Source organism: Argiope bruennichi, chromosome 9 (assembly GCF_947563725.1).
Source record: "Argiope bruennichi chromosome 9, qqArgBrue1.1, whole genome shotgun sequence".
Taxonomy (NCBI): Eukaryota; Metazoa; Arthropoda; class Arachnida; order Araneae; family Araneidae; genus Argiope; species Argiope bruennichi.
The window spans coordinates 87,375,720-87,664,077 of NC_079159.1; the positions used below are offsets into that span (position 1 = coordinate 87,375,720).

At 29.9% G+C, this 288,358-nt stretch overlaps 2 protein-coding genes and 3 non-coding genes across 5 annotated transcripts in view; 1 reads left to right on the forward strand and 4 right to left on the reverse strand.

The window, feature by feature from the left end:
* Positions 1-18,333: 18,333 nt before the first annotated feature.
* Positions 18,334-218,587, reverse strand: LOC129984790 (uncharacterized). The gene is made up of 7 exons (XM_056094746.1): positions 218,274-218,587; positions 53,115-53,260; positions 45,116-45,324; positions 30,706-30,841; positions 27,677-27,810; positions 21,779-21,959; positions 18,334-19,108 (listed from the first exon to the last, which is right to left on the reverse strand). Exons 2-7 carry the CDS (start codon positions 53,191-53,193, stop codon positions 19,014-19,016), a joined length of 834 nt encoding a protein of 277 aa, XP_055950721.1. The 5' UTR covers positions 53,194-53,260; positions 218,274-218,587; the 3' UTR covers positions 18,334-19,013.
* Positions 218,588-258,912: 40,325 nt separating this feature from the next.
* On the reverse strand, positions 258,913-258,995 carry Trnal-cag (transfer RNA leucine (anticodon CAG)). Its single transcript has one exon. It is a non-coding gene; the product is annotated as a tRNA-Leu (tRNA).
* Positions 258,996-259,161: 166 nt separating this feature from the next.
* Positions 259,162-259,244, reverse strand: Trnal-cag (transfer RNA leucine (anticodon CAG)). The gene has a single exon. It is a non-coding gene; the product is annotated as a tRNA-Leu (tRNA).
* Positions 259,245-259,921: 677 nt separating this feature from the next.
* On the reverse strand, positions 259,922-260,004 carry Trnal-cag (transfer RNA leucine (anticodon CAG)). Its single transcript has one exon. It is a non-coding gene; the product is annotated as a tRNA-Leu (tRNA).
* Positions 260,005-286,916: 26,912 nt separating this feature from the next.
* The window catches only part of LOC129984610 (inactive selenide, water dikinase-like protein), a 3,472-nt gene continuing 2,030 nt past the window's right edge, over positions 286,917-288,358 (forward strand). The window contains exon 1 of the mRNA XM_056094536.1: positions 286,917-288,358. This exon is cut by the window's right edge and continues 2,030 nt beyond it. Coding sequence (XP_055950511.1) covers positions 287,316-288,296 — 981 coding nt within the window. The 5' untranslated portion in view covers positions 286,917-287,315 and the 3' untranslated portion in view covers positions 288,297-288,358.

Here is a 288,358-nt window from a genome sequence, read left to right on the forward strand (position 1 = left end):
TTAACAAAGTAAATTAATCTCCTTATCACATTAAATTAAATCCATTTTATTTTTAAGTTACTACAAAATTATATAACTTAAAACATATAAATAAAAAATAAAGATGGTAAATGAGAAAAAACAAAAACTTGTTATTTTAGAAGAGAAAGTCTGAAATAAAAATTGTGATTCTTAGCTTTTGCTTTGATGATTAAAAGCTAAACTTCTTAATTCTGATTTCTCGAAAGTTGATAAAGATAAATAACAAGATAAAAAAAAATTATTTTCTTATTTAACCCTTCATCTAACTTTTTTAATTAATCTAAAATTATATTGACTTTCATTTCTTGAATAAATCATGAAAAAATGCTTTCAAAACCGCATTTTGTTAAAAAAAAATGCTTTATGGCAATAAAATACTTTTTAGTAAATTTACCACAATGAACTTTAGATGAATTAAAAAATGGTGAACAGTGGTAATTATAGATTTAAATATCTTACTTTTCAAGCAGCAACTTCTAGTTCTACATCTCAACATAAAATTTAATATTCTCTATAGTATAAATAACTAAAAAAATATAAAAATATATGATCACAAAAATGAAACATAATAATTTTTTTTTAAACAGCACTGACCTGTATATGTGGTAAATTGACAAAATTATTATGTAATTGTGTTTATTATTAGCAATAGCAGACATTAGAGATTCCAAGTTTATTCTCATAAAAAAATTATGACTAAATTATTTATGTTGTTTAAAAACAAAATTCGAGATTGAAATTTTTGAGATTGAAATTGATTTCGTAAAGAAAATTCTGTTACCTTTTAAAATTCAATTAGATAAATTAATTATCAAGCATTGTGGTTTGAGATAAGGAACAGAAATACCATATGTTTTTTTTTCATTCATCGAAAATTAGGCAAGAGCATATATGAGTCTTCTTTTTAGAATTCATTGTTAGTATTATGGTGAATTGTAAGCTTATAAGTCAGTTAACAGCTAAGCTACACGAGCAATTGCTTTTGTATCATGGTCATGTTACTGGACTGCGAACCACAAGGTTCCAGGTTCTATCCTTACTCATAGCAATTCACCACATTGATGACCCGGACGTGATCCTTCAACCTTCGTACAGCTGTTGTGGCGCCATCTACCCACAGCAAAACAAAGCCGTCAGATGCACTTGACGCAGCAACAGCATCAGCAACCACTCACCCACACACGCTCGCCATAACGCTTGGTGCTACTCAAATGGATACAGGCCATTAGAATCAATAGCTAAATATATCACTACTCAACAGCCATATCGTTCGTCTCACTTCCGACTCACTGGAGGGAGAGTCTGTGGTGAAAGCTTATAAGCCAGTTAACAGCTACGCTACACGAGCAATTGCTTTTGTATCATGATCATGTCATTGGACTGCGAACCACAAGATCCCAGGTTCTATCCTCACTCATAACAAGTCACCACAATATATTACTATTTTAGACTAATAATGATAATTAGTACAACTACATAATATTATAAACATATGCCTATAAAACCCCATTATTAGGTCATAATTTATTAATATTTATATAATGTCCGAAATTTTTTATAAGAATAAGAAGAATTATTTTACTATGGTTATTTAAAAATCTATGAATTAAGTATTCCATAATCATTGCAAAGTTGAAATCATCTCTCTGCCAGAAAAAGAATATACATATAAAAAAAAGTATACACGGCCAAAAAATAATATTTGATAAGAAATATTCGTTTCCTATGAAATCATCTGAAACTTACCACCTAAAGACAGGTCAAAGAAATAAAAGCAGATATTTCTCCTTTTTCGGTAAGTAGATTTTATTCCTGAAAGCATCCGAGAAGGACGTAAGAGGAAATATTTTCCGAATGCATCGGATAGAAATGGAAACATAAAAGACAAGAATTGGATGTTTCTCCCGTTATACGGAAATGGCCATTAGCCGGAAGTTAAAACAATTGCCTACTATATTTTTTTCAAATCTTTTCGATAGCGTGTTCTTCGTTTCCTCTGAGCCTAATGGATACACACTCCAAGTGAAATGCAATGAAGATGAGTTGTTTTTTTTCTCAGCTTTGAAGAAAGATTAAACCATAGAAATGAAAACAATACACTATACAGGTTCCTATTTGTAATAATGTTAGCTTAAATGAGCATTAGATCGGAATGAAATTGCATTTTATTGCCACAGTCATTTTGTAAAGGTTTTCAGATATGTATCATGTATTGTAATAATCTGAAAAGAATTTTAACAGATCTTGAAATTATTTTGGGAAGTATGAATTGATAAAAATATAATCTATAGTTATATGCATTGTGTACAATTTATCATTGCTATATATATGAGTAAATTTTAAGCCAGCGTCCTGGCATAGTGGTAGCGCGTCTTCCCCGTAATCTGGGCGTCCTGGTTTCGAGTCCCGGTTTGGGCATGGTTGTTCTACCGTTGTTCTATCTGTGAGATGTGTGAATGTGCCCTCTTGTAAAAAGGGGTTGTGCAAGCGAACGAGTGATGTCGTACTCTTGGCCCTAGTTGGCGCTACTATAAAAACAAGAGACGCTCCCCCACCGGCTTAAATCCATGTCTTCGTAACAGCGGCCTTGTCCATGACAAGTGCCATAAGAAACAACAAGAACAATAATTTTTAAAAATCAATATATACGCAATAAATCGTAAAATATTCATATGCTACGATTTTTCATACATCAGGTTGGAATGTCCTTTCTTTCCTAAATATCGCTTTTACTTAGAGATAGAGAACAGAGTCGTTCTGAAAAAAATATGATGTAATCAAAATGTTCTATTTTTTAATAAAAAAAGGAATAGAATGGGAGAATCGAGATTGTATATCTGTTGCAGATTGCTTACAGATTGACAATTGATTTGCAAATCTACATTCCTCAAGCCAGCATCCTGGCATAGGGGTAGCGCGTCTTCCTGGGTTCGAGTCCCGGTTCGTGCATGGTTGTTCTTCATCTCTTCTATCTGTGAGATGTGTGAATGTGCCCTCCTGTAAAAAGGGGCTGTGCAAGTGAATGTGGTGCGTGAGTAGCTAAGTTGTACTCTTGGCCCTAGTTGGCGCTATTAAAACAAGAGACGCTCCCTTACCGGCTTAAATCGATGTCTTCGAAACAGCGGGCTTGTCCATGGCAAGTGCCATAAGAAACAACAACAACACAATCCTCAAACAAGATGTGTCGACTAGGCGAAAAATTCACCAATACAATGAATTCAAATTTTGTTATCTGTAATTTAAAAGATAGATTTTATTTCGATCACAAAGAAATCAACAATATCTACTTTTTATATAAAGGGAAAATATATCTTTACTTTCGTTCTAGTTCTCATAAGCCTAATAGAGTATTGCCACTCATAATGTGCACCGCAAATTGGAATGCTCCAGGGTAGTTGCCATCAAAATTCAATAGAAAATAAAGGATTGGACTCTACAGAAAATAAAGAATGTTTCTTTTTCTGCTCAGAACAAACGACGTTTAACGGAAAATCAAATTTCAAATCATGAAATTAAACAGTTCCTTCGATATTGTTGATCTCTTCAAAATACAAAACCAAAATTTCGCTTATTGGAATTAAAAAAACAGACAATTCTAAACAACAATTCAAATAGACAATTTCTAATATATATATAGATAGATAGATAGATAGATAGAGATATGTGTGTATGTATGTAATGATATTTTAATATCTAATTTAATCCTAATTAATTTCCTTAATTTTTGCCTAATTCGAGCCATCTCGGGGTCATTCTAAAGTGTTCTGTTGTTTCCTGATCCCATTCCACTGTTGAAGCTTTGTAAAAATGATGCGTCATCAGTTCCACGTGTTAAGTGAAAATGATCCCTTCGATGCCCTTATCCAAGGTCAGCACGAGTATTGAATTAACACGTGGCCGGAAATCCCATGTTATATAAGAATAGTGATCATTTGTTTCGTCCCTTCCTTACTTCTGCTTTTGTTCCGCACTGTTGTGGATATGTTCTGTCCGCGCCTGCTTGTAAATAAATTGCTTTCCCGGGATGGATTGAAATGAATTTAAAAATGTAAAATGTTTCATCTATGTCTTCGAGCCTGCATTCTGATTCAAACAAAAAAACAAAATAAGCTTCCATATATATATATATATATATGATCATAGACATTTACCGTCATTAACAAAGTTTCATTAAATAAGGTTGATAGGTATATGAAAACACTTTGGCTCCTGTGGCGGTTCATTGCAAACATTAAAAAAATTAACAATTTATATGCCTTCTAAAATATAAAGTGGAAATTAATATCTGCCTCCAATTATCTAAAAACCTCCAAAAATTATACAGGGTGTTCATTAATTATTATGGGGTTTCCGTACCTCATAACTTTCGAATAAAAAATATTACGCAAAAGTTCGTAAATTACAACTACTTTAATTGTACTTTACGAATACATAATTCTTTGAGTTGTACTTTACGAATACATAATTCTTTGAGTTGTAATTTACGAATACACAATTCTTTGAATTGTAATTTACGAATACATAATCGCCTTCAGCTGAATGCCTACAAAGTGTAAATTATGCAAGCTTTACACTTTAATATCATTAATAAAATTCTTTGAGTTCTAATTTACGAATACGTAATCGGTTTTTGCGTAATATTTTTTATTCGAAAGTTATGAGGTATGGAAACTCCGACAATAATTAATGAACACCCTGTACTTCTCAAAGGTCAATTGTTTAAGGTATCAATTAGAATATTAAATATAAATGCTCGGAGAAAATGATAAAGAAAATTTTTAAAATGTAAACGCTTGAGTCATCAACTGCTTCTTGACTTTTAAATATGTAACAATCTTACTCAACAGAAATTCTTATTTAAATATAAGCAGATTTCAAAATATTGAAATATATATCAGAATATATGATGCGTACTATCAACCCACGAACCAAAACAAATCATCCCTAGCAAGAAAAGAAATTGTTATTTATGAAAACTAATAAAATTAGCTGTCAAAAAACATCAGAAGTAGTTTATTGGCACGGGAATTTTTAAATTATCTGTCAGTTTTATGAAGTACCTGCTATGGCTCAAACTGACAGGTAAGCCACTTTCCCTTTAAAACCAAAAACCATTGAGGAATAAACACAAACTTTTGTTGGAAGAAATAAAAAGAGTTATTTTGTTTTACATGCTATAATATTAGACACGATTTTGTATTAAATTATTTTGTTTTATACATATATTTTAATGCGGCACTTCTGATACAAGTGTATATATTTAATATATAATTAATATTTATATTTATTAATTTTATATATTTAAGTAACTGGGTTTTTAAATTTTTTATGACTTTTATATGATCTTTATATGACTTTCAAAGTATAGATTGAAAGACCATCTATACAAATAAAATTAAATTTTAAAAAAATCAGCAAATTTTTTGTAAGATCCTAGCACTGAATTTCATTCATCTAGAACAATACTCACAGAGACAGACATAATTCAAAAATTCGTTTTGCGAATTTGAAGAAATCTGAAACGTAGGTGAAGATTTGTCAAAATCTCCAGTTTATTTTTTTTTTAATGATTGCAATACTTTCTTCTTGTATACTACATATATGAAAAAGTGATAAATGTCTATACTTATTTGTTTTCACAAGCAAATATATATATCATCTTTATTTATATATATTTATAATAAATCTTTTTAATGATATACCGTCTGCAGCCATAAAAGACAATTCTTCAACATCAAACCCATTGGTACTTCGATATAAATAATGTTAAATATATTTAAAAATTACGCCTCAACAAATCACCATCAGTTTTCCTCCTGTTAATAATTACTAAAATATATGAGTTAGAACAATTTATATAAATTTTCTTCCATTGCTGGAAAAAAAATTTTTATCTCATATGAAATTAGATTTTGATTTCATATATTTATTACTGTTTGCTTTGATCAATTGTTAAATAGATTTTAAAACAATATGCTTTTTTTCATTGTGTAATAATAATTTTTATTTAACGATTATGTTCATTGATGATTTATCAACAAATGTCGGTCAATAAATCCCGTTTTCATCAATTAAAATAATGTCGAATTTCGATGGGTCATATTTGAAACGAAGATTTTCTCCCTGGAGTCCTGCAGGCGCCTCGTAGTGTGCTCCAGTAGCCGGTGATGGGGTGATCCTGGGTGGAACAGGCGAAGCAAGTCTGGAGAGTATTCTCTTGGCAGGGTCACCCAAGGCGTGAAGTCCGTTCCATTTTGCTCAGCTAAGGTCTGCATCCATTCGAGGCTAATTCAGTCTTCCAAATTCGGTGCCCCAGGTCCTCGAACCGATGGGAGCTGCTCATTTCCCTTTGTCATGAAACCATCTCCATATTCGAAGATTGTGGAAGATTCCACCATCTCACCCTTGGCACTTTGGTAGAAGTCCTGATTGGTATCACAGTCTGGATATCTCTAGAAAACAGCAAACGGCTCTCTCTCTCGCGTTCTTTGAGTGGACACACCAAATCCCTCACCTTCCAACATGTTCGGAGGATCTTTGCTGAATGTCCTTGGTGCAAGGCAGATCAAGCCTTTTCCAATCATATTCTTAAATGTTTAAATTTTACTATTTTTGAGATTTTAAGGGATCCGCTTTTGTTTTTAGACTTTTTAGAAATCTTTGGCTTTATGGAGACAGTATATTGCAGCTGTACCATCTGGGAACAGAACTAACAACAACAACAATTTTTCTAAAATTCATGAGTCTAAAATCTTGAGTTCTAGCATTCATGATAAAAGCTAAATAAATAAATAGGAAATAGACTTAGTCTAAAGAAAAAATGTTAAAGAATACTGTAAAAAAAAGAATTGGGAAATAAATTTCTATAACAAAACTGTGTATTAGCAATCTACATTTCATTGAAAAGGTAGCGTCACAAAGGTTAATTAACAAGTGTAATTGGGAAGTAATACTGCAATGTGCACAGATAAACACTAAGCAAATTAGAAACAGTGTATCTTGTATAAGGGACTCAAAAGAGGGATAAAACTCTTTCCTGATTCTTTCAGTATTATTTTTTAACATTTGATAGCTTTAGTTGTTGCAAAAATGTGAAACCAAAATTTTTCTACAAGTGATTACTCTTTATCTGCATCAGTTATTGGGATGTAAATTGCTAATTTATACATTTCTTGGATCTTTAATTTATAACGGTTTAGAGTAAGACTGATATTAATAAACTTTCTCCTATGACCTCCAATTACCTGTCATAATTTTCATCATGGTGTAATTAATAATTAATTAGTGCAATGTAATAATTAATAACAATTTAGAGTAATTAGTTTAAGGGAATAATTAGAAACATCATGGGGTAATTAGTAAAAAGTTGGAGTAATTATTACTTTGAAGCAATTAGTAACATCATGGAGTAATTAGTAACAAATTAAGTAATCTACATTTTTCAAGCATGTTTAATAATACTTGTACGATAGGAAATGCTATTATAGGAAAGAGGTAACACCTCGTCCCACTAGTCATGATTATTTTATGTCAAATTATGAACCGTGATATTTAAGGAATCTAATTTATAATCTATATATATATTACATTTTTACGTATGAAAGCTAGTTATTAATAATAGTCTGATGTTTTTTTTATATCAGACATAGAAGAAACCTGATGTTGAAAAAGGAAAAAAATATGATGCTCAGAAAGGGATATAAAGATGATGATTTTTGTTCTTTTCAATTGGAAATAGATGTTATGGAGATGAGTAATTTGGAACCATGCATTTTGATTTTTTTTCATAAAATTTCTACAATATTTTGATTGATTATGTGGAAAGTGCCATTATGATTTCTCTTTATTCGTACATCTAAGAGACTGATGAAGTTACTTTACCACAGTCAACTGTATATGACAGGTTTGAAGAACACTAATTTGTGTAAATCAAATTGAGTTCTGGTTTGGTTTGGTTTAGTTATATTAACGTCCCGTTTGAAGCAACACTTGGTTTATTTTGGGACGGACCTCGTAATTTTGAACCTCGGTCAGATGACGAGGATGACACCTGAGCTGGCACCCCCTTCTCCACATCTGCGGGAGGACGTTTGGTCAGGACGGATTTAACGTGCAACAGACCTCCTTAGACGACGGTTCAGTGGAATCGGGACTCGAACCTGAAACTCTCCGGTTCCGAAACCCAAACCTTGCCAACAGGCCACCGCGGCCTATTGAGTTTTGGGGTTAAATGATAGCATACGATTTTCTAGAGTCACATGATTCTATCGCTGAAGTAGATTTTTTCAGCTACCGAAACTTAATTAATTAGGTGTTTGAAAATTCTATTGAAGGATGAGATCTGCTTTCTACTATTTAATTTTAAAAAATCTTTACTTATTTCGAAGTGTGAGGTGTGCTTTCTTTTCGTGCCTTCTAATATTCAAACATTCATGCTTTTAAAAAGATTCATTTTCTGACTTTTTTTGTAAAAATGGCAATAGGCTGATTGTAATTTACTCCAAACTAATGATATTGTCCCATCACGTCTAGTATCACCATTAAAATCTTTGTAAGATCTGTACTGTGCGTGCTGAGCTTGGCGACCATTTGGTGACTTGGCGACGAATTTGGCGAGTTTGGCGACTGAATGGATACTACTGGAATGTTCGATAACTTTCATGATCCATCCACTAAGACCCGAGATACAGCCAGGTACGCTCTGATTGGTCTGAATATTCTAGCCCCGCCTCCCGGAACTATAAAAGACGGGAACTCTGAAGCGACGAAGAAGTCGTGTATATCGTCAGAGGAAGTCGTGTCGTGTGTATCGGAAGAAGTCGTCGTGTGGATCGTCAGAAGACGTGAGTGAGAGGAGTCGGAGTCGCCGACAAATAAGAGATTTTGGAGGATTAGGCAGCAAGGAAGCTGCTGAACTAGCAATTAAATGCGCTGAGTTATTACGATTTACTGTGGCATTTGTTGTAGAAGAAAAATTTTGTAACAATATATTTATAAATGAATAGGATTTTCTTTGTGGGATATTTCATGAAATAGATTATATTTTTATTTAAAAAAAAGTTTTAATAAACCAATAATTTGGGGTAGGAACAGATAGGATAATAAATTTTGAGACAATAAATAATAGTTCCTCGTCTTTTCAATTTTTTTCTCTTCAGATCAGTCCGTCAATGTGACGAAAAGCCAAACGTGTTCCTAATTATTTCTTATGAAGTAAATGGAAGCATGCAAGAGTAATTATGAAAGTTTCTAATAACTGAAATGGGTTATTCAATAAATTAATTGGAAAAAAAAAGATAATTATTTAATGAGCCCTCCAAAACATAATTATAAAAGAACATAAATTATAAGTATGTACTTTCCATATCATGCGATTATTTTAAATAGAAGGAAATGAAAAAATCTGCAAAATTTGTTCTCAGTTACTCTAGCTGACTGTATGAAATATATTTTCTACAGCTACAAAAGTTCGGGATAGTCTGGTTGGTAGGACGTTGGATTCGCGTCCCTTTGGTTCCGAGTTCGAGCCTCGCCGGCCGAAGACTCCCCGTGTGTGTGGTGGCTAAGGCTAGTATAAATCTGTCGTGGTCACAAAATCCTCCATGTCAAGAGTAATACCATTGGGGGTACTGGATCAGGGGTGATCGTTCTCTGATTCAGGTCTAAATTACGATCTGTGGTTGAGTGAATGAAATGCTTGAATGACGTCCGCCCGTAAAAAGGGCTATGACGTGCGTGTAGCTATGTCATTCTCTTGGCCCTAGATGGCGCTACTGAAAAAGCAAGAGACGTACCCTTGGTTTAATTCGCAAAAGACTTCTTGAAGTTAGTGGGCTTGTTTAGGACAAGTGCCATTAGAAACAACAACTAAAGATACTGCAGTTTTCTCTGTCTGAAATAGATGAAACTTAATTAAATATGCTATGCCTTAAAATCTGCTTTTTTTGGAATTTCATATATTTAAAACAGCGAGAGTGTTTTTGCCAAACCTTTCACTTATATACTCTAATAAAGAAGTTATCCCAGAGCTTTCCTTGCATAGGATTGCTGTACAATGGTTACATAATATTAAATTGTAGTGTAAATTTACAATATTTATCGAATCTATTGTGTGATCCTTGACGACTTATTTGACGATTAATATCAGGAATGTGGTTAATAATATCCAAAAATCCAATTTGTTCTTTAGATACCCAACCCATTTTAACAAGATTTGATACAAAAAAGCATTTGTAGTCACAAAATCCCATACCAAATTTGATATATTTAAGTCATTGAATTTTTGAGCTGTCACATTTATGTACTTCTGAAAGTACAGGCCGAAAGGTGTTCAACCTTTTATTAGATTTGGCTTACATTCTGACAGCCGCCTGCACTATAGATGTTACAAATCTTATATATCAAGCTCTCTTCGTTTTGTAGCTATCGTGTTTACTAATATTCGAGCCGGCGTCCTGGCATAGGGGTAGCGCGTCTTTTCCGTGATCTGTGCATCCTGGGTTCGAGTCCCATTTTGGGAATGGTTGTTCTTCCGTTGTTCTATCTGTGAGATGTGTGAATGCGGCCTCCTGTAAAAAGGGGTTGAGCAAGCGAATGAGTGCTGCGTGAGTAAATAAGTCGTACTCTTGACCCTAGTTAGTGCTACTATAAAACAAAACAAGGGACGCTGCGCCACCGGCTTTAAATCGCTGTCTTCGTAACAGCGGGCTTGTCCATGGCAAGTGCTATAAGAAACAACGATTAATATTCGAACAGCTGGACTAACTTCCACTGCATAGATTTTTCTCAAAATTTGATAGAAAACTGCAATTTTGGTGTAAAAGCAATATACAAAATTCCAACCATCTAGCTCAAAGCGTTTTTGGGCTATCTTTGTCACAGACAGATATTTTCCTAAAATATGTTTTTCATACTCAGGGAAAATTAAAACGTGCTTATTCGTCAAAATTTCGAGTTAGAATTCTTTGACGATTATTACACTTTATTTATACTTCGAATATGAAAAAGTAATAAAAGAATAATGTGATAAATTTCCATTCAATGAAATAAATTTCATTTTTTTCTCATTGCAAAGAAAATCGCATTAAAAATATAGAAATATCATTTAACCGAAATAGCTAGTTCGTAGTTTTGAAAAATAAATTGTAAAGATATTAACTTCTTTTATTTTATTTTCATGTGGTTTTGTCCTTTCGCATATGAAAATAAAACATAATTCTAAAATGTTGTCTTTAGAATTAAAAGATGTTTTATTTCGAAAAAGAAATTGAGCAAATATAGTCGTCAACAAATACTATGTTTTAATGAAAAATTATTCCGAAGCATAAAATTAGAGATTTAAAACCTTTTTATTTTATTTTCTATTTAAAGAATAACCCATAAATTACTTCCTATTTTTCTAGAAGCAACGCCATTTTTTATCCCTATAATTATTCTTTCTCTTTCCGTTTCTATTCTCTTGCTGCCATAAATAATTCATGGGGAAATAAACGTGCAAATGTTTTCTAAAACAAACAAATTATAGCCCTAAATCAAACAATAGGAACACGGTGATGCACATTTTATCTTTATTTGGAAAGAAATATGGCAACAGGGGAAAGCTGTTTTTATATGATGATTTAAAGAAAGATATTATTTCTCTTATTGTATAAATAAATAAATGATCGCGCCATTATTATTCGATTTTATGAATTGTGTAAAAATTGAAAAGAGAAATTTTAGAGCTGTAAAAATATAATGTGTTTAAGAATTTTTTTTAATCTTATTGAAAGATGCATCGAATAAAAATTTTATATTTATTCTGTGTAATATCCTGAGATATGTTGTAGGAAGACAAGTTTTAAATCATTGATTTTTAAGGAATTGGAAAAATAATTATTAATATAATAATAATAGTTATTCACAAAGAGTTAAATAAACTTGTTGATAAAAATCTAGTATTTTATCCAAGATAAAACCTTGTGTATATTATCTTATATATTCATCTAACAAGTTTATTTGTTTCTCATTAGGCCTTTTTTTCTTTCATCTTGAATCTCCATCTAATAAGAAAATTTTTTCACTCACAAATTTATATGAAACGACGATATTTGATTTCTCTTCAAAGTAAGTATTTATCTTTTACTAAGCATTAAATATTTTATTCATTGAATTCAATATTTTCAATTGAATTCTTCAATTCTTAAAGTTTTTTTCATTATTTTCGAGTTGACGGATAATTTTAAAAATTCAAAAATGCTTTCAGGAAAAAAACCGAATTTACAATATTGTAGTGAAAGCTTATAAACTAGTTAACAGCTACGCTACACAGGCAGTTGCTTTTGTATTGTGGTCATGTTACTGGACTGCGAACCACAAGGTCCCAGGTTCTATCCTCGCACATACCAATCCGCTACAATATCTATCTATCGCTTTCTCTCTATATATGTGCTAATCTATCTATAACTATCAATCTCTATATGTGCTAATCTATCTATAGCTATCAATCTCCATAATTGCTAATCTATCTATAACTATTTATCTCTATCTATAACGCTAATGTTCGTGGCTCAAAAATCGCATTTAATACTTACTATCGAAGGAAATAGTCATATCTAAATAAATCTCAGACTTCTTTGTTGAACGATTTTACAGTTGCAATTGATTCAATGCTTTACTAACTAATGAACCTGTGAAACATTATTAGAAATGTTCTTGATAGGGCTTGCTTATCGTTGAAAACTCTATTTAGAGGAAAGAAGATAAATAGTTATAAAGAAATAAGGCTTCAAATGAAACATTTATTTAGCTGCCAAGACAGGCTAACTCTTTTGGATTAATCTTTGCTATTAACCATTAATTAGCATTATCTGCTATTAACCATTAACTAGCTTTTAACCATTGATGAATGAGTAATAACTTAGATATGGAAACTGATGACCATATCATTCAAAACTATTATCTCATATTTCTCTCTTTATTATCTTATTATCATAATTTTTTCTTTTTTATCTCAAATTATTTTTATTGCTTTTTTAATTGAATAGGAAGGAAATTTTATCCTTTTCATTCCTATTCGATTTTTTTTTTAATATTTTTAAATGTAATACACAATTTAAAACAATAATTTTAAAGGCCTTATAAAATTTAAACTCATCCATCACAACATTCATCCGCGTGCTTTTTTCAATGTTAAAATTAAAATTAAAATAGCTTTCTAAGGGCACGAATTCTGAAAAAGGATTTTCTTTACTACTTTTCTTTTGTAATATATACACTTTTCAATTTATGCCCACTTTAATCTGTAGCATATTGATTCAATTTAAAATCATGTTTTCCAATTGTATCAGAAGACAAGGTGAAATTTATAAAAATGCATTCCACATTAATCATTCCACAACCTGAAATGTCAATTCCAGCCAATTGGCGAACAATTTGGTAGCCAAAGGCAACTAATATTTTATATTATATTTGAAAGATAACATTTGCTCTACAAGAATGTTAATTCAATCATTTTAATTTCATTGATATTTTAGTATTTTCATATAACAAAAGAGAATTTCAAGAGGAGTAAACTAAGTATATTTGACACCATTTTCTGCTTGGATTTAATCAAGGCTTTAAGACAGCTGTAGTTATTTCTTTGTTAAAGAAAGAAAAGTTGCCTCAAAGTACTACCTGCCGTTGATTTTCTTGTTTCAAAAAAAATTATTATGAAGGTCCACAAAATACAACGATAGGAATTTTTTCTAAAGAAATTTTTAATTTGTTTGGTAAACTTAAATCTTCCAAATAATTTTCTTAAAAAAACTAGTAAATTATAAAAAATTCAGGAAATTATTCTAGTGTACATGCAATTTTTCTGTTATACGATTTTACTTACTCCTTCCTATATCCATGTTCTTCAGCAACTATTATGAAGAAGATATAAATTCAAAATATGCATATAACATGACCTACCAAGTTATCAGGAATAAAATTTTTGATAAGCGAGTGGGAAAAAAAACGATATATGAAACATGATTACAATCTCCTCTGATCAGAAGAGCTACATCCATGTCAAAATGATTTCAATACTTTGAATACATTATATATGTATGTATAATGTATTATTTCTTAACAGTACTGCTAGAAAAGCAGTGTTTAAATGAAGGATAAAAAATAGAATTCGATAAAGCTTAAAGCTGCTTTTCTCGTATGCACTAAATTATCACTTAATACATAGTCATCCAGTCAAAAAATGGTAATTTTGATTAAGAGAAGTCAATGTTATGATTCATCAAAATCTCCTGTTGAAACTTTTTAAAAAATTACAATGTTCTCTCTTTTTACATTGTGAATTGGGAAAAGTAAAAATAAAAGTAGAAGAAGTAAAAAATTTTGACCAAGAAGTAAAAAATTTAATCGGCTTTGAACTTAAATCTCCAAATGAATATCATTAAAAAAATATTTTTTTAATTGATTCTAGCCTACAATATCTAACGAGTTACGTAAAAGAACATGTGATATTCAATTAAATGAAAACCTCAACAAAATAAAGCAATGTCTTTTAACACTGACACTAATTCATTACGGCCAGAAATATTTCTAACTGAATGTTGATTGGTAAAAATATATATGAAATTCGTAATATGACATATATTTATTTGATTCTTGAACAAATTTCTATTTTATTTCGTAAAATAATATTCCATGCAATATTATTTAGTCGCTATATAATCAATCACTTCTGAAAAATGTAAAAGAAATAGGCACTTATTTCTTTTTAATTAAGTTAACTTTCTGATTTTCGAATTTCATCAAGATCGCAAAGATTATAGAATTATTTGGAGATTTTCAAATTATGTCCAGATGGTCAAGTTCCACTGGACATAAGATACCAAGATTCCCTGATGCACTCGGAGAATTTCAGATTACGCCAAAATTGGCAAGCTCTACTTTGCCTAAGATTTCAAGACCACCCAATTACATTGTTTAGAAGACGCTAAAATTTCGCCAAGGTGATTGCCGCTAATTTTTATTTTTTGGCCATTTATCGTGATGGCCATAAAAATATTTACTGTGAATAATTTGTAAAATAAATTATTATAAACAAAAAAAATCGTATTAATTAAAACTTAATTCTATAAAAAAGTAACATTATTTCTTAACTTGATTTCTGAAGCGAACATTACCAAGAAAATTTTACTCAAACTGTTCCTAACAGAATATCCAAAAATTTTCAGGGACTAATAAATCCCTTGATAAAGCAAAATACTTTGAATGACTTCAATACAAAAACACTTTGATTCAGTCATTAACGCAAGTTTACGGATATTTTAAATTGAAAATTGACTTTGAAAATAGATAAGTCTTAAATAATTTGTTTTATTTCGTAGCAAAATTTTAAAATGCATGTCTAATATTTGGCATTTTTGTAACATATTATTTCTAAAATATTATACTATAAAAAATGGATTAAAATAATTAGTAGAAATCGATTCTAAAGAGGAAAATTAATATAGATAGAAAATAGATGGAATGTAATGTAAATCTTACAATAAAACTTTAATAAGTAAACTTGTCTAGCTTTTAAAAAGGCATTTTAGCAACACAAACATTTTATCAATTTCAGAAAAGTTTTCCATTACTTATATTAGAATTTTTTATATTAAAATTCTTAATTATTTGAACTTTTACCATTATTTTTATTTTTAATAAGAAATTTTTTTTATGATCTTAGAATATTTTCTACTTCTCTTAATGATTACATAATGTTTGAATAAATATAACTATTTTTTTATCAAAACTTTCATCATTATTAATTTGTTTCTTTCTGTAAGACTAAGTATATATTCATAGTAATATAAGATGTCTCGAAATTATAAACTAGAGATTCAAACAGTATTTCTATAAATTAGAACATCAAAAGGCACGCATTAATTCTATGTTCACATAACTATATCCAAAGAGATACTTTCTTCTTTTCATATATAATTTAGCATATGCGAAAGGTGTTATGGATATTAAAATATACTTCTCAATCTTTTAAACTAAGGAATAGATATATCAAAGGTATTATAAAGAAACTAAAAAGTTTATTTTGAGTTGATACAGAATTAAAATCCTGTCATCTATAGATGAGAAATTATTTTTTATAATGTTGAAGTTTTTATTTTTGATTCTGAAATCCAATAAAATTTTAGAACTTCAAGCACATCAGATCAAAGACATAAAAGTTTCTTTTCCTTTATATGCGAATTATTTATAATGTATACGGTATCATAAGTTTTATCAAAACATAGAAAATTTCAAAGTGTATATATAGTCATATATAGAGATTAGATTTCAAATTATAAGAAAGAAATGTCGATTATCTTATATGAAGTACTCCTAATTTAAATGAAAGAATGTAAACAAATATTAATAAAATATCTTTGTTTATTTAAAAGTTTTGAATGCAGTTTTCGAGAAACAATTGTAGAAAGATCACAATTAAAAATCTCTTTAGAAATATAAGCATGCCATTCCTTTGTCATTTTAATTTTCCATTGAATATTAATTATTAGATAACACCATTGTTTGTTATGAAACAAACTCTGAATTGGAAATTTTGGATGAGATTAAAAATAAGTTATACTTAAACATACTGCATCAAGACACTTTTAATTTAATAAAGGAAATGAATGGTTAATTTTGAATTGTAATGATAAGATAAGAGTTTAGAAATTGAAATTACCCTAAAGATGATTTAATAGTAAATTAATCGTTACTAGTAATAAAGAATAGTTACCAGATTAGGCCCATTTATACCCTAGAGGTTGAAAATTTTCCTTTCAGTTCGTTTATTAAAAAAAGTTTAATTAATTTAATTAAATTTTATGGTTTTACTACAACAATTTGTGATAATTTTATCACACAAAATTCTGTGTCGTTTCAAAGTACCACAAAAGAAATATTTTCAATAATATTAATTTAACAATTGTGTAAATTATTCCTCATTTTTGAGAAATGTTTTTAAAAGTTTTTTTTCTGTGTCGCTGAAATTTAAATGTTTTTCACTGTTTCATCAAATATTTAATTGTGTAATTTTTTTTCATTGTTGAAAGCTAAGGAAGAAAAATTGTGTTTAATACTTATGTAGTTTACAAAGCAAATAAAAAATAAATTTGCAATACCGTGAAAAATTAGGGAAGAGATGAATTACACAGTTGCATTTTTAATAATTCTATGATATCATGGGTCTGGTCTACATCAGTAAAGTTCATCTACAGAATGAAATATGTGAGTCTGTTAAAACAATGTGGTTTTAATGTCTGAAAATTTGACAAAATATCGGGCATGAAAGTATGTCGCAGTTCCTAAAATTAACTATACTCAATTTTCGCAACAAAACAATTGGTTAACAAGCGTTACAAATTTTAAATATAAGTAGACATATCTAGGCTATCGTGACAACTTTCATGTCCATTTTACAATTTTTGATGGAAAACTTATTAAAGACTTATTAAATAAATGTCACATCCACTGTGGTAAAAAATATTTTTTTGGAAAAAAAACTTCTTTCTTTAAAGATTTATTTCTTTGTTCGTTTAGTTAGAATACTAACCATATGGTGTTTTATATTTTTTAAAAAAAAAGTAAAACTATATAAGAAATTCAATCGGGGAAAAAATTATAAAAAAAACTTAAGGCCTGATATTTTATTTCATTTGAAATTAGATAAAGAAACAGATTCATCAAAAAAACTTAATAGAGAAATTCTGCATTTTTAAAAACTTACACTTAATGATGTTTTTTTTAAATATAAAAATTAAAACTTCCAAATATGTATCGAAATTCTTTATTTTTTTAACACAAATAAAGTAATCCATTTGTTTATAATTCTTTTAAATAATTTTTATAGTCCACCAGTATAGAATTTAACTCGTTTTAGAATTATAATTTTAATAAGTCTTTAATAATTTTAAATCTTCTGTCTCAAGCAAAATCATTGAATTATTTTATTCTAATTATTTCATCAGTAGTTTTTAATAAGAATAATTCCTTTGCTAGAATAATTGAATTCCTGTTTTGATAAAACGAAATAAATGGACACATCTTGAATGTATAGTCATTGAAATCTTTATTTGATGATAAATTTGAAACATATATTATTTACATAACATATCCATAAAACTTGCAAAAATAATTTAATAACAAAACGAGAAGAATGAAATGATTAAGTTTGGATTTTAGTAAAATTTTGTTTCATATGGCATAACAGAACTCATTTTGAAACAAATGTATATTAATAGAACCTAAATTATACATATTTGAATATTTAATGAAAAAATAATTAAAGTACGTGCATTACATTTATTTTCACTTGAAAGAATATGCTTCTTAGTTCAATTTCATTGTACTTAATCTGTTCAAAAATTTAGACTTATGGGAGTATATTTAGGTTTTTTTACGCAATAAAATTATTCTTAGAGGGAAAAATATAATAAATATTCAGATTTGTTTTCTGAGGATACAAAATAAAATGCAAATACAATATTAATAAATTAAGATGATGCAATAAAAGAAAATCTTTTCGTTTTTATGATTAAAAAAAAGTTATGTTTGAAAAAGTTAAATACAGTTCAAGAGCTATCTTTCACTTCATTTTTGAATCGAAAAAGGATTCATTCTTGCTCACGTGATATGCGTCAAGAGCGTTGCGGAATTGATGTTGAAATCCACTTCACAGTTTGTATCTACCTTTCCAATATTACCTCACATTATACTTAACACAAAATAGTCTATTGAATAAATGTGTAAATCAGATGACATGCTTAATGACGTTTACCACGTGATCGTAATAGTATTAAATTAACTCCATTTCGGGAATTAATGTTATTGGTATTATGAAAATGTAAGGGAAACCGCATAATGCAAAATCACATCCTCATTTACAACTTCATACGCATAAATAATTTTCTTCTCAGCGTCGTATCTATGTACAAAATGTATTCAAACATGTCATGTTCATGTTATTTGAAGAGAGTCCGTCATCTTCCATTGAATGTGCACATTTTCGCATACTGAATTAAAACCGCAACTGTAATTATCCACAACAACCATTTCGAAGTAGAAATCTGAGATCCTGAAATAAAAAGCAAGTGCAGTTATAGAAATTAAAATGGTAAGTTAATTCTGCTAGTGGTTTTAAACATCATTTTAAGATACAAATATACACTTTTTTAACACTTTTCACAATATACTTTTCACTTAAATCTTAAAAAATAAGCAAATAAAGGTGCCTTTCTCCTACATCATTTAGCAAATGCAGAAAAATATCAAGACTTATTCTATAAAAATTTTAACACATTTACCGCGATATTAAAAATACGATTCATGGTATATATGTTTAATGTACAGAGTGAATCAATCATAAGTGCAAATCGATAATTTTTTTTCTTGTGATTCCTATCTGGATAAAATGTTTATAAATGATAGAGGTATAAAACCATTAAATAAAAATATGTAGATGGCGCTCTAAAATTTTAAAAAATGGATGAATGCAATACCAGCAAATTAAAATATTTTCATTAATATGTGTCATTGTAAATGCATGAGCTTATAATTTCAATGCCAAAAAAATTAAAAACAAATAAAAATTGCAAATGGACATATAAAAGAAAGCTGTGATTATTAAAAAAAACTGCATGAGAAAAAACTCACTAGTCAAATCTTTAAAACAACTTTGCTCTTTTTCTAATTTCTAATATTAGGGTAACTTATCTCAATATTAATTACTGAAACAAATTTACTTCTCCAGAAAACCCAACAAAAGTTTATAGTTGTTGGTACGCGTACAATAAATATCCAAGTTTGAATATGTTTTTGAAAATCATGTATGCATTTCTAAGTCAAAATTATAGAAAAAAAATACTGAAAGAGACTACGGGGTGGACAAGTGATTCCTTAATTTCAACCCCATTTCTTTGCATGAGTTATTTTTAAAAAAAATCCTAATAAGAATTTACTTTTAGCTACTTACTGCAAAAATTTCAAAAAAAAAAAAAAAATGGAGAGAGAATCCCCAAATTGCAAAATATTACGATAATCAAAGAAATAAATAATGTGTGCCTTATTTAATAGCAGAATATTTCATTACAGCGTAATTGTAACCGTCTTGGTTCATTCAATTAATACAAAAAATAATGCATGATATATTAGCAATTTTTAATGAAACGATAATTAATAATAATAATTAATTTTAATGAAATGAGGAGACATGATTATCCTGGAAGCTTAAATTTTTTCTGATGCGAATGAAAGACAAAAATTATTTAAAATGATTTCATCGCAATTATCATCAATTAAAAATTATTTACTATGAAGCATCTCAAAAATGAAGTAAATTATACATGTCCTCATTTATAAAAAAAGAAGAACGTAAAATTAATTCGGTTGCTGCTTTAATATTGCAAATATGATTACTTATTATAGATCAGTAATTGGTGACAAGAATGGGAAAAAGATTCAAATGCTTTATTATTCAGGAACCTACAGCATAATATTTTTAAACAAGAACCTTAGCATCAACAAGAATATCTATTCTTAGTATTGGAACTTCTTAAGGGTGTTCAGTTTCCTAGACTTGATATAGATCTGCTGTTCTTGCGAATGTGTAACAACAACACATCAACAAGAATTTGAAGAATTAATGTTGTATAATTCCCAATTCTTTTTTTTACATATTTTTAAAATGAAAAAGTTTGGCTTTAGTTTATTCTAAGATGAAAAGAAACAAATATGCATTTTTCTTCTTTCCGATTCCTTTTAGTGTGCATATATGTGCAAACAAATCACTCATTACAAAGTCCCCAAAAAATGAAAATTATTCGTATAGATTATTATTATTATTATTATTATTATTTGAGTTATTATCTCCTCCTACGCATAATAAAAAGACCAATGCTTAGCCAATTTCCTAATGGATTTAATCCAAATTGCATTTGTAAATTTAATGTAATTTATTTCTGATTTGTTTTTTTGCTAGTGTATTCATAGATTAGGTAGTAAACAATCAGTTTTTATTCCAAAAATAATTCCAAAAAAAAAGATTTTATTTCAAATCAAGGTGATTTATTAAAATTTCACCGTAAATTATTTTGTTGATTACAATATTTACTCTTTCAATATTTCATACTCATAAAAGGAGACATACTGATACTGTCTGCAATAACTACTGCAGGGCGGGTTAGCCTGGTTGGTAGAGCGATGGATTCGCGTTCCTTAGGATGCGAGTTCGAACCCCGCCGGTAGAGGATTCCCCGCGTGCTTGGTGGCTGACGCGCGTGTAAATCTGTCATGATCACAAAGTCCTCCATGTCGGGACTAATACCACTGGGGGTACTGTATCAGGGGTGATCGTTTTCTGATTCAGGTCTAAATTACGATCTGTGGATGAGTGAATGAAGTCCGCCTAGTAAAAAGGTTGTGACGTGTGTGTAGCTAAGTCGTTCTCTAGACCTTAGATGGCGCCACTATGGAAACAAGAGACGCTCTCCCACCGGCTTAAAATCGCTATCTTCGTAACAGCGGGCTTGACCATGGCAAGTGCCATAAGAAACAAGAATAATTACTGTTTTTTTCAGCGAAGAAATAACAGTTATATTAAAAACTGTTGTTCGTAGCACTCGTTTTTTTTTTTTCTTTTTTTGTTCCATATCAGAAGAAATTGCATATAACCTCAGAATTTTTCAGGAATTAAACAACAATGATGGTTGAACATGTTTGAAAACATTTAAGTCATGGTGCTGCTTACCTGTAGCTCGTATTTCTTTGACAGTCTCTGCATATATGTGCTGTATGGTCGCCACGCATTTCAGGGTCACTTTTCCGTTGTGCAGAACATCCGGTTTCAAGTGAAACCTCAGGGCCAGGCTTGAACTCTCTAGTTGATCTGGGTAGATAACTAGTTCCTGGTCTGACATTTCAGAATGAGCCTGAAGAATTAAGTACTTTTGTGAAATTGAAAAACTGGAAAACTTCATATTCTCGTAAAAAAAAAGCCGTGTTGTTCTTTACTGAAAACCCGTCCACTTTTGTATGAGAGTTGATGGCGCAAGAACTACACTTTTCAAAAATGTAAAATTAAATATAACTTTAAAAGTACAAAATATTTCATTAATAAAGATTTATTTATAGTTAAAACATTAAATACTCCTCGTGCACCACAGTATACAACACGAAGCTTACAGAAGTAAGTATAAAAACAATTAGACCTTTTACGAAACACCTTAACAAAAGTTAAAAGGCAATGAAAAACAAAACAAAAGAAATAGATAAAAGTAAACAAAAATAGAACACACACACACACATATATATATATATGTGTCTGTAAATTTGCCCTTATCATTAACTACTTTGCATAGTATTTTTTCTAAACTTTTGCATATATATATATATATATATATATATATATATATATGCAAAAGTTTAGAAAAAATACTATGCAAAGTAGTTAATGATGGGTGTAAATTTCTAGGCTATAGTATAAGAGTAAAATTATTTGTATTTACAAGCTTGAGCAAATTCTACAAAAGATAAGAAGGAGGGCTTTGTATTCACAAAAGTGACCAGAACAACTGGCCAATCCTTTGCTGAAATGCCAAGTTTTGTTAAAGAACGTTCCGGCAATCCTGCGCATACAGGCACCGAAAAATAATGTGTTCAACGTCTTGAGTTTCTCTTAAGGAACAGTCACTGGTCTGTCGACGAAACCTTTTTAAGTATTTAACGAAGTCCCCATGACCAGTAAAAAACTGAGTCACTTTAAAAGAGCAGAAGAAGAACGATTCTCGTACAAGCCTATATTTAATAGTCGGAAGGAACTTTTTTGTATGTCTAGTTTTCGATGAAAAACCGTACTCTTCCTCCCACTGGCCAAGGAGCTTCTGGTAAGTGAATCTTTTCCAATCTGATTTAGGAACTCCGACGTCAATATTAATTGGGAAATTAAGATCATTCTTTGCTAAAAATTCTTCTCTTTCATTTCCAAGGATCCCAAAATGTCCTCTTACATGAGTGAACAAAATTTCCACTCAATTGTCTTTAAGAGTCTGAAGAATTTCTAGGGTTTCCTCCCCAAGCCTTTCTCTACTGTTGATATCTTGAAGTTGAAAATAAAGAAGAAAGAGAATCAGAGCACTGTGGATTTAGGAATTCTGACGTCGATATTAATTGTGAAATTAAGAGCATTCTTTGCTAAAAAGTCTTCTCTTTCATTTCCAAGGATCTTACAATGTACTCTTACATGTGTGAACAAAATTTCCACTCAATTGTCTTTAAGAGTCTGAAGAATTTCTAGGGTTTCCACCTCAAGCCTTTCTCTACTGTTGATATCTTGAAGTTGAAAATAAAGAAGAAAGAGAATCAGAGCACTGTGGATTTAGGAATTCTGACGTCGATATTAATTGTGAAATTAAGAGCATTCTTTGCTAAAAAGTCTTCTCTTTCATTTCCAAGGATCTTACAATGTACTCTTACATGTGTGAACAAAATTTCCACTCAATTGTCTTTAAGAGTCTGAAGAATTTCTAGGGTTTCCACCTCAAGCCTTTCTCTACTGTTGATATCTTGAAGTTGAAAATAAAGAAGAAAGAGAATCAGAGCACTGTGGATTTAGGAATTCTGACGTCGATATTAATTGTGAAATTAAGAGCATTCTTTGCTAAAAAGTCTTCTCTTTCATTTCCAAGGATCTTACAATGTACTCTTACATGTGTGAACAAAATTTCCACTCAATTGTCTTTAAGAGTCTGAAGAATTTCTAGGGTTTCCTCCCCAAGCCTTTCTCTACTGTTGATATCTTGAAGTTGAAAATAAAGAAGAAAGAGAACCAGAGCACTGTGGATTTAGGAATTCTGACGTCGATATTAATTGTGAAATTAAGAGCATTCTTTGCTAAAAAGTCTTCTCTTTCATTTCCAAGGATCTTACAATGTACTCTTACATGTGTGAACAAAATTTCCACTCAATTGTCTTTAAGAGTCTGAAGAATTTCTAGGGTTTCCACCTCAAGCCTTTCTCTACTGTTGATATCTTGAAGTTGAAAATAAAGAAGAAAGAGAATCAGAGCACTGTGGATTTAGGAATTCTGACGTCGATATTAATTGTGAAATTAAGAGCATTCTTTGCTAAAAAGTCTTCTCTTTCATTTCCAAGGATCTTACAATGTACTCTTACATGTGTGAACAAAATTTCCACTCAATTGTCTTTAAGAGTCTGAAGAATTTCTAGGGTTTCCTCCCCAAGCCTTTCTCTACTGTTGATATCTTGAAGTTGAAAATAAAGAAGAAAGAGAATCAGAGCACTGTGGATTTAGGAATTCTGACGTCGATATTAATTGTGAAATTAAGAGCATTCTTTGCTAAAAAGTCTTCTCTTTCATTTCCAAGGATCTTACAATGTACTCTTACATGTGTGAACAAAATTTCCACTCAATTGTCTTTAAGAGTCTGAAGAATTTCTAGGGTTTCCACCTCAAGCCTTTCTCTACTGTTGATATCTTGAAGTTGAAAATAAAGAAGAAAGAGAATCAGAGCACTGTGGATTTAGGAATTCTGACGTCGATATTAATTGTGAAATTAAGAGCATTCTTTGCTAAAAAGTCTTCTCTTTCATTTCCAAGGATCTTACAATGTACTCTTACATGTGTGAACAAAATTTCCACTCAATTGTCTTTAAGAGTCTGAAGAATTTCTAGGGTTTCCTCCCCAAGCCTTTCTCTACTGTTGATATCTTGAAGTGAAAATAAAGAAGAAAGAGAATAAGAGTAGATTAAATATTTTGATGAAACCGTTTCCTTGAAACCATTTAACTGCGAGATTAATGCACAGCAATTCTACTTGGAAAACAGTGCATTTGTCTCGAATACGAAGCTGCTTTACTTACATTTCTTGGTCGTTCTCTTAGGCAACAAATTAATAAAGATTAAACAGCAAAAATAATTATCTGGAAACAAAATATTCAAAGAAAAAGGAAATATAAATAAAGTGATCGCAACTAAATTGAAATTTAACTTCTTTAAAACATCATATTTCATGATAACAAATTCTTAATAGAAAAAAATCAACAACTTGTTTGTAACAAAAATAAACAATGAAACCAAGTTAAATATATAAACTTTGAATTTTTCAAACATTTTTCTCTGCAAAGATCACTTACTGAATAACTTTTTTTCACACATCTTACCAGTTCTCTTCAAGCAGTTACACAGAGCAAATGGATACATTCACAAGTTCTGTTTTCTTTGACAGAACTCAAACACGAAACGAACGGTATGTGGTATTTGTATTCCTTGCCCTGACAAGAAAAGTGTTTACTTTCTACAGCTTAGGAATTGAAAAGAAAGATGTCTAAAATATTCATACGTCAGCCAGATATCACTGAGGCCATATCTTAGAAGTGCTCTGACGTCCAAAAAAAATGTAGAAAGGAACATGGGACGTGACAGCGAAAAGTGTATCTAAGTCCATAGTTGGGTCTGGTAGTCATTTTTTGTAAATAAATGGATGGAGAGTCTGGAGTAAGTAACGAACAGAAAGCTTTTCCGAATTTCCAGTGAAAGCAAATGGAAATAGAACATGTCAGACAGTGAGACAGAAAGAAGACGACTAAAGAATTTTAACGCCACCTAGATAAATAAGTTTCCATTTTTAGCTGACTGCAGGGAATGAAATAAACTTGTTAGAAGATAAATTTAGTTAAAGAAATAGTTGCATTATAGAAACTGTTCTACGATAGCAAATTCAATTATCGTAAAGTGTCACTTGTTGAAACAGAAAGAATAAGACCGTTGAATTATAGAAAATAAACCAATTTTCTTTGAAGATAAACTTAGTTTAAAAAAGATCAACTATATGATTCTTTGAAGAAAGTGGAATCACTCTTAAAGTTTATCTTGTTGGAATAATTATAAGAAAATCGTTTGATTACATGAAATCATTCATATTTATTATTAAAAATGAATGATTTTTAAAATTATGGAACTATAAAATTACTTTCTATACATTCCTTTAGGGTTATTTCAACTATTGATCGTATCGAAACTACTTTAATTTTTCTAAATTGGAATAATTACAAGAAAATCGTTTGATTATATGAAATCATCCATATTTATTATTAAAAATGAATGATTTTTAAAATTATGGAACAATAAAATTACTTTCTATACATTCCTTTAGGGTTATTTCAACTATTGCTCATATCAAAACTACTTTAATTTTTCTAAATTGTTTTAAAACTGTTACTTTCTTGATAACTTTTAACACAACTTAAATTAATTTAGCCTTTTCCTCTAAAAGTCATATAAAGATATTTTGAGGAATTTTATATATAAAAATAAAAAATCACATATACGTTTTTTTAATTAATTTAAATAAATAAGTAAATTTAAATTTATTTCTATATTTTTCTTCAGAAACAAATTATTCAAAATCAAGAATAATCCAAACTGCCGGAAGGCCCATGGATAAAATAACTGAATGACCATACCGCTTCTACAGCAATACTCGCGGGAACTGTATTTGAGTACCAGGGCCTATCACCGGCCACGGTATAATCCTTCCCTAAGGAAGCACGAAAATAAAGAATAAAGAAAGAATTGTTTTTTTTTAAGTAAGAGATCTGAGAACATTAGATAATTTTCATTTGAATAAAGGATAAAACTTTTATTTGGAAGCAATTTTCCGTTTTAATTATTTTCAAAAGGCTAAAATATAAAAAACATACCATAATCTAATTTACTTAAATTTAATATAATTTTTTTCTTAATTCTCTTTTGGAAAAAAAAATGTTATTTTGTAAGTATCAGTACAATATAAAAATAATCAAATTTTTCTTTTTTTTTTTTTATGCATGTTTTTTATATAATACTTTATAAGTCTGAGGATTTACAAGGAAAATATTACTGCAGGAAAGGGTAACTTTAGAAACTTTAAATAATGCTTTTGGACGATAAATTCCTATGCACGGATAAATAATAATAATATGATCTATTTTAATGCACATGCATATGTGTTGCACGTTTCGGGATGCAATGTGCACACAATATAATTATTAGGTTCATATAAAATGCAGTTCATATATAATTAGGTTATAAAAAAATTAGGTTCATATATAATTAGGTTCATTCAAAAAATAGAGGACACAGATAACGATGAATAGAATAATAAAAAGCTTTGTAGCAGTTGCATGACTCTTGTTTTTTCTGATTAGGCCATCCCTTATGTCATCCCATAGTGCATTGCCATTGTAATTAGAATGAGATGTGAGGCTGAACTGTGAAGCCGCGCGCGTGAATGTCTTGTCTTTGTGTTTGTGCTTGTTTAGTGTGTGAATGTGATTATTAAAAGAAATGCTCCTAAAAACATTTGTCCTGTTGCTTCCTGCATGGATCATAATAATCTACATACCACCACAGCTTCTAAAATAATACTAATTGCAAGTTTATCAAAATTTAAAATTGTTTTCCTTTGGAGGTTTTTAAGATTAAATTACGTATGTAAAAATTTAAGGAAGTTTTTATTAGCCATTAATCTTATTCAGTCAACTGGCTGCTAGTATTGCATAAAAAAACGTCAAAAATTAAATGAGAATTTGTCAAAAATTTATTATTACTATAACAATGAGCGAAAGGAAAAAGTAAGCATTATCTTACCAGCTGATCATTGATGTACCATTTGAGATCTGGAGCCGGTTTAGATTTCCCAGAAATACACCAGATTGACACATTGTCTCCTACTTCGTAATCAGACTTTTCTTCAGTGAGCTTTGGACCATCAGATGGTGGCACTGTCAATTCGTGAAAATGAGGAAAAATAAATAAAAATAATTCTACAAATTTTATAAAATAAGAAATTTATTCAATTAAAATCCTTTACATTACAATTAATTCTGATATTTTTTTTATCTCTGAATAGTTTTCATACATTCTAGATTCAAAGATAAGATAGATTTAGTGGCATATAGACAAATAATATTGTTTAATTGTGTTAATTTCGGAATTTATAACAAGGATGAAAATGAGTAATATAGAAAAGTACTGGTGAATTTTTTACTAAGCGAGCCACATAGCTGCGGTTGCTCAACTGACAGCAAACACAAATAGATCGATTAAAAAACACTATCTTCGATGCTGCCAAATAAATTAATACAAATTTTATTAATTAATTACAAAATAAAAGGATAATATTGACACTGCATCAAGTGTAACTGGTCAGGCCCTTTTACATTTCATTACGTTCACTTAGTTTTTAGACTATTTATAAACATAAAGTACGGCCATGGATACCGGACAGTCTTGAATCATATAATAAATACATAAATAAATAAAAATGTATAATTTTGAAAAAAATACTAAAATAAAAAATAACATGTCGGTAAATTAAAAATGTGTTGCATATGAAATCAAATCGATCAGTATATTAAAAGTGGAGGCTTATAACACGCACTACTTAGGGCCACAATATGCCTAAATTCACCACTGTCGAAAAATGTTGAAATGTGTTCATTATTAATAATTAAAGCACAGTATCATAATCCAATAAAGTATTAATCAGTAAATCAATAAATGAAGATACATTTGTAGATATTTTTTGACGACTAATGAATCAAATAAAACTTTATATAAAAGGATAGTAGAATTTACTAAGCTTAATTTTAGTAAAGTTATGATACGGCATTACAAAAACTTGTATATTGTTAAAAAAAATTCTTTGCTAGATTAGGATGTTAAAATATTATTAAGACCAGTCATTTCTGAATGAGGATCTACTCTAACAAAGAAAAGCAAAAAATGAGAATTTATATCATTTCTTAAAAAGATAATAACATAATAACAATAATAATAAACAGAAGAAATTCAGAAGTAGAAATTTTTTAGGCCTATAAACATTAAAAAAATATATTTAATTACATACAGAATGGGGAACTTAATGACACTTAGCTCTCATTCTGAACACATTTTTGAGAATAAAACAAAATATCATCTAGCATAAAAGAATAAATTTAAGGAAGATTTAGAACTGCTGAATAAAATTATTTCATTTTAAGTTTTCTTTTTTAAAAAAATACTAAGTATCTCTGTGGAAGTTTAATCTTATATTTTTAAGTTATGAATAAGAACAGAATTTCAGATATTTTTTCCTCTCTTTTCCAGCTCGAAATGTTTAAATATAACTTTTGAAAGAATCACAAAATTTACAATTCATGTCAGGAACATTCTAAATGAAGAATATTTTTTCCATCCTTTTTTTTTCTATGTTAGTATTCTTTTATCAAACATTCTTTTTTAAAAAAAAGAAAATTAAAATGCATTAATACAACTTCAAAATTTATTCTTAAATTTTAAAATAAAAAAAAATTTAAAAACTCTGTTTCTAGAAAAAAAGTTTTCCTTTGAGGATTTGTTTTTAAAAAAATCGTTTGACTTTAATTACCCATCCGATAAAAATTCCCATGCAGATTTTTCGCTGCTATTATTCAAAATGAGAAGTTTTTGATGAAAATAAAAAAAAGACAAATACTGCTTTAAAAAAACTGAAATTTATTTAAGGAATCGCTTTAAGCAAAACTTTTTTTTTTATCAAACTCCTTTCTTGGAAAATTATCCAATTTCTTTTGACTTTATAAGCAATCTGTGCTAGATATTAAAGCAAATTACATTTCAAATTTAAGTTCAGTTACATTTGCGTTGCCAAAAGAACAACACAGAATATCTCAAACGGATCTAGTTGATTCAAATCAAAGCTATATACTGAGATGTACAGTCTCATTTCTAAATTTTCATACCACGCTAATAAGACAAACTTTAATTCCATTAGTTTGATGGTGAATTTAATTTATATTTGAAATCTTCTTTGAAATCACATTTCAAAACCGTTATATACAAGTTTCCAAAATTATTATTCAATGTATAATATTCTTATATTCCTCAGCATTTACAGATTCTTTATACTCATAAAGTGAAAAATGTTTCAAGAATTATGTTTCTCCAAGTCCCAGTTTTCTAGAAAATGGCAATCCAAAAATTTTGATATCATATCCTATTATAAAGATACTTTTTAAAATATAGGTGAAAAATGTGTCTCGTATAAACCATAATGCTTCTAAAAGTACCTTTTTAACTTATTTTTTATCAAGGAAAAATGGTTAAACATAAACAGAGTCATATCTCGATATAGGATATTAAGTGGAATTGTATTCATTTTTGCCATAGACAGTAACACTCTGTTATTATGTATTGTGTCTATATAATCACATGACTGGAATCTATGCTCAAATTATCATATTATATGAAGCATTTCCAAGGTTTTATCACTTTACTTCTCTATTCGTTTTTCTTATTCTGCCATCGTCTTACCGTGACAACTAATTTCTGACAACTTCAGCCTATTTATCAATTTGTAGATAACACTATATATCTTTGAAAAAAACTTTACTATTAAGTTAACACATCATAACTTATAATTCCATAAGAAATGTACTTGTGCTTTAACCTCATGCCAGTTATTCATCTCCAAAAAATCTCCAAATCATGTTTATTGCAACAAGCAATTAATCACAAAAATTTCATGTTATTCTATTTACATTATACTTTTGCACGTGGCATGCAGTTAAGTCGAAATTCGTCAATGCCATACGATTAATACGCAGTTACTGGATAAAAAATGCAATGTTAATACATACCTACAACTTCTAGATGCCGCGTCGACTGCACACATCGGAAGTACGGCTTGTCTGTGGACACCTGGCATGTGTAGTTACCGAAGCTATCCATACTTAACTCCCGTAAGTACACTGTATTTTTATCGGATTTGGATATCTAAAAAGTCAAAGGAAAATTTAATGAAAATGGATTACTATAGTTTTTTCATTCCTGGATTTTATCTTGATTCTTTCAGCAACAATCGAGGATTCATAAAATCATACTGCTTTATATCAAAATTTTTGAACATTTTCTTACATTAATAATGATTAATGCATTGTAGGTAACCCTTATATCCCTTATATATAATGGTTTTTGGGTTATGTAGCCATGCTTTGTAATTAGAAACAAAACAAAAAAGCTACAAAATAAAGAAATAACAACAGTGAACCTTCAAAAATATTCTCTTTTTATTTTATTTTATTTATTTATTTTTCGAATGCTCAAGCTGGAAAAGATTTTCTGTAAAAAAAATCTAGAATATAAGATAACTCAGAATTCATAAAAATGCAATAGATAAAGAAGAATTTAATAATATTTATAATATATTTTAATATATACCCAGGAATTTTCTAATTTATGACATTCAACGTGGCATGATTTGTATATCATTAATTTTTTCCGTTCTTTTGCAATTTTATATTACCCTCGGGAATTTTCGAATATATATATATAAAAACTTGAATGTATATATATATAAGAACAAAACCAAAAAACTCTTACATCAATTGTTTAAAAAAAATTTTTCTGGGTTATTCAATCTTTTTTCTTGCTTTTTTTTCTAATGTTTTATCTGTGTTCTTATCTAATAAATATATTTTTATAATACTTCTTGTCTCAGACATGGTGTCCTAAAAACATTGTTTTAATTCTTATATATATATATTTTCTGTTTTGTAATTCTAATAAAGCAGTAAAAATTATTTTTTCAATCTATATAAAAAAGGTAAAAAATATTCTGAAAGTAAGTACAATAAATGTTGCAAGAAAAAAAATGCTAGAATTAAATTACTGCGGCAGATATTTTTCTTCGTAATTGTAAATTTATTCATTAAAACAAATATAAAAATTATGAAATTACAAGCATAAATTTAATTTTCCTTTATTCGGAATTTGTATGTTTTTTTAAAAAAAACTAAAACTAAAATATTCTGCTATACCACAAAAGAAAGCAGTAAAAGCAGAAAAATTCAGAATATTTCATTAAAATAAGAAAAGTAAAATAAATTACGGCTATACATTCTAATTATAAATACTTCGCCTTGCTGGAATGAATTTTTCTGTTTTTCTGTTGGTAGAGCTTATGGAATAATACATTCAGAAGAAAAATAGATTCAGATGGTATATTTCTTTTGTTTTGAATCCTTTGTAAATTAATATTCATTCATTCATTATTTTTATTTTCTTTAATTGTTTCAAAAATTAATTTGTTCTTAAATAATTACGAATTTACTTTTTTGCCAAACATACAGAATTTCGGGTCCATCTTTTTAAACATTTTATAAAGTATTGTTGTTCTTTAAATAAAAATCTTTTTTTCAGATATTTTATAAATACGGGTGTGATTAGAATGCTTCGAATACATTTATAGTATAATTTTTCTAACAATGAAGTCATTCTGAAAAAGAAATACCAAGTTTAATTTATCGGTATTCGAATAATAATAAGAATTTAAAAAAATTGCACAACAAATAAGCAAATAATATAGTCACAGTAAAAAAAAGCTTTAAGAATTTAAAAAATTTTTGTCACCTGCAATATTGTAATTAAAACCATTCAGTTAGTATGTAATGAGAAATTACTAAACTCAATAACATGATAACACAAGTAGCATGACACAGACGAAGCGTACACAAAAACAGTACAGTATCAAATAGTTAAACAGAAAACAGATCAGAGCAAAAGAACTAGAAAGCTCGATCTGCGATCAATACTTCAAAAAGAGAATCAACTAGATTGGCCTGATATATTATTAAATGCATTTAAAAAGTCTCCATTGCAAAATACTGAATTTTCGAGAAGGGTATCTTCCATCTTGGTTTCTAATAGAGATATTGCCATGGTTCTTGTATTTTCTAAAACTTTCATTTTTCTCTTCAAATCCAGGTGTCATTGACCGGACATTTAGCTTCCATTGAAAATTTCCGGAAGCTTCTGTGTTCTTACTGTGAAATTAACTATGCAGAAAAAAAGCACATTTAAATTTTTAATTTAATATTTACACCATACTCTTATTATTCGTGAATTTAGTTTTTGTCTAATTCTACTTTGCAAAGAAGAATAAATGCCTTCCAAAAATTTTATTTTAAAATTTAATAAGCACTCTTTGAATTGTATAAATATTTTATTAAAAATTCCAATTATAATTTTTATTGCTAATTCTTTTTGTCGCTTTATTTTATTTACAGTTTAAAAACATTATGTCTCTTTCTTCCTTAATTTCGATTAACTTCATTCTTTTTACTTTAAAATTTTGTAGAAAACTGCAACCCATTTGTTGTCAATTCTACGTTCAAAATAAAAACTGCAAAATATTTTTTTAAAAAATAATTTAGCTAATTAACAATTAAGTCAGGCTTATTTTGTATTTAAAATTCTTTATCTGAAACAAACCTCTTAATTTATAAATGTATTTAAGATTTAATCTCATAACAGACATGTAATTTAGAAAATATTATAATATTATTGGTAGTTAATTGAAATATTACAAAATATTGTCTTCCAGAAGTGAATTAATATCTCATTGGAATTTGTTTTCTTTTTGTTTTTGTTTCTTTTTTCGTCAATCTTACGCAGATTTTTATCATTCTTACACATTTTTTCCTAAAGAAGTTATTATATTAAATAAAAATCTAGGAAAAATATTTATAAATTGTGCTTTATATCTCGTCTCAAGTATTTCGAATTTATTCAAAAATTTAAATTGAATTCTATATCATGGAAAGAAATGTTTATGATGAAATTGCATCTCTCTTAATACAGTTTCTGCTAACAAAACATATATATTATAACTGCAGCGTAATTTTAAGAAGTGTTTGAACTTATTAAATATTAAGTGTCTTTAACAACATGTTTAAAACAAACAGACTAAATTTGATTGATTTAGGCTTAACACACTTGAACAATTAAAGAAACTTGTATCTATGCGATACTTGAATTCATGTTGATACTGAATGCATTCAGGTGGAAATGCATTCAGAATTCGAAATATAAGCTAAAATTAGGGACATAAAATAACCACAGAACAGAAAAATATTTTTCCTCTGAATGATTTTGAATAAAGTGTACAATTCTTATGAGCAGTTACTCGATTGCATGTATCAGGAAATTTTTAAACGCTAAGTAAGTTTTCAGTTCATCTTTGACTGTAGAAGTAGTTAAAATATTTCCTTCTATACCATTAGAAAATAAAGAAGAAGAAAATCAAAAATGAACAGAATAGGTTAGGAAAACAATCAATAAAAGAAGCTTAGCAAAAATAGTAACAGAATAGAGATAATATCAGAAAAAAATAGTCATCTTATGAACAAGAAAATAAGAAACAAAATAAAATTATTTTCTTTTAACCATAGCATTCATTTTACAAAAAATTATTTCCTCTATTTCTTTATTTTTTTTAATTTATAACAGAGACGTTTTCTAAGAGATTACAAAACATTTAATAATTTTTTATTGAACAAATCTATTATTAAATTAATTATTCACAAATCTAACAAAAAACATCGTTCAAAATACAATATTCATCCTATATGTAATAGTGATAATTATTTGAAATTTATTGGAACATCAATATTCTAAAATTCTTTTCAAATGCTATTCCAAATTTTATCAATTGCTACACATAATTTTTAAGAAAATGAAGGTTCTATTTCCTTTTAAGTGATATTTTTCTGAAAATTGAAATATTTTTAGAAATTAATAAAAGTGCTTGTTACGTTTCTTCAATTTCCTGCGAGAGTTTCATTTCGTTGTTTATGTAATCACTTACCATTTCATTCTATTGATATCAAAATTTTTGATAAAACTAATTAAAGAGAACATATAATTCTACGCGGTATATCATTTCTGATATTGCAGTATTTCGTTTCGAAAACAAAAACATTCTTTCAAAAGACTTCTCATTCTTGTTCTTAATTTAATTAGATGAATGCCTCCTAAAAAAAACCACTTCTATGAAACGTTTTCTACTGCGGAATTCGAATCTTTTCTGAAAGAATAATATAACAGGAAATAAAAAGAATAAATATTCTTTTCGTTTTCTCTTCGAAGGACATAATAGAAAATCGTTTGCTAATTTAATTTGACGAATGAAGTGCGAAAGAGAAATAAATGCTTTTAAGAATTCCCCAGCTGAGGAAGAAGCTTCGAGCGAAACATTAATTGAAGTTTGATATAAGAATTCCACTTGAAGCTATCCAGGGAACTGTGTCATAATTTTAAAAGCCTACAGGGAAAATGCTTTGAGGAAAAAATTCAGAATTCAATTTCCGTCTCTTTATTAAAATCTATTTGAGCGTCAGAAATTCTCTTAAGCATTTGAGTGATTTTATTTTCTACATGAATTTTAGATGCAATAGGATTGGTGTAAGGTTTTAAAAAGTATCGATAAGAATATAATCCGTAAATAAATTATAACAGCTTTCTTTTTTTTATCTGTTGTTTATTAAATTTTTATGTTCATCTCATCTAAAGTAAGAAATAAGTAATTAAATTACTGATACTTATTTGAACGGTATGTCAAATCCAAACTAAGCTAGACAATTGTTTTCAGCGAAAAATATGTATCGCTTAAATATTATAATCCGATTTTTGAGCAGGCTTTTATAATTATAACCAGAATTACAATAATAACGAGGTTTTAAAAATATTGCAGAAATATGAAAATCATTAATGTTTGTTTTTTCTAAAATATTTTTAATCAATGTATTGTGACTTTTAATCGTAATCTTTAAATTTAATTCATATTTATTAATACAAAATGAGGATTTTACAAATTTGTTTTCACTGTATGTATCTATATCGCTTATTTCTGTATTGCAATTTTTAATGATTTTATCTGGCTTTCTGTGTCTAATTAATGATGCATTAAAAATTAATCATTAAACTTTCCCACTCTGAATTTTTTTTAATTATATATAAAACAATATATGTTGAATTAAATCTTTCTAATGAATTTCAGTTAGTATTTTACATATTTTATAATACAAAATGAATATTGTGCAAATTTTTTCTATAGTATACAACTATATCGGATACTTTTGTATTGTATTTTATAATGATTTAATTTGGCTTTCTATGGCTAATAATGATATATTAAAAATTCATCATTAAACTTTCACATTCTGAAAATATGCTTTCATCAAAAGTTTAGATGTTCCATTAAATCTGTCTAATAAAATTCAGTAAGTATACATTTTTTTATAATAAGAAAGAAGACTTTTCCATTTCTTTTCCACAATTTGCAACTACATCGCCTACTTTGTATTGCATATTTTAAAGATTTATTCTAATTTTCTCTGTCTAATAATGAATGTATTGAAAATATACCATTAACATTTTACAGTCAAAAATGCTCTTTAATTAGATGTTTAGATAAGTTCTATTAAATCCTTCTAATGGAAACCGAGTAATATGGAACAAAGAGTGTTCAATTACTGAAAATTGATGCGATGATACGGAGTTTTAATTTGTATGATATACAATATATAAAAAATATATTTTGATAATCTCTTAAATTATAGAAGTTACTATTAATTTTTAAATTTCAGATTGATAAATGATGAAAACTGTACTTAGTGAAAGGGTGACATTTTATACTTAGCAATTTTGGAAGAGTATGAATTTTCTATTTAAAATATTTTGAATTTTGATATTGCCTTTCAAATACGTTTCCAGCTGAATTAATTGATATTTTTTTTGTTCAAAATCATATATTTTGTAATATAACATGAAATATTTCATCATATGTGTTCATTTACGTTTAACAACACGTTTCTAACAAAGAACATAATTCTGCAAAAATAGGCTTTTAAATAATGTTTGAATATAAACCTCTTAATACATAAAACGATGAAGGAGTTTTCTAATCATTGGTCCGGGATGATGAATGTTATTCCATGTGACAGAATGATAACTTCATAAAGAGTGTGCCAGACATAAAAACAAACATCTTATTATAATAAATGAACATGATAGGTCGTAGAATATATTAGAATTAGACGATAGCGATAATTTTTTAATTATCGCTATCGTCTTTCCTTTTCTTCATTTAGCAATATTTTATACAGGGCCATTTCCAGCTAGCGGTGATGCTTTCTTTTTTCAGTAGTTTTTTTTTTTTTTCGAAAATACCATTACATGACCTTCTACAAATTAATAACAAGTTTTTATAGAAATATGTCCAGTAATCTACTTTTTATGGGCATTTCAATTCGGAATTTTAATTGAAAAAACCTTGTACAGCGATTCCGTTATACACTGTCAATCAATGATGTAAAGAGCCTTCGATCTGGCGTGCTGGTATAGGGGTAGCGCGTCTTCCCCGTGATCTGGGCGTCTGGGGTTCGAGTCCCGGTTTGGGCATGGTTGGGCATAGAATGGGACAATCGAGATTGTATATCTTTCGCAGATTGCTTACAGATTGACAATTGATATGCAAATCTACATTCCTCAAGCCAGCATCCTGGCATAAGGGTAGCGCGTCTTCCTGGGTTCGAGTCCCTGTTCGTGCATGGTTGTTCTTCATCTCTTCTATCTGTGAGATGTGTGAATGTGCCCTCCTGTAAAAAGGGGCTGTGCAAGTGAATGTGGTGCGTGAGTAGCTAAGTTGTACTCTTGGCCCTAGATGGCGCTACTATAAAAACAAGAGACGCTCCCCAACAGTCTTAAGTCGCTGTCTTCGTAAAAGCGGGCTTGTCCATGACAAGTGCCATAAGAAGCAACAGCAGAGCTTTCAAATCTACAATATTCATTATAGGGACTACAGTTTTACCATTTAATCACTATTACACCCATTCATGGTAAGAAATTCCACCACATGATTCAATCTTTTAACAATAAAGAAATCATTACTCACTGAGATTTGAATCGATTCGTTTTTCTTTTTGAATGTGGAATTCGAAGTCTGCTAGAAAAGAAGTCTAGAATACTTTCTGACATTTAATGAACTTATAATTATTTGAAAAGGCTCTTTTTTCTCATTGATCACTTTAAGACCACCGCCACTTTAAAATTCGAAACAGTATAAGAAAAGACAACCACCTCTGGAATGGTTAAATGAAATACCAAACGTTTTATTTCAACTAGTATAATTATCACTGATGATATAATATACACATTTTTTGTATAGGACTCCACCCATAAAAGGTATTTTCGAACCAAATATTATAAAAATATTAAAAAAAGGAACGTCAAAGTCAGGAGGATCCTGCATTACATTATAAAAACTAAAAATACTCTTAAAAAATTCTCGAAGGTCAACAGAATAAAAAATAAATCAAAAACTCGGGGGAAAAAAGAGTTACCTAGCTTAAAAAAACGTTTCGAGCGTTTTCTGTTTTGATTAAATTGATGAAGACATATTTCTTATCTTTCCTTGCTCATAAATATATTTCACAACTTTTGAAGAGACAGTTTTCCTTCACACTTTAGACGAAACTTCACGGGTCGTCGAATTCCTCGGAATTTCTAACAAACTAAGATCGGCTTAGGTCGTCATGAAACAAGTTCGGCACAAAAAAAAATTAAAAGGAATGTATTAAATTATCTATGTGGGTGGAAATATTTCGGAAATTCTTATTTGAAGTTTGTTTTATGACCAAGAAACTTTTCTCGGAATAATATTTTATCTCTGGTTATTTGAAAGACCGTTCGTTTACTTCGCTCTGAAATTTGTTTTAGTTTCGCCATATTTCTGGAATTTCCAAAAATTCGTTAAGGATTTTTTTTCTTCTCTTTAATTTTGAAGCGTCTGAATATTCATCCTTCCCTTCTCCCCTCCCAGGCATGCCAAGATTGACTTCTAAGTTTTTAATTTATGATGCAGCGTCCTGTTTCCTTAAAAATTCGTTTCGCAGATTAGGAAAGTTTCATCTGGCTTAAATTATAAAAGTGATTAAAACTCGCCTTGGGGAGAAAAAAAAATAAATTGAAATGGAAAATGACTCAGAAATTTTGTTTGACACTTTTTAAAAGAAACTTTAACCAATTTTATTATAAGATTACACAAATAATTTAAATGCATATTTCTATATGCTTTTTCTATTTTTAATAACAAAAAAAGATAAATAAGAGAAAAAATTCTATCGATTAGGGTTCAAATCGCATAATTTAAATAAGTAAAAATTAACATTTATCGGTGTAAAAAATAATAGTGTCTTGAGTTTACTGTTAATAAAAAAAAAATGAATAATGAAATGACTGTCAATTTGTCACATATTTCAAAAGTGTTTTCTTGTATCTAAAAGCTATTCATTCTTATTTTTATATTTTTATATTTCCTCCATGTTCAGCTAATATGAAACAAGTCAACCATTAGGTTCCTTTACAGATAAAATTTCTGAATAGCACTGGTAGCAAAATAACATCAAACAAGAAAATAGCCATTTTATGCTAATTTGGGGGCACTGAACTCAAAAGTGATATTAAAATCAACTTTTGCATAAAAAATATGAAAGTGTTCGGTTATCTCCATTTCATTAAAATGCGAGTATATTTGAAAAATGAAGTAGGGAATATATAAATTGTATAATATGCCCATGTATTATAACACATAATATTATAACTTATGTATCTCACACACACAGACACACAGACACACACACACACACACACACACACACACACACACACACACATATATATATATATATATATATATATATATATATATATAATGCAACTTACAAATTAGAATAATTTGTGAAATGTGATATCTTTTATCGAAAAAGAAATACTTTAAAATGTATAGAATATATGTACATATATCCAAAAAACCCTCAGAACAAAATACATTTCTTGAATATCATTTAGACAGTGGCCAATTGAATTTTGACGAAGATCATTTTATCAGAGCATTGGAAAAATTGAGAAAAGATGCGAGGTTCAACCCAATTTTGGCAGATGATTGTTAGAAAATACCCAGTGTTAACTCAGAAATAATGCACCAGAGACAATCTAAACGACTTCGTAGAAGGATTTAAATAGGTGCATGCATTTATTAACAAACTGTTTCATGCTAAAAACATTGTTAGAAATACCTTTAAAACTGGAGAAAATTTTAGATGTTCATTGTTATACGGTATTCAGTCACTCTAAAAATTCACTTATAATAATTAAGTCAAATCTCTCTCTGTTTGTGTGAGCGTGTGTTTTTATTATTGCGTGTGTAATAATAGTAAAGTCGAATGTCTCACTCTGCGTGTGTGTATTTAGAGTGTGTGTGCGTGTGCGTGTGCGTTTAGTGTGTGTGTGCGTGTGCGTTTAGTGTGTGTTTAGTATTTAGTGATTAGTGTATGTGTGTATTTAGTATGTGTATATGAGCGTAATAATAATAAAATCGAATATCTGTCTCTCTCTCTATGTGTGTGTGTGTGTGTGCTTTAGAATTCTACAAGCCAGGCAGTCCGACCACCTAGAGTTACCAAACTTGGCACATTTATATATTTTGGAGGATGGCGGTGGTCTCCTAGATAGAATTTTTCAATTTTAATTCACCTTATTATTAGCATCCATTATTCCAAGCAAATCAACCAACCACTAAAGACGGCAATGTTGTAATAAAAAGTACTTAATTGTAAAAAAAAAATCATCAAAATTTCTTGCCTTGTATAATCAAATAAATCGATATCGAAACAATGATAAATAAATTTCAGCCTGTACATTCAAACAAATTCCTACGCTTTTATATTCGAACTTCTAGTCCTAAATTCCTGAAAAGCTATATTCTCGCAAAGCATAAAACGAGAGTGTTAAAACTGCAATATTGTTGTCACTTCTAAGCTACTTGCTTTAGCCAGAACAACATAAATTTGTTCCTTCAACTTGATTTATTCTTGTACTCTTAGATTGTCCAGAAATCTAGAAGAAATGGACAGATGGAACTGTCGATTAAGTCCAAAACCACGAAGACTTAGGAACTGATCGGAATAAATTCTTGCTTTTTTTTCTTCTTTTTTTTCCCAGGGTTACGATCTCTTTTAGTGACACCTAAGATATACTAAAACGAATTTTCGATGTGGAGATATCTTCTTCCAGAACCCCCTGACAAGTAACTCGCAAAGTTAGTTTGACAAGGATTTAGTCCAGGGAGAAATCGGAAGAAGAAAGTATTCCGTGATGGATTTTTTGGAGTGCCTGTCTTATTTCATTTCTTGTCTCTATGTTATCGTGCGATGGAAGCAATATAGCTTGAAAAATAGCAGATTTACTAAACTCATTTATGTAACTTGTTTTCCGAAGCCATAGCCTTCCTTACTTGCTTTAGCGTTCTTTATTAGAATGGTTTCAGAGATAAAAATATCAGAAATATATTGAATTGTTTATTGAATTATATTTTGTAATTTCCATTTTATTTGTAAATGAACTGCTTAAAGACTGTGATTTTCCCTCCTTATTTAGTCATTTTTTCTTCAAGTTATATCTATAATTTAAATTTGCTTTGATAATAAAAGGCGTCCCAAAATTAACGCAAGATTTGAATTTGCCACCATTCGTGCAGTAAAGTGGTGGCAACCCTATTAAGATAACTGCCTGGGTTGCCAAGTCAGTTTTTGACTAAAAATACAAAAATATTGATATTGTTTTCTTTGAAAGACGTTTACGTTTCAAAATCTGCGTTTGTTTTGTTTCTACGATTATTATATCAGAAGATATAGATGTTTCATTAAGTCAACATTAACGAAAACGAAACTGAAAGCAGTACGAAAAAAAAAAACGGACTCACTTTTTTGCGCTATAATACCATTAAGGTTCACTGACTAAAATTCACTAAAGGTTCTGTTGTGAAATGTGAATAAGTAAGGCGTGTTCAAAAGCGAGTGGATACTCACTTAATAGCTTTAAAAAAATCTATTAAATTTCTCAGGGGCAAAGGAAAGCTTACAGACAATGTCATAAATAAATTACAAAACTATTATGACATTGCAATAAGATCCAATGTTGATAATTTTTTGCAGTTGCAAAGTGCACCACTTGCTGCATTTGCTCATGTTTGTTCCAGTAATAAAAAACCAATGCATGGATAATGCCCAAAGGAAAAGGATACTTGGTGCAAATACCAATGTACAGAAGACAAAAAATATAAAGACTTGAGTATAGGACTCCCAAAAAATATTATGAATATTATTAAGCCTACTTATATTAAATTATGTGACGAAAATCTTCTGAAAAAAATGTCTTCATGTGGAAACCCAACATGCTAAGGAATGTTTGAACACTCTATTATGGACAATTATTCGCCAAAACACGTTTGTTGAGTTGAAAACTTTCGTTTAGGGGCTAATAAAGCTGTACTGCTATTCAATAATGTTTTTCTGACATAATAGAAATTTTTAATGAATTAAGTATTACTCCAGGTCATTACATGATAACACAATAAAGTGGTTTCAACAACGGGCAAATTGTTGCTGCAAAGAGACAGTCTTTGCCTGCTACAAAATTGTCCAGAAAAGTAAAACGGGCTATTAGAAAGAAAAAAATTAATAAAACAGAGAATAAGGAAGGCATTTGCTACAAAAGTGGAGAATATTAAGTGTTTAAGATTAAATATTATTTTAGATGTATAGTAATATAAGCTTTAAATGCATTTAAAAAAAAAATTTTTTGTCAAAATTTTACTACACAAAACAAAGTTTCACAAAAACGTACAGTTATGTTTTCTTGAAATTTTGTATATATATTATATTACCAGAATTATTATGAAAGCAATGAACTAAAGATTTAGGTCTAATGTTAACAGTTTTTGATTTTTAAAAGTTTATTACCAGCAATACCTATGATTTTTACAATATTTTTACCATAAAAATGCTCGAAGATCCATAACGTCTTTTCATTTGTCTATTTTTCTTAGTTTTTAGTTCATTGCCTTTATAAGTACAATAAATATGTTGTGTAGAAATATAATTTAAATTGGAGAATTTAAATTTAGTGTATAGTGTTTTGCGTTATGGCCTAATTTCATCAAACTTTACATAAATACCTCAATTTAATTCATTAAATTATTTTTAAATTTTTCTAATTAATGTTATTCATTATTTTGAGTTATAATCCTCAAGAAAATTTACTAAACTGATAATCGAAGATTTTTTTTTAAATGTGCCTCCGTACCCAGGCAGACACCTTAAAAAAATCATTTGGCAGCTGATAGTTTAGTGTTAGTAGAAATGAAGTGTTACACGATAGAACAACGTGTTTTCATTGTGGTGTAATATTTCAAAAATAATAAAAATTTTGCGCGCATAGTTCAAAAAGTTGTGAAGTGGCCCCCTAGGTCGTATGATTCAACATCATTTGATATCTTTTTATGGTGTTATTTGAACTCAAAATTCTATGCTAACGAGCACACAAGCAAGCGTGCATTGTGAAGGCGGAAATTCAACTCTGCATCAAAGAAATTGAGTCACATATATGCAAAATGATCATGAAAAAATTTCGACAAAATAATGAGTATGGCCATTTGCTCCATGTGTTCATTCCATACATAACCGTATCCTGTGTATTTTACGATTCAATAAAAATATAATAATTTAAAGGGAAAACATTGTGTTTCTTTATTAAATTCTAATCTTGCATTAACACATTGTTCTATAGTGTAACGCTCCATTTTTGCTAACCCTAAAGTATCAGTTGTCAAACGGGTTTTTTTTTAATAGGGCTACCAGCACATTACTGCACGAATAATTGCGAATTCAAATCTTTTCATTAACTAATTTCATTAACCTGAAAAAAAATTACGTTTGGGTGATTTCATCTGGCAAAGAGTAATAAAAAGTGAGTATGACGAATGCACTCGAGGAATTATTTGTAAAGCCTTGATCTTACAATCCTGCTCAATACGTTTCCTTTCCCTTTTATTTTTCCTTTTCTTCCCCATGTGTCACATTGATTTTTTCGAAGTTTATTGAAATTTGACTTATTTTCATTCACATTTTCTGTGTTATTTTTCGTATGTCTGATTCAATTTCAGGAACTATTTCCATTTGCGGTCCTAATTCTACTGATAATCGAAGTTTATAACATTGTTTAATAAAATATAAACATTATCTCCTGTATTTTCATCCCATTCTATTTTGATGAAATCAACACCCGTTAGCACATGCGCAATAGCATGAAAGGTTTCTCTGTAATTAATTTTATATTTATGATTAAGAGGCCAATAAAATTTTAAAAGTGTGAAACTCAGATAAAATTAAAATGAATACCATATCCAAAAATTCCTCCGTATTCGCTAAAAATCAAACTATATCATTAATGTTATTTATAGTCAAATTTATATTGAATATTTTTTTCTTTTTGATAACGGTGGATACTTTTCTGATTTTTATTTTTGCTTCCAGATTTTTTTTATCAAAAAAAAAATGTTTACTACATTTCGGCACTCTAACTAAGGCATGATTTTTTTAAAATTTATTTTATAAGAAATTACTTTAAGCTAAAAATAATTGGAATGAGAAGGATTTGTTAAAATTTTAATTTACTTAATTATTATTGACTTAAAATTAATTATTTTCATTTATTAATTTTTTATTTTAATATGTTATTAGTTATTATTTTATTTATTTTAAATATTTATAAATATTTTATTTAATTACTAATAACAGAAAAATGTGTTACCATTTTTATCAACCGCATTAATCTTATAGAAAAGTACAGAATTCATTCAGCATAACTTGCATTTAGTTTCTTCTGGAGCAATTTTTATAAACATCATTAATCTTATAAAAAGTTACAAAACTAATTCAAGATAACATACATTTAGTTTCCACTGGAGAAATTTTTATCAACATCATTAACCTTATTAAAAAGATATAAAATTCATTCAACATAACTAGCATTTAGTTCCATCTGGAGCAATTTTTATCAACCTGATTAATTTTATAAAAAGGCACACAACTCATTCAGCATAACTTGTATTTAGTTTCTTCTGGAGCAATTTTTATAAACATCATTAATCTTATAAAAAGTTACAAAACTCATTCAACATAACATACATTTAGTTTCCTCTGGAGTAATTTTTATCAACATCATTAACCTTATTAAAAAGATATAAAATTCATTCAACATAACTAGCATTTAGTTCCATCTGGAGCAATTTTTATCAACCTGATTAATTTTATAAAAAGGCACACAACTCATTCAGCATAACTTGTATTTAGTTTCATCAGCAGCACTTACATCAACATCTATTCCTATCTGTCGAAATGTCTTGAAAGGTGGGTCCGAAGCAGGAACGTATCTGAAGAACTCTCCCATATTCTTGTACCATTTGACGGAGTAGAGGGTTTCGTTGCCTAGTTCGTACTTGCATTTCAGCATCACGCTCTCACCAGCAACCACGGGGGTTGGGATGTGGAACATGTTGATTTTCAAGGGAGAGCAAATACCTGGAAAGAAAATGAAGTTTGAATCGTTAAAATAAATAAGAAAAATTCTCATTTCATAAATACAAGTAAATGGAAAATAAATTAATAAAAAAATAATAAATAAAAAAATAAATTAATAGAAAATAAATAAATAATTCTAATTTTTTTAGGATTCAATTAGCACCTGCTTGCCAGCGAAAAAAGAGAATCTCTACTAATAATAGAAATCAATATGTTTCTGTAGGCAGACCACTTGACTTGAAACCATTAAACTTGGTACATAAATACTTTGGAAGATGGAAATATGCCTCGGAATGCAATTTTTAGAAATTATTATTAGAATTATGATTAATTGAAAAATACGTTACAATTTGATGTTTTCGCCGATTAAGTTCAAAAATAACACAGTACAAAAGGTAGTCCTTGCATCTTTTAAAACTTAAAAATTCTCTGACCATCTTTTTTTTTGCCATGTAATTTTTTTCACTTTTAAATTAAGTCTTAAAAGTTTTTATGTTGCTGTTTCTTATTCCCCTTGGATTGAACAGCAATTCAAAGCAAGTCCAAGAGATCGAATCGCATGATAAGATTGTAAACTTCATCCCCCTCATTCACCAGCTGCCTCACAGAGGCGCCAATGCATTCAATGATATGAGGGGGGGGGAAGCGTCGGCCGAGAAGTGGCAAAGGTATACATCTTTTGGCCACTGATGAAGAAAAGACTTTTTATATGGCCAGACCTTAGAATAGATAAGAGCGTTTGGACTCCTTATCATTGGAGCACTCCTTGGACTGGTGCATGCCAGAGACAAGCCTGGACACCTACTGGCATACCAGTCATGCTCTGGAGGAATCCTCCATTTCGTTTTAGTTCTTAGTTTAAATCAGGTGTGGATCTCTGCAGTCTGCAATCTATAAGAGGGGGGATTGGGACTTGGGCTTTCTTCCTTGAGCAGAGCGTATGCACTTTCATTATCGTGGATGCCCACTTGAGAAGGGATCCACTGTATGCTCACTGAACAGGTCCTTGCAAATGTAGTTAATTTGGAAATAATGTTTTGGCCCAACTTGTCATGAATTTGTGGCCAGTCCTTTAAACATTGTATTGAGCTCCTGCTGTCTGTGAGGATCCAAATTTGGGAAAATCAGACTTCAAGACGAGGTCCAAAGCTTTGTTAATAGCAAGAAGTTCAAATAGAAAAACTGAGCTATGGTCTGGGTTTCTAAAACAATGCCTCTATTCCCCTCTGCTTGATTTTAAAAATATGTCACCTCCAGTCCTCCCAGACTCCATTTTGCTTCCATCAGTGTAAAATTTCAGGTCTTGATCGAGGATATCACTAATGACCTCGTGAGCCAGCTGGCGCAACAACTCTGAATGTTCGCTGTGTTTTGTAAGATTAATTCCAAAAAAGATTTTATTCTAGAACAAAATATTTCATCCCTTAATTGAAATTCAAAACTTTTTTTGTCGTTGTTAATAATATTTTATCCACGCATTCTTTTCCATTGTTGATGATCAATTTAGGAAGATCCGGGATACGTTATCAAGTTGAATGAATTTCAGTATAAAACTTTATTTTAATTAAAGTTCTGAAATTTAATATTATTCCCTAAATACCACACAAATACTGTACAATATTGTATGACATAGATCAATATTCGCAATATTGTATAACATAGAGGATAATTGATTGATTTCATATAATACAGCACAATATTGTACAACAGGTTGTGTTAACTGGTTCTATAACTAAGGTTTGACTTCAGAATCAAAAAAAGATGAAAATTATTTAAAGGGCATTTGTTTTTAAACAATTCTGTTCGATCCTGTGATGCGTTTGGAGGCATAAAGACAAAGATAGACTATTAGAGAAAAGCATAGAACAATGAACAGAACGTTGTAAGATTACTAAAATAACATAAATTATATTTCTACAAAAAATTGCAATTTAAAAAATACATTGCTGAAAAAAATAATTAACACTAAGTTACAGAATTATTCAAAAGAAATTTTCACAAACTTTTAATTTAAAGAAACGAAGACGAACGAATTTGTCACCAGAAAAGTCTAATACTGAAGCGAGTTTGATTATTTTTATTTCCGTGTGTTGTTTTTTCATTTGATAATTTGATTAAATACTTTTTCTCATTTCATGAACTTATTATAATATCAAATTTAATATTTTCTGAATGTTAGTTTCAAACATTTTTATGAAGAGTTTGAAGATTTAACCAACTATTTCTTGTCCAATTAAGAAACAGAAATAACAATAAATAAATTTATGTCTGTTCTTTTTTTTTTCTTTTGTTAAAATTTTGAATATTTTATAAGAAGCTGTATCCAAGTATTTAATTAAATTAATTAGCAATAAATTTCATTCTCCCATTTGAGTATTTTAAGATTATCATTGGAATTTTGACCATTTGATTTCACACTGTTTGTGCATTAAAGAAACTAAACTCACTTTAACATAAAAAGTGATCTATTGTGTTAATGCATTTCGAGGCTTTTCTATTATATTTTTGAAGATTTGATAACCAACTGTAATAGTTAATCAATAACTATAACATTAAATTTTATTATTTACGGGTTAATCACAAACATTTTACAATAAGGTGATAATATAAAATCACTTCCAGTGGTTCGTATTTATTTAAACTATAATAAAAAAATACAAAATTAGGGTTGCATAATAGCTTTTTTCCTTTATACAAAAATGAAGACTAGAATGAAAAGTCAAGATAACAGACTTGAAGTTTATTAAGTGCAGCATGTATTTTACTAAATCTTGACAATAAAAAGATATTTTTAATTTTTTTTCTCTAAATGATTCGTTTCTTACAATTGAATTCAATGAAATTCGATTGAATAAAAAAAAAATGATATTTGTTCTTCGTATATATTATTTATATATAGGAAGAAGATTTAGGATTATTTTGTTCATCAAATGCATAGCCACTTAATAATTTTCCTAATTTGTCTCTTCAAAATAGCTTTGATAATAGGGTGGTTATAATTAAAGTTCCACTTTGAAAGGTCCTAAAAGGGAAACTATGGACCAAATGTTATCAAAATTGGTAACAGTTTAAAGAAAACCATGGAAATTTTTTTCATCAAAAAAAAAAAAGTTCAAAAACTCACCAATAAGGAAGAAATGGCGTTGTATGCAATATCGTTAAGCAAAATAGGACATGAAGACATCGGTTTAAAATATGTTTAATCGTTAATGTGAAATGTGTTACAAAGCATGTTCAATGGGGCTTCCACCATTTTCTGAAAGCAAGATAAATCGCATACTGCATTCTCAACAGTAGCTCTTAGCATATCAGGGGGAATGTTACGCACATATCAGTGTATCGCGTCTTTCAGTTCCGCCGAATTGTTTAAATTATCACCATTAACATTGCATTTTGAGATATCACATATTGAACATGCTTTGTAACACGTTTCAGAAACGATTAAACATATTTTAAACCGATGCCTTCATGTCCTATTTTGCTTAACAATATTGCATACAGTGCCATTTCTCCCTGGTGGTGAGGCCGCGGTGGCCTGGTGGTAAGGTCTCGACTTGTGAGCCGTAGGGGTTCAGGTTCGAGACCCGATTCCACCGAAGAACCGTCGTGTAAGGGGGTCTGTTGCACGTTAAATCCGTCATGCCAAACATCCTTCCGCTGGTGTGGTGTGGAGAGGGAGGTGCCAGCTCAGGTGTCGTCCTCGTCATTTGACAGCGGTTCAAAATTACGAGGTCCGTCCCAAAATAGCCCTAGTGTTGCTTTACAACAGGACGTTAATATAACTAAACTAAACCCTGGTGGTGAGTTTTTGAACTTTTTTGCTAGAAAAGAAATTCCCATGTTCTCCTTTAAACTATTACCAAGTTTGATAACATTTGGTCCAGTAGTTTCTTTTTTATGACCACTTCAAAATGGAACTTCAATTATAACCACCATGTATAATCAAATGAAAGTTATCGAAATATTAAATTCAAACTAATGTTGTTAAAAGGTTACAATACTCATTAAACTTATTGTTATGGACAAAAGATGCCCTTCTCATCTTTATGACAAAAAGGATACATTTTTTAATTATTTCCTGTAAAACTTACTTCCATATAGATTTTAAAAACTATCGCCTTTTAATATTGATTACATGATGTACAGGCTCTAATACTGTTTACAATCTTTTATTATTTTTATTTTTTCACTCTATTTTTGTTGTAGTAAATAAGCATTTAATACATATCTATAAAAAATGAAAACAGAAAGCTAAAAAATAGCGTGTGTATTCATCTGTATAAAAAAAACACTTCCATTCAATCGATATTTTGCTTTTAAAAAATAACTAAAACAAGAAGATACCAATCTAATGCTCGGAACAAAAAAAAATCTTTCCGAACATCATAAAAAGCACATTAAAAATCTCATTTCATTATCTCTAATTATAATTTGGCGTGTAAAATGAAAGCTGGAACACAAAAATTGCTTTAAAGGCTTACACAATAGTCTTGAAAGAAAATATTTTTAAAAAAAGAAGATTAATTCACAATTATTTTTTATGCATTCTACTTCATATAATAAAACTAATATTAGCACAGACAATGCAATAAAAACAAAACAAAATATTTAAAAAGCACTCCAATGTTCGGAGATTAAAAGTTGTTTACTTTATTTTTAAACTTTCATAATTGACAATAATTGTTTTGCCAATATTTGAGCTTTAGGCAGCTAATAATTGAAACAGAAATAAAGTACTTAACAGAGTATCGAATTTCCTGATGCGAAAAACAAAAATATTTTAATGGACTACAGTATTATAAAATGTATTTTTAAGTTAATTAGTTGATCCGTCTTGTTTCTTTTTGTTTTAATAAATTTTTTAAATATAATGTTGCTAAAACTAATTTTGGAAAAATGTATAATCAGTCTGGAATAACATTTTGCTTAGTAATTAACTGTGTTGTTAAAATAAGATAAATGTTTTCAATAAGTTATTAACAGAAATAAATTAATTATGGCTGAATGAAATTTTTAAATGAATTGTAGATATTAAAATTTAAAGTAGTTAAGTTAATAAAGTATTTTAATTAAGTATTTTAGGTAGGAATGGATAAATAAATGCATCAACTAAATTAAAAGTTGCTTGATTTATTGGTTATTTAGATAAAGTGATTCAGTTTGGCGAAGTAAATCATTGTAAGCAACAATTGTTAAGTACAGGGTGTTTATAAAGTCCCGGACCCATTTTGATGTTTAATAACTCATAAAATAATAAAGATAGATTAAAATTAATAACATAAATGGTTAAATAGACTCAAAAAGTTTCTTAACCCTTGTCAATGAACTTCCACGTGTGCCCCCTTCGTCGCACGGAGAATATCAAGTCGATAGTCAATTTCACGCCAGGTAGCGACAAGCATGTCGGCATCCACAGAGATATTTGCGCACATTATGGCGATTAGCAATGCCAGAAACATGAAAGGATGCTTCATCGGAGAACATTATGCTCTTCAGAAAATCAGCAGCATCTTCTATCCTCCTTAGCATATCTGTTGCAAAGGCCATCCTCCTAGGCCTATCGTTCGGTTCCAAAACTTGAACAATTTGAACTTTGCATGCATGCAGTCTTAATTTTTTCTTAATAACCTTGTACACCATCGAAATTGGCATATCCAATTCTGTTGCCGCTGATTTCACAGATATTCTAGGATTGTGTAAAAATGTCTCTCTGACACGCTCAACATCAAAATCACTTGTGCAAGGACGTCTGAAACGTTTCTTATCTTCGATACTTCCAATTTCTAGAAAATTCTTTTTCCACCGCAAGATGCTGTTTTTGGATGGAGGATCTTTTTGGTAAATTCTTCTGAAATTTCTCTGTGCTTGCACTATCGATTTCAATTCTATGAACCACCATAAAATCTGTGTTTTCTCTTGTGGTGTACGCATTCCCCTTAATATCCGCTCGAATAAAACATCACATACAAAAGTACTACATAGAACAAACACATCAAAAGTAAACATAACATTGCAATAGTTGCCAAAAACAAAAGAGAGAAAAATGCAATTAATAAGCAGACAATATTTAGAAAAGTACAGATATTTAGACTGGAAAATGAAATTATCTGAAAATAACCACACGTGCAGACGATATTTACAAAAGTAAAAATATTCAAACCTGAAAAGGAAAATATATGAGTTATTCCATCAATAAATGCCATAAGTTTGTTTATATCTTTATTATTTTATGAGTTATTAAACATCAAAATGGGTCCGGGACTTTATAAACACCCTGTATTTTTATCCAAATCTCAATGAAAAGTAATGAGTTATTATACAGGAATATTGAGATATATTCAGCCTCTAGATTAAATATACAGCCTCTAGAGATATTTTTGGTGATAATGAGATGAAATCTGTTGAAGCATCAAAACTTTTTCTCCTAATTGCTATATCTTTTGAAAAGATACTTTTTTCATCTAACCAGTCAGCAAAGTCCCTGCAAGAGGTCTTTTTTACCCCCTTTTTTTGTGTGTAGAAATTTTAGGAATTTATAAAACTTTTACATCTGTTGCTTTCTATAATTCCACGTAGAAGCTAGAAGAAGATTGGAAAACAACAGAAGTCAATGAAACGATTTATCTTATTTTTTACAGGTGGGTTGGGGTCAGCCTGTGCCTGAGTTTACGACTTCGTAATTGCATGTCTATGACAGCATATGAACGTGAGAGGCAGAGATTCAGTAATCTTCTCACAAGTGTTCCTATTTTTAGACAAAGTCCCAAAGGGTGTGGGAGGACCTCGTAATTGATGAGTACAAGCTTCCGGCAGGATGGTTGGTCCTCACCACCCTTGTGGGTACACGAAAAGGTGAGGGTCTAGCTCCTCCCATCGGTACCGGGACATACTTCCTTAAACAAGGGTTGTACCGTGGGCGAAGAGAGCCATTAGGATTCAACCACAGTTACCGCCAGTGTTACCGTTGCTGCGGTGTGTGTGTGTGTGTGTGTGTGTGTGTGTGTGTGTGTGTGTGTGTGTGTGTGTGTGTGTGTGTGTGTGTGTGTGTGTGTGTGTGTGTGTGTGTGCGCGTCTGTTTTGTTGTTGTTGTTGTTGCTGTTTGTTTTTTATCAGAGACCTTTAAAATATTTTTTAAATATTTCATAAATATTGTTGTAACGCATACTCAAAATATTTTAAAATATACTAAAATTAGAGAAGTATTGTTTTAAATAAAATTGATATAAATGACTATGTTAACTTTTTTTTTTAATTTTAGGAAAATGTTTTTTTTTTTTTTTTTTTTTTTTTTTTTTTTTTTACATTGGATTGCTTTTCATGAAACATTTAAGGAACTTCGCCACTTTTTGTTTTTCAAAAAAAATATCTTCGGGTATTTTTCTTTCTTTTAACTACGTTTAGGATGCTTTTAAAGCCTAATAGTGAATTTAAGAAAACTTTTCAATGAAAATGGTGAAATGGAAATATAATATAAATAATAAAAGAAATTGAACAGTGCAATAATAACTTCCTAAGTTATTCTAGAAAAACATTGCAATTTCCTTGTAGTAATTTAATATCTAATTAAAATTTAAAATTCCTTTTTAGTGAGATCCTACAACCAAAGTAATAATTACATCCAATTTGGTACACTATAGAGAATTTTTTACGTTTCTGCCTCAACAATTCTCAATTCACAAAAAGAATTAGATCAAAAGACATTATTTTAAAAAGGAACAAACATATGAATAAACAAAATTATAAACATTTTATCGGAGTTCGTGATTTTCAACATTTTTTTTAAAACTTACTCAGTGCTGCCAGCGATGATATGAAAAGAAAAAATAAATTTTCGAAAGCTTGTGCTATTATCGATGGATCAGTAATCATTTCTCATGAAGATCCGGTTCCCATCAGTTCATCATGTAGCTGGTATTGTTTCAGATATTAGACTTTTCTGAAAAAAAATAAACAAGAGACACTTAATATTTTATAATCAAAAATTCTTAAGCAAAGGACTAAAAATGAGAAAAGGGAGACTCATTAAATAAACATTGGGAAATATATAAAAAAAAGGACTCACGTTAACTTACGTACATTCGTTTTTTTAATACTACGCTTTTGTTAACTATTTAGAGGTAAGATTTTCTTGTGTATAGCCGACCACCCTGCCACCGTTGAACGAAACAGTATCGACAAGATTTTTTCGTGGCTGACTGCTGTTGCTTAAAGGTAGGACTAACGTTAAAATGGTAAACGAGAAATGGGAAACCAAATGGAAATTTTCACATTTATTACGTTATAAAGAATTTCTCATTTACCATTTTAACGTGAAAAACGATGTCTAATTTTTTTTGGGAGGAGCCAGCTCTTTATCATTTATAATTTTTTTATATTATGCATTTTAATGATAAAATCAACAATTAGTTAAGTTTAATATATTCGTATATTAATATAGCAACTCATTGCACGATCCTAAAACATATTCATGTATATAATTCAGAATATTACCCATCGATATGTTGGCAAAACATATAGCCCATCTGTCATATGAATAAGTCCAATTAAAAAAATACCCCTTCATTTGTATAATGCTTGTAATTTCACGCAATTTCTAAAAAAAATGCTTAATATTAAATTATATTTTACTTTTCAGCTTTTAATTTATATATCACTTTTATAACTACAATGGACTCTTAAAATCAATTTTTACCTGCACGACTAGATGATTTCAATAGTATGAAATCAAAATTTAAATTAATTGATGAAATCTATTAACTTATAATAAAGGTAGGAAAATATGGAGAAATAATAGTGTTTATCAGATGGTTATTGAACTATATTTCGGGCAATTGCAAAACATTCATCTTCAGATTTTAAAGCAAATGCATTCATCCACCTTTTAAAGAACAATTTTATTAGCAGTTCTTATTTTTTCTATTCAATGGTAGTGACATAAAAAATGGAATTATATATTTTCCCACTCTTGTTTCGCTGGTGAATTGTCAACACATACTAAAAGATAAGCAAGCGCTTAGAGACATCGACATTACCACAAAAATATTAAAATATTGTAATGTCATTGAGAATACATAATATTTAAAACTTCAATATAAAATATATGATCATTCAAAGATACAAGGTATATATTGTTACGAATCTGTAAAGTTGCTTCCCAACACACTTAGCTCTATTGTAGAAAAGATAGTTTTATGGACAGCTCTGTTGGATGCTGATAGGATGCTGGATCAATGATCCCCAGGTTTAAAGACAAACTTAGCGACCATTTGGCAACTCGCAAAGAATTTGGTGATAAAATGAAATATTTTGAAAATTTTGCGATGGGCCCAATGAGAGGAGAATTATGTTTCATTCTTCGAAAATTTTCTGTCTGGCCGGTTGTTTGCTACCAATTATTACTTGTGGGCTGCTGTTTATTGCAAGTTCTGCTGTGTGTTGCTTATGTAAGTCTCGGCTGTGTATTCGTGTTAGTTGTTGTTTGTTACTTATGATACTTAGACAAACCCGCTGGCGAAGTCAATGATTTAAGCCAAGTTTGTGCAGTAGCTTCTGAGGGTAAAGGCCCCTGAGCACCTGAGGACAGAAGTGTGATTTCTAGCTTATATGAAGATGACACTCACACACTCGCTTGCACAACACCTTTTTACAGCACAACCCTTTCTTTCACACACCTCAAACCATGTTCCAATGACTTGTGGCCTTACAGACGAGGCACGCTTTCCCCGCTTGACCCTCTCTCTTGCGGTTTTCTGGAGTGCCGATGTCCGGTTGAACACGTCGGTTTACCAATGTTGGTAAACTGAACAAACCTCACAGCACCCCATAAAACCGCTAGAGAGGGTCAAGGGGTGAAAGCGTGACTCATCTGTAAGGCCATAGATCGTTAGAACAAGGCTTCACAGATAGAACAGAGGGTAAAAAACAACCATGCCCGAATCCGGGACGCCCAGATCTCAGGGGAAGACGCGCTACCCCTAGGCCAAGACGCCGCTCTTTGCGTTAGTAAACATCATTATTTGTTATTGATGTCTATTGATTGTGCCATCATACATCCAGAACCGCAATTCCGATTTTATCGGAAAAATTATCGTAGCAATATTATATGGGTACATAACCATTCACCGATTGTTTCCAATTTCAATTTCAAGACAACACAACAAATTTCAGAACCTTGTTTATTGTATACATGAGTTATCATCTTCAAATACACATAGATAGATTAATGAACAAACAAACAATAAATTTATGGATTTTGCTCAAAACTTAATAAAAATCTGCACCTTTATTTTTGAGCGCACATACTGAATTTCTCCCATTTGTTAGGTCCGAATTTGAAATATCTTCTTTTCAAACGAATCGACATAATGCTTAAACTTACTTTTTTAAATTTTGAAATATCAAAAATGGGGAAATTCATCAAAATCTCCATGTTGAATGTTTTTTCAAAACAACAATAGCTTCTTTTTTGCACTTGAGAAAGTAAACATAATACATCTTAACATTATGTTAAACATAATACATCTCCTTATTAATGTTATTCTAAGTTTGAATTTTAAATACATTTAGTTTAAAATATGAATATTTTTTGGCGTTTAACAAGAACACCATTTTTTATTATTCATGCGCCATTAAATTCTTTTCAATAGGTTTCTGGAAAAAAATTCACTTTCATGTCACATTTTTAAAAATCTCTTTCAAAATGACTCAAAATAAATATCTAAAAAATTTCTCCTTTAAATATAATCCAGAATCAACTGAAAAATAACCAAAATAAATAAATTTTCCTCTAAACTCAAGAGTTTCTAACAAAAAAGGAAAATATGAGTATATTTCTTAACCTAATATGTTTCAAAATATAAAAATACTGGGAATTTTTCCAAAACTTTTTGCTTACAACAAATATTATCTTTCCTTCAAATATGAAAGATGAAACTTCTTTCATAAAAATAAATAAATTTCATTTTAAATTACAACTAATAAATATATTAAGAAGTTTAAGTTATAAATATTTTGTTATTAATGAAATAAATTCAACATTCATCAAAGAATCCACTTACTACTTTTTATGATTAATTATTAATTACTAATTATTAATTTTTTACAAGTTAACAAATTAAAAAATTAAAGCTCAAAAAATATTAAAATAAAAATAGATTTGCTTATTTTCCATTTTTTAGAATAATGGATGTCTATTTGATTTCTGAATAAAAAATTATTAGAAGTTTATTTTAGTTTCCAGTTTATTTTCTGCATCGTTAACAAAAGTGTGTTGTAAATGACACCCATTACTTTTTATGCTTAACGTAAAAAATAAAATTCCTTTGAGAATATCATTTTTAAAGAATTTGGATGAAAGTGATGAATTCACATTTAGATTCACTAAAAAATATTTTTCTTAATATTTTATGAAAGATTAAAAAAAAAAGAAAAGCGTTTTTTTTTCTTTAAAACAAGTTATTTCTTTGCCGGTTAAGTACAGATTTGAATGAAGGATAAGAAACAAAATGGTTTTGATCTGTATTCTCTTCCCCCAATTTTTTTTCCTTTGACAAGCACTTTTATGGTTGACACCAAGACTCCAGAACTTCCTTAAGAAAAATCTCGATTCTGTATCTAGCTTTTATATATTTATTCATTTATTTATTTTGTATACGAAGAATGCAACGAAAAAGTATTTAAAAATGTCAAAATATTCAAACCCCAGGTTTTGGTGAAATTTCAACGTTTCAGATTCATCTGATTCAGCATTCAGAGGAATTCTGCCTGTCCGGCTGTATCAAATGGAAAGATCTAAATGGGTAAATTTTGGTACAAAGATGTGACATTTTGAGTGTGGATTTGTATTTGTATTTTGATGAGAAATCTACCGTCTGTAGATATGTATTTTTGTATTTAAATAAACATAATAACTCAAGAATTTAATGACTTACTGAAATGAAATTTGGTAAGTGATATTTTAACTACCATTGTAGTTTTATTTTCAATTTCAGTTTCAATCAGTCGAAGCATAAGGCGTCCAAAATACATGTTTGATTTTCTGGTGCTTACATATTAAAAGTACCCTAGCAATTAGGAGCCAAAAAAATTATCAAAAATCACATGTTAATGGGTATTTTCCTAACAATTGATCACCAATGGAATGTGCTTAATTAAACACAAGTATCGAGATTTTTTTTATTATAATGCTACATAGTACACAGATTTCATGTGTGGAACTACAAAAATAAAAATTTCAGCAGTTGTGGCTTTTTTAACCTGTCCAGGGTTCAATCTTTTATGCGTGGGTGTGGGAAATAACATCTTTATTCGAAAGCATGCAAGAAATTTATACCACTCCTGCTGATTTTGAATAGTCTTTCAAAATCAATCCAAACGCGGAAAAAAAGTATGATAAACCTCAAACTATCAAGAATTGCCCAAAAAAAAGTAAGAAATATGTATAAGAAAATCACAAACAATAAGTTTGCCTTTAGGTAGAATTTGATTATTATTTTTCTGATTTATTATATTGTTGTTCTTTCTTATGGCACTTGTCATATACAAGCCCGCTGCAAAGTCACCAATATTAATTCGAAAAAGCGTCTCTTGTTGCAGTAGCGCCGTCTATTGCCAAGAGTACGACTCAGCTACTCAACCGTAACAACCCTTTTAATGGGGCGGACTTCATTCATGCATTTCCTTCACTCATCCACAGATCGTAATTTGTACCTGAATCAGTGAACGAGCACCTCTGAACCAGTACCCCCTTTGGCATTTTCCCCCGGCAAGATAGATTTTGGGGGTACGATAGATTTATAAGCGCACCAGCCGCCAAATACACGGGGAGTCTTCGGCCGACGGGGTTCGAACTCACAACCCAAGGAATGCAAATTCTTGGGTTGCAATACCAACCAGGTTATTCCGGCCCCTCGTTGCGTTAAAATTGCCATATTCTACGGATGACAGAAACTGGGACGATATTTTTTCCGAAATTGTCTTCCAAAATTAAATCTTCTAACTTCATAAAAAATTATACGAGTTATTCACTTATATATGAATATCAAGAATATTTTATTCAATGCCTGGTAAAATTTAAAGCATTTTTTTTTTTTCATTCGGGGATCTAATAAACTGTTCTAATCCATCTATGAAAGTGTAGAATTCTAAACAATGTCCTTAAGAAATATCCACCGATTCTATTCCTAGTTCCCAAAACAAATCTTTAATTCAGAAAATATTTAAAGTTTTATCAAAATATGTAAATGAATGTATTTTGGATACAAAGGAAAAATCAGAATATGCGCACATTTTCTCGCCAAAATTAAATAAATAAAACACACAAATCTTTCGCATTAAACTACTAAAGAAATAATGTCGTCTGTAAAAGCCTCGTACTCAGTTATTACTTTTATATCTTCCGTAATTAAATCAAGAGAGTGCCGAAAATTCAGAACACAAGAAGAACAAAACTGGAAGCAAACGATATTTCTTCTAACTTCTCAACTCGCTTTCGAGTGATACTCGTCTGCTTGTAATGATGTTCTTTGCTGCATAACGATCTAAGAGCGAAGTTCGTCGATCCGTCTGTTCTTTTTTTTTTTAATTTTAGCTTAGGATGGCATCTCTTTTTTAGCTTTTAATGACGAGAGACAAGCTGAGGGTTACAATGGACAACTTAGGAACAGAAAAAGATATTTTGTATTCGTTTCCTGGAGTTTATCGTTAAGAGTAATGAGGAAAGTAAAGTTAAAATTATGCTTTGCGATCCCCGATTCAGACTCTTCCACGAAGTTTATTGTAATTATGGATGCTTGTTCTTAAAAATAAATTATGGAGTTTATCTTGTTAAGAGAGAGAGCGTTTTGTGCGTACATCATTAGGTTCTCTTTAGATTTGTTTCCTGCGTTGCGACGGAAATTTTATTTTGTATATGCCATTTTTGGCATTTTATTTCAAGTTACCGATCTTAAAAATGAGCATTTGAGCTCATATTTATGTGGGTAGTTATGTTTCCGGAATTAGTGACAAAAAACATCTCATTCTTTGCGAATTTTCTTGCATAATTGGAGAAAAAGAGATGGGCGATGTTAGTTAGGTTATTTATGTTGTCCAATTACGTTATAAATTATAATATTTCTGTATTGCGACAAAATGGTGTTTTAAAACAGTATCTTATGTCTGAAAGCAGTTAAAGAACATATGCTCAATATTTTAAAAAGTTAATAATTAAAATGTTTTTATGCAATATTCGTTTTTTTTTTTATGTATTTTTGTGTAAAAATATAGTTTTCCCTAAAATCGAAAATTTTGTATTCATTAATTAGACTTGAACTTTTAGATTTAGCATAAACATTTTTAGGTGAGCCTGAATCTGCACCTCAGAATTATTTTTTTATTTGAAATATATTTGATTAAGAAGTCAGGAAAATTAAATTTTTTTTTCTGTGACAGCTTCTATTAATGTTGTTACAAAATTTCCGGGGTTCGTTTGGATAGTGGGAGTTATATGGTGTGGAGAACACTCAATCAGCAGGCGACAGTAGAAAATGAAACAACGACGTTTATTTACACGAAGACACACAGGACAGCACAAAGACGACAACTATATACAGCACAGAAGACGATTATCTTCAGCCGAGACGTGCAGCATGCAATAGCATACACAGCAGCTCTACTCCGCTAGTCCCTGGAAGACGAGTTCTTCACCGTCGCTTCCGACTACTCTTCGACTCCACCGGTCCAAGGCTCAATTCACCGTCGGTTCACAACTACGATGACTCCACTGGTCCACGACCACTCTTCTCTGTCGCTTCCGACTACTCTGCCCCAGCAGCTGCGGCCGCTTCCTTTTATAGGTCTCAGGAGGCGGGGCTAGACGCCTCTCACCCAATCAGGAACGTTCGAGGCGTATATCCGTTCCTACTGGACGGATCGGGAAAATTCTCGATGTTTCGGGTATAATCTATTTTGGCACCAAAGTCGCCAAATGGTCGCCAAGCTCTGGAACCTCCTATGGAACTGACTATGTTGGGAAGCCGCCTCACAGATTCGTAACAATACTGAACAAAAGAGGATTTTTCAACAATCTTAAAATTCAAACTTCTATCTTTCTATGATAAGGAAGAGATGGTGTATAATTATTTTTATCATTTTAATAAATAATTAAAAATATTTTTAAACATATTAATTCAATATTTATTATTGCTATGATGTGGATAATGAAGCCAAGTTAGAAGTAAACATGTTTGAACAATCAAGTGCTAGCGATTAGAAGCTATAATTTCTTTTTTTCTGTCTTTCCCTTTATCCATACTTTTTGTTAAAAGAAGTAAAAAAGGGATCATTATTATTTTCAGGGAATTATTTCACATTGAATGATTTTTTACTTAATGACAACAAAAATTTTTTTGAATTCTATGAATAATTCAATTTATAGATAACAGCTGTTACAAAGTAAATCTATAAAATACAGTAAAGCAAATGTTAAATCCTTCTTCCTGAAAGATAGTTACTGAAAAAAAATATGAGATGTCCAAAAGCATTCACGAATAGATCCATAAGTAGTTTTATAAAAGTAGCGCAATAAAATTTTTTATAGATTTTACATTATTATTTTTTTAGTATTATTATAATTATTACAATTATTGTTATTTTATCAGTGATATTCATTTAATGTTTAGTTATTAAAAACAATAAAAGTTTTGATTAACTTAGTTGCTGTAAATATCTATAAAAAATACAGTAAATTATACAAACATGTTGCCAAGAACATGAAATTTCTTTTCTTATGCTTTACGTTTATATATCAAAGTAAGAAAGCATTATATCAGAATAAAATATAGCATTTAAAAGTGATTATATCTTAAACTGAATTTAAGAAATTCGAAAAAAAAATCAATTCTGAAAAATAAGCTTGAATATAGGATCATGTGGGTGAAAAACGAGATTTTGAATGTGAGTGAATCATAATATATATGCGGTTATTATAAAATATTTCAGAATGTTTTAAAACTTGTATGAAATATTTAAAAGTTAAATAATAATAAAATACCTTATTGTCATTTTTGTAATAAAATATTGAAAAAATGGCTACAGTTTATTTTTAATTGGTATAAATAATTCAGATATTTTTATACTTTCTTGCATACGATGTATAGAGGATATATTGTAATAATCAAAAAATTTAGACTCGAAATCTTAACAAATCTCCACTTTTTAGACCTCGCTGTTTGTCTATCTGTCTATGAACACCATAACTCAAAACCGCTTTGAGTTAGAAAGTTGAAATTTACTATATGAAGTTGCAATCAAATTTATACATTTAATTCAAAATTTGAACAAAACCCATTCACAGTAAGTCTGCCTGTCTAACTGTCCGAGTAAATGAACTCAACAAAAATACAAAACACATAGAGCTTCGTAGATAAAATTTGGTACTTAAGTTTAGCATTTAAAATATCGGTGCTAAACCTATAGAATTTTGAACAAAACTTGCAAAACGATTGACCATTTGAGTCTGTACTTTCTCATACTTGTAAGCGCAACGACTGAAATCAATGAAATTCAGTGTTTTATCTTATACTACATACTTAGTTTTGTGTTAAGTTTTGTTGTCAATCCATAGGCAAAAAAAGCATCAAAAATACATATTCTTGCAATAGATTCAGTAAATTGATAAATTTATGCCAAAGATTTATATTTCATAACTATCGTTCACCAAAACCATGTAAAGTATTTGCGGTCTTATCCACCAAGGTTCATGATTTTATGCGGAGAAAGGTGGATAAGCCATTTTATTGGTGGGTGTGGTGGATTGGAATGAACGCGGATAGAACCTGGGACCTTGTGGTTTGCAGCCCAGCAACATGACCACGGTACAAAAGCAATTGCCCGGGTAGGGTAGCTGTTAACTGGCTTATACGCTTGCACCACAATACGTTCACTTTCCTACTGATTGAAAACCACAGACTCTCCCTCCAGTGAGTCGGAGGCGAGACAAACGATATGGCTGTTGAGTGGTGATGTATTACCTGTTGATTCTAATGCCCCTGTACCCAGTTGAGTAGCGCCAAGTATTGTGGCGAGCATGTGTGGGTGAGTGGTTGCTAATGCTGTTGCTGCGTCAAGTGAGTCTGACGACTTTGGTTGCGGGCAGATGGCGCCACAACAGCTGTACAAAGGTTGACGGTTCATCGTCCGAGGTCACCAACGTAGCGGATTGGGATGTGCGAGGGTAGAACATGGAACCTTGTGGTTCGCAGCCCAGCAACATGACCACGATACAAAAGCAATTGCCCGGGTAGCGTAGCTGTTAACTGGCTTATAAGCTTTTACCACAAGGGTGTGCGGCAAAGTTTCGAGGAGATCACACCCGCTGGTTTAACATGAAATAATGATGTATTTTTATAATAAAAGACTAAACGTCTGCTTGGAAATCCATCTAAATGTGTGAAGAACAGCGGCAATAGAAAAAAAATGATATTTAGTGTGTGTGCTGCATATAACAGATCTTTCAAAATCATTTAAGAAAGCAAGAAACTAGCGACTGAATACCCACTTCAAATTAGGAAGTTACTGCTTAGAGACAAGATTCCACTGAATTTATCCAGTACTCAATAAGTCTCTCTATATCAAAGTACTTCACAAGATTGTGGTGTGAAAATTTGAAAGGGTGTGTCGGGGTAGGTGTCTGCTGAATAATATACTAAGCCACAATGTAAATAAAACGGTAAGCATAAAATTGTTTCTGACTTTTCTAGAATACAATAACATTACTATACACGATTCCGAAAAAATATTCTAGGAATAAATATTCAAATTCAAATGTTCCTTTTTAAATACTTTCAAAAATTATGAGATTTGTAGAATGTAATAACATTACTATATATACTTCCGAAAAAATATTCTAGGAATAAATGCTCAAATTCAAATGTTCCTTTTTGAATACTTTCAAAAATTATGAGATTTGTAGAATGTAATAACATTACTATATATACTTCCGAAAAAAATATTCTAGGAATAAATGCTCAAATTCAAATGTTCCTTTTTGAATACTTTCAAAAATTATGAGATTTGTAGAATGTAATAACATTACTATATATACTTCCGAAAAAATATTCTAGGAATAAATGCTCAAATTCAAATGTTCCTTTTTGAATACTTTCAAAAATTATGAGATTTGTAGAATGTAATAACATTACTATATATACTTCGGAAAAAATATTCTAGGAATAAATGCTCAAATTCAAATGTTCCTTTTTGAATACTTTCAAAAATTATGAGATTTGTAGAATGTAATAACATTACTATATATACTTCGGAAAAAATATTCTAGGAATAAATGCTCAAATTCAAATGTTCCTTTTTGAATACTTTCAAAAATTATGAGATTTGTAGAATGCAATAACATTACTATATATACTTCCGAAAAAATATTCTAGGAATAAATGCTCAAATTCAAATGTTCCTTTTTGAATACTTTCAAAAATTACGAGATTTGGCTCTAAATAAACCTTCCATAGCTTCAAAATAGGACTTTAGATTGAATCAAACCTGCAAAAAACAATTTTTCCAGAAAAGAACATAAAATAAATGCTGCAAAATTGTTTCAAGAAAATTTCAAGAATTTTACAAAATCATTCTTTGTTAAACGCGGGTTATAACTACACACATTCAAAATAAAAACACTCGAACGAAAATCAACTAACTAATGGATACCAATAAAATATCAATAAGAAAAAACAAATTCACGACTTCTGTCTGATTTACTAATAAAAATATAACAAAATAAAAGAATAAATATTTCGTTTCATTTAAATAATTTGCACTCTCTCTTGAGATTATACTGATTAATTCAACATATAAAACAATGTAAAAATTTCCTTTATATATATATATATATATATATATATATATATATATATATATATATATAACAGGTTTGAATATTTTATTATTATTAAAGTTTACTCAAATTTTAGTTTTATAATAATACGATGTAGTTTCTTGAAAATTAATTCCTAATACACAATGCTATATGTTCATATTTTCCTATGTTTTTTGAATTATTATATATTCACATTTGAACAAACATCAGCATTCTTTTATTAAGCAAGACGTAAAATTTTGAAATATGTTTCGACTTTTGTAGATTGCAGTCATATTACTAAGAATATTTCGTGAAGCATATTAAAGATAAATTCCTGGAAAGAATTTTTCAAATTTTAGAATAATTTTGTTTTAGGCGAAAAGTCATTTGTGTTGCTAGATATTTGCCTTGAATTTTTCAGAAATTCTTTTACAGACAAGAAATTCTCCTATAAAATAGATGTTATTCAAATTGCTAAAATATTTCTAAAAATATTGTAAATAAGAGATTCTAATCTCTTTTGACATTCTTAAAGTCCCTTAAATAAAATTAATTCAAAGTCTAGACTTATATAGGAATAAAAGGTAAACAGCTAAGAAATTGCTATTTTCTAAAAGCCTTAAAAAGGAATAAGAATTTAAAGAATAATATTTTATAGAATAAACATACAATAGTTTATTTAAGAAGAATTTATTTGTTTATAGTAGAAAATTCATTTTTATTAGTATGCACGAAAGGAAGATGTGCCTTTCTAAATTACTGACAGAGGTAAATAATTATACAGCAATAATAATCAAAAAGATTTTTACGATTCAATGTACAAGAACATGAAATGTACCAAACTATTCATTGAATTAAAAATGTAACCTAGATATTCGAGTAAGGTCTTAATCTATACTTATATAAAGCTCAATGTGTGTGTGTGTTGGTACTCTACAGGCCAGATCGTTCGGCCTACAGCTAACAAATTTGGAACATGCATACCTTGGAGATCGGGAATGTGCACCTGGGGCCCCTTTTTTGAATTTTGAATTAGAATTTTAATTATTAATTAAAAACTAACTTTCCCGTCAAAAAAATCTTTTCATTTTCCCACCGGCAAATGAGTAAGGCTTCAGTTTTTTCTCCCACGCTAACAAGGATAGGCTTAACATATTTTCGGCCGATTATTTCAAACGATTCTGTTTGTTTTCTTAGTGTTTGATGCATTTAAAATTAAACATTGTTAATGAATCGATCTTTCAGATTCATTTTGAAATACTTTTGAATTAAAATAAAACAGAATAAAAGAAATTAAAAATTTCTAATCTAGTAGCGTTACCCCAACTGGCGTAGAAAAATTCACGCATTAGCGTTACCGTAACTGGCGATGAAAATTCGCGCATGCCCATTGTGTTTCTGATTGTTGACAACTATTATCAACGGATGCGGACTTGATTTAAGTTATTTTTAGGTTAAATTATTTTTAGGTCAATTAAGAAAGATATTCTTTAGTGCCCATAAGGTTTAAAAAGCTCAGTGATTCTGTTTTCAGTAATCATATTATTAAAAAAAATGCTATGTTTCAGCAAAAAAATATTATTACATTAATTGCAGATTAATCATTTACACTTTAATTTAAAGCATAAATTCTACAGGAGCTAAGAGAAAATTAGAGAGATACGTATTACGCTATGGCTGAGGGCCTTTATAATATTATAAGTGAATTATATGTCTATCAAAGTTTAAAGTTTTAAAATATTTTAATGAAGAAGCCATTAAAGTAGGAATTACATAGAATATTTAATTATTAAAATTTTAACAAGCATTATGATTGGCGAACCGGCTGGTCGCCAAAGCGGCTAGTATTGTATAAAAAAAAAATTCCGCTGAACTCGAACGGGTTCGCTTGTAGTGGGTGCATGGTAACTCAGTCAGCAGACCTCAATAACAAATAATGACGTTTGTTTACACGGAGACACGACCTACAAAACACAGCCGAGGTGTACATAAGCAATACACAGTAGCTCATTTAGAATAAACAGCAGTTCACAAATAAAAATTGGTAGTAAAAAGGCACAACAGCCCACAAAGCTAGCATATATAACTCAGCAAAAAGAGGGAATCCACACAGCAATTAACTAAGGTCTCTCCAAACGTCTGCTGCCCCTCCCCCGTATCCACTCTTTAGCCGTATCCAATTGACAACTCACTACTGCACGACTGGCTACTCAACTCATGAACTCAATGCTGCTTCAATACTTGTCTCCAAGACTCGGCACATAGCTCAATTCTCAATCCACTAATCTCTTGATTTCCACTCAGCGTTTTCGCTTCGTTGGATTGATCCAACAAATTCGTCGTTGATTCAGTTCTAACTATACGATATACTTTGGTTTGGACAGCTGGCTTTATAGCTTCCGGGGCAGGGAATAGAAGGTTCTAGAAGTATCAAGCATAATTCGCCTCCTATTGTTCAGATCGCCAAAATTCCTCACGATTGTAGTATCATCCATTTTGTCGCCAATTAGCCTCAAAGTTTGTGACCAAGTCTGGGGACCATTGATCCGGCAGCCTGTCAGTATCCCACAGAGCGTTCCATAAAACTATCTTTAATATGATGGAACAAATTGTGATGGGAAATTACATTACAAATTCGTACCAATATACAATAGAGTGTATTTAAGATTTCTTGTTATGTCTTATACGAAATGCGCTATCAAAAATTCTTAAAAATCATCAAAAAGTTTGACTCAAGATTTTGATGAATCTTCGTAATTATAGATTTCTCCATAGTCCAGAAAAAAAAACATTTTTTAAATTATGTCTGTCATCCTGTTTAAATGATTACTTGAAAACACATAAAGTTGAATGTTTCATAGTCCAAAATTTTTTCGTGAGACATTGATATGTCCGTATGATTGTATGCGATTATATTTCGCGTTTGTTGGATGTGATTGATAAAATGTGATATGTGTTTCACACCAAACTTGTAGATCTGCATACCATTTTGGACAAAATCCTTTAATGAAAACTACGTCTGTTATATTAACTACAAGCAAATATAATTCCATTTTATTTGAAGAAATTTGGTATACGGATTTATCGCAAAGTTATAGAATCCTATCTAATTTTCGTTCGAATTTATAGAATAATAATTTCTATCGATTGTTCTTGGAGAATTTATTCCTGTTTTATTTCTTTAACAATTAATCTGGGAGCCAATCTTACAATTTAGCAGAATGTGAAAGTAAAACCATCTATAGATTGAATAGATTTTAAAAAAATTTTCCCATGGGTAGGAGAAATCTTACTTGAAGACTGTTCTCGGAGTAAAAGGTATAGGAAAAAATATGTTGATCTAATATCAATCAAGAAACACTAATTATAATCATCATTTTTTGCCGCTATTCCTCTTTTGTCCTTATTTACAAAGGACAATGGATAAAATTTGATAGGACACATATTTGTCCCTGCTTATGGGTGGTCATTGGTCTTGACTGAGTAGCTAATAGTCCTCCATGCAGACAGTGATTAGCCTTAAAGTACCTTAACATTTCCTATTATCTTATCTCAGGCTCAGCTACTAGAAAAATGATGATTCTAAAAATAATTATCAAATTATAATATATGTCTTCTAATCATTTAAAAACTATAAATTTAAAAAAATTTAATCAAAATACTTTTATTTTTTAAAGAACCATTGAACTATTACGATTTAAAGAATCATAGTATTACAACCATACACTTATTAGAAACATATACTATTACTTTTTAAAGAACCATAAAACAGAAATTTTATCTTTAAAGAATCATTAATATAATTTTTCCCTCTGAATTTATAAAACCCACTAAGCTAAACAAATAAAACACTAACATTCATAAAGAAAAATGAAATTTGTTTCAAATTTTAATTTAACAGATAGAAAGTAAAACTACACAATCTAAATAACATTGATAAAAACATTTAAGGTTAGATAAATTAATTAATAACAATTAATCGTAAAAAAGACTTTATTCAAATTGAAATATTTACTTCACTTATTTCAATTTTTCACACACTAAAATGTTTAACGTAATCACTTTTGAAATTAAGATAAATCGCTGAAGCTGAAAAACATTTTCCGCTAATATTTTTAGTTAGCAACTTTATTTCAATTATTTGGATAATATTTTAAATTCAAAGATATTTCAAATCTATGCTTACTTTTTAAGCATAGGATTAAAATCCTACCTGAGAAAAATGAAAAAAAAAAATTTATTTTGCGAAAATTAATTAAAATTTCTACGTATTCGCCAAAGAATTTTAAAAATGCCATTTCATCACATAAATCATATACATTTAGTTTTATATAGTTCTTTTGTGTCTTTAATTTATAGTATTTTTAAAGGATTAAATCACGATTTGAAATGAATTACATGATTGAAAATCGCAAGCAATAAATTATTAGAATGACATGCTTTAAAATTTTATTTTCAAAAGAACAAACACTGAACCAAATTATTTAAAATTGATTTCAATTGAATGCAGCTTTTCTCAGTGTGAATAATTTCTTCGAATAAGGATTAATTGGCATTTTATTTCTAAAACTCAAAAATTTCAATTAAAGATATTATTGAAATTTATATTAGTTAAAAATATTCCATTAATAATGATAATATTGGGTGCTTTTTTTTCTTTATCTCTATGAGCTATAAGCATAATTTTTAATTTAGTCTCAACAATGTACAACTCATGTTATATAAATCATTCTCATGTAAATTCTTCAGTTAAGACAAGAATTTTTTTCTCCTGTCTCATAAAAAAAAAAAAAAAAAAATTCTTTAAATGTTGTATTTGAATTGTGCCAAAATTTTTTTTCTAATGATAAAACATTACAATGATGATATAAAAATCTGAATAGATTTATTCAATTTTCTTTTTCATTTATTCTCTGAATCTCAGTTGTATATTGATTTAGAGCATTCTTCCTAAATTCAATATTTACGACCACCGTATTATTGATTAAATCGTTCATATGCTTTAAAAACATGAAATCAAAATTATTTTTGTATTAACTACAGTTGCAGTTTACAATCATTTTTTTTTCTATGTAGGAAATCTTTCTGAAGCTTAAAGCTTTCGAACCTAATTTTTTAAATTAATATCACTATATGCCAAAGCATGCCGTTTAGTTATAAATTCGGTAGTCTTCAAAACTAGGGCTTTTTTTCCAGGTTAAAATCACACTCATTAGAAATTTGTCTTCGATATGTTTTCCGCTTAAACAAGCTTTTTACAAAAGACTAGAACTTTTAATAGAACTAGATTATATAATAAGTGATTGATTTCAGAATTGAATATTTCCTATTTTTGCATCAGGTGTATAATTGCATGAACTGCAATGCAGTTCAGTTATATTAATGCCCCGTTTTAAAGCAACACTAGGGCTATTTTGGAACAGAATTCGTAATTGGAAACCGTGGTCAGATGATGAGGGCGACACTTGAGCTATCACCTCCTCTCCTAATTCTGCATTACACCAGTGAGAGGACACTTGGCTGACAGATTTAACATGCACCATAATCCTTACATGGCGATTTTTCTATAGAATTGGCATGAGGTGGCTGTAGTATAAGACAGACTATACATGTGGATTAAGAACATTGTACAGAGTATAATGGAAACTCTACTATAGATTAATACATATATATGTATAATATTCTTTAGTGTTAAATATGTTTCAAGCCCTAAGATTTATATTGTCTAAATTCTGTAATATTCTCAGATTTTCCATACTGTCATTTATCGTATTTAACTTGTATTTTATATTTTCTTCATACTGTTGCATGCTGTAATACCAGGCAGATTTTAAAGAATTTGCCATTTACATTTGATTTGCTTCGATTGTGCGGGCATTGGCATAATTGATTGCAAATAAACATAATTTTCGAAATAAGTTGTTAAGATTTCGTTATCATGGAGAACATGTATAATTTCACATTTTAATAACATGTATTAAAATTCTATTCTCATATATACATTATTTTCTATTCGAATATAAATATTCTATTCTATTCTGATATATAGATTCTTTTCTATTCGAATATAAATATTCTATTCTATTCTGATATATAGATTCTTTTCTATTCGAATATAAATATTCTATTCTATTCAAATATATAGATTCTATTCTATTCTAATATATACATTCCATACTATTCTAATATAAAAATTCTATTCTATTCTAATATATACATTCCATACTATTCTAATATAAAAATTCTATTCTATTCTAATATATATATTCCATACTATTCTAATATAAAAATTCTATTCTATTCTAATATATGCATTCCATACTATTCTAATATAAAAATTCTATTCTATTCTAATATATATATTCCATACTATTCTAATATAAAAATTCTATTCTATTCTAATATATACATTCCATACTATTCTAATATAAAAATTCTATTCTATTCTAATATATATATTCCATACTATTCTAATATAAAAATTCTATTCTATTCTAATATATATATTCCATACTATTCTAATATAAAAATTCTATTCTATTCTAATATATATATTCCATACTATTCTAATATAAAAATTCTATTCTATTCTAATATATATATTCCATACTATTCTAATATAAAAATTCTATTCTATTCTAATATATATATTCCATACTATTCTAATATAAAAATTCTATTCTATTCTAATATATATATTCCATACTATTCTAATATAAAAATTCTATTCTATTCTAATATATATATTCCATACTATTTTCATATCTACATTCTATTCTATTCTAATATATATATTCCATACTATTTTCATATCTACATTCTATTCTATTCTAATATAAATATTCTCTTCTCATATATAGATTCTATTCAATTCTAATATATATTCTATTCTATTCTCATATATACATTCTATTCTATTTTAATATAAATATTCTATTCCATTCTAATATAAATATTCTATTCTATTCTAATATACATATATTCTATTCTATTCTAATATATATATTATATGTATTCTATTATATTCTAATATATAATATTCTAAAATATATATTTTAATATTCCAAAACTCTATAACCATGTCACAAAATAATATACTCGGGTTTTAACATTTCTTTCCGTTATTTTATTTGTTCATTATAAAGAAAAAATACTTGGCTGATTTTCTGAAATAATATGAAATAAGGAAAAAAATTAAGGCACTCTCCAATGAAATTAAGCTTTCAATAATTAGTTTTTTATAACTAAAAACTTAATGTATGTGCTGTTTTCTGATAACAAAGAACTCTATCAAAGAACTCTGTTTAGCGCTGAAGAAGAAAAATTAGATGAGTATCAAAAACTTATTCCATTCGTTATACGAAGCATCTTTCTTTTTTTTTTTTTTTTTTTGCATAGTGCTATTAAAAAAAATAGATTTGGTATTTTTCATTATACGAAGCAATTAATAACGACAATAAAGTGACAAACAAATAGTACATGAAATTATTCATCAGTATTTATCAAAAGAAATACGTTTAGAAATAAGTTTTCTCTGACAAAAAAAAATCATATTCACATCTTTCATAAGAAATTTTCTTTTGTATTAGTTAATTGCTACACATTTTTAGAACATTTTCTGACACCTAGAATATAAAAAAGACTAGAAAAAAAGAGGAACTTGTGAATGCAATTATAAAAATGAAGACACAATATAGTAGAAGGGAAAAAACAATTTCTTCAAACCTTGAAGTTTTCTTCATTTATGTTGACTTTATTAAACTAGCCCTGGGGAAAAAGACAAAAACTTAGGAGAACTTTTTTTTTTCCTCTTGGAAAAAAAAAAGAAACTTTGAAGTATGACCAACTGCAAATGACGACGACAAGAAAAGTAGTTTGTAGTTGGAAGTTACATTGTTAATCAGAGAGACAAGAAAAACAAAGCGTAATTATAGTTAAAGTGCAGTTTAAGCCAACACAGAAGGCAGTTTTACACTCTTTTTTTTGTCACTTTATGCAACGTATTTTTAGTCTAAATCATGATATTCTTCTAAAACTAACATTAGGCTTAAAAACACTCAATAAGCCCTATTTTTACTATTATTGGAGCTTATTACGGCAGGATATTAAAATATTTTATAAGTGAGAAGTTCTTACAATTTCCATAAAAACATAACTCTTGTAAACGTTTCCATGATAAAACAATATAAACTACACAAGACTACAAATAATTGATTTTTACAACAGACATCTAATTACTTAGTTTTCTTTATCAAATAAATGTATTACCGCTTAATAATTTTTTTTAATTCTTTGCAAAATTTCTCTCTATTCCAGAGCATATATATGAAATTCGGTCTCATTCCATTGGTTAGGCTTAGCATAAATAATTACACAAAAATTTTTTAACCTTTCAGTATTTTTTATGTTTATGGTCCTTGCATTCTTAATTTCATAGCGACATCTAATGAGACCCCAGGAATTAATTTGAATTTGGAGAGGTAAATAAATTAAAATTGGCTTTCATAATCACTATATTATTACAAATATAATCAGGGGTGATACTCAACGTTATTGGGAATTCACCCCAAAATTACTGATCTTATTACCAATGAAATATACTTCGAATCAATTGAATTTTGTGTTTTTGTGCTAAACTTGCAAAATCTGTTTCATTGTTGCGTCTGTTATTAATTTACCTTTCCAAGGTCACTAATTTTGATCACTAAATAATTTTCTGTTTTATAATTCTACAAGGGTTTTTTTTCTCTTTCTTTTTCAAATGACCATATAGTAGCCTTAAATTTCGTTTTCAAGCCAAAAAAATGAAACATCTCAAAAGTTGAATTCCATAAAGAAAAGAGAGCTTTTACTAAAATATAATTGCTTCTATAAAACTAAGTGATTATTGAGATAAATTATACTGTGACTTAAATAAACAGAAAGATTTTTTTTTTTAAAATTTAATCCTAGAAAGTTGAATATCTAAAATATCGATTATCTCTCCGACTGTACCAGTACAAGTGATTTGGTTTGGTTATATTAACGTCCCGTTTGAAGCAACACTAGGGCTATTTTGGGATGGACCTCGTCATTTTGAACCACAATCAGATGACGAGGACGGCCCCTGAGTTGGCATCCCCCTCTCCACACCACACCAGCGGGAGAACGTTTGATCATGACGGATTTAAAGTGCAACATACCCCCCCTTACACGACGGTTCTTTGGTGGAATCGGGTGACGAACCTGAAACCCTCCGGTTCCGAAGCCGAGACCTTACCACCAGGCCACCACGGCCCACCAGTATAAGTTAACTCCATGATTACTGATAACACATCCAAGCATCTACAATATAGATTCTTATCATATTTTGAACCAAATGTGTCAAAGGGTTGGCTGTCTAAATATCGGAACTTCTCTCTCGAAATAACTCAAAAATACAAGGACTTAAGTAAATGCAATTTGATATATAATCTTAAGGCTATAAAGGTGTATCTCTGTCAAATTCTGGTATGAATCGAACAAAACAGGCTTATAAGAAACATATCTCATTTTTGTGCGCATGCGCATTAGCTACATACCAGATATTAATCGCCAATCAGATTTTGAAAAAATCGTATGATAGATCTAGCAAAAATAGAGTATTAATGCCAAAGATCTACAGGCGGTCGCGGTGGCCTGGTGGTGAGGTCTCGGCTTCAGAACCGGAGGGTTTCAGGTTCGAGACCCGATTCCACCGAAGAACCGTCGTGTAAGGGGGTCTGTTGCACGTTAAATCTGTCATGACCAAGCGTCCTCCCGCTGGTGTGGTGCGGTGTGGAGAGGGGGGTGCCAGCTCAGGTGTCGTCCTCGTCATCTGACCGTGGTTCAAAATGACGAGGTCCGTCCCAAAATAGCCCTAGTGTTGCTTCAAACGGGACGTTAATATAACTAAACTAAACCAAAGATCTACATTTCGTAACTATTCTTCACCAATACTGTGTAAGGCATTCGGCATCTTACCCATAAGTTCATAATTTTATGCAACACCTACACTAGAGAATACGAAAAAGTTATATACAGTTAGAAAAATTATAATATTTAAGCAATATTATATATTGGTTTTAAATTGAAATAAGCCGGCGTCCTGGCATAGGGGTAGCGCGTCTTCCCCGTGATCTGGGCATCCCGGGTTCGAGACCCGGTTTGGGCATGGTTGTTCTTCTGTTGTTCTATCTGTGAGATGTGTGAATGTGCCCTCCTGTAAAAAGGGGTTGTGCAAGCGAATGAGTGAGGCGTGAGTAGCAAAGTCGTACTCTTGGCCCTAGTTGGCGCTGCTATAAAAAATAAGAGACGTCCCCCTCAAGCTTAAATCGCTGTCTTCGTAACAGCGGGCTTGTCAGTGGCAAGTGCCATAAGAAAAAAAAAAAAACAAATTGAAATAAGAATACATATCATCCATACAAAGGAATAAACAAAAAATATTAAAAATTCTTGGGTAAATAAATACATGAGCGTAATTTCTCATGCATATAAAAGTAGAAAAAGCAACAACGTTATAACGATTTGAGACTTGAGCTCATTTTAATAATGTCTGGGCAATATTTCACAGCTCTGTTTAAGTAATATTATATCTGAATGAAATACACATAACCGGGTAGAAAAATGTTCGATATTCATACAAATTCTCGTAGAAGATATTTTTCAAAATAAAGTAATTTTCTAAAAATTCAAAATAATCCAGAAGCATCAGCATCAAGTTTATTATTAAGTGGATAAATCTTTTAAATTGAATGTTGTATACTGAATACGTGCATGTATGCATTTTCAGTTCTTTCTATGAGAAGTTAGTATAATTCTTAACATAAAAAGAATGTTTATCTTTTCATTTGAGTATTATATAGCATCCAATCTTATAGACGCAATGTTCGGTATTTCACCTTTATTTTGAATGAAAATTGTTTGAAGTTATCTTCTGAATGAGTATGTAAATAAAGTAGTTTCAAGTTATAAATTTAAATATTAAATAGTGTTATAAGTATCTTTACGTCAGTCTTCTTTCAGTTTAGTAGCTCTAAGAATGTTCTGCACAAAGCGTATTATACTCTATGAATACTAAGCTCGCCATATAATGCTTAGTAGATATTATATTTTTATATGAGTAGTAATCTATGCCTTTGGATTCTAGGTGCATTCAATTCATTATTAAATATTTATTCAAGTTTGTTCCGTTATTTATTATTTATCATAATTACTTTAACAAAAGTATTCTGTACTTAAGAGATATATTCATCATCTCTATATAATAGATTTTCGAGCAACGTTAAAAATAAGGCGCCATGGAATATAAGTACAATCCAGTATAAGCGAGCATTAACACATATTTGCAAGTTAAAAATTCTCTAAAATTAATGTATTAGACATTGAATATATGAGAACATATATTATGTTGCATAAACATAGCATCTTCCGAAAGAAAACATTTTGAATTAAGGCTCGTTAAAATGCTTTTAGCAAAACATTTAAGTGAATATTTTAATTGAGCCGTTTATTTTGAAAATGGGGCAAGTCCATTTTTTGTTATGGCGAGATATTTAAAGGTTTGCATTTCAATAAATAAAAAAAATATTGGTAAGTAATAATAGATATATTTTTTGTATTTTGTGGTACCAGATAATGAAGGTTTATAATCCAAAAGTGTTTACAGTGCTAACTAAAAAAATAAGAGTTCCATTATAACTAAATGAACTTGCCTCATTTTCAAAATTAAAGAATTATTACAATCATCATTTAATTGGGAAATAATATTTCAGTTGCATCAGCTTTTTTTTAAGAATAAAAACAAAATACTATTCAAATTTTTATAAATATTTATTCATTTGATAAAAAGGGAAACAAAACCAAGAATATTCTAGTAGAAAATATAACATAACAACAAGCAATTCAGTTTTATTACGAATTTTAATGAAATTATATATTTCAGTTTTTATACGTAGGTATAATCAATTTGAAGTTTATTCAAGATTTAACATTTTAAAAAAATCATGATGAATTCATGAATTATTTACCTCTCTCGTTGTGTTGACAAATCGATAATTTTAAATTGAGCATCTCGTTCTATCGAAGTTTTGTTGAACATTTTGTATTGTTGCGTTTCAATAAATTTAAAAATATTGGTAAGTATTAATTGATATATTTTTTGTATTTTGTGGAAGCAGATAATGTAAGTTTATAATCCAATAGTGTTTACAGTGCTGACTAAAAAAATAAGAGTTCCATTATAATTAAATTGACTTGCCTCACTTTCAAAATTTAATGAATTTAATTTTGAAATAATATTTCAGTTGCATCAGCCTTTTTTTAAGAATAAAAACAAAATACTGTTCTTTTTTTATAAATATTTATTCATTTGATAAAAAGGAAACAAAACCAAGAATATTCTAGGAGAAAATATAACATAACAACAAACAATTCAGTTTTATTAAGAATTTTAATGAAATTATATATTTCAGTTTATACGTAGGTATAATCAAGATTTAACATTTAAAAAAATTCATGATGAACGGTAGGTATATATGGTAATAATTCCATCATATCCTTGTATTTTTCAGATGTAATATATCTCCTTTTTTCTTTCTTACACAAAAGATATTTTTTTATTTCTGAAATTACTTGGAATTATTTACCTTCCTGGTTGTGTTGACAAATCGATAATTTTAAATTCAGCATCTCGTTCTATCGAAGTTTTATTGAACATTTTGTATGGTACATCCCTTGTAAATCTGATCCAGCATATAGTTTATCAATGCACGGTTTCTCAATAGGTATTTTTCTTGCTTTGTAAAACCGCTTTTTCCAGAGGTTGGGTTGAAAATAAATTTCCACGTTTCATTTCATGTACTAAAAATTTATTATGCTTTCGTCAATTTTGTCTTACTTTACAGTAATCCTGGGGAATATGCAAGGAACTGGTTTCTGTATTGAAAAGTTAATGGAGAGTTACACTCCAAAATCACGATCGTTCGGTAGAAATGAATGTCCTGACAATAAAAATTTCTGATCAATGATATTTATTTTGTTGTCACTGGACTGAATAATCGGTGGTGGAAGTAAACATTATCATGGACACACAAAATTAAGATATACTTTTTATTATTTATAAAATACTGAACAACCATCGATTTTGAATATCAAAAATAGATAAATATAAACACCCTAGATTTCAGACATGATGTCAAATGGCCACATTTGCTTCACCATAGAGAAACCGGAGCTAAATTTTGCTTTAATATATTCGGTCAAATATAATTTCAATCTAAAATGGACTTGCACCACTTTCAAAATAAACAGATTTTCAATACTGTTAAGAGCTAAAACTTCCATCTCCAAAATACTAGAATCTAAATATTTTTTTACTATAAATTTTTACTCATAAAAAGATTATAACAAGTTTTATCTATAACTGCCATTACCTCCATTTTTTTTCAAAAATGGACTTGCTCCACTTTCAAAATAATTGGCTCAGTTATCAAATTAAATTAGAGAACGGTTATAGTAATTCAGCGTAAGAGATAGTTAGAGTTAAATTATCATTTTTAATATAATACAGAAAATAAATAAGAGATTTTTGAAATGCCAAATATCAATATTTTTCCGATCAATATGTGGCAAAATAAACAATATACTACATTTCAAAAATAGGTAGAGGATATAGAAAGCATTAGATGAGAGATAAAAAAAAATAAGCCAACAGTTTCCAGTACAATAAAGCATTATTTGGTGACCATTTCTGCATAATGGTAACCTTTCATGGGTCATTTTTGTTTGTCATGAAGTTTTCGGATCATACACTTAATGTTAAAATAAACTTTCGAAATGAACACTCAAATTCTTCAGAGATGTAAAATTGGTCATCCATTCAACTTCAACGAAATCTATTCTTTTCTTTTCCTTGTTCTATTTTATCAAAAAAAAGAGAGAGAGAGAGAGGCAATGTAAAAAAAAAGTAATAACGCCAGAAATAAAACCAAAATGAGTCACCTTTTTCTCAATGTAAAACCAAAATGAACTTTGCCCTTTATAAGGATGGGAGATTCAAATGGCCATAATTGCTAAATTAACAGAATTTAAAATTAAGTTAAGTTAGCAAAATTTTGCTAAAAATTGCTGAAAAACGCAAATAAATAAGTTCCTTAATTGTATCAATTTTTGGGAAAGACTAATTATTTTGCTCATTTCACTACAACTGCTGATAAATCGATAGAAATAAAAATTTTCCAATTTAAAAATTAGATTGGAAAAAAAATTATTTCCGAAAAAAGCTAAAATAAGCAAACTAAAGTTGTATCTTTTTTTTCAATAAAAATTGATAATCATTGAATAAATCCTTTTTTTCCTTTGTGTAATTTAGAATCTTCATTTTTTTTTAATTTAGTTTTATTTTACAATTCACTACATCAGAAAAAAAAAGGAATTAAGGTCTTTGATAATTTTTTTTTTCTTTTAAAACTGAAAATCCTTGAGATTATACGGCTGCTTTTAATGACCGATTTTTTTCTGAAGGGGATAGATATTTCATTGCATACTAACAATTAAATTGCCATCAAATAATATTTTAATCGTAATTTTGCTGTGTATCGATTATGAAGAAGGGCTAAAGAAGTGTAATATATATTAGCAATTCAATAAACATGCAAATAGCAACTTAATTAATATAAAGAAATAAAGGTCAAGAGTTCTATGATTTAGATAATTTTTATTGATAAATTTCCTCCCGATTTTTCATTTCTTTTCTTCTTTTTTGAACTGTTCGTTTCCATTTGTATATTTATAACCAAGATTTTTTGTTTCCCAGCAAACAAATTTCTTTTCTCTACATCCTTTTCAATAGATTCACTTAAATTCAAATGATGATTGCTTTTCCACATCATTTAAATTTCAGAAGAATGCACTTTATTTAATCATTGCATTAAGGAATCTCCGTTGTTTTCCGCCAAAGGAAAACAATGAAAGGGTTAATTTATAGTGTGACTAAAAGGAAGACGAACTTAATTGTGGAACAATTAATTCCCTTTGAAAAACTTTAATTTTCTTAAGAAATCAAATAAAATCTGTATGTTGGATAGTAATAAAGCATTATTTCTTGTTTAAAGTTGCATACGGCTAAAACTAATGAACGGAATGGAATCATATTTCATATATAGACTGTAGAAGGCAGAAAAAATAAATTTTGATAAAGAAAAAGAAAAGAAAGAAGGGAATTGCTAATCTACTACACAAAGAGACAATTAACTCATTGGAAATGCAATCTCGATTCATAAAAAGTTTGACCAATGGTTTTCTTACTGCATGTAATTTTTGAACGTGCATTTTTACTTTGTCCCATACGAACTATAGAGGAAGTATTGCAATCAGTAGAAATATGTAATATTTTATCCTGCCGATTAAATCCTTCGAAAAGACTACTACTAGTTTTAATATCAACCCATGTTTATTGATTGGACTGTAGCTACTATGGTCGCCAATACAAATGCTAATTTCTAATAAAGGGGAGGAGGGGTGGAAAAAGATGGAAAATATATAAATGTATAAAAATACAGATTGTAACGAATTAAAATGGGAACAATTTTAATTAATTTCAAACATTTATTTATATCTTTTAAGAAAATATTATTACAAAATGGTAAAACGTATCCCTGACATGCCAATCTTGGCGACAAAAGGTGGCTACTTGGCAAGAAATTTGGCGACCTTTGCGATAAATTTGGTGACTTTGATGACAAAAGGAATCTTCTAGAAAAATCCATATGGTCTGAACATTGTATCAACCAAGACCAGTTTTTTCCTGAAGTTTGGAGAAAGTTCTGGAACTTTCCACAGATTACATCACTTCCTATCAGTGACATCACTTCCTGTAGAGACTATCAAAAAACAAGCACTCAAGATCGAATGGAGTGCAGTATTGGGCAGCAAGCAAGCTACAGAGCTAGTGATTGAATGTGTTGATTCGATTGATTGGCAATATTTCTTGTTGACTGATGCAAGTCTGTTGCTTTATGCTACTTTAGAGTTTTTCTGGTAGACTTCATTAAAATAAAGAGCTTTAATTTTGTAAGATCTTGCTTATTGGATTGCCTCTAAATACACCGACAAGGAAAATTTTGTAACAATATATACAACCTAAAATAGTGTTATGTATGTAAATTACATATTGTTATTATTTAAAATAATTTTATTGGTAGTAAATGTATCATAGTTTGTGAAGCACAATTCTGTATTTATCATTCGATGAGGTTTATCACCAAATGTATAGCGATCTTTCAAAATCTTTTTCCAAATGCATTGAAAATGTACATATAAATCTAGTATTTAATATTTTATTATCATGTGAGAACATGATGTTGTTTTGATTTGAGAAGAAACCGGTTCTTCTCAAACTTCGGTTCGGAATTCTTTTTTTGAAGTCTCAAAATGCACGGGCAGAAAAGTGGCGATTTTGAGGCATCTATTTTTCGCTTTTAAGTCTATTAGAAAATGATAAAAATGTTGTCATATTTGTTGACTTAACGCCAAAAAAAGCTACAACTTGGTACAAAAGTGCGACTATCCGCTATGTACCTGTTTCTCCTGTCTGGACAATAAAAGGCAGGGTCATAAGAAGTTATTGCCAGAAGTAGAAAGTTTTGATTTTTTTGGAGCTCGAACAATTTTGAGATAGAAAAAAAAAGAAAAAAAAAACTTTTTTTTTTAATATTGATGCATGTGTAATCTGATAGTGACGCCACTGTTTAAAACCATTTTAAACCTTAAATGTATATTGTTCCAATTGTCTACATCCAGTTTCATTTAATTTTTTTTCAAAAATCTAAATGTGTCCGTTTCTGAACACTCTTCGATAATTATAGACAATCAAACATGTGTGAAAAAAAAGTGAACATTACTTTTGCCATGTAAGTTATATGGTTTTTTTTACATTCGACTGTGGTGGGGGATCAAATTCAGTGTGTTACCTGAAGAGAAAGTTTCTATTGTCGAGTTCCCTGTAAAGGAGTGATCTATCTAGTTAAAAAATTACTTCTCATCTGTTGTCAGGTAAGCTATCAATGTTTGATGTTGTATTTAAAAAATAAATTAAATACAAGCTAGATATTTGGGAAATACTGCATGTTTCTGAAGTCTACATACAGCTTTTTTCAAAATAGATATACCATATTATTACCTGGATTTTGTATTTATTTATTTTTTTACATAACCTATGACTATTATCTATAATAAACGATTTTTTTTTATTCAAAACATATAATCATGCATTTAAGGGTTAAATTGTTTTTTCATGAAAAAGAAATTCTCGCCTCAAGAAAAAAATTTTAGAACTCGAAGGATTTTCAGGTCAAAAACCATCGTTTTTCAAATGTTGCTGATTAAAAAAAATAAGTCATGTGCGAACCTGATGTTTTTTTTTCTCGGATTGATACCACATGACTGTAAAAAAAAGTAATGTTCTCACACGATAACTTGAAATTTGCGATAACAGATTTCAAATTTTTGGATCTGTTTCGAGAATACGTGTTTAACATTTAATATTGGAAATATTTATAAATTCATAAAAGCATAAAAAATATGAAATATAATAATAGATAACATTCATTTGATATTTATTTTAATATTTGTGTCATTATTTCAGGATTCAAAATATCTTTATGTAAATTCCTAAAACGAAAAAAAATACTTAAAACAACATTAGGTGTTTTGATTCCTTAGATACAAATAAAAATACACATCTAAGTATACTGAAACATCCTAAGAATCTTGTTATAAATGATTTAAAAAAATAATGCCTGTCATTTACAAGAACATAAGAACAAGTACCTTTTTTTTACATCCCCCTTATATATTTCAGAAGAACCGAAACTTAATATTCTTCTTTCCATAACATCATTCCAAAGAGCCATCATCGTGTAAATACATAGCTCCAAGCTGTTCTTAAAGAATTAATATTTTTTTCCATCTTGCACCCCCCCCCCCGTCCATATCTCGTAACCTTCTCTTGTCCGTTGTAATTTTTAATATACGTCGCCCCTTTTATTCAATGAAATTTAATGGCCTTTTATCATAAAAAACGATGGTAGTTTCACAAGAGGAGCTTTTGCAAAATTAATTAGACATTGTAAAAAACTCGAGCGGGTCTTTTCTTCTCCTAAATCGCCTATTAACACGCACTTTAGCATGACTGCTGTGATTGAAATCACCTCTTAAAAGAAGGGGATGAAGGCACGAACAAGACCCCTACTCGTTAATTTTGCGTGGATTTGATCAGCATCAAAAAAAGAACTGTATAATCCTCATCTTTACCTTCGTGGTTGAATCTAAATTGTTCTGGAAATGTATTGATGGTTTAGTAAGGTCGAAGTAATTTATCATCATTAGGTGCATTTAATAAGATTGGCGATAATATTCAATTGATGATGAATTTTAGAAGATTTTTTGGGCTTATATTTATTATCTTTGATAATTTTAGTCGTAACAGTACTTCATGTTTTCATTGAAAACTATTGAGTGGTCAAAAAAATTTGCTTTAAATTTTCAAAAATGTTTAATTTCTCATTTTTTTTTCAGAACCAACTGAAATGGTCTTTCCAAAACTTTCTCGCATACTCTCTGATTAACGTGTTATGCCAAAGAACGCCATTGCCGTACGATAATTACGCAATAGTAACTTTTGGCGTGAATTTAGCATTTCTTTTTTACTGAATCATTTGTGTCATTCTTGGCGAATTATTTGGCGAATAATCCCTATCATGCGTTAATAACATCCAAAAATAGAATTCATGCTTTTATCAACCGACTGACACAAATTTTGACACAGAACTGCACTTATAATCACAAAATACTGTGGTGAAAGCTTATAAGCCGGTTAACAGCTACGCCACCCGAGCAATTGCTTTTCTATCGTGGTCATGTTACTGGGCTGCGAACCATAAGTTCTCAAGTTCTATACTCGCGCATACTAATTCGCCACATTGGTGACCTCGGACGATGAACCTTCATGCAGCTGTTGTGGCACCATCTACCCACAGCAAACCAAAGTCGTCAGATTCACTTGATGCAGCAATAGCATCAGCAACCCCTCACCCACATACGCTCGCTATAACGCTTGGCGTTACTCAAATGGGAACAGGCGCATTAGAATCAACAGCTAATACATCACCACTCAACAGCCATATCGTTCGTCTCACCTCCGACTCACTGGAGGGAGAGTCTGTGGGGAAAGCTTATAAGGCAGTTAACAGTTACGCTGCCCGAGCAATTGCTTTTGTATCGTGGTCATGTTACTGAGCTGCGAATCACAAGGTCCCAGGTTCTATCGTCACTCATTCCAATCCACCACAAAACCATACCAAATTCAATATATTGAAGTCATCGTGTTTTTGAATTATCACATTTGCATGTTTCTGAAAGTGCAAATTACTGATAAAGTACTGATAAAAGAAAGTGTAACAGCCAACCCTTGGTTGGATTTGGCTCAAAATTTGACAAGTGTCTACGCTATAGCTATTAAACTTTAGTATCGAATTTTATCTGTCTAGATTTCTTCTTTTTGTAATTATCATGTTAACTTATATTCAAACAGATGGACATCCTCAGAACAGATTTACTCAACATTTGATAGAAATCTGTCAATTTGGTGCAAAGACCGTATACCAAATTTCATCCATATAGCTTAAAGCGTTTTTTAATCATCTTTGTAACAGACATACAGAAAGGAAATTCTCCAAAAATGTGTTTTTCGAACACAGGGGGGGGGTGTCTAAAACGTAGAGATTCGTCCAAATCTTAAGTTCGAATTTTTTGACGAATGCTATATGAGTATGCTATTCCCATATTGTTTATTTTATTCCCTTCTGTCGTGAAAAGTGGAAGGAAAATTATTTTGTATAGGAAAGTTTATTTAAATATTTGTAAGGATTGCTTCCACACTTATTAAGTTTTATATTTCCTGTTTGTTCCCATTTTAGACTTCATTGCATTTTTATTCCAACATAGAATCTGATAATCTAATTTTCAATTAATTGGAATTATGTCGCACTTATTTTTAAGGAAAAGAATTTTTACATTAGATATTCATCTTTTTGATAAATTATAAATTAAATCATTTGATAAATTTTCAATGTACTTTATCTGTAAATACTCTGATCGATTCCAATTGTCCATATGTAGATAGTGTCATGAAACTCACGTGTTGTGTAAAAATAAACTGATTCGAAAACTTAAGTAGAATTTCAAGTCATAGCAGGAATTTTCGTTACTAACACTTAAAAAAATGAAACTGTGTTATAAACTATTTTTTCATGCAAATATAGAATGATATTCGAAAGACGTACGATGAAAAGTAGTCACTAAATAAAAAAGATTTATGCCTTTAAAGTATAAATATTATTTTACATTCTTTTCTATTATTTTTCTGGCAACATATATTCATTGTTTGTAAATATTCGTTAGAGGGAAAGAAATAAAAGATACTACAACTTTATTGAAATGAAAATAGTTAATTAAAATTAAATAATAAATTTCACTGTTTTCTTTAATTAGTGTTGTAATACATGTTGGCAAAACTCCAGAGAGTGGAAAATAAATTTAAAAATTTCTATGAGAGAAGTTTTTAAATATTTCTTTAAATTTGTATATATTCTGAATGAGTTCTTAATGTTTGTGCGAGTGCGTGTGTGCATGAGAGAAATGGACAAAAATGAGCGATTGTTTTAATGATTTTCATATAATATTTAAAAATGAAATATTCATAATGCTAATTCTGAAGAATGTTCAGTTTTCTAAAATATGTATTGTAAATACTATATATTTCAACTAATGAAACCATCAAATCATGCATTCCATATGTATTTGTGTCTTATGAAATTTATTTCATTGAAAAAATTTTAAGTAAAATAACTATTACATAACTATAACTATTTTCAGTTATAAGCAAAATTTTATTATTGTATTGAAAAAAGTGAAAACTTAACTTTATTCATATATTCATTTATTTATCGAAGCAAACTTTCTTATTTTTTAAAAAAAAAGACTTTAAAAACATCAACCATTTCTATTAAACTTCTTTCAATTAATCCAAAACATTTCAATACTAAAAAATCTTTTAGAGGAATCACATATTACATCAAACTGTATATTTTCAATTCCACTCAGAATATCTGATATTGCTTTCCATTTTTCAAGCCACCAGATGCATTAAACCAATGACTAAGATTAAATAAAATATTCAGTTTCATTTCCGCCATGTTAGGCTTAGTGCCTTAAGACGAAAGTAAAGCTATGTAATGATCATCGAGAACAACCTCGCTAAGAGAAAGTAACTTCCTTCCCAAAAGAGGCGGGGGAAAAAAACCACTCCTCCGAATTCCTTAAAAGCTATTTCAGGTATTTAAATTCTTTTCCGAAGTAATTTCTCCTCCCCCCCCCCTCCAAAGAAGTGTGAGAGAAGATTCCAAAAAGCAATTATTCCCGCCGATTCAATCCAGTCTCGGAGAATCGTCAGTGCGTTTTGGCAACACTTCGAGAGTTTATGTGCTGCAAACAAGTTTTGATTGTTCCTCGCAGCGAATAAATTTGTCGACAAAGACATTCCGGAAGAGGAGAGGAACTGCGAAAAACTCATGAACGCTCAGTTATTCCACAGAACGTGGAATGAGAAATTATTTTACTTCCCCTTTCTCCAGGCTTTCTATTCAGGCGAGAAAAGTTTACTAATGAGAGGCAAAGTAATTCTTTTCAGCTTTCAAGTTAGGACAAGAGTTTACTTATACCTGTTACTTCATCACTTTCGAAGTTAGGAAATACATTCGTTTTCGACTTTCATTTTAAACTTGCGCAAGAGTTCTTTCAACGTATATATTGGGAGAGATTTATTATTTTAAACAATGGAAACACACTGTCAAGTAAAGTTTAATCTTCACCTTTACATAATTAATGTTTTGGACTTCCTGATATTTATAGTTACATATTTATTATTATTAAATTGATCAATAATTATTATTAAATAGAAACTATTAAACTTATTAATAACTTAATGTTTTTATAAGATTCTTCAATAGCAAGAATTGTTCTTTTTTTAATAATCACTCTATTATTACGTGACATTCTTATTCCAAAGTTATTCTTAACTATAATATAGAGTAATTCAAAACTATGGCAGCTATTATAAATGTCTATAATTTCCTTGCAAATGAAGATAGGAAAATAAATTTGAACAGCTCAATATAGACCTTATTTATTTGATAGCTTCTCTGTAGCTATTCTTGGTCATATGCGTAACATCCGAGGTATAAATTATAACTATATTCTTCATCTTCTCTATGTAATGTAACTTCTTATACATACATTCATATTGCAAGCAAACGAGATGTTAAGACCGAATCTACAATACACTTGAAAGAAAAGAAGGCTAGATAAACAAAGTTAGATATTTTTTGTCGTGTGACTATTTAAGTCAAATTTTACGAAGTAGCTTCTGAGGGTAAAGACTCCTGAGCACCCGAGGGTAGAAGTCTCACTTCTAGCTCAAATGAAGATAGCACACACACACTCGCTTACACAACCACTTTTTACAGGGGGGCTCATTCACGCACGTCACAGAAAGAACACAAGGAAGAAAACAACCATACCCGAACCAGGACTCGAACCCGGGACTCCTAGATCACGGGGAAGACACGCTACACTTAGATAATTTAGACAGTTATATGCAGTACATGATGCGGCTATCGAACGTCCATCAACGACTGAGAACATGTTCCACAGTATGGGGAGTGAAATAGATTTCTGCAAATGTGACTGCAAATCAAATTTTCTTTCTATTGTTGTTTAAAAGAAAGTTATAGCCATTTTGAATTTGTGCATTCATTTTAAATAACTTTGCAATTTATATGTAAAAATAACATTGGAATTTGAATCTATTGGAAACTATACACATCACTATTCTCCTAAAATATTTGCAAAAATAGCAAAGACAACCCGAAGCCTTAAAGAATAGCATTATTTCACTGTATCAGAAGATAATTCTCAATGCTGCAGCTTCATAGGCTTAGAAATAACTCCTCGACAGAAGAAACGCCTTCTAGCCATCGAAAGAAAATGTCTACCTTTTAACATCTGTGCCTATCGCACCACTTCAACAGCAGATACAAACAATTTCACATAAAAAATGGAATAAGTAGCTATTTACGTTCAAGTAGTAAAACGAAAAAGAAGAGGATACTTTCTTGAAGAATTTCTCTCTGAAGAGTTCGAGGTCAATGATCCATTTCTCAGATATCATTCTACTAAAAATGACCTTGATAATAAACTTAGACTATCCCTAAATATTATAGTTTTTGCAGGATTTAATAGTTACAAAAATGACTCCAAAATTGAAAGCACAGGTACCGCCTTCATTGCTTTTCAGACTAATACAAAGCTACATGAATGCACGGCCAGACTTCAACAAGAGAATAGCTTGTTCCAAACAGATCTCTTGGTATAACACGACGCTATGATATGAATAATAGAACAAAACAAGAATTGAAATGTCTGGAGTAATAGTCTCTCCAGTCTCTCAACCCTTAAATCACTCAAATCTATCATCAAAATACCTAAAACTATTCAAACTTTGCTCTCTCGATTTAAAAATGTAACTCTTATCTGGATAAAGGTTCATGATGGCTAATTTGGAGACGAAAGAATTGACCAGTTACCGAAAAGTCATGATTGAAAGAACTCCGATCGATCTAGAAAAATCGATAAGTTACTTGAAGAAATATTAAATGCGTTTTTCTATAAAATTATGATAAAGAGACTAGGAAGAAGCAACAGTTAGTCATCCGCTTTTGATATCTCTCCCTAGATAGCACCATTTTTTAAAAATGGTCCGGGAGCGAAATTTTATTTAAAACTGGACATGACCAATTGCGAAAATTTTTCAAAAGATTCAGATTGGTTGAGTCGATTAACTGTACATGAGGCCAAAAAAAAGTTCACCCATTCACTATGTAACTTCCTGTCTTTTTATCTTATCCGACAAAACAGAAAATTTTCGCTTATTTGTTAAGTGTTTACATAAAGTTAAAAAAATCGCGTTATCTTTAAGTAAAAGGGGTAGTCCTCTATAGCACCAATATACACACACACAAACAGAAAAACGCAGACAGATCCCCCATTATTATTGTATATAAGAAATTATTATTGTATATTATATATAAGAAATATACAATAATATACACTCTATTATAAATACCATAATTAAAAATTCAGTCAGAAATTTCATGTTCTTTTGGACTTTGAAAGTTATTTATATGGTCCTAAATCACGTAGTTCCCAAATTAAGAAAAATGCAACTAAATTTATTTAGACAACCCAATTCTTTATTAACTTTTCTAAAAACTTAAAAAGATTTTCTGTACCTTCTCAAAATATTCAATTATTAGTTAACTGCTTATTTCAAGCATGGGTTATTGTAGTGGGATAACTGAACCTTTGTGATAACTGTTCTTTTATTCTTTACGAGAATTCATTATTTTCTTCAATAATTCAATATATCGCAAACTAGTTTTCATCGATGTTCTTCTCTTTTTCACGCACTTACCAATACTTAAGAATAGTTTCTAGGCTACTGTTACATCCATAGTTTTACTTATTAGTGATTGTGAGTTTAAGAGATATGAATTTAAAAAAAGGTACTATTTTAATCAAATAATGATCCATTTGTGGTAGTGATAATATGTTAATGGCTTTTTGGAATTAAGATAGATTTTGGTAAATAAATTCTTTTCATTTTGCAATATCAAATCAAGGAAGTCTTTATAGTGAAAAGACCTGTTATCAGTTTGGTGATATAATAAGAAAAAAAATCTCGAAACTGGCACAAAATTGTGTCTTAATCTATTTCCATTATTGACTAATATTGCTATATTCTTGAGGATAAATCAATATTTTAATGGTTTCAGGGCTTATATATCAGATGAGTAATCAATTTTGTTTCAGATTTTATTCCTCATTAAATGAATAAAATTTTATTCCTCATGAAATGAATAAAATTTGAAAGCGCCATCTGGTAGTGAGTTCCAACAGTAACTGATATCAAGAGATTCTGCATCATTTCCAATATCGTTGTGTGAAATATTTTGCTGTACGTGTTATTAATATTCTTTTAAAATTCGTTCGAGTAATGAATCAAAAAGTAGAAAATAAGTGTTTTTCAACAATCTAGAAATAAAAGACAATTGGAAAAAAATTGAATTAAATGAATAACAGAAGAAAAAAGCAATGAATTAAAATTAAAAACTTATGGGTAAATATTTATATTTCTGGCGAATTTTAGAGTATTTTTATCAATACCTTATCATTATACAATTTTTCTTTTAACTTCCAAATTCTTTACAAAAAATTCATTTTTTAATACATTAGAGATGATACTATATTTTTTTTATCATTTTTCTTATTATTTTTTAATATTTCTAATAATTATATGTTCTGTTGCTTATTGATACTAATTAGGAAATTTCCAAAAGCTTCCTCAAGATCTGCCTTTCAATACACAATATTTCTTCGAAGCAGAAGTTCATTTCCTTAAAAAAATAAAATTAAAAAATTTATAACCTTCAAGATTTCAGCAGCAGAAGAGTGGACATTTTTTGAGATAATAGTATGTATGGAATATTTTATTAGATTGGACTAATAGGACCGACGATGATGTAAAAGTTTAAACTTCGTAATTTTTTCAGTAATACATTTATTGATTCAAATAATATAAATTACACTTTTCTACATTATTTAGAATATTTGTAGGCAAAATTATATGCTTCACACCATTGGTTTAGAATTAATTACTTATATAATTCCAAAATAACAACTTGTAAAATTTGTAAAATTTTAATACAGAATTTAACATTTTACTGTTAATGCAACGTTCATAATTTTATCTATTGATTTTATTATTATTATTATAGAAGTATTCAGTAAAAAAAAACTGATATTGTAATGATGCTATTCATTGAAATACAACCATTATGAAAAATGATGTCACAAAAATTAGGGGTGGGAAAATGCAGCTAGCAGCAAAGAAAATTACTTTCTGCGTCGATGCTTTCAAAATCTCAAAATAACTTTCGGATAACTTTTTTATTATACATGAAAAGAAATTATTTTCTTTAAAAAAAAAGAGTTATGGTTAGCATCAAACATTCAACGTTAAAAAATTTGTTCTCAAGAATCTCTCGGATTCTATTTATTAAATTCCAAAATCTTTTACAGATTTCTTCAGAACTTCTCAAATTTTATTAAGTGTGGGTTTTAGAGTTATTCAAATCGAATCTACCGTCTGTTGTAATTTTTTAGTCATAAGTTTCGATATTTCTCTTAAAAACTGCTGTGATCATTTCTGAAACGTAGAGAGGCTTCAGTAGTTGAAAACTTCAAGAAAAGTTGTTCATACGAATGAAAAATATTTTAACGCGAAGATGCTAGACTGGAAAATGATGATGAGAATTTAATGTAAACCACCAAGTGTTAGGATCTTGCAAAAGTTTTTTTTTGTACTAGATAAAAATGTAATTTATCGTAACATTCAATGTGTTATTTAAAATAGAAAAAAACCCAAGAAAATCAGTTATGTGATTTCACAAAACTTTTCTGAAATATTAAATTTTCTATATATTTATGTAATCATCTCTAAAAATTCTCAAAGCGGAAAATATAAAGCAAACTTCTGAAGTTTGGAAATATTCACTAATTCGTTGTATTATTTTTTTTTTTTTAATCTTTCATCGGGGTTCTAATATGGAACATAACGGACAACACATGTGACGCATACTTATGAAAAAAAGATATTTATCCCATTTATGTTGATAGAAGTGACTTTGAAATACAGACCTGATTTGGCTTTTATATATAGTGTGGGAAACAGGATTTTAAAGGGGAACTAGTGTTCATTTTGTTTCGTTTAGTATAAAATCAAGAAAATTTTCAGAAGCTAATTTTACTGAAGTAAACTGATCACTACTTTATACTGCAACTGTCGACCAAGATTTGAATAAAACCACTTAAGAGTTTTACATAAGATAAAACCATTAATTTACTTTATGCCTTAAGTCACTAGTTTCTTAAGGCTTTATAAAAGGTATCCCAAATTTAACGTAAGATATGAATTTGTAAGTTCGTGCAGTAAAATGATGGCAACCCCATTATAAAAACCATTTGACTACTCATAGTTTAGGATTCTTAAAAATGGAACGTTACATGATAGAACTACGTATTAACGCAAGATTTGAATAAATAAAAAAACACGCTTTTTATTCCTTTAAATTGTTATATTTTTATTGAATCGTAAAGTACACAGGGTAGGGTTATGTACGGAATAAAACATTAGGCAAATGACCTCCATGGCTTTGCTGGTACATGCACACTTTTTTGTCGAAATTTTTCATGATTATCTTGCAAAATGTGGCTGAATTTCCTTGATGCAGAGATGAATTTCCTCCTTCAATGCACGCCTGTTTGTTGGGCTTGTTGGCATAGAACTTTGGCTACAAAAAACCTCATCAAAAGAAATCCACTGGTGTTAAATCACACGATCTAGGGGTTCAGTTCAAAAAATTTTGAAGTGGCCGCCAGACTTTCATTAAATATCGTTCAACAGTGAAAATTCGTTGTTCTATCGTGTAACTCTCCATTTTTATTAACCCTAAACTATCAGCTGTCAAATTTTTTTTAATAGGGTTGCCAATATTTTATTGCACAAAAGGTGGCAAATTCAAAACTTGTGTTAATTTTGGGATACCCTCTAAGCAATCTTTACAATGTTTTATTAATCTTTGTATCTCCATACAGATATAAAATTATCCTTTCACAAATTTATAAGCCTGAATTAAATAATTCAAAGTGGCTACAATATACAAAAATGACTCATAATTTACGAAGAGATGAGTACTCTAAGGATTGTTTTCAGGATTAATAAGATAAATGCTTCCGAAAACGGAACTATCATCCAATAAGATTTTAAAAAAGAAAAAAAAGTAAAAGATTAAAATTTTAACCAAAAGGAAGATGGAAACATCTTTTAAACAAAATTAATAATTCTACTGAAATGTTCTTTTTTTTATCTACTAACTTAAAAGTTACTTTTATATATAAACATTATTTGAATGAATTATGATGATTTGGTGATCCTGCTTTTATAAAGATGACGTCGCATTTTAAGCTGCGTGCTCACGAGATTTATAGAGATATTTGCTATATATATTCCATTAACTAGAAAAAAACTTCTTAAAGTTTTTTTTTTTAAATAAAAATGTTATTTTTTTAAGCCGTTGTTGAACTGAAGATGTGAGTAACCATTTAAAATGTAAATTAAATTATAATTAAAATGAAATCAATATTTTCTCTCGTATTATAAGAACAATGTAATAAATCGTTACTTAGATATTTTAATGAAATTCTGTGCATTTGATATTACAAAAAATTCCATACTTTTTTTTTAGTTTCTATGGATTTATTTACTTCAAAAGCCACCAAATTTCATTTTTTTTAAAGTTAGAATAGAAGTCTAATATTCAATAGAGTAATGAATGATTATTTAAATCACTAAATTTTCACAGTTTCATTAATTTCACAATTTTTTTCGTAAAAACATAAAGTTTGAGGTTTTTATTTATCACTAGCCACCTTTGGCGACCAGCTGGTTCGCCAGGAACAATACGGTCTAAAATTTTGAATTAAATATTTATATACTTTGGTTTCTTAATAACTTCTTCGGCAATTTTAAGACTTCAGATTTCGATGGTCATATGACTCATATTATTATAGAAACCTTAGGATATGTTTTTCATTGTATAATATATCTCTCTAATTTGCAATCTTATATTATCCCTCTAATTTGCAATCTTATATTATCCCTCTAATTTACAATCTTATATTATCCCTCTAATTTGCAATCTTATATTATCTCTCTAATTTGCAGTCTGGCAGTTGCACTAACATACTTTTTAAAAATACGACTGCAAAAAATCGAATCCTTCAGCATTGTAATCTAACGTGTAAAAAAAATTCTGGATAGGGACACCCTAATTACCTAGCATAATGAAATATACTTTACGACCTATTCTCATACCTACCAAATACACATAAAAACTTTCATAAAAATAGATCTAGCGGTTTCGGAGGAGTACGAACACAAACACCGTGACACCAGATTTTTATATATTAGATTATACAGGAAATAAAGATTAAAACAAATCATCTATTTCACAAAAACACAAATGCAATTCCTGTGATCGAATGGCAATTGCTGTGGAGGGACGTGGGAGAAAAAGAGAAAGGGGTGGTGATGGAGGAATGGTATTATGATCACCCCTTCATGATATGGATTTCCCTTAAAATATTTCACTTTCGATAGTAAATTCGTATTTATGTGTTTTTCTCTGTGTACATTATGTCTTGTTCATATACGATAGCTGTGTCGATTTAAAATAAAAATTATTTTGTTCCTTCCATGATTCAATAAAATTTAATAGCGGCAAATTAGTTATAGATAAGATAGATAAACGAATTAGCCGCTTGAGCTTATACTACGCATTCCTTGTTATTTGATCGCAACCTACTTTCCTATAGATGTGCCTTCCTATCCAAACTATTCGCAGTTGCTATGATGGCAATTTAAAATGGCGCAGTAACGATGTGCCGCAAATATACGTTAGCTGTGTCGATTTAAAATAAAAATTATTTTGTTCCTTCCATGATTCAACAAAATTTAATAGCGGCAAATTAGTTATAGATAAGATAGATAAACGAATTAGCCGCTTGAGCTTATACTACGCATTCCTTGTTATTTGATCGCAACCTACTTTCCTATAGATGGGCCTTCCTATCCAAACTATTCGCAGTTGCTATGATGGCAATTTAAAATGGCGCAGTAACGACGTGCCACAACTGTGTGGTACATCGGAAAAGAAACGCTTGTGCGTGAGAAAAATTGCATCTCAATGGATAACAGATGACTTCATCGAAATTCCTAAATAACGTGTAGAAAATCATGTAAAAGAATAAAAATAAAAGCAATGAATCATTTCTGACATTCCATGTTGAGTTTTGCCTGAGATTTCTTCAAATGATTAATACTCCCTATAAAATATCAAAATAGCTGATATTGTTTCAGATATTTTTTGATTACTGAATTACTGACAACAGGTTATACAAAACTTTAGTGAATTACGCAATAGAACTATAACTGTTCCAACAATTATCTATGTTGCATCAGTTGCAATTACTTGTCTGCTGTTATTAAATTTTAATCCTCGTATAGAAGAAGATTTCAAAAGAGTAATCCAGAACCGTAACCTTGGAATATCTGTAATTTATACAGAAAATCGCAAGTGTTGGAAGGGTTAATTTTCCTTAAGATGCATGCACAAATTAATTTAATTAATTTAGTAGAGGTTTCCGTAAAATAATCCCCAAGCCTAGAAAGTTTATAATTGCTTTTACATATTCGGCAAACATTCAACAATACCATGCTAATTTGATTAGATGAGCGGATGATAGATAAATACGCTATATTTCAATAAGTAAATAAATACTTTACTGAATATATTTTTTAAGAAAGGAGTAAATGTTAAATTCATTCATAAAATATAAGGCTCATACAAATCAGCTTAGAAGTATATCATAATTTAAGTCCAAGGTGTAAAATGACTTTATAACCCTTTCAGCAAAAGACTGAATTAGGAATACATTCAAGATACAGTGATTAAAAAAATTTAAATCTTTAAATGTTTTCTTGAGTCCAAAAATTGCGATGCCTGCTTTCAGTAACCATTTGTAAACTTTTCATTCATTATTGATGTTGTTGTTATCCCTGCCCTAACTAAGCAACCGGAGCAATCTGAATGACTGCTGTCGATAAAGAACATAAGATCGAAATTAAGTTGAGTACGAATGTTGACCATCCCCAAATCAGTACATCTCATCATATCATCATATATATATATATATATATATATATATATATATATATATATATATATATATATATATATATATATATATATATATATATATATATATATATATATATATATATATATATATATATATATATATATATATATATATAAGTAAATTTGTATTTAAGTCAATATAAATAAAAGTAACTCATCTCACAGCCTTAATGGGTCCACATTGAAAGCCAGAACCAACCACCACATCGCAAACCTCTCATTCCTATTTCTGAATTATCTACTGCTGAATACTGTTGTTGCGAAATAAAGTGTGGAAATACAAAAGAATCACAGAAAAAAAATCATTGCGTTTTGAAATAATTTAAAATTAAAATTGGATCAATCAGAGAATAAAATTGAATATTTTACTTTTATTGTTGACTTTTCCACTTTTCCCTCGAAACTACCAAGTACAAAGCAAATGCATCTATGGGTTTAACAATAAAAGAAAGGCATGGCTTATTATATGGAATAGCTTTGGATTAAATCTTTGGATTGGACTACAAATGAATATTATAACTATATAACTGTACAACATTAAGATCAAAATGGATAAAATTTGTAAAGCAGATTTAACATTTAAAGTATAAAATAATATCAAATTTTTAAGCAACATCCACCAGGGGTATGGCATATGCCTTTTGTATTTTCACATGCATATGAACGTGATAGCTTCTAAATACAACTTAGAAACGAGAATGAAATCCAGTACACAGTTTCAGCATCTACAGCGTAGAATCATATACACATTATGAATCCATCAAACAAATGACCGTCTGTCAATGTGTACTTCAACATGCATATAAATGCAATAAATCACAAGCGCAATGACTTTTTATTTAAGTCGTTGCACTTATGAAAATATAATCTTTTATGTAAAATTCGGTATGTGATCCTTTAACTGAACTTGTAGTTTGTGTGTCGAATTATCGAAATAAAAAACATTCAAATTGCCACTATACTATGAAGCACAAACTTTTCATTGCGAAACCTTGAAAATAAAAAGTTGAGCATTACTGCTTGCCCAAACTTAATAATTTTATGCTGGGTAGGAGATAATACCATTATATTGAAAATATATTAGAAAAATTCGGAAAACCACTCTCACTGATTATTTTTATAAACCTCAGTTTATCCATTGAATTCATTTTCATTATTATGAAATAAGATAAATATTCCCTTTACTTTAGATTTACTTTACATACAGAACTGGTATTAAATAACGACCTGCAATATTTGATACTTCTATGCTCAAGGAATGGGGGAAAAATAGGAAGTATTGAATTATAGAGATTCGATTTATCGAAATTTTACTGTATTATGCAAAGACTTTCCTGCAGCTTTGAAAAATAAATAAATCCTTACTAAGGTAATAGATAAAGTGAAGTAAAAGTAATCATTTCCTTGCAGTTCTTAGCCCTGAATAGTCTTTAATATTTAATTAAAAGTGAAATGAAACCTCCAAGTATGGCTTATAATATCACGTAAGATCTAATCTTTGCAATTTGAGTCAATTTTGATGTTACCTTGGGCCGATAATCAAAAATTCCATTTTAAAAACATGATGCATTTTTAATAATTGTATCTTATAAACCGCTTAAATTTTTGCGAATGCTTTTTGAAAAAAATAAGACAGAACCAAAAATTCAAATTATTTATTTAGTATTTGATTCGCATTAAAAATTTATAGTCGTTTATAATTATAATAATAATTATCGCGTTTTATAAATCTATTATATCAAGATGTTTCATGTTCAAAACCACTCAGCAAAAAACATAAGAATTAAAAATGCAAACGAAAATTTAATGAAACAGTTCATTATAATTTACAAACATCATATAGATTCACAGACATAAATTTGTAATCAGACACAGTTTATTTGTACATAAATTAAATGCTTTTGCAAATTAGTGTTTTTTACATCAATAAATACCTAACTGCACATCATTTTACTGTCTAGATGTGTTAAGTAAGCTAGGCGGGAAATTAAAATAAGTGTCTACTTATACACCAAAGAAATATTTTGCATCAATTATACAGGGTGTTTATAAAGTCCCGGACCCATTTTGATGTTTAATAACTCATAAAATAATAAAGATATAAACAAACTTATGGCATTTATTGATGGAATAACTCGTATATTTTCCTTTTCAGGTTTGAATATTTTTACTTTTGTAAATATCGTCTGCGCGTGTGGTTAATTTCAGATAATTTCATTTTCCAGTCTAAATATCTGTACTTTTCTAAATATCGTCTGCTTATTAATTGCATTTTTCTCTCTTTTGTTTTTGGCAACTATTGCAATGTTATGTTTACTTTTGGTGTGTTTGTTCTATGTAGTACTTTTGTATGTGATGTTTTATTCGAGCGGATATTAAGGAGAATGCATACACCACAAGAGAAAGCACAGATTTTATGGTGGTTCATAGAAATGAAATCGATAGTGCAAGCACAGAGAAATTTCAGAAGAATTTACCAAAAAGATCCTCCATCCAAAAACAGCATCTTGCGGTGGAAAAAGAATTTTCTAGAAATTGGAAGTATCGAAGATAAGAAACATTCCAGACGTCCTTGCACAAGTGATTTTGATGTTGAGCGTGTCAGAGAGACATTTTTACACAATCCTAGAATATCTGTGAGATCAGCGGCAACAGAATTGGATATGCCAATTTCGACGGTGTACAAGGCTATTAAGAAAAAATTAAGACTGCATGCATACAAAGTTCAAATTGTTCAAGTTTTGGAACCGAACGATAGGCCTAGGAGGATGGCCTTTGCAACAGATATGCTAAGAAGGATAGAAGATGCTGCTGATTTTCTGAAGAGCATAATGTTCTCCGATGAAGCATCCTTTCATGTTTCTGCCATTGTTAATCGCCATAATGTGCGCAAATGGCTCTGTGGATGCCGACAAGCTTGTCGCTACCTGGCGTGAAATTGACTATCGACTTGATATTCTCCGTGCGACGAAGTGGGCACACGTGGAAGTTCATTGACAAGGGTCATGAAACTTTTTGAGTCTATTTAACCATTTATGTTATTAATTTAAATCTATCTTTATTATTTTATGAGTTATTAAACATCAAAATGGGTCCGGGACTTTATAAACACCCTGTATATTTTCAGGATCAATATTTTATACATCAAATATGTATACTTTTACATATAGATTAGGCGTTTTATAAATCGATCAAATCTCTATTTTTACTTCGATTAAGTATTTTGCTAATCAATTAAATGTTTACCTGTACATCAGCAAAATGTTTTGCAGCAACTAAATGTTTGAATACATTCTGCATACAACATTTCGATATAAAATTGAGTTTATAATATGTCCGGAGTGCACAAAAAATAAAATTCGATACAAGAGTGGAGGCTCTCGTCTATTTTCTGGTATAAATTGGTAATATAGAGGGTTTTCTGTTTAATTTCTCGGTTTAGTGAAGAGATTCTTGCTTGATATATTTTAGGGCTTTACACTTGGACCGAAGGGCCATGAATCCATATTCAAGGCAATATAACAAATTTCATTTATTTAGCATATTGTTTTGTGTGTGTGTGTGTGTGTGTGTGTGTGTGTGTGTGTGTGTGTGTGTGTGTGTGTTTGTGTGCGTGCGTGTGTGTGTGTGCGGACAGTTTTCCCTTTCATCGATTTCCTCCAAATTTATGCACAGATGTACAATTATTATGAAAATATCTGATATTATAATCCATCCATACCACGGGTTGAAGGGCTGAGCATTAACCTGTTGATGATTTTGCCCAAAATCTGAAAGACCTTCAACATTCTAATAATCGAACCGTATACCAATTTCACCTACTTAACTAGCAGTGATCTTGGATCATCTTCTTCAAACACTCACACGGATAGACAGAAAAACATATTCGCCATCGAAAGATTTCACTGAAAATTTGAAACAAGTATGAGTATTTTATCGAAAAAGTAGTCTCCAAAGTCATCAGTCTAGCTAGGTACATATTTTTAGTTTTCATGTTCAATGAAAGGTGAACTGACATATATATTTCCAAAAATCATTTCATTGAATGAGGCAGATTTTAAACATGGCAATTCGTCAAAAATCTTCAGCTCCAATGTGTGGCGGATTGCGATGAGCGAGGATAGAACCTAGGACCTTGTGGTTCGCAGTCCTGTAACATGACCACGATACAAAACCAACTGCTCCTGCAGAGTAGTTGTAAACTGGCTTATAAGCTTTCACCACAAATGTTTTAACGATCGCATTATTTTTTTCTTTGTATGCTGCATCACAACATAAATTGAAAACACTCTCAATATAGTATAGAATTAATACTCATCTTATTATGGGTTTAATATAAATATAAAATTATTTTGTAGAGATAAAATTTACTTATCATATTTATCTATCTCGTTAGGGATTTTAACCATCGGGTTCATAACTGGTACATAGGCAGTAAATAAATAATATACGCATTAACTATTGGATACAAATAGGAAATTTTCGTATTATAAGCCATATTCCATTCGTCTACCCTATTAACATAATTGTTCAACAACATCATTAAGATATCTTCAGCTAAAACAGTTGATAATGCGTTTTGTAGTTGCCATATTCACATATGAACAGAAGATTCAAGATTTTATTTTCAAGGTCAAAAATATCATGGCCATGTATATTGATAATATTGTTTTCATCCCCATAGATAATCAATGAATCCCTTTTAGATATAAATTAAATATCGATTAAAAGCAACCATCTTATACCCATTCATATACATATTTCGCTGCAGCATTCATCATCGTTGCTTAAAAGTTTATTAAGACGGAAATTAAACATCAGAGGCTTAATTACTGCAGATTCTTGATCTGAATTTCTATTCCGATTCAGAACCTTTCGAAGCTGTTACTTTCTCAAAGGTATTTGTAATATTCAATAACCGCATTAAGGCCCGGGATAGCCTGGTTGGTAGGGCGTTGGATTCGTATCCCGTGGGTTGTGAGTTCGAACCCCACTGGCCGAAGACTCTCCGTGTGTGTGTATGTGTAGCGGCTGGCGCACGTATAAATCTGTTTTGGTCTCAAAGTCCTCCATGTCAAGAGTAATATCACTCGGGGTACTGGATCAGGGGTAATCGTTATCTGATTCAGGTCTAAATTACGATCTGTGAATGAAATGAATGAATGAAGCCCTTCACGTAAAAAGAGTTGTGACGTGTGTGTAAATAAGTTGTACTCTTGGCTCTAGATGGCGCTACTGAAAAAAACAAGAGACACACCGTTGGCTTAAAATCACTGACTTCTAAAGTCAGTGGGCTTGCCTATGACATGTGCCATTAGAAACAACAATAACCGAATTTATGATTTAAGATAGATAAGATTCTAAAATCTATTAGTAAGCAATCCCAATTGCCATGTTTATGTCTATATTATTGATAATATTTCATTTCATCCCACAAAGATTATCAGCCAATCAATGGATCACATATATAAATTGAGTTATCCAATTCGACCATTTTATACATATATTCATCGTTTATTACATCATTGATCATCATTGACAATTTACAATTAAGCTATTTATAAACTAAACATTATAAAAGGCACGAAAACTCAATCACTGCTGTTCTTAGCCTGAACTTCAATTTTAATTTAGAACCTTTCGAAGTTGTTAATTTCACGAAGGTATTTCCAATATACAGCAACAGAATTTATGGAATGACATAAATGGGATCTTCAAACTTTGATTAGTAGTCAATCCCAATAGCAATGCCCATGGCTGTCTTGCTGATGATATTTGTTTTCATCCCACATAGATAATCAGCCAATCAATAGATAACATATAGGTTAAACTGAATAATCGAATGAATACAACCATCTTATACCTTTGCATATACGTCTTTCATTATTATTAACAGTACAAATAAACTAAACTAAACTAAACATTATAAATGACACCGAGACTCAATTCCTGAAGGTTCTTCTTCTAAATTCGGTTTAAAGTTGTTACTTTCTCAAAGATATTTGCAAAAATCGAATTTATGGATTGACATAGACAGTATCTTCAAATATCGATTAGTAATCAATCCCAAAGGCCATGTCCATGTCTACATTATTGATAATATTTGTTTTCACCCCGCATAGATAATCAGCCAATCAATGGATCACGTATAGATTAAACTGAATTATCGACTCAATGTCGAACATCAAACATCTATGGACATACATCATTCACTATTACATTCATCATCGTTTACAATCCACACGTAAAACAAAGACTGAAAATCATAAACGACGGCAAAACCCCATTACCGCAGGTCTGACCCCGAGTTTCATTTGGATTTGGAACTGCTAGTAAGTAACAAGGTAAACATAAGAAGCGCAGTGAACCCGTGCGTTAATAATCCTCCAGTACCAACCACCCTGCATCGATAAATGTTTGCTTAGTAGCGCCATAGACAGAATTCAATTAACCTAAGAGGGATTTACTACTTGTATAAATAGGTAAAAAACGGGGAGACATTAAGAATCACGCACATGTAAAAACGTGGAAGGGAAGGCACCCCCCACCAGTCCCTCCCCCTCCCTCCTCTTTGTAAACACGCAAAACAGTATCGGCAAACACTCATCTTCATAGAAAGGATTTCAATTTTTTGGATGCCTTGTTTTTGTAGCGTCCCCCTTCTGTGAAAATAGATTAGAAGAGTTTGAGTATTATTCTTCTAATGATTTTTCTTTTTCAAGGGGCCTGTTTGCGTATCTGCTCGGTTTTTCGATGATATTGCGAGCGTAAAGATAAAATGTAAAACTGTTCGGAGTTTTTTTTTTTTTTTTCCTATCTATTTTGAAAACAACTGGAAGGAAAACTCAGGATGAGAATTTTTCGATGGGTTTTTGGATTAGATGTAAATGCTTTTAAAGTGCAATACGTTTTATGGATTTTTAATAGCTTCAATGCTGTATATCACGTAAAAAATGATTAAAAATATCTTATGCTATAGAACAATTCTTTTTTGTTAAAAAACAGTGTCTGCAAAGAATTTTTTTTTAATTTTGAATTTTATTCAAACGATATAAGATTTTTAAATCAGAAGTAAATTCGTATTTCAGTATTCTTTTAATTACTCAGCTTTAAAATATACATTATAAAAACCGAACTGATGTTTCGCGACGTATTTCAATTTTTTGAAAAAAGCATTTTATAATGTAAATATCACTAGGTTACCGCGATATGCTACTGAATTAGAGAAATTTTTATTGAATAATCCCCTAATTTCTTGTTAAATCGTCAAAGAAATTCTGTAGTACATATACCACATTTCTATAATAAACGCATTTTTTTTACTTTATATTTTTTTAAGAGCGTGCTTCGATTCAGCAAGCATACTTCACATGTATAAAAATGGAAATTTGTAATCGAATTTTGACTAGTCTCCTCATGGACTATATATTTAAGATGTTGTTTTATTCAAACGATATAAGATTTTTACATCAGAAGTGAATTCGTATTTCAGTATTCTTTTAATTACTCAGCTTTAAAATATACATTATAAAAACCGAACTGATGTTTCGCGACGTATTTCAATTTTTAGAAAAAAGCATTTTATAATGTAAATAAAATGCAATTTTAGATATAAAAAACATTTTATAAGATAAATGCAATAAAATGCAATTTTAGATTTAAAAAAAAAACATTTTATAAGATAAATGCAATAAAATGCAATTTTAGATTTAAAAAAAACATTTTATAAGATAAATACAATAAAATTTTAGAAAAATATATTTTATAAGTTAAATACAATAAAATTTTAAATAAATGTATAATAATATTTTAATTCGCTTTCCTTTGAAAGCAATTCAAAGAAATGTGTAATTTCAGAATATAATACGAATTATATATGTTGAGAAATTTGTTGCATGTATGAGGCAAGTGCTTACTAGACTAAATATCTTAATATGTATTTTTACTTTGATCGGATGAAACATTGTCTAGTTCTTAGGATTTTATAGATTTCTACTTTCTCTATGAATATGCAAAAGCTTCTTTGGTTATAACTTGATTTATGAAATTAAGAAAAGGGAATATAATTATAATTTTTTTAATATTTTAATATAAAAATAATTTATGATAATTTCATTGTTTTTAATTTAATGGACGACAAAATGATAATAGAAGTTAATAACAACCAAATTACAGACATCACAATATTTCATAATTTCATATTTAATATTTCATAATAATTAAATCATCACTTTTACCTATTCCATCTTTGTTTACCTGTCTTCCACCATTCCTTAGTTTCAAAAGAAATTCCACAAACTCTGTTTCACTGTAGATTCTTTTTGAAGTCTCCATATTTTGAGAAATAAATGCCTCATACAACCTCCTGCTTCATAAAGTGGATTGATTTCGCAAATTAATTTCATAACTTTAAATGCTACCTAACTTATAAGATTGATCTGCATTTATTATGTAAATAAAATTTAAAATAATTCCCTTGTAAGATACAGCTTATAAAGTTGATGGTAATTAACAAATTAATTCGGTTAATATGGCCGAATTGCTAATAAGGTAGTAAATTTTATTATTCTGGAAAAGCTATCAATTTCATTTACTAAATGAAACATTGATTGTATGAAAAAAGTAGTGGCATAAGGTTTACTTAATCCTTTCTAATGCCGTGGGAAGTATGCTTCCCACCAAATTTATCAATCTTTGCATGAAATTATGTAGGTTGGCATAAGTTCTGACACATTTTTTTAGAAAGACAGAAACTTAGATGCTTCAGTTCTTTATCTCACACAAAATGATGTGTCTTGATTTGTTACTTAATTATTAATTACCCAAATTAATTAATTAATCAAATTAAATTTATCTAATAAGCTTAATGAATCCCTTTTCTTATTCTAATTTTAAGCCTAAAAATATTTTAACATAATATGACTAGAAAAAAATCGCTCTTTAAAGGGTTAAGGTACGTATGTCATAACGTTCAGGAAAATTTTTTAAAAAGATTTTGTAAAATTATTACACTTTCGAATTTTTGTATAAAATAAATAAATAAAAAAAATTAATATTTTGTATAAAATAAAATTTTTAAAAATTAGAAAGTAATTTTTTTTTGATTGAAAAAACAGGTATAAAGCAGAATCTTTTTAGTTTAGAAGTTTGTAGAAGTTTATCCAAATTCTTGAGGATTGCTTTAAAATTTTATTACCTAATTCCTGAAATAAATCATAATGTGTATTTCTAACCAATCCTTAAATATTGGAGTTTGACTGATAAATAACATGAAATTTTCAATTTCTTTAGCATACCGAATAATTAAATTAACTTTAGAATACTTCTAAATAAAGTGATTGTTTATTCGCTATTTCAGAAACTGCAGAAAATATTAAAAAATTATTGTTATTAATTTAAATAAAAAAAAGTATGCATTATATTTTAGGAATTTTTTCATAAGAATTTTCTACCATAATTAAGAATCTGAGAAAACAACATTTAAATATTTAAATTAGCACTAAACGGGTTTTATATAAATATAAAAATCAATGTAATTTTCCAAAGAATAAACTTAGAAATAAAATTCAAATTTTTTTTTTTGATAAAGGCTGTTAAGAAAATTAGAATGGGAATAAAAATATTTATTTGATATTTTCGCAAAAAGAACTTATTTCTTAATGTGATCACCTATTATAAAATAAACATCAAGTCCTTTTTGATTTGTATAGTCAAGTTCTAAAAGTATAAGAGCTCAAATAAAGAGTTCATGTTGTATTATGGTAAGAATTTATCCGACAGTAAGGCTGTAACTGGACAATGACTCTCAGCAATCACTTAGACTGCCCAGCAGTTCCTTATCGATGACCGATAGATGCAATAAACCGATTTCTAGCTATAAATTTATTTTATGTCAAAACTCTGCCATTTGTCATCATGTCTAAAGGGACAAGGTACCTAGATAAAATTAATTTACCTATTCAACAAAAGCTTGGGCCATTCTGAGAAATATTAAAATAATTCATAAAAATTTTCAGCGATCAAAGATTTTTTATGATATTTTTGCAGAACAGGATGGCAACAATGTGTAATACCATTTACGTCTTGAATATACAATAAAATAGTTCAATACATCACCTTTGAAATTGTTTGTATTGAAGACTAATAATCATTCATTTTATATTAACTCCTTGATCTCCGAATTTACATAACATATGATTTTGCGCTTCTTATTTGAAACATTTATTGTTATTTATGTCTATATAATGTACTTTAGCTTAGTTACAGATGAAAATACCTAAACTTTTATCATTTGACGCATGAATCAGGCATACCATTGTATAAATTAAAAAGAGCATAAGTATAAGGTTTCATCGAAATTCTAATTTAGGTCAAGTAAGAAAATAGTCATCTTTCTACTTAAAGAAGAGCAGAATTGTTCATCTTCATTTTATTAGCATGATAATATTTTTATTCTAGTATTCCTTTTATATTTTAATCCATACAAAAATCTCTATACATGGAAGATAATTACTATTGCAATCAAATCAGTGAAAAACAAGGCTGATGCATCAAGTCTGAAATATAATCATAATGCGATATTTTGGACTAAAGTTTTCACTCGTCACTAAATCTTTAAAAGCATTTCATTAATTGTTAAAGATTGAATTTGAACTACATTTTCTAATGAATAGGATTTAAACCCTGATATACTTCATCTCCTGGCCTTCTTGCTTCTTTTATTCTGTTCTCGTGCATTGGAAAAGATCAGAAATAGAAATTAATGATAGAAATTTATATTAATTTAAAGGCTTACAGCAACCATTCATAATATGATATAAATTAAAATTGTACACTCTACGAATATCAGGATTTAAATAATTAGAACAAATTGCATATCCTTTGATGATTTAGCATAAAACAGTCATATCGATTATGAATTACTTGTTGATATTACTGCCAATGATTAGAAGACAAATAATTCTCATCGCGCTTCATGTTATTTGTTTGCATTATCTTAACACTTAAGCTACTTTTATCTTTATGATTTCATACATATAATACTAATGTTAGAGATATTGGTGTCTAAAATGTGCTGGCTTATCCTCATCCGAAAGATAAAATGATTTTAATCCCAAATTATTCTATAAATCCCAAGTCATGTATTAAAACTGATCAGATGAGTACATTAAATATCACCCTAGATAATAAAGAATGCTTTAAGACTTATTGCCAACAATTTTTAGTACTCGTAATAAAGTTAAGCATCCTCCTGGGATCCATACGCAATAACAGTCATTTAGTGCTTTAGAAAAGCTCAGAGAGGATTATTGTAATTGTCGACTGTTGACAACATATTTTCTGCAATTTCAAATGACGTTAAATATTCTCTAAGGAGTGCCTTATGTTGGAAAGCTTTTGGAAAGCTTTTGTTTCAATAAAATCCACATGAGTATAATATAGAAATAAAGTAATAATAAAATACTGTTATATGTATGTAAAAATTATATTTTGGCTATTGAAAATGGTATTGAATCATTTCTGCTCGATAAAGTGTCAGAAAATAATTCTATACTTTAAATACTTAAAACAAAAGTACTTTTTTTTTAAGTACGATTTAAAAGAATTATTGGCATACGCATAGCATTACACAGTTATGCGCTTACAATTTTCTGTATTCGAAAAAAAAAAAAAAAAAAAAACTTTGTTTTTTATTAAAGCATTCCAAAGTGCCCATATTTTATTAAATACAATGGAAATTTCTTTATATTTGAATTCTTTTTAGTTTAGGAGAAATGCAATATTATAAATTTATTATGTCTTTCATAAATTATGTATACGACATTAAAGTTCTATTATGCATAGCTCGTTTTTTACGACGTATCTGCATTATACATTTACAAGGGGTGTTCAAATGAAAAGGTATGAAACGACACTGCGAGTATAAATGACTTTATTCAAACTATACACCATGAGCCTGAGTACAACGATCCCATTGATGAACCAGCCGAAGGATTCCTTGTTCCCAGAATTCCTGTGGCCGTGACGAGATCCAGTCCTTCACAGTGTCCTTGAGTTCTTCGTCTGAGTTGAAGCGCTTCTCTTTCAGATGTTTTTTCAGAACCATTAACTTCGATATGTACTGTGAGACACTCTGAAGACTGCGCAGGTCCATCAAGAACAAAAGACCGGGGCTACTCACGGAGGGTGTGGTTCTGCTCCATGATAACGCTCGTCCACACGTCTCAACGGTCACACACGTGGAACTGGCCAAGTTCAAGTTCGAGCAGCTCGACAATCCACCGTACAGCCCGGACATGTCACCCTGCGATTTTCATGTGTTGGTTCCCTGAAAAACATTTGAAAAAGAAGCGCTTCAACTCGGCGAACTGTGAAGGGCTAAGTCTCTTCACGGCCACAGGAATTCTGGGAACAAGGAATCCTTCGGCTAGTTAATCAATAGGACCGTTGTGCTCAGGCCTATGGTGTATACTTTGAATAAAATCTTAATTTATACTCACAGTGTCGTTTAGTTCCGTTTCGTACCCCTTGAAAATTTGATACAATGGAGGTTGTTTTTGTTACGAAACTTTATTTAAACGTTTAGGATGATATTACTGGCTTAGTCAAATTTCTCGATCTTTATTTATTCTTTAAAAAAACTAAGTGCATATCTTTTTTCAATACTTTTTATTAAAGATACTTTTGGGGCACTTTGTCTTTTAAAGTTTTATTTAAAATATTTTCAGAAATTTGTAGGTATATCAAAGCAATTTTTCAGTTATAAAAAGGTAATTAAAACAGAATATTTGTATTTTATTTTTGAGATTCAATGATGGAAAGAACATTAAAATTTGTTATAAATATTAATGCAAAACAAAAGAAAACCTTCTAATGTAAAAATATGATTAAAATAGATAGATTAAATTATATATATAATCATCATATCGATTTCATTAAATATTTGTGACTCTTTTAGGAATTTCATTAAAAGATGTTTGTTTACAATTTAAGAAAATAATAAGCATCAAAGTTAGCTCACTTAACATCGCTGCAAATGTTTTTTTAATATTTATTCAGTAGCAAGAGAAAAAGAAAAAGCTTCATATATAATGTACGATTTGTACCTTGTATGATTAAACAGATTTAACACTTAGAGAAAAGATCAAAATTAATAAATTATGTAGTATAACAGAATAATTTGATTTATTCAACATAAAATATATTATTAAAACATAAACTAAACATAATCCTTTCATGGTTTTAATAATCAAAATTGTGAGGTTTGTTTTAAAAGAAGCTTAAATTGCTTTAAAGTAGGAAGTTTATTAAACCAAATTAAACTTCATAATTTTAATAAATAATCAATGTATTTTTAAAAATTTCTTAAAAATATATAAGTTTAACGCAGATGTAATAAACATATAATATATGAAAAATATTCATGTTTAACGCAGTATATATACAGCAATTAAGATCGTGATGTATATGTCGAAAAAACTATTGCTTGAGCTTTGAGCGTGCAAATTGCTGTAATATTTAAAATACTTCAAGAAATATGTCTCTTTGTGTTTTCTAATTCTTTAAACTCTACAATCCCTAAATAATTTTAATCCTATATTTACCGAATTATTTTACCATCAGTTTCTCAAATTTATTTTTGAACTATCAGTTAAGGTTTGTACAGAACAAACCCAGAAAAAGGAAAAACTTTTTTAGTCAATTCAATTAGTAATAAAAGATTTTAAAGTTTATTTTTAGTTGATATTGTTACGAAATTTCCGGGGTTCGTTTGGATAGTGTGAGTTATATGGTGTGGAAAACACTCAATCAGTAGGCAGCAGTAGAAAATAAAACAACGACGTTTATTTACACGAAGACACACAGGACAGCACAAAGACGACAACTATATACAGCACAGAAAACGATTATCTTCAGCCGAGACGTGCCAGCATACACAGCAGCATACAACAGACTCTACTGCAGACAGTAGCACACAGCTTAGTTCAGCACTAGCTTCACTCCGTCGCTGCTCCGCTTATCTCTGGAAGGCCAGTTCTTTACCGTTGGTTCCGACTAAGACGACCCTGGCAGTCGCGGCCGCCTCCTTTTATAGGTCTCAGGGGACGGGGCTGGAAGACTCTCAACCAATCATTAACGTTCGAGGCGTATCTCGGTTCTTACTGGACGGTTCGGGAAAATTCTCAATGTTTCGGGTATAATCTATTTTAGCGCCAAAGTCGCCAAATTCGACGCCAAGTCGCCAAACGGTCGCCAAGATGCGGGACCTCCGACGCGACACACGGACTCCGTCCAATGCGGATGACTGTAAAACATTCTTTCCGATGGTGGAACCAACTATGCTGGGAAGCAGCATTACAGATTCGTAACATTATCTACTGCTTTTTTTTTTTTTTGAAATACGTTCTTCTTGTTGTTTCCAATATTTTTACAAAAAATAGTCATATTTTGAAGATATTTGCCGTATTTAAACGGTACTTTAAATTATCGTTGGTAAGAGTTAATTCATAAAATATATCTTTAGAAATTTATACCTAGACATATGATTAAATATCTACATGTATGTAAATATTTATAATAGTATAATTTTTAAGTATATATTTGAAAATAGCAATTAATCAAAACTTGAATTAGTGAACCTGATGGTAATTATTATTACTTAAAATTAATTGGTAGAGTAAATATACTTTCTAACGCTACATTTAATATTATTTAAGACAAAAAAAATTCAATTTCATAACTTTTCTAATCATAAGTTATTATGCACATTCTTTATACACAATTCACTTGCTGCCAACACTGATTACAATTACAGCCAGAAAATTCTAGACAATAGAAATTCGAAGAACTTCACCGAAAAGAGGAAATTTATTTTCCAGAATTTTAATTATCTCTTTTTTTTTTAATCCCTCACACCAAATTAAAGTAATAAATTCTGATTCCTCTGGAGAATGTAGATTTATCGTGCGAAAGGAAAAGAAATTACTTCGAGTAATTTTCTTTTTAATTACGAAAGTCTCCAAGAGCAAGACTTTCAACAATGGGATTTGAGAAAATTGTAATAGAAAATAGGAAATGAAGTGCACATTATTATTAAGAATCATATATTTCCTGAAAAGATATTTATTTTCATATCAAATTAATTTTAGGGCCGATCTAGAAGATAAAGATTTGAGATAATGAATTTGGTCATAGTTAGATTTTTATAGCCCAAGTTTTATTGATATTTTGGAAAAATTGTTTTCAGTTTCTGTGATATCGTCGTATGATAAAAATAGCTTTATTTCATGAAACTTTCAATATGCATTATCCTAGCGTGTCGTACTGTACGTTATTCTAAGTCTATATTTACTTACTGTACATTTTGTACGCTTTAGAAATAATTAATTTAGAAATAATTAAGAAAAACAATTATAAAGATACAGCTTTATTTGTTTATAATTAACTAAAACTGCTTTTTTCATTTATTTCTACAGTGTGTAATTAAATTACTCAATTAATAAATAATAAAATCTGGATTTATAGAACTAGTAAATTGTCATCTAGAAAATGCTCGAGTACTAAATTTAAAAACTAGCAGATGAGGAAATAAGAGAACGATTTTTTATGAAAATTCCATGTTTGCAAATATCCAACAAATCAAATTAAATAAAAAGGTGTGAAAATATTTTGGTTGTAATAAAAGAATAAAGATGCAATTATCATACGTAAATGTATTTCAAATTTCTACTTAACTATTCAGTTTATTAAAAGCTTTGATAATCAAAAGTTTGAAGAATAGATTTTCCAAAACTATATAAGAATGTGTTCTTGCAAACCTTACCTTGATATTATAAACCACCATACTGGAATAGATATTTATTGATTAACAATTAGAAAGAAAATAAGAAACATAGAAACGAAAAACCGTTTACTAGATGCATTATGAATTCTTCGAAACATTAATATATTTAAGTTTAGACTTATTTTATACTGCTTATGAATTTCTGTAATCCTTACGCAAACGGAAAAGATATTAAATGAATTAAACAATATCCAAAAAACTATTTTTTTAAAAAGAGAGATTCGAACTTCTAATCCAAAGCATTACAATGTTTTAGTCCTAATTATCTGACTTTAAATTATTTATTTAAAAATAACTTTGAATTATATCGAAGATAAAGGACATTCAAAATGTTTCTTAACTATTTTTTAAGTGCAATAACAAGTGTCTACACGATTTTAGAGTGATTTCGTAGTAGTCTAATTAATGTTTAAAATATAAAAACTTTAATACAAAAAGATTTTTTTAATCCTTCGATTCGATCGCTTTTTTCTGAACAATAAACCTGAATCGTGACTTCCATGATAGTAGAATTTTTAATAAAATTTCTCAGGGTATTGATTTATATTCTTCGGTTATTACTTTTCAGAGTCATCCATCTGAGAGGGTTTGAGCTTAGAAGGGGTTAAAGGGTTCTTTTCAAAACAATAAAGGCATAATAAATTGTCTATAGGTGAAAAAGTAATGGATATTGAAAAGGTGTTCATGCAATACTTATATAAGATTAATTCAATTTTTCCCAAGAAATGCAGCGGCACTTTTCGTAAAATGTTTTGTAGTTTTGTCATGATGAAATTCCACTCTTTGAAAGTCATTAGGATAAAAAAAAATGGAATTCCGTTTACAAATATCTGACATAAATCTTTTTATAGCATAATAAGTTGATTTTAACATTTTTTTATACTCATTTTTAATTTTTAATTTTTAGAGAAACTTGTGACAGTCATAAACCCTTAATGACACTTTCTGTACATTCACAGAACCGGATTTTTTTTTCTCTACGTTTTCAATAACAAATAAATCTATTTTGTTGGAGTCATTTAATTAAACCCATGATCCTAAAAGGGTTACAAAGTATTTCCATTTATCTCTTGTTAAAGAATTTTCATTTGGGTTCTAAAAATTGATCGGCATTGAAAACCTAAGCCTGAAAACATTATTTTTTTTACTTTTTTTTTCCAAGTTGTAATTCTTGGTTTACTGTTTTATTTATTGTTGTTGCAAATATATTTACAGAATTTGTAACTTATTTCTGCGTCAATGTAATTTCTGTTCTTTAAAAATATTTGAAACAGTACTTGTATTTTTCGAGTATTCGTTTGACATTTTTCTTCTATTCTAAAATTTGGCTATTTTTTTTCTGTTTACAATTAATAATGTAGCTTATTATGCACTTAGAAATTTAATACCAATCATTTTACAAAATTTTTAATTTATGGAATAAGAATATTTTTTATTAAGAAAGCGCAAAAACATATTCTTCAATCCACAATTTGCTTACATGATACATTTTGAAAAAAGAATAAATTTAAAAGCAGCAGACGATATTTTTCATTTTAAATAATCAGCCGTTGCCAGAAATTCCTGCAAAACATTTGCTTTTTCTAGATGCTTTATCAAAATCATTCTAAAAATGCATAAATACCCTCTATAAAACAATGAAAAATATTGTTTTAAAATGGACAAAGTATTTTTTTGAATTTATTAAAATTAAAGGCAAAAACGATTGTTCGAAAAGAAAATAGTTTGTATAGTCTGGAATTTTAAAGTAGCGTCGAAATATAAATATTTTTCTGCTATTATAAGCTCTGTAATTTCTTTAAAAGTCGTCAGTTAAATTAAACATACGGTTAAAATATGTTTCTTAGCAGCATCTATTACCCCAGAAGTAGTTAATTAATTGCTCTAGATCTAACGATATGTGTTTAGAGAATTTTGAACAAGTTTTGCATTATGATGTCGCATACCGCCACTTATGACTAGTATTTAACATTAATATTTTTTTCCTTATCCATTATTTATCTAGTACATCTATTATCCCTATTATTTTTATATCTGGTATTTAACATTGCTATTTATTTTCTTTATAAATTCCCATGACTAAATAAAATAAAATCTAGAAAGGAACATGTGAAAAAAAAAATTCTTTTTAAAGATTAATGATACTGTAAGGAATTTGCTTTCCCATTAAAAAAAATCCCCCCCCCCGTTTTTGAAATATTGATATGCGTACAACAAAATAATTAAAATTGTTTTCGATTTGTCAATAATGTTCTTTTGATAAATTCGTTCCATTAATAATCATTGAAAAACAATTTAAGCATAGATTGAAATCTAAGATTTCTTTTCAAAATCATTATTCAAAAATTTTATTTTCGTTTTTTTTAATTAATTTCATGATTCAGTATTAACAAAATATCCTGAAAATATTTTTCCTGCCTTCTTTTTTTTTTTTTTTTTTTCTTTCCTGTTAAAAGAATTAGATCATTATTCACCAAGAAATTAAGAAATGATTTTGAGATGGTATGAATTATTATTAAATTAATGAAAAAAATGTCTTTATTAACATAATTAGAAAATAATGACGAAATAGTTAATCAAATTAATAAAGTTTTCACCCTTTGCATTATACAGAAATTAATTTCTAAGTCAAGTTTTTGTTCTGACGAAAATATTTTTTAGTATCTCTGCACTAACGAAAACCCAATGGTCAATGAATTGAAATATTGACATTATTCGTTTTGGAGCCAATATTCATCACTAATATCATTAGAATTTGTTAATTCACGCCAAATTTAGCAAATGATTACCATCTTTCTGATAATTTACTTATTAAGAATTAGCTTAGTGCAGATTGTGATTATTTTACTAGGAATATTGCCGCATTGAAGAAAGACAGTCGAACCTCCATGACCCAATGGTCATGGCATTTGTCTCATAAACAAGAGACCGTAAGTTCGAATCCCGCTAGAGACAATGCGATTCATAGTATATGTAAATATTTAATTCCTTGATTTTATGTTTTCCTTTATTTCATGTTCCAGAAGATACTGGACATTTCTTTAGTTTACTAGACAAGTGTTTTGGACTTTTCTTACTGGCTCCAGAAAAGTATTCTGGAACTTTCCCTCTAGTATAAAAGCAAAAGATTTCTCAGTCACTGTGTTCTGAGTTCAGAGTTGAATTAATAAATTGGTTTAGCTCTATTTCTTGTGTGTGCCATTGAGTTCCGCACTAAAGTATCTTCGTGACAATATTAACATCAAAACTGTATAATATCCTTTTAAACATTGATGACGATTGAGATTCCACTAAACTTTATTAAAAATTCTTCCTCAAACTAATATTTTGATGATACCGTGATGAAGAGATATTTATAAATCCGTACACATTCGCTTTATTTCTCCCACCAGGAGGCATCTCAGATTTATGGATCAGAAGCTTCAGGTACAGTAAGGGGTTCTCGGCACCTACACGGGTGCAGAAATGGTATGGAATAGGCTACACATTAGTAATGACTGCTCGGACCCAGGTGGAGGGTGCTTTGGTTGCTGACTGCCCTTATGGCTCTGTCGCTGCTCCCGCCAAAGCTTTCGCGGTTGTTCGATCATTCAGATTCCTCTTCGTTATCTCAGGGCAGGACAGGGCAGAGTAGTCAACTTGTGATATTCGTTTTATTTATCTGATCTTATAACCATAATTTGAAAATTTAAAAAATGTATGTGTTTTTTTTAATTATCAAGCTGCATAAAACAATAAAATAACATAGTGAATTTTGTATTTAAGCTAAAAGTAAAAAAAGTAAATTTTTGTTTATCAAAAAATGGCGATAAAAAATCATAAGAACATGGTTTCTATTCCATATATGAAATGGAAAATAATTTCGACTTAAATTTTTTATAAAAGTATGGTTTAAAAATTAATTTGATTTTTTTTAAATTTTTGTAATATTACGTATCTCCTTTTGAGAGATAATATACAATCTGTTTTTATCATATCCACAACTATTAGTAGCTTCTCATCGATTTATTGATAGTTAAATTTCGAAGATATAAAATGTTGCATATTTACTGACAAACGCATAGTATTAAGAAATTTTAGAATTCTAATTCATCAACTTGGAGTTTAAACATGAATGAAATTTCCAACATGAATGAAATCAAATTAAATAAACAAGTGTAATGAAATACATGTATTTTAAGATAAAACTTTTATTAATGAGAAAAAAGTAGATATTTTTATTTTAATTATTTCCTACTTCCCCCCCCCCCCGAGTTTAATTTGTTATTAATTATTAAATAAACAGTAGAATCCAGAAAGAAATTACTTTATAATTTCTCTACCAGATGGCGCCAATGTTATAGATTCAAACTTCAAATATCATAGTCGACTGACTGACAATCCTATTCTGAAGATAGTAAATATCTTACTATCATCAAGATTATATAAGAGCATAAACTCAGCAATATTCGAACTAGGTCATCAGAAAATGAGTGTAAATTCGCTTACAAAATTTCATTTTTACAAATATTAAACAAAGAAAAAATTATTTAAAAAGGATTTCCAAAGACAATTTTATAAGTATACTAACCAATAAAAATATTTTTATTATATTTTTTTAATTTGGAAGTGTATAGTTTCTCAAGCAAATTATAATGTTTTTAGCAAAAGCACGTTCTCGAATTTAATTTGCTTAGTTATTGATTGGGTAAATTAAGTTTAGAAAGCATTAAATAAGTGCATTATCATCGAGAATATGCAACAGTACAAAGTTTCAAATCTGGAACCCATAAGCTTACGAGTCAAAATTTAAGTACAAAATTGCAACTCAATGAGTATAAAATTAATTAAATTGAATAAAATGTTTAGCAATTATATGTAGAGAGAGAAAGAAGGGGGGGGATTCAGATTTCTAATGCAAAGCATCATAGCATAATAATATTTGGAACCCAATTCGTCTACCTTTATTTTATAATTTGCCCTTAATTATATAGCTGTGATAGCAAACATGCAAAAAAGTTTATATCGTCACAAACAGCGTGAAGATATATATATATATATATATATATATATATATATATATATATATATATATATATATATATATACAGTACAATCCCGATTATCCGCGGAATTGGGTGGCGCGGCCGCCGCGGATAACAAAAATCGCGGATAAACCGAAAAAAGCTAAAAACGGGTATAGCAAAAGAGAAAACAGTCATTCCAACTTTGAAATATTGTTTTATGTACATTAAAACATAAAATAAACAGCAGGAAATGTTTAACTAACGCTTAATATTTTAGTATATCACTCAAAACTAACTTAAAATGCATTTTGTTAATGAAAATAGAAAAGTGCTTTGTACTTACGAGAGGCGTCAAGGATACACAGAAAAATTAATACATATGTACTATTTTAATACTATTATGTATTATATAATTACAAAAGCATAACTGTAAAACTGCACCTTTTTGAAGAAATCAGTCATTTGTGTTTGCTTCTTGCTTTGGAAGCATTTTCTCTTTGCTTGGAAGCAAAAAAAAAAAAAAAAAAAAACACTTAGTGCGGCAGGCGTGGATAATCCGCCCGCGGATAATCGGGAGTCTACTGTATATATATATATATATATATATATATATATATATATATATATATATATATATATATATATATATATATATATATATATATATATATATATATATATATATATATATATATATATATATAATTATTAAAACAATGAAAATAATACTGTAAAATATACATAAAATGCTTTTAAAAATTTATACAAATTTCAGAAAGATAAAAACTAAACTCAGTGGCACAACAGCCCATGGGCGTGCGCCAAGGCTTACAGTGCCCATATCTGTTTTCTTGACCGAGAGCGCTGGGGTGCAAGGCATATGTCCTGGTTTGGTGGTCAGCCTAACGCGGAACCCCAAATGTTTAGTCCCCAAGCATGCTTGGTCCTCAGTTTATCGAGCCAGTGAAGGGATGAAAGACTGAGTCTATGTTGCCCAGCCCGAGGATCGAACTTCGGACCTTTCCATTGGACTACGTCACCGGGTTTCATTTCAGAAAGATATTTCATGAAAATAGAATAGGTAAAACGGAATATATTTTTAAGTGATGAGAAAAAGAAAAAAAAAAAACCGTCTTTTGTGCAACAATACATACCGAAATTATTGAAGAAAAACATCAAACGTTTGGTTTATTTCCCAATTACAAAAATAATTAAACTTTTGAAAAAAGTAATCTTAGTAATCACCTACTATCCAAGAATTAACAACCTCCCAAATTCGGTAGCTCCAGGTTGAACGTCCTTCCCTGTAATTCGTTTAAATCAATTTATTATATTTAATATTTATTACAGATAGCATGGCAACCTAAAAGCATTATTATGTTAGATGGAAAAAAGGGGGAAAAAAGGGGGTAAGCTTTTTTTTTCACATAATATCTCAGAAATTAAGGATTCAGTTGATATATTTTTACATATTCGATATCCATTCCAACCTTATCAAGTCAACAACTAAACTTAACAAATGATATTTTAAAGCCGTGAATTGCATAATTCCGTTTCCGTGTAACTAGCATAATATCCAATGTATGCAAGTGAAAGCATTCAACTATTTAAGTATTCTTGCAAAATGGAAGCATAAAAAATCACTTAAAAGAGCCAAACACCCGAGAAGAACCCCCAGTTCTCCAACACAAATCGAAACCATTACCTTTCTACATTAAAATCAGACACAAAACTCGAAACACTTCTACTCTTCTCTGCGCATTTATTTCCTTCCAAAATGACTGCCAATTTCTTTTTACCTGGCCATTTCATGCACTTAGGCCCAATAAATAATGCTACTTCTGTGTCCATGTAATGGTAGATTAAAACACTAGAATTATGTTCGATTTTCCCATTCGACGTCATTAAGCACGCTCCCGCCATTTCCTGTACACGTTATGCGGCTTTATTATATTACAGATTTGGTGGGTATACTTGCACATTTCCGCCAGTGCAGTCTCTAATATCGGGTCCCAACCAATGCCATTTCCCCCCATTCACCAAACCTGCAATTTGAATTAGTAAGAGGTATTGATTCTGTAAAGGATATATCATAATCATCTGGAGCTCTCTCACAGATTTCTGTTTGGAAACAGGTTTAAAGAAAGTGTCTGAAAGTGAATCTCCGGTTGGTGAATCCTTTAAAATATAAAAACTGGAAATAATGCTTTGATATATGAAATATTTATAATGTGGTCAGTTTCAGAAGCGGAAGGCTGCTGTTTTGCATGCAAATCACTTGAAAACTTTTTCCTACAATATAATATTGGTTGTAAATATTATTCATTTAAAACCAGTTGTTAAATCCAAGGGTGCAAAAACTTTTAAGGAAAAAAAATGGCTAACTTAGTGCTGATGATTGATTCACTGGTTTTTGTCATAGGATCATCCTCAGAACTGTGATCCACACAGAGTTTGTTTCATTTAATACATAAATGCGATTATTAATCATGTTTGGGTCATTTATTGTTATTCTTATTTCAATCCATATTTATTGTTATTTCATGAAATGTAGTAAGGTGTATCCAAGCTCTTTTGAATAACTGCACCTTCGAAATTAATTATCTTTTTGAAAGCAAAATTACTGAATTTTATGATGAATCATAGAATTTTTTTATAGAATAATTCTTTGAAATATTGCATAAAAAATGAAAATGATTCTATAGTGCACATAAGACTTAAAGGCCGAACGATTACGTTTTCTGAACATATATTTTTAAAATACAGGCTTGGCTTCAGCAAAAAATGTTTTTGCATTAATTGAAGTTTAATCATTTTAATTTTAATTGAAAACTCAAATTTTACAGTTGCTGACAGAAAATAAGAAAGACATATAGTACAATGAATAGAACTGTGCAAGGTTTCTATCATAGTATAAGTTATTACTATCAAAATTTGAAGCTTAAAATAAAAATAATACTGAAGACGCTATTTAGAAACCAAATTACATAAAATATTTAATTGAAAATTGTAGCCAACATTACTCCAGGTGAACTATCTGATCACCAAAAGCCGCTAGTTTAACATATGTGTGTGTGTTTTCTTCACAGAAGTTCTTTTTTGACCCAGAAAAAGTCTTTCAGAAAGACGCACAATACATTTCGCCATAGAAAACATGCAATGCGCCGAAGGTGAATTGATTCTCTATGGAATCGGTTTTTAAAAAGTGAGGTTGTAATGCTAAAAATTTTGAGAATCCCTGATGTAAACATTCTTTAGAAATTACAAACATTATGTTTTTATTATCATGTGAGAACCTGATGTTGTTTTGGTTTGGGAGTTTTGAAGCCTCATAAAGCACATGCTGAAAGTTGGCGATTTATCGCTTTTAAGGCAGCAGTTTTTTTCGATTTTAGGGTTACTAGAAAATGATAAAAAAAAGTTATCACCAACAAAAAGTTACAACTTGACGCGAATGTCTGCGCGATGTATCTGATTCTCCTGTCTGACCAATAAAAATCCGGATCGCAAGAAGTTATCGCACGAAGAAACACAGAATCAAGAAGCAGATGAAAATGGGAATGAACGTGAAAAATCTTCAGTAAGGTATCGAAAGTTATATATGTATATATAATATATAAACTGGTGAAAAAATTTTAGAACTCGATTGATTTGAGATGGTCAAAATCGATCGCTTTACTAAATATTGGGGATTGCGAAATATGAGTCATGTGAAAACATGATGTTGCTTTTTGTTGGATTAGTCGGACCACGTGACTTAAAAAATAAAGGTCTCACATGACAACTTGAAATTTGCGATAGCAGAGTTCATTTTTTTTACTTTTGTCATTCTTTAAAAAATCTGAATTGTATCATTATAAATCAATTTATAACTCAATGGTGCCTGAATTTATAAATTTGTATATGTTTTTCCTGTGCTTTAATACGCATATATCAAAAGTTTGTTTAATTTATCAACGATACAGTGTATACTGAAGAAGCTGTCATTTCATTTCGTAGCAATCTAGTAAATGTTTTCAAGCGACCAACTTCTGCACCAACGGGAAACTAACTACTCCTCTCAAAGCTGAGTTAATAACTCATTAACACGAAACAATGCCCGTCCCATTTCAGATCTCTTCGCCTGACAGAGTAATTTAAATAAGTGAGTTGGAGAACTAACGTCCGAATCGCAGATTTTAAACGAAAGTGCACGCGTCCATTAATAAACGCGAAATGTTTGAAACTTTCTTAATTCTTCGTTAAGAAAGTTTTAACTATTTCTCACACGGTCATTAGAAGAGATGAAATCTTCCTAAGATGAAACTTTGATGAAATCATCATAAGTAACATCTTCCTTAAGGATTGTTGCTGCAAAACTTTTAAAAAAGGTAAAAATTTCGGTATGGAAATTCATTAGAAAAATTACAAAATTTTAAATATAGGTATATTAAAGCATTTTGATTTGAATATTTTACATATAGTAACTTTATTTGCAGAGTCTTCTTATAATAAAATTAAAAATTTAGTTTGCAATTAATTTCTAAAAAATAAATATATAGCTTCACTTTTTACTTTCTGTCTTATATACAGTAAGAAATAGAACAGTAATCGTCAAAAAGTTCAAACTCGAGAATTTGACGAATTTTCACGTTTTAGACCTCCCTAAGTTCTAAAAACACATTTTTTGGAAAATGTTCGTATATCTGTCTAAGAAAAGATAACACAAAAACTCTTTGAGCTAGACAGATGAAATCTGGTATTCAAGCTTTACACCAAATGTGAAGATTTCTGTCACATTTTGAGTAATATCTTTTCAGAGGAAGTCCTTCTGTCCATCTGTTCGAATAAAGGTTAACACGATAGTTACAAAACGAAGAGTGCTAGATCGATAAGATTCGGTACACAGATTTAACATCTATGGTGTAGACAACTGTCAAATTTCGAGACGAACCCAAAAACAAGTTGATTGTCTGTCGGTCTGTACTTTCGGAAATATGTAAACACGATAATACAAAAACGCAATGACTTAAATATATCAAATTAGGAATGGGATTTTGTGATTACAAGCGCAGTTTTGTGTCAAATCTTTGTTTCAATCGATTGAGAAAAGCAAGTCTGACGCATGAGTTTTATTTTCGGATACCATTTACAGCGTGCCAGGAATTAATCGCCAAAAGACTCGCCATTTTTTATTTAACTCGCCTAATAGATTTAGTAAATGTACTAAATGTATGCCAAAAGTTAAAATTTTTTCTATTATACAGCAGTGCCATGTAAGGCGTTCTCTGGGAAGACAAGTTTTGTTGTTGTTGTTTCTTATGGCACTTGCCATGGAAAAGCCCGCTGTTACGAAGACAGCGATTTAAGCCGGTGGGGGAGCGTCTCTTGTTTTTATAGTAGCGCCAACTAGGACCAAGGGTACGACTTTGCTACTCACGCATCACTCATTCGCTTGCACAACCCCTTTTTACAGGAGGGCACATTCACACATCTCACAGATAGAACAACGGACGAACAACCATGCCCAAACCGGGACTCGAACCCAGGACACCCAGATCATGGGGAGGACCCGTTACCCCTATACCAGGACGCCGGCAGACAAGTTTTAAAGACAGTAACGAAAGAAACTGACGGACACAGCTCCCGCTGATATTAACATAATTTTTATCACTATGCAAAGTCACTAGTAAAAGACTCAAGAAAATAAACGATATAATAGGAATTCTATTGCATTCATAGTAGGTTATTTTTAAAAAAATATTTCCTAAAAATAATTTTTAATAACTTTTTGAACATTTTATTTTTATTAATATGTGTATTTGAATTTTCTTCAAATAGCTTTTGCAAGTTAAATAAAAATATTAACTAATAATTTATGAATGACTTATTTAAGTAGGTAAACGATTTATTTCTTGATTTCCGGCATTTATGTTTTTTATGAACTAGTCTTCAAATTTATTCGCTTTATTAATTTTAACTTGAACTTGAAACATGAAGCCAGTACAAACCAAGTTGATTCTCTTGTAAAAATTCTTGCTTGTCTCACATTTCAAACATGCGAATATCTCTGTCACAAAGTGACGTAAAGATTTGTCTTTAACGAATATATGTATAATTCTATACAGATATATAATTTTATAATAAAAATATTTTAATATAATTCGTTTTTCTATCTTAATTATCTTAATATAAATTCCTATCCTATGAATATAAATCCTTATATAATTTTATAAATGCTTTTTTGGGGCTGAATGCATAGATATTCAACAAGATCTTGCGATTTAATTTTTTGGTGATTACAATGCGTTTTCTTTATTATTTCATGTACAAGAAAATACAAAGTAGCAGCAATATCATATAAGACATCTTCATTATGACTATATGAGTCCATTTTTTATTATGTAAAATATTTTAATTTAATATTATTTTTTACTACTATATAGAATATGTTCATTACAAAAATTTAATTATATATATATTACTATATAAAATACATTACTACTACTCAATATATTTAATATTAATAAAACACATTCTTTATGAAAATTTCATAAGTATTATTATTATTCTTTATTCATTTTCTTATTATTCTTTAGTATTATAAAAATTATGTTTGTTATGAAGATTTAATTCTAAACTTTGTTACTATATAAACACACTGCAATTTAGTATTATGCTTAAAAATTAATAAAACTTGCTTGTTAGGATAATTCTATTCAAAGCGTTAATATTAAATAAATATTTTACTACATTATTACACTTTAATATAATATAAAACACTTAATATAATATTTATTAGTACATTTTAATATAATATTTATTAGTACATTTTAATATAATATTTTTATGAGAATTTTATTTCAAACGTTAATATGAAATAAATATTTTACTACATTATTACACTTTAATATAATATATAACACTTAATATAATATTTATTAGTACATTTTAATATAATATTTTTATGAGAATTTTATTCCAAACGTTAATATGAAATAAATATTTTACTACATTATTACACTTTAATATAATATATAACACTTAATATAATATTTATTAGTACATTTTAATATAATATTTTTATGAGAATTTTATTCCAAACGTTAATATGAAATAAATATTTTACTACATTATTACACTTTAATATAATATATAACACTTAATATAATATTTATTAGTACATTTTAATATAATATTTTTATGAGAATTTTATTCCAAACGTTAATATGAAATAAATATTTTACTACATTATTACACTTTAATATAATATATAACACTTAATATAATATTTATTAGTACATTTTAATATAATATTTTTATGAGAATTTTATTCCAAACGTTAATATGAAATAAATATTTTACTACATTATTACACTTTAATATAATATAAAACACTTAATATAATATTTATTAGTACATTTTAATATAATATTTTTATGAGAATTTTATTTCAAACGTTACTATAACATAAAGCATGAGGTTTGCCCAAATGAAACTTGGGCACGTGCGATTGCGTCAAAATGACTGCAGCTATAGCAGCGCCACTGTACAGGAAATATAAAGGGCGGTAGGAGGTGTACACTGCATACGGAGTACAACAGTGAGGAAACTGATGAAAAGTAAAGTCGTGCTATACATGGATGCGTGCTGATCGGAACAAGGCACAGTAGTACGATTTTTGATTCTTCGATTGCTGTGAACCACTCTTGATTGATTTCTTGCCCCAAAGGAACACTTCAGTACTCAGACGAAACTACGGAAAGCAATCAAAAGTAAATGGCCTGGTCTTCTCACATAACAAATGATTAACAGCCTTCTCCACAACAATGCCCTCTCACATGTTTCTTGGAAAACCTAGACGTCCTTAAAAAATTCAATTGGGAAGTGTTAGAACACCCGCCGTACAGTCCGAATTTGTCACTCTGTGACTACCACATCTTTAGGTCACTTAAGAAAGAATAATAGGGGACACATTTCCATTATTGTTATATAAAACATGTTATATTAGCTATTCTTGTTATATGTTATATATTAGCAATTATTGTTATATAAAGCATGTTCGTCATGAAATTAAATTTATACATTTTTATATTAAATATTTTGCTTTATTATAGCGCTTTTTTATTGCATAAAATATATTATTTATGGGGATTTAATATCAAATTTAATGCAGTACAAAGAATACGTATAAATACTAAACAAAATTCCAACTCTAATTTGCGATAAAATTTGTCTGCCTTTTAAAAAATTCTCAACATTGTAGATAAATAAATCATTAATTCCTAAATCAAAATCTATCCATCACTCACAAATCACATCCTGCACTCACAGGACGTCCTTCCTTTCATGTCTATGCTTTATCTCTTCCTCTACAATAACGCACAAATCCTGACAAACGATTTCCGAACTAAATCTTCTCCCCTTTTAACGTCTCGAAAATCGCGCACACCGTCCCCGCTTCAAACAAATCCCAGAAAGTCATTTCCTGGGGGAATCCTCCCTAATCCAGAAACGGTCCACCCCTCTCGGCGACAACCCCCATGCTGGACAGACTCCAGCGACATGCTCTTTACAAATATCCTGATGCTGTGTTAGAAGACTTTACGCTGACCTGGCCCACCCCACTTCTCCACATCTTCCCAAAGGATGTATCGGAATCCCATTCTTATTGCACTTGATCGGTCACCCTTGAGATCAAATGATGAGCAGTTGATTCCCTGAAGATGATATTCGAAGGGGTATTATGTCATCGATTTATTGTTCAAGGAATGGTGCTGTTATCGGAGGGAAAAGTGCCATGGGTTAAAAGTGGGTTGAAGTTCTATTTTGTTTTTTAGGTATGTGAGTAGCTCTGCTGTAAGATTGTATTATGTTGGCTTTCGTTCGCAAGATGTGGGAAATTGAACTTTAAAAAAAACTAAGATATAGTAATTTATTCAGAATAACAAGAGATAATATAGTTGATAGAAGTAGACAATATGTTTCATAATGGTCGTTACTTTGTGGTTGTTATTATTTTCTTGTATATGAAGTAAATATTGTAATAATGAATAAAATTTAACAGCGTTATTTTGATGAACATTCACATTTGACAACTTTCGAAATCCGATAAACATATTCTTAAAATTAAATTTATGTCTATCTCTTTGCATGCATGTCAGCAAGATTACCAAAAGTGGAAAAAACCGAAAATATGAAAATTGGTATAAAATCCTGACACTGAAAGTGAACAAGTGCATCTACAGGGTGATCAAGAAATAACAGAAGGTGTTCGGAGGCCTGCAGCGTATTATGTACTGGACGAAATATAACAAATTTGGTCACCATACAAATTAAGGTATGCGGTTTCGATTTATCAAAAAAAAAAAAATAGTACCAAAAAACGCCGATAGGGGAAATCCTGGCGCTGAATTGAAAACTTTATTATGTAATTTGTATGTACGGTACTTTGTGACTCGATATCAGGATAAAAGGAAGGGTTGCTCTAATTCAAGTCATTGAGCAAGAATTCGTCCGTTGATGGCGTTGTCACTGCGTCAACGTGCCTCATTAGTCAAGCTATTTTATCAGCGAGATGAAAATGCCAGTGTTGCTCTTCGTGAATATCGGTGGTTAAAACAGTTACTTAGATAACTGATGACCATAACTAATTTACAAAGAATGGTAGAAAGATTTGAAACAACAGGAATACTTGGTGTGCAACCAGGCCGAGGATGATTCCTGGTTCTGAGGTTACTTGAAAGTTTGAAAGGCATTGTGTATCAAGGACATGTTTCTGACATTCCTACTTTAAAAGAACAAATAACGTTTCATGTCGGACAAATAAATGCCGATATGCTGCAAGCCACCGTCGAAAACCTCGTGTATCACATGTTATTGATTACTGGAATATCAGGCTGGTGGTCATCTTGAATCAAATTTGTAAGTTACTATAATAAACGTTTTTTATTGGTATTTGGTGTGTTGTTATTTTTTGTTTCCATTGGCAGTTATGTATTCTTTTTTTTCACATTATACATTTTCAGTTCCAGGATTTTCCCTATCGGCGAATAGAAATCGCATACTTTAATGTGTATAGTAGCCAAATTTTGTTATATTTCGTCCAGTACATAACAGGACTCTGAACATCTCCTGTTATTTCTTGATCACCCTGTACATTGTAAACAAGAAAACTTTTAAATAAATAAATGCTTTACTCTTTGCATTGAAGTGATTATTGGCAATAATCATGTAAATTAATGCATAAACTAAAAATGCCTAAATAGCAATGCACAGGTAAATAATGCAATAATAATACTTCTAATACTAATAATAATACTAAATGGCAATGTGCAAGTGAAAAACATGTAGATGTATGAAAATAATGATATCGGTACTTTCTGACAACATAAATTGCAGAGTTCGTGTGAAAAAAAAATGCAAATGCATGTAAATAAAGCAATTATAGTACTTTTTTTTTCAATATAAATGGCAGTATGCACATGAAAAACATGTAGATATATGTAAATAAAGTGATAATAGCACTTTCAACATAAATGGCAGGATTCATACGAAAAACTTCTGAAAATCTGAGGGTGCCAAGTTCGGGCTGTATTGTGAGCGCTCAAAAGTTTCTAACCGTATACTTGTAGTTTTGAATGAATGGAGTAGGGGAATACAATAAATGAAATAATGTTGGAAATTTTTGAGCACCGACCATTCATCCCGGACTTAGCACTCTCTATTTGTTTGACTGTTTGAACTCGTGAAGAATTTCCTCGGTATTTACATGTTTGATTGTAATGACAACTCCATATGAACCCACAACTTTCTATGAGACCTGAATTTGCAAAACTATACAGTATTAGGACAAATTCATGAACCCACAACTTTCTATGAGACCTGAATTTGCAAAACTATACAGTATTAGGACAAATTCATGAACCCACAACTTTCTATGAGACCTGAATTTGCAAAACTATACAGTATTAGGACAAATTCATGAACCCACAACTTTCTATGAGACCTGAATTTGCAAAACTATACAGTATTAGGACAAATTCATCAATATGAATTGCATTTATGTAGAAAAGTAAAAAAAAAAATGAGAACTCTTTATTTCCGTTTCATGTTGTTATTCACTGCATATTTTACTAATAAGTTCAGAGTTATAAACATTATTTATTGATATCCCCTTCTGTTATGTATCCGCCTGTTGATTCATTTAATTGGTTTTTCATTTATATCTTATATGTGAGAAAAATTATACATGTAGTAACTTATAAAATGGGAAATCCAATACTTATTTCCAATATTATTTTCCATTTAAAATGCTTTAATGGAACATACATTTCCCTATCATTTTTTAAATTATCGCAGGAAATTCCATGGAAATAAAAAAAAAACTCTTAACGTCTGAATTCTTAACATTAGGCTAATTAATTTCGAAGAATCCACAGTTTATTAGTATCTGGAAATTTTTAATAATAGTAAAAACAATTTTCAAAATTTTCTACTAATTATCTAACAATCGGGAAAATCCCTTTTCACTTTTAATTGTTTCTGAATTTTTCCAATCAAATTTCCGATGGCAACGAATTAAGAACTTTCCGAACTTGATGATTCGCTCTTTTTCAAAAGTTTCAGATTCGTATGGAACCGTAATTTTTGTGTATTATTAACTTCTATTTTCTCCGTTCCACTGCATAAAGCTGCAAAATATGTTAAAATTAATTAGCAGAGAAGGAAAAAGGACAAATTTAAAAAAGCAACACAATGTCTGCATCAGTAGAAGAGAAAGTCAATATAGGAGGCCGATTGGGAGATATTCACAAAAATCTGCTTCTTCAACCATCTTAATTTGGGCATTCTCATATAAAGCATACCCAGAAAAAGACTACAATTTGCTAGATAGAATATCATTACCGGAAATAAAAAGCGCCGCTGCACAGCGCTAGAAAAGGGAAATGATTTATATTAAGTAAGAAATAAAAAAAAATCTACCTTGACATATCAGATGGCCCGCACACCCCACTTGTGCATAATGATATATAAAGAGATTTGGGTCTGACTATGCTCTGAAATTTGAATGGAAAGTAGTGTCGTCAGCCCTATCAATAATGGTAAAAACGGAGATTTAATCTCAGTTTATAGTCAATACATTAACTATTGTTATTAAAGTTTTCTTTATTAATTTAAATAAAACATGGATTCACTGAACGTACAATTCTCAACATGGTTACTTCTTGATTATTTACTCACTAAGAAAGGGCCGTTTTAAATTTGAATTACATATTTAATTAAAATGTAATGTAACATTTAAAATTTTAGTATTTTTCATTGATAATATCAGAGACAAGCTATTTTACAAATTACAATTGCATCTCTTTAAAATTCAAATATATATATATATATATATATATAAGCTTTTGTATGATACAAACTTTATTCCTCTAAATTCTTTTTAGCTTATTTTAATACTTTTTAAATATATTTTGGAACAGAACATGATATTGTTATAGTTACTTAATTCGTACTCGTGTGCATTGTGACGATGTCAAATTCCTTTTTTATGCATATACTTTTGTTGATATATAAATAAAAATAAAACACAAATTAAACCAAAGTTATTAAAATTTATGAAAGTTTTTACTAGAAGCTCATTAGATTTTAAATTAAAATTAAGTTCTTTAATTTTTACTTTCTCGTAAAAGTACTAGAGAAAGATAGCAATCTCCAAACACTTCGAGCTGGCGTCCTGGCATAGGGGTAGCGCGTCCTTCCCGGGTTCGAGTCCCGGTTTGGGCATGGTTGTTCTTCCGCTGTTCTATGTGTGAATGTGCCCTCCTGCAAAAAGGGGTTGCGCAAGCGAATGAGTGATGCGTGAGTAGCAAAGTCATACTCTTGGCCCTAGTTGGCGCTGCTAAAGAAAACAATAGACACTCCCCCACTGGCTTAAAATCGCTATCTTCGTAACAGCGGGCTTGTGCGAAATAGCAAGTGCCATAAGAAAAAACAACAACATAAGAAACAACAACAACATAAGAAACAAAAAATTCGAACTCGATATTTTGATAAACTTTACTTATTAGACCTCTCTAAGATCGAAAAACACATTTTTGGAAAATGTCTGTCTGTCTGTGATAAAGATGACTCAAAAACGATTTAAGAGAGACAGTTGAAATTTTGTATACCATTTTTACACCAAATTTCCAGATATCTATCAAATTTTGTGTAAAATCTGTTCAGAGGAAGTCCGTCTGTCTGGCTGTTTGAATATAAGTTAACACAATAATTGCAAAACGAAGAGAGCTAAAATAGATAAAATTCTGTACACAGATTTAACATCTGTAGTACAGACGCCTGTAAAATTCTGTGTCAAATCCAACAATGGGCTGAATGTTTGGTAGATCTGTACTTTCAGAAATAAGTAAACACGATTGTTCCGAAACGCAATGACTAAAATATACCAAATTTGGTATATTATTTTGTGTCTACAAGTGATTGAGAAAAACGTATCTACAGCAGAAATTCGGTTTTTGGATACTATTAAAGCACGAAGAAGCAAAAAATGAAGAAAATGTTTGTATTATGTCTGAAGTGGATATTCTTGAGAATAAGTAAAAATTTCTTTATAATCAATCGATATGAAGTAAGAAATTCCGCATAAATTATAATAAGTATTGATAGAAGGGAATTGTAATAAGATTTAAACTAAAAATTATTTTTATCTATATTAAAACATAAACCAGCATATAAAGCATATTAAACCAGCGAGTTTATTATTTCTTGAGGTTTTTCTTTTTCTTTCTTTCTTTTTTTTTTTTTTGTCTCACAATTTAAAATAATAAATTATCGCTATTTTTTTTTCTTTTTTTAGTAAGGAAACGAATAAGAACCTTGTTAAAATAACTCATTGACTTAGTACTAATGAGAGATTTTTTTAAAAAGATCTGGCTACATCGTTTTTTTTTCGTTGATTATTCATAACAAATTGTATTCATATTAACAGCAAATAATCATCGCTAAAGTCATTAAGAATGGAAAAAAAAATCCCTGTTTTTCCCATTTGCATATATCATAGCTAGAAACATGCCTAAAGCACACGCCAGTGCGAATGAAATGTCAATACTCGAGACCATTAGAAGCACTTTCGAAAAGAACGGCTACTTTTCAACTGATTGATTAACTTCCAATATGTCAGACTTTCTATCACACAATGACCACTGTTTACAACTTCTAAACTTATTCTTGTATGTCTAACAGTGTTGCAATTCATCACGATCATGAGTCAAACAGAAGGTGAATTAGCTACAATGGCTATCGGAATAAATTACTTAGCGAAGGCCTAGATGACTTCTGATTTGTTTATAGTTAGGTGTTTCTTTCATGTTTTTAAATCAGTTATTTGAAGTATTCATGTCATAATTTCTTTATTCAAATTGCTCTGGTTAGAACCAGATCAGCGGATGTATTCTTTTTACAATTTCATCGCATATTTTCGCATATGGTGCATATTAAGTTAATTTATTGGAATTAGAATCTTGTATACATTTTGAATCCAGTTTGTTTTCACTGAAACAACCAGGGGGAGGGATATCTCCTAAATTTTCTCGCATACTTTCTAATAAAAGTGTTATACGAAAGAAAGTCTTGACTAGCACTGGCGAACGATAGTTACGAAATATCACCCCTCGGCGTAAATTTAGCATTTTTACTGAATCTATTGTGTCATCCTTGGCGAGTTATTTGGCGATTAATTCCTTGCATGCGGTTTAAAAATTTGTTAAAAATTACATTTGTAGTCCCAAACTCCTGTGGTGAATAGCTTATAAACCAGTTAAAGGCTACGCTAAATGAGCAATTGCTTTTGTATCATGGTCATGTTACTGGACTGCGAACCATAAGGTCCCAGGTTCTATCTTCGCTCATACAAATTCGCCACATTGGTGACCTCAGACGATGAACCTTCAACCTTCATTCAGCTGTTGTGGCGTCATCTACCAGCAACCAAAGTCGGCAGACTCACTTGATGCAGCAACAGCATCAGCAACCACTCACCCACACACGCTCGCCATAACGCTTGGCGCTACTCAAATGGGTACAGGCGCATTAGAATCAACAACTAATACATCACCCCTCAACAGCCATATCGTTCGTCTCAAATCCGACTCATTGGAGGAAGAATTTGTGGTGAATAGCTTATAAACCAGTTAACAGCTACGCTACCCGAACAATTGCTTTTGTATCGTGGTCATGTTACTGGACTGCGAGCCATAAGGTCCCAGGTTCTATCCTCGCACATTTCAATCCGCCACACTCCCGAAACAGATTTAATAAATTTAATTTATCGCACTTTGTAATTATCGCCTTTATATGTTTATGAAAGTACATACCGACAGACAGTAAACCTCTTGATGGATTTAGTTCAAAATTTCGTAGGCGTCTACACTATAGATGTTAAATCTACGTACCGATTTTTATTAATCTGACTATCTTCGTTCTGATGTTGTTATCTTATATTCGAGCAGCCGGACAGACGAACTTCCCCTGAACAGATTTTACCCAACATTTGATAGAAATATGCGAATTTTGTTTGAAGACTCTATATCAAAATTCAACTGTCTATCTCAAAACAATTTTAAGTTGTCACTGTCACAGATAGACAGATAGACGGACATTTTCCAAAAATGTGTTTTCCGAACTCAGGCAGGTTTAAAACGTAAAGTTACATACATCTCGTGTTAGAATTTTTTTAATGACAACTATGCTTTCTCTATATTATGTATACGAGAAAGTAAAAATGAATACATAAGAATACAATGTGTATAGTATGCTATTAAAACTATACATTTCCGTAACCTTATACTAAACCTGTAACTTACCTATACTTTAAACCTAAACCTATACCTTATACTAAACTGTAACCTAGACCAAATGAAAAGTAGACACTTGTGATTGTGTCATAATGACTGCAGCTATGTACTATCTGCGGCACCGAACAGGAATATAAAGGGTGGTAGGAGGTGTGCATTTCATACAGCATTCAGTAGTGAAAGCTGTTCGTGGTAGAGGAAATGGATCGAAAATAAAGTCGTGCTATACAGGGATTTACTCAGATCGGAACAAAACTCGTCAGTACGGTGTCTGATTCTTCGAATGCTGTGGAAAACTCTTGATTGATTTCCTGCCCCAAGGAAACACTATCAATTCAACGCAATACAGTAGTACTCAGGCGAAACTACGGAAATCAGTCAAAAGCAAATGGTCAGGCTTTCTCAAACAAGTGATCATTCTCCATGAAATGTTCGCACACACGTCTCCCGTGAAACCTAGAAAACCTTTAAAAAATTCCATTGGGAAGTGTTAGAACACCTGAGGTACAATCCGGATTTGTCACCATGTGACTTCCACTTCTTTGAGCCACTTAAAAGAGCATTACAGGGGACACGTTTTCATTCGGACGAAAAAGTGAAAGAAGCTGTGCAGGAGTTGCTCAAGGATCAACCACCATCTTTCTACCGCAAAGGTATAAACCTACTAAAAAAAAGATGGGAACTGTGTTACAACGCCATTAGCGATTTCTTATGATTTATAATAAAAATGTTCTTTTCATTCAACATGTCCACTTTCCATTTGGTCAAACTTTATACTAAGAGATACTGAAATTTTTAACATTCTCAATTGATAATATTGCAAAACATTTTACATAATTATTGTTTTACAATTTTTTTAGTAAGTAAACGAAACTTCTATTATTTCTTGTTAAAATTTTGAAGAATAAAAATATTAGCTTCAAAGCAGAAACTCGGAATAAATATTGTTACGAATCTGTGACGCGGCTTCCCAGCATAGTTGGTTCCATAGGAGGTCCCAGACCTTGACGACCATTTGGCGACTTGGCGACGAATTTGGCGACTTTGGCTCCAAAATAGATTATACCCGAAACATCGAGAATTTTCCCGCTCCGTCCATTAGGAACCGAGATACGCCTCGAACGTTCCTGATTGGTTGAGACGCTTCTAACCCCGCCTCCTGAGACTTATAAAAGGAAGCTGCCGCAGAGTCGTGAACCAGTGAAGGGCGAGAATAGTCGTGGACCAGTGGAGTCGAAGAGTAGTCGGAATCGACGGTAAAGAACTGGCCTTCCAGAGATAAGTGGAGCAGCGACGGAGTGAAGCTAGTGCTGAACTAAGCTGTGCGCTACTGCCTGCAGTAGAGAGTCTTGTTGTATGCTGCACGTCTCGGCTGAAGATAATCGTCTTCTTTGCTGTACATAGTTGTCGTCTTTGTGCTGTCCCGTGTGTCTTCGTGTAAATAAACATCGTTGTTTTATTTTCTACTGCCGCCTGCTGATTGAGTGTTCTCCACACCATATAACTCCCACTATCCAAGCGAAACCCGGAAATTTCGTAACAATATGAATAAAAAGGGAAAAGAAAATTGTAACACATTAAAGGGAAAACTGTACCAGGAGCATTTTGTAGAAGTTGTATCTAAGAAAGCCTTAGATTGCAACTTCTTAATTGATAATATTGCTAAATTTTTTACGTAACTATGATTTTACAATATTTTAGTACATAAATTTAATTTCTATTATTTTTTGTCAAAGTTTTAAAGAACAAAAATCCTAGCTTCAATGAGCAAAATTGCAATAGAAATGAATAAAAAGGATAAAGAAAATTGTAGCACATCAAAAGGAAGACTGTACCAGGAACATTTTGTAAAAAGCAAAGAAAGCCTTAGATTTCAACTGATTGACTCCAGCTAAATATTAAACATTATCTACCCTGGAAAACTAGGAAACTAATATGGTATTGCCTTGGAGAAAGAAACAAAAGTGCAGAGAATAATTTTTTTTTCTTTCTAAAGCAAAGTAATATTTCAGTTCGATGGAAAAACAGCCAGCTTCTCAACGAACCCTTTTAACTGTTTCCTAAGAAGAAAAAAAGGAAACATTTCCCGGAGGTCGTTTTATGAGATTAATCTAGAAAAGTTTTCGTTTTTCTTAGCTTAACACAGCATTCTGTAATGGAATCCATGTTCTTTTGGCTTCGAGATAAGAATAATGTTCAAAAACATCATATTTTTACCCATAAAATGGAATGGTGTAAATAATTTTGTGGTACAGACGGTCTGTATTCGACTTCTGACCATTGAATAAATAGAAATGGTTTCAGGAATAGAAAGCAAAATGATTTCAAGCTAAAAAAATTTAATAATTACTTCTTTTTTTATATATATATATATATAACCAGCCGCTTTTGGCAACTAACTGGTTCACCAGTAATATTAGTAGCATTTAATTTCTATTAAATCCCTTTATACATGATTTCTTCTGGAAAAAATGTAATTTTAAGCACCAAATTGCTTCGAGATAAGAATAATGTTCAAAAACATCATATTTTTACCCATAAAATGGAATGGTGTAAATAATTTTGTGGTACAGACGGTCTGTATTCGACTTCTGACCATTGAATAAATAGAAATGGTTTCAGGAATAGAAAGCAAAATGATTTCAAGCTAAAAAAATTTAATAATTACTTCTTTTTTTATATATATATATATATAACCAGCCGCTTTTGGCAACTAACTGGTTCACCAGTAATATTAGTAGCATTTAATTTCTATTAAATCCCTTTATACATGATTTCTTCTGGAAAAAATGTAATTTTAAGCACCAAATTGCTTCGAGATAAGAATAATGTTCAAAAACATCATATTTTTACCCATAAAATGGAATGGTGTAAATAATTTTGTGGTACAGACGGTCTGTATTCGACTTCTGACCATTGAATAAATAGAAATGGTTTCAGGAATAGAAAGCAAAATGATTTCAAGCTAAAAAAATTTAATAATTACTTCTTTTTTTATATATATATATATATATAACCAGCCGCTTTTGGCAACTAACTGGTTCACCAGTAATATTAGTAGCATTTAATTTCTATTAAATCCCTTTATACATGATTTCTTCTGGAAAAAATGTAATTTTAAGCACCAAATTGCTTCGAGATAAGAATAATGTTCAAAAACATCATATTTTTACCCATAAAATGGAATGGTGTAAATAATTTTGTAGTACAGACGGTCTGTATTCGACTTCTGACCATTGAATAAATAGAAATGGTTTCAGGAATAGAAAGCAAAATGATTTCAAGCTAAAAAAATTTAATAATTACTTCTTTTTTTATATATATATATATATAACCAGCCGCTTTTGGCAACTAACTGGTTCACCAGTAATATTAGTAGCATTTAATTTCTATTAAATCCCTTTATACATGATTTCTTCTGGAAAAAATGTAATTTTAAGCACCAAATTGCTTCGAGATAAGAATAATGTTCAAAAACATCATATTTTTACCCATAAAATGGAATGGTGTAAATAATTTTGTGGTACAGACGGTCTGTATTCGACTTCTGACCATTGAATAAATAGAAATGGTTTCAGGAATAGAAAGCAAAATGATTTCAAGCTAAAAAAATTTAATAATTACTTCTTTTTTTATATATATATATATATATAACCAGCCGCTTTTGGCAACTAACTGGTTCACCAGTAATATTAGTAGCATTTAATTTCTATTAAATCCCTTTATACATGATTTCTTCTGGAAAAAATGTAATTTTAAGCACCAAATTGCTTCGAGATAAGAATAATGTTCAAAAACATCATATTTTTACCCATAAAATGGAATGGTGTAAATAATTTTGTAGTACAGACGGTCTGTATTCGACTTCTGACCATTGAATAAATAGAAATGGTTTCAGGAATAGAAAGCAAAATGATTTCAAGCTAAAAAAATTTAATAATTACTTCTTTTTTTATATATATATATATATAACCAGCCGCTTTTGGCAACTAACTGGTTCACCAGTAATATTAGTAGCATTTAATTTCTATTAAATCCCTTTATACATGATTTCTTCTGGAAAAAATGTAATTTTAAGCACCAAATTGCTTCGAGATAAGAATAATGTTCAAAAGCATCATATTTTTACCCATAAAATGGAATGGTGTAAATAATTTTGTGGTACAGACGGTCTGTATTCGACTTCTGACCATTGAATAAATAGAAATGGTTTCAGGAATAGAAAGCAAAATGATTTCAAGCTAAAAAAATTTAATAATTACTTCTTTTTATATATATATATATATATAACCAGCCGCTTTTGGCAACTAACTGGTTCACCAGTAATATTAGTTGCATTTAATTTCTATTAAATCCCTTTATACATGATTTCTTCGGGGAAAAAAAGTAATTTTAAGCACCAAATTGCGATATACATTCGAACCATGTTATTTCAATGCTTCATGAACTGTAAAACCTTCTAATGGAATTAAAATTCATGACGTTATAGTGATTTTAAAAATGTAGCTACAGCTATACGGATTTTTCATCTTTTGCATTCTTAATATTGTAATTTCACTTCCCTGTGTTTCCTGGCATAAACTGCACTGAACTAAATTCATTCCTCAAAAAAGTAATTTTAAGCACTAAACCTAAGCACTATTTTAAGCATTAGAACCATGTTATTTTAACGTGTTTCATTTATTAAAATTAACCTTCTAATAGAGTCAAGATTCATGACGTTATAGTGCTTTTAAGAATACAGCCATGCTGATATTTCATCCTTTAACATTCTTAGTACTATAATTTCATTTTCCTGTGTTTTCACGTGTAAACTTCGCAGATATTAAATTCTTCCTCAAAAAATAAATTTTAAACTCCAAATTTAGATATACATTAGAAACTATTATTTTCAAATGATTTATTTTTTGTAAAAATAAACCTTCTAATGGAGTTAAGATTCATGATATTATAGTACTTTTAAAAATGCAGCTATGCCAATCCTTTATTTTCTAACATCCATGTTACTGTAATTTCACTTCCCTGTGTTTACTCATGTAATCTGCAGATATATTAAAAACATTCTTTTTTCCATCTGTTGTAACCACAAGAGAAAATAATGCGATTAAATATTTTATAAAATAATGAAAACAGCGTAAATTTCAATACACTTTTTTCTTCGAATGCCTTGTATATGTAACATTTTTTTAAACTTTTTTGTAATATTTAAAGAGGGATGTAATATATATATATATATATATATATATATATATATATATATATTAGCAATTCCTGACCAAATAGAAAAAACTTTTGAAATTTTAAAATTTCGTTTTATTTCACCACGGGAGGCATAAGTCATACAAAACGATTAGCAATGCGTCAATCTACATTGCGACTCACGAACAGAAGATACCAAAATTTTTCCTTTCAGTGGTTTTACTTTGAGATTTAGATAGGGATTTCTTAGACATACGCAGTTTTTGAAAAGGGAAATTTAGGTATCTTTAAAAGAATGTTGTAAACGTTAGGGAATTTTATTTCTTCACTCAGAGCTTGAGAAAATGCAGAGACCTTCATTTTTCTAGAGCGCGTGTAGAATTAATTAAATAAAAAGTGGGAATTAGATCAGGAAATAACAGACCATTTTAGAATGAAGTTAATATGAGCTAAACTAAGATGGAAATTAATTTAGACTTAAATTAGATTAAGATATATCCTTAAATGTATATACAAATAAAAAAATACTGAAATCGTCAAAAAGTTCAATCTTGAAATTTTGATGAATTTTCGTGTTTAAAACTTTCTTTAGACCTAAAAAACGCATTTTTAAAACTAAGCCCAACCAAAATTAAACATGAAAACAGAAAAATTATACTATAGCTTCAGACATGAAATTTGAAATTTGTTTCAAAATTGCAAATTTTATAAAATTTTAGATCAAATCCGTGGAAGTATTGACTGTCCCTCGGCCTATATATTTAAGTATATATGAAAGAGAAAATTCGAAGATAAATAGAACAAATAAATGAAATTTGGTATATAATCTTGTCAACATGTTTTTATCTTTTTTATCATTTCTATCAACATTATCTGTATCGAATTTCAGGAGCAGTTAATGGGAAGAAAGGCATTTGAATCTATACTCGGTTAATTCACGAGAAATTCGAAAAGATAATTTCACTTTAAATTTAATGTTTTAAACCCTCCGCAAGAAAATTGTTTTAAAGTTAATAAATTCCTTTTCATAACCGTTAAAGATTTCTAAATAGTTAAATTTAATTATTTATTATTCTTCCATTTCTAATAAACAATCTATTTTTCTCTTCGGCAGCCAATTGAGAAAAAGTTGTTTTTCTGAATGCTCATAAAAAAATTGGAAATTTCTGGAGTTGTTAAAAATATAAGGACACACCAAATCCTTATTTAAACAATTAAAATGAAGAGAAGAGGATCTATGGTGATTCTTAATTAACCCATGTTTCTAAGTAATTATTTTTTTCATTCTCCTAAATTTTAAAATAAAAGTTTTCCCGAGGGAAAAAAAAAATTCTATTTTTTCTAACCCAGAAATCAAATCGATTCCAAAACGAAGCAGCATTATTTATTTTAAAAAACAATGAATTAATTATTTGACTGTAATCACAAAAAAAAATTCTAATATTTAATGAGATCAAAATATAAAAAAATTGCCACGGAGTTCTAATTAGAAAAGAAAATTGGTTGCAATAAACAAGAATTCAGAATTTTTAAAGAGAATTAAAAAAAAAAAATAGGAGAGAGAAATACATTTTTAATCATGCCGTTTTAGGTGCAATCAATTCATAAAAGATAGGAAACGATTTTTTTTAAAAATGAAAGAACAATTTTTATCAGATGCATCAAATTCGAAGATCTTGGTTTAAAAAAAAAAAATTTTTTTTCTACTTTAGCACGTTTTTCCAAATTGCGCCTCCATTTAGTTGGGGGAAAAAGTTGTCAGAAATGTTATTTTCATTCAGAAGAATGGTTATGAAACTAAATAAAGTATTAATTAGTGGAAGTTAAAGCAGATATAAGGCACTTAATTGCGTTGTTTATCATTTTCCTTGAGTAAAATATGGTTTGCACAGAAAAAATGCATATTGTTACTAAATTTCCGGGTTCGTTTGGATAGTGGGAGTTATATGGTGTGGAGAACGCTCAATCAGCAGGCGGCAGTAGAAAATAAAACAACGACGTTTATTTACACGAAGACACACAGGACAGCACAAGGACGACAACTATATACAGCACAAAAGACGATTATCTTCAGCCGAGACGTGCAGCATACAACCAGACTCTACTGCAGACAGTAGAGCACAGCTTAGTTCAGCACTAGCTTCACTTCGTCGCTGCTCCGCTTATTTCTGGAAGGCCAGTTCTTTACCGTCGCTTCCAACTACCACTCGATTCACGACTACTCTTCGACTCCACTGGTTCACGACTACTCGGCAGCTGCAGGCTGCTCCTTTTATAGGTCTCAGGAGGTGGGGCTAGAAGCCTCTCAACCAATCAGGAACGTTCGAAGAGTAAATCGGTTCCTACTGGACGGATCGGGAAAATTCTCGATGTTTCGGGTATAATCTATTTTGGCTCCAAAGTCGCCAAATTCGTCACCAAGTCGTCAAATGGTCGCCAAGTTTGTCGCCAAGCTCTGGGACCTCCTATGGAACCAACTATGCTGGGAAGCCGCATCACAGATTCGTAACATTATAATATCAGAGCAGAAGTAAATGATTGACAAAAAAATATATATATTAAATAAAAATGAAATGTAGATTTATTTTGCTCTCAAATATAAGAAAACGAAATTTCACTCCTCCGTCAATCACTCCACTGATTTTCTTTTTTGCATGGAATTGTGAAATAAGAAAGAAAGTTGAACAGAATGCATCTGGTAAGAGCTTCCGATCAGGTTTTCACCTATTTATTAGTAAAATAATCAAAATTAAATATTAAAAATCACCTTTTTTTTTCGACTTCTAAGCAACTGTAACTATTGAAAAACTTTAAATGCAAAAGATGATTCTTATAATAAAGCGAAAATTCACCAGATTTCAATCATTTCTCTACCTACAATCCTGCTCAGAAAAAGAATTCTCATTGCTCCTGAAATCTTCATTTAATAAGAGAAAAGAAATATAAAAGAAATCAAGATTCTGATGACCTACAGAAGGGTTAATCTGATACGTAATTAGACTTAACTGTGGCCAGAAAATTATTCCATTCTATTATACAATATGATAGAAGAAGTCTATTCTTTGATACAATACGATAGAAGTTTATTCTTTCATACAATATAATATTTAGTGAAATAACTTTATTACATTCATTTAACTGTAACATACAAACACCATTTAATTCATATGTTTCAGTTTTAATAAATAATAAGGTGATGTTTTAATATTTGTTTTTTCATATTAATAGTTTAACAATCAGAAAAGTAATTATTCAGCGTGATCTAGTTGGTCGCTAAAGGCGGCTATTTCGATACAAATTACCATTTAGAACTTAGAAACTCTCCATTATACAATAGTTTATAAACACTTAATAAACTATCAGAAACCCATAACAATTGATAGTGTCTACTGCATTCTTGTGCCATTTACAATTCGTATTAGATGCAATGGGGACAGTGATTAAAATATTATAGGAAATTGATTCATTTCTTCGAATACTAAAGATTGTTCATTTATTTTCTCCTACTGTCCACTGCTTTAATTTTCTGTCCAATTTTACCTTTTTAAAATACCCCATGCTTTATAAAATAATATCACTGTCTGATTTAATATCGCCTGTTGAAAGTCAAAATAGCATATGTTCAAAATCAATCATTTCAATAAAATAGTACTTTAAAAGTTACTTTTTCCGTTAGGGTCAAGAAATTAAAATACTCTTTTTTTTTTCCACCTGAGAAAGGAATCGTTTAAATACTATTTGGTGATTTTAATTCAAAAATATTTTTGTGTGTGTGTGGTTTCGCTATGATAATTCTCAACAGAAGATATGATGCCTTTGTTGATTGAATATAATTGCATATTGTTTGGGTGTTTAGAAAAAAAAATAAAAGTTATTAAAATTCAAGCGAAACTTATTAGGGGAAAAACCTAATTATTATTTGACAAATTTTCTTTGATGTTCTTGCGTTTTCAATTTTTAATTTAAATCTCAATCCAATAAATTGGAATTTTCAATTAATATTACAAGTTAAGATACTTCTATTAATTATAATAGTTTCAATATAGAAATAAAAACTCTGCAGTCGATAAATATAGTAATTCATAAAATAAGCTGAAATTTCTTTTATTAAACATATTGAAAAGATTTTTTAAAATTATAATCCTCAAATTAAATTTTTCATTGATAAATGACCTAGAATTCGATTCAAATTTTGAATTCATTTCTATTATTTAGAAAAAAAACACATTCCAAAACATTATAGATATTGTGAAATCGACCATATGTCTATCCAAACGAAATAAAAATAAATTGAAAGGAAAATTTTGAGAACAGAATTTTCAATTTTAAGAGAAATTTTATAAACGTAAATTAACAATTTGTTTTTTTCACTGGAGATAACTTTCAGGACATAAGGAATGCTAATACAGCTAAAAAAAATGAGAAATTTCTATCCTTCAATTGCACATTCTAAAGTAAAAATCCTTTTTTTTTTTTTTTTTTTTTTGTAATCAAAATTTTATCATCCCCAATAAAATCCGAGATTACAAAAACCGATTTTTAAAAAACACTTTAATCGAATGCAGTTTTTATAAAAGGAGTATTAATTTTCTTTTAGTTTTTTTTTTATAAAATACTTTAGATTAGAATTCTTTATATCAAATTTCCTTCTAAATCAATCGCTTGGGGAAGTTCTTAAATGTTAGCAATCTTTAAAAGGGAAAAAAATCCTTTCATTTTATAATTATTTTTATATTGATTGCATGTTCAAAAGTGCCGCTCTGCAGTTTTTAAATTTTTTTTTGGGGGGGGGAGGTTTAAAGAGGTTTCCCTTCTAACTTTGATACAAAAAACGACACTTGGCTGTCTGTTTAATTATTCCTTAAGATACATCAAACGTCTTTATATATATATAGCGCCTAAAAAAATTCCATCCATTCTTTTACGACATTTTTCTATCTTCTATCCTTCAAAGTAAGACAATGTTGCCCTAAACATTTTATCTTTACAAAATCAAGCAAAGGAGAAATGAGTTTCTTTGGGTTTTTTTCAACCTGGAAAGACTAAAAACAGAAAAAGAAAAAGGAAAACTCCATAGCTATGGCGCGAAAAAAGGAAGATTCTCCCAGAAGACTAAGCCCAAAAAAAAGACGAAAAAAAAAATTTATACCGTCGAAGCAACCAAAAAAAAGCCAACATACACAGAGAGAAAAGAAAAAAAAAAAGAAGAAAAAAACAGAGTGACTGGGATTAATCGTTGTCTATAGTAGAAGACAACAAACAAAAGCGTAAGGCCCATTTGGGACATCTGCCAGGAGATAGCCTCGCTCCCAGAACAAATTGCCATTCATAAGGAAACAGTAGGATCGGCTCGCTAAAGACAGCTGACGGCAGTGTCGCGACCCCCTCGCCCATTGGCTTCCTCACCTTTTACGATCCTGTAACAGAGGTAATTACAAGGGGCCATAAAACGAGATTCGGGTCCGCCTTCTCCAGAAAATTTCCACCCTCGAATTTATCGCGATGTCCCGCCTTTTCTGATCCACGTTTGAATGCTGCAGACAATTTATCCTGGCGTCTCAAAACGGCAGAACACCGAGCAAAGGTTTATTACCACGGATGGCGCCGATAGTATTAAAAGTTATAAGTGGGATATTATCTTCGCGTGACAGTGCCTATCCCCATTACGATCCGAGTGATGAGTTTAATCAAGCATATTTTGCTTTTCCGTTCTGGCTGTTGCTTGCTGTTATTGTTCCTAATCCATTTCGGTTGCCGGGCGAGATTCGGTTCTGATTCTTTAGCGAGGGTAATTTTGTCACTGATTACCGAAATTGGGAGGAATCGCAGTTACAAATGTACTGTCATCTGAGAATGGGTTAACAAAAGAAGGATTCTGATGACAAGATTCATTGCATTGATAAAATCTTTCAGCTAAATAAAATTCAGAATAATTGCTTCAGAGCCTGTTTCCATAAGTTAAAGTAGCATAACATACATAGTAAACGCTAATTATATCTATAACATTAAGCCAATAAGGTGTATCATTATACCCAGTTAAATAATCTTGAGTATTACCCTAGAGTGTTAATTGAATATATCTACAGGATGATTCAAAAGTCAGTTCTGTATAAATTCTTATTGTGTCTTAAAATTTAACGCTGTATGTTTATACTTAGTTAAACAGATTTAAATATTATCTAACTACAGGGTGTTTCAAAAATCAATACATGCACATTCTAATTTTGTTTTTAAATTCTGGTGACATATTTTCTGCATACAAACAATCCTGAATATTATCCGTATATACAGAATGATTCAGAGATTAGTCAATGTCAATATTAACTGGCTGAGCTATGCTCAGTTAAACAGTGTTGAATATTGTCTTAAATTACAGGGTGATTAAAAAGTCAACCCATCTCAATTCTAGTTGCATAGCTAAAGCTTGGCGGTGTATCACAAAGCGCATATAAACAATCCTGAATATTATCCTAACTTACAAAGGGGTTCAGAATCAATCAAAGGCAATGTTAACTGTATCTTTAATCCTAAGAAGTGTATTCCTAAGAAGTGTATCATTTCTACCAATTAAAAGGTCTTGAATATTATCCTAATACTATTTGTACGTGAGATTGTACGGTTACCCTATGGTGGTTGGTGTTCAATATTCTGAATGATGTACAGTATCAGGGAAGTATCACATTGGTAAACATTGTCTACAACTAGGAAATATGTAGGATGATTCTGAAGTTAGACAATGTTTATTCTTGCTGTATTTTTTAAGATTTTTAAAGAGACATTTTTTTAAAGACGTATGGCCTGAATACCATTAAAAGAGTCTCCAAATTCTTAAGAATTAAAATATTTTTTTTCTTTAAATCAAGGTTTTAGAATCTTAAATACAAATGTCTCCAACTAATTCTGGAGATAATTAATTTTTCTCTTTTTACAGCTAGATCTTGGATCCTGGTTGACTTAATTTTCTAGATAATTTTTTTCCATTAAAAATTATTTCCACGCCATTAATAGAAAAAAAAAATTCAAAATTCAAAATAAAAAGATTATACCAATAAAACATAATTCAATAAAGTGAAGCAGTGAACGAATGAATTATTGTTTTATAGCACAAGGGCTAGGATAGACCATAATGTGCCAGTCATAAACAATAAAGAAATATGCCTTTATTTTTAATAATAATAATAATAATAATAATAATGAAAATAAAAAAAAGCGAAGACATTTTTAGTCATTGTTTTTTTTTTTGTTTTTTGTATTGTTTTTTTTTTTCAAGTCTGCTTTTGTTTTTCACCCCGTCTTTGAAAAGGTGAACAGAAAGGGAGAGACCGCTGGTGTACTAGTTTTCTTAATGTCAAGGAGACAAATTAATATTTTTTTTCCCTAATGGGGCTCTTGCCTCCTAAGGCAAGCCCTGTCCCGAAGAAATTCAGCTTTAATACTTCATACGCAATGGATAACAAACTGAATCGATCAACTGTCACTTTTTAGCGATCAGGATAATTTTGACATCACGGCAGAATAGACACAACCCTTCATCAGGACATATCCTGTTTATACGCACTTAACATTCTCCGCAATTTATTATTTATGAACGGTTCAATATCCTGCGTGCTACTGTTAACGGGTTACAGTTAAGTCCCCCCTTAAAACTGATACTATTTATTAAGCTAAGACATTGACAAAGGAGCATTCTCAACACGATCTACACGGATAAAATTACGCAATCCATAAGCAACGTTCCCAAAATTAAAGCAAAGATAATTGCCCTCTCTGTCCAATGACGGCATTCAACAGCTAGTATTGTAGGGACTAGAACTGAAGTGAAGAAGGGGGGGAAATCAGGTCCGTGATTGCGCACCAGGGTCACGTCAACCAACAGTAATCGCACACACTCACGCTCGCGATAAGTGAACGAAAGAAAATGATCGAAGCTTAATGAAGGTCTTTAAGTGGTGCGTGTCCAGCAAACAAAAATGATTTCCCGATTACAGAGTGATACGAACCCACCTTGGTTCGAATAAACGAACCTGATATCCTGAGCTTACTCCATTCTCTTATTATTTTGTATAGCAGCAATTCGATGAAGAAGTTTTAACGATTTTTCAAAGCTTTAGGTGGGATTCATTAAGGTTCCAAGAAGGTTATTTTCTTGGAAATGCTTTTTATTTGGGATGGAAGGTTTTACGGACGTGAGAGAAGGTTGTTGCATCGATTTTGTGTAATGCCATTTGTCGTAATGTTTTGTCCCATTATAGCGCCTATTATGCCGTAAATGTCAGTAAATGCTAAAGCTGTAAAGAAAATAAGTGGGATATTTCTTCGGTAGTTAGACGAGATAAAAAAAATTTCGAAGCATTTGTTTTATATAATTCGAAATAGAATATAATACTTATCGAGGAAAAGACTTTAAAGCTGCGATCATCCTTCAACAGGTGAAGTAATTCTATTTTGCTGGTTAAATCAACACATTTTTTTTTCATCTAATGAAAAAACAACATAAAAATTCACCCATCGATTTTGTCAAATAATTTGCATAACAAAACAATCTATGAGTAAGTGTCATGATATAATGAAGAAAATTAAATGTGTATTCTGTATCTCTTACATTTACTCATCGAGTTCAAAATTCACACTGATCTACAATTATTTTGCTACATTGCATTTGTAGTGTGCATTGTGTTTTTTCTTTCTTATATACAAAGAGAAAAATTGTTATCGTCAAAAATCTCTAACTCGAGATTTTAAGTGCCCCATGTACAGAAAAAGTATCCCCTACATGAGATGAAAACCCTTCTATTGCTGGGAGGGAGTCAAAGACTTAGTTTAGTTTAGTTATATTAACGTCCCGTTTAAAGCAACACTAGGGATATTTTGGGACGGACCTCGTAATTTCGAACTGCGGTCAGATGACGAGGAAGACACCTGAGCTGGCATCCCCTCCTCACGCCACACTAACGAGAGGACGTTTGTCCCTAACGGATTTATCGTGCAACAGGCCCAAGAGTCTAAGGCATTGAACAAATCATCTTTCCAATCTTTCTGAATCCGAAAAGATCATTTGTAAAATTACTGTCTATCCCTCTATCAGTCTATGAATGCGAAAACTCAAAAACACTTTGATCTAAATATATGGAATTTGATATATGTTTTTTACACGTAATCTGTAGATTCGTGTAGATTTGTAGATTTGAGTGGGAGTATGAGGTGTGCATATTGGCGTTTTGTAGTCCAGACTGTTAGACTTACAGCTATTAAATTTCGCACATGTTTATTTTGGAGGATGAAATGCGCAGCTCGAAGTGCCATTTTTTAAAATTTTAATTAAATGAAAATTAAGAAAAAATTTAGCATTTTTTTTTCGCTATAACATTTAAAAATAATACTTCAAAAAATTATTTTTATACAATTTAAAAGAGTGAAAATTATTTTTTTAACTATACCAATTTAATTGCTGTAAAAGTCTTTTTCCTAAATTTAATTAACTTCCTTCCCCCCAAGATGTTTTTAAATATATTTTACAGCAATATTATTGTGAGTGAAACTTTACTTCTTCAGTGTTTCATCATATATTTGTTAGCGTAATTTTTTCCTTGTTGAAAGTTAAGGAAGAATAATTATGTTTAATATCTGCATGATTTAAATTTATATTATTAGTAGAATAAATTGTTTTCAGCATAACACATACTTTTAATATTTTGTTTTAATTTTATTTCTAGCATTCACTTCATAAATAAACAAATGGTGAAAAGATTTTAAAGTGCATTTATTTTCAAATACCATTGCTCTTTGCCATTTTTTTATATGATCATTAAAAATAGAAATATAAACATATGAAAATTACAGCACAATAAACAGAACGATATTAAAAATTTTCTAAAATAATATTCAAATAATAATGCCATGATATATCAATCAAAATTTGAATTTCAAACTATTTTGTTGAGGAAACCATTCACAGCAATTACATAAATTATTTTATTAAATGTTTCAGCAATCACTGATGTCAATCAATTGGTCACCAAAAATATCTAGTCTAAAATATAGATACATAGCAAATTTTTAAATAAATACGTACAGAAACCTACTCATCTTTGATATATATCGTTTGCATGCAAGCCCCATTTTAAGTACATCAACCCTTGTTCACAAAGCAGAAGCAGCATTTGATTAAAGTTTTTGCGACGAAGTAATTGAGCATTTAATTCTTCATTAGTCAAAACATTTTAAAATAATCTCATCCTAATCAACAATTATATCTTCTGATAGCAAATAAAAATGTTATGATGTAGTAATAAAATAAAATCTGTCAAAAATTATCGCAATGCTCCTAATTGATCTATATAAATCTATCTATTTGCAGACGATATATTTAATATTAGAATCTGCGATGTGAATTCATGTTCATCTTTAATTTAAAATGAACTGAAGAAAGAAAAAAAGTCAATTATTGTCAAATACAGTTTATCATCCTTAGATTACCTTTCATTCCTTGTGCAAATAGTTTTAACAAATAATAACCTTATTGTTATTTAATTATATTATTTATTTTATTATTTACTACCCGCCTTTGGCGACCAGCCGGTTCGCCAGTATTACCGCTCGCTACAATTTTCAATTATATATTTTAAGTAACTGGTCTCTTAATAGATTCTCAAACAAAACATTTTTAATCTTCAAATTTTGATAGTCATACCAAACTTATACTGTTGGTTAAATCGTTTCGTTCAATTTACTATATATATTTTCCTAATGTGTTGTCATTTCCGATAAAACTTCAACTTTAATTTAAAGTGGAAATGCTGAAATTGCAATTAATATAAAGATATTTTTTTAATGAAACCAAGCTTTTTATTTTATTTATCATTTTTATTGTTATTTTTTATTATTATTGAATATGATTATTGCAAACAGAATCGCTCGGTATTTAAGTCTTATGTGAACTACAAAATATTTTTCATAATTTATGTAATATCTCAAAGAATAATTCAACAAAAATTTCTCAGATTCAGCATAAAATTCAGTTTTTAGTTTTGCTTTCAAAAGGATTGAAATGAAATCAATAAAAATATTTTGTTCCGGTCTATAAATATATTTCAAAAATTATGAAGTCTAAATTTAATGCAGTAAGGTATCAGATTCTGAGAAATATTCTGGACACACCAAATTTTAAATAAATGAATGAATGTTTCTATTTTCAACGATCAACTAAGACTTATTTATGAAGTTTTGAATGTTAAAAATTTAGAAAAAATCAACATTTTCATAATCTTAGGCCAATTAATCTTGAGAAACCTGCGCGCTGATTGGCGTATTTTCTTTGAACCGATCGATGGAAAAATCTAAAATTATCCTTTTTTTTTTTTATTGAATAGTAATATTCAAATTTTCATAAATCAGTCAGTTTAAGTGATTGATTTAGTTGATTGGAAATTAACTCTTTTTACTTAAAATATTAGTGTTTCAAGAACATTTTGTTATTCGTGATTTCCACAGCAGAAGCTTTATGTAAAATCAAAAATTCGTTATTTATTAGAGCATTTATTGAATCAAGTTACATAAAATATAATCATTTTCCATTTAGACCATTTTAGCAGATCTGTGTCTTACTAAAGGTTTACAAATTACCTGTGTGGCCCTGATTTGAATGGATATCCTTTTCATATTAAACAAAACTTGCCTTAAAATAAAACTGATTTATTGGATTAATAATATATAGATTGTAAAAGATCATAAAATATTTTTTTTGAATTTGTTTTTTAGAAAAAATAATATTTTTTATTTGTTTCATTTCCTACAGACACGTGCCGAAAATTATATTTTTGCAGATTTCATTGCCAAAAAGATTTAATTTATTCTTAATTGGAGCTTTAATCAATGTGATGGCAACACTTTGAAAAAAGCTTTTCCCATGAATGCGAAACGTGCCCGTGCAGCTTAAATTTTATTTTTATTTTGTACGAAAAAAAATTGTTGAAAAATATAGTTAAAATATTTATTTAAAAATTCATTAAAAATAGAAATTTAATTTTAAAGTTAAAAAATTGGTATCATTTAAAAGATAAATTTTTGATCTTTAACTTCATGTAAAAATCTTTTTTTTGCGGTAATATTTTTGGAAGTTATAGCAGAAACACTCCAAAATTTCGCTTATTTTTTAAATAAATAAAATTCTAATAAAAAATTCGAAAAAATAACCCCCAGGTGCACATTCCCGGCCTCCAAGATATACACGTGCCAAATTTGGTAGCTGTAGGTGGAATGGTCTGGCCTGTAGAGTGCCAACACACACACACACACACACATTGATCTTTATTATAAGTATAGATTAGCTTTGCAACTGAAAAAAATACAAAAATTAAATAAAAAAGATACGAATATTCTGATACAAAAATATTTCTATAACATCAATAAAGCAAATACTCCAAAAATTCATATTAATTTCCCTTTATTCCTTGCATTTAGCTGTTAGATATCCAGCCTTTCCATTATTTCCATAAAATAGTTGTTGTTGTTCATCCAACGGAGACTAAAATATCTCGACTTTTTCCTGCAATAAAAATATACCTAACAAGCTTCTGTTACCATATCTGCTCTGTAAAGACACCATACGTGCAAAGCTTCCGTTAGTTTGATTGCGCAATCAATAAGCTGTAAAAGCAGTTTCACAGTGGAGAGATACACTGTCCAGGCAGTAATAAAACATGCCCATAGCTCTTAATAACAGTCTTATGAACTGATGTTTGCTCTTTTACTGACACGGAACCTCTCCCTTCCATCAGTCCGTGCAGATTTATATAGATGGGGAATTCTTTTTTATGTATAAACAGTTGATGAAAACAAACTAGGATAATAGGCATAATCCTTCAAAGACGATTATTGTTATTATATCAGAGATTTATCAGCTTAATCAGTCTAATTCACCGTAAATAACCAAGAAGGGATGATTTGTTACCCAACTTCTCATTACTTTGATTTATATTTCTTTAGGATAGGATTTAGTCTAACCAGATGGCAACACGCTAAACATTAATGACATTAGAGCTCTAATTTTTTCTAGTTGAACGTTGATGATCATGATGATTTTGTGGTTGAAGTGGTTGCATCTGTCATTGTAAAGAGCAATCAGCTTTCTTAATGTCATATTCCATTATTGGTTATTTATCACTTGAGCTAACCACTCAAGGGTTTGTCTAACGTCTTCGATTTGAAAAATTTTTTAAAAAATTAAATCTTATATTCATTTATCCGAAGTATTACACACCAAACTATTACACCATTTAAAGAAATTATGGATAAAAAATGCCAACATTTCCTTATTTTTTTTTTAATTTATCAAAATTTCAAAAAAAAAATCTCAGAGGTACACGTTTTTTTTCTTCTAAATATATATGTATCAACTATAACACACCAAGACACGCACACACAGACAGACAGACAGATCGACATACACACACACACACACACACACACACACACACACATATATATATATATATATATATATATATATATATATATATATATATATATATATATATATATATATATATATATATATATATATATATATATATATATATATGTAATGATATTTTAAACTCTCAATTTCAATTTAATTAATTTCCAAGATTTTATTTTAATTTAGCCCATAGTAACTTCATTCTAAAATATTCTCTTATTTCGTGATCCAATTCCACTTTCTCTACTTAATTAATTCAAGAGAAGCTTCATAAAATTGCTTAGTCAGCTAAACACCGAGATACTTTCACACGCTCGGCGTGAAGGGGTAAAAATGTCCAGTAAGCACATTCTTTCTTAAAAGTTCCCTGTGTTTCCCTTACATGTGATCGACATGCGTCAGAAATCCCTATCAGAATCTTATTAATATATTGGCACTGTGAAGAAATATTTTCCCTATCAAAATCTAAGGTTATATAAGGCGAGGGATAATTTATTTCAGCTCTTCTTCCCCACTCTGGCTTTTGTACTGCGCTGCGGCGGACGTCTTGTCCGCGTCTCTGCTTGTAAACAATTATGCTTTCCCAATGGATATTAAAAAGAATTTAAAAACGTAAAAAGTCTCTTCAATGTCTTCAAACTGCATTCTACTTCACCAAAATAATATTACATATTAAAAAGCCGACAGTATTCGAAAAGTATTATATATATATATAGCGATACAAGTGCAAATGTGGCAGAAATTTTTCAGTGAATTTTAATATGAGATTTTGATAGGCCACGTTTCTTTGCCACTTATCGATCTAGAAAAGGAAATCTTAGGTATCTTGTAAAGAATGTTGTAAACATAAAGGATTTTTATCACTTCATTTGGTCGTGTGAAAAAATTCTGAAGTTAATAGTTTTGTAGTGCGCTTGTAGAATTAATTAAATAAAAAGATTGAGTTGGTTCAGGAAATAAGGGAACATGAACTAAATTAAGATTAAAAATATTGAAAATTCATTAAGATTTAAATTAGATATTAAAATATAATTACATTTATACATTCACCAATTACATATATAGTATGAATGTTGCATGAGCAACATATTTAAAGCCAATAATTTACTGTCATAAAGCTTTCTAACTTTCAAAAAATTCACTTTCCAATTTTTTCAGAAGTAAAACTGAGTTCAATCTAATGAGATAAAAGTAAGACGAATTATGTTAAAAAAAAAACGGTTAATTGAAGACTCCAAGATTTAATACCATCCCAGATTACCGAATAAGATTCAAAATCCCACAGCCATCATCACGCGAAACGGCTAACCGCCGTTAACACAAACACTCGTTCCAAGAAAACCTCCCACCATTTTCCACTGCGCCAGATCTTTTGAAGAATTCTAAAATATTGAAAAGACTTTTCCCTGCGATCGTTTGGCAGCGACGACGCGAGTTCTTTCTCGAAATTTAATAGCACGGAATGCTTCTTGCCCATAAGGTTAAAAGAAATCGAAAAAAGCATGTTATTACTCCCTCCCAAAATCATTGCATGCGAGAGTCTTCTTTTCCCGCCATTTTCCTAGTCCCATAAGTGTCTGAAGTGCAACGATTCAGCTTTTTCTCTGGATATAAAACCACGACGTTAATGTGATTAGAGTTGGGACAGGAATTTTATGGTAAATATTTTCGATACTTCCATTTCCGAGCGACTCTTGTTGCTTCCGGCGTTATGACTTCTTGTAAAATCCAGGTTTAAGTGCGGCAATGAAAATTTATAACTGAATACTCCGAGTTCCAAGATAAAAGAAAAAAATACATGTTTGATGGAAGAAGAATTGTGTAGTTTTCCGGATAAAGCTCGAAAAATGGCGTTTAAATATCATTTCGTCTCACATTTAGCTATTATGGACAGAAATAATAATACAAAAATAATATGTTTCATATACCTAATGACGGTAGTGGGATATTATGTTCGAGCTTATGCGATTATTCTTTCGAAATAACAAACATTAAGGAAATTATAGCAGACTATTTTTTACATTATCCGAGTAGATTACCCGTTGATACGAGTAATTTTTATCGCTAAGCCTTATTGTTACTTTGACATATATAGCTTTTTTTATATATATATCCAGGATATAACACAATTTATAGCGCTTTTTAAATAATCATAAACATGAGCAATTTCTATTTTCCTTGTAATTATCTTCAGAGATTGAAAATTAAATATTGATCAAGTAAAGATGACTTCAACAAAAGTAATTAAAACTGCGCTTTTGGCAGGAAGTAATCCTACTTGTTATAGTACATTTAGTCAAATCTGGAATCAATGTGACCTCTTAACTCATTTGCCTTCTCTTATCTCCCTCTAGGGGGTACCTCAAAAATGAGAAGAGTATCTTCCTGAAGTGTGATTGGTTCTCGACACTCTGATAGGTACAAAAATGGTGGGGGTTTGGCTACATCCTATCGATACTGGGACGAACATAATTATTGAGATTGGAAATTAAATATTGATCAAGTAAAGATGACTTCAACAAAAGTAATTAAAACTGCGCTTTTGGCAGGAACTAATCCTACTTGTTCTAGTACATTTAGTCAAATCTGGAATCAATGTGACCTCTTAACTCATTTGCCTTCTCTTATCTCCCTCTAGTGGGTACCTCAAAAATGAGGAGAGTATCTTCCGGCATTGTGATTGGTTCTCGACACTCTGATAGGTACAAAAATGGTGGAGGTTGGCTACCCCCTATCAATACTGGGACGAACTTCCCACGGGAAGGGTTGTACTGTGGCCGGTGATGACCCTTAGGACTCAACCACAATTCCCGTCAATGTTTCCGTCGCGGCAGTCCGATCATTCAGATTTTTCCGTGTGCTTTCGGGCTAGTCGAAGGTAGCTGGTTAAGGTTTCTTTCTCTTATACTTTATTAGATGGCGCCTTCAGTTTGGGAAATGGAACGTCCTACTGATCAACTAATGATCCATGGAATACTTGAAGTGTTTGTGCATGAGCAGGACAGTTAAGAGGTTAAAATTTTAAAGGTGAAGGCATAAGGCATCTTCTGTTAGTTAAAACGAACTCGAAGAAATTGAATGGCACCCTAAGCTTTAGTGTCTGAGAATAGGTCCCTTCCGAGGTGAAATTCAGAAGAAATTGCCCTGAAGTTTAAGTTGGCTGAGATAAAAAGCCAGACGAACTCTAGCAGCTTATCTAACCGTGACAATCTTAAATATCCATGGCTTGACTTGTTTTCAATAATGCTGATAAGAAACACAGACAAAGCATCCATATTAAGCATTCTTTGATTCATGGTTCTTGATCATTCGATAAATTAAGCCTCTATATCAGTAAAAGAACAAAAAAGGGTGGCATTTTCATATTTTGTCTGTATTTCAAAATCTATGCGTTTTCCATTGTCACAACTAATATTTGTATACTCATTATTTCAAGTTTACAGTTTAAATGACCATGATTATGCCAATAATTCTTTTAGTTTTTCAAAAACTGTAGTCAATAGAGATCATGCATAAAGATCATGAAAATATATGATCATCAAATCATATATGAAAATATATTATTTTGTGTAATAAAATTGTAATCAAGATGGACTATGTATAAGAAAAAGGAAATTAACTTGCAATTTCTGATCTAGATAAAAAAAAAAACTGATGAGAATTAAAAGCATTAGACTGATTCATCAATTAATTTTTTTTAGATTAATGTCAAGCTATTTGCACACAGAATAACAATTTTAACTGTGATATGATAACAATGGATGTTACCTGCTCAAAACTTGAGACGAATTCATAGTGTCCCATTAATTGATTCTAGAATTTCCAGATCTTTCTTAACATTATCAAGACGGATAGAGTCGGTGTTTCATCTTGATGAACACTTCATTTATGAAACTCTTCTACAGGTCTCTAATTCTCAATTTTAAAGCAAAAAATTACAGCAGAATGGTTTATTATCAAGAAGTTCATATATTCTTTGTTTACATGTTATTCTCTAAAAATAGACAGATATTTTATAAAAATCCAAGAATTTTGCGTTTTAAATTATAAATATGTATAAGGGCAACGAGAATACCTTTAAAAATAAGTAAAAAAACAAAATGAGTCCCTTTTGGCAAATGATAAAGAAAACGAGTCCATTCTTGTGAAGTCACATGTATCTAGTTTAACGAATTATTTCTGACAGTAAACATTAAAAAATTACATTAAAAACTGTTATTGTATGGAATATTTTTTTTATTAATATAATTTTTTATATTCATTGAATAAAGGAATATAAAATAGATTCGAGAGTTTTAAGTAATGCACTGAAATTATAAATTCAAGTGCAGCTTTTAGCATAATTTAGTTGAAATTAATGTTCACCTTGCAATTAATAACTTTCATATTCATCCAGTTAATGAATAAAGTATCGGTATCTAAAAATGTTCTAAGAGTTTTGATTTCAGAAATTCTTTTGTCATTTTTATAAATAAATTTCGATTCAACTTAACACAGAAACATTTATAATTAATACATTGATTTTTGATTAAGTGATTTTTAATTTCTCGAAAATGCTTATGCAAGTCTGCGTCAATAAGTGAAAGTATCAAATAAAAGAATAATTCCCGTATTCAAATACTTTCTAAATCAATCAATTAGAAAACTGGGGCTATTTATTTGAACGATGATATATGAGGAATATGTTCAAAATATGAGGAACTTGTTCAAAATAGGTAACTGAACATGGATCTGCACTCAAACATTGAAGAATGCGTTCATAGTTCAAAGTTCGCTTCAATGAACGCGTTCATTGAAGAAAAATACAATTTTATATGATAAGAGTAGTTGCCATGCAGAAAATTCAAAAACACCATACCCCATACTTCTCTGTTATATCTAATAATATATGTAAATATGTATTGTTGTGTTTTCAGTATCACAACAACAGTTATCATTTAAAGAAAATAAAAAAGCAATATATTTTCTAAAAATCAAATTTATGCCATGTCTTCAAGTGGTTTATTCTAAAATGGCATCATTGTAGCAAATTCACTTTTCACTTGACCCTAGGTATTGATAAATTGCGACGCTTTTCAGCGAACAGCGAATAAGTTTAGAAGTTGTAAAGAGTCGCCATTGTGTTGGAAGTTTGACAACTTTTAACTTAATCAATCAGCAGAAAAGTGGCCATTCTTTTCCGGAGGACTTCCTAATGGACCCTAGTATCGACGCTTCTCTTGTCCTGGCACGCACTTTCCAATGCAATAAAATGTTCTAAATTCATCGATTCTTAAAAGGTTCTTAATAGACCATTTAATAAAGTTTTAATCTAGTTTTCTGATATTCTTTAAATGATTTTAATAAGATTTCATGGTGAGGCATAGCTAAACATCAGCATAATACAACATAAATCAGTCACAAGAGGAAAAAACCCATTAAACATATATTGACAATAATAAAGAAAAAAAAACTATTTGCAACTCACCAAATATTTACTTGTAATAAAAACAAAATATAAAATTCAAAATTTTTCTTACCAAGTACTAAGATGTAAAGATGCAAATATCAAAAAATTTAAATTTTCAAAATATTTAAAAAATGTTTATCAAAAAAAAGTTTATCAAAAAAGTTCATCAAAAAATTTAAATTTTCAAAATATTTAAAAAATGTTTATCAAAAAAGTACATCAAAAAATTTAAATTTTCAAAATATTTGAAAAATGTTTATCAAAAAAATTTAAGATTGGGAAAAACAAAAGTGTTTATTAAAATTAATGAATAAAAAAGAAATAAACCCTTTTTTACTTAATTTCAAATTATTATAATCTCCCCCAAAATATAGATGCCATTTCTATATTATAACACAATAATTTCGGAAATGTTATTGAAATGTATAAATATTTGGAAAATTTAAAAGAATAATTGTTTACAGCTCTAATAACAGCAGTTTTGTACAGAACAGAAAGCCATCTCATACTCCAGTATCCGTAACCCTTCTGGTCACTGAACGGATTGATCGGTATGTTACGGGAATATTATTAAATTCCATAATATTTACAGAAGATAAAACAAAAATTAAAAAAATTACAGAATTTACAAACATATACGTATTTATTATAATATGAAACCGTTTATTATGATTTTCTACTTTGAAATAATACAGAAGAAATATCTGGAGTAATAATATGCATGAATTATTATGTATAAGAAAACGCATGAATTCTACTATTATTGCTCTTGTTATCATAGCAAAGTAGTATGAGGATGTAGTTAAAAATCTAATCTTCTCTATACTTATAATAAAGCTCAATGTGTGTGTGTGTGTTGGCGCTCTACAGGCCAGACCTTTTGACCTACAGCTACCAAATTTGGTACATGTATACCTTGGAGGTCGTGAATGTGCACCTGGGATCCCTTTTTTCGAATTTTTAATTAGAATTTTAATTATTAATTAAAAACTAACTTTCCCGCCAAAAAAATCTTCCATTTTCCCCACCGCGTGTTCCATTGTGTTGACAATTATTATCAACGGATGCAGACTGGATTTAAATTATTTTTAGGTTCGTTGTATGCTTTTGTAATTAAAATGTATTTATGTTAGTTATATATTTTTTGTATATGCTTATAGTTTTTAGTACATCATTTTTTAAGTAGTTTTTTTAAAACCTGTTTTCAACCGTTTATTTTAAACGATTCGTTTTATTTTCTTAGTGTTTGATGCATTTAAAATGAAACATTGTTATTCCATTGTGTTGACAATTATTATCAACGGATGCAGACTGGATTTAAATTATTTTTAGGTTCGTTGTATGCTTTTGTAATTAAAATGTATTTATGTTAGTTATATATTTTTTGTATATGCTTATAGTTTTAAGTACATCGTTTTTTAAGTAGTTTTTTTTAAACCTGTTTTCAACCGTTTATTTTAAACGATTCGTTTTATTTTCTTAGTGTTTGATGCACTTAAAATGAAACATTGTTAATGAATCGATCTGCTCCTAATGAATCTAAGAAAATTTTGTTGACAAATTCTTGAGATATTACATAAATTAAAAAAGATATTCTTTAGTGCCCATAAAGTTTAAACGCTGAGTGACTCTATTTTCAATAATCAGATTATAAAAAAAATGCATTGTTTCAGTAAAAAATATTATTATATTAATTGAAGATTAATTCTTTCCACTTTAATTTAAAGCATAAATTCTACGGGTGCTAACAGAAAATGAGAGCGATACATATTACGTTATGACTGAAGGCCTTTATAATATTATGAGTGAATTATATGACAATCAAAATTTGAAGTTTTAAAATATTTTGATGAAGAAGCTATTAAAGTAGGAATTGCTTAAAATATTTAATTATTAAAATTTTAACGAACATTAAGATTGGCGAACCGGCTGGTCGCCAAAGGCGGCTAGTATAAAATAATTCGATTAATGGTTACAAGGAAAAATCTCTACTTGAATTACATTTCATATGAATGCGAAGAAACTGTAGTGCTTTCCCCCCTTAGTCCTTATGTGTATGACACTTGATGTTGAAAGCTAGGGAGACAAGAAAAAAGAGCTGATTTCCACTGAAAATTACGGTATGAATACCAACAATGTATAACTCAAAAGAAATCTCTCTCAACTCAGAATATAAACATAAATCAAATGTATAACAAGTGTTTAAGCAGTTCATTCCAACATACAATTATGACGCTAATGCGCTTTTCTCATGTCTTGATAAATGGCAACGCCTTTCGATGAGCAGCAAATAAGTTTAGAAATTGTAAAAAGTCGCCATTGTGTGTCTGAGATGTGACAACTTTTAACGTAATCAATCAGTAGAAAAGTGGCCGTTCTTTCCATAGAAGTTCCAAACGTTCCGGAATATTGTCATTTTTCTTGCCCTGGCATGCATTTTAAGATTGCAAATGTTCTGGAATTCTCTTTTTCTTTTGTTCTTTATCGTTTCCGGGAAGTAGTTTTGTTCTGAAGGTGTAACACCATTCGTTATAAGTGAATGGGAAACAAAAACATTGTTAAAGAATGTTATAAATTATTCGTTCCAATTAAAATAAACTAGTCTTCTTTCAAAAGCACCACGGAAATGAAGGTACATACGTTCTACTATAAATTTTTTAAATTAACTTTTCAAAAGGATAATGGACTTTTCTTAAAATTTTCCAAAAACGTTAGGAAAATTTCAAAAATATTTCGTTTTATTTTTAATTGCCATGTTTCTGGTTATGTTTCTCTCAAATAATAATTTCAAAATGAAAAAAATGTCTTAATCATTTTGTATTCGTCATATTTATATATACGCTGGCGTCCTGGCCTAGAGGCAGAGCGTCTTCCCCGTGATCTGAGCGTCACCGGTTCACGTCCTGCTTCTGGCATGATTGTTGTTCTCCCTGTGTTCTATCTGTAAGGTGTGTGAAAGAGCCCCCCCCCCCCGTGTAAAAAGTAGCTGCGCAAGTGAGTGTCACCGTCAAATGAATTAAAGTTCGTCAACAGTTTCTGAGACGACCACATTTCGATGACTCCATCTCATTAAGGGGTGAGACGCGGAACGATGAGTACATTTCCGGTATTCTCTTTGACCTTGGATTTCTCCTATTAGATACTAATAAATGTAAACATCTCCTCCTCTCATCCCTATTCTGACCAATTAAACCCACCCTAAAGCATGCGCAAATGCGCGGAGGGTTTTACAATCAGTTATTGAACTATAGAAGTTCAATAACGGATACGCGGTGTAAAGGTATGAAAGGCTGCAAATATACGTGTCTGGGCGTCCTGGGTTCGAGTCTCGGTTCGGGCACGGTTGTTCTTCATCTGTGTTCTATCTGTGATGTGTGTGAATGCGTACCCTTGTAAAAAGGGGCTGTGCAAGCGAATCTGTGTGAGTTTCATGAGCTAGAAGTCAGACTTCTGCCCTCGGGTGTTCAGGGGTCTTTACAATCTGAAGCAACTGCAATTCCTCTCCGTTGTAAAGCGGGCATGACGTCCTCATCATCACACCATAATATTAATTATACTTCTTTTTAATAAAAATGTGCATATGATAGGAACTCGATTATTCGAACTTGTATTAACTGAGATTTCTGTTAACTCAGCCAGTATCAGAAAATAAAAACGTATTTTTCAATTTTTAATCGATTCCTTAAGAATCTTTTAAATTAACATTTCAAAAGTATGATGGAATAAATCAATTTTTATCAAAATATTTTAAGCAATTGAAATTTTTTAAATGTTTCATTTCACTTTTTATTGTCCTGTTTCAGGTTATGTTTTTTCCAAAAGAAAACTTCGAAATGCAAGAACGTGTTAAGAATTTTTCTTTATTAGTTCATGTTAATAACATTATATTAACTAGACTTCTTTTGGAATGAAGCTGCATATGTGATAGAAATTTGATTATTCGAACTTGTATTAATCTAAATTTCTTTTAAATAAGACATTTTCAAAAAATAAAATAATAATATTTCAATAACAATAAATAATTTCAAATAATAATATTTATTCGACTCCTTAACTGTTTTGCATTATTTATTATCTACCAGATAACATCTTCCAGTTTGGGGATGTATTATCTTTATTTGGTTAATAATCCATCAAATACTTGTGATGTGTATGTATAATGTATGATATTTGAATCCCATTATGACATCATTCAATAATTCAATAACTGCTTTTAAATTTAAAGAACGATAATTCGATGCTTGTGTCACAAATTTTTCAGAACGAATCAACGAAACTTTCTGTAAGGCATGTCAAAGCATTTGAACCGAATTTCATCGATTTTCATGTTATTGAATACAATGGCTATCACTGCAGCTTATGATATCATTATTATTAAGTAACCTAAACCTGAATTTCTCATAACCTAAATATTTCTTTAATAAACATGTGAACTAAAAACTTATTTCTATTTTGAAGCCTTTTAGTAATGATGGGAAAAAATAAATTGAAATAATTTATGACGTCGAGAGAAGAAAAATATACCCTTGAGAACATTCCGAAAATATTAGTGTGACTATGTAAAAAAGTATCAACAATCAGTAACAATCGGAAATCTTTTTTAATAGAGGCTACTCTTTTTACTTTTTTTTTTATCAAGAATGGATCTTCTAATGTTTTTTTTTCTAATATACTATGTGAATTTTCTTCATTTTCCACAATTCCTAGAAATAATTACTTGGACGTGGAGGCCATCTCAATGTGACATCCAACGTGCTATTTTTTCTGTTTTCAGAAATAACGCTATTTTCCTTTCTTCCGTGACTTTTTCAAAACAAATAATATATATTTTTTAAATTCCATTTAAAAAGTTTGAAAACCAATAAAAGAGTTTTCTTAAATTGCTCATGTGTAGTAATATTTAAAAATTTATTTTTATTATTGCAAATAAATTCGGGAGAAAAAAACCTTATCGAAAAAAAAGAATCATGATTTAATTTTTTTTTCGTAATTAAATCGATTTAAAGTGTTATATAATTATTTATTTCTGCCTCCGAATCAGCTCGGATAGTTGAAGTTATAAAGCAATTTTTATTTTAAGCATATTCTAAATTCTATTTCTGGAATTAACATTAATTTCGAAATATATCGAAAAATTATCTTTATTTCTTAGTCAGTAATGCATTCTTACCTTTTAAGTTGAATTTCAAAATCTTACTATGATTATCAACCATAGACGTTTTCTTTTATCTTATTATTTGCGCTTATCGCCATATATTATCTATACAAAAGGATAATTATTCCTTTTGTATAGTGAATATTACAAATATTTTCAGATTACCTAAAATAATTATAATATCGATAATTCAGAGCCTGTTTTACACAGCAAAATCAATATAGTTCTTCTATTCAATTTAATTGGAAGAATTAAAAAGGATCAACTCTGCAGGAGAAAATAAAAAAATTAATTTCGAGGCGCAAACGATAATTTTACTAAAGACAAAAAAATATTAATGCCAAAAAATAAAGTACACAAAAATATCTTTGAAAACTGCTTTTTCATTTTATTATACCCATAAATTTTAATTCTTCAGTAAATAATTAGCAATTTTATTTAACTTGAAAGGCAGACGGTTTATTTGGAAGAGTCTATTTTATTTAACAAAAACATATTAGAGTAAAAAATATTGCACAAAAGTAAAAATTCCTGCATAAAATGCATCTGCAATTTATGAACAAAAATGCAACTAAGAACTTTTTGAGATCAGTACATTAGCTGATAATTTCAATAATTCTAATAAAATAAAAGTTCACATCAAAATTTATTCTTAACATTAGTAAAAATAAAAACTATAATTCCCCGAAAAACTGGAAAATTATTTTTTAAAAATCAAAATCAACTCTGAATATTGCAGGGAATAGCTGTTATAGTAGTTTCCAAGAAAATTTTCTTTTCAATTTAATTGTAAGAATAAAATTAATCAATTCTGCAGAACAAGTTGAAAATTTTTTAATTTTACAGCGCAAACGATAATTTTTCTCCAAGTCGACAAAATTTAATATCAAAAATAAAGCGCACAAAAATATCTTTCAAAATTGCTTTTTCGTTTTGTTATAGCCATCTTCAGAACAAAAACTTGAATATTATTTAACTAGATAGGCAGAAAATTTATTTGGAAAAATGTATTTTATTTAACAAAAACTGTCATCAAAAAATATTATAGGTAAAAATATTTTAATGCATATTATTCTTTTTGGGCACAAAAGTAAAAATTCCTTCTTTAAATCTATCTGCAATTTATGATAAAAAAATGCAACTAAGAGCTTTTTCAAGACAGTCTATCAGCTGATAATTACAACAATTCTATTAAAATTTAAATGCACATCAAAATTAATTCTGAATATCACAAAGAATAAAAACTATAAATTCCAAAAACCTGGAAGATTATAAAAATTAAGCTTCAAAACCAATTCTGAATATTATAAAGAGTAAACGTTAAAGTTTCCAGGAAAATGAGAATCAAATTTTGTTTTAATGAAACATTTCCAAACTAATTACGAATTACTTATACATTCTGACACAAAATTTATATTTTAATTTAAAATACGAATTAAAATTTTAGATGCTTTCAGTCTCATTATAACATATTTCTTTTAATTTCACCTGAAAAATATTCCATTGTAGAACTTTAATTCCATTCGAGACAGATTAATTTTTTTGCTACAAATTATTCTCAAAGGATATATTATTAACTTTGGACATTTATTTTAAATACTTTCATCAAAGAAAAACAGAAATGGGGCTAAAACAATTTGAAAAGCAATTTTAGAGTTAATATACATAATACATTTTCTTAGAAATATAGAATTATTTCAGAGAGGCAATTATAATTCTATAATTCTTGTAAAAATGGCCATTACACAATATTTCCAACTCCTTTGGGGCAAATTGATATTTATAAAGGGAATTTTAAAATCAAATACGTGTTCTTTGAAATCGATCCTTCTCCATTAACTATCGCCGATTATATGTTTGGATGCTGAACTTTTCATTTTGCAATCATTTTGAGGAACAATTCTGAGTAAAGCATTAAAGTGATTGAATGTGTAATAGTTTCGTTTATAAAATGAATTATCTTTCGTGATGCTGTAGGGGATAATCTACAAGCGTCTTTGTAAACTAACTCATATTTCCTTGTCAATTAATATAATTAAATTTAATGCATTTTTCTCCTTTAATTATACGATTAAAACAAAATGGTATTTGTATCTGAATTGCGCAATCCAACGGTCTCAATTCACTAATTCTTAAAAATATTTGAATAGAGCGTTCAAAGGATTTTGCGCCATTTCCCATACATTTATATTATTTCGAGGATTTTTTTAACTCGGTAAATTATTTTCGAATATTTCTCTTCGATGCCTAACTTCATGAGGGAATTTCATAACGTGGCATAGGAAAAAAAAAAATACAATCACTGAGAACAAAGACGAAGTTAATTTACAACAAATTTTATGTTAATATAAATCAAAGTATCTAAATTTTCTAAAAAGATTCAAAAATATAGAACTGAGACTGTCAAATGTAACCGCACAAGGTTACACCACCAGTCTAATTAAAGGCATTCGTATTTAATTTGAATGATCCAACTGCCGTGACAGCATTGGACGGAACGAAGATTGAATCCTAAAGGTTGTCACTGGCCACGGTACAACACTTCCAATGGGAAGCACGTCCCATCATCAGAAAGAGGTAGCCGACTCCCATCATTTCTGTACCCATTTGGGTGGAGAGAACCAACCACCATGCCGGAAGCTTCTTCGCCTCATTTCTGAAGTGTACTTTCGTGGAAGAGACTGTCAAATGTAAATAAGTTTTCAAAATAGGAAAAAATACATATGTAGTAGAAATTTATAAATGCGTGGTGAGTATTAGAGGAATCATTTTAATTTCTGAACAAGAATAAATAAACATATTCGTGTAATTCGAGTATAACCGATTATTTAAATTCCTCAAAATTCGGTTTAAAATCATTCTAAATAATCCACATATATCATATCTAAAAAACATGTAATTTTAAGAACTTTTATTGGTTTTTTGAAAATAGAAATTCGGCATTTAACAGAAGAAGAAAGAGTTACTAAATATGAACAAAGATTACAAAAATAGCAAGTAACGCTTCTGAAATATTGGAATATTTAAAAAAAAGTCAGAAAAAAACTTTTTATAACTTTATCAACAGTAATTTAAATGGATAAAAGTGGTACGAATGTTGCCAGTCGATAAATTATTAACAAACAAAAAACACTTAAATTGCATGTAGCCAGATTTTATAATTTTTTTTTTTTTTTTTTTTTTTTGCATTTACCAATATTCTAAATATCCACTGATTCTCTCCACGGAACAGAAAGCAAGTAAGGAAGTTGTAAAGAACCGCCGTTGTATGTCAGAGAGACCATTTAACTTAATCAATCAGTTGAGAAATGGCCATTCTTTATGAAGCTCCTAATGGCCCTCAGTATCGACATTTCTCGCGCTCTGACACGCATTTTAAAAATGCAAATGTAGTGTGTTGGACAACTTTTTTTCCTTCCATTCTTGAATCCTTTGTAATGTGAATTATGGAACGATATAGTAACTAACTTCAATACGAATAAGTATCTAAGATGAATGTGCATATTATAAGTATGCATGATATTATTAACCCTTATCGTGGCAAGATTGCTTTTTTGAAGAAAAGCAAAAAAAAATGTATATAGGTAGCTATACATTTTGTATAGTATACCTCATTTTGTTTAGTATACCATACATACAACTTTATATAAAAATTATTTTATAGTGGTAGCATATTTTTATAAAATTGTATGTATGGTATACTATACAAAATGAACATAAGGGTTAATAAGCGTGTATTATTAATATGTGTAAGTTTTTATATATTAATATTATTAATAAATGTGCAATATTCAGTTAATGAATAAGTGTAATAAATGTGTAAATTATTTTAAATCAGCAGAATTTTTCCTCCCTCAAATGTCCTCAATATTCCCTAAAAAAATGTCATCCTATTTCCACCCTCCCCCTACATAAAATTGTAAATCTTGGGGAAGGCTGTGAATTGTACTTGGCGAACAATGGGTACGAAATATCGATCTGTGGCATGAATGTGGCGCTATTACTGAAATTTAGGTGCAGTGTTTTATAATTAATTTCTGGCATGTGATTTTTTTCAATTAGCAGAAAATCAAATGCGTATTTTGGACATCTTTTTTCAACCGATTGAAACAAAAATTTAATTTCAAACTACTACATTTATAGTCATAAAATCACTATCAAATATCATCTGTTTAATTCATTGCGTTTTTGCGTTTAAATACGAAAATTCAAATCAGCAGATAGTTAGTCTCATAATGTATGGATCAAAATCTAATACGAATCTACATTTTAGATACTAAATCCATCAGCCAAATTTTATTTATCTAGCTTTCTACATTATTTAATTATTATGACTAATTATATCAGGCAGAAAAAAACAGAATGAATTTTTAAAGGATTTCATTCAAAATTTGACAGAAATCTACAAATTTGGTGCAAGAGTCCATTTACCAAATTTCATACATCTGGCTTAAGGCGTTTTGGAGTTATCGTGTACACAGAGAGACAAAATTCTAAATATGTGCTTTTCGTATTTAAGAAAGTCTGAATTGAGAAAATTCATCAAAAATTCGAATTCAAATTTTTTTTTCTGACAATAAGGCTTATGTTTTATATAGAATGGAGCTACGATTTCAAAAATCCGATAATTTTACAACTACTGGTCAGAATGACTTGATATTTTAGAAGAACAGTCGTGAGGCATTGGAAATTTGTTTGGTGAAGAAAAAAAATTCCAAAATGTGCAGATAGATGGCACTGTCAGGGAAAGACCAAAAATTGATTCTTCAGATGTAGGAATTTTGTTATTTATAATAAGCAGAATAATCTAATATGTTTTAAATTCAAATGCAATATTTCATGCCTTCATGTAAAATCAAATAAAAAATAAATGTATTATTTCATGCATTAACTTTCAATGTATTATCTAGAATGCCTAATGCATGTGTAGCTTCATTATATAAATAAATGATATATCGATACATACACTAATACATACATACATACATACATATATATATATATATATATATATATATATATATATATATATATATATATATATATATATATATATATAAAACTAATTTCAATTCTATTCAATTTCCAAAGTTGTATCGTAATTCAGCCCATATTAACTTATCCCATAACCCATTAAATACTTTTATTTCCTGATCCCATTCCACTTTTTCTGTTCAGTTTATTCAAAAGAAGATTTGTAAAATGCTTTAGTCAGCGTTTGAAACACTCCGAGTGAAGGGATAAATAGTTGTAAGCAAAGCAAATTCTTTTTAAAAGATCCGTGTTGCCCTTATCAAAATCGACACGTGTGAGAAATCCCTACAAAAATCACATTGTATATAAAATACTTTCCCTCTCTTTTATGTGTCTTTTGCTTTTGTGCCACAATGGGAATGGACATGCCTTGTCCGCGTCCTCTTGTACATAAAACATGCCTCCCAGGATGCAATAAAACGAACTTAAAGATTCGAAAGTGTCATCTCTTTTCTCTATCCGGCCACGACTCTTATTCAAAAATTTTATGTTATATATATACGAGGGTTGGAACCTTAATAGAGGTAACTATTTATTGACATGAAATACAAAAGTGATTCATGTCACCATGTTTTACAGCCCTTCAATATAGTCGCCAGCATTGTGTACAACCGTTTCCAATGATATGAAAGTCGCTGAACAAATGTAGCAGCGCCTGTTCTGTTGATAGTTGGAATAGAACGGTATACTGCCTCAAGAATCTCTGGAAGAGTTTTGAAACGAATGCCACGAAGTCGTTCCTTAATCTTAAGAATTAAGTCAAAGTCACAAGGGCTTAGATTTGGGGTGTATAGTGGATGGTAAAGTACTTCCCAGCCCCATCGATCGAGCAAATCAGCCACAGCTTGCGCTGCATGCGGCCCAACATTGTCATGCAAAATGATAGGGACGTTCGGCAGAAAATGTAGCCGTTTTTTTTTTTTTTTTTTTTTGTTTTTTTAAAGCTGGTCTGAGATGATGCTCCAAAAATGAGCAGCAATACCGCGCATTGACGATCTACTGTGGGGGAACGGCATGCGTTAAGATGACACCATCACAGTCATACATGAGAATTAGCATAACTTTCATATTGCTGGGGTTCTGAAGAAATTTTGAACTTCGTGGTGACCCGTAATGACGCCATTCGTTTGATTGGCGTTTCAGTTTTGGCTCGTACGATCTGGCCCAAGTCTCATCCAGCATAATGATACGGCGTAAAAAAGCCTCTCCTTCGCGCTCATAGTGTTCCAGGTGAGTTCAAGCAGCATCGTATTGTAGCCATTTCTGCATTTCCGTCAAATGATGTGGAACCCATCGTGAAGCAATTTTTCTCATGCCAGGCGTTCCTTCAGAATGTGCAGCACAGTCGTATGTGCAAATCCTCTTTGTCGGGCAGCTCACGACTGACTTAGCCTCGATCACTATCCATTAGTGCGGCAACAGCATGCACTTCTGCTTCGCCGACACTAGGACGACCTGGCCGATGCATGTCTGCCACATTTTCGCGTCCTTCATTGAAGGTTTTACCAATCTTGCAAAAGTTCAGTAAGGCAAAGCAGATTCCGCGCAAGCCTCTTGAAGCCCTAGATGACATTGTCGTGTTGCACGACCTCTGGCACATTCAATTTTTATCCAACTCCGTTGTTCTTGTTTTGAAAACATCCTGACAATACTACTTTAGATCGCAAGCTAATACAAGGATCAGTTCTTCGATGCGCTTGACATAAGAAGGACGAGTCTTTTTTGCTGAGAGGTAAGGTAGGTATGTATCTATCGTATGGTATACGTAACATTCTTTGGTTTTGTTGCGTGACGTTTTTACAGCAGTATTGCCACTATAAAAGTTCCAACCCCCGTATATATATTCTCGACTCAGAAATGTCGTTAAATTTACTTTTTAATTTAAATAAAACAAGTGGAATTGAATTTCAGGCAGGAATGTTTACCATGGGTATTCCTTCAATTCTAGCAAAGAATAAAAAGATCATTACAAGCATAAACATAAGGTATAAATAAAATACGTGATATGCCATAAAATACAGGGCATTCATAAATAAGTATTTTAACTTATCAAAAAAATGCAAACTAATAAAAGAAAATAAACTACTGTTTTAAAAAAGGGATAATAAAAGAAAATGAAACAAAACACAGTATAACCTTGTTGCTTTTTTGGAAATCACAAATAATAACTGTAAGTTTAAATTACAACTATAATTTGGAATTTATTATAACATTGAAAGACACCAAAGCTTACCCTCAGGCCGAGGAATTATTGATCATTCAACAGCTATTAAAAAATCTGTAAAACTCTCTTCGTTACCATAAAATTTACTGCGCGGAGAAGCATTGTTACAAAAGAGTAACAAAAAATGATTTACATATATGAAACTTGCAGAGTTCAAGCCACTAGTGGCGCCACCTATCGCCATACACGTATATTTGCAACCTTTTACACCTCACCACATATGCAGATAGAAAGACAATCATACATCTTTGGGATCATACCTGTTTTTAGAACTCACTTTTAAAACTTATAATATCGTTGAATTTAAAATTTAAATTATTTTTCATTTCAGGTAAATAAAAAGGTTATACTTTGTTTTATTTTCTTTAAATAGTGCTTAAAAGTTGGGATATTCATTCATGAATACCCTGTATATGAGTGAAAAAATATATTCCTTTATCCTGAATACTTCTATCTGCATTTCAGTGTCAAATTTCAAACTTTCTGTAGTTTAAGGACAAAATTTCTACAAAAAAGACTAATTAATAATTTTAGATTAATTAATAATTTTAATGATCCAATAGAAAAGAACCTCTTTCAAAATAAATTCTGAATTTTCCGAATACTAACAAATAGTTACTACTGTGACCAGAAAGTGTCCGGAATGCTTCAATTAAAATGTATCTATATTAGATATAATCTTTAAAATTTTAACAAAGAATTTACGACCTTTATTAACATCTGGCAACAATCTGGAATTTACTTCATTTTATTGTTTAAAATGAATTTATTTTTAATGAGATACGATTAATAATTTTCTAGGTTTTCCGAAATGGAGAATTTGAGTCAAGAATATGCAATAAAATTTGTTTGTGCAAAGCTATTCTAATAACAAAAATATTTGAAATGTTGCAAGAAACCGTTAAGAACAACTGTTTGCTAAAAAATAGAATTTTCAAGTGGAATAATTTTTTTTTCAAAAGTAGAAAATTTGTCATAGATGAACCCCGCTCTGGATGACCATCCATTTCGTCTTGTTATAAAGTTGTCGATGCGTAAGAGCGTAGTGATCGTCAATAAAAAATTAATGGCATTATTGAACAACTTTAATATATGGAAAACGTCGAAGCCAACAAAAACCAGAAAAGAATATCTAATGAAACTTTACAAAACGCTAATGTGTTTTTAAACAATGTCATTAACATTCATAAATTTTCGATTAAAAAAATTGTACATTGCAACTCTATAAATTCCTTATTCATCTGATCTAGCACCATGTGATTTTTTTCTTTTTTCAAGGGATGAAATTGTCTATTTGTTATTACTGTTTTAAATTCATTAATTAGATTCGTTACGAACTTTGAAGGGGGTTACACGAAAACGAATTTGATGATGGGGGGGAAGCATTCCAGTTGAAGGAGATTATTTTGAAGAATGAAATTACTAAATTGCTATATTTTGCTTTTGCCACTTTTCTGGTTACTTTTGATGACAGTCGTAAATTTTAAATTATTTGAATCGATTTGATGTAACTCACATCCCCTAATCTAAATAACTATTATTTCATTAACATTATTTGTAACATTATTTAAATTACAGAGTAATGTTTACGATACTTTATAAAATATGCCTTCATGTTTTCCCACAATCCACTGTAATATAAAACGAGGATTTCATTTATTTGTCATTAAAACCTATCCAAAGGGAACACTAATTAATCTATGGCCTTTCATTTAGTTTCTGCAAAGAATAAAAGAGATGGGTGAAAAATAATTAGAAGAGTAATTTCAGATACAGAACGCGCACTACTTTTCCTCGCGATTTAAAATTTCTGTAGCATTATTTTAGCGAGATAATCATTGTTCTATAATTAGTGTAGAAGCGGCCATCACAATCTGTTTGAATGTATCCCCCGAGAGAATTGTTATCCGTACGGGGGGACTTTTAAAATTAAATACTTCTCCAGATGAATTAATCCTTGTCCATTAACGATTGCCGATAATTCCTTAAAATGCGGAACATTTCATTTTGTAATCGTTTCAAACAACAATTTCAGGGGTAGTATTAAAGAGTTGAATGTGTAATTGTTTCGTTTACGGAATGAGTTATTCTTTGTGCTGCTGTGGAGGATAAGATATGAGCCTTTTTAAACATGTTCATATTACCGAGTAAGCCCGTCTGTTCGATTAAATGTCTTTTTCGTTACTAACAAAAATTGCTATGCAACCAAATGATATTTATGTTGGAATAGTACAATTAAATGTTCTTCGTTGATTTAATTTTATAAAACTCTCTTTGAATTTTTAGAGAGAACTGACTTTTGTTTGTTTTATTACTTTGGAATATTTTCGTTTTTTAAGGCTACACATTATCCTAAAAAGGACAAAATAAATCTAGGTTAGGTTTTTTTTATTTTTTTATGTCACATATTGTTTAAAAGCTGGACCCAAAATTTTAGATTTCATATCTAAATATTTTTAAAGGTATGTAAAGTTTTCTGAATGTTAACAATCTCAGTGAACGTTTTTGAGGCTGCATATTATCCTAAAAACAGACAAAACAAATCTAGGGGTTTTTTTCATCTCTCAATGGCTTATATTATTTAAAAGCTTGATTACAAACTTTTGATTTCACATCTAAATATTGTTAAAGGTATGTAAAGTTTTCTTAATGTTAATAATCTCAGTGAACGTTTTTAACGCTGCATATTATCCTAAAAAAGATAAAACAAATCTAATTTGCTTTTTTTTTTCATTTTTTAATGGCCCATATTATTTAAAAGCTTGACTCTAAATTTTAGATTTTGGATTTCATATCTAAATAGCTTTAATGATATGTGAAATTTTCTGAATATTAACAATCTCGGTGAACTTTTTGAGGCTGCATATTATCCTAAACAAAAAGACAAAACAAATCTAGTTTTTATTTCCATTTTTCAATGGCTTATATTATTTCAAAGTTTGACTACAAATTTTAGATTTCATATCTAAATATTTGTTTCATATCTAAATAAAGTTTTCTAAATGTTAACAACCACAGAGAATTTTTTTAAGGATACACACTATTTTAAAAAGAACAAAACAAATCTAGTTCTTGTTTTTTTTTCCATTTTCAATGGCTCATATTGTGTTGAGAAGCTTTATTCCATATTTTAGATTTCATATTTAAATAGTTTTAAAGATATTTGAACAACTTTTCTTAAAGTTAACAATCTCAGACTGAGGAAATGTAGTTAGTTTCGTTTACATTTTGAAGAAATTTTCTATTATTAAAATGAATCAAAAAATATTTTTGAATAAATCAATTCTTTAGGCTGGACGATAAGCATCTTTCACTATCCAAATCCTTTCTGTTCTTTTTTTGTTTTATTACTACCTAACTAATATCTATAAAGAAAACTTTTCCATAGCCAATATTACTTTTGAATACAATTTTCTTTTTACTTAGAAGCTTAGCAATTTAATGTTTGTTGTTTCTTATGGTGTGATCATTCCATGACAAAATAGTTATTGAAATGTAATGCTTTGGAGATATGGCAGCTTAGTGGAAACAATAATTATGTAAACCAATCTTCTGCAAATGCCAGAAAGAGAATACAGAAAACAACATTTTGAATATTGGTAATTCGAATAAAATTGAAGATGTTCCTGTTTCATAAAACTGTGTTATTATGAATACTAAAAATTAATTCAGTGGAGTGTTAACTAGCGGAGTAAAAAAAAAAAAATTCAAACTGGCAAAATTTTACCGATTTAAAACTGAGAATAAATTAGAAGTTATATTTATTTTGTGTTATTATTACTTTATTGTGTTATTATTATGTTATTTGACATTGTATATATTGTGTTATGAATATATTTTATTAAAATATTTATGAAAATATTAAATTTAGAATAAAGAACGATATGTTATTTTCATAACCATTATCTATACTACTATTATAAATGTGAAAGTTTGGATGGATGTTTGTTAGTCAATCACACCAGAACTGCTGAACAGAATTGGATGAAATTTAGCACAGAGGTAGATTATAGTCTGGAATAGGATATAGGCTACTATTTATTCCGTTTAATTGAGCGGTTAATTGTTTATTAATTAAAAACTAACTTTTCCGCCAAAAATCGCCAAATGAGTAAAGCTTCAGGGGTTTTTTTCCCACGCCAATAGGATTAAGCTTAACATGATTTTGATTATTATTTCAAACGATTCTGTTTATTTTCTTAGTGTTCGATACATTTAAAATTAAACTTTGTGAATTAATCGATCTTTCGGATTCATTCTGAAGTACTTTTGTATTAAAATAAAACAGAATAAAGGAAATTAAAAATGTATAATCTGTACTGCGTTACCCCAACTGGCGTAGAAAATTCATACATTTGTGTTGACCCAATTAACGTAGAAAAACACACATGCGAAGGAGTAACAAAAGATAAAGCCATTGATGCCATAAATTCCAATCTATAGGGCCCCTTACGAAGTCGAGGGTAAAAGCTAGTTACTTATATATTTCTAAAGCATGATAATTTGAATTTAAAAAATGTATATTAAATCATATTAAGTTTAAATAGTATTTTCGTGCATTTTTCAAGATAGGGGAAATAGCATACAAGAAAATTAAAATTCTACAACCATTATTAGTTTTTGTTTTATGCTTTTAAAACTTTATATCACTTTTCACAGATTTTTTTTTTTATTTTTTCTGCAAATATTTACTATTTCCAAGATCTTTCCCCCTATTCAGGAAACAGTTGTTCTTTTTTTTTTTTTTTTTTTACCCTTCATTTTCCGAGAGAAGTTTCAAAAATGTTGCTTCACTAAACATTCTCTGTGAAGAAAAATTATCGAAAAGAATTCCCCCACAGTACAAATTTCGAAAATTTATGTCTTGTATGAAAGTTTATGACCCTTCAATCTGTCATAAATGGTCCTTTTCCCCACACCGTTCTAAAGTTACAAGACATATTGCAAAAATAAAACTTTGGCAAAACCACATCCATATCAATTGAACCGATTACATCAATTTTTCCAGACATCGCGAAGCAATCAAAATGGTTTATGTTAGTTTCTCAGTTTAATTTTAATAAGTACTTTATTTTATTTTAATGAGATGAAATTTAGCAAAGTTCGTTGAAACGACTTTATCAACCTTATTAAAATAACTAACGAATAGTTGGGCATTTAGTTTTATATGAAAATAATAACCTATCCATTTATTCTGTTTTAAGGATTCGTGAAAAATTCTTATATTGATAAATGATATCCATTAAATTACTCAATTTTAAAACTTTTTATTGCATGTTTACCTAATGATAGCTTGAAAATCACAAAAATACTTAATCGCAAAATCACGCAAATAATTTATATCAAAAATACCCCCAAACAACTAAAGGTTTCACATGAATATAAAGGAATTCTTTTAAATATTATCTTTTTCTTTCCCTCTTCAACTGAACAGAAGATATTTAATGGGGTAGAAAAAAATAATAAAACCACATCAGAATTTGTTTTATTCGAGAAAAAGCTTCCGAAACATTCTCACACAAAAAATTTTTTGCAAACATTAACATCGAAAATTCTTACTGCTGATTTGAAACATCTCGCAATTCATGAACAAAAATTTCTATAGAGATTTTCTTTGTGGATTTCGCCAAAACTGATAATCTCTACATTCTTAAAAAAATAAAAGCATGCTGTTGAAAATAATTTCTGAACGTTACAAAAAAAAATTATAAAAATTTGTAAGGACACTTTCAGAGACTTTGTAAATCTCCCAATGACACATTTTACAGTAGAGTCATAATCTCATTCGATGCAGTTAAATTACATTGTTACTAAAAACTGCCCTCAGAGAATACAAATTAATATCTTACTTTCATATAAATTAGTCTCTGCAAAGAATAAAAAAGACGTGAAAATAATACTTAAAAAAACAATTTTAAAGTTATGACAAGCAATAAAATTTTCTCGCAATTTAGCAGTTCTAAGACATTATTTTAGCAAAATAATCATGGTTGTATAATTTTTATAGAGTCAGACATCGCAATTTATTTGAAAACATCTCTGGACTAGAGTGAAGAGACTTATAAATTAAATACTTATCCTGTGGAATTGATCCACGTCCATTAACGATTGCCAATAATTCCTTCGGATGTGGAACGTTTTATTTTGTAATTGTTTAGAGAAATGTTTTCGAGTTCAGCATTAAATAGATTAAAAGTATAATTGTCTCTTTCTTCATTCTTTGTGATACTGTAAGGGATAAGAATAAACATTTTTGTAAACATACTCTAATTTTAGTGTCAGCACCATGACTCGATTAAAGTCTTTTTGACCATTAGCAGTAAAAATTGCGATCAAACCGAAAAGATGTTTGTTTTTTAAAGATAAGTTTATAGATTGTTAAAAAGTTCTCAACTGACATTTTATAAAAATATTAAACTAAAAAAATAATTTTATTGTCATATTTCAATTATCATAAAAAGTTTTCTGATACACATTTATGTTAATATATTTGAAGTGTGTGTGTGTGTGTGTGTGTGTGTGTGTGTGTGTGTGTGTGTGTGCTGGAATCCTTCAAGCTATACAATCCAAACTAAATTTACTAATCTTAACGCATCTGTATATTTTGGAGAATGAGAATATGAGCTAAGGAAGAATTTCTTTTAAATTTATTTCCAATTACAATAAACTAAATATTCAGCAAAATTTTACCGTTTTACCACCTGTACTTCTAAAAGAACAAAAGTTACTTGCAACATCATTTTAAAATTTTAAAAAAAAGAAATAATCTTTTCAATGATACTGAATACTTTCAATAATAATTTTTTCTTTACCAATTTTTAACTTAAATTTTTTTTGCATTTTTAATTAATTTTTTAAAATTACCTTTAGCTTATCTAACAATGTTTATATACTACTCATTCCATTTATTTTTTTACATAATTTTCAACAATAGATCTCATTGTTGTAGTGAAATTCAAACCGTTTTCGTTGTTTCATCAATTATTTAATCGTGGGACTTTCTTCCATCTTTGAAATTTTAAAAAAAAGAGAATCTTATGATTATCTGTAGAAATTAAATGAATAATCAAGACGTGAAATTATATTACTGCATAAAGACATTTCCATTTGGAAGCATATTCCTACTTTCCAAATGGAAACATTCTCTAAAGTATTGACATTTAATAATTTGTGTCAGTAAATGTGAGTTTTAAAAATTATAAACTATCTACCACAGGAACATGATACTGAATGCAAGATGGAATCTGTACTATTAAATCTTAATCAAATTATGAATTTTTAAATAATCTATTTTAGACGAATTTTATCCTTTTCAATTTATGTCTTAAAGAATTTCTATCACTCATAAGTTCATCATCTCTCCAGGCAGCCTCTGATTGTTTTAAAATGATGAAATCGGTAGCTTCATAACTCTAACAATTTTAGTTGTTGGAAAATTGAACCCCCTTTTTTTATAAAATTAAATATTAATGAGTCAAAAATATTAAAAAAATATGATTAATAATAGAACAGTAGCTGAATGTAAGTTATGATATAAGAATCTTTTCAGAAGTGCTTTTATAGATTCAAAAATAATAAATAATTATTTTTTTACTTTATATAAAGCATTTTTTTTTCAATTGGAAGTTTATGTTAGTTTCTAACGAGTTAATCATTGTTATTGACTCATGATTAGAAGGTTACCCTTTTATCCCATTAGCATAAAATGGTACCATTTTATAAAAACTCATTTAAAATTATAATAATATATTGTGAGATACTACTACTATTGAACCAAGTAGTATATTGTGAGATACTATTTGGTATCTCACAATAAAGGATGCACATAACAGGCTTGTATTTTTAAGCAAACAATAATTTTATTAGAAAATTCTCAGTATATTGTTACGGCAATCTTTGTGTGGATATGCGAAGAAAAATCTAAATAGCTCGAAAACTGACATAAAAAAACATAATAATTCCACATTAAGAAAAAAACATAAAAAATAGAGAACTAAATAGAGGTGAAGCACACACAGAGGCTGCACTTGCCGAAATCACCAACAGACACGCAAATGAAAAATCATAATCAAACATTAGTACAGTGCAGCTAGAGAGCTCGCTATGCGATCAATACTGCAAAGATGGAATTCAATAGATTCAATTACTTCATCCATTTGAATTTCCATAGATTGTTCTGCAGGTCCTACAGCCTTCGAGAAGAATCTCTGAATCTCGGATTCTAATCCAAATATCTCCAAAATCCTAATCTCTTCTAGAACCTATATTAATGTTGCTAAATGATCACTCAGGCTGGGGGTTATTGATCTGGTATTCATTCAACATCCTTTAAAATATCTGCAAACATTCTATTCCACTATGAGATTAACGCACCAATATCAAAATGAAAAAACAATTGGATACTGACACAAAGATGTAATACTTTAATTATTTATATGTAATATTAATCACACAAAAATACGAAAGTGTTAAAATAAATACAATAAAACTCGTTCAAATACTTTTTTTGCCATTTTATGATATTATGAAACTTTCCAAACAATAAAGAACCATTAAGAATTAATGAGTGAAAAAAAAAACAGATGATATATTTTTTTTATTACAAAAAAATATATTCCTACACTATATTTTACAATGAACTCGACTGAAGAAATTTCAAATGATTTTTAAAAAAATCTTTTTTAAAATAATAAAAATCTGGTTATATAAAAAAAATTTATAAAAACTCTTCGTCTTTTAAAATTATAAGAATTATTATATTTTAGCATAAACATCTTATAAAATTATCTGCTTGAACAGCTTAATCGCAAACAATGATTGGTAACCAAACAATTTTAATACATAGATAAAAAGAAAACGATTCTCCTCCAAATATTGATATCACAACTCCATTTTCTAATTCGAGTTTTTTTGTTCTTTTATGAAAGGAAAAATCCTCAGAAAACTTACTTTGTGAAGGGTTGATAATACCTGCTATCTCAATAAAATAAAAGCAAGCATTAGGTTGAATTCTGAATATTAAAAAGAATAATGAATACATTCTCATGGGAAACTCAAATAAAATTTTTATTCAATCCACATATCCCCTAACTCTGTAATTGTTGACTCAACACTTATAATTGAATTTAAAATACAAAATGGGTTTTTCCAGAAACTTTGTAAAATTTATCTTCGTTTCCCCCACCTTTCCCATGATACATTCCATTGTAGAAATATAATCCTATTCCAGACAGTTTAATTTCTTTGTTGTTAAACCTATCTGCAGAGAATACAAATTAATCTCTAGACTTTCATTTAAATTAGTTTCTGCGGAAAAAAAAAGAAAGGGGCAGGAGAAAAACAATTAGAAAAGCAATTTTAAAGTTATTACAACAATATCTTTTTCTTGGGATTTAGAAGTTCTAAAACTTTATTTTTATCGAGATAATCAAGACTCTCCATAATTCGTGTAGAAGCAGCTATTATAAATTGTTTCAGAATATCCGAGGAAATTGTTATCTCTAGTAATAGACTTTTAAAATTAAATCCGTCAGTGAAATTGGTCCTTTTAATTAACGATTATCTATAATACATTTAAATGCAGAACATTTCATTTTTGTTTTGGGAACTATTTTGGAGTGCAGCATTAAAGCGTTTAGGTGTGCAGTTGTTTTGTTAGTAACACTTAGTTTGTTTATTACTTTTACTGAAATTAGTTATCTTTTGTGGAAATGTAAAAGATAATCTATGAGTATCTTTATAAACATGTTTATATTCTAGAATAATCTCCCAAAGCGCGATTAAATGTGTTTTTAATCCATCAGCAGTTAAACATTTCAACAAAATTGAATAAAACCATTGTTGCATTTCTTGTGATGCGATGTAAAACTTACTTGAAAAACAGATCAGTACAAGCAATTAATTTGTATAATTTCAGCATGATTTTTTTTTCTTTTTTTATTATTTCGACACACATATAATAGCACACATATATTTATGATTCTTTCCTTTATTTGAAATTGCACTAAATAAAATCCATATATTCATGCCGACAATAATATATTCATGCAGAATCCTAAATACACTAAATGACCGAATCAAATCAGTTCCAAAAAAAGAAAGATAATTTCATTGCATATCTATATATAAATATATAAAGTCCTTAGCAAGAAAATAAAAAAAAATTAATTAAATAAAATAATAATAATAATAATAAAATAATAATATAATAAATAATAATAATAATATATAACAAAATAATAATAATAATAATAAATAATCATAATAATAATATAATAAATAATAATAATAATAATTAAATAAAAATACAACATTTTTTTAGCTATTGTGTCAATTTAATAAAACTGCTAATAAATTTTAGCGAAATAAAAAAAAAAGTTTAAAGAGTTATTATTCTATCCTTATTCTTCTCAATTTTTTAAAAAATCTAATAAGAAAAAATTCAACAGAGAAGAAAAAGTAAGAAAGAATAAGGAATTTTTGTTTTTTCTATTCCAGAATAAATATTCAAATAATCTTTACCTTGCAATATCACCGAAATTACATAATCAAAAGTATAAAGAAGTTGACATTTTATTCTATTATTATTTTCTTTAATTGATTTATCAATTCTTGTTATTAATTCGATATTTTCTGAATTTTTTAAACGAAAACTTTATTGAAGTTTTTTATGTAAATGGAGTCTAAATTGATAATGCTTATAATTCTAATAAAATTAAAGCAAATGCTTCTAAATTAAAGCAGATACCATATATTTTTAAACTACAGTATGCACTAAAAAAGCACATATATGTAAGACTAAAAGCAGTGAAGGTGAGTTGTTTATTATTTTTACTGAGATTAGTTACCTTTTGTGGCACTGTAAAAGATAATCTATGAGCAAATTTATAAACATGCTTAGAGTAATCTCGCATAGCTGTATTAAATGCATTTCTATCCCTTAACACTAAATATTTCAATAAAATAATTGTTGCATTTAAATTGGGCAATCAAGCATTTTTGGTTGATTTATCTTTAGATATTTCTCAGTAGCAGTTTAATAGATTAAAACTATTTATTTTTCCTAAGATTATGTTTTCTATCTCTATCTATAATTATATTAAAAATAAATGTGCGTGCGTGCGTGCGTGCGTGCGTGCGTGCGTGTGTGTGTGTGTGTGTGTGTGTGTGTGTGTGTGTGTGTGTGTGTGTGTGTGTGTGTGTGTTGGCGCAAATACAAATTAATCTCTTACTTTCATATAAATTAGTCTCTGCGAAGAATAAAAGAGACGTGAAAATAAAACTTAAAAAAAACAATTTTAAAATTATGACAGACAATAAAATTTTCTCGCAATTTAGAAGTTCTAAAACATTATTTTAGCAAAATAATCATGGCTGCATAATTTGTATAGAGTCAGACATCGCAATTTATTTGAAAACAACCTCGGACTAAAGTGAAGAGACTTATAAATTAAATACTTATCCTGTGGAATTGATCCACGTCCATTAACGATTGCCAATAATTCCTTCGGATGCGGAACGTTTTATTTTGTAATTGTTTAGAGAAACGTTTTCGAGTTCAGCATTAAATAGATTAAAAGTATAATTGTCTCTTTCTTCAATCTTTGTGATACTGTAAGGGATAAGAATAAACATTTTTGTAAACATACTCTAATTTTAGTGTAAGCACCATGACTCGATTCAAGTCTTTTTGACCATTAACAGTAAAAATTGTGATCAAACCAAAAATATGTTTGTTTTTTAAAGATAAGTTTATAGATTGTTAAAAAGTTCTCAACTGACATTTTATAAAAATATTAAACTAAAAAAATAATTTTATTGTCATATTTGAATTATCATAAAATGTTAATATATTTGAAGTGTGTGTGTGTGTGTGTGTGTGTGTGTGTGTGTGTGTGTGTGTGTGTGTGTGTGTGTGTGTGTGTGTGTGTGTGTGTGTGTGTGTGTGTGTGTGTGTGTGTGTGTGTGTGTGTGTGTGTGTGTTGGCTTGGCGCTCTACAGGCCAGACCATTTGAACTACGGCTACCAAATTTAACACATATATACCTTGGAAGTCGGTAATGTGTACCTGGGAGAGATTTTTTTAATTTTTAATTAGAATTTTAATTAATTAAACAAAATTTGTCGTTTACCCTTTGTCAACATCCGAAAATATTACAGCATCGAACTGATTTTAATCATCATCTTAAAGGTCAAAAAATAATCTTTTCAATGATACCAATGTTTTAACCCATAAATTAAGTTTCTATTTTAAATGAATTTAAAAAAAAACATTTAAATTATATTTTCCACCAATTTATTGCACACAAAATGAAGATAAAAGTTAACCTGTACGAGCACGTTATAAATACGTGAAAAGCAATTAACTTTTATCGGCGCGTTGCCATAGCGTTGACAAAAACTCAAATTGAAAGATTAAGTTAATGGAAACTAAACATTGGGAAGTGTAATGTTCATCACGTATTTCTATGAAATGGAATAAATATGAAATGTAATATTTTCTATAAAAAATTAAATTTACGAAAAAGTTTTCTGTGAAGTTTTAAATAGCTGTATAATTAATTCAATAATTCAGTTTTATTTAGGCATGCATTCCGACTAGGTTGAAAATATGAATTCTGATGAAAATTCACATTTTTTGCAGTTTCAAAAAAAGAAAGTGTTTTTTTTTTTCAATTATATCTTCATTTTGTCTCTGTAACAATTAGAGGCCAAATTATAGCAATGTAAAACTATGCAATTAATCTAACGGAAGAATCGATTCCGAAACCGGATGTTGCACTAAAGTCCTGAAAAAAATATATAAACCATTTTACTTATTTTTATTAAAGGAGAGGATATTTCTGTGAAAAGAGTTATATAATTCAATAAATGAATTGTTAGGTATCTTATACGATTACATGGCAGCTATCTGAGATATAAAATTAGATATATGTTATTTTAAAGTTCATAATAGAAAAATAAGAAAATAATAGATTGAATCCTTGGCGCAGAAACAAATTCCGAAAAAAAATAATTAATGTTGTTTATAAGGGCACTTGCCATGGACATGCTCGCTGACGAATTCAACGATTTTAAGCAAAGGGAGCTCCAACTAGGTCCAAGAGTAAGTCTTAGCTACTCACGCATCACATTCGCTTGTACAACCCCTTTTTACAGGGGGCACATTCACACATCTCACAAATAGAACAGATGAAGAACAACTATGCGCGAACCGGGACTCGAACCCAGGACACCCAAGACGCGCTACCTATGCCAGGACGCCGGCCAGGATTAATATATATGCTTTTATGACGACACAAAAAAAAATGACACTCTTTATCCAAGTGCTCGACATTTCTAGCTTCTGAAGGAATTTTACATCTTGTTTCTTTTAAATAAAATATTGAGTAGATTCTGATATTTAATTCACGTTTTTGCATTTATATCAAATAAAAATAAAGGTAATTTAATTAATTACTGTACATTTAACGTAGCTCATTATCCCATTGAAATTTTCTTTCTTTCATATTAGCCACCATTTCAGATCAGCTTATTCGACAGGGAATTGGTCTATTGGTTCAATTAAAACTCTCGTACATAATTTGTTCATGATTTCTGCATAAAAGATAACTGAAACATCAAATTAGAATAGAAATCAAAGAAATGTTATTCAAAAAAATCAATGGCTTTTCTGCTTATTGAGTGCATGAACCTTCATAATGGAGTCGAGTCCCATGAGATCCCATATGATTATTAAAAGCATAACTGTGCGGATAATTTATTTTCTGATTAACGAAACAGTGAAATGGGTTGAATTTCAGGCAACAATAAAAATTAGTGTTAAAAATTGTGCAAAAGAAATTATTTTTTGAAAAATGTCAATTATGAAAAAAATTTGCTAGGAAATCAATTTAATATGATAGAAAAAATGTTTTTGGACTTTAGAGTAATGCAAACGTTATTTTTGTGCAAAAATATTCTCCAGAATAAAACTTTCTTAACTTTTTAATTAATTAAAATCTCATAAATGTTCTGAGGTGCACTTAACACATTTCAAAGTAATTATGTGCCAAATTTAGATTCCCTGGGACAAATGATATGTCCTCTAATACGCCAACGAACACATAGGCTCTCTTTTATTAATAGCAGAGATGAAAATGAGGTACCAATATTCGCATTTCCAAAAAGACGAAATTTGCTGATCTAAAATAAGTATAAAGATTTAAAAAAAAGTATATTAATTTTAATATAAAATCATTGTGACTTTGTATATATACTCCGCATCTCCTTCGAGCTGAATTCAATTGCATTTTGCATGCGTTCATTAATTAAGACAAAAGAAACTGTCTTTTTTCGATATACGAGAATTTACTAAATATGCATTTAACTAGAAATTAAATAAAATTTAGCTTTTTCCTTAAATTAAACTTTTTCTTTCCTACTAAACTTCTTCTTGAACTACTCTACTCCGATTTTTTTTAATTTCTACTTTGTTTTAATGCATCTCTTTAGACACTTTAATTGGTTTTTAAAGCAGTAAATTATCGATGCTTAGAAAAATTCTTTAGTCAATCGCTCAAATTGAAACAAAGGCTAGAAAAGCAAAACTTATAGTAATAAATTAAACAGTTGTTTGATAGCAAAAGAGCCTGTAGTTCAGGTATGACAACTCATCCTAAAATGGTACCTCTCTCAAGAAGAGAAAATTAAAGCTTTCCCTAAAAATGTAATAATTTTTATTGTTGAAAATAACAAGAACACAAACTTTGATCTGTTGTCAGAACACATTAGATAATTTTTTTTTAATATTAAAAACAGGTGATTAACAATTTGTATCAGGAACAATTATTGACCTGATTTATTTTTATCTTATTAATAATAAATCAACAAATTTTATTAATTGTATTTCACTATTCTATAATTTTTATATTTCATTATTTGTGAACAACATTTATAGTAGTAATATAATAAATATTTAAAATTTATGGGTTATATTTATGGATTTATAAATTATAAATTAAAAAATTAGTTTTTAGCGGTTTATAAAAATAGGCTAGTTTAACTGACACTTCTTTTAAGTTTAAAATGTTTCAAATTATTTAAAATATTCGTATTATAATATTTTAGACAAAAATTATTTTTGTGTTAAAAATATTATACATGGAAGAATTTTAATTCCTTTAATTTCAGGTATTTTAACCGGTTTCAAATAAAAATAGACATTGTTATACTGTATAAAAATTTTTATAAACATAAGAAAATTTTAATATTAGTATATAATTTAGTATCCTAAACAATGTTTATGTTTCCATTTTACGGCTGTTTGTCTTCACGAAGGAAAAATATAGTGGTTAAATAAGTTTCCACTAAGCAAAAAAGAAATTGGAAAATGTAACATAAGAATTTGGTTTTTTTCTCTAAGCTCTTGAAGTACACGAAAGATTGAAAGATTGAAGACACGAAAATGAAAAACTAACATCCACCAACGATAATTCATTTTTTTTTTCAAAATAATATTTTGAGAAATGTTTACATAGAAACGTATCACCACAAATAAAGAATATGAATTAAACTGTTTTTGAATGTAGAACTATTTTTTACTGCGAATTTATACAAGAATTTCTTTTTATGTTTCATACTTCCCACAATTCATAAGCAAATATTTAAATACCAGATATTGTGTGAATAATTTCGCAATTCGATAACTTCTAAAATCCTAATCAAATAAGAGAACTTGTCTCAAAATCGATTCTAAGAATTACATCTAAAAATACCGTTGTAATTTCTAGGAAGTTTTGACCAGATTTTACTATGTTTTTGAACTATGCAATTATTGACTTAACACATTAAATTGAAATTTAAAATCGAGAACGGAGTTCCGCGGAACTTCAGATTCTTTCTAAAATATACCTTCGTGTGTTCGCTTAGGATATATACTATTTTAGGAATATAATTTCAATCGAAATTTATTTCGTTTTATTATTGTTTAAGAATTATTTTTAGGGATTGCAGATTATTCTCTAACTTGTCATTTGAACTCGAGATAATATTATACAGGAAAATAATTAGAAAAACAGTTTTTAGAGTTATCATTCATATTTCTTTTTTCATATGGAATTTAATTCGAAAATATTAGTTTATTAAAATAATCATGGTGCCATAATTCATTTAATAAAGCAGTTATTATAAACTTCTTGAAATTATTCTTGCATTAACTCTATTTGTAAGAAAAGACTTTTAAAATTAAATCGTTCCATAAAATGATCCAGGTCTATAAATGACTTCCGATAATTCCTTTGAATTGGTAACATTTCCTCTTGTAATCATTTTGAGAAACATTTTGAAGCTCAGTACAAAATCGTTTGATTGTTTAATTATTTCTTGAAGGAAACTAGTAATTTTTTTGACGCTGTGATGATTTCAGATTATTATGAGGTTTAAGGTGTATGTACACACTTGAAACTTCGAAAATCGTTCAAAATATCGAATATTTTTTATTGCTTAATAATATTGTCTGATCCTTTAGCTTTCAAACGATACCAAGATGTTGTCAATATTCGAAAATTTCTCGAGTTATAATTATTTTTCTTAAGGTGCTTTCATTAAAAACTCTAGTTACGGTGTTTTTAAAACTCATTTTATGAACAATGGTATTTTTCCACTATGTTGCTTCATTCAAACAACCATAACTCCACAAGAAAATGAACCAAATACAGTTATTTATATATTAAAATAATCTGTATTAAATAGCGGATGTTTTGTGCCTCAATCAAAGTTATATTTATAGAAATAAATTGTTTATAGCTATTTAAAAGTTAAAATTACAGAAAAATCTCGCTTTTTCTATTCATTGTTGATGAAAAAATTGTTTTAAAAAAACTATATATTTTTATAACTTGATTGAAGCAGACAACATGAAGACTAATATTAGGCATCATTTCCAACTAGAATTATGTGTCTGTGCAAATAATAATTTAAGATATCATGTTTCAAAAAATAGGCTAATTAGCTCATTAAATATTATTTAATTAATTAATAATTTATGTTATATGGTTTTTTTCTCACTGAAATGAGTTTAAACATATATTAATGACCTACTGTGAAAAAACTGACTTTTAAAGTTAAAATTTTAAAAAAAATCTTCAAGTGTGTACGTACACTTTAAGATATTTTTACAATTCATTCTTACTTCGAGATTCATATAACTTTTAACATGCATTCAGCTACTCAGTTTCAAAAAGAACCATACATTTTTTTTAATCTCTGCAATTTATTTCTCTCCTTCCCCAAGCTATATCTCTGCTAGAAGTTACGATAAAGTTTTTAAAATGTCACTACAGCTACTAGATAATAATGAAATTTTTAGACTTTGTCGCCAAATATGAAAGGAAGCCATTAATGTAGATGATATTTAAGGTAGTACAAAAATATAATATTTGAAAAATAAATTTGCCAATCCAAATTTTATTTTTAATTAAACTATATGTTAATTGATTTTTCGACTTTGAAAAGTTGAAGGTAATTTTTCTCTTGAATTGAAAAACAAGTGCATTAAATTTGATCAAGATTGGACAAAATCTGCGGATTTGTATAAAAAGACGTGCAAACAATAATTTTCCTATATTTATAGAGATAAAAACTTGAAAATTAATATGAAGACACATTTTACTGAACTGAAACTCCTATCACCAAAAATGTAAGGATTTCAGATTTAAGATAGTACAAAAAATTATTTTTAGGAGATAATACTTACAAAATAAATTTGCTAATCCAAATTTAATTTTTAATTGAACTATATATTTATTAATAGTAGGAATTAAAAAATAAATTTCATTTAAAATAACTAATGAATTTTATTACAATAAAATACGATAGTTAAATTCAATACAAATATTCAGAGAATGTTTGTATATATTTTTTAAGAAATAAACGTATCTCAGATATTATTTTAAAAATATTTAGACGGACTTTTCAACAAAATATTTTGACTCTCCAGTTTTGAGTCCTACAAAGAGAATCCCTGGCTAGTACGCATTTCTCTCTACATATAAATATCCGAAAAAGGAAAAAATAACATGGCATATTGAATGAATAATGCAATCTGTAATTTTCTTTCAGCTTGTCTGCGCGAATTACATGCCATGTGTTTGTTTACGACATTGACTTTTATCCAGTTTGACATTTGCCAGATAATATTCAATTCCTAGACTCCAAAGTAAAGACAGCACATCGCTGATATTTCCGATATCAAACAAGAATCTTTCCTGGCGAAACTGAATAATATTTAACATAATATACATTCCTATGGAGCATGGGTAGTGTAAAGTTAAGTAATTAAGTAAAATCATACAATTATCAAAAACCACGCCAAATGTATTAAAATGAAAGGAATGAGTAATTTCAAAAAGTTATCAAGTGCTGCATTAAATTATTCTATATTTTCTGACATAATGTTTGTGTGAACTCATTATTTGGTCTTAATTAAGAATCTTGTAGAAGAACTCATTTATTCGAGTTTCTTAGTATTCCTTTTCTTATTATGGAAAATTCTTCTAATATATTTCCCATGATTTATTTAAAGTAAATAATAATTTTCAGATGAGTTTTCTCAAAAATATATAAAGTGTTTATATTTTTGCATAAAATGCATCAAAGAAACACTTATGGAACTAAAATATATCAGTTAGAAGATAAAAATGTTTTGAAAGAAATATTTATTTATTATTTAGCAGATATGCAAACCAAAAGTCATCCACTTTAGAAGTTTGCTAAAAAATTCGTTAAAAATCTCATAAATAGTATAATTAATATATTATTTAGTTCATGAACTAAGAAATAAATTATATTTCTAACCAGTCTCTAATTACTAGATTTTGGGAGATGAAAATACATGAAACCTTCAATTATTTTCGTATTATGAAGCATTAAAGCAATCATAAAAACATTTTAACTCTATGAGCCTGGCTAGTTGAAGAATTCCAATGCCTCAACTAGCCAGTGACGAACTCGGGCTCGTAGGATTAAAGCATTAAATTATTTATTCTATTAATTTGGAATTGCCAAATACAATGAGAAATTTTAAACCAAAACTGGACAAAAAAAAGATTTTAATTTATGTTTTTTAGTGATAAGATTTCCCCAAATTTAGAATTTCAGAAAATAGCATTTAAAGTGTACGTACACACTTGAAGATTTTTTTTTTTAATTTTAACTTTAAAAATCCAGTTTTTTCACAGTAGATTATTAATATATGTTTAAACTCATATCAGTGAGAAAGAATCATATTATACTAATTATTAATTAATGAAATAATATTTAATGAGCTAATTAGATTATTTTTTGATACATGATATCTTAAATTCTAATTTTTACAGACACACAATTCTAGTTGGAAATGATGCCTAATATTAGTCTTCATGTTGTCTGCCTTCATGTTATAAAAATGTATAGTTTTTTTAAAACAATTTTTTCATCAACGATGAATAGAAAAAGCGAGATTTTTTCTGTAATTTTAACTTTTAAACAGCTATTAAAAATTTATTTCTATAAATATAACTTTGATTGAGGCACAAAACATCCGCTATTTCGTACAGATTATTTTGATATATAAATAACTGTATTTGGTTAATTTCTTGTTGAGTTATGATTGTTTGAATGAAGCAACATAGTGGGAAAATATCATTCTTCATAAAATGAGTTTTAAAAACACCGTAACTAGAGTTTTTAATGAGAGCACCTCAAGAAAAATAATTATAACTCAAGAAATATTTCGAATATTGACAACATCTTGTTATCGTTAGAAAGCTAAAGGATCAGAGAGCCTTATTAAGCAATAAAAAATATTCGATATTTTGTACGATTTTTGAAGTTTGAAGTGTGTACATACACCTTATAAATGCAAAATATCGTTAAAATTTTAACTATGCAAATATAAAATTTAATATTAACTTTTTTAAGTTTACAGAATTCAGACCGTTGCAATAAAATTACCACATCTGGATTCTAATTGATGCTTAGGGAGCAATACAGTGAGAAATTATTACACCAAAACTGAACAAAAAAAGAATTTTAATTTAAGAATTTGGTGATAAGATTTAACCAAATTTAGAAGTTCAGAAAAGATCATTTAAAAATGTAAAATATCATTAAATTATATGAAAATCAATCAATAAATTTTTTAAGCTTACAAAATATAAATCGTTACACTAAAATTACCTTATTTGACTTATAATTATTGCTTAGGGAGTAAATATTAGACTGATAAAAAAAAAGGTTTTTCAAAATTCAAATTATTTTTATCTAAATATTGAGTGATCAGTTAACATTTCTCTTAAGAAAAACTTCAAAGAATATCAAAGAACCATAATAATTCTTATGCCAAATTTAAATTTCAAAAAATTAGCTTTTCAATGATACAAAATTTATTTTCATTCAATTTATTCCATAATTTTTAAAAACTTTTCTATGTATATTTTACAGGAATACTTTCATGGATTTAGTTACAACATTTATATAAAGGATGGTTATAAAAAAAAATTTCAAGGTATATAAAGCATTAGCGGTCTATAAGTTTAACCAATCGGAAGAAGCTTTAATGGGTTTAATGATAATTTCAAATTTCATTTAAATATTTTGAGTAAATTCTTCTTAATGATTTCCTCGGGAAAATATTTTGAACTTCAAATTTCGATAAACATAAAATTTTATTTTAAAATTCTTTCGGCTTTTCTCTTCATTGTGCTGTGCATTTCTTTAGTTTTCTATAAATTCAAAAATATCGTAGGGAAAAGCATCAGACATTAAAAATGGGTGAGATTTAAAAACGATTTTCTTGATTTCGAAATTAAATCTCAATTGCCAGTAGAACAAAATTTCAAAAATTTCAGCAAAAGTATGAGTATATGGAAACTTGATTAACATGATAAAATGAGCAAGCTGAATCTTTATATTTGAATTATCAACAATGCAAAAAATATGTTAGGGTGTAGCATTAAAAGTCAAACTGAAAACGATTTTAATTTCACTCAAAAACATAATGACTTAAATAAGTGAAATTTGGTAAGTGATCTTGTAATTAAGGTTTCTCCTCTATGTCAGATTTAGGGTCATTTCTAGGAAAAAAAGAAGCCCAAAATATTCAGCATTATGTATTAATATCAAAACAGAAATTGATCATCAAAAAATAGCCAAAAGTCCGCATCTAGATTTCTTAAACACACTAGATTCAAGCCAAGATCGATGTTTCGAAATGTCATCAAATTAAAACCTAAGTATACGTGTATTAATTGGTAAATATTCGCCTATGTCTTACAATTAATACACAAGTGCATGTTCTCTTTATTATAATAGAAGCATGTAACTTTCATGTGCCAAAATAAAACTTTGAGCCTCCGCGGCCTTCATGGTGTTGCCAAAGGGCCTTAATTTTATTCCAGAGGAGAGAGGAATACAGTTTTTATTATAGAATATTCGAAAAATTCTTAAGCAGATGATTCCCGCAGATTTTATCAGAGTAAAATAAATCATTGCTTATTTTTTCTTTCACGTTTTATTTATTTGGCACTTCATTCTCTCATATCAATGATTGGTAATGATGGCAACACTATAATCATAAGGGTTAACTAGTACTCTCCAGCGAATATCGCATTTTTTTTTCTGAAACACGCTTACGGATTCAACTGAAACAATAAATCAGAAACAGTCACTCACAACCCCAGCATTATAAAGGCAAACGAAAGCAGAAGCAAAAGAAAAAAAAGCGACGGAATTGATTTCTCGAAGTCGAAACAATGCATTTATTCCACGGGGACTGAAAACTGCAACGGAACAGCTTTCGTATTCACCATCAAATGGAGAAATGTGAAATGTTCCATATTTGAGTGACGAAATCTCAGCATTTACGGGGTCTCGAACTCGCTTTTGCCCATTTTCCGAGCTCTACTCCCATAAGCAGGAAAAAGAGCTTTATGGACTTATGGAATGGGAAGTGGAAGAAGCTCTTTTTTTTTTCCCTTGAAATGCGAGTTGCGAGTTTGATCTAAAATAGAGCTCTCGTTTATCAAATGTAACCAGACATTTCAAACGTAAAATAACGCTTTGAAAATAAAATCGTATATCGGGTGTTCACGTTGGACATGGTGAGTGTAGAGTTTCAACGGGTAAAAGAAATGTAGTAGCACTTTCTCTTGCAGCGTAGTGATTTTTTGCATATATTGCAAATTTATCGCGCATGAGTTAATAAATTTTATTGTAAACTAGCTGGCTTTAGCAGCCAGTTTTCCTGTAAAAATTACTGGCTTTCACAGCTGTAAATCTAATGATACAGAAAATATTTATTTCAAATCTCACCTTGTTATTAGAGAAGGCTTAAAAAATATATTTAATGGGATAGTTCTACTATAAATTACTGCGTGTGTATATCAAAAAGTGTATATATAGCGAAAACCAGCAGTAATGATACTTCATACTCTCTAATAAAGTCATGTCACAGAAACGATTGGAGTATAATAGTTACGAAATATTAGCTTTTGGCGCGAATTTAGCATTTTTATTTAATCTATTATGTGATCCTTGGCAACTTATTTGGCGATTCATTTCTGACAAGCGTTAATAGTATCCCGAAATCGAATTTCTGTTTTAGGCACGTTTTTCTTAACCGATTGAAGGAAAAATTTGACACAAAACTGCATTTGTAGTCACAAATTCTCACTCTAAATTTGTTATTTAAGTTATCGCATTTTTGAATTAAAGTGTTTACTTATTTCTAAAAGTACAGGCAGACAGACAGTCTATCTACCCTTAACTAGATTTGGTTCAAAATTTGGCAGGTGTCTGCATTATAGATCTTAAATCTGTGCACCGACTTTTATCTACTTACTCAATTACTCAATAGATTTACTACTTACTCAATAGATTTTACTCAAAATGTGATAGAAATCTGCAAAGTTGGTGTAAAGACCGTGTATTAAATTTCAACCATCTAACTCCAATGTTTTTTAATTATCTTTGTCACAGACAGACGGACATTTTACAAAAATGTGTTTTTCGAACTCAGGAAGATCTAAAACATGGAGATTCTTCAAAGAATAGAGTTTTTTGACGATTGCCTATTTTAAGATCAATATCCAAACCAAATATTTCTTTAATTTAATTTGTGGTATTTAATAGTGTAGAAACCCGCTATTAAATGCTTCCATGGGACAATAAAATTAGTCCACATTTCATCAAAATAACAGAAACTTTGTTATAGATTGTGTGTCAAATTGAATTTCAAATATTTTTAAAACATTAAAAGAGAAAATATTAAACTGAAATGAAATTAGTATCAATAAAAAGTATTTTTTTTTAGTTTGAAAATAATATGAAAAGACATTCAGCTTTATATTGCTACAGAAAATCCGTCCGGCGAGGGTATGATGAAAAGTCTAACAGGCGCATTAACAAACAACGACACTTTATTCTACAAAAAACAACTGTAATGAAAAAAGAAGAAGCATACACAAAAGAGAACTTGCAGAAATCATCAACCTACAATCAACAAAACGTTATTAAACAACCGCTTCAACATGAAGTGTTTAGAGAGGATTCATTGGAAATCAAAATTTCAAAGAATGTATTCATTCGGCTGCTCTTTCTCTAAAATTGAGGCACTTGCCTGTGTGCCTTCACTTTTATAGCTCATGTGATAGGATATTAATATTCTGGAACAAATCTCAGAATTGAAGTTTTAATGAAAAGCTTTTGTGACCGCCACTGAAACCGAATGTCATTAACATGGCATCCATTCAACATTCTTTAGAAATTCTCTGTAAAACTCTTTTTCTTACCATAAAACTTGCTGCACTGGAAAGCAATATTACAAATTCGCAACATTTACTTGTCTAAATATTTGAAAGGAAACTCAAAAGATAACAAAATTTATAAAGCGATGAAGTTCCGAATTTTTTCTATGAAGTGGATTTTTCTATTTCCTTTTCTAACACTTCAATTATGAAAGCAATTTTTTAATACCAATCTTCAGAATAACTTTAAAATCGTAAGAAACACTTCAAGAGTGCAGCAAAAATTTAGAAGTTGTCAGTTTTATCCTGACCTTATAATCTTTTCTAAAAAGTGCTGCTTTGAAAATAGGATTTCTAGGTGGAATGTATTATCGGTTAATTCTTAAGATCGGAATGTATGAGAGAGTTTCTACACATAACTAAAACTAAAACTCTAATCAATAATCAATAAAAAAAATTTGTTACCATCCTATAAATCTTCTCAGATTCAAATTATTGGCTTAAAATAAATGAAGGACCGGATATTAAGCATTTATATTTTCAAAGTTATTAGACCTAATATAATCAGCGATAGATGAAAATTATTAACAAACAATCATTTTTTTGTTATAAAGGCTTTTCGATATATGAACAATTTGCAATATGATAAATATCAAATTTTCGATACGATAATTATCGAAAGTGCGTGAAATTTGTTCCACACTCTAAGAAATTTTATATTGTTAATGGTTATTAATGAAGTATTCTATGTTCTTTAAGGTCATTGACTGTTTTCTTCAACCAAATATTTGGTATAACTACAGAAAAAGAAATCTCATTAAGTAAGATTTGGAGACCTTGGTGGCCATATGACGAAAACTAAATCAGTGTAATCCGTATGTCCAATCCAGCATTGCGAAGGCTCCACATTTAAGTAGGGTTTGAACATCAAAACTCAAATGAGATGAAGCCTATTTTATTCTAAGATAAAATTCATACTATATTATATAAATTACCATATTTCCAACATATCCAGATAATTACCACCAATTGAGCGATGGACATTTTTCTTCTTATTTGTGCATTGCTATATTATGTGCAAAAGTTTTTCAGAAATAAATTTTTGAAATCTCATTCATTCATGCAAAATCTTTATTAAACGCAGCGAAATGGCTCTAAGGGGAATTTGTTCACGCAGACTATTTTGTTTTTCAATGTGAATCTCACAGAGTATTTTTCATCCTGTCTAGAATTTACTCATAAATCTTTATAGTATAAAAGATCTCGGCAAAATCTTTCCTTTTAGCCTAATTTGTCTCAAATAATGGAATTTTGTTATCAAATTTACGACGCTTTGAAACTTGAGTCATAAGTTGCAATGTTTATTTGTCGTTCTGTGGGTATTGTCGTTGATGTCTTTAGCTTTTTGTTCATTTTACGAACGACGGTTGCTTTCTCGCAAATCTGTGAATTTGGATGATTCATTATTTACTGTTTCTTGTCATGTACTATATTACATCTAATACTACTTGAATTAATTGAATTTTTTTAATGCAACTTTTTTATGTATGTCAATGGAGGTTGTGGATGGAGAAATAAATATCTGCTATAAATGTAATGGGTAAAGCTATCATTGACGTTACCATCAATCATTTTTCTTAATTAATTCTTAGAAATCATTCCGGTAAAACTCCAAAATTTTGGTTCATTATCAATTAAATAAAATCTAACAAATATTTTGAAAAATTCTTTCAAAATTTTTAAAAGCATTTTAAATAATTTTCAATAACTTTTTCATCTTTGTGATGGATGCCAGACAGATTTTGTCGCTTCATAAAACCTTCATATTGCATTTTTGTTTTGTTTTTATTAAAAATTTGGTATTATTTACCTAGTTTTTACAAAGTAACTTTAAAATATATTATCTTTTATCCATGCCTACTTTAATTTTATTGATTTTTGTCTGTAATTTCAAAAAATTTCAAGAAATTTACTTTTAAATCAAATTTTTAAGTTTAATCTAAGTTGGTAATTGTATACCAATAATATGAATCGAATCAACTTTTTTTGTTAAAGGTTGACAATGTATTTGTTTAAATCATGAAAATTCAACAAAATGTCGCGGTTGAATTTGTTAGGCTATTTCGACGCCCAGCTCTGTTCCACCAGAATGTGGAACGTTTCTGGTTGCTAAATTATAGATATGGAATCTATTTATTTAAAGTCCCCCTTTGCTACTTCATAAGATTAAAAAAAATATGAATTTTATGGAATCAGTTTTCAATAACTCCGGGTGCAAAGAAAAAAAAGTGTGCATATTAAGAAAGCAAAGTGGAGATAAAACTCTTTCATTGGAGTTAATATATTTAGAAAGAAATTTTTTGATTTTACTTTAACATTGACAAAAATAGTACTTACTGCCTATATTAGCTAACTAATGATAAATTTCAGGTTTTTTTTTTAATTTCGTAGTTTAAAAGATTCCAAAACGGATCAATTAATTGATGGTATTAACATTTTTATATGCAGAATTAGTCTAACATCATGTTAGTTACAAATCAATACAAGTTACATACAAATTTATACAAGTCAAACATAAATGAACTCATTTTGCAAAACTTGGAGTTGTAATGATCAAAAAGAGTCTGCAGGATTCTTTTTGTCAGTAGTTTAAAAGTTAAACAATAAGTAAAATATATAATACAATTATAATATGAAGGCTTATTAACCTGAATCTGACATCGTCATCGCTTTGAAACTATTGTTTAGAGAGAAATATTGACCATGAAACGAAGTTGCGGAGTGCATATTGTGGTGAATAGCATATAAGCCAATTAACAACTACACAGCACAGGCAATTGCTTTTGCATAATGGTTATGTTACTGGACTGCGAACCACAAAGTCCCAGGTTCTATCCACTCAAATATCACGACATTGGTGACTCGGAATTTCTTTACTTACTTTGGAGAAAAAGTACTTCACTCTAGAACTTTAAGGGGGAATCGTAATTGATTCCTTTTGATTTGATTTGGAGTTTAATATCCTGATTCAAAATTGCAGAAATTACACTTAATATTTTAGGGGATTGGTATGAGCGAGGATATAGATTGCATTCACTACAAAATAATAGTAGAATATGCAAAATGGATAAAAATAATATATGCAATGTATTTAGAATAATAATGCATGCAAGAGTATTGAGAACAATAATGTATGCAAAATTCACATGAATATATAAAAATATATAATAATAAAATGCAGGTTGCATTTATACAACATAGACAGCAACTAGATGCTTAGGAAATCTGACTGTACGACCACATCTAGTGATAGTAGACGGTTTAGTAGGGTTTAGTGGAACAGTAGACTTCTCAAGGATCTAGTTACTGTCTATATTGTATAAATGCAACCAGTATTTTATTATTATATATTTTTATATATTCATGTGAATTTTGCATACATTATTGTTCTCAATACTCTTGCATGCATTATTATTCTAAATACATTGCATATATTATTTTTATCCATTTTGCATATTCTACTATTATCTTGTAGTGAATGCAATCTATATCCTCTCTCATACCAATCCCCTAAAATATTAAGTGTAATTTCTGCAATTTTGAATCAGGATATTAAACTCCAAATCAAATCAAAAGAAATCAATTACTACTTCCCCTTAAAGTACTAGAGTGAAGTACTTTTCCCTCCAAAGTATGTAAAGAAATTTACAGTCTGGAGAAAGTATTGGTACTGGATGATAGGTGTGAAAAAGGGTCATTTAAAATCCAATGCTCAAAATCATTTTATAGTTAGATATTTGATCTTCCAATCAATCATTTAAATATCGAATGAATTATTTGAACATTTTATATTCATTTCCCTGTTAGGAAGCAGATCTTTTTTTTCATAATGAAATGCACTTTTCACCAATACACATAAAAAGAATCATCTCATTAAATCTACGTCCAAATTTAAATAATTCATACGATTCATAAAAGCCATATATAACAGTCATATTAATTAATCTTATCTTTACTATCATAAAAATAACTAGCAGATTTGACAGCCATAAATTTTCTATCAATTAAAAAAAATTAATGATATATCCTTGAAACTCTAACATTTTCATATGATAATTTAGCTCAACTTTATTACTAACACTTATCCTTCATTTGGCAATAGTTTCAAACTTTTGCCAAAAAAAAACTAATCTCAGGAACATCCAATATCTTCATTAGTTGTCGTCGTAAAAATAAAAGTTGAAAATTGTTTCAAAATTAATGATCCAGACGGACGGGTTGCTTCGTAGAAGAGAATCATTTCCAGTGGTTAATTAAAACTGCAGGTGCGTCATATTAAAATTTTCAGAAAAGTTATTACTTGTATTCTGCGTGAATTTTAACCACAGAAACTCATAATGAAGTTCATACGAAAGTTATGCGTCCTGCAAATAATGACCCCCTTATAATGCATTATGTAGCAGCTCATTTTAAAATCCGGTTCATAATTTACGCATACACGCCAATGATGTTTATTGTGACGTTAATAAAGGGCAGAGTTTGAGGCAGAAATCATTTTATTTGAGTATAACGAGGTACAACATAACATGAAAGCAAATGCGGGGGGGGGAGGTCTTCAAAAGGCATGTTCGGGGATTGAGTTATGAAAAAGAAATTTAAAATTTTGAAACTTTAGTCCAAAATATCATACCATATTAATTTTTTTAGACTTGAATCATATATTTGTGCTTTGTTCGTAATATTAGTTCTTAATTAAACAATAGCTCGACACAAAAAATATTTAAAGACAAAACATATAAAAGAAATATATAAAAGATAAAATCTAATATGCACCAAATATGTAATATATTTAATATAGCACATCATACTTTCACATAAAAAAATATAAAATATTCATCGTGTAAAACTCTTTAGTATAAATTCAGTATCTAAGGCAATGAAAATAGTATTTCTGTTAGATACATTTAAAAGTATTTTAAATATTTTATTAAAATTGAAAAAATAAAATTTTAAAAAATTGTCCACACTGAAAAGTCAGTTGTGATCTAAAATTGGTTTTTAAACAATAATATGCTTCGAAATTGCGGAGGAAAAAAAGACGGCATTTAAAGGAATTTTTAATTAAAACTCTAGTTATGATTTTGAGAAACGTTTTGTTATTTATTATCCAAGAAGTAACCATAGGCCAAATTTTTTAGGTCTAGATATTTCTGTCTGGAGATAACTCCAGACGGCCATGTTTAGATCTACTAGTCTGGGGATATTTCTAGACAACGCTATGGTCTAAGTCCAACGATTTACCTGTAAAGATAATTTTTATGATATTTAGAAATATTTTTTTTTTGTGATATTTAGAATTTTAGAATGATTTTTCATGATTCTCTAAAGTGAAGATAATCTAAACAAGTATTACATTTAAAAAAAAAAGTCAATTCCTACTTTCGCAAGAATTGAACTGGCATTCTTCACCTTCACGTGAAAAATACTAAAATTCTTGCATTTTACCGATCGAGCTACTGCTTGTTGATTTCAACTTTCATTACAAACTGCTAAAACTCAATTTAAAGTATAAAAATGAATTAAATTTAATAATTAATGAATATTTGAAAAAACTGTATTAAAATCTAGTATTATCCACTACAAGTTTTAAAAAATGCATTTGAACTTGAGTGGATGAATAAAATGTATTTTATTAAAGATTGAAAATTTGAACAAGATATATAAATATATATAGGGTGAGTGTGAACTAATAGTAGGAATTGAAAAAGTGTAGCCTTTTACAGGACAGTACATGATTGCCACAATTCAAAGAGAATATTGCAGCATATAAACATTTTGTACCAAACTAACCAGGAACCAAAATTTTGATCAAATTAATAGCAGAAAGCAATGTTGATATAGTATAAAAAATCAACGGAAGAAGTCTGCATGGAACCTTTTCAAATATCATCTGATAAAAATGACATCCCTTTCCCAAATCAAGTATATGTGGTGAATTGCATATAAGCCAGTTAACATCTACACTACATGAGCATATGCTTTTGTATCCTGGTCATGTTACTGCACTGTGAACCACAAGGTCCCTGTTTCTATACCTCGCGCATCACATTTCCCTAAATTGGTGACCCGGACGTGATTAAGCTATTCACTACATATAAAATTGTTTACATTGGTCAAGGCCGAGAACGTCGGAGTGCTTAGATTTTTATTTTCTAAATCCCACACATGAGCGTTTTGTGTTTCGTAGTATGGTAAAAAAAAAACCACTGCTGCGTTTTTAATATCTTTTCCACGATCGAATAAACCAAATTTGGCGCATGGATCCTTTTATTAGTAAAAAATACCATTCTCTAAATTATTGCATTTCGAACTATCGCATTTACGTCCATGAGAATGTATAGACCATCAGATGACTAACACTTTAACATATTTGGCATAAAATCTGATTCAAATTGAAATTTAGATAATAACACTGTGCACCAAATTTCATTTACCCAAATTGATGAGTTTTCGAGTTACAGCTTTAACAAGTATGAAAATCACCGATGCACAGACAGTCAATTTTTTAATGGATTTAGTTTCAAATTTGAAAAAAATCTGCACTTTAAATGCTAAAACTGTACACATTTTTGATTTATTTAAATCATGGCATATTTTAGTAATCTAATTTCCATGCTTGCAGAAATATATACAGATAATCAGTGATAATAATAGACTAATATAATTTTAGTATGCCGGTACATTTTATTTATGATATTCACATCCTGGCGTCCTGGCATAGGGGTAGCGCGTCTTCCCCGTGTTCTGGGCCTCATGGGTTCGAGTCCCGGTACGGGCATGGTTGTTCTTCCTGCGTTCTATCTGTGAGATGTGTGAATGTGCCCACATGTAAAAAGGGGTTCTGCAAGCGAATAAGATGTGTGAGTAGCTAAGACGTACTCTTGGCCCTAGTTGGCGCTACTAAAAACAAGAGACGCTCCCTTGGCTTAAAATCGCTGACTTTGCATAACCTTGTGCATGGCAAGTGCCATTATAAACAACAACATAGATGCCATCATGTAATGTCATCATAGATATGTCATGTCATGTATGTCCTCATAAATGTATTATTTCAAAATAATCTATTTATCATTTAACATTATTTTGACTTGACAAAGATCTATGCGTACTTTTATAGCTTTCGCGAGCTAAAAGTGTCACGAATATTGTTTAACTATACCAGCAATTCCATAAAATAACGATTCATTAGAATTCAGTACATTTGTTATTTTGAGATAACATTTTATAGTTTTTTTTTTTTCAAAGTGTTCAAGGCAATGTTTTTTTCTGTTTTATCATTTGAGTTACGTGAGTAGGAGAAAAAGTTTTCCAACTTTAAAAGCTTTCAATTTTTTTATTTGTTTTTTCTACATTTTTTCTACATTTTTTTTTTCTTTTCAAATGTCTGAGATGAAATTTTGAGATTTTTTTTTTTACTTTCTCTTATACGAAACATACGAACAAGAGGGTATCACTATTGGTAAAGAATTCTACAGTATAGTTTCGAGAATCTGCATGTTTCAGATCCCAGTTTCCCCAAAATGTATTTTTGATATTTTATCCTTGAAAAGATAACTCCAAACTGCTTTGAGTTGAAAGATTGAGTTTGATACAGTATAATCTTTACTCTAAATCAATTAAGTCCCAATCAATTTTTAAACGATATCCATTTATAAGAAACCTGTTGGTCAACCAAAGTATAGTTTCGACAATCTGCATGTTTTAGATCCTAAATTCCCCATTTTTGAACGATATCCAATTATAAGAAACCTATAGGTCAACCCAAGTATAATTTCGACAATCTGCATGTTTTAGATCCTAGATTCCCCAAAATGTATTTTTGATGTTTTATCCTTGAAAAGATAACTCCAAACTGCTTTGAGTTGAAAGATTGAGTTTGATACAGTATAATCTTTACTCTAAATCAATTAAGTCCCAATCAATTTTTGAACGATATCCAATTATAAGAAACCTATAGGTCAACCCAAGTATAGTTTCGACAATCTGCATGTTTTAGATCCTATATTCCCCAAAATGTATTTTTGATATTTTATCCTTGAAAAGATAACTCCAAACTGCTTTGAGTTGAAAGATTGAGTTTGATACAGTATAATCTTTACTCTAAATCAATTAAGTCCCAGTCAATTTTTGAACGATATCCATTTATAAGAAGCCTGTTGGTCAACCCAAGTATAGTTTCGAGAATCTGCATGTTTTAGATCCCAGATTCCCCAAAATGTATTTTTGATATTTTATCCTTGAAAAGATAACTCCAAACTGCTTTGAGTTGAAAGATTGAGTTTGATACAGTATAATCTTTACTCTAAATCAATTAAGTCCCAATCAATTTTTGAACGATATCCATTTATAAGAAACCTGTTGGTCAACCCAAGTATAGGTGAAAATGATAAACACAAAACATAAAGAGGCAGATAAACAAAATTGGATAAAACTCAGATAGTTATCAAATTTTGTAGCAAGAAACTGACCGTCTGTTTTTCTGTACTTCCGAAAGCATGTATATAATATTACACAAAAGGACAAAACTTTAAATAAATTAAATTAAGCACACAATTTTGGTGTAGGCAAACGACTTTATGTGGTTAACAACGACTCTAGTAAATGAAATTTTATTTATTATAAAAATAACAGTTCTCTGCCAATTTTGCTTTTAATCTATTTACATACAAATGCATATTCGGTATTCTTTGTTATACTATGAAACATAAACTTCTCATATGAGGAGCTCTGAAAGTAATATTTTGAGTTCGTGTCATTTGAGTTTGGGAGGGGAAGGGGGAGTACGTGGGAAAGTTTCGGGTAGACCACTTCCGCTGATTTCTCATAATTTCCTTCTAGGTTAAAACACTTTTCTGATTCAGATTTCCAAGAACAACAATATAGTTTGTTATTTTTAGAATCAAACTATCAATTAATCATTTCATTTTATTTAGTTTTCATTCGTTACTAGAGATGATATGTGATAAATAGTTCGATTACGATTAATGACAAGATTCTATAATAATGAATTAAAGGTTAAAATGTTGAAAATGATGAATAACGATTATAATCACCACTTTTATGGTTAAAAATACATATATGTCAAAAAGAAATCAAGGATATTTCTATCAGAAGAATTAGATTAAGAAATTTTGTTAAGAATTCGCCAAATTGAAGAATTAAGAATTTGTTAAGAATTTGTCAAATCAAAACTATTTTTAAAAAAACGTGCAGAAGAAAATACGATAGATATAAACTCATAAGCATCTAAATCATAAGATGATAAATATTAGCTAATAATTAAACCACATTTAAATTATTTTTCTTTTTTTTTTAGAATATTTTTATCAGTACTTCAAGAATTTGGTTTCTTTTTCCCTTTCATTTCTTTTCATTTTTATTATAAGCCACCTACAGTGACGAGCTGGCTCGGCAAAATAACTAGTGGCTAAAATTTAAATGAAATATATTATGTAACATGCTTATGACAGTTTTTCCAAAAAAAATTAGGGGGGTGGTGCTGGTGGTAAGGTATCGACTTCGGACCAGGAGAGTTTCAGATTCGAGGCCTGATTCCACCGAAGAGCTATCGTGTAAAAGAGTCTGGTTCACGTTAAATCCTTCGGGACCAAACGTCCTCCCGTTGGTGTGGTGTAAAAGTTTGGGGAGGGAGTGCCATCTCAGGTGTTGTCCCCATCATCTCACCGAGGTTCAATATTACGAAGTTCCGTCCCAAAATTACCTTAGTGCTACTTTAAAACGGGACGTTAATATAACTAAACTAAACAAAAAAAATTTTTGCTTTCAGATTTTGATAGATATGAAGCTTGTACTATGTTAGTAGCCTTACATTTTTTTTACATTGTGTTATGCATCGTTTACATATTCTATGATTTCACCAAAACTTTGAGCTTAATTTGTAAAGGAAGCGATTTAATTTCAACTTATAGAATAAATTTCTTCCTGAAACTTCCTGATCTTTAAAAATATAAAGATTTAAGTAAAAGCTTTCCACATTAAATTTGTATATGAACTACAGTGCATGTATCATAATTTATGCGATATAACAGAGAATATTTAATATAGATTTCTTTCATATCAACAAATAAAACAATATAAACCAAGCTATAAGAAAAGTAATATATTTTTATAAATCAGCTACATTACAAGAAAGAGCAACAATTATTAAAAACGGATAACTGACTAAAAAATATGAAGCTGGAACCTTAATTGTAAATAAAACAAAATTTCAAAAATTTTATTAAAAGAATACTTTAAAAACAGAAATTACTCATTATGTAAAAGTAACCTATATATTCGTATCTTTATCTTGAACAATGGAATCGAATTCCCTAATGAAATATTCGTAGCAACAATAAAAAAATTATGTGAGTTTTATTGTATACTAGCCGCCTTTGGCGACCAGCCGGTTCGCCAGTCTTAATGTTCGTTAAAATTTTAATAATTAAATATTTTATGCAGTTCCAACTTTAATAGATTCTTCAGCAAAATATTTTAAAACTTCAAATTTTGATAGTCATATAATTCACTCATAATATTATAAAGGCCTTCAGTCATAACGTGATATGTATCTCTCTAATTTTCTGTTACCCCTCGTAGAATTCCTGCTTGAAATTAAAGTGTAAAGGATTAATCTGCAATTAATATAATAATATTTTTTTACTGAAACAAAGAATTTTTTTTAATAATATGATTACTGATAATAGAGTCACTGAGTGTTTAAACTTTATGGGCCCTAAAGAATATATTTCTTAATTTATGTAATATCTCAAGAATTTGTCAACAAAATTTTCTCAGATTCATCATGAACGGATCGATTCATTAACAATGTTTCATTTTAAATGCATCAATCACTAAGAAAATAAAATGAATCGTTTAAAATAATCGGTCGAAAACAGGTTTAAAAAAAATACTTAAAAACGATGTACTTAAAACTATAAGCATATATAAAAACATATATAACTAACATAAATACAATTTAATTACAAAAGCATGCAACTAACTTAAAAATAATTTAAATCATTGAAAACAGGTTAAAAAAAACTACTTAAAAAACGATGTACTTAAAACTATAAGCATATACAAAAAATATATAACTAACATAAATACAATTTAATTACAAAAGCATGCAACTAACCTAAAAATAATTTAAATCATTGAAAACAGGTTAAAAAAACTACTTAAAAAACGATGTACTTAAAACTATAAGCATATATAAAAAAATATATAACTAACATAAATACAATTTAATTACAAAAGAAGATTTTTTGGCGGGAAAGTTAGTTTTTAATTAATAATTAAAATTTCAAAAAAAGGGACCCTAGGTGCACATTCCCGACCTCTAAGGTATACATGTACCAAATTTGGTAGCTGTATGTCAAATGACCTGGTCTGTAGAGCGCCAACACACACACACACACACACACATTGAGCTTTATTATAAGTATAGATGAGAAAAAAATTGTAAATTAAAACTTAAAATAACTTTAAAAATAATTGAAATTTGTTGAAAAAATTTTAAAAAATAGGAAATTAAGTGAAATTAATAAATTAAAAGATTAATTTCATAGTAATTAATTCAATATCACTGAAAAGATAACAAAAACCAAAATTTTAAAAAGTGGAAACCGGAAGTAAGCCGGAATAAAGAAGAAAATGGCCTAAAGCATGTAAAAAAGGTAGAATACATGAATGAAAAATGCATAAAAAGTTACAAGTTAAAGAACACAGAGAAAATAAATCATAAAGCAACAACAGTAAAGGAGAAAATAAAATGCAAAGCAGAATGTGAAAGAAGAAGCATTATTTGCTCATCAAGGGATGACATTAATGTAGAGGGGTGGGGGGGGAATGTAATATTCTTTACAGACATTTTATCGTTTCTTCATCGTACACATTTAAAAGTTCTTATTTCTCTTTTGGGAACAATAATAAGCACTTTTCTAAAGTTTCATAACTCGTACGATATTTGCGTTCATTTATTTATGGTAAGATTTTTTTTCGGTAATCGACACGGAGAAAAAAGTCTGTCTTGCATACTTTTCTCTTTTTCTCTTGTGACACACATTTCCGTTTAGTTTCTCCGTCTTTTTTTTATCTCCAGTATAAACTAAGATTTTAATCTATCAATCACTTTGCTTTTAAATTATTTATATTATATCTCAGATTTGCATCATCTTTCAATCATCCCATATTGGGTATTTTTCCAAGTTAGTATTTTTTCGCTTAATCATTCGATGCTGTTTGAAGAAAATGCTGTAGTTTCCACAATAATTTCATCCCCCGATATGCCATTAATGCGGCGATCGCCTTGTTTCCAATATGACATGATACACACACACACACACACACACACACACACACACACACATATGTATATATATATATATATATATATATATACATATATATATATATATATATATATATATATATATATATATATATATATATATATATATATATATATATATATATATATATATATATATATATATATATATATATATTGTTACGGAATTTTCGGGGTTCGTTGTTGGATAGTGGGGGTTATATGGTGTGAAGAAAGCTCAATCACCAGGCGGCAGTAGAAAATAAAACAACGACGTTTATCTACACGAAGACGCACAGGACAGCACAAAGACGACAACTATATACAGCACAGAAGACGATTATCTTCAGCCGAGACGTGAAGCAAACAACAGCATACAAAACAGCATAAACAGCAGCATACAACAGACTCTAATGCAGACAGTAGCACACAGCTTATTTCAGCTCTAGCTTCCCTCCGTCGCTGCTCCGCTTTTCTCTGGAAGGCCAGTTCTATAGCGTCGGTTCCAACTACTCTACCCTGGCAGCTACGGCTGTCTCCTTATATAGGTCTCAGGAGGTGGGGGCTAGAAGCCTCTCAACCAAGCAGGAACGTTCGAGGCGTATCTCGGTTCCTACTGGACGGTTCGGGAAAATTCTCGATGTTTCGGGTATAATCTATTTTGGCGCCAAAGTCTCCAAATTCGTCGCCAAATGGTCGCCAAGCTCTGGAACCTCCGACGCGACACCGGACTCCGTCCAATACAGATGACTGTAAAACTCTTTTTGTTGATGGAACTAACTATGCTGGGAAGCAGCATTACAGATTCGTAACAATATATATATATATATATATATATATATATATATATATATATATATATATATATATATATATAATTGTTATTGTTGTTTCATTGACTGCGAAAAGTTGTTGTTTCCAAATTACTTTCTCCATTTCATTGAAACATGCCAAGGGATTGTGTCCGGGGCTAATATTTTTTTACTTTAGAGATTTAATTCTATCTCATTTCAGACTACAAAAGTACGATGTCTTATAATGAGCATTAGTATTTTCTAAAGTAAATTATTTATTTATTACATTTTGTCCAAAAATTCTGCTTTACTTCGTCTTCGTTATTGTGGAATCATCTTCGAAAACAATTATCTAAAGAATTACTCAACATTTCTTTTTCTCTTTTGTCCAATTAATTGTCTCATCTCTAAAACAAAGTCTAATTTTTTAAAAAAGGATGAGATATTTTTCGAAAAAGAAATCCAATAAGAATGGAATAAATCCTTTAGACATTTATTAATGTCCATCTATATTAGTAGGCATACTTAACGGTTCTGACATATTTGTAATTGTAATTTTCAATAATGCTCAACTAGAGTCGATCATTTCATTAAATCTTATCATGTATTCATGTAAATCTTATCATTTCACTGTAAGTCTTATCTGATAACACATCAAATACTGTAATTAGAGCAAAGTAATTATAAACCACACATTGTAAATTTAGACTTCATTGACCGGCGTCCTGGCATAGGGGTAGCGCGTCTTTACCTTTGGGTGTTCCGGGTTCGAATCCCGATTCGGACGTGGTTGTTCTTCTGTATTTATCTGTGAGCTGTGTGAATATGCCCCCCTGTAAAAAGGGGTTGTACAAGCAAATGTGACGCATGAAGTAGCGAAGTTGTACTCTTGGCTCTAATTGGCGCTACTGAAAAAGCAAGACACGTTCCCTCGGCTTAAATCGCTGACAGATAACTGTCAGCGGGCTTCTAAAGTGCCATAATTCGCAATATAGGACGGATTTTATTGAATTCAATGACAAATGTCTGTGAAATAATGTATACTTCTTATGATTCGTACTATAACACATTTTAACACTATCCATACTCTCCTAATTCAACTGAATTCAATTTAAACCTCACTCATAGCCTGGATATTTTATAAAATCGCAATATTTTTTTGCATCTCCATTATGCTTAAGAGAGAAGTGTAGCGTATATTTTCTGTCACTAGTTAAGTAAAATCAGTTGAATAATTTCTCGTTCATTAAAAAAGCGTCAATCTAGCACGCTCTATTTAATTTGATGTGCGTTTAAAAGTTATTTCTTTTAAATTTTAATTAGAATTTTAATTAATTATATATTATGCAAATTTTTTTAAGTTTTCATTGATTATTTTAAATTTTAAGATGGCGTAAAAATTATTTTACAAAAATGTTTTTTTAGTCATCTTAAAATTAAAAAATAAAAATTATCCTTCCAATGATGTAAATTTAATTAAATAATAATTTTTTCCGTAACTTTAACAAATTTTTAAAAGCATTTTAAACAATTTGCAATAACTTTTTCATCTTCGTGATGGAAGTCAGACCGATTTTGTCGCTTCATAAAACCTTCATATTGCATTTTTGTTATTTTATTAAAAATTTGATGTTATTTACCTAGTTTTTATAAAGTAACTTTAAATTATATTATCTTTTATCTATGCCAACTTTAATTTTATTGATTTTTGTCTCTATTTTCAAAAAATTTCAAGAAATTTATTTTTAAATCAAATTTTTAAGTTGGTAATTGTATACCAATAATATGAATCGAATCAGCTTTTTTTGTTAAAGGCCTGGCAATGTATTTGTCTACATCATAAAAATTCTTCAAAATCTCGCGGCTGAACTTGTTAGGCGCCTTCGGCGATCAGCTCTTTTCCACTCGAATGTTAGTGTTTCTGGTTGCTAAATTATAGATATGGAATCTATTTATTTAAAGTCTCCCTTTGCTACTTGATAAGACTAAAAAATATGAATTTTATGGAATCAATTTAGAACAATCTCCCACGGGTGCAAATAAAAAATAGTGTGCACATTAAGAAAGAAAAGCGGAAGTGAAACTCTTTCATTGGAGTTAATATATTTAGAAAGAACTTTTTTGATTTTACTTTAACATTGACAAAAATAAGCGACTGAATAGTTTAATGGGCAATATGATTAGTTTCAGTTTCTACATAACAATAATTATTGTTATAAATTGCACATCAAATTATATACTTAAATGTCATAAAATTAGAGAAAATAATTGTAAAGAATTAATACTAGTATAATTAAAATAGATATTTTTGAAGACACTGTCAAAATCATGTTTTGCGCTATAACGTTTTCGTAAAATAATGCAGTGTCATGGCAGCCTGGTGGTACGGTCTCATCTTAGGGACGGTCTCAGGTTCGAGATCTGATTCCACCAAAGAGCTGTTCTGTAAACTGGACTGGTGCAGGCCAAATCCGTCGTTGCCAAATGCCCTCCCGCTGGCGCGATGTGGAAGCTTGGAGAGGGGATGCTAGCTCAGGCGCCATCCCCGTCATCTAAAATTACGAGTTTTGTCTCAAAATAGCCTAGTGTTGCTTTGAAATTAGTCGCTGATATAACTGAACTAAAACTTTAAAATATTGCAGAAAAATATCAGAAACTTAATTTTTAATTTACATATTTTAATTACTTTTTAGATTTTGTAAATATGACCTTGCATTCAAGTGCATATGAGCTAAATTTTACTAAAATTGGTCAAAAACTGTAGATTTGTGTAATGGTGATTTGTCTTTATGTATATAGGTATTACAATACATTTTTCTTATATATTAGTATAAAAAGAAATTACGAAAAAACTTTTGTAATTTCTCCATTTAATGTCTCAGTCAGTACTTTCATTACTTACACGTATACGTAGTACAGAGAAATAGTAGTAATCGATAAAAAAAATCGATATTCGAGATTTTGACAAATATCCGCATTTTAGACCTTTCTGGATTTAAAAAAAAAAACATATTTAGAAAATGCCCGTCTGTCTGTCTGCAACAAAGATAATTCAAAAACGCTTTGAGCTAGATAGATGAAATTTGGTATACGGTCTTAATATCAAATTTGTAGATTTCTATTAAATTTAGGGACAAATCTGCTTAGAGGAAGCGTGTTTATCTGGCTGTTCAAATATGGTTTAACACGATAGATACAAAAAGAAGAGAGCTAAATAGATGAGATTTGGTACACAGATAAACACCTATCAAATTTAAGTTGAATTAAATAGTGGGTTCACCGTCTGTACTTTCAGAAACATGTAAACGTGACAACTCAAAGACGCAATAAATTAAATATATCAAATTTGGTGTGAGATTTTATGACGTATAATTCTGCTCCTGAGTCAAATTTATGTTTCTATCGGTTGGGAAGTATGCTTCTAAAATATAAGTTTGATTTTCGTTCATCAAGGTGTAATCGCCAAATAACTCTCGATAGATAAAGTAAAAATCCTATATTTACGTCAAAAGTTCATATTTCTTAACTATTTTACGGCAGTGCCATGCAATACAGTTTTTGTATAACTCTTTTATTAAAGAATATACGATATACACTGGTGTGTAACAATGTAAATTTTAAACAGGTAGTCCTGAAATTGCAGAAAAGGGGTTATTGCGGTCAGTACAATGGACATGCAATTCAGTAGAAAGATGATGCGTATGCAAATGTCAGGAACAAAACACCGGTGACGTGAGTGTACATAAAAAGTGTATAGTCGGGACGTGCAGCTCAAAACTACAACGAAAGGAAGAACGGAAACCGTAATTCAAGATATTCGCTGCAAGTGCAAGTGAGTTATTTCGTAAAATATGGTAGAATAAATCACCTGGATGACTTCATACGTGTAGGAATGACCGGAAAGCTGGAGGAGGGGAGCATTCTGACCAGTGCAGCTGAAGAGTTCGGAATCAAAAAAGCGTCGTTTCGCGCGCTTGTAAAGCCTTCTAAACCACAGGTACAGTTGTTAGAAAAGGTTGTTGGTGGCCGCTCTAGAAAGGTAACTGCAGTGGACGACCGATATACCGTCCCGCAGGCGGAAAGAGCCCGATACCAATCAGCAAGTGCCACTGTTCAGCAACTGTGTACAGCAACAGGGCGACAAGTGTCACCTTTACTGTAACCAGCCACCTTCACAAAGATGGCCTATTCGCCCACCGTCCTGAACGCTGCATCCCTTTGAATGTTGATCATCAAAAACTGGATATCTCATCAATGGAGTCTGTCATCTTTACAGATGAGAGTTATTTCAGTGCTACAAGTGATTCTAAAAGCCAGTTGATTTAGAGAGAGGTCGGGACACTGTTTCATCCCAGTAACATCACGGAAGGAGAGTGCTACAGTGGTCCTGTAGTTGTCATCGGGAAAGCATTATGCTGAACTGGCGGATTGAACTCCACGTTTTCGACAGAGGTTCTGTAACCGTAGATCACTATTGTAAGGAGGTGATCCTTCCCCATATGCCTCTGTTTCGAGGTGCTATTGAACCAGACTTCGTTTTTATGGATGACAGTGCACAACCACACCGGACTGCTGATGTTCAGCAGCTACTGGAAAGTGAAGATATCACTCGATTTGACTGGCCAGCATTTTCTCCCTATTTAAATCCCATAGAACATGAGTGGGATGCTTTGGGGAGACACCTTCGGGCACACTTATATCATCTGGTAAACACACAACAACTGAAACAGAAGCTGGTTGAGGAATGGGCACTCTTACCTCAAGAACCTTTGGACAATCTGGTGCTGAGTATGGAGAGATGATGCGAAGCAACCATTGCAGTAAGGGGATATCATATCCCATACTAAGGAACATCTGCTTCTTCTTCTTGTTCTTCCTCCTATGAGTTCAATAAAGCCTTTTTTGTTTGAATCCCTACTATATGCGTTGTATTTATTTTTGTTCAACTATGCTTTCGTCATCGTTTAAATACTAAATGCTGTCTCACATTTCTAAATTTCTTATCTGTCAGAGGATTTCTCATAGAGTTATGGCAAAAAAAGCACCCGTTGCTTAAGTTTTGCCCACCAGTGTAGTAGAGAGACCATTTCTGCTGGTTTTCTTACTCTTTTTAATAAAAAAAAATGAGAAGCAAAATATAATTTAGTATGCTTTATAACACAATAAAGAAAATAGCATTTCCCTTACTACATCGTAAGACGCCCCCTCAAATTTGTCCTCGGATACTACAGAGATAGGAACAAGGATTATTGGCAGAAGAAATTCTACTTTATAAACGATTCCTTTAAAGTAACAACGAATCTCCGAACTTGTCGAGCTGGGCACATAGTATTTTCTCATCTCCTCTTTTCAAAAATAGAGATGAGTCTTTTCATTCTTCTTTTTTTCTTCTTCTTATTTCTAAATTCTTCGCAATATTAAATCGATGGCAAGCTGCTGAAAGATACTCTTTCAATGTGAAAAAAAAGGAATCCTGAATTACTTGGTGTGGGAGGCAGTGATTGATTTGTTTCTGTTCGTGGATCGAAATAGAAAATAGCTTGTCATTCTTTTTCTGGTTCATGTTATTTATTCATTCCATGAGTCTGTGCTCTGTATCTATACAGCAGCTCCGAAGTTTTCGAAATGCATTTTTTTTTCTATATACCTTAATATTCAATCGAATTCTTTTCGAAAACAAAGCACCATAATGATTTTTCATTATTGTAGACGTCTCAATAGCCAGTAAATTATTAATGCTAGTTTGTCTAATAAGATTAGGGAGTTCTAATTACCCAGTCCATAAAGTTAGCACCTTGTCATTGCTAAAATTTCGAGGAAATGATGCAACTAAAGCTATAAATCAATGTGTTAGTACAATTAGAATTTGATTGTGAATATCTATTTTTTTTTTCCAGAAACCATAAAGTGAAAAATGCTTCTGAAGGTTTCTCGCTGCAAATCATAGTAACTCGATTTTGAACGAGTAATCACTTAGTGCGCAAATGTGGTATAAATAAGCGAAAATCTACATCATTTTCTTTATTGTTTCTTAATTGTTGTTCGTAATTTTGATCCATTATCTAGAAAACTAACCTTCACTCGACAGAGTTTTTTTTTTTTTTTGGTAAAATAGTGTGGGGGGGGATTGAGAAAATATTTAGATACGAATGACATACTGAATACAAATGAAAATTTTTAAGTCTTACCTGCATGTGAATTGTCACTTCAATAAAAAAGAATCACGAATACTCTTAATTTAATATGTTGTTCGAAACAATCTGCTGTATTACAGTATTCGTTTTACAATTAATCTGTCACTGCTTATATTTTTGACCTTGCACGCAGTTTTACTAGGCTGAAATCGGGTCTTAACGAAATGTGAGTACCGCAAAAATTTACGAGAGGGCGCTATATGGCATCTTCAGCATAAGAGCAAATAGAAAAATAGTTAATTACAAAAAAAAAATGTTTTTATGTGTGTGTCTGTGTAAATTCTTGGGTTTTTTGTGTGTGTGTGTTTTTTAGGAAGGACACCTATAGAGATAAACTTAAAAAGCAACAATATTAAATATAAATACATAAGTAAAAAAACAAAGCAAAAGGCGCGATTCGGACCGAGGACCCTCAACACATCCCACACTGCGAAACGGATGTTAAATATATTTATAAAAAAATGTGTGTAAAATCACGTTTTTTCAGGAAAGACACATATATAGATAAACTTAAAAAGCAAAACTTTATCTAAATATAAAATTTGATCCAAAACGTTAGAGCCGTTTCAGAGATATGCGAAACAAATAAATTTATATATATACAATAATTACTCGTTTATATTTATAAGATTCTTGTTATTAAAAAAAATCATTAAGATTACGTATTCAATGTTTTACAATCCATCTTTAATAAAAATGAAATATCACAATTTAATATTATTTTTACCTCCTTCAAAAATTTTTTTATTTTACCTCTTTATGGGACTATGTTCTTTAGCTATAATTATTTTATCATTTTATTTTAAAATTCATACACAGAAAGCCAGTTGTGATTTTTATGTAATATTTTTTTATTTTATTTTTCTTATTAATATCGATTATACAATAAACCAAAATGAAAGCTTCTCAGAAGTATAAAATAATGTTTTGGAGTATATTTTTATATCATTTCACATACAGTTTGATTCATTTATACTATCAGAATGCAGAAATTTTCGTACCTCACACTGAAAGTCTGAAATGGGGTTCAATGTAATGTAATCATGGTGGAATTCCTCTTTCCAGATAATATAAATTATCTAGAATTATTATCATCTATCCTGATTTCTCCGAGATCAGAATCAAAGTTGAATCCTAATAGCTATTTCTCGTCACAGTACTACACCTCCCATAAGATGTATGTAGCGTCATTGTATTGGAGATAGTTAGATCCCAAGCATTATTTTACTTATCAATGAAACAAGAGAGAACTATTCATCCTTAAATTCTCCAACCCCTTATATGAGTATCCCCCCCCTCCGCGGAAGTCAAGTAATGATTAAAACATTTTTTTAACCTTTTTATTTAAAAATTTATTTAATCTTCTAATTAGATGGCACATTTTATGTATGACGCTTATTCACATTCTAGTCTGCGTAAGAAAACTAGAAATATTTAAGTGAACCCCAAGAGATTTTTATCTTTTAACCCTTTAAAGGGCCATTTTTTTCTAGTCATATTATATTAAAATATTTTTAGGCTTGAAATTAGAATAAGAAAAGGGATTCATTTAGCTTATTAGATGAATTTAATTTGATTAATTAATAGATTTTGTTAATTAATAATTAAGTAACAAATCAAGACACATCATTTTGTGTGAGATAAAGAAATAAAGCATCTAAGTTTCTGTCTTTCTAAAATAATTTGTCAGAACTGATGCCAACCTACATAATTTCATACAAAGATTGATAAATTTGGCGGGAAGCATACTTTCCACAGCCCTAGAAAGGGTTAAATCAATATATTTAAACAGATGTAATGTATAATGAGAGTAATGGTTGTAAATGCGCGTTCTTTTTTTTTATGAATTTAAACTAGAATAAACGCTAATTTCCCGAAAAAAAATTCAAAAATATCTCTGAAAGTGTTAATTTTAAATATGATAAAAAGGTAAAACCCTCTCTGACGCTATTTTCCCCTAGCTACCCTAATAAGTATAAGAAACATTAAAGAAAAGAAAATTTAATTTAGAGAAAAATTAAAGTCAATTTTAATTAAAGTTAAATGAAGCTCTTATAGGAATTAGACTTTTATTTGAAATTTAAAAAATTAAAGAATTTTGTTCTTTTAATGGTTTTTAAGAAGAAAAAAAAAAGATTCATAGGGATTTTTCCCACTTTCCATTGATTCTTGTACAAGTCTTATATTTTCCAGTTACTTTTATATAAAGGATTTTTCCAGAGATTTTTTTATGTTAAAATAAAATTTTGTGCAACATGCAATTTTAAATACAGTTATAAATCTCTAATATAAATACAGTTATAAATCACAGTAAGCTTTTTTTTCTATGTATTTAGTCTGATACTAATTAATTTAGGAAATATAATTTCGAGAATTGTAGAAGTTCTGAATGAATTGATGAAAGAAAGTGAAAACGAACTTCTAGTTTGAAATAGCGTATCATGATAACGTTACTATGTTTTTCAAAAAATTCCTTATTTACTTTATAGTCTGTGTTGTCATTTTCTGAATTAGCATCAAAAATTCATATCAAAATACTACAAAATACGAGATATTTCTTTTAAATTTGAAACGAAATTATGCATAAAAAGCCTTGAAACTACAATATTTTTGTAATGTAAATTTGCTCATCCTTTTAATTATTGTTATATTTTGAAAGTCAACTTTATAGCGTATACCGAGTATTCAAACAGCGAGTGAATAATAAAAATCTATTGCAGTAGCCACTGCATAAAAAATTTTGAAAAAAATGTGTCAAAATTAAATAAAAAAATCTCACTGAAATTATATAGATTTCACTGAAAAAAAATTGTTTCCTTTTTTTTGTGTGTCATTCTCACAGTTTGTCAAGTTGAGAAAATGGTTTTTACATCCCGAGGATATTTAGAAAAAACTCTTTTGATTCATTTTTAGTTTATTAGTGAATTAAATAAGTTTTATATTATTTAAGTTTTATAAATTATTTAACTAAAACTATTAGTTAATTTTTAGTTAATTTCATTTTTAGTTCGTTTTAGTTAATTAAAAATTGGATTAATTATTTTTTTTAAAAAAAATTCGGTTTCAGCGAGTATCAATTAAACGAATAACTATCAGCTAAATTTGGTTTTACATTTATTTAAAAGTTTACCCTTTAAAGTTTTTGTAACAATTTTTACCTTAAGCATAATTTAATATACATATAGAATACTAGACATAATGAAATTATTTCAAAATTACATTTGTTTTTAGAAAAGCTCAAAAAAGAAAAGATATTGTTTAATTAAATTTGAGTTAAAAGGATAATATGCTATATGAAGTAAAATTAGAGAAAGAAAATTCTTCAAATGTTAACATTTTTTACTTAAATTTAGCTAATTTTTTAAACTTGTCTATATGATTTCTATATGATTATCTGCTTATATTTAATTAACCGTAATAACTTGGACATTTTGTTCAACATCACAAGAGAACCAATAATTTTTTCAAATCTCGATTAATTGTGGTACAAAATGACTATTCTAAAAATTCTGAAACCTAAGGTTTGGCGCTCATTAATTACAATTTTTTAAATTCTTCTTTAGAGTACTGAATATCTTAATTGTTATACCCAGATATTTGAATCCAAAAATATCAATTCAAATATATGAACAGATATTTGATAAAATAACAGATATCTGATGAAACATCTGTTATCGTAAAGTGATATATAAAGTAGGTATTTGATTTTTCGTAAAAAATGACTCCCACAAAAAGCGAAAAACATTTTATATCAAAGTTGGACACACAAAGAGATGGTAAAAAAATAAAAAAGTCATTTGGAACGTTTAGTGAGAGAAAAAAAACATGGTAAATAACTCGAAGGAGATTCAATTCTTTAGCGCAAAAATTGCAACATGAAAATATCATAGACTTTATTCAAAATTTTAAAATTGCTCTTAATTATTTATCCCCGATAACACATAACAAAATGGGCTTAATATTATCATTTATGAATATGAATACAGTAACTAAAACAATGAAAAGTGCTGTTGTAATACTTAAAATATTATCAGAAATTTCCTATCAGACAAATTATATGGAAGTGAAAGCTGATATAAGTGAAAATTTAATTTTTTGAATTTTAAATGATGTGAAAATAATTTATTTGTAATAATATGCTACGAAACTATTGAAGACGAATGTTAAAATTTTCACTAATATTTAATTAGAAATTAATTAAAATTTTGAAAAATCTCTTCTTAATGAGCATTTTCTACACACAGAAAAAATCATATTTACAAAGTACAAAGTTCAAATTATCAAATATTACAAAGTGCAAAGATCAGAGATCTGTCCTGTATAGCAATTCGTACATTTTTCCCATCATACAACCCGCATATCACAACTTACAAATATTATCTCAAGTTATAAACAACATTATGTTAATAGTTAGATATAATTTTTCAAACTTGCTCGCTTGATAAACCAATTCCAATGTATTTCTAAAGTTTCTTCTGTAATTTGATTATGAGTATTAACTAATTTCCAAAATCGGCACTTTCCAGGTATAGCACCCTATGATTATTGAAAACCTATCAACGGGTTTCCTTGTTATATTTCTGGCCCAGGGCTGGCATACTAAAGTGATCGAAACAGGCTATCAGCATTCTGATGATGTGTCAAAAATTAAATTTTATCAGAAGTCAAAAATATTAAGTGGATATTTTATGGATTTGATTTTATAGTTTAATCTTACAACATATATGTTGAAGATTCTAACAGTTTAACGAATCCAATAACTTTGGGATATTTTTTAAATTAGATTCACGCCCATTTGAAAGCAATATGAAAACTATAGTGGCGCCATTTAAAATTGAATTCAGATGAAACCAAAAATCTACATAATATCTCAGAGACTTATGAATTAATAAAATGGCAAAGTATAATAGAGCAGCCCTTTACAAAACAGCAAAATATTAGGATCTCTTATATTCTTAGCATCGCTTAATCTATTGAATAATGAATAAATCCCTATAAAAAAATAAATATCTTCTTTGTCCTTAAATTCCCCCTAACTTCAAAACATTTTATTCCACTTTCAAGATTTTCAAATTTCTAATAACTCGTTCAATAACTCATTGGAAAGAATAATAATTAATAGATGTTTTTATAAATTGAAATTTGTAAGATAAAACACTCTGATAAAATCATTTATATTATTTGGAATAAAAGTAAGTACTTTATATATTTAGATATTTTCCAATTTTTTTTGTATCTTAAAGATTATTAAAATGCCTAATGAATAAAACTAAACATTTCCAACACCATTTTGCTTGCGCATTTAATTCCCTGGACGACGAAACGGAGTTTTTAATTTAATAAATTATATAAATATGTTGACCCTCATAACCATGCAAGGCTATAATTTTTTTTTAATTTTAGCGATATTATTTAAAACGAAAATATTAGTTTCACTTAATTTTAGATGATAATTTTTCTAGTCTGATATATATAAGATAATAATTCTACTCTCAGACGATAACTTGATGTAAGACCGCTGAAACTGCTGAAGAGATTCCAACTCTGTGGGTATTGAAAAGAAATAATGCCGTACATCATTAATTATCGTTATTTAAAATTCTCTGAAGAATTATTAAAACTTTACCAACAATAAAAGAGATTTTTCTAAGAAAATATAAAAATTTAGAAAAAATCTGATGAATTATTAAATTTTTACAAACAACAAAAGTATTTATTTGAAAAAAAAAATTTCAAATTTAAATAAATGTGATAAAAATGATATACCTATAAGTATAATAAATATGATAAACCTATAAAAACCTAAAATAACTCAAAATTGTTCTTATATCATTAATAAAATTCATATATTCATAGGCTGCTAAGTCTTAAATGAATAAACTTTTCTTTTAAAATTTTGCGTTGAAATATCCTTAAAATGAAATGGAATGTTTAGTTTCTTCTACTTGTTTTAAATATAATATGCAAGTAGAAAAAATTAAATATTTTAAATTCTTATTATCTTTTCTCTTATATTTTAATAATTGAATTCCTCCTATTATATCCATTGATATTTTAATAATTAATATTTAATATTTCTTATAGTATAAGATAAATTATGTTAAAAAACCTAAATAAATAAAAGGCATCCTATCATTTGTTATATTTTGTAGAAATATAATGTTTTGGATAAATTTTCTATGTAGTTTTATTCACTTATTCATATAATGTTTTTATCGATCATAGATACTCATTGTGCTTTAAAAATTAAAGAAAAAAGTCAAAGATCTTTTAAAAGTATTGCGAATGACTTAAATGACTTTTGCGAATGACTTTTAAAATGAAGTTTGAAATTTATTTTATTTGAAAAATTAGAAATACTTTTTTACAATAAAATATGAATAAACTGGAGCATAATATGAGCACAAAAGTCTAAAATTTCCAACTTTCATTAAGAAATTTTGCTTTATAATTATCTTAAGAATCTTCTCTTGAGAAAGTTCTTACTATTAAATAAAAATTTTTGTTAGATATTTTCTATCCAAAATGTTTTGAACTTTTTATTTCTAATTTTTAACTTACATCTAAAATTTATTTTTATTCATATTTTTATTTCTTTAATATCAGAACGATTTTTTGAGCCAGAAATATTTTTGCTAAATGGCAAAAATAAAAAATAACTGAGAAATTTGTAACAAAAAATCTATCTAAAAGTCCTTTATCAAGCCTAAATAAAATCACAAAAATTCAACAAAATCGAATGAAAAAAAAATAGCAGCGTACATACCTGAAAATATAGGCCTTTCTCTTTTTCCGCACAAATCTTCTCTAAGAGAAAGGAAAATCAAAACATCACTCTGAAATATATCTAAAAAATATTCAAAAACCGGCCTCCCAGTCTATTGCAGCAAATCTTCTGACCACATGTCTCCAAAACATTCCACTTCTAATCAATACATGCAATCAAAAGAGACCAAAACCGAAAAATAAATAATTCGAACAAAACAACGAAAAATAAAAAAACGACGAGAGATCGTAGCACGAGTCGCACGTTTTCTCGCACTTGTTTCTCCGGAGTTCTCTGAAGTTGTTCTTCGTTTGGCAAAGAGTAACTAAACTGAACTGAAGGGGTGTTCCTCTCTCTTCCGGACTCGCAAAACTACATCGATTGGACAGAATTACGAGAAAGTACACCAGCGCCCCAGACACGGGCTCTCTATCTCTTTTCCCTCGCTCTCTTACTTTCTTTATCTCCATCTCAAAGATCTCTAAAGGTAGAAAAAGTTTCCATTCTTCAGAATTAGGAAGAATTTGATTTTGATCGAAACGCATTAAAGGGAAACGAAGAATTCCGTGAAATGGAAGAAAATGGAAATTGTTCGTAACTGTCTCCGAAAATGATGAGCCGCTTTGAATTGATTGAAAGCAGGATTTAAGCATACAGAAACTTTCTTTCTTTCTTTTCTTTCCCCCCTTCCGAGTTTTTCTTTACAAAAAAAGCAGATGAAACTTGTTTCAGAATGTTTATAATGTCCTTTTTTTATGAAATGTTACAAAAAATATTCAAATCGCTTCTGAATGGAAACTGTCTCTGAACTTATATGTCTCTTTGAATTGATTCAATGTAAAATTCCTTTATACTTATTCAATTATTCGTCTGTTATTTTTTTCTTGAATAAAATCGTTTGAAACCAGTTTCTGAATATTAACAAAATATTTTAATGAAAGGTTAAAAAATACTCAAATCGTTTCTGAAACGTAATTGTCTTTGAAATTATATATCTCTTTGAATCGATTCAATATGGAATTCATTTATACATACTGAATTATTCGTCTGCCATTTTTTTTCTTGAATAAAATCGTTTGAAACCAGTTTCTGAATATTAACAAAATATTTTAATGAAAGGTTAAAAAATACTCAAATCGTTTCTGAAATGTAATTGTCTTTGAAATTATATATCTCTTTGAATCGATTCAATATGGAATTCATTTATACATACTGAATTATTCGTCTGCCATTTTTTTTCTTGAATAAAATCGTTTGAAACCAGTTTCTGAATATTAACAAAATATTTTAATGAAAGGTTAAAAAATACTCAAATCGTTTCTGAAATGTAATTGTCTTTGAAATTATATATCTCTTTGAATTGATTCAAATAGAATTCATTGATACATACTCAATTATTCGTCTGCCATTTTTTTTTCTTGAAAACAAAAAGATTTGAAACCAATTTCTGAATATCTATTAAAAAATTTTAGTGAGAAGTTAGGAAATATTCTAATCGTTTCCGAACTATAATTGTCTTTGAAATTAGGTGATTATGCGTAGTTTTTAATTTATTTAATGTAAGATCCATTAATACGCGCGAAAGTAGTCTCATTATCCTTTACCTGTACTAAAAAATCTATGGAAGTAGTCTTTCAAAACTTTTTCATTTATTCTCCAATTAAAGATTATCATCCCTCCCTGTATAAAACTATAGATTTTGATAATGCTGTGAATGCTTTGCATGGCATTGATAAACAATAGTTACGAAATATAGATCTTTGACCTGAATATATCATTTTTAGAGAATATATCGAGCGAATACATATTTTAGAAGCGATTTATTTCCGAACGTTTAAAAGCAAAATTTGACACGGAAGTATAATTATTGTCACAAAATCACATTCCGAATTTCATTAATTTAAATCATTACGTCTATGACCTATTGCAGGTGCATGCATGTGAAAATATGGAACGACATATAATCAACTAGTTGACAGATTTCGTTCAAAATTTTATAGGAATCTTCATTTCAGATGCTAAACCAGAGTAACAAATTTTATCTATCAGTTCGTAACATTTTATCGAGTTCACCTGAATTCAAATAGATATTTTTTCTGAATGAATTTCTTTTCTTTTAATATTTAGCAGAAATCTTCCATTTTGATCTTAAATCCATATACTTAATTTCATTCGTCTCTTTCAAAACTTTTTGAAATTAATCTGTTCACAGACAAGCAGACATAATAACAAAACTGAAAATATAGAGATTTGACAAACCTCGAGTATGAATTTTCGATTACTACAATACGTTCTCTGTACTTTGTATACCCTAATGTAAAATTTCTAAATGTAACCAGTTAGAAATCAATTTCCGAATATTCATGAATTTTTTTTAAGAAATATTTACAAATTTTTAAAAAGAATTTGCTTTTTTTTAGTAACATTGGGAAACCAATATCATCTTACAAAATGCAATGCAACTAAATACTCAAATTAATTTTTAGAATTAATGTCTTATGTTCTTTTAAGTGCTTCATCTTCTTCCACAAGCAGTTGATTATAATAACATTTCTAGTAGTTCTAAAAAAAGAAACGGTAAAATCCTAGATGGGCCCACCTCTTGGCGACTTATTTGAAATCTCGCCAAGTTGACTACTAATTGAATATTTGTTATTATTATTATTTTTCATTAAAAAACGATACGTGGCCAGAAATAATAATAAATAAAATAAAATAAATATAATAAAAAATAAATATAATAAATAAATAAATAATAAAATAAAATAATAAATAAATAAATAATAAGATAAAATAATAAATAAATATAATAAAAAATAAAATAAAAAGAAATAAAAAAATAAAATAAAAAGAAATAAAAAATCTGTCTAGGTTGCCACATTGGCAACGTTATCGTCACTGGTTTGGCGAGAATTCAAAAAAACGCCAAGAGACCAACTCAAGCATGCATCAAAAGCCAGAACAACCAGTAATCTTTCTAATTAAATTGATTTTGTATACCTTATTTAATGTACTTAATTTTGAGAAATTTAGGAAATGTAGTCATTTTTCCAGAAATTTTTTTAAATTTAAAAGAAAATTAATATATCCAAAATTTTCATTTCATTTTCAATGATTTTGAGGTTATAATGGAACATTTTCCCTAATTTAAAATAAGATCTGTCGAAATATCTTTTTCTTTTGCCATTTTTTTTTCTTTTTTTTAGTTAATTTTTTCCCAAACTGAGTTTAAAAATTTTATTCCAGATTCGTGATAGCAATCGCTTTAATTTGTTTTGTTTCTAACTGAATTGTTATCAGTTAAGTGCTTCACATGCCTCTCCAAACTCGCATACTCCGATATGGATTGATGATAGCTTTACCAAAATAGTTGGAAGAAAATTTGCGTAATCTAAATCATAATACCATCAGTTGTAGCAAACTGTCTACTTTTATAGTATTTTCTACTTTCTCGTATATGTAGTATAAACTACAGTAATCATCGGAAAATTCGAACTCGAGATTTTGACGAATCATCTCGTTTCATTCCTCCCTGAGGGTGAAAAACACATTTTTGGAAAATGTCCGTCCGTCTGTCTGCGGCAAACAGACGCAAACACAAAATTTAAAAAAAAAAAAAAAAAAGTTGAACTTAACTTAAACACGCTTTGAGCTAGATGGTTGAAATTTGTTATACGGTCTTCACACCAAATGTTCAGAGGATGTCCGTCTGCCTGTTCGAATATAAGTTAACACGATAATTACAAAACAAACAGAGCTAGACAGCTAAAATTAGGTGCACATATTTAACGTCTATAATGTAGAACATCTATCAAATTTTGGTCAAAATAAGGGATTGTCTGTATTTTCAGAAACATATAAATGCGATTACTCAAAGTCGCAATGACTTAAATTATTAAATTTGATATTTAAATATGATTTTTCTCATTTTTAATTTCGCAAGTGGAATTATTGTCACGAAGGAAAGAAACTTTTATCGATACTAATTTTGTACTTTTGTTTATATTACCATCAACACCGTCCAGGCACTCCTAGTTTAATTATATTGACATTCCTTTTGGAAGATACTAATTTTGTACTTTTGTTTATATTACCGTCAATATAATTAAACCAGGCACTCCTAGTTTAATTATATTGACATTCCTTTTGGAAGATACTTGATATACTAATTTTGTGCTTTTGTTTATATTACCGGCAACACCGTCCAGGCACTCCTAGTTTAATTATATTAACATTCCTTTTTGGAAGATACTTGAGGAGATTCGGTAACTTCTTACTATAGGAGCATGAACCAATACTCTTTTTGTAAATTTGCCCTCCATGCTAGCTTAAAAAATGCCTTGATCCTCGCCGTTATACATAATGTCCATAACAGGACAAACGACGATTCTTTAAAGAAACACCTGGCACTGTCTGATGCTTTAAAGCTGGGCTCTTATCACTAAAACATTGCAGTTTCCATTTCACATAAAAGAAGTCATTGATGAAAACATAATTATGTAAAATAATGTGATATATTCCTTTTCTCCTTCTTCGTTTTCTCTCTCCCTCTCTTTCTTGTTTTAAGATTAATAATTGTCAGATAATGTAACCATAAAAAGTAATCCCTGTTCTGCCTTAATATCAAGACTAATATGAATTGTACACTAACAAATCAAATCAGTCAGTGATGAGACACAAAATAATTATTACGCAAAAAAAGCACTTTAATTCAGAGCAAAAAATCTATTTTTCAAAATTTTCAAAGAGTTCTTTTTATATTCTAGCCACCTGTAGCAAACAGTTGGTTCTCTGGGAGCATTAATTGTAATTAATTTTTAATAAATCTCTTATGCATAATGTGATACTGATTTAATCGACAAAATCTTTTTAACCATGAAATGTAAGAGATATTACTACCTTGTTATTTTAAAAACCTGACATCTGTTCTATTTATTAACAAGATGAAACTTCCTAATGAAATCTAGTTCCAGGATATAATAGTCCCATTAAAAAAATTAAGTGACTTTGCGATCAATTTCAAATTGTACGCTGTTCTTAGCAGTAATGTAATTTCACTTTCTGATTTTTCATGGAAATTGTGGAAATAATAAACAGTATCTTTTCTTTCCTTAATTTTCAACAATGAAAAAAAATCAAATGATTAAATGTTATTAAATGTTTAATGAAACGATGAAAATGAATTTCATTTCAACAATAGAAATAACAGTAAAATATATTGTTGAAGATTATGTAATTTTTTTTTAATTTATCAAATTCTAGAAAACTTTGTATAGAAATTAAATTAGTATCATTAAAAAGGCATTTTTTTTATTTTAAAACGTTATAGAAATTTAATTTCGAAAATTATTATTATTTTTAAAATTATGTAAATTTTTTAAGGATTTGCCAAATTTTTGAAAATTTCGTATGACAATTAAATTGGTATCATTAAAAAACTTTTCTTTCATTTTAAAACGTTATAGAAGTCAAGCTTAGAAAATTAATATTTTCTTGAACTATTATGAAAAAACATATAAAACTCTCTTAGTTTTTAATTCATTCAAATTCAAATTTTTAAAAAAGAAACTCTCCAGCGAGAACTTTTTTAACTCTCCAAGGTATATATTTGTATCAAATCTGATATATGTAAAGGAAATGGTCTGGTTTGAAGAGCACTAACAGATACTTCCTCTTTTATTATTAATAGAGATTAAAACATATTTAATACAGATTCTTAGCTTTTGTAAACTCCAAAAAACCTTAGTAATATTTAAAGAGCTTACTGCGGACTATATGGGACAGCGTTCCCGGTCATGTAAACATTAATTTTGACAAATGAAAGACTCTGAAGAATATTTTATAATAACTGATTTTTAATATTAGCAATCAAACAAGACAATAATATTAGGAAATTTCGCCAGCAGCATTTTTTTCATTGCTACCACGAGACTATATTTTTCACATGGGATCAAAATTTAACTAACCCTTTAAAGGGCCCTTTTTTTCTAGTCATATTATGTTAAAATATTTTTAGGCTTGAAATTAGAATAAGAAAAGGGATTCATTTAGCTTATTAGATAAATTTAATTTGATTAATTAATTAATTTGGTTAATTAATAATTAAGTAAAAAATCAAGACACGTCATTTTGTGTGAGATAAAGAGCTGAAGCATCTAAGTTTCTGTCATGCTAAAAAAATGTGTCAGAACTTATACCAACCTACATAAATTCATACAAAGATTGATAAATTTGGTGGGAAGCATACTTCGCACGACCCTAGAAAGGTTTAAAATTAATACATTGTGATACTTTTCATCTGATATTGGATCAAAATCATAGGGTACATTTCAAAACAAACTTTATGTTACTACAAAACCGAATGTTAATATAATTAAACTGAAGTTATCTGCTTTCCAGTTTTAAAAAAATCATGATCCAAAACGACGATATAAAGTATCTAACATGATACTTTCTAATTTTCTCATTGGTTGCATTGGTCCATCCCTATTTTCTTCAACCCTCGCAGGTTTTCTAACAACATCTGTGTTTTTTCCTGAACATGCTACTTAACTATTACTAGCACTAATAGTTAGATAAAATCCTCTTCATTCTTCTTAGTTTCTAAACCTTTTTTTTCTGACGGAGGGGGGGGGGGGAGTCAGACAAGAAACACGGATCTTTTTAGGTCTAATTGATTTATACCATCGGAATTGTTTGTTTTCGAATGAATTTCTCAAACTTTTATTTCCTTAAATCAGTTGAAAACAATTGTGTTGAGAATTAATTACAGACACAAAATATATCCTGAAATGTTACAAAGAAGAATGCCTTTTATTTAATTTTTGAATATTCTTAAACAAAAATCATAGAGACTTTAGAAAACCAATGCTTATCTTCACATCAAATAGAGTTTGTTGTTTATAAATTATTTTTATATGTACCATTTGCCATTTTTTATTATCTAATTTGGCAGGCGATATTTATTGTATTTAATTTCAATTAAATCTTTTATACATATCTTGACATAAAAGGATTCTCCCAATAATGAATTTTTTAACATCAAATTGTAACATATTGCCACCGTGTTTTAATATTCTTAAATATGTTTATAGTGTGCCTGAATCTTAATAAAATATTAGAGTTCCATTAAAGATTGAGTAACGTAATTTCTGGATATCGATTGTAGATCAAACATTCTTGCCTGTAGATGCACATTAGTCTTTATTATTAGTAGAGATTGTTAGTTTTAATTATTCAAATATCGTTTTCTATACATTAAAAATTAGGATCTGCACATTTAAAATAGTTGATGAAAATAAAGAACCAGGCCTCAGATTCTGTTACTGATTCGATTTCGCCAATTTTCCTTTTACATGAAATCCCATGATCTTCAAATATGCTTTCAGCTTCCCTACAATTTAAAGAGAAATTTCAAAACCTCTACTTAACTAACATTTTCAATGGGTAAAATATCTACGCCGCATGCACTATTGCAATAACATACGACAACCATTGCATTGATTTAAATAATTTCTATTCCACAGAGATGCACAAGACCCTTAGATATGTCTTAGGCAAGTGTTCGAGGGATGTCCCGTGATTTGTCACTCCCTTGATCTGTGATATAAAAAAAACTCTGTTTTTCATTTTGAAGTAGTATTGTGGTATCCATACAAGGTCAACATAGTTCAAAATGTGCACTCTCGTGATCCAGACCGACGCATTGATTTTTCTTACTAATTTCTGGCCAGAATAGTCTTTAACAGTAACCTTAGAACATTTTGTGATCAGAAGGAGCATTTTATCTTAAACGTAACAATGAATACCCAAAACTGTCTCACATAGGATACTGTATTTCCTAAACTTACACATAAACAGTCTCTGAACTCTAATTCCATTACTGTACGGTGTAGTTTTATTGCTGATAACATTCTTGGTCTCTTTTTCTTTGAGGACACACGCTCCTCAATGGTCTAAAATATATCACAAGAATGCACTGCACAAGAACATAAAAGTGCATCTTTTTCCGATAGCTTCTGTGGCAGCAATTCATTCTTATCTTTCAAGAAATCGAATAATTAAGGATTATTGTCTACATGCAAAGTGATGCAGCATCATAGGTTGCTCCATAAGTGAAAGAACTGCCTTGTACACACTTTCGTACAGGGTAATTTCGATACCTTTTCTGACTGCCTGGCCACTGCGCTCTCCAGACTTGAATCCTTGTGATTTCTGGTTGCGGGAGATTTCTAAAAGACCGCGTCTATGTAAAAAGCATATAATCTCTGCCTGAATTGAAGGTAAGAGTAATGCTTGACGTTGCTGTAATTCCTTAAGAATATCTTCACGATGCTATTTAACAAGCTAAAAATGGAATGAACAAACATTGAACAAGCAACGTGATTAAAAATTTTGTGTTTAATATTTTTTATGCGCCCTTTTTTTACCCGGTGGTCAAAATGAGAATTATTACTTGTTATTGCAGTTATATCTTATCCGAATGGTCTAAATAACGTATGAACCAAGTTTCAACAAAATACGTCAGTCAGATCGCCTATACATAGAACTAATTAACATCTCTTTCATTATTAATATCTTGTACAAGCAGCAGAAAAATATGAGTGTAAATTAAGTATACATATATTATCATTTAAGTAAAAATAGAATATACGATTAATAAAACAATAATCTCAAGACGGAAAAGAATAATAATTAAAAATTTGCATATAATCAAACATGCATATGAAAAAGAGCAAAATCGAAGGGACCAATCAAAGCAAGGAAGATGCAAGCATACAATAAGAAAATATAAAATAAAGAGATAAAATTATTGCCATTCAATGTAACGCCAAGAAATTAGAAATGAAAAGTGTGACGGGGCAAGTAAACATAGAACTTATTCATTGATTAAAAGATTTATAATTAATCATAAATAACATAAAGCATTGCAATTAATCATAAATCAACTGAATTATAATGAATCATGAATAACATAAAGCATGAATTCATTGCAATTGTAATTAATCATAAATCTATACTTATATATAAAGCTCAATGTGTGTGTGTGTGTGTGTGTGTGTGTGTGTGTGTGTGTGTGTGTGTGTGTGTGTGTGTGTGTGTGTGTGTGTGTGTGTGTGTGTGTGTGTGTGTGTGTTGGCGCTCTACAGAAAAGACCATTTGACCTACAGCTACGAAATTTGGTACATGTATACCTTGGAGGTCGGGAATGTGCACCTGGTGTCCCTTTTTTTGAATTTTTAATTAGAATTTTAATTATTAATTAAAAACTAACTTTCCCGCCAAAAAAATCTTTTCGTTTTCCCCACCGCCAAATGAGTAAGACTTCAGGTTTTTTTCCCAACAGTAATGAGGCTAGGATTAAGATTTTTCGACTGATTATTTCAAATTATTCTGTTTATTTTCTTAATGTTTGATGCATTTAAAATGAAACATTGTTAATTAATCGATCTTTCAGATTCATTCTGAAGTACTTTTGAATTAAAATAAAACAGAATAAAGGAAATTAAAAATTTCTAATCTGCATAGCGTTACCCCAACTGGCGTAGAAAAACTCACGCATTTGCGTTACCGTAACTGGCGTTGAAAATTCACGCATGCGCATTGTGTTCTGATTGTTGACATGACAACCATTATCAACGGATGATTTAAATTATTTTTGGATTAATTGCATGCTTTTGTAATTAAAGTGTATTTATGTTAGTTATATATTTTTTGTATATGCTTATAGTTTTAAGTCCATCGTTTTTTAAGTAGTTTATTTTAACATGTTTTCAACCGATTATTTTAAACGATTCGTTTTATTTTCTTAGTGTTTGATACATTTAAAATTAAACATTGTTAATTAATCGATCTGGTCATGATGAATCTGAGAAAATTTTGTTGACAAATTCTTGAAATATTACATAAATTAAGAAAGATATTCTTCAATGCCCGTAAAGTTTAAACACTCAGTGACTGTTTTCAGTAATCATATTACAAAAAAATACTGTGTTTCAATAAAAAATATCATTATATTAATTGCAGATTAATCCGTTCCACTTTAATTTAAAGTATAAATTCTACGGGAGCTAATAGAAAATAAGAGAGATACATATTGCGTTATGACTGAAGGAGTTTATAAATATTATGAGTGAATTATATGACTATCAAAATTTGAAGTTTTAAAATATTTTGATGAAGAAGCTATTAAAGTTGGAATTGCATAAAATATTTAATTATTAAAATTTTAACGAACATTAAGATTGGCGAACCGGCTGGTCGCCAAAGGCGGCTACTATAAAATAATCATTGAAATTCTAATAAAGCGTGTAAAAATATTCTAACCAAAAATATGATCCAAATTTGCATCTTTGCATTGACAATACCATCAAAAAATAAACGAGATCAACTCCATGGTATATTTATAATCGTCACTTTATGTTCTCAGCTCAGCACTTGACAAAGGATCATCACTTGAATAGGAAACAGAAACTGATTATGTTCCAAATTTATCGTGTTAGGATCCACATCAAGATTGATTAATTTCTAAAACTGATGGTAATTTTCAATGCCCTACTAAACAATCAATGTTAATTTTTTGGTAAGCACTTATTATTGCCTCTAATAAAGAAAAAACTGCTTTTCATTCGCAAAATCTCTATCATAAGAGTCTCGCATATGCAAAATAAGGAATGAAATCCCTATTGGTATGTTTATAATATAATATCATTTGCGAGTTTCCAACATGAATTTGCTTTCTTTGATAATTGGAATATTTCAGAAAGAGATTCATTATATATGCTTTTCGTAATGCCTACTCTTGAAATAAATTTTCTAAAAATAACACTCAAATTGGTACGACATTGTCATCATTTGTGCTTTGACGATCCTTTATCGTCATTTATTTATCAAGCCATTACAGCCTTTTCTTACAAAGTGCCAGCATTCATCACTTTCACCAAAATGTTTACTATAGGACTATTCTAAGGATGTCGCAAGCACTGTCGTGTCATCTTTTCGGCTTGTTTTATAGAAATAGATCTTTGCTCCAGTTATTAATAGATCAAATTGTTAAATAATACAGCAAGTTCGAAAGAAGCTAAAGTAGGCCAAGAAAAAAATTGTTTGCTTCCAGATTAAGATCTTTATAAAAGAAATTCAACAAAACTTTGGGTGATTTTTTTTACCTTTTACTTCTTCTTTCTTTCGATAGGAAATAAACGGGAGAACTATGTTTTATATATATAGCATCATTCTTATAAAAGGAATTGTTTGCTTGTATGTTTATACAAGTGTCTGCGGTTAAAAATTTAACGCACTTTCAGTAGCGAGCTTTGACACGGAGATATTCTTAATCGCGATACAATGAATTTTAAAGTTTGAATTCTAAAATTTAACGTAGAAATATTTTTAATTGATATTTTCAATATTTTTGAATGTTTTTCACACGCATTTTTTGTGATATCATTTCTACTTATTGTAGAGAAAAAACAATGCACCATTGGTGAGTGCAGACATTTGTCCTTCAAAAGAAATTTGCGATATCGTCTGTACTAACTGTAGAGAAAACAGCAATGCACCACTGGAGAGTACAGACATTTGTCCTTCAAAAGAAATTTGTGATATCGTCTATAATAATTATAGATAAAATAGTAATGTAACAATAGAGAAATTTTTTTGCATCTCCAACTTTGACTATTATCACTTTGCTCGAAAAATCGTAAAAATTGAAACTAACATTCTTGAATTATGCATTGTATTTCCATTATCCTTTCCAAATATTTTTGAAGTCATTAATTAAAGGTTTATTTCTAATTTAGAACTAAAATATTCAAAATACCTAGTTTTATTGGTTTTTAATTAATTATTTTCGCAATTAACTCAAAGGATTTCTTTACTAATCTGCAATCTAGAAGTTTTACACATTCGCTGATTTGTAAAGGAGCCAAATTGGAAAGCAGAGAATGAAGAAAAATTATTTTTATCTAATTTAAATTTTAATTGCATAGTTTGCTAGAAATTTCCTAATTTTAATCTCTCTCTCTCTCTCGCTCTCTCTCTCTCTCTTTCACACTCTCTCTTTCTTTTCTAGTATTTCTTCATTTCCACTTATTCTTGTCAATTTTTATCATCTGCAGTTCAATAGGCAATATCGTTAACACGAGGGAAAAAAACTTCAAAATCAATATCTTTCCCCTTCGTTTCAACATCCCAGCGGATGATCATATTTGAGAGATGCACTAGAGATTATCGTTTGATAATTTTTTATCACAGGGAGTTACGAAGGTATGACTTTGGTCATTCCTCCAGCTCCTATCCAAAAATTATTAATCAATGCTTGGAATTCGAGGTGTTAATAGAACTCTGCGAATCTGGTATTTTTACTTTCTGCTATAAGAAATATAAAGAAAATATAGTAATCGTCAAAAAATTCGGACTCGAAATTTTGAGGAATCACCACGTTTTAGACCCCCCAGAGAACGGAAAACACATTTCTGGATAATACTCAAATCCACTTTGATCCAGACGAATGAAATTTGGTATATGAACTTTATACCAAATTTGCTGATTTCTGTCAAATTTTGAGTAAAATCCGCTCAGACTTAATACGTCTGTCCGGCTGTTCGAATATAAACTAACACAACAAAACGAAGAGAACTTAAAAGATAAAATTCGCTATTAACCCCTTACCTGCCGAAGATAACTTGCGAGATTCTGTCCCCAGTGATACGTATATATATAAGCATATAGTTGCGAGACGTATATATATGCCAGGGCAGCAAATACATTGACTTATAAAGACGTATATATACGACAGCGGCAGGCAAGGGGTTAACATCTATAGTCTACATATTTTGAGAATTGTGCGCCAAATCCAACAAGGGATTGACCATTTTTCGGTCTATACTTTCAAAAACATGTAAACTTGATAACTCAAAGTTTCAAAGAATTAAAAACATAAAATTAGGAATGGGATTTTGTTACTACTAATGTAGTTTAGTGCAAAAATTTTTGTTTAAATCAATTGGGAAGAACTCGCCTAAAACACAAATTCTATTTCAAGATACTATTAATTACTACTATTATATTTATGACAAGGATTAATCTCCAAAAGATAACACGATAGATTCAATAAAAATACTATATTAATGCCAAGGGCTAATATTTCGTAATTATTGTACGTCAAAGCCATGCAAGGTGTTCTCTGGGTTTCGTTTAGTTTAGTTATATTATCGTCCCGTTTGAAGCAACACTAGGGCTATTTTGGGACGGACCTCGTAATTTTGAACCGCGGTCAGATGATGAGGACGACACCTGAGGTGTTCTCTGGGATTAGAGAGTATGCGATAAATTTTGAGGAAACCACTTCCGCTAGTTATTTCAGAGATATACACAAACGTTTTGACGTAAATTTTGCTGTATCTTCTTTGCTTTGTTGTTTTGAAATAGTTGATTGTTTAAAATAGTAAAGCAATTACATTGAACAGCTTCATTATTCAGTTGATAAATAATAAATAAAGGAAAATTACTTAGGAGGAAATAATCTACGAAAATTGGCAAACGCTCACATGAAATATTATGTTGATCTAAGAAACATGTATCTTTTTGCAAAGCGAACTGTATCTAAAGGTGTTCATAAGAAAAGGAAAAACTAAATTTTAAACGGATTCACGAAGTGCCATCAGGTAAAAAACACAATTGCATCAAATGTATCCAATTTCAATGTTGTTTAAATAATGAAGATCACAAAAATTTATATTTTATATTAACAAATCTCGGATATATGGCCTTTTCACGTTGATATAGAGGAACGTAATTCTGAGTAATTAATAAATTTAGTTTTGGTTTTCCTTATTTTGAATTCAATGTCATTCAATATATTAAATGCAAGCTCTAGAGTAATATAATCTTTTATAATATTTCTGTTATCAACATTTTAATTTTCAACTAAAACAAAACTAAAGTGAATGAATAAGGTATCAGCAGACAAATATTTTTACAAACCTTTGGTATAGCAAATTTTAAAATTCAAAGTTTTTTTTAAAGGGATTGAAACATCAAGGACATTGTAATGAATTACATACTAGCATTAAAGGAGGTCAACAACAACCGGAACTATGGATATCAGGCAACAGCCCCGGAGAATCGAAATCCTTTCATTGCAATTATATAAAAATGATTACACAATCAATCTGGTGTAAAACTGCAAAGGTACAACTTCAAGTTCTGATGTTATGTGTCCAGCAAATTTTGCGTAAATATTTCGTCAATAAGTAGCAGACTAAACTTGGTCTGCGATATTATGTCTTATGACAATTATTGATCTTCTTTATAACAGTTATCACATCTCTGATTTTGCAACTGTTTAAAGATTATACAGATTATAGCATTTATGTACATATATGCTCCCCGAGGGGTGTCCAAAAATGTTTTTTTTTAGTTTAGTATTATTAACGTCCCGTTTTAAAGCAACGCTAGGGCTATTTGGGGACGCACCTCATAATTTTGAACAGGTCAGATGAAGAGGAGGACATCAGAACTGACAAACCCCTCTCCAAACTTCTACACCACACCAGCGGGAGGACGTTTGGCCCCGACGGATTTAACGTGCACCAGACAAGCTTACACGACGGTTCTTCTGTGGAATCGGGTCTCGAACCTGAAACCCTTCGGTTCCGAAGCCGAGACCTTGCCACCGCTGCCCCCAAAAGATGGGAATGAAAAGCTTCAGGTATGATAGTTTGTTCTCATCACCCTGGTGGGTATAGAAATGGTGTGAAGTTGGCTGTTCCCTTCCGCTAACGGAACGTGCCTCCTACAGAAACAGTTGTACCTCGGCCTTTGATGGCTCTTAAGGCTCAATTCTTGCCAATTCTAAAACTGGGATTAGTTCCCACCAATGCTGCCATAGTGTTCCTTCAACTCAGGGCAAAGTATCTTTTGTGGCATTATATTATATACTTATAGGTCTTTAATTTAAATTTTTTCTGTTTATTACTTTGTTTTTTTTCTTGCATGCAATATATATATATATATATATATATATATTGTCTAAGAACTTAAATAATAATGGTTGTAAGCATTATTTATTTTTTTAAATTTTAATATTAAAAAATGAAATTTGTATATGGAATTCGCATTGTAGAGTTTTCCGTTCATTTTAAAGATGCTTACAGTCATAATGATAAATTGTATTTACTATGACCCATTATATATTTTCAATACTGAAAAATCAAATTACTAATAATAATCCCTTAGATAATTCGATTAACATTGCCTACTAGTCGTCTTGTGCAACCAGCTTTTCACTCACTGAATTATTAGTATACTCATTCTATTTATTGTATTATTCTTGTTATATCATTAGAGTCATTATATGTATTATTAGTATTATTATTAATGCTATTGTCTAAATGAGTCAGTTTATAGCTTTTAAAATAGTATGGTAGAAACTGTAAACACATTTAAAAAAATATTATTTTAAAATTTAGTATTTATTATTTATTAAATATAAATAAAATATTATTTTAAATTGCATTTGCGCAATAAACGAAAAATTGCATTCTGAATAGCTTGACAAAATCAATCTGATCTCCGCGTGAACAATCTTAGCGAAACAATCAGTAAAAACATATAATAAAATAAAGGTCATGAAATTTTTGAGGAGTGCAACTGTGACCAAATACCAAAATAAGATACCTTGTAACTTCATAATGTTCAGTAGCACCTCGAAAAAATGGAGCAGAACTTGAAATTTGGAGAAGTTGATGATTATAGCTTGAGGTAAGGAATTTCATTTTTCTTGAAGCGACGATTTTACGGCTATAGGGCTCTGGAGGTGGAATTGAACTGTGCTCCGGCTCCTCACCGAATATCCCAGATGCTCTTTAAAGGATTTAGATTCGGCGAAATCGCTGGCCAGCCATTAAAACGAATACTCTCCTCCTTCAGAAAATCCTCGACAAGTAAAGCATTGTATAGCCTCCTGTCATCGTCCATGAAATTAAGTTCTCTCTGTTAGATCTACGTAGCAATTTCACGTAAGTTTCTAAATTGAGCTGGGTTAGAAACAAAGAAGTTTCAACTTTTCTAAGTAATCACTTCTTCTCAAGCAGAAAAAAAAAGTTACAATTCTGTCAGGTTTTTTGGTTTTAAAAAGAAACCTAGCTTTTAGTAACAGGTGTGGGTTAATGTCTATTTATTTGGCATATTATATACTAGACTTCATAACTTTTTATTTCGAGAGCGAGAAGAGAAAAAATGAAAACTATATGAACAATGAACTATATGAATGTAGTATAAACAATGCAACTACCCGCAACTTATCAAAATAGTTTAAATTTTAATACAAAGTATTCTTTCCTGTAAATCTTCAGTAAAACACTAGAATCTTTCTAATATTTAAAATAAAAAAAATTCAAAAATTTAATCTGTTTATCACACAACATGAACCTTTAGTAACGCATCTCTACAGCTTCTGTTAATGTTCTTGTGGTGAATAGCATATAAGCCAGTTAACAGCTCTGCTACCCGAACCAAAACCAACCAAAGTCGTCAGACTCACTTGACACAGCAACCACTCACCCACACACACTCGCTACTCAACTGGGTAGGCCCATTAGACAACAGCTCAATACATCACCACTCAACAGCCATATCGTTCGTCTCACCTCCGACTCACTGGAGAGAGAGTCTGTGGTGAATAGCATATAAGCCAGTTAACAGCTCTTCTACCCGAGCAATTGTTTTGGTATCATGGTTAAGTTACTGGACTGCTAACCACAAGGTCCCAGGTTCTATCCTCGCGCATCGCTTATCACCAAATTCTCATAATCTTTGAGTTTGTGCTGACAAAGATGATTTAAGCTACTATCTGATAAGAAATCTTTCAATTCACTTAATGCAGTGTGGGAAACTTATCTATCTAGAGGTAAAATATTTTTTTCAAAATTAAAGAACGATTTTATAAACAAGGAAAATTATGAAACGTCTACATGAAAGAAGTTCACAGTCACAAAGGCTTGCCTTCTTTAGCCTTTAAATCGTTCAATGTAGACATTATTTTTACATATTGTATGTTGACCTCTCCCTTTTTTTAAATTTTTACCTACTTATATAAGAAGTATACTAGGTGTCCTGAAGAATAGGTATTGAAATCGCCAAACCTTTTGAAGTCGAAATTTTGACAAATCTGTAAATTCCGAACCACCTTGAGTCAAAAAAGAAAAACATTTTTGGAATTATATCTGCCTGTCTGTGAACGCTATAACTACAATAATTTTGAACTACACAAGTAAAATTTAGTTAACTCCAAATTTATAGATTTTTATCAAATTTTGAATGAGATCCATTGTGAGGCACTCTGTTTCTTTGGCTGCCCTCTTCAAAATGAACGTTATTACTAGAAAACGTAAAATACTAAATTGATAAAATTTAAAAAGCAGTTTAAGTGCCTAAATTGCAAATTTAGAACCAAATCCGTTAAAGGGTTAATCGTTTATCGGTCAATACGCATCCATGCATGTAAATTTGGCAATTAAAAAACGCAACAATTGGGTGAACGAAATTTGAATCAAAATTTTAGTAAATAAAATGTAGATTCTTATCGAATTTTTTAATAAAACTGTCAATCTATACTTTTGTATGCATGTAAATATAATAACTTTAAAAAAAAAATTGGGAATGCAATCTTGTAACTATAATTATAGTTCTATTTAAAATTTTGGTACTTCCCGGTCAGATAAAGGACGTTTCGAATAAATGTGCGATTTTCACATACTTCTGTTAGTTAGTTAGTTATATTAACGTTCCGTTTTAAACAACACTAGGGCTGTTTTGGTATGGACCTCGTAATTTTGAACCTCTATCAGATGACGAGGACGACACCTGAGCTGGCATCCTCCTCTCCACAGCACGCCACATCAGCGAGAGGACGTTTGACCTTGATGGATTTAACGGGCAACAAACCCCTTACACGACAGTTCGTCGGTGGAATCGGGTCTCGAACCTGAAACCCTACGGCTCAAGAGCCGAGACCATGACACCAGGCCACCGCGGCCCTCACATACTTCTGTATTAGCCTAAGATAAAACACTGAAAAAATCGCCCTCAAGATTTATTAAAAATATTAGATTCATGCCGAACATATCGTAACTTTCGTTCATCAATACTATGCAATGAACTCACAGCCACACCCAAAGTTCAGAATTTTATGCGAGGAAAGGGAAGTCATACCTTTTAAGATAGCATGCGCGAAAGCTTCAGAAAGGCTGTTTCCGCAGGTTTTCACTGTTATTTAGAATTTTTCTTTACGCGGAGAGGTTTAAGCGTAAATCTTATGTCAGCTTTCTCCCGTGTATCAAGGATAATATTAATTATCACTGTATAATATTGAACGTTATGGCAGCACACTGAGAAAATCTTCACATGACAATTACTTCTAGCAGCAGTTATTTCCTGCAGGTGTACTGAACCTTATTACCCGAAATTTTTTGTTACTGAAACTGTGTGCTAAGTGGGTGCCAAAGTCTCTTAAACTTGAGCATTCACATATAATAATACACTGATTCTTATTCCTTGCGGCCTCTAAAATACAGGTATATGCAAAATTGGATATATATTTCGGGCGCAGTATTTCAGGTGTTTCAGTTCTTGTAATGAGAAGACTGAAAAGTTGTTCAACACTTATTATTTGTGGCCCAAAGAATGTTTCCATATTATTATGTTTTCTTCGTGTATACCACCTTGTGAAAACATATTTTAAGTATAAACAAACCATATTTAAAAAAGAAAATCCTTTTACATTTTCTTTTGAAAATGGGAACATATCTCAAATCTTCATTCATCTGTTCCTAGTATAAAATATAATTAATAAATATTTTTAAATTATTACTAACATATATATAGGTATTGAATTTCATTAATAAATATATTTAACAATTTGCCCTTGAAAATTACTTAAACAAGGTTACAGTAAAAATTATTATTATGTAAATCGAAAAATATTTTTAAAAAAATTTTGAAATGTACGGGGAGAAGTTTTTAGATTTAAAACGGGTTTATTTCCATGTTTTACCTATGTAAGGTGACTTCTAGCCTAAAACACCATATAATAACAACTAAATAAAACCATAATTAACTAAATCTGACGCCAATAAGTCTGATAGATGGATTTCAGGACTGTTTTTTCCCCCTAAATTTATATTAAAAAATGTTTTTTTTTTTTTTCTGAAAAGGAATATATAAATTTATTTTTAAAAAGCCTGAACATCAGTAATTGAATAAAATATTTTCATTTCACCAAATTTTAAATACTTCCATCCTCTATCTTTAAGTTCAAACTTATGCTGAAATTTTAGAATTCAGAAGAATTTTCTTTATATATATATATATATATATATATATATATATATATATATATATATATATATATATATATATATATATATATATATATATATAACTACAATTATTATAACTACAATTATTTTGAACTACACAAGTAAAATTTAGTTAACTCCAAATTTATAGATTTTTATCAAATTTTGAACGAGATCCATTGTGAGGCACTCTGTTTCTTTGGCTGCCCTCTTCAAAATGAACGTTATTACTAGAAAACGTAAAATACTAAATTGATAAAATTTAAAAAGCAGTTTAAGTGCCTAAATTGCAAATTTAGAACCAAATCCGTTAAAGGGTTAATCGATTATCGGTCAATACGCATCCATGCATGTAAATTTGGCAATTAAAAAACGCAACAATTGGGTGAACGAAATTTGAATCAAAATTTTAGTAAATAAAATGTAGATTCTTATCGAATTTTGAATAAAACTGTCAATCTATACTTTTGTATGCATGTAAATATAATAACTTAAATAAAAAAAAATTGGGAATGCAATCTTGTAACTATAATTATAGTTCTATTTAAAATTTTGGTACTTCCCGGTCAGATAAAGGACGTTTCGAATAAATGTGCGATTTTCACATATTTCTGTTAGTTAGTTAGTTATATTAACGTTCCGTTTTAAACAACACTAGGGCTGTTTTGGTATGGACCTCGTAATTTTGAACCTCTATCAGATGACGAGGACGACACCTGAGCTGGCATCCTCCTCTCCACAGCACGCCACATCAGCGAGAGGACGTTTGACCTTGATGGATTTAACGGGCAACAAACCCCTTACACGACAGTTCGTCGGTGGAATCGGGTCTCGAACCTGAAACCCTACGGCTCAAGAGCCGAGACCATGACACCAGGCCACCACGGCCCTCACATACTTCTGTATTAGCCTAAGATAAAACACTGAAAAAATCGCCCTCAAGATTTATTAAAAATATTAGATTCATGCCGAACATATCGTAACTTTCGTTCATCAATACTATGCAATGAACTCACAGCCACACCCAAAGTTCAGAATTTTATGCGAGGAAAGGGAAGTCATATCTTTTAAGATAGCATGCGCGAAAGCTTCAGAAAGGCTGTTTCCGCAGGTTTTCACTGTTATTTAGAATTTTTCTTTACGCGGAGAGGTTTAAGCGTAAATCTTATGTCAGCTTTCTCCCGTGTATCAAGGATAATATTAATTATCACTGTATAATATTGAACGTTATGGCAGCACACTGAGAAAATCTTCACATGACAATTACTTCTAGCAGCAGTTATTTCCTGCAGGTGTACTGAACCTTATTACCCGAAATTTTTTGTTACTGAAACTGTGTGCTAAGTGGGTGCCAAAGTCTCTTAAACTTGAGCATTCACATATAATAATACACTGATTCTTATTCCTTGCGGCCTCTAAAATACAGGTATATGCAAAATTGGATATATATTTCGGGCGCAGTATTTCAGGTGTTTCAGTTCTTGTAATGAGAAGACTGAAAAGTTGTTCAACACTTACTATATGTGGCCCAAAGAATGTTTCCATATTATTATGTTTTCTTCGCGTATACCACCTTGTGAAAACATATTTTAAGTATAAACAATCCATTTTTAAAAAAGAAAATCCTTTTACCTTTTCTTTTGAAAAGGGGAACATATCTCGAATCTTCATTCATCTGTTCCTAGTATAAAATATTATTAATAAATATTTTTAAATTATAACTAACATAGGTACCTCATATATAGGTATTGAATTTCATTAATAAATATATTTAACAATTTGTCCTTGAAAATTACTTAAACGAGGTTACAGTAAAAATTATTATTATGTAAATCGAAAAATATTTTTAAAAAAATTTTGAAATGTACGGGGAGAAGTTTTTAGATTTAAAACGGGTTTATTTCCATGTTTTACCTATGTAAGGTGACTTCTAGCCTAAAACACCATATAATAACAACTAAATAAAACCATAATTAACTAAATCTGACGCCAATAAGTCTGATAGATGGATTTCAGGACTGTTTTTTCCCCCTAAATTTATATTAAAAAATGTTGTTTTTTTTTCTGAAAAGGAATATATAAATTTATTTTTAAAAAGCCTGAACATCAGTAATTGAATAAAATATTTTCATTTCACCAAACTTTAAATACTTCCATTCTCTATCTTTAAGTTCAAACTTATGCGGAAATTTTAGAATTCAGAAGAAGAATTTTCTTTAAAAAATCATATATATATATATATATATATATAAGTAACCAATCTAAAGTAAGAAAAAGTTTGAAAACGAAACTAAAATGAAAACGAAACAAAACAGTTTCGAAATCGCAACTAAAATTTATTATCTATTTAAACTAAAACCAAAAAGGAACTTCATAGTATTTAGAGAGCGCAATTGCAGCTACTTCTAAAACACAGATGAATTTATACAAAAGTATTAGAATCAAGTTAATAGGAAAAACAAAATCAAATAAAAATTAAACCAAAAAAATTATTAAAAAATATTAAAAAAGAATCCGGCCTGAAGACTTTTTCAAGGGTCACCCTCAGGCAGGGATTCAAATAAAGGGATTTTTTCTGTGAGGACATACAGACATTAAGTCTAATAATGATTCCTCGTGACCCGAAAATCCCCCGAAATTATGCTCAAGAGATATACCATTTTAACAGAAAGGAAATACAAAATAACAAATTAGAAAAAAACCACAAAGTAAAAATACAATGAAAACAATAACAATAAAAACAAAAACAGCATTAAAATTAAAATTAAAAACAAAAAGGCCAGAACATACCTTCCAACAGTGAATGAAACTTTAAACAATCGATTGTGATTTCCTGTTTTTGAAAGTTAACGGTTAAATTATGTAAACAGAGGTAGGCACCCAGCGCCATCTATTGAGTGATCCAATATGCAAGTAAATTTCTATTTTTATTTAAGCCAAAAGATTAATCCCAAACCATACCTTGTTTAATTAAAAAATTGACATTACAGTAATTTCTAGGAAAATCATTTTTAATTAAATTTTTAAGGAGGATATTTGATGCTTCAATATAAGAATTTTTATTATTGCAAACCCTTTTGATCCTGTTAACTTGTGAGAAAATTAGATTTTTGAAAATTTTAGAGTTTAGATTGGAATGGTAGTTACATAGTTTTGTTATTTTAAAGTTGAAATCATCCCTTTTATCGTATATACCAACTATTGTTTTATCATTAGCAATTTCGATTTTTAAATCCAGAAAGGTAGCCTCAAGTTGATTTATATTTGTATCTTTTAGAATTAAATCTTTTGGATAGCAATTAGTAATAATATTAGTATTGTCGAAGTTAATCAAAAGTAGGTCATCAATATATCTCCACCCGTTTATTAAATTATATTTAATTATTTTTTTCTCATAGTAATGCAGGAAAATATTAGCTAAAGCACTTGAGAAAGCTGTCCCCATTGGAATGCCCTTGACTTGTTTATAAAAATTAATACCATTAAACACGTAATTTTCAGTAATATTAAAATTACATAACTCAAGCCAGTTATTTTTAGGAATGATATTTTCATTTAAATATTCGTCATATATAAAAGTGCAGACCTTTATTAATTTTTCATGAGGTAGATTAGTGTATAAATTTTCGAAATCAAAAGTATTAAGTTTATTAATGTTGTTATCTTTAAGAAAATCCAATACTTCTTTGTTACTAGAAATAATAAAGTTGTCTTCATTTTTTATTTTGTCCAGGATAATTTTTAAGTATTTAAAGAAATGTTTACCCGTATAGTAATTATAACTACCAGTGCTACAGGTTACGAATCTGAATTTTAATGGATTTTTATGAAATTTAACTGTTGGGAATAAATAAGGATAGTTAAGAGAGCAAGTCTTAGTTTTGGTTTTTTTTGCAAAAGCTAGCATTCTTTTATCTAATTCCTTTTTTCCGGTGTTCTTTAACATATAAGTTGCATTAGAGTTATATTCATTAATTAAAAGTTCTTTATAATAATATTTACAAATTAAACAGAAATTATTTGCTGATTTATCTATTACTGTAATAACAAATTTTTCTTTTAAATTTTTTATTTCATTTTTTAATGTTTTACTAAAATAAATTCCACGTTCTTTAGATCTGTCAAAATCAGTATTCAATTTTATTTTAATTTCCTTTAAAATTCTCACTTTCCATTCCCCGAAACCTTCCGCAGGCCAGTGGTATTTTCTAGCTAATTTGGCAATAAAAACATCCAAATCATTACCAATAGAAATCAAAATTTTGTTATGGTTTATTTTTTCTCTTAATCTAAATTTTGTTCCTCTTCCCATCAAATCTCTTAAAGAGTTGGATTCAATAATTTTTAAATTACCTGTAATAATATGACCTTTATCAATATCTATAAAATCTTTATATTTTTCCTTGTTACAGTAACAATCTGTTTTATTTATTTTATCTAAATTTTTGCTATAGTAATTATAATTACAAATTTTTTTCTTTAAAGTTGAAGTGTAACTAAACGCTATTGATACATTAGTTTTATCTGCAAGAGGAAAAAATATATTATTATTATGTATAATTTTGGGTAATTTTAGATATTCGAAGTAAATATCCAAGAATTTAATCACACAGTATTCTTTGTAAACATTATTTTTATTATTAAAAAGTAAATCGTTTTTTCCAATGTTAAGTTTACATTTAATAAGATCTAGAATAATACATTTAGTGTACGAATTTTTAAACTCTAATTCCCCGAATTTATTATTTAAAAACCATTTCATTTTATTATTTCTAAGACCAAAAATGTATTTCCTAATTCTGTGAATGTTTTCACTATTGTGTTCCAGATTACAGTAATTTTGAAATTCCTCAAATATAATTTGAAAATTGCCTCCTTTCCCTTTACCTCTTTTAAATCTTTTAGAAAAGTTATCTTTATTTAGAAAATTTTTAAAAATGTTAAATTTGTTATAAATGCAATTATTGTTTAAATCTGCATAACCTTCCCCATTTAATTTACTATTGAGACCATAAGGAAATAAAGTTTTCAGGTTGCAAATATAAATGTTTTCCAGATCTAATCTTTTGTTTAATTCGTTAATATTGTCTTCTAGAATGTAGATATTAATATTGTTAAAGTTATGGTTTTGAAAATGCTCCAGTTCGAAGTCAGTGGTCCTATTTTTTATGAAGTTTTTTATATCGGATCTGTGATTGTTAATTCTTAAATTAAGCTCGGTGCTAGTTTGGCCAATATATTTTAAATTACATTCTGAACAATTAAGGAGATAAATCAAATTTTTGTTTTTACAGAATGTTTGTAATTTTGAGTTTTCATTTTTGATCTGTTCCTTATCTGCCAAAGGACATGTCCTACACTTTCCGTTTCCACAAATTTTATATTTTTTTTGTATTTTTAAGATTTTTTAAACAAAACAATTGTGTCAGTAATTTTTTCTCCGTGAATGCTCCTGACACAAAGCTATCCACAGTGCCCCTTGGTAGAGCGCGCGACGGGCCATGCGCTATGATAAATTCGTTATTAACTTTTTGCATAGTTTAATTTATTTATCAAAATGAAAATATATCTCCTAAACGCCAAAAACAAGGAATTCTCGAAAAAGTAAAATCAGGAAAAATGATCTGAAAATTCTTAAATTTTTTAGGCAATACACCAAAAAACCTATTGAACCCCCCACCACCACCAAAAAAAAACTATTAAAAATATTTTATTTAAAAATTTTGCAGTTCGTGGAACAGCGCACCTGCAGCTAAATTCCAACCAAATGCAAGAACGAGTAACCAATCTAAAGTAAGAAAAAGTTTGAAAACGAAACTAAAATGAAAACGAAACAAAACAGTTTCGAAATCGCAACTAAAATTTATTATCTATTTAAACTAAAACCAAAAAGGAACTTCATAGTATTTAGAGAGCGCAATTGCAGCTACTAATACTACTAATTTTCTCACAAGTTAACAGGATCAAAAGGGTTTGCAATAATAAAAATTCTTATATTGAAGCATCAAATATCCTCCTTAAAAATTTAATTAAAAATGATTTTCCTAGAAATTACTGTAATGTCAATTTTTTAATTAAACAAGGTATGGTTTGGGATTAATCTTTTGGCTTAAATAAAAATAGAAATTTACTTGCATATTGGATCACTCAATAGATGGCGCTGGGTGCCTACCTCTGTTTACATAATTTAACCGTTAACTTTCAAAAACAGGAAATCACAATCGATTGTTTAAAGTTTCATTCACTGTTGGAAGGTATGTTCTGGCCTTTTTGTTTTTAATTTTAATTTTAATGCTGTTTTTGTTTTTATTGTTATTGTTTTCATTGTATTTTTACTTTGTGGTTTTTTTCTAATTTGTTATTTTGTATTTCCTTTCTGTTAAAATGGTATATCTCTTGAGCATAATTTCGGGGGATTTTCGGGTCACGAGGAATCATTATTAGACTTAATGTCTGTATGTCCTCACAGAAAAAATCCCTTTATTTGAATCCCTGCCTGAGGGTGACCCTTGAAAAAGTCTTCAGGCCGGATTCTTTTTTAATATTTTTTAATAATTTTTTTGGTTTAATTTTTATTTGATTTTGTTTTTCCTATTAACTTGATTCTAATACTTTTGTATATATATATATATATATATATATATATATATATATATATATATATATATATATATATATATATATATATATGCTGAAATAAAGTAACATTTTGTTTACATCTTTTTTTGAATTTCTTTTTTCTACTTCTCTCTCGTCTATACATTTAAAAGAAATAGTGAACCCCCCACCCCAAGAACTAATTCTCAAATTCCAACCATAGATCCAATATTTCTAATTTATATTTTATGTGAAAACTTATTACCCTTACAGCCAGGTGGCATCAATTGTCACATGGTCATCCCTTCCTCCTTTCTGGAGTCCCTCAATCATTCTACTGGCTTTCAATTCTTATATTGTCCCTTAATCAGTGTACCGACTTTTATTTTATTTCAAAATTGACCTATTTGGATTTTATTTCAAAATTCGCAACATTTATATATATCACTAACTGTCCCTAACCCTTTCTATCCTCCATTCACGAGAGATGAAATGGGGGGGGACTTTAACACAGCCCCCAACTTTAATAGCTGGACAGATTTTGCTAATTAATTTCGAAATTCTGAATGCATAGTTTATCTTTTCAGAATGCTATAATTTTATTTTAAGCCACAATTTTAAGTGAAAGGCATAGTTCATGAATGTTGTCTGATGTGACTAAATTCATGCTATTGACATGGTGAGAGAATAGCTGGTCGCCGAAAACGGCTAGTCAGAAATGAAAAATCATTGAAAATTTAAATAATCTTTAGAAAAATGTTTGTTCCCCTAATTTTTAAATTTCGGTTAAATCTTTTTTTTAAATGTTCAAAGTTAAACATTATTTAAAAAGTTATAAAATTTTAATACATTTTAACTGAACAAATTCTTTTCAAAAAAATTTAACAACAATTTTCCTCTCCTATTTAATAGGAAGTAAACAACTGAGACGCTTTAATTACTAAACAATTATTTTTACCATTAAAATATTTATATATCCACCATAAATATATTGTATCCTTTTCAAATTCTTTAAAACTAGTTGCATGCAATAATCATCATGACATATTTTATGCTTGAGAGGCAATTGCTTTCAAATGAAAGACATTTCCCCAAAAAAAACTTTATTTCTGTAAGTAGAAGTATTCCAGTTTAATGAAACCAGATAAAATCCAGGTGAAACAAGTAAAAGTGCAACACTTTATTTGACAAGCAGACAGTATTTTTCCCATCCAACCGAAGATAAGCATCTTTTTCATCCTCGCTATCCCCAATATTGTTTAGGGAAAAGCATTATCTCCATATTGCTTAAAAGAAAAATAAATCCCCAGTTATGACATGTTTTTCTCTCAGATATTACGGACGTATATTTCCTTTAACATACTCCCCACAGCAGACAGAAAGAATAAAAAAAATGTTGTCAAGAAATGGATATTAGATAGAAAGGAAAAAATGGCGACAACTGAGTCAAAATTTTATTCCGAGCTTCAAAAAAATGTAAAAGAATATTTTACAGAACAGAATGCTTAAAATGTACGTAAATTTCTGGAAGGTTCCAAATTCTGAGCAATGCATTTATTAAATTAGATGCATTTCTAAGATATTAAAATCCAACATAAATTTCACTTTTTATAGTACTTTACAGGAAAAATTCTGATATATCAGTTCTCTAAAATTAATCAAGGGCTGTAAATGGTAAAATTATAAGCGCAAAATCTGCACAAAGTGAAATGCGATGTACAATAAAAAAAAACTGTCGATCCACAAAGAATTATTATTTCCCCAATAGATTCTTATTCAGTTTCTATTTAAATAAATCACCGTTTCAATACTTAAATAAAGACAAGAAACAGAAAGAATAACCAACTTATAAAGTAGGGAGTTCTAGATTGAAAATCTCATTAATAGGTATTTAAAATAGCTACTAAAAGATAATAAATCTTTCGAAAAATAGAATCACTGAAATTTAAAAAAAAGAGGCGCTCGGTGAAGGAGATATTCATTGGCATAAAAAAATTGTGTGTCTGGAAACGACGTCAACTCTTTACTATATGATTTTGCTAATTTCAAAATAAAAAATATTCTAGGCTTGAGAAGTTTACATTTAACACCAGAAACAATATAAAATCGTGATATTATTAAATTGTAATGAATGGACATATTAAATTTGATACAATGTGTACAAAGATATTTTCCACTTTCTTATATTTGATAGAATGGGTGCAAACTTAAAATTTCACTCAATTTTCGAAACATTATTTAACCATTCTGACATGAAATGACCCAAAATAATAGTTTTTCTCATTAAAACAAAAAAAAATACACCACATTTTTTTTTCATGGATAATTTTCCTCATTTCAGGCATTTACTCCATCCCGTAATGTCAACAAGTATCGGAACCTTTACGAACCTCACAAAGAATTCTAACATTTTCCGTGTCTTTAGAAGGACTTGACTAACTCCTTTAACAAGTGTTGTGACATGAGCATCTCTTGCTTTTTTCAGTAAAGCCATCTAGGGGCAAGAGTATGACTTAGCTACTCACACGTCACAGCCGTTTTTACGGGGCGGACTTCATTCATGCATTTCATTCACAGATCGTAATTTAGACCTGAATCAGAGAAAAATCCCCTCTGAATCAGTACCCCCAGTGGTACTACTCTCAACATACAGGACTTTGTGACCACGCCAGATTTACATGAGCGCCAGCCACTACACAGATAGAGAGTCGTCCGCCTGTGAGGTTCAAACTCGCAACCCAAGTAATGTGTATCCTACGCCCTATCAACCAGGCTATTCCGGCCTTTGATAAAAAAAAAATTATACGTATTAAATGAAATCAACTTCATTTCCGTATTTTTTTAACTCGTAAAATGATTAAACTTAAAGATATAATTATATTAAACGACTTTTGTAAGATAATTGGTTTTGGAAGATATAAACATCAATTTCCCTAGGCAAGTCAGCGATCATTCATCTGCTGATGGTTAAGACTATTTCTGCGCTCTATTAAACTTTCTTTTTTCCAATTAAATGAACTATTTTGATGACACGTTAAGTTCTTTCCAAAACTTTTAATAATATTTTGTAGTTCCGTCAATTAACTTAGTGAAATGCTCAGTTCAATGCAGTTGTAAGCAAATTCTCAATGAGATAGCCTGGTTGGTAGGGCGTTAGGTTCGCATCTCTTAGGTTGCGAGTTCGAAAACCGTCGGCCGAAGACTCTCCGCATGTGCGGTGACTGGTGCACGTATAAACCTGTTGTGGTGACAAAGTCCTCCATGTAGAGAGTAATACCACTGAGGATACTGGTTCAGAGGTGATCATTCTCCGATTCAGGTCTAAATTACGATTTGTGGATGAGTGAATGAAATGCATGGATGAAGTCCGCCCCGTAAAATGGGTTGTCACGTGAGAGTAGCTAAGTCATACCCTAGTTGTAGTTACTGAAAAGACAAGAGATGCTCACTCGGCTTAAATCGCTAACAAATAACTGTCATCTGGCTTGTAAAGTGCCATAAGATACAACACAACAGCATGCAAATATATTCAATGAAAGATTCTAAAATTCGTACGATGTTTTGTTTACATTTGACTGTTACCAGTAGGCAATAAGTAATAGGGGCAATTTCTGTGCCACGTATGTTAATGCTTTATATATATAGAGAGAGATTTTAATTTTTCTATATAGTTGAATATGACACTTTATCGAGAAATATGGTTGATTACTCGAGTAGGAACCGTATTTTCTACTTTTATATTTTTATGGCCCAATGAAATTTGAAGGGAGAGGGATGATCTTCATAATTCGAAAATAAATTTTGAGAGCTCCTGGAAGTCATCAAATTCAGGAGTTTGAAAGTTTAGACATCTTCAGTAGTCTCTCTCTCCTTACAAGTGAAATGAAAACAGGAAGAATATTGTCTCTCCTGAAATTATTGAAAGAAGAACGCAATTAAATAGTGACTCTCCTGAAATTATTGAAAGAAGAACGCAATTAAAACTAATGCAGAAAGTTGTACCTAATTACCAAAAGAAAAACAATCTTTACTTTATGTCATTTTCAGATCCTTTAAACAAGTTGCAGGCAATAATCACAATATTGCTTGTCATGTTTGCGAGTCGATTGCTCTCGACCGAGGGATATTTCCTCCAAAATCTCGACTCTCCAAATAAAAGTATTCTTGTCTAATGAAACCAGATAAAATCCGGCGGAAACCAGTGAAAGCGCCACATTTTATTTGACACGCGGCGAACATTTTTCCCATCAGAACGAAGATAAACATCTTTTTCATCCCCTTTATCCGCAATATTTTCCACGGGAAAAGCATTATCCCGGCGTTGCTTAAAAGAGAAATAAATCCCGGGTTTTGACATGTTTTTCTCTCGGACATATTTAAGCGTATTTCCTTCAACTTGTTCCCTGATACGACAACGGGAATAATGATGCTGTCAAGAAATGGATATTAGATAAAAGAGAGAAAAAAGGAACCGGTAACAACTCGAAGTGAAACTTACTCTCCGGATCTTGCAAAAAAAAAATTTGAAAATGTTAGAATAAATTGAAAAATATTTGCAAAAAAACTAATTTCTACATATAGCCAAAAATACAAAAATAAAAGAAGAGTAACATTTATTTAAAGAAAGGAAATGTTTACAAAAACCAATAAAGTCCTCGTTTATTCGTTTGTTTGTTTGTTTTTAGAAATTCTGCTGCAATCTATGGTTATAACCAGTGGGAGTTGTAGCTCCAAAACTTTCTTGCACAGTTTTTAATAAAAGTATTATTCTAGAAAATACCGCGCATGGAATTAACATACAATAGTTAAGAAATATTAACCTTTGGCGTTAATTTAAAATTGTTGTTGTTGTTTCTTATGGCACTTGCCATGGAAAAGCCCGCTGTTACGAAGACAGCGATTTTAAGCAGGTGGGGGAACGTCTCTTGTTTTTATAGTAGCGCCATCTAGGGCCAAGAGAACGACCTAACTACACACACGTCACAACCCTTTTTACGGGGCAGACTTCATCACACATTTCATTCACTCATCCACAGATCGTAATTTAGACCTGACTCAGAGAACGTTCACCCCTGATCCAGTACCCCCAATGATTATTACTCTCGACATGGTGGACTTTGTGACCACGACAGAATTTAAAATAGTTATTTAATCTATCGTATCAGCCTTAACGAGTAAAATCCGATTGTCCGAAAATCGAATTTGTGTTCGAAATGTTTTTTATCAACCAACTAAAACAAAATCTGACACAAAACTACACTTGTAGTCACAAATGTCATACAAAAGTTTATATATTTAAGTCATTGCGTTTTTGAATTACATGTTCCTGAAAGTACAGACCAACAGACAATCAACCTGTTGTTGGATTTGGCTCAAAATTTGACAGGTATTCACACTATAGATGTTAATCCTGTTTACCGAATTTTATCTGTCTAGCTCTCTTCGTTTTGTAGTTATCGTGTTAACTTATATTCGAACAACCAGACAGACGGACTTCTTCTCAACGTATTTCCCACAAAATTTGATTGAAATCAACAAATTTGGTGTAAAGATCGTATACGAAATTTCAACCTTCTAGCTTAAAGTATTATTGAGCCATCTTTGTTATAGACAAAGACAGACATTTTCCAAAAAATGTCTTTTTCGTATTCAGGCAATTCTGAAACGTGAAGATTCGTCAAAATCTCGAGTTCGAAATTTTTTCATGGTTACTATACTTTCTCGATACTACGTATACAAGGAAGTCATTTTTTTTTTTTTTTATGCTTGAAACTTATACGATTTCACAGTCCTTGGCGGATTCGAAAGAAATTTGGCGCACATATTTCTTAGCGCTTAGAAAGATTTATTATGCTGTTAAAAATCCTCTTTAGCTTTTTAAATATGGCGAAATGGAAGTCGAAAGATTTTACGTTCTACTCTAATTTCTGCAAAAGTTACTGAACAATATTAGTAAATTTTATATCAGCATAAAATTCAAAAAATTAACTTTACATTAACATAAATTTTATTTCTAATCATATATATCAATAATTTTAAACAATATTTTTAAAAAAAAATTTAAGAAAAATTTATAACAATGTGTTTTTTTCATTGAAACATCACACCTATTTCACATTTTAATAACATATATCACTTGTGCGCTTTTGTCAATGTTGAAGTAACTTTTTTTTCCTATAATTTTACTTTTGTTACGTAGTGTTTTAAATTTGAATTGAATTTTTTAAGCAATTCCTATTCAGTAATTCGTCTTAAAATGCTGTCTTTTAAAATGGTTTCAATATCTTTAATCGTTTGATTAATATCTCTCATATTTTAGTATTTTTAAAATTTTACTGTGTTTATTTGCCTCTGTATCAAGGTCTCTAAATGCTTCTGGAAGGTGCTAATAAAATCAGCCTCAAGACGGAAATCCCTCAATAAATATGTGATTAAAATCTGTTGTTGTTACTTATGGCACTTGCCATGGACAAGCCCGCTGTTCGAGGACAGCCAACTTAAGCCTGAAGGGGAGCGCTTCTTCTTCCTATAGTAACGCCATCTAGGGCCAAGAGAATGACTTAGCTACACACACGTCACAACCCTTTTTACGGGGCGGACTTCATTCACTCATCCACAGATCGTAATTTATACCTGAATCAGAAAACGATCACCCCTGATCCAGTACCCCCAGTGGTATTACTCTCGACATGGAGGACTTTGTGACCACGACAGATTTGTACGCCCATCAGCCACCAAGCACGCGATGAATCTTCGGCCGGCGAGGTTCGAACTCGTAACCAAAGGGGCGAGAATCAACGCTCTACCAACCAGGCTATCTCGGCCTGGTTGAAATCTAGTTTAACGTACCCCGGCAGCTCGCCAAAGGTGTCATCAATGCTAAAACGCCAATCAAGATAGCTGACCAGATAAACAATACTGTGACACAGTTATTGCCAATCATCTTGATTTTTTACTTTGATAGTTCGGCAATGTTGTCTCCCATGGAGAAGAGAAAGAGAACTTTAACTTCACTTCCACCAACAAATAATAAACACAAGCAAAATATATTTTCCAAATACGCGATAGCAATCTTGATGCTGACATTGTATCTTGAACATCATAAATGCTATCAGGAAAAATTATTTATTTGCAAATTATTTATTTAAATCCACTGCCTCCCATTCAGTGAATGGGAGACAGTATAATATACTTTAAAAAACATGTAGTGATCATCGTGACAACTAAGGCCATCACGCCGTGATTTAATCATACGAAAGAACTCTCTTCAGCGAATGAGCGAATGCGATGATGGTTGTGGGGTAATATAAGATTTATTTTTCTAATGGCTGTTACTTCAATATTTATGCAAAATTAATCCTTAAACAGCTATAAATGATGACCCGGACGGGATTTTAACAAGCAACTTTCTGATGTGGAGTGAGAGAATATTTATGCAAAAATAATTTTCAAACAGCTATAAGTTCAATCCAATAATATTCTGAATCTGAATCTTTTAATGATATTTATTCGTAGAACCGATTTATCCATCGGATTACAAGTTAGTCAAGACAATTTCTGTAAGAAATCTTTCAAAAATTAAATATGCATTAATTTTTCCAATTCTCTACATTATATCGATTTTCTACTTCTAATTAAAAGAAGTGAGAAAAGTAAATAACGTTGTTTTGTCCAATTTTTCCCTTTTGGATGTACTAATGCAATGATCATTTTAACTTAGAACCCACATGATAGCAACAAGCTACGAACACTACATAAACATATATAACCTACCACCTTTCAAACTATTGTAACTATAATTTTCACTATCTTAATTCAGCCGCTTGTTTTCCAATAAGCCTGGTGGAGTTAGTTCCTCCAGGCCACTGAAATAGCGATAACCTATGTAGTGCATTCCAAAATTAAAGTAATCCTTGCTTTGAAAATTTATTGACACCTCATTTATTCCAAAGTCCCCTTCGCTATTTCGGAGATAATGGGGAAAGGAGAGTTCGAAGTGGATACTCGTTCTGTCAACCCCGGTATTTCGGAATGATCGTAAACTGAAATCAGTTAAACTCTTATCAGAAGGTTTAAATACAATGTCTATCCCTATTTATCCTATGAATGCAAGATACTGTACAATATCTTTACAATATCGTTGGATATTCTGAATACTGAGAAATATCGTGAATACACAGTAACAATAGTAAAATAGATAAGGCATTTTATGGCTGATAGGATAAATATCATTTTAAGTCTGTAATAGAACCATTTAATTCGTATCGTAGCGGATGCATTTCTTCAAACTTTTTCCGATGTTTACGTTTGGAATTTATCGTTTTCCAAAAAGAGATTTTTTTTTTTACTTATTTTTATTTTACTCTCCAGCCAGTATTATGACAAATAAATTAATATCATAAAAATAAGTTAAACTACTACTGGAAGTAGTCTCCCAAAAACTTTATCGCTTAAACTCTAATAAAGATGCTATCCCAGTGAACGCCTTGCATGGTATTGGTGTACTATTTACGAAATATCAAACTTTGGCGTGAATTTAGAATTTTTAGTGAATCTGTCTTACGATGCTTATCGAGTATTGCGGCGATTAATCCCTGGCAGTGATCAAAAGTAACCAAAAAATCGAATTTCAGTTCAGACTGAAACAGAAATTTGACATAAAAAAATTTAAAGTCACAAAATTACATATCAAATTTGATATATTTAAGTCATAGAGTTTTTGAGTAATTGCGTTTACATGTTTCTGTAAGCATAGACCGACAGATGGTCAATCCCTGGTTGAATTTCGCTCAAAATTTGGAAGGCGTTTGTTAAATCTAAGCACCGAATTTTATCTATCTAGTTATCCTCATTTTTTAAATATCAAGTGACTTATATTCGAGCAACAGGACAGATAGACTTCCTCTAAAACAGATTTTACTCAAAATTCGATAGAAAGCTACAATTTAGTTTTAAGTCTGTATACCAAATTTCATCTTTCTTACTCAACGCGTTTTTGAATTGCCTTTGTCACTGAAAGACAGACGGACCGGTCGGACATTTTCCACAAGTATATTTTTTCGGACTCAAAGAGGTCTAGAACGTGGAGAAAAATCTGTAATTCGATTTTTTGGCGGTTACTTTCCATATATTTTGGTATATACTTTCCAAAAGAGAAAGTATATACTGAAAGTAGTACTGAAATATATGGAAAGTATTTTGGCATATACTTTCCATATATTTGTAGCGGTACTACAAACTAAAACTGACATTTGCCACGAGGTTCAAATTGACAATGCTGTAGCGGTACTACAAAGTACAACTACAAACTGACATTTGCCACGAGGTTCAAATTGACAATACTGTAGTGGTACTACAAAGTACAACTACAAACTGACATTTGCCACGAGGTTCAAATTGACAATGCTGTAGCGGTACTACAAAGTACAACTACAAACTGACATTTGCCACGAGGTTCAAATTGACAATACTGTAGTGGTACTACAAAGTACAACTACAAACTGACATTTGCCACGAGGTTCAAATTGACAATGCTGTAGCGGTACTACAAAGTACAACTACAAACTGACATTTGCCACGAGGTTCAAATTGACAATGCTGTAGCGGTACTACAAAGTACAACTACAAACTGACATTTGCCACGAGGTTCAAATTGACAATGCTGTAGCGGTACTACAAAGTACAACTACAAACTGACATTTGCCACGAGGTTCAAATCAAATTGACAGTGCCACTTGGTGGTTATTTTTGATCTCGGCAAGTATGCTCCTTCAGTCTATTTTTAAACCAGCGAAGCAAGAAAAAAAAACACTTCCGCGACCGGGACGATGCTGACTTAATCTTTGTGAGTGTTTCCTAATCTTGCAATTGTACAAAGTCTTGTAAATATGTTGTAATTAAATTTTCTTTAACTTCAACCTTGTTTTCTTAGCTCTAGCATATTTTAAAATAGGTAGGCAAATTTGTAGGTTAGGTAATTGAAACCAGCACTAACCCACATATTTCAGTACTATGAGAAAGTAAAAATGATAAAAAGAAAATTTCTCTATTATTTAATGAGCTTCAATTTCGATAATCTTGAGTATTGTCTTATTTCAAAGCTCTGATACGTGTAACTGTATTATTAAAAATTAATTATCTGAGCATTTTCAAGAGTTAACTAAATTTTTAAAAAATTCTCTGTACTCTTATTTATACATTCAGACCTCTGGCTAGAAATAAAATGGTGAACAATGCCAGCTATTAAAAAAAACACTTTGCAATAAATAAGTTTGAATTGCTACCACTCTTCTACAAATTCTACGAAAACACTTCTCTTTCTTTTTTCCTCTGCCGAATGTACATAATAATGCAAATTCTGCTTCTTAGCATTCCGCGGAGCTCGCAAACATTTTCTTGAAAGCAAACAACTAAATTTATTTCGTTTTCCCCAAACAAATGGGAAGTGCTCGAAGATGCCTCCCCAGAGAGGTGTCCAAAGTAAGGGGCTCTCTTTTCTATTCAACTGTGACGGTAACTGCAGCCGGTGATGGCGACAGCCTCATTTTACGCTCCATTTCTCACAGTTTTGTGGTACAATACGATAATTGGGAGCCCTTGTGCTGCAATATCAGTGGGCTCTTTGGAAGACATACACAGGCGGAACATGCCATTGTGTTACTGATTCAGTAAATGAAGCAGTTACCTCTTTTTTATCCTGTATCAATTCGTTTTAGGAACAGATTTAACATTACATTTCTTTAATCTTACATTTTGTTGTAATTTCTATTCAGTAAGAAATTTTTGACTTTCTATATAAGTATCCTTTGGTGAAAAGATTGAGTTTCACCTAGTATTTCCTTTATTAAAAAATTCGAAAAACAGCAAACAGGGCAATTACATAACGTAGAAAGCTAGATATATGAAATTCGGTACACAGGTTCAACATCAGTAGTGTAGACAACCATCAAATTTTGAGACAAATCCAACCACGGTTTGACTGTCCATCGGTCTGTATTTTCAAAAACATGTAAAAGCGATAGCTCAAAAATGCAGACTTAAATATATCAAATTGGACTTGTTATTGTAAAATGATTTTTAATTTTTTGAAACTAATTTTATCTCCAAAACCTCAATTTTCTAAGATTTTAGGGTCACGAGGGGTCAGTTTGCTGGACGAAAGTCAGACCCCTCACAGGAAAAATCCCTGGTTTGAATCCTTGCCTGAGGGTGATCCTTGAGAAAGTCTTCAGGCCGGATTCATTATATCTTTCTTTTTTATTCTTTGGCTTTAAACTTAATATTTATTTCTAATATTTATTTTAATTTGGTCAAATTTGATGTGGGATTTTATGATTATAAAATCCTGGCATAGGGGTATAGCGCATAGGGGTAGGGGCATGGCATAAGGGTAGCGCGTCTTCCCCGTGGTCTGGGCGTCCTGGGTTCGAGTCCCGGTGCGGGCATGGCTGTTCTTATTCCGTTCTGTCTGTGAGATGTGTGAATGTGCCCCCCTGTAAAAAGGGGTTGTGCAAGCGAATGAGATGTGTGAGTAGCTAAGACATACTCTTGGCCCTGGTTGGCGCTACTAAAACAAGAGACGCTTCCTTGGCTTAAAACCACTGACTTCGTCAGCGAGCTTGTGCATGGCAAGTGCCATTATAAACAACAACATGATTATGAGTGTAGTCCCGGTTTTGATTTAAGTTGCGTTGATTGGGAAAAACGTATCTGAAACACAAATTCGATTTTCGTATACTATTATCCGCATGAAAGGGATCAGTCGCCAATATCCTCGCCAAGGAACACGCGATAGATTCACTAAAAATTCTAAATTCATGCCAAAGGTTAATTTTCGTAATTATAGAACGCCAGTGCCATGCAAAGTGTTCTCAGGGGTAACACCTTTATTAAAGAATATGAGAGAAAGTTTTGGGAAGACCATTATAACTGATTAATAAAATGATACAACAATTTTTTTTTGTAGTATCAAACAACTGAAATAGCCTTAAAAGCTCGCAATTATATAAAAAAAAATTGTATACCTACCGTTAATTTAAGAAAAAAAAATAACAAATAAATAAAATTTAGCAATTTTTTCAATGTTAAAAAAAGCATAATTAAATAAAATTAAGGAACATATTTCATTTTTATTTTACATTTATACTACTCAATCTATATAGAATTTAAGAAAAAATATTTTCAATAAATAAATACATTTTACGAATATTCGAAATTATATTTAATGAATTTTTTATCAAAATTCCGCTTTGTTTTGAACTGAAAGTGACTGCAAATTATGACTGAATTGGAGATCTCTGGAGATCTGCGCTCTATTACACATTCAAATGTTTTAGGCGTGTATGTACTAAATTTTATTATATTTTATTCAATTGTTTTTGAAAACTCACTTTTTTTGTGCATTAATCATAGTGAAAGATGTATTCTTCAGAAAACGCATTTCAAGAATATATGTATGCATTAGTTTACATGTCTACACCAAAAACCGATGCTGTTTCCAATCCATTTTAACAGAATTGCACAAAATAAGCAAAATGGGTCAAATTAAATACAAGGTATAAACCTTTCAGGGTAATATAAATATTAATTTCCTTTCTTAATTGTAAGTATTTTTATTATATATTTTTAACTGTTGTGCATATATTAAAAATGCAGTGTCTGTAATGCAGTGTCTGGTCTCCTCAAAATTTTCTGGCAAACTCTCTAACAAACTTATCATGCCAGAGAACACCTTGCACGGCATTGGCGTACAGTAGATACGAAATATTTACTTTTGGTATGATTTTGTCCTTTTTACTGAATCTGTCGTGTCCTTTTTGGCGAGAATTTTGGCTATTAATCTCTGAAATGCAATTAGTAGTTCCAGAAAACTGCATTTGCATTTTACACGCATCTTTCCCATCCGAATGAAAACAAAATTTGACACAACACTACACTTGTAGTCAAAAAAGTCGATACCAAATTTGATGCATTTAAGTCACTGCGTTTTTGAATTATCGCGTTTATTTGTTTCATAAAGTACAGAGTGACAGACAGACAGTCCTTAGTTAGATTTTTTTCACAATTTGACAAGTGTTTATACTATAGCTTTTAAATCTGTATGCCGAAACTTATCTATCTAGCTCTCTTCGTTTGCAACTATAGTATTGACTTATATTCAAACAGTCGGACAGACGAACTTCCTCTAAACAGATTTTACTCCAAATTTGCTAGAAATCTATGTATTTGACTAAAAACCGTATATCAAATTTGAAATCATCTAACTCGAAGCATTTTTGAATTATCATTGTCACAGACAGACAGACAGCCAAACGGACATCTTCCAAAAATGCATTTTTCGAACTCTAGTTGGTCTAAAACGTGGATTTTCGTTAAAATCTCTAGTTCGAATTTTTAGACGATTGCTATACTTTCTCTATCTAAGTATACGAAAAAGTAAAAATTTGAAGACTATTTGAAAATCTAAAACGTTGGGGTTTTATTTTTAAACTATAAATTAAAATTCGAACTATTTTATTGTGAACCTAGTTTGATACCTTAAGTTAAACACTCAAATTTTATGAAAATTATAATAGATCTCAAATTATTATCATATCTTATCAGTTACTCAATAAAAGTTATACAAATAAAAAAAATCCAGATGCAAATGATTTCTCAAACCTAAAGGTATATTTAAGTATTCAGTCTGTTGAAACGATACTCGTTAAAACAAAATTGCTGCCGTTGCATGCTGGAGAAAAAAATGCACAACGAAGTATCAATCAAAATTTTTAACTTTTAAGGAAATGATTAACTTTATAATGATTACCTCGCCCCATCTTTCTTGGGGGATTTGAGAGATTACTCAGTCAGGATCTCCGCATTTCTCCGATGGCTCATTAGTAATCTCTAATGAGGTGAATTTCTGAAAGGCCAAAAGGTTGCGACAAAGTTCATTAATCATTATTCTTTGCAACGACGCAATACTAATAATCATTACTGACTCATACTGGCAGTGGATAATTATGATTCTAGTTGACAGTCTCCATAAAGTGCGCATGCCCGGACAGACTTTTTGAGACTGAGACCAGCATGAAAATTCACTTTTTGTCTCGTACTGACCCAATATTCACTTCTAAAAACTAAAAGATCCACTTAGCACGGAAGTAAGTGCCAAGAAAAGGAGACAGCTTATCTTAGCATATAGATTATACCGATAAGTAAAATAGGGGAATGAATAATGGATTCATTTAATGAATGTCTTTTTGACGTAATGAAGCTAAAAAGAGAGGATAAAAAGAAACGAGCAATTTATAAAAAAGTTTCAACCAGCCGGATCAGTCTTCCCGAAGCTTTCTCGCATGTTCTCTAATAAACTTGTCTTGCCAGAGACCGTTTTACATGGCATTGACGTACAAAATTACGAAATATTGACCGTTGTCATGAATTTGGCATTTTTACTGAATCTATCGTGTCATTCTTGGCGAGTAATCCCTAGCATGCGCTAATAGTATCCGAAAATCGAATTTGTGATTTAGACATGTTTTTTTTTTCAACCGATAGGAACAAAAATTTGACACAAAGCTGAACTTGTAGTCACAAATTCTCGCTCCAAATTTTATATATTTAACCATTTGCATTTTAGAAATGGTCTGCAGAAAACATTTTAACAGATAAGGAAACCGCCATTCTTACAAATAAACTGTCAGGAGTGGGATTCGAACCCACGCCCACAGAATGGACTGCGACCTGAATGCAGCGCCTTAGACCACTCGGCCATTCTGACACCATCACCATCCCCCATGCATTATAACATGTTATTTTCCGTCGGAATTTTGAAAACTATTACCGTTGTTTCTTCTATTTCAAGAAAAAAAAAATTTCCCCTGTTTAGAAATGGTCTGCAGAAGACATTTTAACAGATAAGGAAATCGCCATCGTTACAAACAAACAGTCAGGAGTGGGATTCGAACCCACGCCCACAGAGCGGACTGCGACCTGAACGCAGCGCCTTAGACCACTCGGCCATCATAACCCCCCCACCATCCCCCATGCATTACAACATGTTATTTTCCTTTGGAGTTTTGAACTACTATAATCGATGTTAGTTCCATTTCGTAAAAAAAAAAAAAAAAAAAAAAAAAAAAAAAAATGTTTTCTTATTTTAGAAGTGGTCTGCAGAAGACATTTTAACAGATAAGGAAACCGCCATTCTTAAGAACAAACTGTCAGGAGTGGCATTCGAACCCACGCCCACAGAGGGGACTGCTCCCTGAATGCAGGGCCTTAGATCACTTGGCCATCCTGACACATGCATTATGACATGTTATTTTCCTTTGGAATTTTGAAAAATTATATGCGTTGTTTGCTCTATTTCGTAAAAAAAAATAAATATTTTCCCACTTTAGAAATTGTCTGCAGAAGACATTTTAACAGATAAGGGAGCTGAAATTCTTACACATAAACTGTCAGGAGTGGGATTCGAATCCATGCCGACAGAGTGGACTGCGAGCAGCACGCAGCGCCTTAGACCGCTCGGCCATTCTGACACCACCACCTCCCCATGCATTATAGCATGTGTTTTTCCGTCTTAATTTTGAAACACTACGCGTTGTTTGTTCCTTTTCGTGAAAAAAAAATATTTTCCCATTTTAGAAGCAGTATGCAGCAGACATTTAGCAGATAAGGAAACAGCCATACTTACAAATAAATTGTCAGGAGTGGGATTCGAACCCACGCCCTCAGAGTGAACTGCGACCTGAACGCATTGCCTTAGACCGCTCGGCCATCCTGACACCATCACCATCCCCCATGCATTACAACATGTTATTTTCCTTTGGAGTTTTGAAATACTATAATCGATGTTAGTTCCATTTCGTAAAAAAAAAAAAGAAAAAAAAAAGAAAAAAAAATGTTTTTCCAATTTAGAAATGGTCTACAGAAGACATTTTAACAGATAAGGAAACCGCCATTCTTACGAACAAACTGTCAGGAGTGGCATTCGAACCCACGCCCACAGAGTGGACTGCTCGCTGAACGCAGGGCCTTAGATCACTCGGCCATCCTGATACATTTAATATGACATTTTATTTTCCTTTGGAATTTTGAAAAATTATATGCGTTGTTTGCTCCATTTCGTAAAAAAAAAAAAATATCTCCCCACTTTAGAAATTGTCTGCAGAAGACATTTTAACAGATAAGGGAACTGAAATTCTTACACATAAACTGTCAGGAGTGGGATTCAAACCCATGCCTACAGAGTGGATTACGACCTGAACGCAGCGTCTTAGACCACTCGGCCATCCTGACACTATCACCTTCCCCCATGCATTATAGCATGTTATTTTCAGTTGGAATTTTTAAAAATAATGCGCTTTGTTTGTTCCTTTCCGTGACAGAAACTATTTTCCCGTTTTAGAAATTGTCTGTAGTATAATTCTAATATTCATATTAGTTTACAATTATTATTATATTCTATACAGTGATATTATGGCCTATAGAACTTTTTAAATTTTACAAGTTTGAGTGAGTTTCCTTCCAAACAACTTTCTTAAACTCCATATCATCTTCACCTTCACTTCTATTATCTTCCTTTGCGCCGTATAATTTCGTCGTCTTTCGTTAGTGCGATTAATTAAAAACTTCCTACATCCATACTAATTTTCCTCTTCTTCAATAATCTATTACATGTTTTTTTTATCCCATTCGCTTATATGTGGCATTTTAATTTATATCTTCAAAACTGGCTTTTTTTTATACTTACATAAGGTTGACGTTAACATTTGGAAATTCAATAATTCATGAAGTAATGTAGGTAGAAATTTAAAAATTGACACCCTTGCTTGAAATGGCACTCAGTTTTATTGAAACAAAAAAAGAATTCAAAATATGGGAAAATATGACGATTGTGTGTCTAACATGTTGTGGACCGACGAAGCCCATTTCATACTCCAAACGCTTGTTTAGGCAGATTGTTTTACAATTAAAAATCCTAGAAATGTCATGGAAACCCTATTGCATGATACTAGCTGTGAGGTTATATGAATTTGCAAGTCTATCATGAGCGTTCGACGTCAATAAGGATGATAAAAGACAACAATCGACAACAATTTCTCACCACACCAACAGAATGTTGCTCACAACATTTTTTTCCTTGACTGTAAGTATTGTTGGCGAATGTCGGCGCACATGTTAATTATTTGTTATTAAGAACATACTCTTTGCTAAAAATCAGTTGTTATGCTAATGAATGCTTTTGTTATCATATGAAGCGCCATCTATTGGCCGTTTTCTGCACTTTTTTGTCTCAATAAATCTCCAAGTCATTCCAGGCATGTGCGTCAATTCTTACCTACGTTATTCCATGAATTGTTGAATTTTCAACTGTTAACAGACTTTTAAATCAACCGGTATATATAAAAAAAATGTCTTCAGTAATTTCATAATTATATATATAAAGTTTTAAGTATAATATTATTCAAAAGTACTGGTTTTTGCTGTCTGTCAGACTATTTATATGAACTGCATTAATTAAAATTTTTCTTTGTTATTTAATAACACTGAGATATATAAATTTAATGGTATTAATCTTCTATAAATTATTACATGTGCAAATTAAAAAGTGCATAAGCCACAAAATAAAAGCAGAAGTGAAAATTCTACATCTGAATTAATGTCCAAATAATGTGTTCAGTTTAATTTTAATGTTGGCAAAGGCATATGACTGAAAGACTTGATCGAATAATGATATTAGTTTAGATTTGATCATAGCAATACAAATATTGTCAAGGAGAGTACGAAATGGGTGTTATCAAAAATAATTTTGTTCAATAGATAATTTGTCGGTTTAAGACAGTTTTGAAATCATTTCTGTGCTATAGTATTTCGGAAAATGTAATTGAAAAATGCAAAGCACTTGCTTAAATTTTAATTAACGTAATTAAATTTAAGAAGCCAGGTAGAAACTTTCATCTTATCTTTAAGAGTAAGTGTTTCAATTTGCAACAAGATTGTGCAAAAACTATATATTTCTTATACAGGTTGTTCATTAATTATTGTCGGGGTTTCCGTACCTCATAACTTTCGAATAAAAAATATTACGCAAAAACCGATTACGTATTCGTAAATTACAACTCAAAGAATTTTATTAATGATATTAGTGTAAAGCTTGCACAATTTGCACTTTGTAGGCATTCAGCTGAAGGCGATTATGTATTCATAAATTCCAACTCAAAGAATTTTACGTGGCCTCTGAGATCACCAGATATAACACCGCTGGACTTCTTTTTAGGGGGTTTGTCAAGAACATTGTGTACAAGACCCCTGTGCCCTCCCTTGACGAACTGAAGCGCAGAATTGTTACTGCGATCCAAAATGTTACCCCACAAATGCTGAAGAACACTTGGAGGGAAATCGAATTTCGTCTCGATGTGTTAAGAGCCATGAAGGGCAGCCATCTGCAAATTCATTAATCTTTTTAATTTCATTAATAAAATTCTTTGAGTTGGAATTTACAAATACATAATCATTTCAGCTGAATGCCTAAAAAATACAAATTGTGCAAGCTTTACACTTTAATATCATAAATAAAATTCTTTGAGTTGTAATTTACGAATACGTAATCGGTTTTTGCGTAATATTTTTTATTCGAAAGTTATGAGGTACGGAAACCCCGACAATAATTAATGAACACCCTATATATTATATATTGTTAAATTATACATTATTATATATTATGCTATATATAAAACTATGCATTATATTGTTAAATTATATATTATTAATGTACAATAACTATATTTTTGTATATATTCTAACAAATATTTATCTTTATATAGAAGATATAACTGTTGAGTGGTTACGTGTTATAAAATATTCTGCTGTATAAGAAGAAAAAAAACATTTTCTTTTTCGAAACCTCTTTTAACTAAATGTACTTTTACTAACAGTTAACTTCAAACTGGGATAAAGAGTTTCTTTGATACTTGTTAATAGATAATAATTTGGCGGAAGTTTTATTTTCTTCTTTTTTTGTCTTCACTCAGTTACGGGTTCTACTTTATGAGATTTTTAAAATTAGTAAAAACGAGCAGATGAATACACATAACTTGATTACCAATCCAAAATTAAGTGCCCACATATAATCGTTTAGCGAAACTGGTACTTACTTTCATCTTTTTATAAATAGCAATAATAAATAATAATAAGTATTCATACATAATACCTTTATTCCTTTTATTCGTCCTTCAAATTATTTATGTTATTTTTATTGTGAAAAATCAAAACTTATTAAAGAATCTGAAGAAAGTAAAGCTTATAACCAAATTTGGTAAATTTGCTGTTAATTAACACGCACTATTTTTTATAATTTTTTTTTTTTTTTTGAAAATAGGGGCTTGCATTACTTTATATTATTACATTTTGTTACTTTAAACAAAATATAAAGAAAAAATTTTAATGTGAGAGTTTACATAGAAAATTTTTTCTAATGAATCACTCAGATTCAAATCAATAACAAGTGAAAATTAGCAATTAGTCAAAATTGTCTTCATAGGGACAAATTTAGAAATAACCAAAAAAAAATTCCAAAAAACAACAAATGATTACGAAGCGTTTTACAGCTCATAAAAGAAATATTTATAAATAATGTATATCTCGGAAATTTTTCCTTTTAAACTACTTCTTCTAGTGGCTCCATCTGTTATCGTTATTTGTTACATTGATATACGTTGACATCGTATAATCGCATTATTTCATATTACGTCATCGTATCATCCTATAAATACGTCGTAATGCACCGCCAGTCAAAGACAGATAGTCGTAGATATTCGTTTCCTTATAATAAATACGAATTTGAAAGACTTGATACAAAAATAAACATACTTCATTTAAAATTAAATTATTACTATTATTAATTTAACTTATAAGACATATAGGATTCCCAAAGACAATTGGCAATTAATGTTTCTAATAAAGAGAACTACTTCAACAAATCATATATGTATAATAAAATGTCAAAATTTTATAAATTAGATACTAAAAGGAAATATTTTTCAAACTTTGACAACAAAAAAAATCACTTTGGCTAATTCCCATTCTATTCTCAGTAGAGAAGGTGGGAATTGGTCTCTTGAAAGTTATTAATATTTAAAAAAATTGAATACCAAAAAAAAGGAAACATTATGTATTAAAAGTTATCATATTTTATACTGTCATGACCATACTGAACTTTGTAGGGGCAACTAAACGGTAAAAGTTTTGACACCCCAGCTTTCCTTCTCAGTTTCCTAAAATAGAGTGTACTGTATTGTTTTTAATTCAATCTCTTTTTAACCAGTTTTTAAATAGAAAATATTATGACAGAATGGACTAACAAAAACAAAGCACAAAAAATAGGTTCGATAACTTGAACCTAAAATAATTAGTTGCAATTTAAAATTTGATATTAAAATTTAATGGCAAAAGAATATCAAAACAATTTCAACACAATTTAATTCCTTAATACAAAGTTATTAAGAATATTGACTTATAAGTTATTCAGCCATTCACAAAAAAAAAAAAAAATGCAAGCAGGGATCCAATTATAAGAAAATATAGAAAGCAAGCCGGGGAATTAAAGATTTAAAATATGCTCACTTTCGATTTAAATAAGTTCGATTATATAGTCTTTGAAACTCAAATGAAAGTATAAAACGAAATTATCCCAAAATTATCACAACAAAATTATTTGATGCCTCAGGTTCCTGAAAGTAGCAGTACCCTAAGGCTGTTCTCTAGTTGATTACATGGGCAGGTGCATAATAAAAGTTGAGGATTTTTTTTTTTTTTTAGGTAAATCAAATTAAAATTTATTTTAATTTTTTTAACAAGATGTTTTAATTTATAAATAAAAATTTAATCCATTCTGAAAATTTTTTCCAAGCTGAATCACAAAATCAAGAATCAAGAATATTGGAATAATATAAAGAAGCTGGTCAGTTTACCTTTCATTGATAATTAAAACACAAAAATTGTATTTATAGTGAAGAAAAGATACCAGATGTAACTATTGATTAATTCATACTTTATATATAAAAATATTCACAACGCGACATTTATTCAGAAATCACTTGATTTTTTTTCACTTTAGGTAACAAAAAACTAATTATATATATTTATCTCCTTGATCGTAATTTTCCAATTCAAGAATTAAAATGTAACATTTATATGATATGTAAAAAGTAATCTGTCGAAGGAAATTGATAGTTTTATTCAAAAAAAAATTAAGTTGATTTATATTGAACATGAATATAGATTAATTTAAAACATTCCTAAGAAATCAAATTATTCTTCAAATAATAAGCACTATTGCATTGATGTTTTTTTAAAGAGAAAGATAAACGTACCCACAAATTTTTCCATGATAAGTAAGTATGGGAGAACTTATCTTTGATGGTTAGAAATAAATAATATAATTTGGTATATAAGTATTTTGAATTATATTCATGATACCTCTCATCACCGTACCAGCAACAATTATTATATGTTATTAATAAAGTTAAAATTCTTTCATGTTTAAAATTATCATTGCCTTTTAGTAATTACCTTTAAATTAAATTATTCATTTTATTATTCATTTTAATGTTCCTAGATGGCAGCACGATCTTTCAAATATGAGCATATAAATGTAATTAGGCTTGCAAGTAAAAACAGTTGATTCTTTCCATTTGGTATCACAGAACGGAAGAGAGATGAAGAAAAGAGATTAAAATAAAGCCTAGTAATGCACTTTTGGATCTTAGCAATTAAATCGAAAAATGACAATAGAAGAAAAAGAATTCATGCAATTTTTAAACTTGGCCTTTTTCTTGTTTTTAATATAAGTTACAAACTATGATGTTTCGTAAATGAAAGAAAATAATTTTTCAAAAAATTATAGCAATGATAAAATCTTGCATCTGGCTCAATTCCCTTGAAATAATATGCTTTGCACAAAAATTATAATTAATTTTTTTTATCTCTATTATAATTTTGTACAGAATTATACAGTTGAAGAATTTGCAGTTGCTTTACTATTATTAATATACAATGTACAAACAATATTTGTGAAAATAATGTTTATTGTACTTTCGAATGATTCATAATCATTGTAATGATCAAATATTTTATATGCCGTAAAAAGTCAAAACTTCGGAAATTGTTTCCCCACTTTTCGATTTTTTTTAACTATCAGTTCATTATTTTTCTGATTTAGGCTAAACTTATTTAAGGAAACAAAGGTCAAATAGCATCCTCTTTCTCTTATTTTCAAATGACGCAGGCAGCAAGAGTAAAAAAAAAATTGAGAATATTTTATGGCTGGAGATTGAAAAATGTCCCTTCACTTGATTAATGAGCTTGAAAAATAACAAATCAAGTTTTAAACAATAACTACTGCTATTCCTACAATATTTTTCTCGAATTAAAAAGTTCTCATAATTTACTTTTACACTATAGATAAAAAAATTGTTTTACAATTAAAAATTAATGAAACCACGAAATTTCATTTTTAAGATTCCGTTTTACAGCTTAATAATGATCCTAATAATTATCTGTAATCAGATGACAGCTATGCTAGTCTTCGACACTTCAGACTTTCACACCATGCCATCTCAAGAAATTTTTTGTGTCAAATTTAGAATATATTAACTCCAATAGAATCAATGCACATGGTATTGCATTCATATAACGAGTCAATGCTGCATGTGTTCTCTTAAACCATGTTATGAAGTCATGCATTTTTCAGCTAGAAAGCTGTGAAACTAAAATTTTCTTGGGGCTCTTTCACATATATTGTCAATTTTTTTTAATAAAACCAGCGGGAAGCCCCCCCCCAAAAAAAAAAAACCTTTCAGCTTATTCCCTAATAAAGAAGTCATTCTTTTACTCCTTCTCAAAAAAATTATAGATTTAGGGCAAGGTTGGGGACATCACGAGCTTACATTTTTATTTCAGAATCCCCCACATGGGTATCTTCAGCTTTATAATACATTGAAAGAAAGCTATTATGCATTTTAGGTAACATTTGTCAACCCACTTACACAAAATTTGTTAAAGAACTACAATTTTAATAACTAGAGCATATACTAAATATCATTTATCTAAGTCATTGAGATTCTAAGTTAGTACTTGTACCTAATTAAGAAAAGTATCGAGTTTTGATTTTTCCAAAATATACGAATTCACATATGAATAGAATTTGGTGTCGAGACTTACAACTTGTTGCCTCTTCTAATTATCATTTTCACTTGCATTCGAACATAAACTTTCTCTGCATGAATTTCATTCAAGAAAAAAAAAAAAAGATAGAAATCTACGAATTTGGGAAAAGACCATATATTAAATTTCATGCGTGTAGCTCAAAGCATTTTTGAGTTCTTGTGTTCACAGAATAGACATAATTCCAAAAATTTATTTTTCGGTTTCAAGGAGAGCTGAAACTTTAAGATTCACAAATTTATAATTTATATATTTGAAAGAAATCTAATTTAGCGTCATAATACGATAGTAATTTAATGCAATTATTAAGCAAATTTAAATGAAATGCACCAAGTGAAGAATAGAACTATGAAAGATTAAGTAAAACAATCGGTAAAAATCTGACAGGAATCTCAAATGTTTTGCACTTCTCAATGTTATTCATTTCATAGCAGTTTAAGAAGTCTTACATAAATCTCGCATTTTAAAATTCCATGAAATTATGCCACTTGAATAGCAGAAAATGATATAAAGGGTGAAGTTTATGATTTCATGAGAACAAGAAACTGATAAATCCAGATAGAAAAGTTTTATTAAACTTGCAAATAAAGACAATACATTTTTTACAAAATTACAGCATTATAAACAATACATTTGGAACAATTCTATACAGAATAAAATTATTGTAAAAAAACAATTTTTAGCAACGCTTATTAATGTACTATTTTTTAACATTTTAATTTATAAAGGAATTAAGCATTACAGAATTTTTAAATCATTATGGAAATATAATCTTTATTAATGCCACAAGTATAATACAAACGTAATTAAATTAAATGGTTAACTCTTAATTAAGTCAATATTAATACAGTGCATTTTCAGTGATTACACAAGTATCCAACGATTAGGAATTTGAAAATTCTAATCTAATCAGATCAAATTCTTCGAACCAAAAAATCTAATTAGAAAGTGAGTGGAAAATCAACTGCAGGAAAAAAATCAATTCTATCTTCGTAAACATAATACGTCTAATTTATGAAATTTATTAAATTTTATAAATTAATGTACTCAAAAATTGGTTTTTTTTTTCTATTCTGTAATTCATTTGCAAATACGAATTCTAATATGCATTTATAAAAACTTAAATATAAAATGGCACTATTGATACAGAATAAAAACTAAAATAATTATGACAGTATCTTTTACACTCATAAAAGTAATTCAAAGCATAATTATTCGCATAATACAAAGGCTTAGTTATTGCTCAATATATATATATATATATATATATATATATATATATATATACACACTTTTGTCTGAAATTCAATTTCCCAGAAAAATTAACATATCATTTAAGCATTTGTAACAATCACAATTGAAAAGAAACGTTAAAATGATGCATCATTTTGAGTGTTGATCGAGAGGAGACATCCGAGGGCAAAGGGTTAAAATGTTATATGGTCATCGAGAAAACAAGTGCATAAACTTGCAATATTCTAATGCATTGTAGAAAAGAGATTGATTACAACGTCTGAATCACAAGCGTGAAACAAATTCAATAAATGTATTTAATAAAAGATATATTAAGAATTTTTATAATTTGACATTTTATTATTATTTAACCTAATGCAATAACATTGAAACATTTACAAAATAAAACCTTTGCATGAAATATGTTAATACAAATGAGCAAATTGATTATATTTATACAAATTACGATAGTATTCCTAATAAAGCTTATTCATTTCATTTTTGTGATAATTTTTTTTATAAGAAAAGTGTAGAATTTGTTCAACAATTTAATAGAAAAGATTCTGCAAATTTTAAATATTTTAGAGATGTATTACGATTATAAAGATTTAATAGCAATAATGAAAATAATAATGCGCGTCTGTGTCATTGCCATTCTTTGCATTCAAACTTTCTAAAAATATAAATACTTCATTCTTTAAAAGGATGAATAAACATTTACCTCGCATCTTTTTTTCTTTAAGTATATTGATCATCATGTTGATCAGGCATGAGGATCAATATTTATTAATTTATGTGGATATCTGATTGGCTGGCCGGCCAAGCCAATCAGACGTTCCTGCGCGAAAATAATTTCAAAAGAGATGAGATTTTATAATTCCCTTTTACTTAATATAATTATTATGAATTTTAATTATGCGATTAAGAATTTCTCCAGGAAATATATTTGTTAACGAATGCAAAAAATGGCGATATGTTTTAAATTACTTGAACATACGATAAAATAAATTAAGAAATTGTAAAATTTGAATTAAGATATCTTTAAACTTATATGTATTGAAATTTTAATTGAATTTAATTGCGTAAAGCATTATTAGTAACTGTAAGCTCTTAGAAAAATGTAATATTATAAAATAAGAAATTTTATGGGGAAAGTTTTTAAATGGTTACACTCGTGCTTTTTTAAGAATTTACAAGTTTTAAGATATTTCTTATTTAACAATTAAAATTAATCAACTTAGTTTCAGTTCAGCCAATAATTTCAGAGTATATATACTTATTTACGACAAATACGAAACTGTTTGCAACAAAATACTTCCAATGAGATAATTAGATATATTATTGCAAAGTTTTGTTCCACTTTCATTGTGAACAAAGATATCCAATTTTGTCCTGAATTCAGTATCAATTGAGGTAGCAAGATGTACACCAACTTTTATTTTAGAATCTCGATCATAATGTATAAACTAATATTACCAATTTAAAAAAATCAAATATTCTATTAATTGAAACAATCCACTTCACATGATTGAGGTATTTTAAATAAACATTTCACATTTAAATAGGGAGGAACGTAAAGATGTCGGTAAATTGTAAAATCTCGATGATGGATCATCAAAAATCTTGGTCGTATTTAGGAAGAGTCAACTACGTGCCATCTCACACAAGTCGGGATCTCACAATGTGTGAGGATAAGCACTCCAAAACTTTCAGGCTTGATAGCAATTCTGAAAAGAAATAACACATGAAAGCGAGCATTGTTTGATGAAAGAAATAATGTAGCACATTAAATTCTTAAGTGATTATAAAAGAGCACGAACCAACAGTATACGAAACTTTCTCGTATATTCCCTAATTAACCAGTTAATTTCGGAATTTATTTCTTCAATACAAATGGTTAAGTAATGCATTTCACAAGAAAATAAAAAAAAAATTCATATTTATTGATAAAAAATTACACATCGATCGCGTTAGAATAAAGCTTTGAATTGACGCGTATACACGTAGAGCGCATTTAACTGGTTAAGATGTTGTCATCGCACTCCCACTTCCGTATAAACATTGTGGATCTAATTCAAGGCTATGAATACTTCGAGTTATCAGATTGCGTTTCAATTGTATAATTACGAAAAACGAATAAGTATTTGGGAAACCTTATTTTTGACCGATTGAAACTAAGATTGATATAGAACTACAGTTTTAAATTTACATACAATATTTCATTTGCTACATCGTTGCGGTTTTTTATTATTATTATTATAGCGTTTACAAGCATGCGAATTACAGCAAATCAGTATTAGCTGATTAATTTGATTCCAAATTGGACACGAATCTATTTTAGATGCTAAGTATGTACCAAATTCTGTTCATTTAACTCATTTTGTAAATATAGTGTTCGCTTGTTTTCAGATTAAAACTTCTTATAAATGAATTTTGCAGAAATTTACGAATTCGACGTACAGACCAAATATAAATTTTTATCCATTGATTCGAATCATTTTTGGATTGCCGGGTTCACAGACATTATCCCAAACTATATCGCATTGAAACGTGGAAATGAATCAAAATCTTTAGGTCGATTTTTAAGGAATGCAACACTTTATATCTCGTATGAAAAAGTAAAATTTTAAGGCACTTCGTTGTAATTTTATATACTGTCGCATTCGTAATGAAATTTTCTGCTTACGATCTGACAACTCCAAGTTTCTGATGACAACTTCACATTCTTGAAATCACATTTTTGAAAAATTTCTAACAGTTAAAAATATCTAAAATCCAAATTTAATATTTCTCCGAACTGCTTCCAATTTCGATTTCAAAACGCGCTATATTGAATGAAGTACAAGCTATAGAAAAATTAAAAATAGTTTCTCTGCACTGAAACCCAAAATTTGATTCATCGAAATATATGCAACTTTTTTATAACAACTTAGATCAATTTGTTCATTGAAAAAAAACATTAAAAATAAATTACCATGAAACATTACTGAAGGAATTGTCCTCTTCTATTTAGTGATTAATTTCTTCCTGGTTTGGCAACCTGGAAAGATCAAACCGACTTTAATGATCACACAACTTAAAAAAAGAATGCTAATGTAAAACGGTTATGCTAGAAAAACAACCAGTGTTGTGAAATATGTCAAGGCTTTAGTTATGAAGCGAGAGTTCCAATTTATTTTAGCTGAGTCGCATGACAGCAATTAAAATTATGCAATCCTGTTATTTTGGTTCAAGCGGCTATATAAAGAGAAAGACGTTCATTTCAAGTGCAATTTTGAACCAATCTTTGCAAAGTTTTGTTAAAATTAACGAAAAAATAGCAAGAAAATAAAATTTGTACCTGAAAATTATATCTTGTTTCCAAACGCGCTCTAAAAATGATTATACAGTAATAAGTTTAAAAATTATATAAAGAAAACTTTAATATTGCGGACGATTTATAACTAATAAAAAGAATTTAAAATCCTTTAACTGAGGAACTATTACCCAAGAAATACGTGCCAAATTGTGTGACTATACTTTCAACTGTCTGCCTGCAAAATGTTTTAAATAATTTTCGCTTCAAGCGCAACCAATCAAGAAATCTACAATAGTTCATTTATAAACAAGTTTTTAAAAAAATACTACCCATGTAAGGTGTACTACCTATCGGTAATCATCAGTCATGTCTTCTTTAGCTTCAGGAATCATTTGAAAGGATTGACTGGGGATCTAATCAACTGCATTAGATCTCTAGTTTGATTCGCGTCATATTCTTTCACAACAGCATGTCTTCTCAGAGCTGTTAATATCAGTTTCTGGACATTCTTTTAAAATAGTGGCAGCCATCTTGACTTCTACTTGGAGTAATACGAGATCATTTTTTAAGTAGATATAATTTATTGGGTGGCTTGATTAAATTTTAATTGCCTACTAGTTCCAAGTTGGTAGTTTTTTCTCTGACTGTTTTGGTTGTTTGGCATCGGTTTTCTTCAGAATGAAATGTCAGCATTGAGTAGGATCTAAAAGAAGAAAAAAAAAAGGATTCTATATTTATTCGAAACACATGGGTCCAGTACTGATAATAAACCTCCGTAATGTATGCCAATAATTCGCAAATTTATCCGAGATGAAATTTGCTTGGAATTTCATCGTTAATGTAATTAGATGCAATAAAAGTATACCTTTAAAATAGTAAAGCTTTAAAACGTCAATATTAGCAAAGATTTAAATAAACTGTTACATTTTTCTAATGAGGAAAAAAAATTTCAAGTGAGCTTCTGGCAGCTTTCGACGTCTCTGTGTGCAATTATTAAATACTTCACAAAATAAAAAATAAATATAATTTAAATATTAAATGAGCATAAAATATCATTTCCAAATGAATTTTTTTTAAATCATTATTATAATATAGAACTTACCAAGTCCTTGAAGAACTAATTTCGATATCCTTTCTGGAAAGTATTTCCTGAACATCCAAGAGAATAAGTTTCCAACTGAAGATAGTAGAAGAAATGTTGCTACCGAGAATGACGTCATGTCGTCCTTAACCAAGACAATGGCGTCATTGGAAAAACCTCGTGAATGCAGATCTTATCAGCAAAATCCATAATCAATAATATAGTACTTTCTATACTGGATGGATGATTTTTCTGTCATTGTATTTTCTGTCAAATGAGAAACTACAGGAAAAAGCCTGCAATCCTCGCGTTGTGTTTAAAACTCCTCACATATAATATTCATAGAACCTTTCTTTAGACGATCTCAATGCTGAATCCATCAATAATCAATATGACTAAATTTAAGTTCTATGGTGAATTCTAAAAATGAAGAACTTTGATCTACAGAAATTCAAAACAAAGCAAATTAAATCCTGTTTCTAAGTGAGTGAAATCGTAAATAGCTAGATTCACACCGTCTCCAACATTATTCATAGCCAAGTATCCAAATGAGTTAGGCTTACAGAGAGCTTTAAAAAGGCTTTGAAAAACTCCAAAATTTGTTTGCTTCAGTTATTCCTATTTTAGTTCTTACTGTTGTCAATCTTAAATTGAGTTCAAAGACTTCAAATTTCTTTCTTGTGCATTCGTTTATTTACATGCATAATTTTTTTAGGAATGTTCAAAGTGAGTAACAGTTACATTCTTATCAAACAAAATTACTACTTCCAAAATTTCTTCAAATTTGATTCGCGTTTCATCCATAATGTACGAGTTACTCCAAATATTCATTTCAAAAATTTCATCTCTTGGAATGTTCGAGTTGTAAAAAACTTCTGCAATCGTCACAAATACTTAAGACCTTTAGAATCTTATATCAAATAAATTGTCTAATCGTTCACAAATAATAGAAACTTCGAATTCTGCTTCTCAAACATTTTTTTCCTTTTACTTTTGAGGTTTTTACTGTACACTTGAGAAAATCTATGATTGTATTACAAAATTCCGATTCCATATCAATTAAAATTGAAGATAAGAGGGGGGGGGGGTTTTCTAGATTCTCGTGTTCGTTGTTTATCGCAAATTTTGGGAAATATTACATGTTCTCATTTCAGTACTATTGAAATACATAAATACTGCACAATTTCAGTTCCTGGCATCAAAATTCCAAATGTAAAAAACTTTCGATGAGCTAAAATATGAAAATATGTACCAACAATGGAAATGAAAAAAAATGGCCTAAAGAACAACGAATTCGAGGGAAAAGTTTATAAAGATGAAATGAGTAAATTGTTGTAGAAACAAAATTCAGATGCTTTTCTTACGATTTGTAACCTAAACATTTCTTTGAAAATTCCCCAAATGAATGTCGTTAAACTAGTTTTACAGTCAATTCGTTTGATAATTTCATTAGCACTTTATTTTATTTCGCTGCTAATTTATCCAATTGGCATCTTTCTTATAAATTTAATTTCTTATATTAATGGACATTTCTGTCCAATGCATTCATTTCAAGACATTTTTGAAGCATCTGAAGAGTTATTGTTGCATATCCCAAGAACAGCAGAGCTATAAAGTCTATAAAAAGCATCTGAATTGACGTTTGGAGGTCAAAATGTATCATCCTGACTGATCCTGTTAAGTTTTTCAATTCACAAATAGTTATAAATTTAAACTTAATTTTATAACTATTCAGTGCATGTCGGGATTCAAACTTCAAGCTATAATCTCTACAAATGGCAACTAATTAATTTCCTATTTCTAATAAATACGAAAAACATTTTTCCCAAATGGTTTTAATTAAATTCAGCGTGATTTCATTTCTTGACATTTCTAATGTTTGGAACATTCAGTTTAAAGCGTTTCGAGATCAAATGAATTTCATCCTAATTCTAATACTGCCGAGTTATGGCTTTAATTTATACAAATTACAACAAAATACTTTAATACTTGTATTCTGTGGCGTTTTTAATTTTTTGAGGGGGGTATTTTAATTTCAGGCTACGAAGATGAGTGGAAAATCTAAGTTCCAAAAAGTAATTTGTGCTGTCGTATACTGGACGTTTACCATAACTAAGAAAGGTTAACAAGGAAGCTTTACTGACTAGACAAGCTGGTACATTTTGAAATAGGGAATAGAATACCAATTCTTCGAAATAATGGGTTTGGGTATATTTTTTAGACGCTTCTGAACATTCTAAAAAGAGAATTTAGACAAAAAGTAATGAAATGACTTGGAATCTTTTCTCTTCGACTTTCTCCTACACATGTACAATACTGTTTTATCTTCGTAAGAGGTAAGAATACTGTTAGAGTTGTAGAGTTTGCGATTTTGAAGAATACCCGCACTTTAATCCATATCGAGTTAAAAACACCCCGCAAATCAATAACTTTGCATTCACAAAAGAGGATATTTTATATGACATTTGGAACCTTAAGACATGTCCTGAACCTTAAGTTTCAGCACAATTTATCCTATAAAAGGATCTTGGGCCAATATAATACATCGCATCTTACCAAGTTTATAATACATCTTATCTTATCAACAAGCTGGATGGATGAAAATTGTAAAGCAACTTTTGTGCTACAATTGATCATTTCAACCAAACTTTGGACAGTCCATCTCTTGGCAGTCTGTCTATCCATCACTATGCCTGTGACCATGTCAATTCCGCAACGCAACGAACTGCATAGAGGAAATTAAGTATGATTTTTATCACCAGGCTTATAGATTTGTATCAATTTCGGATCTCATTGGCGAAGATATGTTTGCCAAAACTTTTACACGTGCAAATGTGACGATTCGAATACTAAAAACTGGGTGAAATTTAGTCTAAGAACTTTGCATTCAAAATACAATGCAGCTATTTCTAACTTTGGGGAAACTTGTCAGCAGATAGCCTTTATATCCGTATGTATGTGAACAAGATACTAAAAACACAAGCTAAATAAAAAAAATTTAGTATATGATCTGGTCACCAAACTCCGATTTGCTCAAATATTGAACTCGAGCGATGAAATAAAAGGTATTCAAAATTTGTTATTCTTTTAAATACATAGCGAAACTAAAGAGAAATCTCTACTATAAATCCAGCTATAAATAAAAACTTACTATGACACCCAATAAAGATTAATTATTCGGTATGAGCGAGTAATCTGAAAAATTAGGAAAACCAAAAATTCTGCAGTCTTTATGCGAAATCTTAAATTTAATAAACTTCATTGTTTTTGTATCCAACTTATATCTAAAGAATTTTAGAAAAATTATATTCCACGAAAATGGATCACAGGAACTATGTCGAAATCTGAATTCATATCGCTTTCTAAAATTGATGAATATCGTTAAACAAATCGCTAAAGTGTCAAACTTTGAGATAATATCTGGAGCTTACAATAATTGTCACTTAATATAAAAAATAATCAATCTTAATTATTACTGACGATTATCAATTAATTGAACAGATTTCGCAAGTCGTAAAGAGTTCTCTGTCGTATATCGCATATCATTGTCTTAAACAGTCAGTTGATCTTCCGTTTCTGGCTCAAAGTCAATTGCAATTTAATTCCAAATTGGAAAATTTGTTGAAGTCAATATGCATCACATTTTGCAGCTGATTAATATTTAATACTCCAAGATATTCCAATTTCTAACTTCTATTCATTTAGGGAAAATGCTCCAATCGCGTGACAATAATTGATCTAAATAAGACTTCTCGATTAATTTATAATAGAAAAACAAGAATAAAAAAATTGGCATGAATTTTGAAAGAATACCGGGAAAAAAGTGATTATCCTCATTTGTGACTTTTACAGATCAAGAACTGATAAAAGTTTAGAAAATAAAGCATAAAATATGGACATCTAAAGAATCTTATTACTGAGGCCTTTTTGTGTCGAATAAAATCTATTGTGACACCGAAATGCATCATGATTCTCAAATCCCTGAACTTCTTTACACAAAACGAAATATTCTGTTTATGAAAACCGGCTGTTGAAAAATCACTAATTAAAAATAATATATTATACTTCCAAAGTAATTCTAAATGCATAGTCAGGGAAAATATTACCGTTTGGGTATGAACCAATTTACTCGTAACGAAGGAAACCATTTTGATCAATCCTACCCATGACAAGACAATTCCTCGTAATTATTTTTAGCCCACCAAAGTCACTCATCCTAGTGAATCTCAACTGTCTCGAAAGTTTTTCAAATTTACTTCCAGAAACTAAGCTAATGTTACTTGTGAAATACAACAGAATAATTAATTCTTAATAAAGTGAAAGAATATTTTTCATAATAGAATAAAGATGCTTACTCTAAAAACCGGAAAATTACCAGAAACAACTGCAAATTCTTTTGCCTACCTTATATAAAAAAACATGAGCGAATTTCTATCAAACGGAAGATTCTCCTGCTATAATCATCACTTAATCCATGTATAACCCCTTACCTACAAGACGTTTTCCTTATATTCCATCCATTATACATTTACCGTGATCACCAGCTCGCATTCCGCACATTACAATCCAGCAGTACTCATAATCTCATACAAAGATTCATACTTCGCACGCCCACACTTCACAATTCCCACACTACTCCACACAATCCACACTCTGCACGCCATACATTATGCACAGCTCCACACAACCCACACTCTGCACGCCATACATTATGCACAGCTCCACACAACCCACATTCTCCACGCCACACATTATGCACAGCTCCACACAACCCACATTCTCCACGCCACACATTATGCACAGCTCCACACAACCCACATTCTCCACGCCACACATTATGCATATATTAATCCAGTTTCCGCATTCCTCAAATTTATCTTCCATGATTTGAATTTCAAATTCTCATTACTTCTGAGAAGTACATTTTTCACATTCCTTGCATTACCCACGCCATCGTTCACCTCACGCATTGCCCACTCACCAACAAAGAACCAACACTCGCCTCACGCATTGCCCACACACCACCAACAAAGAACCAACACTCGCCTCACGCATTGCCCACACACCACCAACAAAGAACCAACACTCGCCTCACGCATTGCCCACTCACCACCAACAAAGAACCAACACTCGCCTCACGCATTGCCCACTCACCACCAACAAAGAACCAACACTCGCCTCACGCATTGCCCACTCACCACCAACAAAGAACCAACACTCGCCTCACGCATTGCCCACTCACCACCAACAAAGAACCAACACTCTCCTCACGCATTGCCCACTCACCACCAACAAAGAACCAACACTCTCCTCACGCATTGCCCACTCACCAACAAAGAAGCAACACTCCCAAGCGTCTTCCACATTTAGACTTCACACGAATATCCACTTCCTCGATGCGTAGATCCCGAATTTTTTTGTCATTGATCTGCTTGTTTCTCATTTTACATATTACAACCATAATTTCAGTATTCAGATTCCATGAATTACCCACGTCCACAATTCCATTATATTCCCGTGCAACGTTCCCTCCTTAAGTTGCTACTAAAATCCATAATTCTCACTCCGTACTCAGCGCAATATCCATATATTATTCACTGTTATCTAGTCCCTTTCTGCAAATATTACCCATTAGCAATTTAATTCTCATCTTCTCTTTAATGCACGTGCAGGTTTCAATTCTTATATTGTACCCCCATATCGAACAGCATTAATTACATATACTACAGTGACTTTGCGCTATATACACCTAACGCCATTCTAAAAATAAAAGAATCATTTCTTCATGTTTATACCATCTATCCATTCTGCATCATTCACTTGAAATAATTCCTCGCTACTTTTCTTTTAACACGTACACTTTTTTCATCATATGTCATCACGTAAAAACGAATTCGATATATATACACGCCAAATAATCTACAAGATTTTCCGCAACTGATGGAACCCATTTTTATGAATTTGGAATAACAAAACATTTAAAATTAGAATTTCTTTATCTACAGACCTGAACACAAATTTTTTCCTTCAACTTAAGACACTTCCAAATTCATATCTAATATAAAAGTTTAACAATTAAATTGTTTCATTAAAAATCTCGAATTTATATATTAAACAAAAATTGACTTTCTACATGGAAAGATTACTACTTTAATTTTTGGATTGTTACAATTGCAAAGCAGCATAATAAATTTCCTGGTCGTATTTTAAAAGATTCTATCATTGAATATATCGATTTTTCTAAAATATCGATAATTTTTCCTGGCCACTGAACATTAAGTATATTTAAAAATTAAAATTTAGAACAATATCGATTTCCTTTTTAATGCATACTTTTCAGTCTAAGGTAATCTTTTCAGATATTTGCATATCAAAATCAAAGCCTTAGAATCTTGTCATCTAAACTTAATTACATAAAACATATCCAAAATGCACGTCTTGCATAGTACTGAAGAAGTTTTACTGAAGACTAGGCAACCAAGTCCAAAACTCATCTATCACTCCTGCAGGGCCAAATAGTGATAAATATATCCAATTTTAAAAATATTTGCAATATGTTAAGCTCTGCCATACTATCTCATTTTCTAAAACTTTCTTCCGGAATCGAATCCACTAAACTTATTTCAACCTCCGCCAAAGGAAAATTCAACTTTTACGAAGACCGAATCGTTTAACCCTTATTTTAATGAGAAGACAATTCAACATGAAACTTAAGATGCTGATTTAAATCTGAATAAAAATTACACGACTTGAAACCTGTTTAAAAATTTCAGATTTCACGACTTCATACAGAATCCAAAAATTTACCATTCTTAACCTTAGTTTAATTCAGCATCTAAAAGACCGAAGGCAAATTTGAAGCATCAGCTCAAGTCTCCAAGAAAAGATTTGTTTGACAGTCCGAAATATTAGCAAACCAAACCAACTATATAATACGATAAATATTTTATTAAATTTCGAAATTATAGTTAACATTAAGCTAGAAACAAAAGATCATTAAATCTTTAAGATAATATGCGATATACATCAGAAAACACTTCATAACATGTAAATTTTGTTCAACTAATTGATAGCTTCAAGAAAATCCTGATTTTTATATTAAATTACAATTTTAATAAATGCTCAATGTTATCTTAAGATTTGCCACATTTGTCGTTTATCTTCAGATATTCATCGATTTTCCTAAATGACACATTCAGATTTCGATTCAGTTTCTGCAATTCTTTTCGGTGAATTTAATTTTTTCTTAACCGAGTCTAAGTGGGATCAAATCTTGAGCTTGAATAATAAGGCTTTAAGAATTCCAAGAATTTACCTCATCCACCCCAAAAAACCATCACTAGAAAATGTATTGGTTACTAGTACCTACTTATATCCTTTTCGTAACTGCTGTTATTTCAAATACGGTTGAGAGTTTGCCAAATTTTCTTACCATTTGAATTTATTTTCTCACTTATGCAATATATAATGTTATTTTCTATTTGAATGCAAAGACTTAATTAGTTGAAATTTAGTTTAAGAATTTTACATTCAACATACAATGTAGCTCTTTCTAATTTTGGGAAACTTGGCAGCAGATATCCTTTATGCTCGTGTACATACATAAGCAAGATTTCAGAAAAACAAGCTAGACAAATAAAATTTCTGTATACGATCTTATCTATCATTTTTGTCCAATATTGGACCCAATTAATGAAAAGACTACCAGAATGCATACGCGATTCTTTTAACACCTTTTACCCAGAAAGAACACCTTTTACCCAGAAAGAACACCTTTTACCCAGAAAGAACACCTTTTACCCAGAAAGAACACCTTTTACCCAGAAAAAGGAAGGGAAAACATTCCAGGTGACTTCATTTTGTAATTTTTATCCAAACTGTCTCTTCGGAATGTTCAGAAGAATTTCAAAAATATGCTGAATTTCACTATTTCAAAGAATTTGTATTCTATTCCCATTTTAAAATGAAATAACTTATCTATTGAGTCAAGACCACTTAACTTTTCTTAGGAGCGGTTTAAAGCCCCAGTGTATGCCAGACCAAATTACCCTTTTGCTAACTAAATTTTACACTCATCTTCGTAGCCTGAAATCCAAATCCCACAAACCACAGAATGCATGTATCAAATTTTGTTTAATTTTGTATAAACCAAAGTTAGAACTCGGCAGGATCAGAATCGAGATGAAATTCATTTGACCTGAATATGCATTAAACTAAGCGTTTCGAACATTAGAACTGTCTCAAAATGAAATCATCCCGATTTAACTAAAGCACTATAGTGAAAACGTTTTTCGTATTCACTAGAAGCATGAAATTAATAAGTTGCCATTTGTAGAAGTTCCAAATGCGTCTGCAAGAATCCCGAATTAATTTATCAAGGTGAAATTTTAAATTTTGAAAATTCATCAGTGTTTAGGTTACCAACTACGTCAAATATTGATCTTCTGCAATAACCAAATCTACTGCAATGAGTGCAACTTTCAACTGACTGTAATGAAATGGTTTCTCATTGTACCATTTAATTCAATTTTTGTTCCTGACAATTAGACCATCGATTTATTGTACCTATTTCCACCATCGTACATCCCCGAAAGTTTTCACAATTATTGAAGAAAATTTTGAAGTTGAGCTGTCTTAGTTAATGTAGTTCATTGTTTGTGAGGAACGATCAATTGGAATACTTCTATTATGAAAATATTAAAGTTCATTTGCATATACAAGCATTTTTCATCCAATATTTTGCTTACGTATAACCAATTTGCAGGAATACCAAGTCCTCAAAAGACGCCATTGTCATATCTTGAAAGCAGCAATTTTACCCGGATGTTTCATTGAATATTTCATTTTTCTCCATTCTTCAGATTACATTGCATTCTTGTGACGCATTCGAACTAGAAAAGAGAAACTGTAAATGAATGTGAAGATTTAAAATAGAAACGTTCTATAAATGCAGTCGCTACTTTTTAAATTGAGAATTCCACAATTTGAACAAAAAATCCATATATGGCATTATAAGTTAAGGATGAATAAATATTCTGATCCAAAACTTTAAACCGAAAGTAAAACATACCCAATAAAGTACAAATATATCCATAAGCAGTAAATGTTGGAGTACTAGAAACAAAAACGTTGTGATATGCAAACAACTGATTAACTTTCGTGTAGCGAATTGGTTCTGAAAATATTGATTGCTAGGAGCCGATAGGATTCCACTCCAATCTACGTTACTATCATTCAGTTTTTAAAGAATAGACAAGATTTTTAAAGAAAACAAGGGTAGTTGTTATCTTCCTGATTATATAATTTGAAAATAACTGTATAAATAAAAAATGAAAGTAAATTCAAATAGTTTACAAACTTAGAAATACATTTTCCTCAAATTTTGCTCACCTAAGAAAACAGACTATTTGGCAATTAAAATGATTAATTTTTTTTAATTAAATTCCTTGTTTCCATATATGGAAGAGATTCATTTTTAATGTTGTCGTTCCAATTCAATGAAAAGACTATAGACACTTAAATTTTATTTTCTTCCTAGATGCCACTCGCAGCGTTTAAATATCGTATAATTCTTTCAAAATTATTAATTTGAGGGAAATCCGTTGAAGTGACCTTCCCCCAAAAATTTACAATTCAGATTGTTTATATATTACTCGGAGTAACAAACAAATTCTTATATTAGGTGAATTGTGCATCTAATTACTTTTCCAAGAATAAAAGGTTAGTTTATTAAAATCGCATTTATCATAAAATAAGTGAATAATTAATATTCATAATATACAATGAACTATTCAGATAATTCACTATTAAAGATAAAGTTTAATAACAAAACTACATTCAATATAAGACAATATATAAATTATAAAACATTCAATAAGAAAGTTTAATAATTGTTTTCATTTCTATGTAGTATATATTAGTATATACTTTAATGTACCCGACTACATTGAAAACAGATTTCTGACCACTTCGCTGAAAAAATATTTCTTTTGAAATCAGACTTTTTCACATCCCTTTATCGTTTATTTCCAAAATTTATTGGGAAAAAATTTATAACAATTACAATACACATTATATGAAGCAAAGCCAAACTGGTAGCATTCGAGAGCTGAAAGAAATCTTTGTACAATGCATAGTTGTACAATTTTGCTATATGTGTTTCTGTATACGACACTGCATATTTTGCGTATGTAAAAACGTTTAAAATGTTAATTTTGTGCAAAAAAAATTAGAATGTGTTGTGGATATACAATAGGCTATATATAAACCAGCTTCAAGTAAATTAAGTTGTATTATCTATTTTAAACAATTTAAATTTGAGAATCCTAAGTCGTATACTAAGTTAATTGCCATTAATTAAAAATCAGCTATTTAATGATTCCAAAAGACATTCTTCGCCAAAAGCAAAAGTTCAAAGTTTGAACTCTTTGCCAAATAACAGAAATTATTGCAAAATGAAAAAAGTTTAGATATATCGTTCTGGAAAGTTTTAATTTTCTGCTTTTATATGTATACATGTCCCGAAAATCAGTCTGAAGTAACTTTTGGATAAATAAATCTTTTACGTGGGTTATGGTATAAAGAACCATTTTTACATGGCATTTAAAATGTCAAACATTCAAAAGTTGTGTAGAGAAGGCAAAACTAATAAATATAAGAGCAGTAGTTTTTTTTCATTTAAATTGCATATTTATCCGCAATTTCTCAAAGCTTTGTTTTTCATGAAAACCTCTCACCATTTGCGGCTCAAAAATGAACGCAAATAATTACATGAAAATTACAGTACAGGTTTTTCAAAAGTATAGGCCATGAATAAGGTAAAGTCTTTACTTTTGGAAAATATTTTTTTATTTATAAGTATATACAGGAAAATTCAAATTAAATACATATTTTTCTTCATTTATTCGTAACAATGTGGCACATAACAAAATTAAACAGTTAAACTAACAACCCATTAGTGAATTTTGTCCAATTCGTCAATTCCAGTTTTACTTAAAATAATTTCGGCGATAAAAGAAATAAGTTGGTACTAAATTCAATACAAATATTTAATACAACAATCAAAATTGATAATCTTTAATTTTTCTGCATACAGAAATTCCCCTAGAAAAAAAATTCTTTCAAAATTTTGTTTGATAATAACTAATTCTTAAATATAAAGAAACTTACTCGTAAAATCACATTTATTTTAAAAGGATAAAATTAATTTCGTATTTATAAATAAATAATATAACTTACCTAGTTATTTTCTCAAATTTGCTAATGTGCAAATTCCAACAATTTTCCAAAAATGCAAAAAGAAGACAATTGCCAAGAATATCACACTTCACAGTGAAACTAACATTGAATAAAACTTAGTTGAATTGCTATCGAAATTACTTAAGATAACACGCAGTAAACTTCAAAGAGAAACTTCAGTAATGGTAACTGTTGTATATAATAAGTTTCAACTAATACGTCATTCTCTTCTTCTAGAAATTTCTGAATGATTGCCACTCAGATGCCAAAGGAATTTTTTAAAAAATCATTAAAAAAATATATTTGGATTCGAATTCAAAAGAAGCGTATGCTTATACCCTGAAATTTAGTTGAATAATCATTTTATATAGAAAAAAAACCCAAGAACATTTTAATTCTCGTATACGAAGCATACAGAAAATGTATAATAATCATCAAAAAATTCGAACTCGAGCTTTTCGAACCTCTTTGAATACGGAAAACACATTTTTGGAATTATAGCTTTCTGTTGCTCAGTTTGTAACACAATGACTTGAAAACACTTGGGGTTTAGAAAGATGAAATGTGATTTTTAAACTTTAAATTTGTAAACTTCTGTCAAATTTTCAACAAAATCTATTGCGGGGAAGTTTGTCTGTCTATTCACTTCAAAAGAACACGATAATTAAAAATTTTAAAATCTAGAATAGACAAAGTTTTTAATACATAGTTTCAGAATCTCAATTGTAAATTGGTATTAAATTTTGAAGCAAATGCATATACGAGCTGATTGTCGGTCTGTACATTCGCTCGCATGTAAACGTCATAACCTTAAAACGCAATGATTCAGACCAGTGAAATTTGATATGTAATTTTGTTGTTAAAATTATAGCTCTGTTTTCAAATGTTGGTTTCGATCCAAAATCGTCCAAAAGGCATACTCCATTTTCTTTATTACATTACCAAGCACGAAACACTCATATGCAGTATTCTGAATTACAAATCTGAGCACATGTGAAGTTGATGACTTTATTCGATTTCTATTGTTCTTTTGCTGTGAGAGAGAGAGAGGAATGGCACATTTATTAAGAAATATGAGAGAAAGCTTCAAAGGGACTACGCCAACTAATTTGCATTCCTTAATTTGTAATGTATTTAGATGAGGAACCCAAAAATTTATGTCAACGTCCCAAACTTTCATGCCATACTCACAGGATGAAAAATGATCTCGAAATCACATTGAGCATATATAAAACCACGCAGCAGATCGTTGATGGAATCGGATTTCGATTCTGACATAGATTAGCTGCTGATTGGCATCTTACCAAAAAGTCGTTGCGACCCTAGTGAAGTCTCAACTTTGATTCAAATGATCGGGGGTTCGAAATCGAATTCAATTGAAGGTCTGTTATGTGACAATGGCGCACATTAAATATACAACCTTAAGTTAACATTTTCAAGTTCGTATACATAAAAGATTGAAATGTCTGGTACTAGCGCCGATGTTACCCACTGCATATAACAAGAGTCATACCGATGTGATCTTATGCCCTTGGCAGGACCTCCAAAATCGCGCTCCTACATTTTTGATATTTTTTTTAATTCCATATGCTATCTTCCCCTACCTACGCTGCTTCTAAAAGCTCCTTCCCACAATTTTTTTATTACATAGATTTAGTAAATTTTATAATTTTGTTTGTAAGTTTAATAAAAATGATGAATTTTTGAAAAATCATATCTTAATTAACTGTATTCATGAAAAATACTTCTAGACGTTTAGAATTTTCAAATTTGACCCCTACTTGCAATAAAATTAAACCCTTCTTTTCTGGGAAATGCTGCTTGATTAAACGAATGCCGCTTTAATCGAGACAGAAACATTAATCTTATGGAATGGTAAAAATCCATTCTTCATACAAGGGTTCATTTTCAGTGTCAATTTGCTAAATTTTGTTTGATAAATGTACTGTGTATTTCTATTTTAGAGGTAAGGGACACGCTAGGTTAGAACCTGGGACCTTTAGGTTAGCAGTCCAGTAACGATCCGATTTTGCCAAAACAGCTGTTCGGGCAGAAGCGCTGTTACTGGCTTATATGCAATTCACCACACTATCTTTCGAAACTCTGATTTCATTATTTCCAGCAATATACTGAATGGTGGTCAATGTATTCATTTAGTTTTGATTGGCATTATGTCGGAATTAAGGGATGAAATGGATTTTTCAACATCTTTGACAACGAATTCAAAATGCCTGTCAGAAGTTATGAACTTGAACTATGTCTAGCATAATAATTTAATAAATATGCCACCCACATCCCACAAGAGCTGCAAATAGAATCATGTCGCAAGACTTCATATTTTAACATGGGATTCTGACGTCATTTAAATTTATCCCATGTTCCGTAGCTCTAGTGCGATTGAGATCTGATGTGGTTAAAAACAATATTCACGTTGTAGCTAATGGAGATGTAATGGTAAAATTTGCAAAACAGATAAATTATTTATAATTGTAATTAATATGATAAAACACTATCAAAACAAACAAGCCAATAATCCAAAAGAAAGAAAAGCATGTTTTCCTTTTTTAAAACATTTGGAAGCATTTTCCTTCAAAGTTTTTTGGCAACAGGCAGAAATTCTTCTGTTATTTCGTTTTTATGATGTTGAATTAACTGGATCCGTCGCGTTTGTCACGCGCGAAAGCGATTTATATGTAAGCCTAATTTTATTGTATTTTGTTGATAATTGCTCTACATATTTATTGACTTTCGGCGGTGATTGCGCTGAAAAAACAATGGAGAACGATCCAAATCAACAGTGCTTGACTTCCACCGTTCAGCTAGAGGTCAGCAATGCACCTTGGTCTTACCGAAGTCAGTTCGATCCTGTTGCCCATGGACTAGACGCCAATTTCCGATTAACGAAGTTTTCCGAATTAAGAGGATGAGGGTGTAAAGTCCCCCAAGAGACCCTACAAAAGCTCTTGGAGGGACTAGATCAAGATGGTTTTATCCACGATGTGGAAGAGCAATCACATTTCATGCAGATGCCGATTACAAGGATCGGCATCGGTATGGATTGCAGTGTCACGCCTCTGAGACATGGTGGATTATCTCTCGTCCAGACAACAGACTTTTTTTACCCTCTTTGTGATGATCCTTATTTAATGGGTAGAATAACATGTGCAAATGTTCTTAGTGATTTGTATGCAATGGGTGTCACTGAGTGTGATAACATGTTAATGTTGTTGGCTATTAGTAGTAAGATGACAGGAGTTGAAAGGGATGTAGTCATTCCCATCATAATCAGAGGCTTCAAGGATTGTGCGTATGAGGCAGGAACAAGGATTACAGGTGGGCAGACGGTGCAGAATCCATGGTTAACAATTGGTGGTGTTGCAACAACAGTTTGTCAACAAAATGAGTTCATAGTTCCTGATAATGCTGTAGTTGGTGATGTCCTGGTTCTGACTAAGCCTCTAGGTACACAAGTTGCTGTAAGTGCCTACCAGTGGCTGGATGTACCGGAAAGGTGGAACCGAATCAAATTAGTTATCACCCAGACTGATGTTCAGAAAGCTTACCAGAGGGCGGTGGACGTAATGTGCCGCCTGAACAGAATCGCCTCCCGCCTTATGCACAAATACAATGCACATGGAGCTACGGATGTCACAGGTTTTGGATTGTTGGGACATGCAGAAAACTTGGCCAAAATACAGAAAAACGAAGTTAGTTTTGTCATCCACAATCTTCCAGTCATTGCAAAGATGGCAGCTGTAGCAAAAGCTTGTGGAAACACCTTTCAACTTCTTCAAGGTCGCTCTGTCGAAACATCTGGTGGACTTCTAATTTGCCTTCCTCGTGAACAAGCTGCTGCGTACTGTAAGGATATCGAGAAGCAAGAGGGTTTTCAGTCATGGATTATTGGAATAGTTGAAAAAGGTGATCGCACTGCCAGGATTATTGATAGACCAAGAGTGATTGAAGTTCCAGCTAAAGAGAAGGATGGCGAGCTTTGGTAGAACCCTCATTTTTAGATGCTCGTTTAGTGATCATTCCATGCTTAAATATCTGATAACAATTA

Excerpts from the sequence above, each read along its gene's own strand:
- LOC129984790 (XM_056094746.1), bottom strand. The coding sequence starts at position 53,193 with ATGATTACTGATCCATCGATAATAGCACAAGCTTTCGAAAATTTATTT. Across the intron at positions 45,325-53,114 it reads ATCATCGCTGGCAGCACTGA|GTATTTGCTCTCCCTTGAAA; the intron begins GTAAGTTTTAAA and ends TTTTCTTTCCAG. Across the intron at positions 19,109-21,778 it reads CAAAGAAATACGAGCTACAG|GATCTCAGATTTCTACTTCG; the intron begins GTAAGCAGCACC and ends TTTTTATTTCAG.